This window comes from Schistocerca serialis, chromosome 1 (genome assembly GCF_023864345.2).
Source record: "Schistocerca serialis cubense isolate TAMUIC-IGC-003099 chromosome 1, iqSchSeri2.2, whole genome shotgun sequence".
Lineage (NCBI taxonomy): Eukaryota > Metazoa > Arthropoda > Insecta > Orthoptera > Acrididae > Schistocerca > Schistocerca serialis.
This window is the reverse complement of record NC_064638.1, coordinates 1275110178-1275398535: the sequence shown is the minus strand read 5'-3', so window position 1 is coordinate 1275398535 and position 288358 is coordinate 1275110178. Positions and strand designations below refer to the sequence as shown.

Sequence of the window (288358 nt, the reverse complement as noted above, 5' to 3'; positions counted from 1 at the left end):
ACTTCAATGGTATCGTGCACAAAGCATCTGGTTTAAAGGTGAAAATGGAAAAATGGGATTAAATTACAAGGTACATTTCGAAATATTAGCAACTTTTTTGAAAGACTCTTAATACCTTGTTCAGTTAAATTTGAATTTCCAGCATTTAAATTTGAATTTCCAACAAAATCAAAAAAGATTAAGGAAGTTTCCCCACCAGTAGACCTAGAGAAACTCAAAAGCAACAAAACAGTTGATGACGCCATAATAGCAGAATTATTGGAATGGTCAGAAGCAAAAATTATAAGGGAACTACACTTCCTTTCTGAGAACTTTGGAAAGCAGAAGATATTCCTACAAAGTGGAAAATAGCATTAATGCAGTCATTGCCTAAAAAGGGAGTGAAAGTAAATATCTAAAATTAGAGATGATTGTAAACTTTTCCAGTGGGATACAAAATGTTATCAAAAATTCTCCTGAATAGAAATGAAGAAACATTAGAAAGATTTCTTGTAGAATAGGAGGGTGGTTTAAGAAAGGGTAGTTTTTGCACTGAACAGATTTTTAAATTAAATCAATAAGCTGTTGCAGAATGTTAACCACCAGATCTATGTCAGTATCAATGATTGATTTCAAGAAAACATTAGATTTGGTAAACAAAGGAACAATAGATACCAACATTAAGGAATTTTGCATCAAAGCAAAATTAGCAGACAAAAAAATGTTGTTGTTGTGGTCTTCAGTCCTGAGACTGGTTTGATGCAGCTCTCCATGCTACTCTGTCCTGTGCAAGCTTCATCATCTCCCAGTACGTACTGCAGCCTACATCCTTCTGAATCTGCTTAGTGTATTCATCTCTTCGTCTCCCTCTACGATTTTTACCATCCACTCTGCCCTCCAATACTAAATTGGTGATCCCTTGATGCCTCAGAACATGTCCTACCAACCGATCCCTTCTTCTAGTCAAGTTGTGCCACAAACTCCTCTTCTCCCCAATTCTACTCAAGACAGAAAAAAAAGGTATTTAAATTGAGAAGAATTTTGCATCAAAGCAAAATCAGCAGACAAAAAAATAAGATATTTAAAGATAAATTTACGCAAGAAGTATTCCAGCCATTTGAAATAAAAACTGAAGGCAGACGGGGACAACCCTTACAGTTTAACCATATTACAGGAAAGTTGTAAGGATCTGGAATTTGAATACAAAAGATTACAAAACTAAACAAATAATTCTGGGACGGAAAACAAATGGAATTAAAGTAAACTGCCTGGCTTTTGCAGCCAATTTTGCAATACTTTCAGAATATCTGACAGGAAAAGGTATTCAAATCAATCTTCTGGAAAAAAATAGCTAACAGAGTCTGTAACAAACTTTCAGCTCAAAAATCAGAATTTGTGACAAATACTGCAAAATGCAGAAAAATACACACAAGTCAGATATGTAAAACGGAGCGAATCAGTATGTTTGAATATCTTGGAGAAGTTGTAGAGCACAATGGACTAGAATATTCTGCAATATGTGTAAGAGTTAATTAAATGGAAGGAGAATATGGTTTTACAAAAAATATCTACAACAAGAGATAAATCTAGAAAAACCAAACTAAAACACCATTTTACGGTGGTAAGACCAGAATGTTTATATGGACGTGAATGCTTAAGGATCTACAAACAGGATAGAAAAGAGATGTCTGAAAGAGAGATTTTTATAAAATTAATGGGTGCTACACAAACTGTAGATGGTTGGAAAATGAGAAGTACCAAGAAGATATATGGAAATATACAGAAAATGTCTGACATAATAGCAAAGCGAAGATTAACATTGAACATTTCTGAGTAACGAAGAGGAACAGTCTAATGAAACGAATATTCTTGTAGAATGAAATTTTCACTCTAAAGCAGAGTGTGCGCTGATATGAAACTTCCTGGCAGATTAAAACTTTGTGCCGGACCGAGACTCGAACTCGGGACCTTTGCCTTTCGCGGGCAAGTGCTCTACCGACTTTTCTTTTTTTTTTTTTTTTTTTTTTTTTGCGTGAGGTTTTTTTTTAAATTTATTTATATGAAGGAAGGTAGGAGAAACAGAAACCTTTATTATTCACAAAATAAACATAGTACGTCCTGTCACATGATAACTGTTCTGGAAGGATCCTTGCTGCCGTCCTACCATGCAGCATGAAATAACAAAATCGAAGTGGGGCCACCTCCGGCACCCTAAAGAAAAGTATTTTGGATATGAAAACAAAATTTGAAATACATCCATTTGATAACTGTTCAAGCGTGAGTTTTTCGCAAGTCGCATACTCGCATAGTGTTCTTAGTCGATCACTTTAACTTGGTCGGTTTCACAACGAAAGCACCGCCGCTCATCTTTGCGCACCCGGCACGCCCCAGGTATATGGCGGGTCCGCAAAAACCGTTACTAGGAAATTGGCATACCAATCCTTGTACTTTTGTAGCCGTAATAGTTTTGTGTGTCCATCTTGCAAGTATTGCCAGTAATCCAGGACGTTCAGTAAGTTCGTACGTGTGTCTCTATAGATGTAATGGACCGTCATACCTGTGATCAACGCCACCGCGTTCGTCTTATGACGCGGAAAATACGTGTCCTCTGGAAAAAATACTATGTCAGGAGAGACTGCTGTATAGATAGTGCGCCGCATGAACGCTATTATCTTTCTTGCGAGAGTCCAGACAGCCAATGCCTCGCCGCAGACCAGCCGATGGTCGTCCGTATCCAGCACGCCGCATTGCTGACACAAGGGCGAATCCGCCAAATGTATTGCGTACTTTTGATCATTTGTAGGGTATTTTCGGTTGACGACAAGGTACCATGTTGATCTGACTGATGTAGGTAGGTGGGGGTGGTGGACCGTGCGCCACACCACGTGCCAATTAACAGCTGGATGTTTGCGTTCCACCCTATTCCGGGCGATCTGTCGAAGGAGCAGATGGTACACGTCCTTCGATGTCGACTGTCGGGTCGTCGGTAAACGCTCTCGAACGTAACTGTGTTCCACGATGAACGTGCGCACATACGTTAAAGGGGGCGATATATGGCCGACACTGACTGGAGGAAGATGCGATGTTGGGACGAGTTCTTCGATGATCGTCCCCGTAAGCGAGTGGTTCCTGTTGCGCCACCGTTTGAGCATAGTATTAATAAACATGGCACGCGCCTTCTCGTGCACGTTCACTAAACCAACGCCCCCCTCTCACGCTGGGAGGGTAAGCGTGTTGTACTGTACCTTAAAGAGTTGTCCCAGGCACACATAGTACCCAAAAGCCGCCTGAATCCTCATAGCCATCGTACGCGTCAAGGGGAGAAGGTGTGTCAGGTGGCACATCATGGGCGCGAGAAAAAGGTTGACGAGTAACACTCGCTGCAGCATATCCATCGACCGTAGGGCGTTTAGTCGTACTGCCGTGCGGACTCTGAGTAACAGTCTTCGGTAGTTGTCCGCAGCCGTTCCCGCTGTCTCTTTATGAAAGGTGATACCCAAACAGCGAAGGGTTTCCACCGCAGGTAAGGGTCCTTCCGTTCCTGGTTCTAGGCCACGCCCCACATGCATGAATTGTGATTTTCGGTAGTTGACCACACTTCCAGCTGCCATCCCATACGTCTGTAGCCAATCCAGTGCTGTTTGAGTCTCCCTCTCATTCCGTACGAGGAACACAATATCATCCGCATATGCTCTGCATTTGAATGATAAATGCCGGAGGGAGATCCCGGTAAGACGGCGGCGAAGGCCTGCGAGGCACGGTTCTAAGGCAATCGCATAAAGGAGGATCGACGAGGGGCAACCCTGTCTCACTGATCTTAAGACCTTAAAATACTCAGTTCTCCCTCCGTTGACCACCATCGCTGATCTGGCGCCGTGCAACAGCCGCATCACAGCATTGGTCAGTAATGGCGAGACACCCATCCTGTTCATCACCGCCGCGAGGTACACATGATCCACGCGATCAAAAGCATGATCGAAATCTACAGCAACCATCGCCCCCCGGAGGCGGCATGCAGCCGCGAGGGCGACGACGTCACGATAGTCTCCCAAGGCTGTGTGGATATTACTGATGCCACCAAGACAAGTCTGATCGGCATGTATTCGATGCTCCAGCGGCTTTTTGATACGACTTCCCAGGATGCGCATGAAGATCTTGTAGTCACTATTAAGGAGGGTCAAGGGGCGATAATCACAAGGCCGTTTGCCACCACGGGGCTTCGGTATCGGTATCATGAGTCCTTCCGTGAACTGAATGTGAACCGGTACTTCTTGCCGCAGAAGCTCATTAAACATACATAGCCACATCGGTGTCATAATGGTCACGAAGGCACGGTAAAATTCCAACGGGAATCCATCTGGACCTGGGGACTTGTTGCAATCACCTCGTGTAATCGCTTCTTCCAGCTCTTCACACGTAATTTTGGATAACCCGTCTGCTTCCCCGTTCACAGTCGTCGCGTCAGGGATCTCTTCCAGGACGTTGCCCAGCTCCCTCTGACCCTCCCCGTTGCTCGCATAGAATCTGCTAAAATGATCCGTGAACGCCTGTGCTATGCCCCTTTGTGTTGTATAACGACGTCCATCGCCGAGATCGATCTCATGTATTAAATTCCTGCGTCTTCTTCGTCTTTCCTTTATCACGTAATGCATCGAGGGAACCTCGTTGGGCAGGAAATCCTGCGACCTCGCGCGTATCATCGTACCTGCCATCCTCTGCGTCGCAAGTTGTACCAGCTTCGCCTTGACTCGCTGGACGGCCGTCTGGCGTTCTGGTGTAGGTGGTTGAGCTAACAGTTCCCGGAGAGCCGTAAAGTAAAACTCAGTGGTCGTGCGCTGCCATTGAGAAACCTCCTTCCCATAACCTATTAACGTCCTCCGTAAAGCTGGCTTCGCGCACTCGATCCACCACTGCAGGATAGAACCGAAAGAATTTCGTCGACGGAGGCAGCCATGCCACGCATCCTCCACCATGCGTCGGCATTCTGCATCTCGCAGGTGGGAGACGTTCATCTTCCAATTACCCCTCCGTCTCCACACCTGCTGTCTATCAAGGTTAACTGTACAAATATATGCCTCGTGGTCTGTAAACGCTGTCGGCTATATTTCTGCGTCCACCGTCGACACTGCTAACGCCCTTGAAACGTAGATTCGATCCAAACGGCCCGCGGAGTGGCTAGTAAAAAATGTATATCCTGGTTGGTTGCGATACTTCAGGTCCCATGTATCAACTAATTCCATCCCGTTGACCAGCTCCCTAAGTTCTTGGCTAGTAGTATAGTTAGGTTGTTGGTCCTTTCTGTCAAGCACACAATTAAAATCTCCGCCGAGTATGCAACCATCGTATCGTCCCTGGAACAACGGTGCAACCTCATGGGCGTAAAAATCTGCTCTGTCCCTTCTCTTATCCGAACCTGACGGTGCGTATATGTTGATCAAACGTATTCCTCCTATGGTCACGGCCGTACCACGGGCAGAAGGCAAATACTCTACTTCGTCTGCACGTATCCCTTCCTTTAATAGTATAGCTGTACCAACGCCTCTCTCGTCACACGGGGAACAGTAAATGTCGTAACCGTAAAAGTCCGAGGGGGGAAGTACCCGAACTTCTTGTAACAGTGCGATGTCTAAATCCGCAGCCTTTATCATGTCACTGAGCATCTTGATTTTCACCGGCGTCCCAATGCTATTGATGTTAACAGACCCTATCCGATAAGCTTGGTGCATGGCGGTCAACGTAGATAGGGTACCGTACGGTCGCTAATTTTGCCGTACATAGGCTGCTGTCGGACTAACGTCCCCCGCCGTCCCCTCATATAGTCTGCCATTATTCCGTGCACCCTGCCGGTCTTACACCGGGAGAGTGCGTGGGAGCAGTTCCTCCGGCATCATCTGTTCCCCAAGGGGGTGGCTCTTCTGACCAGTCCCCTAGTGTCCCATCGTTGTCGTGCGATGCAGGCGCCGTAGCCTCCTCAGTAGCCTGTTGCCGTCTATCGAGCTCCTTCGCTGTGTCTGGAGCATCGTCAGCAGTAGGTCGTGCCGCCGTCCCGCTGGCCACCGTTGCATCCACGCGAGGTAGTTCTTCTGTATCCATGGTCGTCTGTTCTGTACCCGTAAACTTCTCAGAATTATCTACTAGATCAGAGTGATCGTTCTCCACCGTGAGGCGGCGCTTCTTCCGGCGTTTTGGTGAGCGCTGTTTACGTTGCCGGGCCTCGGAATCAGAGGTCAGCATGGTCTCCAGTTGTTCGTGGGGGACGTCAGAATCGTGCGCCGTCGTATTTTCGACGTCTCCAAGTGCCTTATCTGAAGGGGCCTCAAGCGGAACCGAAGAGAGGGCGTCCTGTGACTGCTGCAGGGGGTCCAGCGCAACGTCGTCTTTCTGTGGCTCTCCACGATCCGCCGCTGTCTGTGTGTTCTGGTACGCGTCTGTCTCGCGGCCCACGTCATCGCGTAATGCGGCGACGTAAGTCATGGGGAGCACAGTCGGATGCGGCGTGAGGGGTGGATCATCCCGTGGCAGCTGTAATAACCTTCGTTGAGCACACTCAGAACGTATGTGTCCCTCCTTCCCACATCCAGAGCACGTCCTTGGTTGTCCGTCGTAAATGACAATCGCCCTACAACCGGCGATGTACAAGTATGACGGGACGTGTTTTCGGAGTTCAATCCGTATTTGTCTGACGCCATTGAGGACAGGATACGTCTTGAAGCTCGCCCATTTTTCAGCCACGTGGGATAGGACCGTTCCGTAAGGACGCAGGGCGTCTGTCACCAATTCTTCTGGCACTTCGAATGGAAGCTCAAAGACGCGGATCGTTCTGAGTCCCATGCCGGCGTGTTCAACTGTTACCGCTCCAACATTCCCGTCCGAATGACAGAAACGAAGTCCTTGTCGGTGTCGAAGTAGTAGTTCGTCACATGCCGCTTCATTTATAAGCTTGACATAAACCACGCTGCTGACTATAGATAAATGGATTCCAACTAGAACGTCAGGTTCGATTTTCACCTCGTCCCGTAAATAACGTTCGATCTCGTAAGCCTTCGGTCGAGCATATTCGTTAACAAAACTAAATTTCAGTGTCGATTTGCTGAAGGACAAGGCCATGATTCGTTCTATGTATTACCGCGACACACCGCTACACACGTAACGTAAACACCTCTCGCGCAGACGTGCGGCAGGGACGTAAACACCGTCCGAACCGCTGCGCCGCCGAAGGCTGACTGACTGAGCTACCCAAGCACGACTCACGCCGCTTCCTCACAGCTTTAATTCTGCCAGTATTCTTGTATTTGAAGAAAAAGAAATCGATAATGGCATGAATTACAGAAATACGACAAGATCTACAAAGAAACAGAAATAACAAAAAAAATATAAAATACTAAATTTAGAAGGCTTTCAAGGCAGAAGAAATAAGAAATCGGGAACAAAGCGGAGGGAAGAAAGGAAAAGACAACATGGGAAGATGGAGTATCGGAAAAATAGGAAGCAACAAAGAATATACATTTCTTGATTGTAATATTATTTCCATATGTGCGTTTCACTTGCTCATATCTTTAAGATATGAGGTCTTGTTTTGTTACAGGACAACATGAACCAATATTTTCACCCAGCATTACACACTGATTGTAAAACATCTACTTTTAAGAAATCATGTGAGAAAATTTTAAAAATGCGGACTTATGTTATAATTCTGCTCTAATTCATTTGCTCTCTGTTTGTCGTTTTATTTTAATTACCAACAAAAATGAATAAAAGTTCTTACGGCCTCCACGTAGACAGGATGTCAAACACCCCCCTCTCGGTCACTTCTTTCATTTATAAATCTCAGTGTCCGCTTGCGTGGCCATCCCATTTGGGGATGGTTATCACGAAGGAGACGCAATCTTCACTGTAACGGGGACTTGCCCCCAAATGCAGCCTTCGACCAAAGCGAGTTGTAATTTAAGAGCGAGAATGACTTCTATTCAGAGCGCCCCACCGGTGGGATTTCATTGAGATGTCCCTCCTGTCGGCAGAAGCTGTCGATATTCTCGTCTGAAAAGCGTGAAAGCCCAGCCGCCAATCTGTTCAGGGCGGCCAGGAGTGCTCATTAGCGGTGGAGTGGGGGAGGGGGGGGGGGGTGGAGGAGGTGTAGGGAGGGGGAGAGGCGCCTATAGCCGCCACAGTGTCGGTTCAATCGATAGGCGCAGCACAAACAGTCCCGCACTGCACGCCGCTGCCTGGTTATCACTGCCAGTAATCGCCCGCCGTGCGGCGAGGCCCCAGCCATTAACACGGGCTGCCCCAGACCAGCTGCTGCCGCTGCGGTCGAGTGCTAGGGTCGGGGGATCAGGGATGTATGCGGCCGAGGCTATGTAGGTGTGTGTGTGTGCGCGCCAGAGGGGAGGGTGGGAGGGGTGGGCTGTGACGATCTGCCACTGCGACCCGTGCACTCCACGTGCCCCATTGCGTAGCTACGCTACGGTGGTGTGTACTATTCCTCCGCTACGCTGTGACGCTGTGTACTATTGGCACAATCCAAGCTGACATGGCACGGTGGCTGATGGTAGCGACCGTAAAGGCATTTCCCATTTAGAGTTTCTCATACTAGCCAACGTGCCGAGTGTCAATTTGGATTGCACGAACAGTGTAGCAGCCGCGCAACGTAACCTGCGATACTGACTATGTTCTTCATTGCGATAAAAAAGGGAAAACAGCAGAGCCGTAGTTTACATATATCATTAATAATATGTAAAGTTACAACTTTCATCAGACCAAAGATAGGTCTGAACACCACGGTGCTTTATTTGGCTTGTATCCTATTTAATAATCACTTTCTGTCCGCCCCCGGTAGCTGAGTGGTTGCCGGCACGGTAACTCAGCGTGTTCGGTCAGAGGGATAGCTGCCCTCTGTAATAAAAGAAAACTGAGTTAATGGGTCAACGACGAACTGAAACGGGTGTCTTCCGACGTCCGTCCCGAGCAGATACAACGAACGAAAACGAACAAAATGAGATTTAAAAAACAAAAAAAAACAAAAAAAAAAAAACGTGGTCAGCGTGACAGACTGTCAATCCTAAGGGCCCAGGTTCGATTCCTGGCTGGGTCGGAGATTTTCTCCGCTCAGTGACTGGATGTTGTGTTGTCCTAATCATCATCATTTAATCCCCATTGACGCGCAAGTCGCCGAAGTGCCGTCAAATCGAAAGACTTGCACCAGGCGAGCGGTCTACCCGACAGGTGGCCCTCGTCACACGACATTTGTTTTTATCACTTTCTGAATATAGCAGATGAACTAAATAGAAGTTTAGTTCCTAAAGAGACCCATATACTTAGAAAATAGCTTTCCTTGACAGTTATCTGAAATATTCCTCCATGACACTGACAAGCGGGACATTGAGTCAGCAATTAAATCACTAAAGGCTAAGGACTCTCATGGATATGACGGGGTATCTGGCAGAACACTAAAGTACTGTTCTGCATAAGTTAACCCACTACTTGGCCATATCTGTAACTTTTTCTTTCTGCTTGCCAGTGAAGCCACTGTATAAAGAAGGAGAAAGGGACAATTTTAGACCTGTTCCCATGCCATCGGTGTTTGCTAAAGTTATTGAAAAATCTGTATACACAAGAACATATGATCATTTCAGTTCACATAATTTGTTGTAAATTGTACAGTTTGATCTCAGAAGTAATTCAACAACTGAAAATACTGTATTCACTTTTCTCTGTGAGGCTCTGGACGGATTAAATAAAAGGTTGGGAGCTCTAGACATCTTTCTTGATTTAACTACGGCGTTAAATTGTGTTGATCACAAAATAGTGCCACAGAAACTGGACCATTAAAAAATAACGGGAGTATCTCACAATTGGTTTACCTCTTACTTTAACAACAGACAGTAGAAGGTCATTTTTTTGCAGTACAGAGAACGGCTACGACGTTCAGACCCAATGGGGCACAGCTTAAGGGGGGAGGGGGGAGGGAGTGACCCCCAAGGATCGTTGCTGATGTCGCTACTATTTCTTATTTATATAAACGTTATTCCTTCTAGTATTACAGGTGATTCTAAAATATTTCTGTTCGCTGTTGATACCAGCTTGGCAGTGAAAGATGTTGTGTGCAATACTGACGCGATATCAAATAATGCAGTTCAAGATATAAGTTCGTAGCTTATAGAAAATAAATTAATGCTAAATCACAATAACACTGCTTTTTAAGTTTCTAACGACCAATTAGACAAAAAAACTGACATTTAATGTGCGTATAATTAGTGATACTGAACAGTTCAAATTCCTGGACGTTCGTATAGATAGTAAGCTATCATGTAAAGCCCACATTCAGGATCTTGTTCAAAAACTAAATCCTGCTTTGTATTAGAACATTATCTGAAATAAGAGATAGGTCATCACGGAAAGTAGTCTAATTTGCTAATTTTCATTCGCTTGTGACATATGTTTTTATTTTTTGGGTACGTTTTATGATTCAAAAAGGGTGCCTCTGGGTCGTAAACGGGCGGCCGCGTAATATGTCGTGTAAGTTCACGAACCTCTTGTCGACTCCTGTTCAGTAGCCTGGGAATTCGCACATTGGCCTCACAATATATATTTTCTTCACTGTCGTTTGTTGTTAAAAATACCATCTTGTTCGCAAGAGTTAGCAGTTTCCACTCAGTTAATACCAGGCGGAAATCCAATCTACACTTGGAATGCACCTACGTCACCCTCGTGCAGAAAGGCGTGCAGTACTCTTCTGCATCCGTTTTCACCAAGTTGCCACAGCAATCCAAAAATCTCAGCAGTGATCTATTCTTCCGAGAAACTCCTCGAAAAATTAAAAAATAAGCCAATTTCTGTGTTACGTTGTTGATTATGTTATTTAAACTTAGGGCTTGCATAGGATTCATACCGTTCCATTTTACCTATCGTTACTCCTCTGTTACAATTTCACGTACTGACTCATTCCATGATCATGGAGACTTGCTCCTCAAATTGGTTCTACGGAACATGACACATAAAATACAGGGTGTTACAAAAAGGTACGGCCAAACTTTCAGGAAACATTCCTCACACACAAAGAAAGAAAATATGTTATGTGGACATGTGTCCGGAAACGCATACTTTCCATGTTAGAGCTCATTTTATTACTTCTCTTCAAATCACATTAATCATGGAATGGAAACACACAGCAACAGAACGTACCAGCGTGACTTCAAACACTTTGTTACAGGAAATCTTCAAAATGTCCTCCGTTATCGAGGATACATGCATCCAGCCTCCGTTGCATGGAATCCCTGATGCGCTGATGCAGCCCTGGAGAATGGCGTATTGTATCACAGTCGTCCACAATACGAGCACGAAGAGTCTCTACATTTGGTACCGGGGTTGCGTAGAGAAGAGCTTTCAAATGCCCCCATAAATGATAGTCAAGAGGGTTGAGGTCAGGAGAGCGTAGAGGCCATGGAATTGGTCCGCCTCTACCAATCCATCGGTCACCGAATCTGTTGTTGAGAAGCGTACGAACACTTCGACTGAAATGTGCAGGAACTCCATCGTGCATGAACCACATGTTGTGTCGTACTTGTAAAGGCACATGTTCTAGCAGCACAGGTAGAGTATTCCGTATGAAATCATGATAACGTGCTCCATTGAGCGTAGGTGGAAGAACAAACTATAATGAGCTCTAACATGGAAATTAAGCGTTTGCGGACACATGTCCACATAACATCTTTTCTTTATTTGTGTGTGAGGAATGTTTCCTGAAAGTTTGGCCGTACCTTTTTGTAACACCATGTATAAAACGTTGCACGCGGTACACTGTTCACCTCCTCCGTCCTCTGAAATGACCTAACCAGCCGGTCATAGAGGACTGACAATTCAGAGTGGACTCTAAACTAAAGTGCATCCTGGATGTCTTCACTTTAACTAATCATTGCTAGAGATGAAATAAGGGGTCGGTTGACTTTATCGATACCTGTCGTCGAAATTCAACTGTGACTTAATGATGTATGAATTCATACATGTGCAAACAGTGGTTAATCCGGACACAGTCAATATTTATTTTATGTCTGTCTTTCGGAATGTAAGTTGTGGTGACACACTGATCTCTAGCTTAGCCCAAGGTCTAGGCTACGTTGAAAACTGGCAGATAGTGGGGCTAACGAATGTGACGTAATGAGAATAACTGCAATTCTTGTTGTGAAGCGTGTTTCCGCATATTGTATTTCGAACGTAAAAGAAACGAGAGTACAAGGAAAGATTTAGAAATACAGGGTGATTCAAAAAGAATACCACAGCTTTAGGAATTTAAAACTCTGCAACGACAAAAGGCAGAGCTAAGCACTATCTGTCGGCGAATTAAGGGAGCTATAAAGTTTCATTTAGTTGTAAATTTGTTCGCTTGAGGCGCTGTTGACTAGGCGCCAGCGTCAGTTGATGCTAAGATGGCGACCGCTCAACAGAAAGCTTTTTGTGTTATTGAGTACGGCAGAAGTGAATCGACGACAGCTGTTCAGCGTGCATTTCGAACGAAGTATGGTGTTAAACCTACTGACAGGTGGTGTATTAAACGTTGGTATAAACAGTTTACAGAGAATGGGTGTTTGTGCAAAGGGAAAAGTTCTGGACGGCCGAGAACGAGTGATGAAAATGTGGCACGCATCCAGCAAGCATTTGTTCGCAGCCCAGGAAAATCGACTCCACAATCAACTGTATGGAGAGTCCTACGAAAAAGGTTAGTTATGAAAACTTATCGTCTGAATTTGGTTCAAGCACTGTCTGCAGCTGATAAGATTAAAAGAATCGATTTCTGTGATTTTATCCTTGCTCAAATGGAAACAGATGAGTCTTTCGTTTCAAAGATTGTGTTTAGTGATGAAGCAACTTTCCACACTACGGGAAGTCAACCGTCACAATGTCTGTATGTGGGGCACTGAGAATCCGCGGGAAACAACTCAGTATGAACGTGACTCGCCTAAGGTGAACTTTTTCTGTGCCATTTCAGCCAATAAAGTTTTTGGTCCCTTTTTCTTCGAAGGTGCTACTGTAACTGGACTACAGTATCTGTAGATGTTAGAGAATTGGCTGTTCCCTCAGCTCGAACAAGAAGCACAACAATTCATATTTCAGCAGGATGGAGCGCCACCACATTGGCACTTATCTGTCGGTAACTACCTGAACGTCAACTACCTGAGGCGATGGATCGGCCGCCAGGCAGCCCGTGACAGAGCACTTCATCACTGGCATCCAAGAAGTCCTGATCTTACCCCCTGCGATTTTTTCTTATGGGGATATGTTAAGGATATGGTGTTTCGGCCACCTCTCCCAGCCACCATTGATGATTTGAAACGAGAAATAACAGCAGCTATCCAAACTGTTACGCCTGATATGCTACAGAGAGTGTGGAACGAGTTGGAGTATCGGTTTGATATTGCTCGAGTGTCTGGAGGGGGCCATACTGAACATCTCTGAACTTGTTTTTGAGTGAAAAACAAACCTTTTTAAATACTCTTTGTAATGACGTATAACAGAAGGTTATACTATGTTTCTTTCATTAAATACACATTTTTAAAGTTGTGGTATTCTTTTTGAATCACCCTGTACATAATCTAAACGAAAAAATAAAGCCAAACAAGACAAAATAAAACGAACATGTAGACCATGGGGGGGGGGGGGGAGGAAGGAGAAATGTAAGAAGAAACGTACGAGAAATGTACTACCGTAATGGCCAATGTGCCTAAAATATGAAGTGAAGGAGAAGAAGAGGAAGATGCTATAAATGACATAACAAATCGATCCCTGAACCTTTTGCACTTGGACCCTGACATTTGCTCATTGACCTACCCATCTAACTTATTGCGGAAAAAGCTATTTTTTCTGTAAATTGCATTTGGAGGACATAGTGGTGGTATGATGTATACGTTTCAAAACAGCTACCAACCAGTAAACTGATAACACTTTTAAAATGTTTAATTATTTTTTGTAGTTACTAGTCCCGAACATTTCGTTAGCCCCAAGATAGTTGCACTAAATTATCAATGCAGTTATCTGATGGTGAACAAAATGAATTAGTAACGACAGAAAACAAATAAACGTTTTAAAACGTATGTTTTCAATCTAGTGGTTCATGACCGTTTTAAAGCACATTATAGCACGTAATAACTTTCTGAGATATTCACACCATAAAAAACAAAACTGAGATACAGAAAAGGTGGAAATAATATTATTCGTAATAGGTTCAGCTTAAAGTGTTTCATAACCTATACCACATCGGTTTCCCTTGTTCATACACTAATGGCCCATTCACTCATTCCGTTTAACTTCAGCATCTAAAATGAACTTATCTATTTATTTATAGTCGTTTGACCAAGACCTGCCCTTGCGTTTTTATTCCAGGTCGTTTAACACACAAGGTAGCAGTGTATCATTATCTATTGTTGTACATGTTACAATAATTAAGTTGTTTTCAGTAAACCACAGTATAACTTAATGTGTACGATGTAATGAAATGAAATTTGAATAAACACTGCAACAACTGCCAGAAAACTAAACCGTAGTTATGTACTAATATTTTGTTTTTGTTCTAAACACGTTCAAGGTTTGACGGCTGTTTCAGAAAGAGCACTAGAATCTTCGTAAACCGTATAGATCCGTCAACTGTAACACTTAAATCTTGATAGCAGCAGTAACCGATCTAACAACTGCGGCAAACATTTCTTGTCTTATATAACCGTTGCCGGCAGCAGCGCCGTAGTCTCTCTGTTTACATGTCTCTGTATTTGAATACTCACGCCAATACCAGTATCTTTGGCGCTTCAGTGAAGTTCATAGTATGCTTTACGTGTTCTGAATAGAAACTCAGTGGTTTGATATTTTAGGATAACTCGTACAATTCCTAATTCTAAAATTTTACTGTTCATTTGCTTGCACTCGTTTGAATTTTTTACACCTTACATGTTACACAAAGACGTAACTAGAGGGTAGCACAAATAAAAGTGAGCCGGACGAATGGATACCACTGGACGTCCATGTACGCATGTAACCACACCCCAACTGAATGGAGGAACTGACCATACAACCGGCCGGACCGTGGAGCACATTTACACAATCTTCACACCTGACAGAGTTGTTAGAAGAGGACCCTCTTCTGATGGCCTTAGCTGGCCACCCAGATCACCTGATCTGTCAGTGTGTGACTGCTTTATGTAGGGAGCCCTCAAGTCTAAGGTGTATCGCAACAACCCTTCAAGAACTACAGCAGAATGTTTGGGGTGAGATTTCACCAGTTACAGAAGGCCAGCTTCGATCCACTTTCAGCAACTTCCTGGACAGGGCCCAAAAGTGCCAAGAGATGAATGGAGGTCACTTTCAATACCTGCTGTAATCAGGTGTTTCTTCGTACCCTGCAACTCTGTTCTTCAGGCCAGTTTCAATTGCCCCACCCTGTATTTCGAATACCCTTTAAAATAATAAAGTTGTCTTTTATAATTCAAATTTTATATCTTTTGTGGCTTGACACCTCACAACTCGCAGCTCCTCACTAACTACAGTATTTGAACTTCCTTGAGATCTTTACAATAGATATGCCTTGCATCTGCTAACCTTAGAGCTAGATTTACGTGATAATTGCCCCTTAAGTCGCTCCACACTGAAACAATGTTCTAGCCAAGTGATGACTGACTACCGTCACTAATCACTCAGTGAAACATAGGATACATTCGACTGTTTACATACGTAACACTGCAGTCCCCCATGTTTACAGGCTCTGTTCTCCTGTCAGGGCCTGCGCATTTCGCAGCGAGTTGTGACCGCCGTCACCTGCACGGTAGAGGCCGTTCCGCAGCCGCGCCTGCGTGGCCCACACTGTACCACCGTGTCTGCGTGTTGCAGGGTCCTCCGCCTCGCAGCAGCAGCAGCTGAGCCTGCAGGAGGAGACGCGCGCCGAGGTGGAGCGGCTGACGGCGCAGATTCGAGACCTGCGGCGCCGCCTGCTCGCCCTCACCGGTCAGTAACAACACCGCACCACCTGCTGTCTAGTATCAAATCAGCTGGCGCTCACTACACAGTACTGACACCTGCTCTCTCGTGTCTAGTGTCGACTGTGCTCACCTTAGAAGATGCCCGTTACTTTGTCTCTTTTCATATTTACTTGACGTATTAATGTTACCTACTGTCTAATTACTGACTGATTCTGAAATGAGATTTTCTTAAAATATGGATACGTCTTTTTCCTTGTGCCGTGGACTTGGTGAAGCTCTATGAGTGTTATCTTTAACAGGCAATACCTCGCTATTTGCAAGTTCCACTGAAGTCTTTTTCCTGTTGACCTCGTTTCACACCTCTGTGCCGCCACTCTCGAGTCAAATTCTTCCCTGAGTGGTTTTTTTTTTCGTACTAGAGTTATTGCAGGTGCAATTTTATCCTGGAGTATACCACTGTCAGGTTGTTGTTGTTGTTGTTGTTGTTGTTGTTGTCTTCAGTCCTGAGACTGGTTTGATGCAGCTCTCCATGCTACTCTAACCCGTGCAAGCTTCTTCATCTCCCAGTACCTACTGCAACCTACATCCTACTGAATCTGCTTAGTGTATTCATCTCTTGGTCTCCCTCTACGATTTTTACCCTCCACGCTGCCCTCCAGTACTAAATTGGTGATCCCTTGTTGCCTCAGAACATGTCCTACCAACCGATCCCTTCTTCTAGTCAAGTTGTGCCACAAGCTCCTCTTCTCCCCAATTCTATTCAATACCTCCTCATTAGTTACGTGATCTACCCATCTAATCTTCACCATTCTTCTGTAACACCACATTTCGAAAGCTTCTATTCTCTTCTTATCCAAACTATTTATCGTTCATGTTTCACTTCCACACATGGCTACACTCCATACAAATACTTTCAGAAACGACTTCCTGACACTTAAATCTATACTCGATGTTAACAAATTTCTCTTCTTCATAAAACGCTTTCCTTGCCATTGCCAGTCTACATTTTATATCCTCTCTACTTCGACCATCATCAGTTATTTTGCTCCCCAAATAGCAAAACTGCTTTACTACTTTAAGTGTCTCATTTCCTAATCTAATTCCCTCAGCGTCACCCGATTTAATTCGACTACATTCCATTACCCTCATTTTGCTTTTGTTGATGTTCATCTTATATCCTCCTTTCAAGACACTGTCCATTTCGTTCAACTGCTCTTCCAAGTCATTTGCTGTCTCTGACACAATTACAATGTCATCGGCGAACCTTAAAGTATTTATTTCTTCTCCATGGATTTTAATACCTACTCCGAACTTTTCTTTCGTTTGCTTTACTGCTTGCTCAATATACAGATTGAATAGCATCGGGGACAGGCTACAAACCTGTCTCACTCCCTTCCCAACCACTGCTTCCCTTTCATGTCCCTCGACTCTTGTAACTGTCATCCGCTTTCTGTACAAATTGTAAATAGCCTTTCGCTCCCTGTATTTTTCCGTTGCCACTTTCAGAATTTGAAACAGAGTATTCCAGTCAACATTGTCAAAAGCTTTCTCTAAATCTACAAATGCTAGAAACGTAGGTTTGGCTTTTCTTAATCTAGCTTCTAAGATAAGTCGTAGGGTCAGTATTCCCTCACGTGAGGTAACGGGCAAGTTGTGGCGCCCTGAAAATATTCCAAGTTCGGAGTTGCCGTGGGCCTCTCGGCGAGCCGCGGCTCGTCGGCGGCCATGTGGTGCCTGACGTTAGCCGAGGTCCAGGCCGACAGCGTGGCTGGGAATTCCGTTGCTGACGCTGTGCCGATGAAGGAGACATGCCGGGAGTGGCGGACTTTGTGAAACCATAATGGCAGACATTTCACAGTTCGTATAGAAATTAATAGAAGCCAGATGAATCACGATACTTCAAAAAGAAACATGTGCATTACCATTATTTGCATGATTCTGATGGTGTAATCAGATTTTCAATGTCTTTATTAGTTTAAAGTTTAGTAACTGACTGCATATTATACAAGTAACACCCAGAACGAATTTCCAAAATCTAAACGGTGCATTCGATTTTGTCGATCGACGTATCTTTAAAAAGCTATTAGTGTAAACCTTAAATTGGTATAAATTACAGACATCTAACTTGAATAATACATGAGATATTGAAGGTCAAAGTGGCCGATTACTATCGATCGCATCACGCCATAAGTACTCCACAGTTACACCAAAAAGCGGTAGCAGCATGGTTACAAAAATATTTATTCATCTATGTCTTTGTTTCTATCCACAGACATGACACCACTCCAGACAAGGCTCGCCAAACTCAGAGCAAGATATGGATCCCATATCCTCCACAAAAGACCCGACATGGAAGACATACTGACAAACAAACCACCAACGACACGACGACCAAAATTTAAATACATCTATCCAGCGCGTTCAGTAGCTCAAAACACCTCCAAAATATTCCCCGACCTAGCACCAACAATGACACAACTGACTCATCCTGAAACAACCCCATCTCACCTAGACGAAAGACCATAACAATAGCCCATGATATGAAGTATAACGCACCAAAACCCATACCCAAAACACCGAAACGGCTCCACACCGGAGAAAACACACATGTATCATACAGAAAAACACAACATCAACACACACAAAACATGACAAAAGAGAACAAAAACAGTCATAGACTAAGGAAAATATTGTAATACCCAACACCGAGTACTGTAGTAACAGGAAAGGAAAACCTGTAACGCAGAAGTAAGCGAAAACACAAAAGTACAAACACCACAACACACAACACTCCTGCACAAGATAGCAGGAAAAAAAATGTAAACCATTACTCAATGATACATCACTTATCTATTTTTATTTATATTTCAATTATCTTAATTTATAATGTTACCAATCACTTACTTATATGTTAATGAACCAAAAAAAACAATATTATGCACAGCACGTATTCAAAAATATAAGTTATGCACAATAAATAAAATAAAGATGTAAACGTCTGGCTGATGAAGGGCACTGAGATAAGCCTTAAAACAGCCCGTCTTCTCCCCTCAGGATAAGGAAAGAAACGTGCTACAAAAAAATAAAAAAATAAAAAATTTTTTTTCAATCCTATATATACTATTCTGGAAGAAATTGGTCAATTGTTTACTGTGTTTTAGAAAGCACAGAGACATTAGGCTACTGGCTTACCGCTGTTCTATTCCTTTGATATATGTTTACTCAATTTGTTTGTGTATTTAATAATGTGTGTTAGAGCGTGTTTATGGTCCAGCCGTAGGAATATTTATTTAATTTCAAGTTATTTAAAAGTAAATCCAGTACTGCGAATATGTTTCAAAATGTTTATGAGTGTGCGTTGGCTTGGAGACATGACGGGAGCGCTATCGCCAATCATAGCGCTCATTACTAAGGGAAGTGACTGCCGAAGTAAATGAAGGGGGAGTTCTGAACAGGGACAGTCGCACAGGACACGGAGAGAGTCCTGGACAGTAAGGCGCAATGCAAACACAGTCGCGGGAAAGTCTCGGAGAGTGGAGGAGTTTTGCGCGTGGTAGCGCCGACTTGTGCTCTTATGCGATTTTCGTGGCTTTTGCAGTGAAGACGTAGTATGTGTTTAGAAGTGAATATCTCGCGAGCTATGTTGTTGTTCATAACCAATTACGTGAAGTAGGAATCTATTGTTTCCCTGTTATTCAACTTATATTTTATGTAATTGCTGGACCATAGATACCAATAAGTGTTTTGTAGTAAGATACGCCATTCTTATACGTACATCTACTATAGTACTAATCATTTAAAGTCTTTAAGGATAGCACCTGCAGATTTTATTTAATTGCAATCTTTCACTTATAAAAGTCTATGTAACATTCGAAATTCGCAATTGCCGAGTGATGGGAATCCTCGACCATTCGATTCATGTGTATATTCATATCGTATACTGTAGACTCAGCTGTATTTGGCCTGAAATGCGGCAACTACTTATCCCAGCGCCTAAACAACGAAACCAGCCAAAACTTTTAATATTTCAACTCTGAGTCAGAGGGTACTTAGTTGAGGGCCACATCATTTCATTATTATTTGAAAACCCGCAACTGGGCCGCACCATCACACCAAATCATCATTTATTATTTGGAAAGCCCGCATTGTGCCATGGACTTGGCGAAGCCCTATTGATTGTTATCTTGAACAGGCAATACCCCGCCATTTGCAAGTTCCACTGAAGTTCTTTTTTTCCTGTGGTCCTCGTCTCACCCCTCTAAGTTGCCACTGTCGAGTCAAACCCTTCCCTGAGTCGATTTTTTTTTTCATACTAGAATTATTGCAGGTGCAATTTTATCCTGGTGTATACTACTCACTCTCTATGCCATACAGGTAAATTCTGACTTACGCTTCATTTTAGTTCTCATCTATCCTTGGTATGCAACATTCCTCGTTGATACATGTACGAAATAGAGTCAAAGTTCTCTTCACCCCGAAGAAATCAGGCTGGGACAGCTTCTCCACTCATTCATTCTTCAATGCTTTTTTTTCCCCAGGGACGGATGATATTGTGTTAATAGCTCTAGTATTCTGCAGTCTGGCTGTTCAGGAAACGTTCCACCTCTAATATTATATCCTCGTTCTGGTAAAGGCTTCCATGCAACACTTTTTTTCACCTGAGGAAAGGAGAAGAGGGCACTGACTGCCACGGAGGGACGAAGCAAAATTTGATACCCCGAGACACTAGTACGTGTCAATCCTGTGCAGAATGAGCTGCAGCATTGTCGTGGAGTGAAAACACCACCTTGGACAGCTTCCCACAATGCTTGGTCTTCACAGTAATCTCGTTGGGAGATTGCTATAGAATGCTCTGGTGACTGTTTGCCCCTCATAGCTACACTACTGGCTATTAAAATTACTACACCAACAAGAAATGCAGATGATAAACGGGTATTCATTGGAAAAATATATTATACTAGAACTGACATGTGATTACATTTTCACGCAATTTGGGTGCATAGATCCTGATAAATCAGTACCCAGAACAACCACCTCTGTCCGTAATAACGACCTTGATATTCCTGGGCATTGAGTCAAACAGAGCTTGGGTGGCGTGTACAGGTACAGCTGCCCATGCACCTTCAACACGATACCACAGTTCATCAACAGCAGTGACTGGCGTACTGTGACCAGGCAGTTGCTCGGCCACCATTGACCAGACGTTTTCAATTGGTGAGAGGTACGGAGAATGTGCTGGCAAGGGCAGCAGTCGAACATTTTCTGTATGCAGAAAGGCCCGTAAAGGACCTGCAACATGCGGTCGTGCATTATCCTGCTCAAATGTAGGGTTTCGTAGGGATCCAATGAAGGGTATAGCCACGGGTCGTAATAAATCTGAAATGTAACGTCCACTGTTCAAAGTGCCATCAATGCTAACAAGAGGTGACCGAGACGTGTAACCAATGGCACCCCCTACCATCACGCCGGATGATACGCCAGTATGGCGATGACGAATACACGCTTCCAATGTGCGTTCACCACGATGTCGCCAAACACGGATGCGACCATTATGATGCTGTAAACAGAACCTGTATTCATCCGAAAAAATTACGTTTTGGCATTCGTGCACCCACGTTCGTCGTTCAGTATACCATCACAGGCGCTCCTGTCTGTGATGCAGCGTCATGGGTAATCGCAGCCATGGTCTCCGAGCTGATAGTCCATGTTGCTGCAAACGTCGTCGAACTGTCCGTGCAGATGGTTGTTGTCTTGCAAACGTCCCCATCTGTTGACTCAGGGATCGAGACGTGGCTGCACGATCCGTTACAGCCATGCGAATAAGATGCCTGTCATCTCGACTGCTAGTGATACGAGGCCGTTCGGATCCAGCACGGCGTTCCGTATTACCCTCCTGAACCCACGGATTCCATATTCTGCTAACAGTCCTTGGATATCGATCAACGCGAGCAGCAGTGTCGCGATACGATAAACCGCAATCGCGATAGGGTACAATCCGATCTTTATCAACGTCGGAAACGTGATGGTACGCATTTCTCCTCCTTACACGAGGCATCACAACAACGTTTCACCAGGCAACGCCGGTCAACTGCTGTTTGTGTATGAGAAATCGGTTGGAAACTTTCCTCATGTGAGCACGTTGTAGGTGTCGCCACCGGCGCCAACCTTGTGTGAATGCTCTGAAAAGCTAATCATTTGCCTATCACAGAATCTTCGTCCTGTCGGTTAAATTTCGCGTCTGTAGAACGTCATCATCGTGGTGTAGCAATTTTAATGTCCAGTAGTGTATAAACTGTATCATCAGAGAAGATTGAAAACCAGCATCTTGCCCGATGATGGTTGTGTCTTCTTCGTCTTTATCGGCGGTGGTGAAAAAATGAAATGTCGTGTGGCTAGGGCCTCCCATCGGGTAGACCGTTCGCCTGGTGCAGGTCTTTTGATTTGACGCCACTTCGGCGACTTGCGCGTCGATGGGGATGAAATGATGATGATGACAACACAGCACCCAGTGCCTGAGCGGAGAAAATCTCCGACCCAGCCGGGGATCGAAGCCGGGACCTTAGGATTGACAATCCGTCACGCTGACCACTCAGCTACCGGGGCCGGACAGTGCCCGTGTTACAACTGTTTGCTTTGCTCCTTCGTCTTAGGGTCACAGCAATACACTCAGCACTCGTCCAAGGCGGTCAGGCGGGTCAAAACATCAATCGTGTTAGCTGAGATTCCCACTACCGGCTCGGTACGGCTGGCTTTCTGAATGTCTGTGAGCACTCGCAGAACCAGTGGGCGGCGACCCTCGTCTTGTTCAAAATGTCGCGCCAGACGCTGAAATCTGATCCAGGAACAGTTTTCACTTTCTTCACTGCCGCCTGCAATGTATTGCGCCGGTCTACGATCACCAGAGCCGCCACTTCTGTTGCGATTTCCGATTCTTCATAAAGAGATGGTCCGTAACTTCGCCGGCCTCTGTGACCGAGCCGTTCTAGGCGCTTCAGTCCGGAACCACACAGCTACTACGGCCGCGGCTTCAAATACTGCCTCGGGCATGGAGGTGTGTGATGTACTTAGGTTAGTTATGTTTACGTAGATCTAAGTCTAGGGGACTGATGACCTCAGATGTTAAGCCCCATAGTGCTTAGAGCCGTTTGAACCATTTCAATCCGTAAGTTAGTTCATCGTCTTTCAGACTTCTTTGACGACGCTGGAGGCTTTTGTGAGTACCAACCAATGGGTCATACTATGGTTCGTTTGGTGCAGACTTTCACCAGCATAGCATGGATTGCCACAGCTTTGTTCTCATTCTAATAAACGAAACGAATTACCCAACTATACTCCATCAATCGGGTGCGGCATTTTGCTTCAGCACCTTTAGCTACGTGCAACGGTACTGTGGTGCAGTCATTTCAATTTCCGCCAGGACTGCAGCCATGCTCCTACAAACGCAAATAACATGAATTACTTAGCTTTATTATTTCTAGGTGACAGTTAAAACTTATCTTTACCCGTCGTAGTAGTCTTATGTAGCACAGATGAATCGTGTGTTGCCGTTTGTTTTACTTGCTATTGACCTTTCGTGGTCCTTCCCTCCATATCTCTACGCATTGTTACTCTTAAATTGTTGCAAGACACGGAAAACTCCTGTTGCGAATCATTAATCCTGTAGTCAGAACGGTACGTTACTTTTCGTGGAGTACCATCACTTGTCCTATCTCTGCAATAAGAGTTAATTGCCAGTACATGGTTCGGTCTGATATTTCATCAAGGTCTGAGTAGATATTACTGCCATTCATAAGTTAAAACCGAACTCCACTGGCAAAATTTCGGAGTCGCTCGGAGATATTTTCTGAGTACTCTGGTATGAAAAACGCGTCGTCCCCGCTGGCTCGTTACAAACTAACTGAATTGCGCTTCATTTTCCACTCCATTCATCTTTGTATCTCTACTGCACTGAAAATATCTGCACACCGTTTTAAATGTCGGTGGCATCCGCCGTGTGTCTTGTTCGTAAACATACTTCATCCATTCGCTGACTCCACTTGGTGTTGATAGCAGTAACGTCGCTCGATTCCGTGTCTGCTTCGTTTTTCCGGCCGTTCCACCTGTACGTTGACAGCGAAGCACAGCAGTACGAATAGTTTTACTGATGAAGAGTTGGCCGATATACGCCTCGTGTATTGGGTCACTGAATGAAATGGAAAACCTGCACAGCGGCGCTATGCTGAGCACTTCCCCCAGCGGCGGCAAATACCGTCACCGCACTTTTGCATCTGAACACGGGGGCCTGCGAATCTACGAGAAACCAGATTATTCCATGTTACAGACCTTACTATTATAGCTAAAGTAGTTTCACTGAAAAAAAGGTGGAACCGCGCGACCGCTACGGTCGCAGGTTCGAATCCTGCCTTGGGCCTGGATGTGTGTGATGTCCTTAGGTTAGTTAGTTTTTAGTAGTTCTAAGTTCTAGGGGACTGATGACCTCAGAAGTTAAGTCCCATAGTGTTCAGAGCCATTTGAACCATTTTTGAAAAAAAAAGTAACTGGGACAGCGAATTGAAGTAATCATAATTACGCTATTAGTCTGTAACGAGCTACCGGTCACCACAGGCCCCTTGTACCACAACTCTCAGAAAATGTCCCTGGACGAATTTACTCGCAGCATCACATGCGAAAAGCTTAAGTTACCGACTATTGCCATCTGCTAAGTGACTAATGTCTACCGTGATCAGCAACTAGTACACTACTGGCCATTAAAATTGATACACCACGAAGATGAAGTGCTACAGACGAGAAATTTAGCCGACAGGAAGAAGATGCTGTGATATGCAAATGATTAGCTTTTCAGAGCATTCACACAAGGTTGGCGCCGGTGGCGACGCCTACAACGTGCTGACATGAGGGAAGTTTCCAACCGATTTCTCACACACAAACAGCAGTTGACCGGCGTTACCTGGTGAAACGTTGCTGTTACGCCTCGTGTAAGGAGGAGAAATGCGTACCATCACGTTTCCGACTTTGATAAAGGTCGGATTGTACTTGTAACAGTAGACGTTACATTTCCGATGAGTTACGACCCGTGGCTCTACCCTTCATTCGATCCCTGCGAAACCCTACATTTCAGCAGGATAATGCACGACCGCATGTTGCAGGTCCTGTACGGGCCTTTCAGGACGCAGAAAATATTCGACTGCTGCCCTGGCCAGCACATTCTCCAGTTCTCTCACCAATTGAAAACGTCTGATCAATGGTGGCCGAGCAACTGGCTCGTCACAATACGCCAGTCACTATTCTTGATGAACGGTGGTATGGTGTTGAAGCTGCGTGGTCAGCTGTACCTGTACACGTCATCCAAGGTATGTTTGACTCAATGCCCAGGCGTATCAAGGCCATTATTACGGCCAGAGGCGGTTGTTCTGGGTACTCATTTCTCAGGATCTATCCACCCAAATTGCGTGAAAATGTAATCACATGTCAGTTCTAGTATAATATATTTGTCTAGTGAATACCCGTTTATCATCTCCATTTCTTCTTGGTGTAGCAATTTTAATGGCCAGTAGTGTAATTACTGTGCTACCGCCGTCACTTTCTCCTCAGCAGGTATGCATGTCGTTTGTCTGCCGTGCCTGGCCACCTATACTATGCCTCCTTCTTCGATGATTCCTTTGATCACCGGTGTGAGACGCTTCCCTCTTCTCTGTTACCTCCTCAGTCCGCTTTCGGCACTTGCTACGATGTATTAACTTCACATTACCTGCAACTTGCGGGTGTGAAGGCTTCACCAGCTTGGCTTCGTTAAGCGGCCGATGTTAACTTTGGATGGCTCTCGGACTGACCGTGGGGTCGGGTGTGCCTTTGTCATTGGCACCCGTGTCTTTCGAAACTGGCTTCTGGCACACTGCTCAGTATTTACAGCCGAGCTCTTTGCCCTGTATCAGGCCACGGAGTACATCCGGCGACACAGCCTTTTCAATTACGGCCCCTGGTCAGACTCACTCAGCGCCCTTCAAAGTATATGTGCGCTGTACACCGCCCATCTCTTAGTGCACCAGGTCCAGGAAAACTGTCACTTGCTCACTCTTGTTTGTTGGAGCCAGTGTGGCACTTCTGTGGGTCCCCGGTCACGTCGGTCTGCCAGGAAACGACGCTGCTGACGCTGCTGCCAAGGCTGCAGTCCTCTTACCTCAGCCCGCGAGTTCCTATGTTCCCTCCGATGATCTCTGTGTTGCCGTTTGTCAGGAGGTGGCGTCTCTTTGGCATCGCCAACGATCCTCCCTTCACGGCAATAAGCTCCGGCTTATTAAGCCTCTGCCAGCGACTTGGACGACGTCCGCTCGGCCCTTCCGCCGGGAGGAGGTCATTTCAGCTAGGCTGCATATTGGACACTGCCTTTTTAGCCATCGTCATTTGATTAGTGTCGCTACCTACCACTTTGTACACACTGCGCCCAAGTTTTAGCTGTCCGCCATTTCCAGATGGAATTTTTTAATCGTTCACGTTTCCGTCTAAGTTATCGGCCGTTTTAGCAAATGGCTTATCCGCCAAAGCAATATGGCGAAGGCCATTTATAGTTTTGGACCTCCGTTTCTGTATGGTGTCTTTTTTATCCCCTTTTCCACGTGCCTGTTTTTAGCTGTCTTCTCTTATCTCAGTTGGGACTGACGTATAGTCGTTTTTTTAACTCCTCTCTGTCTTCGTGTTGTATAGTTTCGATTTGGACGCGTATGGCCCCAGTTTTTTTTTTTTTTTCCCTAACGCAAAACAGAACAAACAAAACAATTACAACAGTGACTCAGACTAGTCCTTACATACAAAATGTAGCAAGTAGAGGACTTCAGTTTATATACGTGAAGGGAGAAAAGTTGCTAAAACATTTTTATTTACTTCCTAAAACATGACTTCAGCTTACATTTTAAGTTTGCATGCAGTTATGTTCGTCTATTATGGTTTTTAGCGTGATGATTGCAATCAATGTTCAAATTGCAAAAAAGATATTTCTATGTGACACAACTACAGTTTCAAAAGTTTCAGATTTTTTCGCTTCACTTGTACTGTGGAACCTTGCTTCTTGCCGAATTTCATGATTCTAAGTCAACGGAGCGTACTCTGCAGGTTTTGATGAGTGAGTTTGTGACTTTCAAATGTGTAACGTAAATGACCGAACCTCCTCATCGCACTCACTTATAATCTTAAATTTTTTACACCGCAAGGGAACCATAGACCGTTTTTACAGATTGAGGTACGAAACCATAAAAAAGTTATTAAACCAACAACCAGAGGCTATTTTACTTATAATTAGTAATCATATGAGCTGCGTTCCGGCTATCCACTGCGATGAATAGTCGAGATGTGATTTCAGTTAAATTTCCCAAAATTTAGACTGCCAATTGTCCATTTTCTTGTCAATGTCATACTTTTTTTATAAAAAATAAAGCTACCGTAACGTAGGTAGCAACTGCACATACTTCCCATGAACACGTATACAATTAATTACATGGAAGCATATAGAAAATGAAACTTGCTATCAGATCTGCATGTGTATGACCAGACTATTGATGTTTACGTTTATCTAACAGTTTCTCTGTATAGAGTCACGTTACAGACTTTGCTATGGGAAACGAGTTGGCTAGAAAGCTGTTGTATTTAGACGTGAAAATAGTAACAGCGGAGGAATATTTCTTTAACTGAAATGGACGCAAAATAAATCTCCTGATGAAGTTCTTACTCAGCACACTAAACGCTTTCACTCGCTGATACAAAAAGCCACGGAGCTTTAAAAGCAGCATCAAATTGAAGTAGGAGGGGGGTAGAAACTGTGTGTTCTGAAACAACGCCAGAGCTTAAGCTCCACCTACCAATCCTATCCCAACGCCGCCAATGCTGCCAAAAGACGGCCGAACGCCGAGTAACTTTGCTCACTGTACCGTGAAAATAGGAATTTTTCAGTCTGCGGAAGAGTTACTTAGCTACTTATGTTTTGTCACCAGCACGTAGAACGTCACAGCTTACATATTGTTAACTTTTTTGTATTAAAATATGACTGTATTCTGATCATGTACAGAAGACTTCACATAATAAGAAATAGTACTCAGTTAAATAACGCTAGTAAGTATTAACACATTTTTACTGAAATAAGTCTGTAAATAAACGTCTTGTCCTGTCCTTCGGTTATCCGAGCACTCCACCAGGCTCTGTTCATACTTCCATATGTCACGTAGTCACAACATCATGCTCACAGAACTAATGATTCTCGCCGAAGAGTGTAAGGCGATCGCTCCCGACAAGCAGGAAATCCAGATTGGAGTTCTGGTCCGGTACAAATTTTCATCTTTCGCCATCAAATTATTTCAATGCTTAGTTGCTGTTGACGTCGGTACTTCCGTCTAAACGTTGATATTTAATGAGCTGCACCAAATCAGCGGTGACTGTTCTCTTGGATGTGTCCAGCCTAACGGACGCCGTACATACACATAGTACACTGTCCAGTCACATTAATGTGATTATCTGCCAAAATCATGAATAACCACCTTTCGCAGGGCGACAGCTGGAGGAAGATAGTGAGCTTCTGGAAGATACCAACATGGATGTGGAGCCATGCCAATTCCAGTGCCGTGGTCAGCAGTGCCAGATTTATCGGTTGAGGATCCATGGTGTGAGCACCCCGATCGAGGTGGTCCCACACACTCTCGATTGGGTTGATGCCATCGTGCCGAGGAAAAATAAACTTCGTCTAGTGATGGACAAGTTTCCGAAGGATTCTCGTAGATACATACTTATGATGGTCGACAGTGCGTTCCAGAATTCCATCATCTAGTTAATGCCACGAAAACATTCCCCAGGCCATAACACACCCTCCTGATTGCAGGGTGATTGCTTGCAGGTGTTTCACACCATACTCACCAACAGCCGTCTTTCCAATGGAGCAAAAAACGAGATTCATCTGAAAATGCCTCCTGCCACCACTCAGCGGTACTGTCGTACGGATTCCAGACTTCGTACCGAGTCATCTGGGTGCATGAACTCTGTGCCTGCTGCCGAGGACCACACACAGCAATCAGTGTTCACTGATGTGAAATGTTTTATACTTAACAGATTTCAGAAATCTAACTTTGAAAGATCATTTTTCTAACTTTTTTCGAGAATTATGTCGTAATGCTTTGGGAAACTGACCCTAACCGCTATACTTCATATCATTGGAGAAGACCACTTTCTAAGGCGGCTTTCTTAGTGATTTGGTTTTCATGACACAGAGTTCTAAAGTGATCAATCAGAGTTTTTAAAAATTCTGAAATGTGTTTCTTTTTATTTTATGTATTTCCTCGTAAATAGAATTCTAACTTTTGAAATGTGTTACTACAGAAGAATGTTGAAGATTAAATTGGTGGATCAGATAACTATACTTATGAAGATGCGAGGCTAGTTCATTTTGCTGATGATACAAGTACAGTAATCACATCCAAAAAACAAGAATTAGCAGAGGAAATTGTAAATAATATCTTTAAGAAAATTATCAAATGGTTCTCTGTAAATGGACTCTCACTAAATTTCGAGAAAACACAGTAAATGCAGTTCTGTACAGTAAATGGCATAACACCATTGATAAATATAGACTTTGAACAGAAGTCTGTTGCTAAGGCAGAATATTCAAAATTTCTGGGTGTGTACATTGATGAGAAATTGAATTGGAAGATACACATTTATGATCTCCAGAAACGGTTAGGTTCAGCTACTTATGCTATCAGAGGTATTGCAAATTTTGTTGATAAAAATATCAGTAAATTACCCTACTATGCCTATTTTTGTTCATTGCTTTCATATGGCATAATGTTTTGGGGTAACTCATCATTACAAGAAAAGTATACATTGCACAATGGTGTGTAATCAGAATAACAGCTGGAGCCCACCCAAGATCACCTTGCAGATATTTGTTTAAGGAACTTGGGATAGTCAGAGTACCTCCGCAATACATCTAGTTACTTATGAAATTTGTTATTAATAACCCACCCACAGCGAAGTGCATAACTACAACACTAAAATGCAGGATGATCTTCACTATTCTGGGTTAAACTTGACTTTGGAACAGAAAGCGGTTCATTATGCTGCCACTAAAATCTTCGGTCATTAGCCAAATAGCATTAAAAATCTGACAGAGCCAACCAACATTTCAAAACAAATTAAAAGCATTTCCGAATGACAACTGTTTCTATTCAATATATGAATTTTTAGGTATGAACTTGTAACTAAAAAAAATTGGGCAATGAAAACTTATGTTAAACTAACACGTGCCATATCATTACGAAATGCCCTAGTCATGATACATGGAACAAGTATTAGTATAATGTAATATAGTAAAGATGTGCTGAGCAGATTTTGCGGCACAGCTTGACTAAACAAGGGCTACATACATTGGTCCCAGCCTCAGACATCACACAATAGTATGTAATGGGTCAATTCAATGATTTTTATCAAAGCTTGACGTACTTGGCGTCCTAGCATGCTAACAGTTTTCATTTCGCTTCACTCGGAAAGGGACGAGCTGATTTGTTTGTTTATTCATCTATGCAAACCTCGTTGGTTTTCTATTCTCTCCTATAACATCTGCGAATGGGTGGACGTGGCAATGAGTATGTTTCAAATATTCCTCCTTAACATACAGAGTTAGTAGAGCAGTGGGCTAGCAGTATTCACTTAACCTTGTAGATGGGGTCCTCAGGGGCGAGAGAGTTGGTCAGTGCCAGTACATCAAAGGGGTGCGGCTGGCAGTGCACTTCCTCACGGGAGCTAGCTCTCGCTATTTAACGGAGAGCGGACAGATTCTAGCAACAGCCCTCTTATAATGTTGACAAAAATACAGGATGTTCATAAATGAATATCGGGGTTTTAACGCTTTATAATATTTATTACATTAAACATACAGTTATAAATGAGATGTCAAATGAAAGAGCAACTCAGTTGTGTTTGGCACCAGTGCGCATGCGCAGCACGCAATGTTTCCGCCGCAATCCGACCCAAGCGCTGGACAGGCCGCAAGGGGCCCAATGGCAGGGCTTGCTTTGCATGGCCTCCACGTTCACCCGACCCAACGTCATGCGATTTTTTCGTTTGGGGCTTCCTCAAGGATCGTGTGTACGTGCCTCCACCCTGAATTAAGAAACCGGATTGAAGCAGCTGTTGCTACAATCTCTGAAGACATACTTATCAACGTTTGGGAAGAACTCGGCTATAGATTTTATGTGTGCCGTGTGACAAATGGTGCTCACATTAAACTTTTATAAGGTTCTTGGTAAAACTGTTTGAGTTGCTCTTTCATTTGACACATCATTTATAACTGTAAGTTTAATATAATAAATATTATAAAGCGTTAAAACCCCGATATTCATTTTTAAACACCCTGTATTGCAGTTACTTAGTTTAACTCGAGATGGTGATTGATGCCTATAGTACAGTTGTGGTAGAATCAAATGGTTGGTGATTCTCTTTTACTTCGTGTGTTTGAATTTACTTCTGACAAGGGAACCTCCCCATCGCACCCCCGTCAGATTTAGTTATAAGTTGGCACAGTGGATAGGCCTTGAAAAACTGAACACAGATCAATCGAGAAAACAGGAACTATGAAAAAAATAAGCAAAATATACAAACTGAGTAGTGCATGCGCAAGATAGGCAACATCAAAGACAATGCAAACCCGGGAGCTTCGTGGTCCCGTGGTTAGCGTCATGAGCTGTAGAACGAGAGGTCCTTGGTTCACGTCTCCCCTCGAATTAAAAGTTTAATTTTTTTATTTTCAGACAATTATTATCTGTCCGTCCGAGCCGGCCGAAGTGGCCGTGCGGATTAAGGCGCTGCAGCCTGGAACCGCAAGACCGCTACGGTCGCAGGTTCGAATCCTGCCTCGGGCATGGATGTTCGTGATGTCCTTACGTTAGTTAAGTTTAACTAGTTCTAAGTTCTAGGGGACAAATGACCTCAGCAGTTGAGTCCCATAGTGCTCAGAGCCATTTGAACCATTTTTTTGTCCGTCCGATGCGAGGTAACTGCGCCGTAGTATGGGGACGTTGTATGAAAAACATGTTTTGACACAGCACAGGGAAAACTGTGCGACTGTGAAACTGTTGCATTCATTTGTTGCAGTTTATGTAACGAACTCTTCTGTTTTCATCACATTTTTGGAAGTGATTATCACATCCACAAGAAAACCTAAATCGGGCAAGGTAGAAGAATTGTTTTACCCATTCGCCAAGTGTACAAGTTAGGTGGGTCGACAACATATTCCTGTCATGTGACGCACGTGCCGTCACCAGTGTCGTATAGAATATATCAGACGTGTTTTCCTGTGGAGGAATCGGTTGTTATCAGATGTTTTCGGTTCCCATTGGAGAGGCACGTCCTTTCGTCTACTAATCGCACGGTTTTGCGGTGCGGTCGTAAAACACAGACACTAATCTTATTACAGTGAACAGAGACGACAATGAACGAACGGACAGATCATAACTTTGCGAAAATAAAAAAAGAAAATTTCTCACTCGAGGGAAGACTTGAACAAAGGACCTCTCGTTCCCCAGCTCCTCACGCTTACCACGGGACCACGGCGCTTCTGAGCTAAGATTAACCTTGATGTTGCATATCTTGCGCATGGACTACTCAGTTTTTATATTTTGCTTATTTTTTTATAGTTCCACACAACTTCTTCCTGTTTTCTCGATTGATCTGTGTTCAGTTTTTCAAGGCCTATCCATTGGGCCAACTTATAACTAAATCTGAGGGGGGTGCGATGGGGAGGTTCCCTTGTGAGTGGTATGCATTTTTCAGAGAAGCCACCATGTGTGTGTTATTCACCAAAAAGTTAAAGTAGCATGAGTTACCTTATTGCAAGTTAGGCAATGTTTTCTTAATAGTCTGTTAACTAAGTTCTGAGTGGAGATTTTTCTTATATCTTGTCAGATTAATCATTGCGTCAGACAGGGTAGCGTTTTAACCTACTACGAAGGGGGGGGGGGTTCGTGTTATAGTGCTCAAAGTCAGTGAGTACATAGATGCGTATGGAATTTCAATTTGTTTTTAAACTATTTGATGACAGAGTAACACTTGTTCGTCAGCCCACCATATGTCCTAAATTGTGTTGCTGCTGTTAAATGATGCAAGTTCACTTTATGGAATGCATAATTCTGCACCAAATATGTACTTACGTTGGCAGGAAATTTCTCTTTGATTCCGAATTTTAAATTTTTATTTCATTTACAAGATTGTCGTCAATACATCCAATCAATCCACATCCCAGGCACTACCATTAGCTCTCTGACCATACTGACTGTAGTAAGTTGCTGATTAAAATGCTGTCTGCTTTTCTTAATGTGGCCGTATGAAAGGGAGTTGAGTATCCTCTTCCTACCTGTTGTGTTGCCTCACTTGTATTAAAAAACAGGGTTTTCATTGCATTTTACCTCAATATCATTTTCCGCTTGTGTGTTAAGGGACCAGTTATGTTATGATATGTCACAGACCGTTTCTTAATGTCAAGTAATGTTTCCTCGTTGATCTTATAAATGTCCTATGATGTATAGAGATGCTTTTTTTTGCATTGCATATCGATAGGAACTCCTATCCTTGCAGTATAAATTCACAATCATGATTAATGAATCTTGTTCCTCCTTTTCCTCCTTAAATTCCTCAATTCCTATTCTCTCCTATATAAATGTCCCAAAGTAATAATACATGTGATACCCATGAGTGTAGCTCTAAAAGAGAAAAAGTCAAGTTTTATGAACAGCGTAATGAACTTAAGATAGAAATATCATCCCTTATGTCACCGTCTCCATCTCTCCACTCCCATGCCTTTCCTAGATACGATTCTTTCTAGCTATCCGTTGCGCAAAACAGCAATAATTTTATCTGTTGGGCTCTTTCAGTAATGTTAACTTCACTAATGAGACACATATAAGGGCAACAAACGTGACGTGAGCGGAATAGCGTGAATGTTGTCCCAATCGATCCTAGAAGAACAAGCAGGAACAAATAACTCCATTTCAAGACAAACACGCCAAGTTAATTCGAGAGCGGGAGAACTGGGGAATAGAATGGGGTTAAAAATTATGGAGGCTATGTAGGCTGCAGTTGGTAGGCAGACGTGAAAATGCTTGCACAGAATTCTGAAGAATAGGAGGTGGCGTCAAATAAGTCTGAAATGAGCTAAAATATTATACATGGTTACTCTGCAATTCACACTTAACTGCCTGGCAAAGGGTTGATTGAACCATTTTCATACTACTTCTCTACCATTCCACTCTCGAATAGCGCGTGGGAAAAAGGAACACCGAAATCTTTCCGTTGGAGCTCTGATTTCTGTTATTTTATTATGATGATAATTTCTCTCTACGTAAGTGGGTGTCAAATATTTTCGCATTCGGAAGGGAAAGTTGGTGATTGAAATTTCGTAGCCGGCCGAGGTGGCCGTGCGGTTAAAGGCGCTACAGTCTGGAACCCCAAGACCGCTACCGTCGCAGGTTCGAATCCTGCCTCGGGCATGGATGTTTGTGATGTCCTTAGGTTAGTTGGGTTTAACTAGTTCTATGTTCTAGGGGACTAATGACCTCAGCAGTTGAGTCCCATAGTGCTCAGAGCCATTTGAACCATTTTTTTTTGAAATTTCGTAAATAGATCCTGCCGCAAAGGAAACGACCTTTGTTTCAGTGACTGTCACCCCAACAAGCGTATCATTTCAGTGACACTCTCACCACTAATGCGCGATAACACGAAACGAGCTGCCTTTCTTTGCACTTTTCCGATGTCCTTCGTCAATCCTACCTGGTAAGGATCCCATACCGCGCAGCAATATTCCAGCAGAGGACAGACAAGTGTAATGTAGGCTGTGTCTTTAGTGGGTTTGTCGCATTTCTAAGTGTTCTACCAACAAAGCGCAGTCTTTGCTTCGCCTTCCCCACAATATTATCTATGTGGTCTTTGGTTCAAATGGCTCTGAGCACTATGGGACTTAACTTCTAAGGTCATCAGTCCCCTAGAACTTAGAACTGCTTAAACCTAACTAACCTAAGGACATCACACACATCCATGCCCGAGGCAGGGTTCGAACCTGCTACCGTAGCAGTCGCGCGGTTTCAGACTGTAGCGCCTAGAACCGCTCGGCCATCCCGGCCGGCTATGTGGTCTTTCCAATTAAGTTGCTCGTAATTGTAATTCCTAGATATTTAGTCGAATTGAGAGTCCTTAGCTTTGTGCAATTTATCGTATACCCAAAATTTATCGGATATATTTTGGTAGCCATGTGGATGACCTCGCACTTTTATTTGTTTAGTGCCAATTGCCACTTTTCGCACTATACAGAAACTCGCTCTAGATCGTCTTGTAATTGGAATTGATCGTCTGATGATTTTACTAGACACTAAATTACAGCATCATCTGCAAACAATCTAAGGGGGCTGCTTAGATTATCACCTATATGATTTATATATATCAGGAACAGCAGAGGGCCTATGACCTCGCGGAACGCCAGATATCACTTCTGTTCTACGCGATGATTTACCGTCTATCACTACGAGAGTGATCTTTCTGAGAGGAAATCATGAATACAGTTACACAACTGAGACGATACTCCATATGCACGCTTGTGAGGAACGGTATCTAAAGCCTTCTGGAAATCTAGGAATATGGAATCGATCTGAGCTCCCTTGTCAACAGCACTCATTACTTCATGGGAATAAAGAGCTAGCTGTGTTGCACAAGAACGATATTTTCTGAATCCGTGTTGGTTATGTATCAATAAGTCATTTGCTTCAAGGTGATTCATAATGTTCGGGTACAGTATATGCTCCAAAATCCTACTGCAAATTGAGGTCAGTGATATGGGTCTGTAATTCAATGGGCTACTACTATTTCCTTTCTTGAATCTCTCCAATACATATATCTAACTATTTATTTATTTATTTATTTTTAGTCACATGTCTTGTGACTTTTCATCTCAGAGTAGCAATAGCAACCTATCTCCTCAATTACTTGCTGGATGTATTCCGACCTTTGTGTTTTCCTCTACCATTATTACCATCTACAGCTCACTCTAGCAACATGGAAGTTATTCGCTGAAGTCTTAACAGATGTCTTGTCATCTTGTCCTCCTCCTAGTCAGTGTTTTCCACATACTCCTTTCCTCGCCGATTCTGCGGAGAAGCTCTTCATCCCATACCTTATCAGTCCATCCTATTTTCAACATTCTTCTGTAAACCACAACTCAAATGCTCTTCCGTCCCTGTTTTCACACACTCATTGTTCCACTACCATACAACGCTGCGCTCCAGAAGTATATTCTCGGAAACTTCTACTTCAGATTAAGGTCTATGTTTAATATTCGTAGACTTTTCTTGGCCAACAATGCGTTTTTTGCCACTCTTGACTGCTGCTTATGTCCTCCATTCTCTGTCCATCACGGATTATTTTGCTGCCTAGGTAGCAAAATTTCTTTATTTCGTGTACTTCGTGATTCCCAATTCTGATGTTAAGTTTTTCGCTGTTCTCATTTCTGCTACTTCTCTTTACTTTCATCTGCGATGTACTCTCAGTCCATAATCTGTCCTCATTATACTGTTTTTTTTTTTCATTCAACAGGTCCTGCATTTCTTCTTCACTTTCAGTAAGGATAACAATGTCATCAGCAAATCTTATCACTGAATATCTTGAGTTTTAATCCCACTCTTGAATCTTTCTTTCGTTGCTTCCTCGAGGTATAGATCGAACATTAGGGGCGAAAATCTACACTCCTCTCTTACACACTTTTTTAATCTAAGCACATCGTTCTTGGTCTTCCTGTGTTATTGTTCCCTCTTGGTTCTTGTACATTTTGCATAAAACCAATTTCCCTACACTTAACCTTATTTTTCTCAGAATATCAAACAGCTTGGACCATCTGACATTATCCAATGCCTTTTCCAGTTCGACAAATTATATAAACATCTCTCAATTTTTTCTTCAGTCTTGTTTCCGTTATCTTACTTACTGCATTACCGCTTGAGACACTTTAAACGAAGCTATACAGCTACTACAATAGCGCATTTATTTTACCATGTTCATTTCGTATAACCAGATGAAAACATCTTCAATGGTTGCTTTTTCTTTTGTTTTTCACATTTTTCCAGAAGTGTCGGCAGTACGCACATTTATCAAGTTTTCCTATATTTGGCACTTATTTTGGGTACTTTTCATTTTCAGTTCCCGCACTACCCATTACAGACGTAAAACTGTGGCGCTATTACACATATATTTTCTTCACCTTTCTCTAATTAACCATATGAGTTACTTTTGTGTTGTATGACAACACTTTCGGATGTAAGCCGAAAACAGATGAAAAAGTCACCAGTGCCAATATTTTAACCCAATAAAACGAAACACATATGATAAAACAAATTTCTGGTACCTGCGTACGCGGGTCTTAAATGCCTTAAGTGCATTGCCTACAGTTTCTTCTGTTGGTGTTTGCCTATTGTACCCTTCTATGACACTTGTGTCATTGCAAATGGAGCTGATTAGGCTCGTTGTGCATCAAATGTGTTTTAAGAACATTAGCAGACCTTATATCGTACCTTATGAAATTCTGTTGATGATTTTCTACGAAGCAAAAACTTACTTTTCGTCTGTAGTTGTTTAATTACGCAGCACAACTTTCGTCATTCTTGGTGTTAACTCTTTTGTGAGCCCTCTGTTACCAATAACATGAATTCCAAAAAACATCAGTTTTTCGAAAAAGTATTGAGATTTATGATCAAATACCTTGGATAAGTTGTTATCTAGTCATAGTAATATTTGACGAGGCAGTGTATAAACAGAACTGTCAGTTGAACAGATTCAGTTACATTCTTAGACCATATACAGAACACTGGATAAAAATATGTCGAAAGAAACCGTAATTTTCAAAACAAGAGCAGCTGGAGATGAATGAAGAATTCAAGTTGCGTAAATGAGGCTTTCAAGAAGAGCAGCTAGCTATATATTATCTTATGGTAAGGAATACGGTAGGAACTAGGGGCTAAAAGCACACATGAGCAAATCAACATGCGTAGAAATAAGAAATCACGTCAGAAGAGTGAATGAAAATGGAGTGCTTGAAGTAGGAAATATTTATCGACCAACAGGGATAAGATCAATAGGGAGACGAAGAAGGAATCGGATAGTCCAATAGTAATTAGCCATAGACAATACAGACACTGAACAAGAGGATGTAATAGGCAAATACCTAACACTAGAAGAAAGAAGAACGTCTGAGCACCGCTTTTGAAATTAAAATTGTGATTTCCTAAGTATATTATTATTACCATGGTTAGACACTCTTTTACAGTAAACTTCTTTCTTAAAATTTTTATCGAACGATGTAAACAGGGCAGAGCTTAATGACATCATTGCTATCGCCTTTCTTCAACATTTACATTTTAAAATATCTCCTGATAAAAGCCCTAAGATAAGTCTCCAATGCTATCAAGGGGACGTAATAAAATGGGTTGTTTACCACATAACTCATTAACAAAAAAGACAACAGAAGGCCACAATATGTCGTGACAATAGAGAATCTGTGCCATAGCAGGACTCGAAAAGTATCGATCCGTCTCTTTCCCAGTCAGCATGATGTCATATGCAGTAGGGGTAAATGCTACTTCATAAGAACTGAGAATAGCTGCAGAAAATTGAAAAGCAACTGATAATCTGGTTTATAGCCTTACTGCACACCTTAATTCAATAAGGGCCGCTCTAATTACATAATATTCCTATTAAAATCTGAGAAGAAATGTCTGTACATAGAATAAATACAGGTAGGTGCCTCGGAGAAGCAGCGATACTTTCAGGAACAAGCAAATCATTTTGTAATACTTCACTGTGTAGGTTTGCAGTAAAAGTCACAGAGATGAAATTGAAGGTATTTTCTTTTTTCCTCGTCAACCTACTTGATACAACCTTTTGACGTCTATCATGCCTGGGTGGTTATGATCTAAGTACTGTTTCATCTGCTTTCTCATGTTTATCAACTCTTAAGTGTATGTTTGCCTGAATAAAACTAACTTCAGACATCGGCAAACTTTGTCATTCACTTGAAATCATTGGGATGTCACTTTCAAACATGAAAAGTGGTGCACCTAAGCAGAGATTCGTGGTACACAGCAAATTAACGAAATCTCGTGAAAATCATGTCGGAATGTCTTCGATTCCGAGTCTTATAAAGTGTGTATTGTAGGCAGGCGGAACTATTGAAACTAATATCTTCAGTTTAATTAACTTTGTTTGTCGACGTAGAAATAAACACAGTGTTTATCTATGCGACTCACCATTATTTCCTCTCCTTTACATCTTCATTTCAGAATAGCACCTCTACATCAATGTCTCAATTATTTTTAAACTAAAACGGCTATTAATTCCAATATTTTGATCGCTTTTGTGGTGGCCCTCTTCAGAGCTTCTAAACTACTGGTCTTCCCCCACCGTTGCCCTATACCGGTTGTCATGTGACTTCCCATGTCAATTTTCTGAACGTCACTGGACAGTTCAGAGCCAAGAAACGTTTGGAGAGGTGTCGTACTGAAGGCTACTCTAGAAGGTGACGGGCAAGAAGCAGGTGCAACCTACTTCTCCCAATACTTTCACCTTTCTTCTCCTTTCTCGCAATTCATATTCTGTGATAGTGGAGTCTATATGCCATTCCTCAGGTTCTGTTAATCCCTTCTGTGTTTCATAGTAGATAGCAATGTCATCGGCCAATTTTATCGTTTATCTTTTCTTCTTGAACATTAATTCCCATTTTCCACCGTACTGTAGCGCCTAGAACCGCTCGGCCACCTCGGCCGGCCCCGCCATTGGTTCTTCGATTTGAAAGTTAATTAGTAGAGAAAAAATATTGCATCCCTGAAGTACCTTTTAATTCGAGCACTACTCTCTTCATTGTCTATTCTTACATCTGGTACATTATCCATCTTTCTTGGTGACTCAGGGTCTTACAACGTGTCCGTCAGGTAACTTGCAAACCACAGTAGATTACTGATAAGCAAAGAAACCCTGATTTTTGGGAACGGAAGAGGAAAAATTGGCTGTGATAATGAGGAGATCGCCTCGCACACTAACTACAAAAGACATACTGCTTCTTGAACAGAAACTGTACCCTAGAATGAAACAGAACGCTTATTGCTGGTTACTTGCTAACGAAGCACACTGCATCATGTGAATGAAAAAAGAATAGTCGTCTGGTACCACATTACTACTGAATGCAACAAAATAAAGAATTCTTATGACAACTTTGCATTATTGTTGATAATAACTAAGCCATACTGAATTATCAAATTTTAAAATAAATGTAGCAGAAGAGAAGAAAGAAGTAAATCCGTAGCCGAAAGCAGACGTTACAGACATTTAAATGTTGTAAACTAAATATGTTTACAGACTCCACAGAAGACAAATAAGCTCCATTACAAGTAAAAGGGTTACTCTCACAAATTTTGTACGGAGGACTGAATTTTGAATGTGTTAAAATTTACACAATTACCTGTCAGTTGAGTTTGCTGTGTGTAATTTAACTCAGTGAAATGTTTTAATGGGTGAAATAATTTTTTTAAAAAAAGTATGAGGGTGTTTGATCTACAAATCTGAATGTTTGAGGTTTCATTCCTAGACAGAATATTCTTTTTTGTCACTTATCGCGTCTTCAATCTGTGGAAACGATTTATTAATGTGAAGAATGTCGTGAGTCAGTTAAAAAGTTCAAGGAAGGTAAGCGCATACGATCTAAAACAGTAAAATAATGGTTAAAGCACTACTGCAATCTACGTTCTATCTTTTAATTATCTTTTCCTATATCATATATTTGATTAATAGATCCATAAATATTCTCTTAATGTATTTTTCGGTCTGTTTGCCAAATACGATAATGCTATATTACTGATCAAAGTTAACTACCCAAATAGTAAGTGGAAACTTATTCATGAAGTAGAGAAGCTGCTAAGGACATTAACCCTAGAACACTACAAGAGAAAAAATGTTTCATTATTATTAAATCTCGGAAGGACGATGGTTCAATCCCACGTCCGGCCATCCTGATTTAGGTTTTCCATGATTTCCCTAAATCGCTCCAGGCAAATGCCGGGATGGTTCCTTTCAAAAGGGCATGGCCGACTTCCTTCCCCCATCCTTCCCTAATCCTATGAGACCGATAACCTCACTGTTTGGTCTCTTCTCCCAAACAACCAAACAACCATTACTAAATCACCGTAAATTTTACTACTACATCATTTATAGTTTATGCTCGAGTTAGTTATAGCTACAAGGTCTCCAATGATATGTCCTGTTTTATACCATAAGTGCTCACAATACTAGATTGGAGGGAACAACGAAATAGTACGAACCGCAGTCGTAAATTTTACGAGGGCTTGGTAATCTGGAGTAACATGAAATTTCAGGGATAGAGAAAAAAATCTAATTTTTCGATACTGATATGCTATTCCTTTACAGGCGGAGAGCGTCTGCAATGCTGTTTGAGTTTAGGGAGAATACTAACTATGCTGAGGTGTTAATGGGAAGGCCGCGCGGGATTAGCCGAGCGGTCTTAGGCACTGCAGTCATGGACTGTGCGGTTGGTCCCGGCGGAGGTTCGAGTCCTCTCTCGGGCATGTGTGTGTGTGTGTGTGTGTGTGTGTGTGTGTGTGTGTGTGTGTGTGTGTGTCCTTAGGATGATTTAGTGTAAGTAGTGTGTAAGCTCAGGGACTGATGACCTTAGCAGTTAAGTCCCATAAGATTTCACACACATTTGAACATTTTTGTTAATGGAAATTTTGACTAAGGAGGGAGGCGTGCCAGGGCACTAAATGTAGTAGTGCAAAGCCACTGTGCCAGGGTGGTGTAGTGACGAACGCATTTGCCTATTGCACAGGAGACCCGGGTTCGAATCCCGACCATGTTATAAATTTTCATTTGTCATTTCAGTCTACATTTATACATCACAGATTTTTGAGACTTGATAAGCTCTCTAAAACGATATACACTGAAGAGTCAAAGAAACCGGTACACCTCCCTAACGTCGTGTAGGGCCCACGCAAGCACGCAAAAGTGCCACAACGCAACGTGGCATGGACTCGACTAATGTCTGAAGTAGTTCTGGAGGGAATTTACGCCATGAGTCCTGCGGGGCTGTCCATAAATCCGTAGCAGTAGCAGGCTGTGGAGATTTCTTCCGAACAGTACGTTGCAAGGCATCCCAGATATGCTCACTAATGTTCGTGTCTGGGGAGATTGGTGGGCATCGGAAGTGTTTAAACCCACAAGAGTGTTCCCGGAGCCACTCTGTAGCAATTCTGGACGTGTGGGGATGTCGCATTGTCCTACTGGAATTGGCCAAATCCGTCGGAATTCACAATGGACATGAATGGTTCAAATGGCTCTGAGCACTATGGGACTTAACATCTATGGTCATCAGTCCCCTAGAACTTAGAACTACTTAAGCCTAAATAAGCTAAGGACATCACACAACACTCAGCCATCACGAGGCAGAGAAAATCTCTGACCCCGCCGGGAATCGAACCCGGGAGGACATGAATGGATGCAGATGATCAGACATGATGCTTGCGTAGGTGTCACCTGTCAGAGTCGTATCTAGACATATCAGGGGTCCCATATAACTCCAACGTCACGCCCCAAACCAATACACAGCCTCCACCAGCTTGAACAGTCCCCAGCTGACATGCAGGGTCCATGGATTCATGAGGTTGTCTCCATAATCGCACATGTCCATCCGTTCGACACAATCTGAAACGAGACTCGTCGACCAGGCAACATGTTTCCAGTCATCAACAGTGCAATGTACATGTTGACGGGCCCAGGCGAGGCGTAAAGCTTTGTGCCATGCAGTCATTGAGAACACACGAGCGGGCCTTCGGTTCCGAAAGCACAGAAAGGGGTCAATTATGCTGCCACAAAAATCCTTGGACATTTTCCAAACAGCATTGAAAGTCTGACAGAGCCAACCAACATTTAAAAACAAATTAAAAGAATTTCCTAACGACAGCTGCTTCTACTCAACAGATGAATTTTTAGGTATGAAGTAGTAACTGTAAAAAAAAATTCGTTGAATGGTTCGCACGCTGACAATTGTTGATGGCCTAGCACTGAAATTTGCAGCAATTTGCGAAAGAGTTGCACTTCTGTCACGTTGAACGATTCTCTTCAGTCGTCGTTGGCCCCGTTCTTGCAGGATCATTTTCCGGCCGCAGTGATGTCGGAGATTTGATGTTTTACCGGATTCCTGGCATTCACGGTACACTCGTGAAATGGTCGTACGGGAAAATCCCCACTTCATCGCTATCTCGGAGATGCTGTGTCCGATCACTCGTAGGCCGACTGTAACACAAAGTTCAAACTCACTTCAATCTCGATAACCTGCGACTGTAGCAGCTGTAACCGATCTAACAACTGCGCCAGACACTTGTTGTCTTGTCCTGTTGTTTTTCCTGATCGAGTCAAGTTACGGCTTCCTGCGGCGTTTATCATCTTTGATGCCGAATTGTTTGCGATCTTGCGGGCATCGGAGCAGATGAGATGTGTTCCCAGTCTTAGGTTTCTCATCTGTTCTGACTCCCTGAGTGCCCTTCAGACCATGCAACACTTTTACCCAACGAATACGGTCGTCCAGAACATCCATGTTGCCCTACTCCACCTGCAACGGCAGGGGAAGGAGGTTTCTTTCTGCTGGGTGCCGGGGCACGTGAGTACGAGGTGCATTCAAGTTCTAAGGCCTCCGATTTTTTTTTTTTTTCTAATTAACTACTGACCCGAAATCGATGAAACTGACGTTACTTCTCGACGCAATCGCCCTGCAGACGTACACATTTTTCACAACGCTGACGCCATGATTCCATGGCAGCGGCGAAGGCTTCTTTAGGAGTCTGTTTCGATCACTGGAAAATCGCTGAGGCAATAGCAGCACGGCTGGTGAATGTGCGGCCACGGAGAGTGTCTTTCATTGTTGGAAAAAGCCAAAAGTCACTAGGAGCCAGGTCAGGTGAGTAGGGAGCATGAGGAATCACTTCAAAGTTGTTATCACGAAGAAACTGTTGCGTAACGTTAGCTCGATGTGCGGGTGCTTTGTCTTGGTGAAACAGCACATGCGCAACCCTTCCCGGACGTTTTTGTTGCAGTGCAGGAAGGAATTTGTTCTTCAAAACATTTTCGTAGGATGCACCTGTTACTGTAGAGCCCTTTGGAACGCAATGGGTAAGGATTACGCCCTCGCTGTCCCATAACATGGACACCATCATTTTTTCAGCACTGGCGGTTACCCAAAATTTTTTTGGTGGCGGTGAATCTGTGTGCTTCCATTGAGCTGAATGGTGCTTTGTTTCTGGATTGAAAAATGGCATCCACATCTCATCCATTGTCACAACCGACGAAAAGGAAGTCCCATTCATGCTGTCGTTGAGCGTCAACATTGCTTGGCAACATGCCACACGGGTAGCCATGTGATCGTCCGTCAGCATTCGTGGCACCCACCTGGATGACACTTTTCGCATATTCAGGTCGTCATGCAGGATTGTCTGCACAGAACCCACAGAAATGCCAACTCTGGAGGCGATCTGTTTAACAGTCATTTGGCGATCCCCGAAAACAATTCTCTCCACTTTCTCGATCATGTCGTCAGAGCGGCATGTGCGAGCCCGAGGTTGTTTTGGTTTGTTGTCACACGATGTTCTGCCTTCATTAAACTGTTGCACCCACGAACGCACTTTCTACACATCCATAACTCCATCACCACATGTCTCCTTCAACTGTCGATGAATTTCAATTGGTTTCACACCACGCAAATTCAGAAAACGAATGATTGCACGCTGTTCAAGTAAGGAAAACATTGCCATTTTAAGTATTTAAAACAGTTCTCATTCTCGCTGCTGATGGTAAAATTCCATCTGCCATACGGTGCTGCCATCTCTGGGACGTATTGACAATTAATGTGGACTCATTTTAAAACAATGCGCATGTTTCTATCTCTTTCCAATCCGGAGAAAAAAAATCGGAGGCCTTAGAACTTGAATGCACCTCGTATTAGGGGAAACGAACTGGCGGATGTGGCTGCCAAAGATGCATGTTCCCTCCCTCACGTTGTTGAATGTGCCGTCCCCCCCCCCCCCTCCCGCTTCCCCCCCCCCCCCCCCCACCCGTGCTGTTACCTCCCTTTTGCGTTTTTGTGTTATGCGTCAATGGGAAGAGGAGTGGCTGGCAGTCGGTGAAAATGAGCTGCGTCTGGTCAAGGCCACCACGCGGCCATGGCGTACGTCCTACCAGTCCTGCAGGCGGGATGAGGTTCTCCTCACTCGCCTCCGCATCGGGCACAGTGCCTTAACGCATGGTTTTTTACTCCGGCGGGAGGACCCCCCAATCTGCAGTGCTTGTGGCGTCCTGATTACTGTCTGCCACATTTTACTTGACTGTCTTTTATTCTCTGACCAGAGGACGGTGGTTTCCTTGCCATCGGATTTGCCCTCTAATTTGCAAGACGACGCAACAACTGTGGTTAAGGTCTTACGGTTTTGCGTCCTGTCCAATTCGTTGCCTCGGATTTTAGGGAGAGGATTTTAATGTGCTGCTGGGTGACTGGCTCACCCAGGTTTTAGGTAAGAGGTCCGCCAGTCACAATTACATCTACATCTACATCTATACTCCGCGAGCCACCTTACGGTGTGTGGCGGAGGGTACTTATTGTACCACTATCTGATCCCCCCTTCCCTGTTCCATTCACGAATTGTGCGTGGGAAGAACGACTGCTTGTAAGTCTCCGTATTTGCTCTAATTTCTCGGATCTTTTCGTTGTGATCATTACGCAAGATATATGTGGGCGGTAGTAATATGTTGCCCATCTCTTCCCGGAATGTGCTCTCTCGTAATTTCGATAATAAACCTCTCCGTATTGCGTAACGCCTTTCTTGAAGTTTCCGCCACTGGTGCTTGTTCAGCATCTCCGTAACGCTCTCGCGCTGACTAAATGTCCCCATGACGAATCGCGCTGCTTTTCGCTGGATCATGTCTATCTCTTCTATTAATCCAACCTGGTAAGGGTCCCATACTGATGAGCAATACTCAAGAATCGGACGAACAAGCGTTTTGTAAGCTACTTCTTTCGTCGATGAGTCACATTTTCTTAGAATTCTTCCCATGAATCTCAACCTGGCGCCTGCTTTTCCCACTATTTGTTTTATGTGATCATTCCACTTCAGATCGCTCCGGATAGTAACTCCTAAGTATTTTACGGTCGTTACCGCTTCCAATGATTTACCACCTATGGCATAATCGTACTGGAATGGATTTCTGCCCCTATGTATGCGCATTATATTACATTTATCTACGTTTAGGGAAAGCTGCCAGCTGTCGCACCATGCATTAACCCTCTGCAGGTCCTCCTGGAGTACGTACGAGTCTTCTGATGTTGCTACTTTCTTATAGACAACCGTGTCATCTGCAAATAGCCTCACGGAGCTACCGATGTTGTCAACTAAGTCATTTATGTAGATTGTAAACAATAAAGGTCCTATCACGCTTCCCTGCGGTACTCCCGAAATTACCTCCACATCTGCAGATTTTGAACCGTTAAGAATGACATGTTGTGTTCTTTCTTCTAGGAAATCCTGAATCCAATCACAAACCTGGTCCGATATTCCGTAAGCTCGTATTTTTTTCACTAAACGTAAGTGCGGAACCGTATCAAATGCCTTCCTGAAGTCCAGGAATACGGGATCGATCTGCTCGCCAGTGTCTACGGCACTGTGAATTTCTTGGGCAAATAGGGCGAGCTGAGTTTCACATGATCTCTGTTTGCGGAATCCATGTTGGTTATGATGAAGGAGATTTGTATTATCTAAGAACGTCATAATACGAGAACACAAAACATGTTCCATTATTCTACAACAGATTGACGTAAGCGAAATAGGCCTATAATTATTCGCATCTGATTTATGACCCTTCTTGAAAATGGGAACGACCTGCGCTTTCTTCCAGTCGCTAGGTACTTTACGTTCTTCCAGCGATCTACGATAAATTGCTGATAGAAAGGGGGCAAGTTCTTTAGCATAATCACTGTAGAATCTTAAGGGTATCTCGTCTGGTCCGGATGCTTTTCCGCTACTAAGTGATAGCAGTTGTTTTTCAATTCCGATATCGTTTATTTCAATATTTTCCATTTTGGCGTCCGTGCGACGGCTGAAGTCAGGGACCGTGTTACGATTTTCCGCAGTGAAACAGTTTCGGAACACTGAATTCAGTATTTCTGCCTTTCTTCGGTCGTTCTCTGTTTCGGTGCCATCGTGGTCAACGAGTGACTGAATAGGGGATTTAGATCCGCTTACCGATTTTACATATGACCAAAACTTTTTAGGGTTCTTGTTTAGATTGTTTGCCAATGTTTTATGTTCGAATTCGTTGAATGCTTCTCTCATTGCTCTCTTTACGCTCTTTTTCGCTTCGTTCAGATTTTCCTTATCAGCTATGATTCGACTACTCTTAAACCTATGATGAAGCTTTCTTTGTTTCCGTAGTACCTTTCGTACATGATTGTTATACCACGGTGGATCTTTCCCCTCGCTTTGGACCTTAGTCGGTACGAACTTATCTAAGGCGTACTGGACGATGTTTCTGATTTTTTTCCATTTTTGTTCCACTTGTTTCACTTCGATTTCTGTTCTCTTTTCCTTCTGTTTCATTTCCTTTTCTAGTGCGTTTCTTCTCTTCTTGTTTTGCCTCTGTATGTGAGGATTTGGAACTGCGTCAGGTCTGTGTCTTTTAGCCGTTTTCCTTGTTCGCTGTCCGTCTTCGTCCTTTCACCGCATGTGTTCCTGTTTCTATGCGTTTGGGCGCTAATGACCATGCTGTTTAGCGCCCGAAAACCTCAAACCACACACACACACACACACACACACACACACACACACACACACACACACACACACACACACACACATTTGTTGTCTTACACAGACGTTGCCGACGACAGCCCCATATTCTGCCTGTTTACATATCTCTGTATTTGAATGCCGCGCGGGATTAGCCGAACGGTCTTAGGCGCTGCAGTCACGGACTGTGCGGCTGGTCCCGGCGGAGGTTCGAGTCCTCCCTCGGGTATGGGTATGTGTGTTTGTCCTTAGGATAATTTAAGTTAAGTAGTGTGTAAGCTGCGGGATTGCTGACCTTAGCAGTTATGTCCCATAAGATTTCACACACATTTGAACTCTGCATTTGAATAAGCATGCCTATACCAACTTCTTTGGTACTTAATGTAGTTTCATCAAAAAAAATCGCAGTTGGTGGCGCATGTGATGCTGACGTCCCACCATCTTGTGAAAGGAACGTGGCCTCACTGAGAGTGACTGCGAATAAGCGCGTTGTCGGTAAAATTCCTCGTGCGTGGTGGGTGGAGGCGCAATCCCAGAGGGCGCCAGCAGGTGTGGCCGTCCCGGCGCAGGTGAGCACCGCGGGCCGACGTTGATGAATAGCGAGTCCGCCGCGCGGCTCAGGGAGCGGCGCCAGGGGTGGGACGGGACAGGACAGGGGCGCTGATAAATGGCGGCGCTGCGGCGCGGCGACCGACCGGGGCTCCGCCCGGCCTGTCTGCGGACCAGCTCCAAATTACTCCGCCGGCTTATCGCCGCTCAGTGTGGCTAATGATAGCACTCCACTCCCATATTCGCCGGAGATAATCATCTGCTCGCGGGGTCAAGCCGGAGGGCCGGGGCACCGTGGATTAACCACTGCAACGCCTGTTTCGCACTTGCGTGGTATGTGCGGTGGACTGGCATTAATAGTGGGATCTTAAACTCACATTTGAATCTACCTGTGTCGGGAAGCAGGTCGTTTGACACGTAAGAGTGAGAGGTCGGGTACACAAAAATTTCACGATATTGACATTTTAACAAGCTTGCCAAGGTTAAAGATTCTTTCACTATGTACACAGCTGAAAATTTCAACAAAATGTGCGACCAACATACTTTATTAAGATGAAACAATAACTTGAAATCTGTAAGCATAAAGTAGATGTTTTTATATCCTTCATAAGTACAGTTTGTGCGCTACAGATGTGTAATCTTAGATCCACAAATATTCCTTTAGTTCCTGTACGTCATCTGATTTTGCGTACACATCAGAAAGTCACACTACACACGCGGTCTGTTCCAAAAATCCCGGAACATTCATTATTTCGCGTCAATGATGTGTTGGAGAGAAAAGCTTTGGGCATCCCTGGGCACGTCTGTGTTGAATGTGTAACTGTCGAAAGTTTCATTGTTCTATGTCTGTTACTTATTCTTCAGTGCTGTGTTGAGTACAAAGTTGTGTCGCACAGTTTGCAAATTTCTAAATAGCATTGCTAGGGGAGCAACGCATCTGCATTAAATTTTACGTGAAACACAAGAAAACCTAAATTCAAGCGGTGGTCCACTGATAGCGACCTGGCCAAATGTCTCACGAAATAAGTGTGGTGTCACCGCCAGACACCACACTTGCTAGGTGGTAGCATTTAAATCGGCCGCGGTCCGTTAGTATACGTCGGACCCGCGTGTCGCCACTGTCAGTGATTGCAGACCGAGCGCCGCCACGCGGCAGGTCTAGAGAGACTTCCTAGCACTCGATCCCAATTGTACAGCCGACTTTGCTAGCGATGGTTCACTGACAAATTACGCTCTCATTTGCCGAAACGATAGTTAGCATAGCCTTCAGACAGATGTTCACCAATTATGGATTAAAGTTAAGCATTCAAGAAGCTACGTACTTTACTTGCTATATTCATTACCTTGTCCTGTTCCAGACCTCACGCCAGCCTGCGTGAGCTTAAACGCGTGCCTTTCGGCTTCACCTCCTAGTGGCTTGGCTGTCTTGCTAAGTCACAACAATGAGCATCAAACGAAAAAACTACAAAGAACGAAACTCGTCTAGCTTGAAGGGGGAAACCAGATGGCGCTATGGTTATCCCTCTAGAAGGCGCTGCCATGGGTCAAACGGATATATACTGCGTTTTTTTAAATAGGAACCCCCAGTTTTTATTACATATTCGTGTAGTACGTAAAGAAAGATGAATGTTTTAGTTGGACCACTTTTTTCGCTTTGTGATAGATGGCGCTGTAATAGTCACAAACGTATAAGTACGTGGTATGACGTAACTTTCCGCCAGTGCGGACGGTATTTGCTTCGTGATACGTTACCCGTGTTAAAATGGACCGTTTACCAATTGCGGAAAAGGTCGATATCTTGTTGACGTATGGCTATTGTGATCAAAATGCCCAACGGGCGTGTGCTATGCATGCTGCTCGGTATCCTAGACGACATCATCCAAGTGTCCGGACAGTTCGCCGGATAGTTACGTTATTTAAGGAAACAGGGAGTGTTCAGCCACATGTGAAACGTCAACCGCTACCTGCAACAAATAATGATGCCCAGGTAGGTGTTTTAACTTCTGTCGCGGCTAATCCGCACATCAGTAGCAGACAAATTGCGCGAGAATCGGGAATCTCAAAAACGTCGGTGCTGAGAATGCTACATCAACATCGATTGCACCCGTACCATATTTCTATGCACCAGGATTTGCATGGCGACGACTTTGAACGTCGCATACAGTTCTGCCACTGGGCACAAGAGAAATTACGGGGCGATGAAACATTTTTTGCACGCGTTCTATTTAGCGACGAAGCGTCATTCACCGACAGCGGTAACGTAAACTGGCATAATATGCAATATCGGGAAACGGAAAATCCACCATGGCTGCGACAAGTAGAACATCAGCGATCTTGGGGGTTAATGTATGGTACGGCATCATGGCGGGAAGGATAATTGGCCCCCATTTTATCGATGGCAATCTAAATGGTGCAATGTATGCTGATTTCCTATACAATGTTCTACCGATATTACTACAAGATGTTTCACTGCATGACAGAATGGCGATGTACTTCCTACATGATCGATGTCCGGCACATAGCACGCATGCCGTAGAAACGGTTGTTGTTGTTGTTGTTGTTATGGTCTTCAGTCCTGAGACTTGTTTGATGCAGCTCTCCATTCTACTCTATCCTGTGCAAGCTTCTTCGTCTCCCAGTAACTACTGCAACCTACATCCTTCTGAATCTGCTTGGTGTATTCATCTCTTGGTCTCCCTCTACGATTTTTACCCTCCACGCTGCCCTCCAATACTAAATTGGTGATCCCTTTATGCCTCAGAACATGTCCTACCAACCTATCCCTTCTTCTTGTCAAGTTGTGCCACAAACTTCTCTTCTCCCCAATCCTATTCAACACCTCCTCACTAGTTATGTGATCTACCCATCTAATCTTCAGCATTCTTCTGTAGCACCACATTTCGAAAGCTTCTATTCTCTTCTTGTCTAAACTATTTATCGTCCATGTTTCACTTCCATACATGGCTACACTCCATACAAATACTTTCAGAAACGACTTCCTAACACCTAAATGAATACTCGATGTTAACAAATTTCTCTTCTTCAGAAACGCTTTCCTTGCCCTTACCAGTCTACATTTTATATCCTCTCTACTTCGACCACCATCAGTTATTTTGCTCCCCAAATAGCAAAACTCCTTTACTACTTTAAGTGTCTCATTTCCGAATATAATACCCTCAACATCACCCAACTTAATTCGACTACCTTCCATTATTCTCGTTTTGCTTTTGTTGATGTTCATCTTATATCCTCCCTTCAAGACACCATCCATTCCGTTCAACTGCCCTTCCAAGTCCTTTGCTGTCTCTGACAGAATTACAATGTCATCGGCAAACCTCAGAGTTTTAATTTCATCTCCATGGATACCTACTCAGAATTTTTCTTTTGTTTCCTTTACCGCTTGCCCAATATACAGATTGAATAACATCGGGGAGAGGCTACAAACCCGTCTCACTCCCTTCCCAACCACTGCTTCCCTTTCATGCCCCTCAACTCTTATAACTGCCATTTGGTTTCTATACAAATTGTAAATAGCCTTTCGCTCCCTATATTTTACCTCTGCCACCTTCAGAATTTGAAAGAGAGTCTTCCAGTCTACATTGTCAAAAGCTTTCTCTAAGTCTACAAATGCTAGAAACGTCCGATTGCCTTTCCTTAATCTAGCTTCTAAGATAAGCCGTAGGGTCAGTATTGCCTCACGTGTTCCAATATTTCTACGGAATCCAAACTAATCTTCCCCAAGGTCGACTTCTACTAGTTTTTGCATTCGACTGTAAAGAATTCGCGTTAGTATTTTGTAGCCGTGACTTATTAAACTGACAGTGCGCTAATTTTCGCATCTGTCTACACCTGCTTTCTTTGGGATTGGGATTATTATATTATTCTTGAAGTCTGAAGGTATTTCGCCTGTCTCATACATCTTGCTCGCCAAATGGTAGAGTTTTGTCAGGACTGTCTCTCCCAAGGCCGTCAGTAGTTCTAATGGAATGTTGTCTAGTCCCAGGGCCTTGTTTCGACTCAGGTCTTTCAGTGCTCTGTCGAAATCTTCACGCAGTATCATATCTCCCATTTCATCTTCATCTACATCCTCTTCCATTTCCATAATATTGTCATCAAGTACATCGCCCTTCTATAGACCCTCTATATACTCCTTCCACCTTTCTGCTTTCCCTTCTTTACTTAGAACTGGGTTTCCATCTGAGCTCTTGATATTCATGCTAGTGGTTCTCTTTTCTCCAAAGGTCTCTTTAATTTTCCTGTAGGCAGTATCTATCTCACCCCTAGTGAGATAAGCCTCTACATCCTTACATTTATCCTCTAGCCATCCCTGCTTAGCCATTTTGCACTTCCTGCCGACCTCGATTTTGAGACGTTTGTATTCCTTTTTGCCTGCTTCATTTACTGCATTTTAATATTTTCTCCTTTCATCAATTAAATGCAATATATCTTCTGTTACCCAAGGATTTCTACTAGCCCTCATCTTTTTACCTACTTGATCCTCTTCTGCCTTCACTACTTCATCCCTCAAAGATACCCATTCTTCTTCTGCTGTATTTCCTTCCCCCATTCCTGCCATTTGTTCCCTTACGCTCTCCCTGAAACTCTGTACAACCTCTGGTTTAGTCAGTTTATCCAGGTCCCATCTCCTTAAATTCCCACCTTTTTGCAGTTTCTTCAGTTTTAATCTACAGTTCATAACCAATAGATTGTGGTCAGAGTCCACATCTGCCCCTGGAAATGTCTTACAATTTAAAACCTAGTTCCTAAATCTCTGTCTTACCATTATATAATCTATCTCATACCTTCTAGTATCTCCGGGGTTCTTCCATGTATACAACCTTCTTTCATGATTCTTGAACCAAGTGTTAGCTATGATTAAGTTATGCTCTGTGCAAAATTCTACCAGGCGGCTTCCTCTTTCATTTCTTACCCCCAATCGATATTCACCTATTACGTTTCCTTCTCTCCCTTTTCCTACTACGGAATTCCAGTCACCCATGGCTATTAAATTTTCGTCTCCCTTCACTATCTGAATAATTTCTTTTATTTCATCATACATTTCTGCAATTTCTTCGTCATCTACAGAGCTAGTTGGCATATAAACTTGTACTACTGTAGTAGGCGTGGGCTTCGTGTCTATCTTGGCCACAATAATGCGTTCACTGTGCTGTTTGTAGTAGCTTACCCGTATTGCTATTTTTTTAATCATTATTAAACCTACTCCTGCATTACCCCTATTTGACTTTGTATTTATAACCCTGTATTCACATGACCAAAAGTCTTGTTCCCCCTACCACCGAACTTCACTACTCCCACTGTACCTAACTTTAACCTATCAATTTCCCTTTTTAAATTTTCTAACCTACCTGCCCGATTAAGGGATCTGACATTCCACGCTCCGATCCGTAGAACGCCAGTTTTCTTTCTCCTAATAACGACGTCCTCTTGAGTAGTCCCGCCCGGAGATTCGAATGGGGGACTATTTTACCTCCGGAATATTTTACCCAAGAGGACGCCATCATCATTAACCATACAGTAAAGCTACATGCCTTCGAGAAAAATTACTGCCGTAGTTCCCCTTGCTTTCAACCGTTCGCAGTACCAGCACAGCAAGGCCGTTTGGTTAGTGTTACAAGGCCAGATCAGTCAATCATTCAGACTGTTGCCCCTGCAACTACTGAAAAGGCTGCTGCCCCTCTTCAGGAACCACACGTTTGTCTGGCCTCTCAACAGATACCCCTCCGTTGTGGTTGCACCTACGGTACGGCTATCTCTATCGCTGAGGCACGCAATCCTCCCCACCAACGGCAAGGTCCATGGTTCACTGAAGCGGTATTGAATAGCATTTTTCATTACAGGTGGATTGGCCGTCGAAGCACCATACCATAGCCCGGACGTTCAGCGGATATCACGTCCCCGGACTTCTTTCTGTGGGGAAACTTGAAGGATATTTGCTATGGTGATCCAACGACAACGCCTGACAACATGCGTCAGCGCATTGTTAATGCAAGTGCTAACATTGCGGAAGGCCAACTACTCGCTGTTGAGAGGAATGTCGTTACACGTATTGCCAAACGCGTTGGGGCTGACGGACATCATTTTGAGCATTTATTGCACTAATGTGGTATTTACAGGTAACCAAGGTGTGACAGATGCGTTCTCAGAAATGATAAGTTCACAAAGGTACATGTATCACATTGGAACAACCGAAATAAAATGTTCAAACGTAGCTACGTTCTGTATTTTAATTTAAAAAAACCTACCTATTACCAACTGTTCGTCTAAAATTGTGAGTCATATGTTTGTGACTATTACAGCGCCATCTATCACAAAGCGAAAAAGTGGTCCAACTAATACATTCATATTTCTTTACGTACTACGCGAATATATAATAAAAAATGGGGGTTCCTATTTTAAAAAACGCAGTTGATATCCGTTTGACCTATGCCAGCGCCATCTAGCGGGCCAATCATAGCGCTATCTGGGTACCCCCCTCAAGCTAGACAAATTTCGTTCTTGGTAGTTTTTTCGTTTGACGCTTATTTTGTGAAATATTTGGCCCGCTCATGATCAGTAGACCACCATATATATATATATATATATATATATATATATATATATATATATATATGAAGATGGTATCTGTCCGAAACACAGGTATCATAGGTGACCATGCAGCTAGGGTTTTCACAATGGGTCGGAAAAGGTTCTCCAGGTGCCACGGGGACAAACTGTTAAGGGACGGTACTATCGGGACTCGTGGTGACACCTACGACAAAATGTGAGAAGGAAACGGCCTGAAATGTGGCGAGGCAATTCATGGCTCTTGCATCACGACAACGCACCTGTACATCCAGCCATTTGGGTTGGGAGGCGACTATTGCACAAGAAACGAAAATCACTGTGCTGCCTCATCCCCTGTACTCCAAACTTGGCTCCTGCGAACTTTTGTTTTTTATTTCCAAAGTTGAAAACCCTGTTGAAACGACGTAGATAACGATAGACGAAATGAAAGAAAATTTGCAGACGTGGTTTTGCGCGATCCAGCAAGAGACCTACCAGGACTGCATCCGGAAGTGGAAAAGGCGTTGGGAGCGGTGTATCAATTGTGGAGGAGAGTATTTCGCCGGAGGCCTTTCACAATAAGTAAAAGAAAAATGCTCTGGGCAAATGTCCGCAATTTTTTGAACAGTCATCGTAGGAATACGAAATGTGTTAAAGTAATGCAACTTTTTTCTGGGCCAATTTCGATTGATAAAATGCATAATTTTTTTGTGGGACATCGTGGATTATTCCTGCTGTAGCCACTATAAGTTTCATGAAGTTTCGAATGGTTGCGGGGCTATACACAGCCTTCAAAATGGCGTCTACAACGGAGCCGTGTTCCAAGCAGGATGCTGTCAACGAGTTTCTTTCGGCGGAAATCCAGAGCATATCAGACATACAGGGGTGCTTGCAGAATGTCTGCTGAGACCTGATAGTGAACAAAAGCTGGATGACTCGTTGGACGAGGTGTCTCCCATCATCGCAGACCCTGCCTGATCTCCCCGCGAGCCGGCCGGCCACACGCAGCTGTGACTCTCGCTATGTCGGAGCGTGCGGACACTCTCATTCGAGGTGGTCGACCGATTACAATGAAACACCTCGCTACTCAACTGGACGTCTCTGTTGATAGTGCTGACACACTAGACAACTAGTTGGGGTATTTAAATGTTTGTGCCTGCCGGGTTGCTCGCCGCCTAACAGGGGACCATAAAGAGCAGCTACAGACCATCCATGCGGAATTGCTTGGGCGTTACGAGGCTGATCGCGACAATTTTCTGTCGAACTGGAGATGAAATGTGGGTTCAACACTTCCATCGGGAAACAAAAGTGCAATCCCTGGAGTGGAGTGACACCAACTCTCCTCCGACGAGAAAGTTCGAAGACAAGCCGCACCCTCAACCAGTAAAGTCATGGCGATGATCTTCTAGAACTCTGAAGGGGTTATTCCGTTCGATGTCCTCCCTCATGGTGCAACTATCAACTCTAAAGGAAACTGAAAATGGTTCAAATGGCTCTGAGCACTATGGGATTTAAAATCCGAGGTCATCAGTCCCCTAGATCTCAGAACTACTTAAACCTAACTAACCTAAGGACATCACACACATCCATGGCCGAGGCAGGATTCGAACCGGCGACCGTAGTGGTCGCGCGTTTCCAGACTGAAGCTCCTAGAACCGCTCGGCCACAACGGCCTGCGCCAGGAAATTGAAGAAAATCAATCATTCAAGAACAGTCTTAATCGCATTAGGGTATCGCAGGAGGGTCTGAATCAGAGGCTGAGACGGTTCCGCGACCATGTGGGCTGCAGATTCCTCGACTTGCGCCATAGGGTGGTGGGGTTTCGGGTTCCGCTGGATAGGTCAGGAGTCCACTACACGCAACAAGCGGCTACACGGGTAGCAGGGGTTGTGTGGCGTGGGCTGGGCGGTTTTTTAGGTTAGATGGCCTTGGGCAAGTACAGAAAGGGCAACAGCTTCAACGGGTGCGGGGCAAAGTCAGGACATGCGGGGACCAAGCAGCAATCGGTATTGTAATTGTCAACTGTCGAAGCTGCGTTGGTAAAGTACCGGAACTTCAAGCGCTGATAGAAAGCACCGAAGCTGAAATCGTTATAGGTACAGAAAGCTGGCTTAAGCCAGAGATAAATTCTGCCGAAATTTTTACGAAGGTACAGACGGTGTTTAGAAAGGATAGATTGCATGCAACCGGTGGTGGAGTGTTCGTCGCTGTTAGTAGTAGTTTATCCTGTAGTGAAGTAGAAGTGGATAGTTCCTGTGAATTATTATGGGTGGAGGTTACACTAAACAACCGAACTAGGTTAATAATTGGCTCCTTTTACCGACCTCCCGACTCAGCAGCATTAGTGGCAGAGCAACTGAGAGAAAATTTGGAATACATTTCACATAAATTTTCTCAGCATGTTATAGTCTTAGGTGGAGATTTCAATTTACCAGATATAGACTGGGACACTCAGATGTTTAGGACGGGTGGTAGGGACAGAGCATCGAGTGACATTATACTGAGTGCACTATCCGAAAATTACCTCGAGCAATTAAACAGAGAACCGACTCGTGGAGATAACATATTGGACCTACTGATAACAAACAGACCCGAACTTCTCGACTCTGTATGTACAGAACAGGGAATCAGTGATCATAAGGCCGTTGCAGCATCCCTGAATATGGAAGTTAATAGGAATATAAAAAAAGGGAGGAAGGTTTATCTGTTTAGCAAGAGTAATAGAAGGCAGATTTCAGACTACCTGACAGATCAAAACGAAAATTTCTGTTCCGACACTGACAATGTTGAGTGTTTATGGAAAAAGTTCAAGGCAATCGTAAAATGCGTTTTAGACAGGTACGTGCCGAGTAAAACTGTGAGGGACGGGAAAAACCCACCGTGGTACAACAACAAAGTTAGGAAACTACTGCGAAAGCAAAGAGAGCTCCACTCCAAGTTTAAACGCAGCTAAAACCTCTCAGACAAACAGAAGCTAAACGATGTCAAAGTTAGCGTAAGGAGGGCTATGCGTGAAGCGTTCATTGAATTCGAAGTAAAATTCTATGTACCGACTTGACAGAAAATCCTAGGAAGTTCTGGTCTTACGTTAAATCAGTAAGTGGCTCGAAACAGCATATGCAGACACTACGGGATGATGATGGCATTGAAACAGAGGATGACACGCGAAAAGCTGAAATACTAAACACCTTTTTCCAAAGCTGTTTCACAGAGGAAGACCGCACTGCAGTTCCTTCTCTAAATCCTCGCACAAACGAAAAAATGGCTGACATCGAAATAAGTGTCCAAGGAATAGAAAAGCAACTGGAATCACTCAATAGAGGAAAGTCCACTGGACCTGACGGGATTCCAATTCGATTCTACACAGAGTACGCGAAAGAACTTGCCCCCCTTCTAACAGCCGTGTACCGCAAGTCTCTAGAGGAACGGAGGGTTCCAAATGATTGGAAAAGAGCACAGATAGTCCCAGTCTTCAAGAAGGGTCGTCGAGCAGATGCGCAAAACTATAGACTTATATCTCTTACGTCGATCTCTTGTAGAATTTTAGAACATGTTTTTTGCTCGCGTATCATGTCATTTCTGGAAACCCAGAATCTACTATGTAGGAATCAACATGGATTCCGGAAACAGCGATCGTGTGAGACCCAACTCGCCTTATTTGTTCATGAGACCCAGAAAATATTAGATACAGGCTCCCAGGTAGATGCTATTTTTCTTGACTTCCGGAAGGCGTTCGATACAGTTCCGCACTGTCGCCTGATAAACAAAGTAAGAGCCTACGGAATATCAGACCAGCTGTGTGGCTGGATTGAAGAGTTTTTAGCAAACAGAACACAGCATGTTGTTATCAATGGAGAGACGTCTACAGACGTTAAAGTAACCTCTGGCGTGCCACAGGGGAGTGTTATGGGACCATTGCTTTTCACAATATATATAAATGACTTAGTAGATAGTGTCGGAAGTTCCATGCGGCTTTTCGCGGATGATGCTGTAGTATACAGAGAAGTTGCAGCATTAGAAAATTGTAGCGAAATGCAGGAAGATCTGCAGCGGATAGACACTTGGTGCAGGGAGTGGCAACTGACCCTTAACATAGACAAATGTAATGTATTGCGAATACATAGAAAGAAGGATCCTTTATTGTATGATTATGTGATAGCGGAACAAACACTGGTAGCAGTTACTTCTGTGAAATATCTGGGAGTATGCGTGCGGAACGATTTGAAATGGAATGATGATATAAAATTAATTGTTGGTAAGGCGGGTACCAGGTTGAGATTCATTGGGAGAGTGCTTAGAAAATGTAGTCCATCAACAAAGGAGGTGGCTTACAAAACACTCGTGCGACCTATACTTGAGTATTGCTCATCAGTGTGGGATCCGTACCAGGTCGGGTTGACGGAAGAGATAGAGAAGATCCAAAGAAGAGCGGCGCGTTTCGTTACCGGGTTATTTGGTAACCGTGATAGCGTTACGGAGATGTTTAATAAACTCAAGTGGCAGACTCTGCAAGAGAGAAGCAGCGATTAGTATGATTAATCACTAATTCAAGAACAGACTTAATCGCATTTATTGTTGTTATAATACCGCCAACCGGTTTCAACGCGACGTAGGGGTCATCTTCTGGACGTTTACACCATTGGTCGGCTGCTGGTGGTGTCACTCCTGTCTACATAACGGTATAGTTTCCTGCCGTTATGTAGACAGGAGTGACACCACCAGCAGCCGACCAATGGTGTAAACGTCCAGAAGATGACCCCTACGTCGCGTTGAAACCGGTTGGCGGTATTATAACAACAATAAATGCGATTAAGTCTGTTCCTGAATTAGTGATTAATCATACTAATCGCTGCTTCTCTCCACAACTCGGTTCTAGGCGCTACAGTCTGGAACCGCGAGACCGCTACGGTCGCAGGTTCGAATCCTGCCTGGACCATGGATGTGTGTGATGTCCTTAGGTTAGTTAGGTTTAAATAGTTCGAAGTTCTAGGGGACTGATGACCTCAGAAGTTAAGTCCCATAGTGCTCAGAGCCATCTGAGCCATCTTCACAACCATGTTGTCCAAAAATTGAAGAAAAGACCTCAGCGCGTTCGTCGCCTTAACAAAGTACTCGAACTTGTCCTCCTGTACGACAACGCAAAGCCTCACACAAGTCTGCACACGCGAGAGGAGTTCACAAAACTTCATTTGACTGTTCTGCCTCATCTACCCTACAGTCCGCACCTCGCACAATCCAACTTCAGTCTGTTTGGCCCAATGAAGGATGGACTCCGCGGGAAGCAGTACGTGAATGATAGGGAGGTTGTAAGGTGGCTATAATTTCGCACCTTACAAGCACTCATCCACATAGTTTGCCGTGATCTACAAACACAATTAGGTATCAAGTGATAGGTTGAACATCGTATATATGAACACATAAAGGAGATTGACATTGTCACGTATGTCTTGTAAATAACTGTTAACGCTTCTTGCATGAAAGGTGACGGAGTGTCTTTATTATAAAAACGGCGTAATGAATGATTTCCTATACTAGTAGAGGTTGGAACGCCAGTGGAAATGAAACTGCTGGTGGAGCTGAAGCCCTAGGTCGAAGGTTCACACAGGTGTGTTGGTCCTGCTTAAACACAGGAAACAGCAACATGGACGTCGTAGCACCTAAGCGCTGGAGCACAATAGAGTCGCGACCGGCCAGAGATGTAGCCGAACCGGAAGGATTATACTTCGGAAACGCTGAAAGTCTTGGACGACGGTGAGAGAAACGAAGAAGCGGCACCTCGGAAACCACGCAGGCTGGTTATTTCCAAGGATTTTTACTCAGAAGCGTACCATTCTACATGTGTAAGTTTTTCCTCGCAAACTTTCCGCGCTGGACGACAAAATAGTAAAATATGGTTTGTCGGCTTTTAGAAGAATCTATAGAGAGGGAGAGTATTCCGTGGTTTCGGGAATAAGATTCGTTTTCGGAACTACGATGGTGGGGAGCAAGCGCTGGTTTTGAGCTCCCGTGTGTAATGGTCGCTCAGTATCAGCTGCTTGTTGGTTCGGACGGACTTGCTGTCTTTGCTCTCACGAGATTTTATAAAAATGGTTCAAATGGCTCTGAGCACTATGGGACTCAACTGCTGAGGTCATTAGTCCCCTAGAACTTAGAACTAGTTAAACCTAACTAACCTAAGGACATCACAAACATCCATGCCCGAGGCAGGATTCGAACCTGCGACCGTAGCGGTCTTGCGGTTCCAGACTGCAGCGCCTTTAACCGCACGGCCACTTCGGCCGGCTCGAGATTTTATAGTTAGAACGGTTCGGTACTGTACTGTTGTGAACTTATACGATTCTGTACTTCGCCTCCGGGTTGGAAGTCGTTGTTGAGTGCGCAGCGTTCAGTGATTGAGAGCACTTCTTCTGCCTATACTTACGTTGAAACGTTATCTGGATTCAGCCCTTGTGGCTGGGAGTTGGCGTTTCTCGTCCGTAGAACACAGAGAGGAGAAGACAGTATTAGAGTATAGTAGTCAGAGGACCTCCTTCAGCCGTCCTGCTCTTTGAAAGAGTTTGTTTTGTGGCTGGAGTTCTTCCATCGTCACAGACGTGTACGAGAACCTTCACTCCGACGCACCGGACGCAATACATACGGTGATATTGCTAATTGCTTTGGCTTATTAGGGGCTATAATGCTAAACAGCTGTGATCACGTAGGCTTTATATCCACTGAAGTTGCACTCCATTGTAGACCATCTTCAAAAGTAGTGTCTTCCTATGTTTGGTACATAGAGATGTCAGTCATTTCGCGTTATTTATATTAGATCACGCAGTCATAATAAAAGGGCAGAGTTGTTCAATGGATCAGTAATTTTAGTTAGGAAATATAAACATTTGTAATAAAGATTGTTTTAATATACAATAAGTGTATAAGCAGCAACAACGTTTATTATTTAGTATAATTAGTTCCCTTAATCATTCATTTCTGTTTAGGTTGGAATTTATATGTTAAAGAGCATTAAGAGATCCTAAGATCTGCTTGACGGGGTAGTCAGGACCAAATCCTCATTTTAGCGTTTATTATTTTCCGTTGCGCACATTTACTTTACACCCGCCTGGAGTAGCATGTTGGAGGTTATTGATGCAGCAAGACGATGGCTCAGACGTAGACAAGTAGAGTGGTACAATGGTAGCATAAAGGCCCTCCCAGTAAGTTGTCGCACTGAATGGGGACTTCATTGAAAAATTGGTGTTTTTTAGGTAAAAGGGTGAGGAACAGTATGGCGTATTGGAATCCTGAATAAAACCAACCTGCTTTCAGAAAAAGATGTGCTGCATTACTTTTTCAACGTCCCGCGTAGATATTGGCTAAGTAGTAAAATAATGAAGGTTTTGCGGACGTGCACCTCTTGGAATAGAAGAACGGTAGGACAAAAGTACTCATTTGGGCGGATGCTGTCCTGTTCTATGCTCTTATTTTCAGGAGAACCCTCTTCTTGGTAGTGAGACCTGCCAGCCTCGTTACGAGTTCTGCAGAGCGCGTCTCGCCTCTCGGTTGTTTTTCTCCGGCGTCCAGTGGCGAGTGACGTCACAGCACTCAGCACAGGCAACTGGCTCTCCATCAGAGAGCGCTGCAGGGTGAGGCAGATGGGGGTGGGGGTGGGGGAGGCCCTGCTGCTGCTGCCCTGGCTCTTGCTCTGCTCCAGACACACACACACACACAAATGGTCGCCACACGTAAAGACTTTATTCGTTTGGCGAAGAGAGCCAAGAGTGCAGGAGCAGGAGGAGCTGCTGCCCACGTGCCGCCTGTGTGTGGGTCGCGGGCAGAGGGGGTCACAACTGGGGAACAATATCGACAGCGGCAACTCCGTCAACAACGCAGTATTACATTACCAGCTCAAGAGCACCACTGAGAACTAATGAAGTCTGTATTTTTTCATCTTTTCAATATCTTCTTTTTTCCGTGGATACAGTAGATTTGGAAAAATATTTTGACATTGTTGTCGGGAATACTCTGAAATCATGCCGTTTTCAGGGATGAAATACAGGCAGCAAAAGGATATCTACAGCTTCTACACAAGCCACTGTAGGGTTGTAAGAGTCACGCATCATGAAAGGGAAGGGAAGGAGACGACGTTTTAGCCTATGCTCTGGATTACTCAGTCTCTACATTGAGCATACAGTAAAGGAAAATACAGAGAAAATTGGGAAAGAAACTTAAATTCAGGGGAAAAGAATAAAAACTTTAAAATTTACCTGTTGTTGTTGTTGTTGTTGTGGTCTTCAGTCGTGAGACTGGTTTGATGCAGCTCTCCATGCTACTCTATCCTGTGCAAGCTTTTTCATCTCCCAGTACCTACTGCAACCAACATCCTTCTGAATCTGCTTAGTGTATTCATCTCTTGGTCTCCCTCTACGATTTTTACCCTCCACGCTGCCCTCCAATACTAAATTGGTGATCCCTTGATGCCTCAGAACATGTCCTACCAACAGATCCCTTCTTCTGGTCAAGTTGTGCCACAAACTTCTCTTCTCCCCAATCCTATTCAATACTTCCTCATTAGTTATGTGATCTACCCATCTAATCTTCAGCATTCTTCTGTAGCACCACATTTCGAAAGCTTCTATTCTCTTCTTGTCCAAACTATTTATCGTCCATGTTTCACTTCCATACATGGCTACACTCCATACGAATACTTTCAGAAATGACTTCCTGACACTTAAATCAATACTGGATGTTAACAAATTTCTCTTCTTCAGAAACGCTTTCCTTGCCATTGCCAGCCTACATTTTATATCCTCTCTACTTCGACCATCATCAGTTATTTTGCTCCCCAAATAGCAAAACTCCTTTACTACTTTAAGTGCCTCATTTCCTAATCTAATTCCCTCAGCATCACCCGACTTAATTAGACTACATTCCATTATCCTTGTTTTGCTTTTGTTGATGTTCATCTTATATCCTCCTTTCAAGACACTGTCCATTCCATTCAACTGCTCTTCCAAGTCCTTTGCTGTCTCTGACAGAATTACAATGTCATCGGCGAACCTCAAAGTTTTTATTTCTTCTCCATGAATTTTAATACCTACTCCGAATTTTTCTTTTGTTTCCTTTACTGCTTGCTCAATATACAGATTGAACAACATCGGGGAGAGGCTACAACCCTGTCTTACTCCCTTCCCAACCACTGCTTCCCTTTCATGTCCCTCGACTCTTATAACTGCCATCTGGTTTCTGTACAAATTGTAAATAGCCTTTCGCTCCCTGTATTTTACCCCTGCCAGCTTTAGAATTTGAAAGAGAGTATTCCAGTCAACATTGTCAAAAGCTTTCTCTAAGTCTACAAATGCTAGAAACGTAGGTTTGCCTTTCCTTAATCTTTCTTCTAAGATAAGTCGTAAGGTCAGTATTGCCTCACGTGTTCCAGTGTTTCTACGGAATCCAAACTGATCTTCCCCGAGGTTGGCTTCTACTAGTTTTTCCATTCGTCTGTAAAGAATTCGTGTTAGTATTTTGCAGCTGTGACTTATTAAGCTGATAGTTCGGTAATTTTCACATCTGTCAACACCTGCTTTCTTTGGGATTGGAATTATTACATTCTTCTTGAAGTCTGAGGGTATTTCGCCTGTTTCATACATCTTGCTCAACAGATGGTAGAGTTTTGTCAGGACTGGCTCTCCCACGGCCGTCAGTAGTTCCAATGGAATATTGTCTACTCCGGGGGCCTTGTTTCGACTCAGGTCTTTCAGTGCTCTGTCAAACTCTTCACGCAGTATCATATCTCCCATTTCATCTTCATCTACATCCTCTTCCATTTCCATAATATTGTCCTCAAGTACATCGCCCTTGTATAGACCCTCTATATACTCCTTCCACCTTTCTGCTTTCCCTTCTTTGCTTAGAACTGGGTATCCATCTGAGCTCTTGATATTCATACAAGTCGTTCTCTTATCTCCAAAGGTCTCTTTAATTTTCCTGTAGGCGGTATCTATCTTACCCCTAGTGAGATAGGCCTCTACATCCTTACATTTGTCCTCTAGCCATCCCTGCTTAGCCATTTTGCACTTCCTGTCGATCTCATTTTTGAGACGTTTGTATTCCTTTTTGCCTGTTTCACTTACTGCATTTTTATATTTTCTCCTTTCATCAATTAAATTCAATATTTCTTCTGTTACCCAAGGATTTCTACTAGCCCTAGTCTTTTTACCTACTTGATCCTCTGCTGCCTTCACTACTTCATCCCTCAAAGCTACCCATTCTTCTTCTACTGTATTTATTTCCCCCATTCCTGTCAATTGCTCCCTTATGCTCTCCCTGAATCTCTGTACAACCTCTGGTTCTTTTAGTTTATCCAGGTCCCATCTCCTTAAATTCCCACCTTTTTGCAGTTTCTTCAGTTTTAATCTACAGGTCATAACCAATAGATTGTGGTCAGAGTCCACATCTGCCCCTGGAAATGTCTTACAATTTAAAACCTGGTTCCTAAATCTCTGTCTTACCATTATATAATCTATTTGATACCTTTTAGTATCTCCAGGGTTCTTCCATGTATACAACCTTCTTTCATGATTCTTAAACCAAGTGTTAGTTATGATTATGTTGTGCTCTGTGCAAAATTCGACCAGGCGGCTTCCTCTTTCATTTCTGTCCCCCAATCCATATTCACCTACTATGTTTCCTTCTCTCCCTTTTCCTACACTCGAATTCCAGTCACCCATGACTATTAAATTTTCGTCTCCCTTCACAATCTGAATAATTTCTTTTATTTCATCATACATTTCTTCAATTTCTTCGTCATCTGCAGAGCTAGTTGGCATATAAACTTGTACTACTGTAGTAGGCGTGGGCTTCGTATCTATCTTGGCCACAATAATGCGTTCACTATGCTGTTTGTAGTAGCTTACCCGCATTCCTATTTTCCTATTCATTATTAAACCTACTCCTGCATTACCCCTATTTGATTTTGTGTTTATAACCCTGTAGTCACCTGACCAGAAGTCTTGTTCCTCCTGCCACCGAACTTCACTAATTCCCACTATATCTAACTTTAACCTATCCATTTCCCTTTTTAAATTTTCTAACCTACCTGCCCGATTAAGGGATCTGACATTCCACGCTCCGATCCGTAGAACGCCAGTTTTCTTTCTCCTGATAACGACATCCTCTTGAGTAGTCCCCGCCCGGAGATCCGAATGGGGGACTATTTTACCTCCGGAATATTTTACCCAAGAGGACGCCATCATCATGTAATCATACAGTAAAGCTGCATTTCCTCGGGAAAAATTACGGCTGTAGTTTCCCCTTGCTTTCAGCCGTTCGCAGTACCAGCACAGCAAGGCTGTTTATGACGTACTAATTCTGTAAGAAATGGCGAAGGAAGTAGTTGATTGGGTCTGTGGAATGGATAGTGTCTTCAGAGAGAGGTTAAAGTGGTAAAAAAATGTACTTCAATCAACTAAGGCGATGCTGAGAGAATTAGAGTAACAAATTAGACATTAAAAGTAGAAGATGAGTTTTGCTATTTGGGCAGCAAAGTAATTGATGATGGCCAAATTGAAAAAGATGTAAAATGCAGACTGGTAATACCCAGAAAAGCTTTTCCTAAAGACATAAATATGCTAACTTCTGGAGGCGCGAGGAAATCTATTTTGAAAGTATTTCTCTGGGGCATTCCTTCATATGGAAATAAACGTAGACGATAAATAAAACAGACTAGAGAAGAAAACAGCCAAGTTTTTGAGATTTCGTGTTACAGAAGATTGCTATAGATTAGGTGATTACATGGACTGAAGAGAAACTGAAATGCATTGGGGGAGAAAGGGTGCTATGGTCTTACCTGCTATTGACCTGTAATAACTCACTTAATTGTGCGTGGTATAAATAATATAAATAATAATATTAATAATTTGCTTTGGCGTACGAGGATTAAGATTAAACGATATTATTTCGATACACATTGTCTGGCGTGCGAACAATAGTATTGGTGGCTGAGGTCGTGCGCTTGCTAAGTATTTCTGCAATACCAAGTGACATATAAGGCTTCTTGAAGTAAAATTGCCGTGAAGATTGACTTATAGTTATTTTGTGCTAGTACTTTATAACTTTCCATCAGATTGCACACTAACCTCTGCCATGTTGCAGCCGCTTCATCATTGTTAAAACTACTAAAATGAAAAAAAGACATAGAGATTAATAAAATATATAAGCCTCTTCAAGAACTGACATAAGCTCATAAGTTTTGAATAGACACTTACCTATAAATAATAATTGTTGCTTTGCAGTATATTAATATAAATGAGTACGTGGATGCGCCTCTCTAAATCTATGTTCAGTATGTAACCAAATGTCTGGAGTTACGGAGCAGTGACAAAATGCGTTCGTACAGAAACAGACTATCTCACCACTCCAAGTAGCACGAGAGGAAAAAAAGCTGCAGTACAATATTAAAACATTTGCTGTTTCTTTCACCGCAACTACGTATTGTTTATCGATAGCGCTTCATATCATGTCTATGACAGCGCGAAAAATTATATTATCTCTTTCGTGTGCAGATGAGTCCTTAAAGTGGCTTTGTAGGAAACAGAACTTAGCACGCTTTGTTAACAGGATAAAATGGACAGGTGATTTCTGGAGAGCACCGAGGGCGTTTGGGGTCCGTTTCTGGTTATCTAAGATACCGAAACGAGGTTTTCGGCGTGTGACGAAACGTAGAGAGCCACATAGCTATGCTTAATCCTCTCAACACTTGTAACAGCTGAGATGTTCTCCTTGATACGTCGGAAGTACACACCAAACAAAGGAAACAGTTACTCATATAGTAGAGTACTTGTGGAATACATATTCGATATTTTTACGCTAGGCGGTAGTTTGAGGTCGTCTAATGAACGCTCGTCAATCGATATTCAACATACAAAGTAAAGACACTTCGAGTGTCAACATTCCAGCAGTAAATTTTCGAAGTATTGGTAACAAATTTCCTGCATTCACTGCCCTCTAGGAATGTTGTCCCTCTGAAATTATCTCCGAACCTAGAAACCCGAAGTAGAAAGCTCTGAAATGTTTAGCGACACATGTAACGTTTATCGAAAACTCATATTACTAGTAGTGTTCATTGCAGTCGGAAGAAACTATTGGGCTTGTCAAGATTGACACTGGATCTGACTGCGAAGTTATCTGTACGCGAGTGACAGGCATAGGTAAACTCAAGGTAATTATCGGCTGCTTTTACCTGCCACGTAATTCCGCTGTCACGGGTTTCGAATCATTCAAAGGATGTCTACGTTGAGTAGCGTAGATACACCCAGAGCATGCAGTATTAATTGGAGGCGACTTTAAGTTGCTGAGTATAGAGTGGGACATCTATACGTCGTAGGAAGGAAGTAGGCTTGAGGTTTAACTACCCGTCGACATCATCGTCATTAGTGATGGAGCACAGGCTCTGGCTCTGTCAAGAATGGGAATGGAATTCGACCGTTTCCTCTCAAAGAAATCTTCCCGGCATTGGCCTGGAGCGATTTATGGAAATTACGGAAAAGCTAAATCTGAATGGTCGGACGGAGATTTGAGCAGTCGTCCTCGTGAATGCGAGTCCAATTTGCTAGCCACTGCGCCACCTCACTCGGTGATACGTTGTAGGTGGTACGGACAGACAATATCGTGAAGCAGTTTTGAACACGTTTCCCGAAAACTGTCTTGAAGCCAGTTCAAAAGCCCACACGCTTTTGAAATATTTCATGTCTTGCAGGTACAAACAGGCCTGACTTTATGGACAGTGTCACAGTACAGGCAGAAATTAGTGACCATAATGTCATCGTAGCAATGATGGTTAGTAAAGCTAAGAAATCCATCAAGAAGACTAGGAGCGGGTACGTAATTGTTAGCATCCCACTTAGACGGTGAATGGATACATCTAGTTATAATAGGAAAGACATGAGGGAATTATGGATGAAGTTTAAACTCACTGTAAATCGCGTTCTGGAGAAGTATGTGTTGTAAGTGGGCTGCTTCTGTGTTGGCAGCGCTGTGTAGCGCTTTGCATTGGATCTCTGACTGCGCTTTCTTTACAAAATTGTTAAGGCTTTCGTGGCCACTTGTTGACAAACTGCCTATTGGCTTCTGTATCGGGTTCTTCGGCCGACGTTCATCTAATGATTTTTCTGACGTTTCACCAGCGCGAGTGGCTGGCATTGTCAAAGCTTCACCCTCCATTGCCGATGGTGAACTGGAGCCGAACGATGGAGGGTGAAGCTTTGACAATGCCAGCCACTCGCGCTGGCGAAACGTCAGAAAAATCAGTAGATGAACGTCGGCCGAAGAACCCGATACAGAAGCCAATAGGCAGTTCGTCAACAAATGGCCACGAAAGCCTTAACAATTTTGTATTACGACTCTACGGGGAGGAGATTTGCAGATTGTACCGACGGCTTGACCACCGCCGGAAGAAGAAAACGCGACTGATGTCCTCTCTCGCCTTTCTGTCACGATGCCGAGATGAATGTGCTACACCGAAGTTCTTGAGATGCAAACGCCCATTCACCACCGCCCAAGCACATCGTATCTACGACAGAATGGAACGAGCTTTTCTTCGTGAGCGAATACATACAACACGGAGAGACTTGGCAAGAACAGATCAGGAACTTCTGGACATTTTCTATCAACTAAGTATCAGAATGCATCGAGACGACTGCGAAAAGATCGACAGCATCACTCACAGGAGCATGCAGAACGAACTCGCGCGCTGCACCGAGCGACAGAAGAAAAAGTTTGAAAGATGCCGGAAGCAGACCGACAAGGCGATTCCCGACATGTCACACACAGTGGCCAACCTCACTGATCGACAATTGACCGAAGAGGAAGTGTCTGTTCTTCAAAAAGGAGGGAATTTCGCTATCATCCCGAGAACTATACTTATGGAGGACATCATTGCCAACACCGAAGCAGCCATTCGGACCCTTCCTTGTGAAAGGGCAGAGGAAATACGCACTGAAACAGCCAGGATACTGCGCCGAGCAAAACCACCAGCTTGCAACCTGAAGAAAGAAGAGGTACAAGCCATTAAGAATTTCAACGCCGACAAGAGTATATTGGTGCTGCCTGCCGATAAGGGGAATGCGACCGTCGTAATGAAGACCGAAGATTATGAGCAAAAGATCCGAGATCTATTAGATCCGACGACGTACCGAAAACTAAGCGCAGATCCGACGCAGCGTATCACACGGAATACGAATCGATTAATCAAGGCGTCTTTTCTGCCGGCGGACGTACAGAGAAACCTGCGCAACACAGAAGCCCTACCACCTCGGCTGTATGGATTACCCAAGATCCATAAGAACAACGTTCCACTGAGACCGATCGTTAGCGCTCCTGGCTCACCGACGTATAAACTGGCAAAACACTTGGCCACTCTGCCCCAGCCACACGTGGGGAAGACCGAGACATACATTAAGGACTCAGGACATTTCATTGAGAAGCTGAAGAAACTGAAACTTGCACCAAACGACATCCTGGTCAGCTTTGATGTTGTTTCGTTATTACGAAAGTGCCACTCAGTGACGCTCTGGAGCACATTGGTTCCATGTTCCCGCAAGACATCAAAAAGCTCTTCCATGCATGTCTCACCACGAGCTATTTCACGTGGAATGGCGATTTGGTGCAAATGGCTCTGAGCACTATGGGACTTAACTGCTGAGGTCATCAGTCCCCTAGAACTTAGAACTACTCAAACCTAACTAACCTAAGGACATCACACACATCCATGCCCGAGGCAGGATTCGAACCTGCGACCGTAGCAGCAGCGCGGTTCGAGACTGTAGCGCCTAGAACCGCTCGGCCACTCCGGCCGGCGAATGGCGATTTCTACGAACAGCTGGAAGGCGTCGCCATGGGTAGTCCTCTCAGTCCAGTGGTGGCCAACTTCTTCATGGAACAATTCGAAGCACAGGCACTGGACTCGGCGACTTGCAAACCTAAGGTGTGGTACAGGTACGTCGATGATACTGTCGTGGTGTGGAGCCATGGTGAAGAACAGCTCGGTGACTTCCTAAGACACTTGAACAGCCTCCATGCCAACATAACATTTACCATGGAAGTAGAAAAGGACAAGAAACTGTCATTTCTAGATGTGCTGGTCACAAGGGACGGCGAAAACCTGGGACACAGTGTGTATCGAAAACCGACACACACGGACCGATACCTGCACAAACTGTCAAACCACCACCCGAGCCAGAAAAGAGGCATGATTAGTACGCTCGTAACGAGAGCAGGACGAATATGTGAGCCGCAACACCTCAAACGAGAAATGCAACACCTGGAAGCAGTTCAGAGGAGCAATGGGTACTCCACAAATTACATTAGAAGTGTAACAGAGCCCAACACTCGGCGAAGTAAGGAACCAGAAAAAGAAATGTCGGGTACGGCCTTTCTGCCATACATTCCCAGAGTGACGGACAGAATCGGCCGTATATTGCGCAAACATGGCATAAAGACGATTTTCAAACCGACAAGGGAGATCAAAGAGTGTCTTAGATCGGCGAAGGAGAAAAGAGACCCACTTGCAATGTCGGGAATATACCGTATACCATGCACATACGGAAAAGTTTATGTCGGAATGACTGGACGATCCATTAACACCAGGATCAAAGAGCATAAGCGACATTGCAGGTTGGGGCAGGTGGAGAAATCGGCCGTGGCAGAGCACGCACTGAGTGAGACGAACCACGTAATAAAATTCGCCGGCACGGAAGTTCTGGCTGTAGAGAAGCACTGTCACACGCAAGAGAAGCTGTAGAAATACAAAAACACACGAACAGTTTCAACAAGAAAGAGGAAAGCCTTAAGGTAAACGGATCCTGGCTTCCCGTACTGCAGCGAACGACCGTCGCAGGTAGCAAGAGGAGAACCGCACCGGAAATGACCGCGGAGAAGCCCTCGGACGTTGGCGCGCCAGGTACATATAGTCTGCGGCCGCGAGCTCGGCTCCAGTTCACCACCGGCAATGGAGGGTGAAGCTTTGTCAATGTCAGCCACTCGTGCTGGCGAAACGTCAGAAAAATCATTAGATGAACGTCGGCCGAAGAACCCGAGACAGAAGCCAATAGGCAGTTTGCGCTTTCTTTGTAAGAGTATCTGTGGCTGGTCGGAGTCGTTGTTGGAAGTTAATCGCCAGTACTGTTGGGCAGTTGGAGGTGAACAGCCAGCAGTGATGGATGTTAAATGTGAGAAGTTAGCATTGATGGAGGATAGAAGTCTGAAGTGTTAGCGTAGGCTAACAATCTGGAAGTATCCGACATGGAGACTGAAAATTATTCATGATTATGTATCTTTGTACTGGATGTCAATGACGATTATTTTCGTATTTGAACTGGATGTCACATTATTAAGGTAAAAAATACATTATTTGGTTTGCAGCAAAATCTTTCCTTTGCTAACCACATGCCTATTAGTAGTTAGTGGCTTTAGTAGTTAAAATCTTTTATTTACCTGCCAGTATTGACACTCACTGTATTGCAGTAGTTCGCGTAATGAAGATTTTTGTGAGGTAAGTGCTTAATGAAATGTATGGGTTATTATCAGGATTCCTTCTTATTCAGGGCTATACTTATCTATCAGTTATTTAAAGTTAGGTTTGTAAGGGGTCCGTAGGCCCTTACTATAAGTTTGCGACAGCACAGGTCGACAGGACAGACAATCGATAGTGTGTGTCGGGTTGCGAGAGCGAGAGCGAGTGTTGAGACAGTAGTGTGGTACGCGCTGCGGGCCGAGCCGGGTGGAGGTCTGTTGCTGGAATGCAAGACCATACCGACAAAGGGAGTGGCCATCGCCGTGGTTTAACCCCTTTGTGTTAGAAATATACGGGAAAGTGAAAAAGTATAATTACTATTGCGATTCAGTGACATTTTTGTGCCGATATTGTAATTACGCTTCTACCGCGCCAGCATCATTTGGATTGCAGTGTTGGATTGCAGTGTTGGATTGTAGTGGTGAATTACAATGATTGAAATCGCGTGTGACGATAATGAATAACGAAAGGGCCTGTGCTAAGATTAGCCGTTATTAACTCTGTAAGACGAAGGCAGTGGCTGTCTCCTTATTTTGGTGTTTTTGTGAAGAATATAGGTCGCTGATTAATGAAGCTGTGTTGTGGCTCTTCTTGCCACCAGACATTTCATTATTACAGCATTCGAAAAGGACAAAATGGAATGTAACAACTCCGTAGCAGTCCAATCCGATTGCCAGCCCCATTAGGTACACGGTCACATTAATTAATATCTGTTTTGGGCTGCTGTCAGATCTCGATCGAGCGGGATAAATCAGTAAGATTAAACTGGAGTGTTACACCCTTGGCTTACCGTGAAAGGAAAAGTGCAATTTTCGGACGAATCGCAAAGAACAATAGGTAATTTTATCTTATTTGACGCGAAGAGGATATTTTCCAATGTTGAATCGGGACAGAGCATAAACTTTATAATCGCGACAATAAACAGTGCATTTTGAACAATACGAAGGAATAGCACCTTACGATTGTGACTAAACTTTTTTCTTGCCATATTAGATGAGAATAATAGTGTCAATAAGCTGTGTTGTAATGTGCAAACGCGTAAATCCGCACGAAAAACTGTGAAAAGTGAACACTAAAGAAAGACACGTGTGAACATTATCACGACAAACGGGCCAAGAATTCGTCACGAAAGCTTTTAAAGAAGTGTTTAGTGGTAATATTTTGACTGAAATTGCCTTTTGAATAGTGAAAATCGGGCAGCTTCATGTGGACCCATAAACTGTTACGCAGGCAATAATTTATGTGGCAACGCAATTGTTGAGTGACGTCACGCAGACCCTTGTAGCAGCTGCGCCAAAGAGCTTCAATCTGCGAGGTGATTTCACACATCATCCCAACTACCTGTGCAAAGAGTAGTTCAAGCACAGACGCACTACACCGAGCGCCGTCCCGACATCTAGCAGCCGAACTACAAACTACGCCTGCCTGCAGCGCCACGGAGCGGCCGGCTGAGAACTACGACATCCCACCACAGTGAGACCTCACGCGGTTCCGGCGGCAGTACAGTGCCACGCCCACTTCAAACGTCAAAACATCGCGACTTGTGGTAACGTCGGTTGGTGAGTGGAGACGACTGGTTGACATAACATTAAATTGCAATGTGCAGTTTTCGCGGTAAATAAACGTTTGTAAACTGAATTGCATGTTAGGAAAAGTGCCCAATTGCAGTAATTTCCGAAAAGTTTGCGAAAAATACTCTGAAATTGAGCATACTTATTTATGCATACTGCGCTGTCTAAATGATAATTATATGGATATGCTTATTGTTTGTGGGGGATTTTATATGTATAGATTTTATGAATAGTATGATTTATCTTATTTAAAACATTTTACATAAGCTGTGTATGTGAAAATTGATATTTGAAGTGATTAGGTTTTGAGAGTTGTTATGTTCGATGCTCCTGCATATTGTATCAATTTAGGGATTAATTGAATAATACTTCAGGTACTGTTTGATTAGTTTTGTGGTAATTAGGAGTGTTTTGGGTTATTAGAGGTTTTTCTATATTACTTACCTGTGCATTAAAAATAAACAAACATGTCTACTGAAGATAAGCAGGTTTGTGAGGCAATAGTTGAAAGGAAAGGGATAGGACAGGGAGACAGAGATGATTCAGGAATCAGTGATTATGGAGTGTCATTAGATAGCCCATTACCACATTCAACCAGTTATCCCGAGACACCAGGACAAACGAGGAGAAATAAGCCAGTTTCAGAGGGTGCAGATATACGGTCGATGTTGGCAGCCTTGCTAAAAGAAAACAACGCATCACTAAAGGAAGATTTACGAGAAAGGGAAGAAAAATTCCACAAATCAGTAGAGAAAGGTTTACAAGAAACAAGAGAATCACTAAAGAATTTACAAGAAAATAACGCATCATTAGAGAAAAGTTTACGAGAAAACAATGCATCACTAAAGGAAGATTTACGAGAATCATTAGCGAAGGGTTTACAAGAAAATAACGCATCATTAGAGAAAGGTTTACAAGAAGCTAGAGAAAGGGAAGAAATGTTCCGCAAATCATTAAAGGAAGATTTACAAGAAACTATAGCACTAGAGATCAAAACATCGCAGATGAAGATGGAATGTAATATGAAGAAGGAAATGCAGGAGTTACAAGAACGACTGAAGATGGACATCGACGAGAGAGATAGGAAGCTACAGAAGAGCGTAGACCAAGTCCAGGGAGACATGGAGAAGATGGAAGGAAAGTTGACAAAAAAGATAGAGGACGATGTTGAAGAAACTAAAGCTGAGTTGGGAGAAAGGATCGCCGAGGTGACGCAGATGCAGAAACAATGCAATGATGCAGTTAAGGGGATAGGAGATAGGCAAAGCCAACTGGCTGTCAATCTGAGAAATGCTATAGCCGTGCAACGGGAAGAGGATAACAAGAGGGTTGCAATGGAGGTCAGGCAATTACAACAGGGAGTGCAGCAATTGGAGCGCAAGACAGAACAATGCCAGTTTAACCGTTGGGGAAGGTAAAGTCGTTACCTTGATGAGCAGTGATAATCGGTACGTCCAAAATAATACAGGGCAGAAATTTAGACCGAAAGGAGGGTTGCACCCAATGATATTTATGAAGTGGTTAAAAGGAGTTTTCCCAGCACATCTTAAAGACTCAGACAAGATTCAATTTGCAATAGATAGAATGGAAGGTGAGGCCTTCACTTGGGGAGTCAGGAAGAAGGAAGGGACTACTAGTTATGATCAGTTTGAAGAGGAATTCTTGAAGAAATACTGGTCCAAAAGTCATCAGTGTGCAGCAATTGAGGACCTACTCCACCGCAAGTCACTTAATACACGGAGAGGAACGTTGAGAGAGTTTGCCGAACATTTGTGGGAATTGAACGAGACCTTGGAACAACCCCTGAGTGATGACGTAATGATATCAGCAATAAAAAGAAGACTGAGCCGGAGGATGCAGGAAACTGTATCCGGGACCCTAATTAAAGATAGGGAGGCCTTGATGGAAATACTGGAACAGTTGGAATCTGTTCGATCAAAGGAACACAATCAAGCTAATGATCAGAACCAAGATGGACATAATTACCATCGAATTCGTTTTAATGGCCCACCAAATTACAGAGGTAGAGGTGGGGATAATGGACGTAGGAACCATGGCAATGGTCAACAGTTTCACCACAATCATGGGAGAGATGATGATGATGATAATGACAGGAATTATGAGAGAAGAGGTGATAGACAAAGGGATCAAGAGGTACGAATTGAAGAAAGTTAGGTGTAGGGAGCTAGCAACTCTTTTGCTGGTATACCAAGTGGCGACTGGTACACTCCCAGCTGGGTGAGACTTTATTTCTAATTTCAAGTGTCACTCCTCTACCATCTTTCTCTATCCTTAGGTTAAGAAAGTTAGTGAGTAGTAGTTAGGATTTGTAGTGGTCATCCAAGTAATTCAGTCAGGAACCATGTAGTAAATTTATAGTTGACTTAAAATAAGGATAAGTAGTTACTGTTGATGTAGTGTGTGAGGTGTCAAAGAATCAATAAGTTGAAAGCTCAGTTTAGTGTGAGTACATTACAAAATGAATAGTGCCAAAAGTAATAAAATGAGAACCAGATAAGAAAGCTAATGTATACAAAATGTCGTGGGAAGCTAATTGGTCAAACAAGATTTTGTGTAATCTTATAGAGTTGTTTTATGAGACATGAAAAGGTCAACTGTGGTAAGAAAATTGAAGTAGTGTATCAGCTTGTAAGTAGATGAACATATAAAGAAACAAATACATGGGGAGATAGTTGTTCGTATAAATGATGTGAAATAATGATGTATATTGAGTATGAGATGTTTGAAGTATTGAAGTATATGGAGGATTGATATAGGTTGAAGATATATATGTATTTGCAGTTGAAGTTGGTGTTAAGTTATGTGTAATGAAGAGTATGGAGTATGAGATGTTTGAAATTTTGAAGTATGTCATTTAGCACATGAGCAACATCTGTTTGCAAGTTATTTGTAGGTATACATGTTTATCTGAAGCATGCTGATAAAACAAAGTGTAACTAATGAATAATTAGTAATTCATGTATCCAATTAGCTATCAGAGTCAATTATGGTTATACGTAGGTCAAGCATTAGAAGCAGAATTCTGGCACTAGAGTAATGAATGACAAATATCCATATTGTGGATTTGAATTAATGTGAATATAACAGGAAATATTGTACCTCTCATCTAAGCTTTCTTGATAACAATTCACATATGGCAGTAATGCTTGGCAAAATGAAATGATCAGTAGTTTAAAATTTTTCATTGGGTGACCACATTAGTTGTAGTGTTGCAAATAATTATGTGAGACATGCTTAGCGGTACATTTAAATTTATGGAATCTGTAATGAATAAGTTGTGAATTTCTTCCTTAACTTTTATGTGTGTTGGCCAAGTGAGTTATAAATTAGAGTGATAGTAGTATGAACGGCACGAACCCCGTTGAAAGGACGGCATACCAAAGGGGTAGCTGGCATTCAAATAGTTCTTTTCTTGTCTTTGCTATAGCAAGTTATAACAGATATGTAGTTAATGACTCGTACAAACCTTTGAAAGTGAAAAGTTTTTGGAAATTTTCGGTAAGATAAGTTTATAAAAAATATTTACCATGCTATGTTAAGTAAGTAGGATTGATGTTGTGTGTTATTTGGATAATGCCATATTTTTGGGATGTAATAACTTTTTGTAGAAAATTATTGTAGAGGCAGCCCACTACCGGAGTCAAGGATTTTCTTGGTGATTGTAATTTCATTACTTATTTGCACTATGTGTTTTGTTCATATATAGTGATGTCTAATTCCCTAGCCGATTCTTTTACGCCTGTGGCTTCAAAGAAGTTTTCGAGGGCGGGGATGTAAGGGGTCCGTAGGCCCTTACTATAAGTTTGCGACAGCACAGGTCGACAGGACAGACAATCGATAGTGTGTGTCGGGTTGCGAGAGCGAGAGCGAGTGTTGAGACAGTAGTGTGGTACGCGCTGCGGGCCGAGCCGGGTGGAGGTCTGTTGCTGGAATGCAAGACCATACCGACAAAGGGAGTGGCCATCGCCGTGGTTTAACCCCTTTGTGTTAGAAATATACGGGAAAGTGAAAAAGTATAATTACTATTGCGATTCAGTGACATTTTTGTGCCGATATTGTAATTACGCTTCTACCGCGCCAGCATCATTTGGATTGCAGTGTTGGATTGCAGTGTTGGATTGTAGTGGTGAATTACAATGATTGAAATCGCGTGTGACGATAATGAATAACGAAAGGGCCTGTGCTAAGATTAGCCGTTATTAACTCTGTAAGACGAAGGCAGTGGCTGTCTCCTTATTTTGGTGTTTTTGTGAAGAATATAGGTCGCTGATTAATGGAGCTGTGTTGTTGTTCTTCTTGCCACCAGACATTTCATTATTACAGCATTCGAAAAGGACAAAATGGAATGTAACAACTCCGTAGCAGTCCAGTCCGATTGCCAGCCCCATTAGGTACACGGTCACATTAATTAATATCTGTTTTGGGCTGCTATCAGATCTCGATCGAGCGGGATAAGTCAGTAAGATTAAACCGGAGTGTTACAGGTTGTAATTTTTTTTTAGCAATCAAATTGCGTTGCGCTAGAATATTGTGGGTCAGTGTTGACATGATAAGAAAAAGTAAAGAGATAGTAGGCCCAGTACGTTCAGTATTACTCAGCTCTTTCAGAATCAAATAACGTAGAAGCTTCATCTTCTCAGTCATTCAGCAATTTAGGTACAGATACACACATTTAAATAAAGACGTTTCAGTGTCGAGTAAGTGGATTCAGGATAAAAAATGACCCACTGTTGTTCAATTAAAAAATTCTATAAATATTAAGGAAATAGAGAAAGTGGCACTATCGGTTCAAAAGGAGCGCGCCAGTGACGACAGGAAAAAGTTGGGAGACATTTTTGCGTCTGTAAAAAGACAGATGCGCAAACTATACCTTAGAAAAAGATCTTGTCGAGAAGGAGAGAAAATTCTGGTCCTATATAAAATCGCTCTGCGGATAAAGTGATTTTATACAGTCACTCGTTGACCAGTCTGTCAGTTAAAGACATCGAAAGAAAAGCTGATGTTTTAAGAAATCACTCAGGCACGAGGATCGTACAAACGTACCGTCGTTTGACCGTCGCACAGACTCCCATATGAAAGAAATAGCAGTAAGTATGCATGGCGTAGAGAAGCACCTACATATGTCGAAAACATATAAGTCAGCAGATCCTCATGGAATCCAAATTCGGTTTTCCAGAGAGTATTCTACGGTATTGGTCTCTTACTTACGCTTGCATTCATCGTGAATCGCTCGTTCTCCCCAAAATGTAAACTGACTGAAAAAAATCGCTGGCAACTCCAGTCTATAAGAAAAGTAACTGAACGAGGCAAAAAATTACAGGCCGTTAACGTTAACATCAGTTTACTGTAGAATTCTTGAACATGTTCTGAGTTCGAACGCAATAAATTTCCCTGAGACGGGTACGCTTCTGTTCGTAAACAGGCACGGTTTTAGAAAGCATCGCTCGCGCGAAAATCAGCTTGCCGTTTTCTCACATAGTATCCTGCGATCCATGGATGAAGGGCAACAGGAAGAAATCATTTTCCTAGATTTCTGGAAAGCATCTGTACGGTGCTCTACTGCAGACTGTTAACGAAGGTCTGAACGAACGAATTAGGTTCCCAGTTATGTGAACCGCTTGGAGCCTTAAGTAATAGAACACAGCACTCTGTCCTCCTGCCATATGTTCATCTGAAACAAAAGTATAATAAGGGGTGCCCCAGGGAAGTGCGATGGAATTGCTCTTGTTCTCTATAAAAATAAAAGATATGAAGGACAGAGCAGCTATCTGTGGCTGTATGCTGGTGATCTTGTGGTGTACGGGAAGGTGTCTTAGTTCAGAGACTGCAGGGGAGACTAACAAAATACACTCCTGGAAATGGAAAAAAGAACACATTGACACCGGTGTGTCAGACCCACCATACTTGCTCCGGACACTGCGAGAGTGCTGTACAAGCAATGATCACACGCACGGCACAGCGGACACACCAGGAACCGCGGTGTTGGCCGTCGAATGGCGCTAGCTGCGCAGCATTTGTGCACCGCCGCCGTCAGTGTCAGCCAGTTTGCCGTGGCATACGGAGCTCCATCGCAGTCTTTAACACTGGTAGCATGCCGCGACAGCGTGGACGTGAACCGTATGTGCAGTTGACGGACTTTGAGCGAGGGCGTATAGTGGGCATGCGGGAGGCCGGGTGGACGTACCGCCGAATTGCTCAACACGTGGGGCGTGAGGTCTCCACAGTACATCGATGTTGTCGCCAATGGTCGGCCGAAGGTGCACGTGCCCGTCGACCTGGGACCGGACCGCAGCGACGCACGGATGCACGCCAAGACCTTAGGATCCTACGCAGTGCCGTAGGGGACCGCACCGCCACTTCCCAGCAAATTAGGGACACTGTTGCTCCTGGGGTATCGGCGAGGACCATTCGCAACCGTCTCCATGAAGCTGGGCTACGGTCCCGCACACCGTTAGGCCGTCTTCCGCTCACGCCCCAACATCGTGCAGCCCGCCTCCAGTGGTGTCGCGACAGGCGTGAATGGAGGGACGAATGGAGACGTGTCGTCTTCAGCGATGAGAGTCGCTTCTGCCTTGGTGCCAATGATGGTCGTATGCGTGTTTGGCGCCGTGCAGGTGAGCGCCACAATCAGGACTGCATACGACCGAGGCACACAGGGCCAACACCCGGCATCATGGTGTGGGGAGCGATCTCCTACACTGGCCGTACACCACTGGTGATCGTCGAGGGGTCACTGAATAGTGCACGGTACATCCAAACCGTCATCGAACCCATCGTTCAACCATTCCTAGACCGGCAAGGGAACTTGCTGTTCCAACAGGACAATGCACGTCCGCATGTATCCGGTGCCACCCAACGTGCTCTAGAAGGTGTAAGTCAACTACCCTGGCCAGCAAGATCTCCGGATCTGTCCCCCATTGAGCATGTTTGGGACTGGATGAAGCGTCGTCTCACGCGGTCTGCACGTCCAGCACGAACGCTGGTCCAACTGAGGCGCCAGGTGGAAATGGCATGGCAAGCCGTTCCACAGGACTACATCCAGCATCTCTACGATCGTCTCCATGGGAGAATAGCAGCCTGCATTGCTGCGAAAGGTGGATATACACTGTACTAGTGCCGACATTGTGCATGCTCTGTTGCCTGTGTCTATGTGCCTGTGGTTCTGTCAGTGTGATCATGTGATGTATCTGACCCCAGGAATGTGGCAATAAAGTTTCCCCTTCCTGGGACAATGAATTCACGGTGTTCTTATTTCAATTTCCAGGAGTGTATTTGTAGTCGGTGTGCTTGCTCCAAAAGAAGAAAAATATAAGTGCTGTGGTTACAGTCATGTCTATCACATATCTAGGAGTAACGTTGCAAAGCGATCTGAACTGTAACGAGCACGTTAGCGTCAATGGTCGACTTCGATTTATTGGCAGAAGTGTAGGCTCGTCTGCAAGAACACTGGTGCGAGCCGCTGTTGAGAACCACTGCTCTAGTGTTTGAGATCCCCATTACGTGGGATTAAAGGAAAACATCGAAGCAATTCAGAGGCGAGCCGCTACATTTGTTACCGGCAGGTTCGATCAAAGCTCGAGTGTTACGAATGTGTCTTCGTTCAGCGACTGCAGAGGGACGTAGCAGCTCCAAAACAAATCCATGGAGAGAAGACGACATTCTTTTCGCGAAACACTGTCGAGAAAATTTAGAAAGCTATAGCCATACTCGGGATTGGTAGTATTATTAAATTCTATATATACAGTGATTAACCAAAAAACTAAATGCTGAATACTGCAATATTATTTATTCTGTTAAATATTGTGAGCTAGCATGAGACTCTGAAATAACCCAATACCACGATAACATAGGTACGGACATCGGCTGTTCCGAAGTACGCACAAAATGATATACACAGAGCGCGACTCACCTCCTTCTAACAGATATTTCGCGTGAGCGCTGCTATTATGGAGAGAAAATATGCAAACTATAATGATTAATTTGGTTCTCGGGGCTACTGGTCATTTATGTACCAACTTTCACAAAGAAGCAAATATTTTTTATGCTTATTAAACGGAATATTTTTCTGTATTTACTATTCGTTATCTGCAAGACAAAAACTGAGGAGAATCTCATCTGCCGTTAAGCGGCCAATCTTAAACATACTGAGCTCATTCAGTACGAAAACATTAATGAATACAATTTGTCTTTACTTTACTGGCATTGCAACTATTAAAAGATCGAAGTCCCGAAGTCTCCCACATTTACATTTAATATTACAGCCTGAATTTATAACTAAAAAATATCGTCAGTGTAATGGCCGACCAAATGCTGCTAGCGAAAGAGAGCTCCCCGCAACACGAAGTTCTGAAATAGAGTTATTAATTGCAATTAGTGGTGGCTGTTATGGGAGGCGCTCACTACTTCAATAACCAACACTTTCTAATAACAGTTGGACACATATTCTGATAACTTACAGACAGACTTTCAATAAATATCAGACTGTGATACAATGGCGGCCTTCCGCTAGATGAAACAAGCTAGGGAAAAAAAAATCTAACCCAAAAATCATTGTCTCTGTTCTTCTTCATCTACATTACACAGACACTATGAAGAAAAGGCTATTTGTTAAACGCATCGCTGTTTGCGAGCCCTACAGATAATAAATTACACTTTTCAATATTTGATATTCTTCGCGCACACGGACTCAGTCTTTCAATAATTTGTAGTTTACACATCACTATTTTTTAACACACGAAAAAAACCTTTTAATTTTTCTCGAAATGTCAATTTATGTGACGTTCCGTCACAAAGCCGACATTCGAAGCTGACTGTAGAACTATTCTTCCACCACCAATGTACGTTTCGCGTAAGTACCGCGAAAATAAGATAAATTAGGGCTCGAATGGAGGTATACAGGAAGTCGGTTTTCCCACTCTATTCGCTAGTGGAACAGGAAAGGAAATGACTGGTAGTGGTACAAGGTACCATCTGCCGTGCATCATACGGTAGCTTGCAGAGTATATACGTCGATGTAGATGTAAACTGAAGAAAGCATGGTTTTCTAAGGAGCGATACACTTTTAACGGCATTGGAAAGCACATGAAAAAGCGAAGACAGTGATAGATTCGGCAGGTCTCGGAACACCTACGGTTTACAAAATACCCTGCGGGTGCGGCCAATCTTAGTTCCAACAAGCAGTGCGCACTGTACAACGCAGAAAGGAGCCTGAGAACATTCATCGCTTAAGCTACCCCAACAAGTCTTCTTTAACTGAGCGTGCTCTAGGAAACGGTTACCGGACTAAATTTGACGACAGTTCCCTCGTGGCTTATACTGAAGGATTCTGAAGCAGCGTGATTAAAAAAAACTATTGAATTAAAGTTACTGACAACACCTTTAATGGAGACTATGGCATCCAGTTCAGTGGGACCCAGATCACGAGGTTTAAGCGAATGCTTCGTTTGAACTCTGTAGGAGCCCAGGTGGAGGGTCGATAGGCAATCTGCACTGCAAGCTAAGAAACAATTGCACCGCACGGGCAATCACTGAGTACTGAAATGTCGGGAACTTCAAAATGTAGGGGGAATGGGTATGTACGAGCAAAATGGATCCATTTTACTCCTTGTGTAAACAAATCAGCCACTTGGCCTGCGACCGTTGCGTGAACAAACCACGCAGCCGTTATCATACGTTATGTGTATGTAAGTGTAATTTATGATGTAATCACTATAATTTATGACCCAATAAAAGGCCACCTTCCTCCTCCGCCACTCCTCTAGGCCAGTTGTGTCATGTATAAATGGCCGGTCGAGCTGAATCATCTTATTTGCTACAACGTATACCTTCAAACTGATGTCACAGCTACACAGACACTTTGACGTTACTGTGGATGTGTGAAATCCATGTGATTCAGCATGCATATACCACAATGTCTGACACACTACGACGTCACAATCTGGGCCACGAAGAGGAGTCTCTCAACGTCATGTTAAGGTGGATGTGTAAATACAGCGGAAAATTAAAAATATCCAAGTTGCAACGTTTCGACCTTAAAAAGAAAGAAATTACACTGAAATGCCGCTTTTAAACAGTTTCCCACATTTTTGCTATTAGCACCACCAGTGGAATAGGAATTGGCGTCTTTATTATAAAGAAACAAGACGCATGGAGGTGTCACCAGCCAACTGCCGCCAGTCGCACCACATGGGCCCCGCCACATCCACCGCCACCGCCACAGCCAGCTCAACATGTTGGAGACAGCTCCAGAGGTGCCCCCCAGTTACTGCTTTGCCACTTTATCTGAGAGCTGCTGCCAGCAGCCACCTCCTGGGAGATGAAGTATGGAATGACGTTAATAGCGTGATGAGGATGGAAGGCCGGGTGAGAGCTAAACAGATCTGTCTCAACAAGTCATCCAGCCCACTAGTAGTGGAAATAGATACACCTTCCTTCTTCGTGCAGGTACTAAAGGCAGCAGCTCCAGTCTAATTATAAAGTTTATTCGAGAAGTGCACATGCGCGAATCTGCCTCAATCTTCGTGACATGCAATCTAAATTTTGCATACACTGTCTCTTCAAAAGTATCTTGATACATTCTAGTTGACATTAATGTGGGGCATGCCTACCAGTCGAATCAAACACAAATATTTCAATTACGAAAATCTTTAGTGGTGGTAGGAGAAAAACTTATGTCATAGAAAAAACTCTTTACTTACGCGCACAGGATTTGTGACAATTTGTTTGTTACACGTTTCAGTCTGAAAGTTGTTTGGATAAGTGCATATGCAAACTCCAGGCTGATTGCTCATCCACACAGTAAGTGAAATTCCATGGAAGAACGACAATATAGTTCTCTTGAAACTCTATTGGATAATTTTAAGAAACGAGTGTTTGAATTCTACCACCACTGTCGCTTATCTCATATAGAGGCCTTAGGAATAAGATAAGAGAGATTGGGGAAGACATGGAGTAGTGATCGACAGCATCTATCTAACACTCTTCGGTACATTGCTTTTCTTAAGAAATGCGGAGTAACAGTATTTGTGGGAACAGTAATAGGTTATGGCTCTTTGTTCTTAACACCAATGGAATAACAAGATGCTCAATGTCTAGTCTACTGCACACTGAGGCAATATAATCATTCTTTCTTTTATTTTAAGTATATTCTGATAGGTGTTTCGTAATCGTCTGAGCAGCAAATCTGTACTAAAAAGCTACATTACACTTATCAGCTCCCTTTTAGTGTGTTACTGTGTACTGCCTTTCCCTATATTCTTGCAATTAACAAATGTTCCACTGAAAAAACAGTAAAATAATCCCCAATTTCTGATTCTTAAATGGAGTTTTCTGATTATAATCGGAACTTCTCTTCCTGTAACCGTACATCAAGATTTTGCAGTCATCCAACGGTATTTTAATCAACCTTTATTTGTCTCCACAACTATGAAATTGGCGGGTTCCTACGGCTTCTGCATGACTATGAAAACGAAGAACCGCTATACATTATAAAAGTTCATTCATACTCAAAGTATCTCCCATAGTACCACCAAGGTCAGAGACCTCCAATAGAATGACTAACTTTCATGCGTTTAAGTTCCAAATCGCTAACACAATTGTAGCAATCAGAGACTTATAAACACACAAGTGTCTTATGAGAAGCTACCTACAAGTGTTATGTAGGAATTTAAGTGGGATTCCATGGACGAAAACCTAAAGACTTCTGAGAAGATCCAGTGCATATGCTGACAGACAGATGTGTGACACACACATGCCACCTTTCGTTGTGTGGTGGGGAGTACATTAACACCCATGCCTGCTCCATTCATGATGAAAGAATGATTGCCAATAAACATCCGTATTTTCTCTAATTCATCATTGTGATAATTTCACATGGCATGTTTGGGAGGAAATAATGTTTTGCCCACAATACACAACCTCGGTTTGCAACAGTAAAACCTTCCTGTAATGCACACTGCACCTCTTGTAGCATATACGGCAGAAATCGTGGCAACTAAATATTTGCTTTTCATTGGATCTCATAAATCCAGCCCGATAAAGTTCCTGGGGTCAAGAGCAATATTCACGAAAAAGAGTCGTGTTGCAACTGTTTATAAAGCCACTTATTGCATGGGTAAATCACACTTCCTTCTTTTGTCATCCTGCTTTAGGTCGCTCCAAAGGGTACTCCGAGATATGATATGGCTATTACCATTTCCACCAATAGTGTAATGGAGCGGTACAGGATTTTTTTTCTCTGTGTACATGCACCACATTATACTTATTTACATCCAGACTCAACCAGTTCCTGAGCCTATGCAATTTGCTACTCACTTCTGGCACTATCTTCTTATACACACCGAGCGAGGTGGCGCAGTGGTTAGACACTGCACTCGCATTCGGGAGGACGACGGTTCAATCCCGCGTCCGGCCATCCTGATTTAGGTTTTCCGTGATTTCCCTAAATCGCTCCAGGCAAGTGCCGGGATGGTTCCTTTCAAAGGGCACGGCCGACTTCCTTCCCCGTCCTTCCCTAATCCGATGAGACCGATGACCTCGCTGTCTGATCTCCTTCCCCAAACAACCAACCAACCAACAATGGCTTCAACATCGAAACACATACTCTGCAAGCCACTGTACAATGCATGGTGGAGGGTTATCATAACGATATTAATTTTCGCTCCTTTTCCATCCTCATATAGTAACAGAAGAGAAAATTATTGTCTATATGCCTCTGCACATACCCTAATATTTGCCATATTGCTTTCATGATTGTTATGTCAGGTATACGAAGGTGGTTGGATAATGACAGGTTTCATTAAATGCAGTTTCGTTAAGTTTACCCATTATATACTTTTGGATGGGGTATATTAACCAGTCCTAGCAATCTCTTGGAGCTTTTGACATCCAAATCATATTGCTACATCTGCTTTACAGGTCAGTCACAACCACATCAATGATGTAAAGCGATGTTATTCATGAAAATAGATCTTAACTGTACTTATGTATTACGACAAGCAACCTATATAAACAGAATACAGGTGCTGTTACTCTCCACCATAAAATACCTACCTAGGAAGGAACTTTAACAGTGTACACGTATGAAAGTGGTGCTTATATCGTAGCTTGGCACCCTTGTGAAGTAAAGCAATACAGCTTCAAACTCCCATCTATTTGCGACATTTTTAATGGTTGTAATCTCATACATGAATAAATGACTGACTCGTGAAGGGCCCATGCACCACATTTTGTGCGTAGTCCCAGGTCGAAGATCCATGTTCTGGACAATGTAACACATTTAAAGAATAAGTACAGGAACAGAAGTAAAGCATTCCTACTTGGGTGTAGTACAATACTAACTAATCCTAAGGTGCTTGAACCAAAATTTTCCTGATGGCTAATTTGTTTGTTAATACTGTTTTGCTGCAACAAAGCGACGTATGGAGCAAATAACAGCTTAATTCCATGTTCTTTATTTACGAAGATAGTTATCAGGAACTTAATTACATCAATAAGTTGATGACAAAATCGTAAACAGTGTTGAACTTTCTGCACAACGTCCAGTCGTCCATATTTTGGTACAATGTAATAATACTCTGAAAGCAGATTCAAATGTGAATGCTGAGTCGTAAACAGATTTTACCTGCATCTTATAATACACAAAATTACTTCAAATCCATTATTTTATACAATTACAGTAACATGGAGCATCTTTAAATTGATGTTTACAGTAACCTCAAATGTCGTGTCCCCTCCATTCATATCAGGCTGTTTCCATACATGATGGTTTAATTAATCTGTAATTCTTTCTTGCACATCAGTAATACGCTATTGTAATATGATCGTCTTTAGTTATGGGAGTTTACAAATTTGACGAACTGGCTACTGTAGTGTAACGACGTATAGTTTTGTATAAATTATTTTCTTTTGACATATGACCATGTGCAGACTTCGTCACCTACGTCAGATACAACACACTTCAAAATTATTTAAATTCTTTTTAAATTGTCTCTAAATGGTTCTTGAACGAACCTGTAAAAGATCATTATTTGAGTCGTACGCGCAGAATTACGTCACTCAGTCCTATTGGTTTGCGCAAACTTTTTCTCAATTTAGATGTCGTTTTGTTTCTTCTCAGAAGTTATATTAATGCAAGTTATCTGATTTAACAAATATTATAACCACATTGAATAAACTTTCAAGACTCAAACTCGCGATGAATATTGTAAAAAATTAATAATTAAGTCAAATAAATCAGTCATCCTTCTTCCTTAATATAATTCTTCATAAATAAATTCTCGGAACACGTATTTAAACTTTTGTAGTATACACTACTTTATTATCTTCATACATATAGACGTGAACCTGAGCCTTGACAAGATAGGACTGACCATTTACAACATGATTAAACCTTCTATGACGTCATTGTTGTAGTAACATTACAAATTCTTATTTTTTTCAGTTTTTAGAAGCACGACGCAACAACTCGGTTTCAGGATCTTCTGTTGCTCTTTGGCTGTCGACCCGCGACGTATAGTGGCCAGCAATTTTCTCTCTGGTCCCGGCAGTGAAGATGCTGTCTCCGTTCGTTGTGCCGCCCTCTCCGTACATGAGACATAGAAAATAAATACAAAACTTTAGATAATTCACAACAATTACAAAGATTACAAAAACACATAAACAAAACACTAAATTAAACTCATATTCACCTGCAAACCGGGCTGACACTGGTGGATGGGTGACGCTTCAATTTCGCGTCCCACTACACTACCAAGTCATAAATAGCGTAATACATTTCAGTATTGTTTACACATGAATTAACTCACTTTAGAAAAACAAATTCTCGCTAAATATAGTTATTTCACAGGTTTCAAAGATGTCTAAACTATAGCACTCAGTGAGGAAAGAAATACAGTTTCTTTAACCTAATGTACAACCATCTACGTTGACAAATGGTGGTATTGCCTGTCTGTTCTTTGTTTTGACAATAAAATCATGATTCTTTAATGCTAGTCAGTAGTTTTTTTTTAGATAATGTATCACGATCATGGTGTAACTATAGCCATCAGTTATATCTGTCTTGATATTGCAGCGTGATTTTTTCCAATGTTCAAAAACTCTAGGGCCTCATCAATGAGAGGATACGGAACAAAAAAGGTGTAATGAACTTTTGTCTGTAATTAATCATACATTGTTATAGAGACTGCGGTCTAACACGCGCTGTACCATGCAGCCACAGTTGCAGTATGTGCTGAAGACGGTTTCCATGTGCTTCAACGCATGTGTGTAGGCGCCGTATCATGTTCTATCTCATATGTTCACATCAGCCACGCTGCATCCAAACAGTTTCAAACGCAGCATGAATACAATACTCCAGTTTCTCCACATCTGAAGTGGGGTCTGGATACACAGTACTGTTGAGATGGCTGCATAACCAGAAAACACCTGGGTTGAGATCCGGTGAATGAGCAGGCCATGCAACTTGACACCCTCGTCTGATTCAGCGATCAGGGAAGTCACGATTGAGATCCGACTGGGCGTTAAAGGAGAATTGGGACGGGACACCATCATGCAGGAGCCACATAGCCCTTCGAATCATCAACGGCACTTCTTCCAGCAGGCGTGGCAAAGTTATCCACAAGAAACGCCGATAGTTCGAGCCTGTTAGACGACGTAAAACTGGTCCAAAAATATGGTCGCCAATTTTGCCAACCCACACTTTCCATCTGCACCAATGCTGATGATTTGCTGTCACCATACCATAGGGTTTCTGCATACCATCCCACGGATGACTGTTATGAAAGTTGAAGATACCACTCCGCATAACGATGGCGTCATCTGTGAATAGGATGGATGAAACAATCATGGTTTCCTGGTGAAGAAACCAGTGACAAAACTGCTCCCGATGTGGAAAGGCTGTCGCTGGTAAGCCCTGCACACGGGGTAAGCGATAAGGGTAGTAGCAGTTATCATGGATAACATTCCACACGGTCGTCTGGCTTACCTTGTACTGGCGGACCAACTGCCTGGTACTGATATGGCGGTCGCCTTCTACAGTGTTAATCATATTTTCCTGCAAGCGTTGTGTCCGAACGTTTCTGGTGCACCCTTCATGATTTCCTGCCTCCTGAAACGACCCTGACTCAGACGGATGGTGAATCACTGTTGCAGACATTGAATGCTGTGCTTGTTGGCAGGGATAGCTCTCCTGATGCAACCTTGCTGTCCGCCGCCCGTTCAAATTTGTCTTTCCACATGTAAAAACCATGTCTTTAAGCTCCTGATTCGAATACGGAACAATTGTGTACAAGCTGTATCACATCCACTACAAGGTGAGTCAATAAGAGAAGTGAATCGGACACAACATTACCAATTACTATGGTGCGAGAGGAACAGTACCAACCTCTTGGAAGAAACTAAGCATACTGGAACCGTGGCTGCAAGGTACAGCGCGCATGAGACCGCAGTCTCCGTAACAACGTACGATTGAGTAAATGGTCTCTAGCATGGAAACCATTCATTTCCGATTTTAAGTGCATTAGACCTTGTTTGTTCCAAATCCTTTCATCGATCAACCCTAACGGTGGAAACAAAAATCATCCTGTCGAATGCTGATATGCGGTATATCACTTTAAGAAAAAAATATTACCTGCATTTTTCATCTACGTCTACATCTACGCGATTACTCTGCTATTCACAATAAAGTGCCCGGCAGAGGGTTCAATGAACCACCTTCAAGCTGTCTCTCTACCGTTCCACTCTCGAACGGCACGCGGGAAAAACGAGCAATTAAATTTTTCTATGCGAGCCCTGATTTCTCTTATTTTGTCGCGATGATTATTTCTCCCTATGTAGGTGTTTGCCAAAAGAATTTTTTTTTTTTTTTTGCAATCGGAGGAGAAAACTGGTGATTTAAATTTCATGAGTAGATCCCGTCGCAACGAAAAACGCCTTTGTTTTAATGATCGCCACTCCAATTCACGTATCATGTCTGTGACACTATCTCCCCTATTTCGCGATAATACAAATCGAGCTGCCCTTCTTTGTACTTTTTCGATGTCATCCGTCAGTCCCACCTGATGCGGATCCCACACCGCACCGCAAAACTCAAGAATACGGCGGACAAGCGTGGTGTAAGGAGTCTCTTTAGTAAACATGTTGCACCTTCTAAGTGTTATGCCAATGAATCGCTGTCTTTGGTTTGCTCTACCCGTAATATTATATATGTGATCATTTCAATTTAGGTTATTTGTAATTGTAATCCCTAAGTCTTTAGTTGAATTTACAGCATTCAGAATTGTGTGACTCATCGCGTAATCGAAATTTAGCTAATTTCTTTTAGTACTCATGCGAACAACTTCACCCTTTTCCTTATTCAGGGTCAATTGCTACTTTTCGCACTATACACGTATCTTATCTAAATCATTTTGCAAGTCGTTTTGATCATCTGATGACTTTACAAGACGGTAAATGACAGTATCATCTGCAAACAATCTAAGACAGCTACTCAGATTGTCTCCTATGTCTTTAATATAGATCAAGAACAATAGGGGGCCTATGACACTTCCTTGTGGAACGCGGGATATTACTTCTGCTTTACTCGATGAATTTCCGTCTACTATTACGAACTGTGACCTTTCTGACAGGAAATCACGAATCCAGTCGCACCATTGAGGCGAAACTCGGCAGGCACGCAGTTTGATTAGAAGACGCTTGTGAGGAACGGTGTCGAAAGCCTTCTGGGAAATCTAAAAATATGGAATCAATTTTATATCCCCTGTCGATAGCACTTATTACTTCATGAGTATAAAGAGCTAGATGTGTTTCACAAGAACGGTATTTTCTGAATCCGTGGTGACTATATGTCAATAAATCGTTTTGTTGGAGGTACTTCATAATGTTCGAATACAGGATATGTTCTAAAACCCTACTGCAAATCGACGTTAGTTGTATAGGCCTGTAATTCAGCGGATTACTCCTACTTCCCTTTCTGGGTATTGGTGTGACTTGAGCAATTTTCCTGTCTTTAGACACGGATCTTTCTGTGAGTGAGTGGTTGTGTGTCATTGCTAAATATGGAGCTATTTTATTAGCATACTCTGAGGAACCTGACTGGTATACAATCTGGGCCGGAGGCCTTGCCTTTATTAAGTGATTTAAACTGCTTCGTTACTCCGAGGATATGTTTCCCATCTTGGCAGTTGCTCTTGATTGGAATTCAGGAATATTTACTTCGTCTTCTTTGGTGAAGGAGTTTCGGAAAACCGTGTTCAATAACTTCGGTTCAAATGGCTCTGAGCACTATGCGACTTAACTTCTGAGGTCATCAGTCGCCTACAACTTAGAACTAATTAAACCTAACTAACCTAAGTACATCACACACATCCATGCCCGAGGCAGGATTCGAACCTGCGACCGTAGCGGTCGCTCGGCTCCTGATTGTAACGCCTAGAACCGCACGGCCACTCCGGTTGGCTTGAATAACTTTGCTTTAGTGGCACTGTCATCAGTGACATCGCCATTGGAAGAAACACATGCTAATTTCCAAATGAGAGTGTAACATTTGTTAATTGTGTACCATGTTTACGTTCCATGTTACAAATGTTGCTCAGCGTGACGACCACCTGCATCAACGACAGCTTGGAACCACACTAAAGAATTGCTCGCAGCACTCTTCGAACGGTGGAGTGTTCAGACGTTTTGACGCAGCTTGTGCACTGCTTGGAGACCGCACATTGTGTTCAGGTCCTACACTGAGTTTGTGTCCAGCATTCTCAGACATGGCAACAGTAAGTTTTTCCACAATTTGTAGCGCAGTTGGCTGTCTGCCTCTCCCAGGAGCAGTTGCCAGATCGTCTGTTAATTCGATCTTCCAAATCTCCGTCGCCTTCACTGTTGGTCAAGAGCAGCAACACCACTGGTGGTGTTTTGATAAAACAGCTTTACAGTAAAGCCCTGCTCATCTTGTCCCGACCCATGTTGAATGTCTGCAACTGTACCGCGCGCTGATGCATGCGTTTCAACCCTAGGGCGCCGTGCAGGTCGTGACTCTTAACACCACTAACAAAATACACATTGCTGCGCACAGTTTGAACATCATTCCTATTAAGTTGGTTACCCACACGGTAAATAGTTATCCTTCTCCACTGGCTCAAGTACCAAAAGTTTCATTATAATCACCTTGCAAATTAGGAGGCCGTATTTGCACTACGATGTTATATTGTCATCTTGCTATTACAATAATTTTTTAACGGATATCGCTATCCCACAGATAACTTGGTCATCCGCGAGAAGCCTGATTCCTTAAAGAACCGAGGGCGTGCTGAGATGTAATGTCTCCAAATTTTTTATATGGAAACTCTTATAACTTTTTAAATAAAGCAAACGTTATTAACACTCTACATCTTTGTTCTTCATTTCTACACATTTGCATTGCTGGAGCAGGGCTTCGAATCGTAGCGCCTAACATGGCGGCGTGTAACGTAACTATTTCGGTGCGTGAAAAACATGGTACTGTAATCGAATTTCGAATTCCAAGAGTTCATTCAGATTGGAGCACTCTTTCTTACAGCACAACAATGCCAGACCACACACGAGGGCTGCAACACCTGCAACAATCCGACGCCTTGGGTTTACTGTCACCGAACATCCTCCATACAGTCCCGACTTGGTCCCATCAGATTTTCATCTGTTCCCAAAACCTGAAGAATGGATTTGAGCACTTCACTTTCATAGTGATGAAGCGCCGCAAGCAGAGGTGAGGTTGTGGCTTCGTCAACACAAACATTCTACAGTGACGGTATCAACAAACTGGTCTCTCGTTGAGACAAATGTGTCCGTTGCCAGGATCACTATGTTGGTAAATATATACATATAGACATGAAGATTTTGTATTATTTAAAAAAATTAAGAGTTTTCCCATAAAAAATTCGGAACCATTACTTCTCAGCACACCCTCGTACTAACAAGTTAACTGAAAACTGAAGTCATTATAGGTGACACATCGTCGCGTGAGAATGCAGCAACTGTGCTGATGTTTAAAAATGTTATACATCTTTTATTTTTCCGTTTCGTCACATGACCCGAAGGATTTTTCATGCAACTACATTGACTTGAAGACGACCATATGACATCCAATCTATGTTGTTAAAAAAAATTCTGGAACTGCGAATAAACGTGTACGAAAATTGTTAGATGGAAACTGCTGGTTCCGTCACCGTCGGTGAGAAGTGCAGAGCGGCGAAATAAGAAGCAAAGAAGCTTCCAGCGTTTGTTGTTTGTAAGTTTGTGCCGGCGATTGCTGCGTTCTGCCTATTAGCTTTGGTGCGGACGGAAGCAGCGCGTATTAATTGGGATCTCTCTCTCTCTCTCTCTCTCTCTCTCTCTCTCTCTCTCTCTCGCCTTGAGTGGAGGCGTCAGCTACGGTCGATGCTCGCCTGTTGCCTGTTCCTGTTGCTTCTCTCTCCTGCCCTCAGCGCCTTCGGCGTTTCCATTGTTCGCCGCCGATTCAGAGGAGAGAACGCAGACTTGCCCACGAATCCGTAGCAGGGGCTCGGGCTACGAGCGCAGCAAGTGATGGCGCGTACATGCTGCCTCCGTGTCCATTACAGAGTGATACCGCCACCTTGCAGGCAATGGCAGTCTCTGGAAAAGAGTGACTCATGCACTATACACCTCCTGTTTCCTTTTTTTTTTTTTTTAATTTCTTCCTTCCCTCCTGCCAAGAAAGGACCAAGAAACACTTTCATTTCAGTCTTAATTGTTTGTTTTCTTTTTTCCTTCAAATTCTTTCACATTTTCATCGTTTCTCTTTTCCTTTCTTCAAACCACTGCTTCTGGCTTGCAATCCTTCTAAATTTTCTGCTACTTCTACTTAAGTTGCGCATTTTTAAATCTTTTTTAAAGCTCTCCTATCCAGTGTCGTGTTCATTTCTTTTCCCAGATATACTGAAAATCTATAATATCTATCTATTGTAATATCTATCTATGTCCAAAAAACTTTCCTTTTCACTATGGTTTCTGTTATTTGGCTATAGTTTGATATATTTTGTCATTGTTTCTTAATTTCCAGTATTCTTTGCTTCTTATTTGACATAAAATTTTTAGTTTGTCTAATTTATAATCCAGTTGCGTTGAGATATTCTGGTTGCACTACTGTGTTGTAATGCAGTACTTTTCCATTGCCCTGTATACGGTTTTATTGTAAATATTGTTTCCCACGTCATATACCTCTTTTTATTTTCGACTAAGTCACAATATCTAACAACAGTCATAACCATTCTTGGCGACAGTAGGTCATCTTCACATTCTGCAATAGGAAAATAAAAAAGATTTACATTAAAAGACTTAAGAAAACTGTAAAATTATTACAGCTTGCCTCTGTCAGAAACTAAAAGTAAATATAAAAAAAAATGCTCTTCATACCTATTTGACAGGTGACAATGCAGGCCTAGCGGAATATAATCTACGGAACTTTTCAAAAATCTGTCTCATTGTTACTTTGTAATACATTTACGTACTGCAGGAAAATAAAAATGCAACATCCTCAAGGACAAAGTTATTTTATTGACAAGTGACGTGACAATTCGACATTGTAGGGGTGCATGATAACACACACGACACAGTAAATGGTGGCCAAACAGCCACATCGATACGCAGTGTTCCCCCACGCAGAGAAACGATCACAAAGGTGCGGAATGGCGTCCTGCAGTAGACAGTTCCAAGCATCTTGCCACTTTTGCAGCAAATCGGCAACTGTTCTTCTAGGCTGCGGGGAACGAGTAAGTTCCCATTTCACCATGTCAGACACGTGTTCAGTTGGTGAGAGTTCTGGTGTTCTTGGTGGCCAGGGCAGTTGTTTCGTACCACGAAGAGCACGTTGCTTTTGCAGAAGCCGTGTGTGGACGTGCTATATTCCGCTGAAAAAGCACATTACCTTCCTGTTGAAGAAAAAGCGGTAGCACGTGGATAAAAATCTGTGTACTGGTTACTTCACCTTACAGAGACACTAAATGTGGCCGTGAGTTGTGACTAATGGTAGCCGTCACCATGAAGTCGGCGGTGTGACCGTGTGTCGCTGGCGGATGCACTCTGGAATAGGCCGCTCACCAAGTATGACCCGTCCACCACTTTCGTACAGACAAAATCTACTCTTATCTCTGAAGACAGGAGAACGCCATTCCACTCTCCAGCCGACTCTTTGATGACTGCAGAGTAGCCGCGCTTGGTCGTGTCGTGGAGCCAATGGTAGCGTGTCCAGAGGTACAGCTGATCATAGTCCGCTGTGACACAGCGGTTGTAACATGGCCTAGGTTTCTTTCCTGGACGATGTTTGGTCGGCCACCGCTGCTCGCACAATGCGTCGGTCCTGACGCACGTCTGCACTATGCGGACGTCCCGAATCCGGTCTACTGTTGTGGTAATACTCCACAGACAACTACTGAAAGCAGCGATACGCCAGCTATACACAGTTCTCAACATGTGTAGCAATCCATGCAGCTTCTCGCAGGCCCTACAATACGAGCCCGCTCAAAGGCTGAACTCTTTCAAAAATGATTCAAATGGCTCTGAGCACTATGGGCCTTAACATCTATGGTCATCAGTCCCCTAGAACTTAGAACTACTTAAACCTAACTAACCTAAGGACAGCACACAACACCCAGCCATCACGAGGCAGAGAAAATCCCTGACCCCGCCGGGAATCGAACCCGGGAACCCGGGCGTGGGAAGCGAGAACGCTACCGCACGACCACGAGATGCGGGCGAACTCTTTCAACAGAAGTACGTACTCATCGGCGGGACGTGACTATACCCTAAAATGAATACTGCAAACACTGTTCACCTCTAACCTCAGCGCGATTACTACCTGCAGTGTCAAAATAGAGGGTGCAAAGAATGACCTCTTGATCGTTATCACTGATGACCATGACAAATGACTCGCCACTGACATCAGTCTTTGACGGTGCTGCACTTTTTCTCACTTCACCTCGACACTCAAGAGCCAAAGAAACTGGTACACCTGCCTAATATCGTGTAGGCCCCCGCGAGCACGCATAAGTGCCGCAACACGATGTGGCATGGACTCGGCTAATGTCTGATGTAGTTCTGGAGGGCTGTCAATAAATTTATAAGAGTACGAAGGGGTGGAGATCTCTTTTGAACAGCACGTTGCAAGACATCCCAGATATCCTCAATAATGTTCATGTCCGGGGAGTTTGGTAGTCATTGGAAGCGTTTAAACTCAGAAAAGTTTTCCTGGAACCACTCTGTACAAGTTCTGGACAAATGGGATGTCGAATTGTCCTGCTGGAAGTCCGTTCGAATGCACAATGAACATGAATGGATGCAGGTGATCACACAGGATGCTTACGTACGTGTCACCTGTCAGAATCGTATCTAGACGTATCAGGGTTCTCATGTCACTCCGACTGCACACGCCCCACGCCGTTACGGAGCCTCCACCAGCTTGAACAGTCTCCTGCTGACGTGCAGGTTCAATGGGTTCATGAGGTTGTCTCCATACCCGTACACGTCCATCCGTTCGATATGATTTGGAACGAGACTCGTCCGACCAGGCAACATGTTTTCCAGTCAAGAATAGTCTAATGTCGATATTGTCGGGCCTAGACAAGGAGAGCTTTCTGTCGTGCAGTCCTCAAGCGTATAAGAGTGGGCCATCGGATCTGAAAGCCCACATCCATGATGTTTCCTTGAACAGTTCGCACTCTGAAACTTTTTTATAGCCCAGCACTGAAATCTGCAGCAATCTGAGGAAGAGTTACTCTTCTGTTACGTTGAACGGTTCTCTTCAGTCGTCGTTGGCCCATTCTTGCAGGATCTTTTTCCAGCCACAGCGATGTCTGAGATTTCATGTTTCACCGGACTCCTGATGCTCATGGTACAGTAGTGAAATGGTCGTACGAAAAATCCCCATTTCATCACTACCTCGGAGATGCTGTGTTCCATAGCTCTTGCGCCGACTGTAACACAACGTTCAAACTAACTTAAATCTTGATAACCTGCCATTGTAGTAGCAGTAACCGACCTAACAACTGCGCCAGTCGACGCTGTGCCGTATTCCGCCTATTTGCGTATCTCTGTATTTGAATACGCATTCTATACGCATTCTTTGGCTATTCAGTTGCAGTGATATGGGACCCCTGATACGTCTAGATACGACTCTGACAGGTGACACCTACGTATGCACCCTGTCTGATCACCCACATCCATTCATCTCCATTCTGCGTTCCGACGGACTTGGGCAATTCTAGCGGGACAAGGTGACACCCCACACGTCCAGAATTGCTGCAGAGTGGCTCCAGGAACACACTTCTGAGTTTAAACACTTCTGCTAACCACCAGACTCCCCAGACATGAATGTTATTGGACATATCTGAGATGCCTTGCAATGTGCTGTTCAGAAGAGATATCCATCTCCTTGTACAGTACTCTTACGGATTTATGGTGTCAATTGCTGCCTGCACAACTTCAGACATTAGTCGAGTCCATGCCACGTCGTGTTACGGTACTTCTGTTTGCTCGCTGGGGCCCTACACGATTTTAGGCAGGTATACCAGTTTCTTAGGCACTTCAGTGTCGAAGTGGAGTGACGGCAGCCCCACTGTACAGTCATGTAAATTATGTCTCTAGCAAGATGTTAAGATATGTTGAACTACAAGGATCAGTCGGAGCTGAGTGCAGTCACATAATTTGCAAGAATGTGAAATAACGGTAATTATTATTATTATTATTATTATTATTATTATTATTCACGAGTGTTACGTACGTCATGTTTTGAACACATTGTGAGTAAAGTTAACACTGTTGTCTTAAGAAGTACAGCATGAAGTAAATGGCATCCCTTGAAATAAAGTTTCAAACAAAGGTAGTACCAATTTTTTTTTAAGACTGTCACAGTTACAGCATCACAACGTCGACAAAGAGACGGCCGACGTCATCTTCCGCAGCGAGAGAGAAACTTCTAGAAAACATCAGGTATGAGAGCTACAGGGAAACTGCGAGGTGACCCTGATGTTCTACACCTAGGGCGACAGCTCTCACTTGTGCGGCGGTCTGTTACAGTCAGATACAGATACAGATACAGTCACTCCAACGAGGTGAAGGTGTTGTAGAGCCAACATCAGTTCTTGCCCTTCTTATAACGCAACTGTCAATACAGCTTTCAACACTTCATCCGGAATTTTCTCAGTCCGTCAGATGTTATGCATGATTAGTGTGATTTCTTTTAGACTTTTTTGGATCACCTGAGTTCAGGAGTTCTTTAACAACAGTCTTAAAAGATGTTTTGTTGTTTTTCAGACATTTTTGATTTATGTAGCAGTTTCAATTCCATTTGGTTGTTTTAATCTGGTTTCGTTTATATGAACTGGTTTTGTGGGTTCAGTTCAATTTATAAGTTTTTTTTTTTTTAAATAACTGAAAAGTTCTCTACAGTCTTCTTGGCTGTTGAGAGGCAACTGTCCACTTTCCTTCTCGAAACAGAGTTCATTTGTGTACATTCTCTCTTGGAACTGTGCAGAAAGTTACCTTGGGCCGTCTGGCATCCATTCACGTGGGTACATGTCTTCCTCAACTCGTTTTCAGTTTCGTTACGTTCCAATATTGTTTCCTGACCCATTTGCTTGTTTCTCTTTCTTCCTCAGCTCAAAATGGCTCTGAGCACTATGGGACTTAACATCTGAGGTCATCAGTCCCCTAGAACTTACAACTACTTAAACCTAACTAACCTAAGGACATCACACACATCCATGGCCGAGGCAGGATTCGAACCTGCGACCGTAGCGGGTCGCGCGGTTCCAGACTGAAGCGCCTAGAACCGCTCGCCCACTCCGGCCGGCGCTCCCTCAGTAATTGATAACATTCGTCTCTTCTTTGTCGCTGAGCAGCTCTGTATTCGATTCGTTTTCACGTTAAAGCTCCATCCCTCATTACAATAGACGCTGACTGATAACAAACAGCCGGCTGGTGTGGCCGTGCGGTTCTAGGCGCTTCCGTCTGGAACCGCATTACCGCTACGGTCGCAGGTTCGAATCCTGCTTCGGGCGTGGATGTGTGTGAAGTCCGTAGGCTAGTTAGGTTTAAGTAGTTCTAAGTTCTAGGGGACTGATGACCACAGATGTTAAGTCCCATAGTGCTCAGAGCCATTTGAACCATTTGATAACAAACAATGATAGTAAATTATTGATTTCGGACACATCTGAATCTCTATTCTGAATGCCCTATTGTATTTACAGGGTGTTTCAAAAATGACCGGTATATTTGAAACGGCAATAAAAAATAAACGAGCAGCGATAGAAATACACCGTTTGTTGCAATATGCTTGGGACAACAGTACATTTTCAGGCAGACAAACTTTCGAAATTACAGTAGTTACAATTTTCAACAACAGATGGCGCTGCGGTCTGGGAAACTCTATAGTACGATATTTTCCACATATCCACCATGCGTAGCAATAATATGGCGTAGTCTCTGAATGAAATTACCCGAAACCTTTGACAACGTGTCTGGCGGAATGGCTTCACATGCAGATGAGATGTACTGCTTCAGCTGTTCATTTGTTTCTGGATTCTGGCGGTACACCTGGTCTTTCAAGTGTCCCCATAGAAAGAAGTCACTGGGGTTCATGTCTGGCGAATAGGGAGGCCAATCCACGCCGCCTCCTGTATGTTTCGGATAGCCCAAAGCAATCACACGATCATCGAAATATTCATTCAGGAAATTAAAGACGTCGGCCGTGCGATGTGGCCGGGAACCATCTTGCATAAACCACGAGGTGTTCGCAGTGTCGTCTAAGGCAGTTTTTACCGCCACAAATTCACAAAGAATGTCCAGATAGCGTGATGCAGTAATCGTTTCGGATCTGAAAAATGGGCCAATGATTCCTTTGAAAGAAATGGCGGCCCAGACCAGTACTTTTTGAGGATGCAGGGACGATAGGACTGCAACATGGGGCTTTTCAGTTCCCCATATGCGCCAGTTCTGTTTATTGACGAAGCCGTCCAGGTAAAAATAAGCTTCGTCAGTAAACCAAATGCTGCCCACATGCATATCGCCGTCATCAATCCTGTGCACTATATCGTTAGCGAATGTCTCTCGTGCAGAAATGGTAGCGGCGCTGAGGGGTTGCCGCATTTGAATTTTGTATGGATAGAGGTGTAAACTCTGGCGCATGAGACGATACGTGGACGTTGGCGTCATTTGGACCGCAGCTGCAACACGGCGAACGGAAACCCGAGGCCGCTGTTGGATCACCTGCTGCACTAGCTGCGCGTTGCCCTCTGTGGTTGCCGTATGCGGTCGCCCTACCTTTCCAGCACGTTCATGCGTCACGTTCCTAGTCCGTTGAAATTTTTCAAACAGATCCTTTATTGTATCGCTTTTCGGTCCTTTGGTTACATTAAACCTACGTTGAAAACTTCGTCTTGTTGCAACAACACTGTGTTCTAGGCGGTGGAATTCCAACACCAGAAAAATCCTCTGTTCTAAGGTATAAACCATGTTGTCTACAGCACACTTGCACGTTGTGAACAGCACACGCTTACAGCAGAAAGACGACGTACAGAATGGCGCACCCACAGACTGCGTTGTCTTCTATATCTTTCACATCACTTGCAGCGCCATCTGTTGTTGAAAATTGTAACTACTGTAATTTCGAAAGTTTGTCTGCCTGAAAATGTACTGTTGTCCCAAGCATATTGCAACAAACGGTGTATTTCTATCGCTGCTCGTTTAGTTTTTATTGCCGTTTCAAATATACCGGTCATTTTTGAAACACCCTGTAGCACACCAGAAGCACTCGAAGTCGTTTTTAATTATCTATTTGTTTATTTTCCTGTCCATCAATTCATATCTTTAACCACCCTAAACATAAAAACTCGTAACGTTGTTCCGTGACTTCATTATTAATTTCTACTATTTTGTTGTCGATACACTGATTACATATTATTCTAATTTAAGTGTAATTGATTTTCTAGGATACTTTATAACTTATTCTATTAAGTTTCTCCATTCTATTTTGAAGTTCATCTACACTAGAGAGAAACCATACAGTTCCAGCAGCGAAAAGATGGTGGCTCACGTAAGCTATGTTATCAGATTCCTTCCTTTCCCAGCTCTCAGGACTGAAAATTTTCGTCAGTGCAGTTTTGGTGAAAATGAGTTCCCTTGACTGATTATTTTTTCTGTTCTCAGTTTCTCACTATCCTCGAAGAGTCCAATGGAAACAAGCTTGTACTGACGTACGCTGAATCAATGTCTAGTATGTCACTGAAAGGCTTTTTCGAAATCTGTGAATCCCAAACAAAGCTGTAATTCATATTCATTGATCCGTTGTATGTAATTTCGTTCTACAAATGTAAATTGTCAATTTTGCTGTATTAGCTTATTCCTTTATGTGATAAAAGTATAACACTTCATCCACAATGTAAAATTTGAGTGAACAGCTTACATTAAGGAAAGGGAGTTGATATGTCTACAGTCACATCTATCTCCTTTCTAGTGGAGGAGAACAATACGGTGTTTCTAAAACATCCTGCACACAATTTTGCAAATTCCTTTTGATCCAACAAATTTTCGCCTTTTTCTGCATTAATCCATTGAAATAATTAAACGGCGATAGATGAAAATTGGTGCTAGACTGGGATTTTACGCTTACGCGAGCGGTTGCCTTAACGGTATCGGCTACCCGAGCACGTCCCCGTCAGACCAAAATCTCGATTTGCCGCACAATGCTGAGTAGTGTCCTCCTGTCCATTATTCCTTTTCTGTCGCAGCCCTACCGTATTCCTGAGAGAGGTCAGACAGCAGTATGCATCTGGACTGGAAGATCGACATGCCGGCATCGTGGGCGGCATATGGAGATTAGGGTTGACCGGGGAACCAGCTCGTATAGCCGAATCGGTTAAGGCGGCCGCTCGCGTAAAGCGGGAAAGCCGGGTTCGAATACCGGTTCGGCACCAAAAATTGGTTCAAATGGCTCTGAGCCCCATGCGGCTTAACATCTAAGGTCATCAGTACCTTAAAACTTAGAACTACTTAAACCTAACCAACCTAAGGACATCACACACATCCATGCCAGAGGCAGGATGCAAACCTGCGACCGTAGCGGTCGCTCGACTCCAGACTGTAGCTCCTAGAACCGCACGGCCACTCCGGCCGGCGTTCGGCAACACTTTTCATCTTTCACCATTGGGTTATTTCAGTGCCCCCAAAGCAGCAAAAATACAAATATATATATATATATATATATATATATATATATATATATATATATATATATATATATATTCCTGGAAATTGAAATAAGAACACCGTGAATTCATTGTCCCAGGAAGGGGAAACTTTATTGACACATTCCTGGGGTCAGATACATCACATGATCACACTGACAGAATCACAGGCACATAGACACAGGCAACAGAGCATGCACAATGTCGGCACTAGTACAGTGTATACCCACCTTTCGCAGCAATGCAGGCTGCTATTCTCCCATGGAGACGATCGTAGAGATGCTGGATGTAGTCCTGTGGAACGGCTTGCCATGCCATTTCCACCTGGCGCCTCAGTTGGACCAGCGTTCGTGCTGGACGGGCAGACCGCGTGAGGCGACGCTTCATCCAGTCCCAAACATGCTCAATGGGGGACAGATCCGGAGATCTTGCTGGCCAGGGTAGTTGACTTACACCTTCTAGAGCCCGTTGGGTGGCACGGGATACATGCGGACGTGCATTGTCCTGTTGGAACAGCAAGTTCCCTTGCCTGTCTAGGAATGGTAGAACGATAGGTTCGATGACGGTTTGGATGTACCGTGCACTATTCAGTGTCCCCTCGACGATCACCAGTGGTGTACTGCCAGTGTAGGAGATCGCTCCCCACACCATGATGCCGGGTGTTGGCCCTGTGTGCCTCGGTCGTATGCAGTCCTGATTGTGGCGCTCACCTGCACGGCGCCAAACACGCATACGACCATCATTGGCACCAAGGCAGAGGCGACTCTCATCGCTGAAGATGACACGTCTCCATTCGTCCCTCCATTCACGCCTGTCGCGACACCACTGGAGGCGGGCTGCACGATGTTGGGGCGTGAGCGGAAGACGGCCTAACGGTGTGCGGGACCGTAGCCCAGCTTCATGGAGACGGTTGCGAATGGTCCTCGCCGATACCCCAGGAGCAACAGTGTCCCTAATTTGCTGGGAAGTGGCGGTGCGGTCCCCTACGGCACTGCGTAGGATCCTACGGTCTTGGCGTGCATCCGTGCGTCGCTGCGGTCCGGTCCCAGGTCGACGGGCATGTGCACCTTCCGCCGACCACTGGCGATAACATCGATGTACTGTGGAGACCTCACGCCCCACGTGTTGAGCAATTCGGCGGTACGTCCACCCGGCCTCCCGCATGCCCACTATACGCCCTCGCTCAAAGTCCGTCAACTGCACATACGGTTCACGTCCACGCTGTCGCGGCATGCTACCAGTGTTAAAGACTGCGATGGAGCTCCGTATGCCACGGCAAACTGGCTGACACTGACGGCGGCGGTGCACAAATGCTGCGCAGCTAGCGCCATTCGACGGCCAACACCGCGGTTCCTGGTGTGTCCGCTGTGCCGTGCGTGTGATCATTGCTTGTACAGCCCTCTCGCAGTGCCCGGAGCAAGTATGGTGGGTCTGACACACCGGTGTCAGTGTGTTCTTTTTTCCACTTCCAGGAGTGTATATATATACGGCTGTGAATCGACACAATGGAGCCGTCCTTGGTGACCGAGCGGTTCTAGGCGCCTCAGTCTGGAACCGCGTGACCGCTACGGTCGCAGGTTCGAATCCTGCTTCGGGCATGGATGTGTGTGATGTCCTTAGGTTAGTTAGGTTTAAGTAGTTCGAAGTTCTAGGGGACTGATGACCTCAGAAGTTAAGTCCCATAGTGCTCAGAGCCATCTGAACCATTTTTAACATAATGGTGTCTGTTCTTTCAGATGTACATACCTACATAACCATTTATTGAAGGTTTGATCATTTCCATCGAAATATCATTATGTTTTGCCGCCTCTTCTCTAATCACCTTTCTAACGACTTGTTTAATTGTCAACTTTATGTACAGCGTCGTGCATAATTTGCATCAGATAGCTGGGATCAGTTATGACGTGCTTTGTGCTCTTAAAGCAGTCCCGAAAGCATCTCAGTCTTTTCATGTGGCTCCATTTTAAGTAAGGCAAACCAGAGAATGTTTCATCAGGAAGGATAGTAAGTCGTCCAACTCTAGTGATGCACATCACACGGTAAAATGTCTATGTATGTAAAGCGTTGCGTTTGAGTTTTCCACACTCCTGAAAGTTTGCATTAGTCTCGCTTAGGCTGCTGTAGGGGCCTAATGTCATTAATAAGGCCATCAGCGGTTACGTGTTTGGAGAGCAAATACAGCAACGTCAGTGCAGCTTAAGTAAACCTGCCGGGCTGTAGCCCAGAGCATGAGTAGATGACAGGGGCCGTAGAGCTATGTATATATATATATATGTACTACTGCTCTCGAGTCCCTGTACGCGGGGTGCGTACGCTGAAGCTGAGTGCTTTATAAAATTATGAATTCTTTTGCGCAAGTTTCCAATACCTTTCATTTCAGGGAGTTTGTTTTTAAGTCTATCATACGGATATTATTAGGTGAATATCCTATCCAGATGGTTTTATCGTAAGTCTAAGAGTACAATTAGTGCTTCCGAATATTCTGCTCTGCAGTTACGTGTGAGTCAACCTAATGATGCATACATCAGTTTTTTGGAGGTTTCAGGCGTCAATTGGTTCAAATGGCTCTGAGCACTATGGGACTTAACATTTGAGGTCATCAGTCCCCCAGAATTTAGAACTACTTAAACCTAACTAACCTAAGACATCACACACATCAATGCCCGAGGCAGGATTCGAACCTGCGACCGTAGCTGTGGCGCCTTTCCAGACTGAAGCGCCTAGAACCGCTCGGCCACACCGGCCGGCTCAGGCGTCAATTCTTTTGTATATAATTCTGTGAACTGTGGAGTAGAGCTTGCTAAAAGATTTTGAAAATTATCTGTCTAACGTTTACAGGTAGAGGAAATGGCAGACTAGGATTCACTGGCACGCTGCTGAGAAAAAAACAGTTTCGCTGCAAAAGAGATTACTCGGAGAAGGCTGATGCGTCCCATACTTGAACAATGCGACCGACGTCATCTGGTCGGGGGTAGTAGCGAGCAGGGAGCAAGGAAGAGCGGTGATTGTTTGACCGACGCGAGAGAGTAACACTAATTTTGAAAACTCGTAACTGGCCGACACTAGAAGAAAGGCCACAGGCATCTCTTCCATAGAAAACTTCAAGAATCGTGTATTAGGGGAGAAATGAGGAACATTATTCAGCCCCCTACATCTAAATCTACGTGGTTACTCTGCTATTCACAATTAAGGGCCTGGCAGAGGGTTCAATGAACCACCTTCAAGCTGTGTCCCTACCGTTCCACTCTCGAACGGCGCGCTGGAAAAACGAGCACTCAAATTTTTCTGTGCGAGCCCTGATTTCTCTCTTATCGTGATGATCATTTCTCCCTATGTAGGTGGATGCCATCAGAACGTTTTCGCAATCGGAGGGGAGAACTGTTGATTCAAATTTCATGAGAAGAACCCGTCGCAACGAAAAACGCCTTTGTTTTATTGATTGCCACTCCAATTCACGTATCATGTATGTGGCACTATCTCCCCTACTTCGCGATAATACAAAACGAGTTGCCCTCCTTTGTACTTTTTCGACGTCATCCATCAGTCCCATCTGAAGCGGACCCCACACCGCACAGCAATACTCCAGAATAGGACGGACAAGCGTGGTGTAAGCAGTCTCTTTAGTAGACCTGTTGCACCTTCTAGGTGTTCTGCCAATGAATCACAGTCTTTGGTTGGCTCTACCCACAACATTATCTATATGAAAGTTCCAATTTACGGTATTTGTAATTGTAATCCCTAAGCATTTAGTAGAATTTACAGCCTTCAGATTTGTGTGACTTATCGCGTAATCGAAATTTAGCGGATTTCTTTTAGTACTCATGTGAGTAACTTCACACTTTTCTTTATTCAGGGTCAACTGCCACTTTTGGCGCCATACAGGTATCATATATAAATCATTTTGCAAGTCGTTTTGGTCGTCTGATGACTTTACAAGACGGTAAATGACAGCATCATCTGCAAACAATCTAAGACGGCTACTCAGATTGTCTCCTACGTCGTTAATATAGAGCAGGAACAAAAGAGGGCCTATAACACTTCCTTGGGGAAAGCCGGATATTATTTCTATTTTACTCGATTACTTTCCATTACTACGAACTGTGACCTTTCTGACAGGAAACCACGAATCCAGTGGCACAACTGAGGCGATATTCCATAGGCACGCAGTTTGGTTAGAAGACGCTTGTGAGGAACGGTGTCGAAATCCTTCTGGAAATCTAAAAATATGGACTCAATTTGACATCCCGTGTAGACAGCACTCTACTGCAGTCTCCACTTCAGCGCTACCTCGGAGATGCTGTGTCCCATCGTTCGTGCGCCAACTATAACACCACGTTCAAAACTCACTTAAATCTTGATAACCTGCCATTGTAGTAGCGGTAACCGATCTAATAACTGCGCCAGAAACTTGTTGTCTTGTATGAAGTTGCCGATCGCAGCGGCGTATTCTGCCTGTTTACATAAGTCTGTATTTGAATACGCATACCTATACCCGTTTCTTTGGCGCTTCAGTGTATAAAGCACTCTCTTGACGCAATTGACATTTAGAATGTAAGAATTAAAGCATTTAGCAAACGTTTTTGGAACGACCTTACTGCATGTCCGACCGCTGCCAGTCGCCTCGAGTCAGCTATGACACTGAACTTTCTGCCTCAAAGTTTTCGGCCACTCAGAGGCCGGGACGTTCCTTGCTACCAATTAAGGGTCTGCTTGGCTGAGCCAATAGTAAGCGACTATGCCGTCCCCAAGTGCGTTTTTAAGCATCAACTTGCCGCAACGACGCCTCCAACATGTAAACGTCTCCCTGAACATTGGGGCTTGCTACATATCATATATATCATTTCTCAAGTCAACATCACTTTTTCTCGACAGCTCGACAGATACTAATCGTGCAGAAATGAAATGAGCGTATGGCATCGTTGGCGGGGGGGGGGGGGGGGGGGGCCCATCCAGGGAAGTTCGGCCGCCAAATGTAAGTCTTATTTAAGTCGACGCCACATTGGGCGACTTGCGCGTAGGAGATGGGAATGAAATGATGATGAGAAAAACACAACACCCAGTCCCCGAGCGGAGAAAATCTCCAACTCGGCCGGGAAGCGAACGCGTTACCACCCAGCTAAGCAGGCGGACAATCATGCAGAGATGACTGAGGTATCGTTAAAAAGGTTTTTTTAACCGGCTTCTGACACTGTATACCAATTTTGCGCTAAAACTTGCTATTTCTGGCAAATTTTAACATAAAGAATTGACGTTTAACTATTATAGGCAAAAGGGCATCATGCATGCCCATATTCACCCATATATTTTACAATGCTAACTTATTAATCACGAATAATTTTCATATTATCTTATTATAAATACCATTTTATTTGTTTTAAAGTACTTATTAGCACGATAATTATCATATACAACATTGTTGTGGACAATAACCATGACAACTGCGATAGTCCATTATCTCTAACCGGCCTACAAGGTGACTTTTATAAACAAATATAGTGTCCGAAACGACAAACATATTTGTCACTGTCACCTTGAATTGTCATTTACCTATTGCTACTACGGTCCAACGTGCTTACTGTAACAGAAAATGTATGCCAATTTAAACTTGTAGGTTATGTGGCCGTACTGACAGCCGCTGAACTCTGCCCAGTGCATAAGCCAGAACCACACATTCCGAATTCAAAATCCATTTTTGGACACCTGGAAATGTATATGCAAGACTGTATCACAAACTCATGATCATTATTTCACGCCGTTCGGTTCAATTTCAAAGATGTTTTCTCTTCATTCCTACGACTAACCTTATCCCAACGACTGCATTTATTCCAAACATTATTTAAAACTATAAAAGTGTCAAGGTTTCGCACCGATTTCCTGGTTGCACTATGTTACACTTGGATTGACTAATTTGTCATAAATGTTATAACTTCCCCTCTTTCTGCCCGATTCAAAAATTCTATCGCAGTGTTCTCTGGACCGAGCAGAACTACAACTTTAATAGAAAATAGGTGAATAACAAGCAGTTTTCAGGCCAAAAAGATCTTGCCCAGAACAAATTCTAGTTCTGAAGGTAATTCTCAGACATAAAAAATTATAACAAAAACGTGGTTTGTGCCTTTGCAGATTTAAAAAAATAAAAATAAAAAATATAAAAATGTAACAAACTTAGAACTCAAGGGAGATGGACTCTCTCAGTAACCTTTCATTTTTGTGTTAGAAAAGGTTATCCAAGAGTGCCAAAAACTTACGTTGAGGAACCAATCAAATTTTGAAGCCAATTATTGAGACAGACTGCCTAGTTTTTAAAAATGACTTGGCGATTCTATGTTTTGACTTCCACAAAAACAAACAGAATTTTTAAAGAAACAGTAGGGCCCAAAATATCATTTGAAAACACAGGATATGTGTCTAGAAACGGTCTGGTCCCAAACTTGTAATGTAAACAAGAGAAAATTTTGGCCTGAAAAGACTGATTACGAAATTCGTTCCTACAAAATGGAAATAGGATTCAGACTTACAAAAGTTATCTACAATAAAAAAACTGATTTCAGAATACACAAAACTAGTACATTACAACGGTGTCATCAAAGCAATGTGTCTTTATGGGGTGCAATAGTTATTTTATCCAGAAATACAATGACGAGAAGCAAAAAAGAGAACAAGAAGGAAGCAGGTAAATTTTAGGACCAAATTATACTGAAGAAGGAACATGCAGAAGAGCAAACAAATAAACTTAAACGTGTGCGATCATTAATTCGCGTATGAAAACAAGCACTATAAAATTCTGTAAGCATAAGAAGGGAATGAAGCCAACCACAGTAACAAACTAGGTTGTAAAATTATATAAGTGTAGCAGTAAACTTATAATTGAAACAATAAAGTGAATCGAAGCAGTAAAAGAAGGCCCGAAGTAAGCGCACAGAAACGTTTTTAGGCATAAAATTCACAACTGGACTGTTGGACTGGCAGAAAAACCCAGGGAGACCGCAACAACTTGGTCTCAAGAGTGGAAAAGACCCCATTCTGACAGAACGAAACTGAGTTGGGCGCAAAGAAAAGCCAAAACCAATTTCTGTAAGTACATCGCGTGGTCTAGTAGGGTCATAAAGTAAATAACATAATAATAAAGGATTTATCAGACCTGATCATGACAATGCTGCCATGTAAAGGAAAGTCTGGTCGTTGGAGGACGGTAAGAAAGAGCAGAAAGACCACTTCCTCTAATTAATAGCAGCCTTTTGCAAATGTGGGTAGATATAAGACAATGCCGATAACAAATAGATAGAACCAGATAGTATCTGATTAGGAGATTATGCTGGACAACTTGGGTACATAACATCAAATGGTTCAAACGGCTCCAAGCACTGTGGGACTTAACATCTGAGGTCATCAGTCCCCTAGCCTTACAACTAACCTAAGGACATCACACACATCCATGCCAGATGCAGGATTCCAACCTCCGACTGTAGCAGCAGCGCGGTTCCAGACTGAAGCGCCTAGAACCGCTCGGCCAAAGCGGCCGTTAACGTAACATCCACATAGTATTTACGCATAATAGTAAGAACCAACATGAAATGGAACGATCATGTAAAATTACTTTTATCAAAAGGCAGGCTTCGATTTACCTGGGAAATGGAGCACATCCGTAAAGAAAAACGCATAGAATACGGTAGTGCGAGCAGTTCTATTGTTCCAGTGTTTGTATTCACTACCAAGTACGCGTGAGAACGGAAATCGAACAAATTCAGAGACGGGCTGTTAGGACCGTAACAGTTTGATCTAGTCCACCCGAAGGTGTAACAGAAGCACTCTGAGTACGTAACTGGGAATTTTTTGGAAGAAAGACGTTCATCTTTCCCTCGCCCAGTACACGAACAGTATAAGGAAGACAATCGATAATATTGGTGTGATTGCGATGTACCCACCCCCATTCACTGTACAGTTACTTGTGTAATGCTTGTCCAGATGTAGAGCAAAAGAACGAGGCTATGGAAGGTGGTCAAGTAACACCAGATGTTGCGGAAGAGCAGAGTGGGGCGAATAGTTAAAGACTCTAGGCCTTTGTCCGTGAGTGTGTAACGTCCCCACACAGCAGTCGGTTAAATCACGTGACGATGTTGAAGGCTACCTAGCGTCCCCGGAAGCAAGGCTATCGGTCCCCAGTACTGGGAAACAAGCACAACTCGCTCGATTATGAAAATACTTTTGATATAGAATTAGTAATGAATAAAATAACTGAAGTTGTTGCTGACCTTTCAAAGAAATACATATTTGTATTGGCTGAATAATTTGCTAAATGAATAAAATAACTGAAGCTGGTGCTGATCTTTCAAAAAAATATATATTTGTATTGACTGAATAATTTGCTAGCTTGAAATGAACTGGATAATTTCGAACTACTATGGCCGCCAGTCTAGTTGGATACTCTTCACTCCAAAACAAATTGTTTGCAGTAGTGCCATACATAACCTGCAACTCTATTACTTATTTATCGTGCCTACTGAAGCAAATATTTCCTCCAATTGCCGAATTTCGAATTCCTGAACCACTGTAATCAATAATTTTGACAGAAAAATCTTAGTATGGAAAACAGACCAAGGTTACTGCAACACTGAAATGATATTGAACACCACAATACATAGACGTCGCATTGCACTAAGGCTTTACCTTATCAAATTTGTTTTCAGTTGAACTAAGCATAACAAAAGTAGAAAAGTCTCTATGAAACATCAACTGTTTAAGCAACAGTGAAATGCTGCACACCAAGCGAAGAACTTCTTCTTATTCTCCTTTTCTTGTGCCTTATCCCTCATCTGCGGAGGGTCGGCATGGTTATCAACGTATCTGACACGGTTAGTTACAGGCATGGCCGAATGCCATTCCTGTCTCCTTCCCTTTACCCTGCAGGACGGATTGTGTGTACCTCCAACTGTAAAACAATAGTGTTATTCTAAAAGTTTACGAAGCGTGTAATTGAGGCGGGACTTAGGCACCAGCCCAGTATTCACCTAGTCAGATGTGGGAAACCGCCTGAATACCACACACAGACTGCCCGAAACACTGACCCTCGTCGTTAATCCACCGGGCGGATCTGATGCGGGGCTGAGTACCTCCCAGCTTGGAGGTAGCGCTTTAACACGCACGGCTATACGGCCGGGTACTGCACACAAGCGATCAGTACACAATGACACAGAAACAAAACTGAAGTCCTTTCCAAATTTAACCTGTTTAGTGCCAGTATTCAAATTAAATTAACTAATTACTTCTAAATAAAAAATACTAGAATGAAGGCCTCTTCGAATGCATTAACTAATGCATTTGTCAAAGGAACAATATTTGATACAACTCTCTAGAATTCTGCAATACATTTACAATATTAGTTCACGCAAATACGAATCTTGGTATTAGGAACCAGTCACAGGTAATGATAATAATGTAGACTAGCATACACACTTAACAATGATGAAGTACGCTATATTAAATGAAATTACAGTTTTCTAAAGACTGACTGAAATTTACAATTTATAATACGGCTTAATCTAGACCTCAGTCTTACAGCCTTGTTATGGTGGCGTCTTAATTTTGTTGAGAGGTGGATTGGCATCAACAATGGTTCAGAATTGCTTCCTATCCAAAATTTGTGACAGCCCATTAATATTCACTGTACAGTTACTTGTGTAATGCTTTTTCGGATGTAGAAAAAAAGACCGGGCCTATGGAAGGTTTTTTTTCTGTCCACAGCATCCCACAAGTGCCACACGTTCGAGAAACTCACCTACTGTTAAATCGCGACCATAAAATGCATACGACTGCAGCCGGTAAATAACGAGCCCGCCCCGTGTCTCAGACGTCATCCTAACGACGCACTCTGCGACTAAAAAGTCCTGTGTGGAAACATAGCGCCATTGCGCACGCCAGGTTTCAACGTCATTGTTCGAAAGACGACCCAATCCTAAGTTCTAGAGCTGTTTGCCATATGGTGTGCCAGTGATTACGATACTTACTTATTAATATTATAAGCATGGGTGTTCGCAGAAATTTTTCCTAGAGAGGGAAAGATTCAAAACTTACAAGTTTTGGTGTAACTGATTTGGTGACTCTGGAAACTTGTCATGCCCCAAGAAATAAATTTCACAGGAAGTACACAAAACTTATTGTACCCCAAAATACTGATACTTGTCAGCTTAGTATTTTTAAGGTAGATTACTCATGCATCGAAACAGCAATCGTGTTTCAATAGCATATGTAAAGTATATCTTTTGATGTTATTAATATGAATATGGATGCCACATTTTTCACAAAATATCTAAGATTACATTCCCACACAATTAAATCCAGGGTATCTAAAGTGCTACTAAACGAGGTAAGAAGAAATGCACAAAAATAACCTCTGTAATTCCAGGCTGAAACTGAAAATTAAAAATCTGAAATAGCAAAAAAATAATTGAAATAATCATCACGGACAATAACAACAATATCCCATTAATACCCCTCGAAGTGAAGGAACAGAACAAATTTTTAAAAAGGTTCATTCAAATTTGATGACATCCATAACACTTTACCTACAAAACTTGACAGCTGTTCTCATTAATGGGTTTATCGCATCATGATAGTTTCGATTAACATAACTGAAGTTGGACAAAACATATTGTAAAGACTAAATGTTTTTGGGTTGGTTCCATAATGTGTAGCGCAGAGCCAATAAACGACGAGATGACTGTGGAAAGTCTCCCGAAAGCAAGTGCAGGCTTTGCCTACAGAGGGAGCGACTGTTAAAACTATGTTTTTGAAAATTACAGTAGTAAATTTACTGTGCTTTAAACGTAAGTTTAAGTGCTGCACTATTCGTACAACCAGTGTAAATTTTAGTGCTTTCAGCCAACTTTAAACGCAATCTTTAGTGCTGTTAGCTAGCTGCAAACTGCATATTCTAATGATGATCTTGTTCATTTGAAGAGCGAAACCGGCAAATAAAAATACTAAAAGCGACTTTTGGCTGTTTTCAATAACTCAGACTAAAATTGTTTGGTAGAATCAGCTTTTGGCATCCTAGGACTGCACTGGTTTGTCACATTATTGAGTAGCCTGCCAACAGTGATGTCGAATTCGTATGCCTGTAACTGCATGTAGCACTGCGTTGCCAGACTTTGATAAGGTGCCACTCCTGAAGAGCACGTTTGCCGCTCTTGAAATTTTCCCCCTCTATTTTGGAGCAGAAAACGGTATTTTCTATTTCAACTGCTGTATTCGTCATTAAGTATGGAGGTTCACACCTAGAATATAGCATGGCTATTTTCATCTTAGCGTACTACAAACCCTCCGTCGTGTAAAACTGAATGTAGGAGCCCTCGAGGGTTTTCTTTTTCCACAGACAAATGGTAAAGTACTACTGATATTCCGTCGTCCATCAAGGGAGGGAGGCATCCTTACGGGAGCTGGGGACTGAAGTCTGGCACATATACTGCTCCCATATTTATGAATTGGCAATCGCCGAGTGAGTTCGAGCGCCACGGTGTTGTATCGGTCCTCTCTGCAGCTCGTTTAGGGCTCAACGTGGAAACGGGACAAAAGGATTGAAGATATTATGCGGACACTATTCTGCAAATGTACGTATCCATCTTGATTGCAAAACAGCACGTAAACCGCAGCCGCTGAGTGACACCTAAGAAACCCAAGGTATGCAGTGCTTACTAAGACTGCAGTATTCCTTTTTGCGTTCAATAATGTTAACTCTGCATTTTAGTGGAGCTGCAGCAATGATTTCTAAAAATCAGAGAGAATTCTGTAACAAACAAAATAGTTGTATCCAGTTCCACTCCAAACATAACACTTCATTTAGTTGTCCTAACATTACAGCGCAAATTCTAATATCGACAGAAAACATCTTTAATTCTAAAACGGCTGAAGGCCCATGAATTATATATATGACAGAAGGCCCTAGGCTTTAACCTTAAATAGTATTTAAGGCCAAGCGATGTCAGACTTGGCTAGTCAGATAGATAAAGTTTTTTTTTAAGCGGCCAAAGGCCGATAAATAACCTTTTAATAGGCAGAAGGCCCAAGCTTTATGACCAATAAGAAACCATACTCCAAAACGGCTGACGGCCTTGGTTTAAAAAAGCTGCAGGCAATTTTCCAAGGCAGAAGGCTCAAAGCATTCCCAAAGTGGGAGGCAATGCACTGTCCTTGGCTTAAGTAAATAGTGAGGATGGGTGGGTATCGCAATTGTGCATGGCTATATTGTTAAAGGCAGGCCTCACGCGCATAATTGTGGGCTCATGAATCTGTCGTCAATCTATTGTACAATTATGGAATACGTATTATTTTCATGTAGTATGACATTTTTGGGAACTAAAATCTCCTCTCCAAAAATCAACATGGATTCCGCAAACAGATATTGCAAGAATCAACTCACTTCTTTATAAAATTTTCTCGGACTTCTTGTAGCGTCATTTGTCGCCCGACAATATTTTAGGCAAGAGTGTCATCGCGAAAAAGTTCATTCTCATTTCAGGTCTCTGGTCTCTCTCTTCGTCCATGAGATCCAGAGCGCTAAAGCTGATTTCCTGTTCCTTCAGGAAGGCACTTCATACAGGTCCCCTTTCGTTTAGTAAACAAAACTTGAGCTCACCGAGAATGGGACCAGAACAAAACTCGGCGCTCTTACCGGATCGAGCCGGCCGTAGTGGCCGAGCGGTTCTACGAGCTACAGTCTGGAACCGCGCGACCGCTAAGGTGGCAGGTTCGAATCCTGCCTCGAGCATTGGGGTCTGTGATGTCCTTAGGTTAGTTATGTTTAAGTAGTTCTAAGTTCTAGGGGACTAATGACCTCAGAAGTTAAGGCCCATACTGATCAGAGCCATTTCAACCATTTTTTTTTTTTTACCGGATCGAAGTCAGGTGTAAAGGAAATTTTAAGGAGTACCTCAAGGAACTGTGATTGGACCTTTATTGTTTACAGTGTATTAAATGATCTAGTGGATAGCGACGGAAGATTCGTGAGGCTGTTCACATGTATTGCAGCGGACTATAAGAAGGTAGCAACGCCAGAAGGCAACCGAACTGCAGGAATACATGAAATCCACTACTCTGCAGTTACAATATTAGCGACACATTACTGGATTCATGAATATTGCCCATCCGTTTACGACCCTTACCGGGTTCGATTACTAAAAGAGACAGATAGGATCTAACGAAGAGCGGCCCGTTTCGCCGCAGGTAGGTGAAGACGTTAAGGAGGTGCTTAACAAACTCCAGCACAGGGTGGGACAACATACTACATGTTACCATATACGTCTCGTCAAAAGACCACAATCAGAAACTCCGAGAAATTAGAGGTAATGCGGACGTTTGCTGACAATAATTCTTCCCACACAACGTAAGGTACTTTGCAGAGCATATGTCTAGGTGTAGACGAATGTGCCATAAACTCGCAATATTCATATTTGTTTTTTTCTAAACCTTGTTGACCTTGTAACTTCGAGCACTTTCAGTTCTGGATACAATGGGAATCATATTGCCACCCAGTTTCATTCCCACTGTATCCGTCATTCTACAGTTGCTGCCTGCTGCTATGTACAAGTCTTTCAGTTCATCTGAAGGAAAGACGAATTGTTTATCCGTTTAACCTACAGCTTTCCCTTCATGCTAGGATGCTAGCTAATACCGAAACCGCAAAATAATAGCCGGCCATTGTGGCCGAGCGGTTCTAGGCCCTTCAATCTGGAAACGCGCGACCCCTACGGTCGCAGGTTCGAATCCTGCCTCGGGCATGGATGTGTGTGATGTCCTTAGGTTGGTTAGGTTTAAGTAGTTCTAAGTTCTAGGGGACTGATTACCTCCGATGTTAAGTCCCATAGTGCTCAGAGCCAGTTTTTGGAAAAGAATAAACGGTAACTCTTCTGGTTCAAATGGCTTTGAGCACTATGGGACTGAACTTCTAAGGTCATCAGTCCCCTGGAACTTAGAACTACATAAACCTAACTAACCTAAGGGCATTACACACATCCATGACCCAGGCAGGATTCGAACCTGCGACCGTAGCGGTCGCGCGGTTAAAGACTAGCGTCTAGAACCGTTCGGCCACCCCGGCCGGCAACCTTCTGTCTTTAGGCTACAATGCAGTTCTTCGTGTTTCTGACACGTCACTAAAATTTTTTCTATTGTACTTGCCGGTAGGTTCATCAGCTGTGTAACGGTGATCGCACCTCGACTCATTTTTTTTTTCCACTTCCGTAGCCTGCTTCCGTCACTGTTGCAGTACCGTGCGCCCCTCCCCGTGCGCAGGTAACGTGGCGCCAGCAGCTGCCCCTGCGGCTGCCACCCCCAGCAACTCGTCCGGCCGGCCGGCGGCCGCGTCGCCGCGCTCTGCAGAGGCCGTCCTCGGCCTCCAGACGCTGCCTCCAGCTCCAGCGGACGGCCTGTCCGGAGAGGAGTGCGCGCGCCACGTGCGCCAGCGGCTGGCGGCGGCCGAACTGCTGGACAGGGGGCGTCCGCTGGCCAGCGAGTTCGAGCTGGTCGCCTTCTCGCACTTCACGCTGAGCCGCGTCTACCCCGTCGAGCTGGCGCTCGGAAAGCGCGTCGTCGAGAAGCCCATCGGCTTCCGCCGCAGGGACCTGCTGGAGGCGCTCAACAAGGTAGGCAACCCGCATCTCATCCACCCGCCCATCGGCTTCCGCCGCAGGGACCTGCTGGAGGCGCTCAGCAAGGTAGGCAACCCGCATCTCATCCACCCGCCCATCGGCTTCCGCCGCAGGGACCTGCTGGAAGCGCTCAACAAGTTAGGCAACCCGCATCTCATCCACCCGATCCCTGCTGGTATCGACAAGGTAGGCAACCCGCTGCTCATTAACCGGATCCCTCCTAGGACCGACACTGCACAGTCCACACACTTACGCCTGAGTGAGTTCCACCTGGAGATGCGTAGGTCGGCTTTGAGCGGTGACACAGTTATATAGCGGTGTGAGGCGCCACACCTGCTCAGTTCTAGGAGCAACACTAACAAATTTTTTTAACTTCTGTAACTTATTGTTGTTGTTCTAGTGTTCAACTCAAAGACTGGTTTGATGCAGCGCTCTCCACGGAAGTCTGTTCACTCCCAGCTGTGGTGCTGTGCTGGTTAAGTGTTTAAGAAGACCAAACAACTAAGGTCATTGGCCTCTTTCCTCCCCCCCCCCCCCCCCCTCCCCAGTACAGAAACAGTGTACCCAACCTGTCTGCGTGTAAATGTGACAAACTGTTCTAAGTATTTACGTAGCTTATATTTAAGATGAAAAATGGAAGCCAACCCAGTATCCACCTCGTGGGCTGTGGAAAACCGCCTAAAAACAGCTTCTAGACTGGCAGACACAGCGGCCCCTCGTCGTTAATCTGCCGGGCGGGCTCACTTCCCGTCTCGAAAGCGGCAGCATTAATACTTGCCGCTACCCGGGCTGGACCTCTGCAAGCCTCTGCATCTCGGTATGAGTTCTGCCAGAACATTCATTTGAATATGCTTACGTTTTATTTTTCATAATTTTTTCTTGTGATTACCAATCTGCATATTATATCCTCTCTACTTCATCCAGCGTAGTTACTTATCGCCCAAATAACAATACTCACCTACTGCTTTTGCTGTCTCATTCCCCTGCTACCGCGCGCCGCGGAATTTGAATCCGCGCCAGACGTCATGGACGTCGAAGACCCATAGAGGTCTCTGCGCCATCGCGCCGTAAGCTGTGGCTGCGCGAGCCTCCCAAACCACATGTGTGAGGGCGCCGCAGTCGAACAAGAGGTCCCAGCGGCCTATAGTGGCGCCCCCGATCGTATATTTAAGCACCTGCCTCTCGCTCAGCCAGCGAGTCTAATCGTCGCGTGCGCCTTGACGTATCGCCGTTCTTTGTTTTCATTACTAGTGGACGCCTTGCATTCGTTTGGTTTTCTCTGTCACTCCGTTGCTTCTTGCATGTTGTCGTCCTAAGGTCTCTGTCGATCGTCCGTCGTTGTTTCGTGTCCGATCTTCCCGTTCGTCTGTTTGTTCGCGGGCCGCTCTCTGTTTGGTCCCGCCGCGCTTTCTCGGCCACCCCGCGATCGTTCCAGTCGCAGGTATAATACTTTTCTGATCTGATTCCCTCAGCATAGCCTAATTTAATCCTACTACATTCCATTACTTTAAGTTTGTTTATATTCGTCTTATAATTTCTTTTCAAGTCACTGTCCATTCCGTTCAATTGATCATTCAAGTCTCATGCCGTCTCCTACAGAATTACAACTTGATCGGCGAATCACATAGTCTACATCTACATCTACATCCATACTCCGCAAGCTACCTGACGGTGTGTGGCGGAGGGTACTTTGAGTACCTCTATCGGTTCTCCCTTCTATTGCAGCCTCGTATTGTTCGTGGAATGAAAGATTGTCGGTATGCCTCTGTATGGGCTCTAATCTCTCTGATTTTATCCTCATGGTCTCTTCGCGAGATATACGTAGGAGGGAGCAATATACTGCCTGACTCTTCGGTGAAGGTATGTTCTCGAAACTTTAACAAAAGCCCGTACCGAGCTACTGAGCATCTCTCTTGCAGAGTTTTCCACTGGAGTTTATCTATCATCTCCTTAACACTTTAGCGATTACTAAATTATCCTGTACCGAAGCGCGCTGCTCTCCATTGGATTTCTCTATCTCTTCTACCAACCCTATCTGGTACGGATCCCACACCGGTGAGCAGTATTCAAGCAGTGGGGGAACAAGCGTACTGTAACCTACTTCCTTTGTTTTCGGATTGCATTTCCTTAGGATTCTTCCAATGAATCTCAGTCTGGCATCTGCTTTACTGACGATCAACTTTATATGATCATTCCATTTTAAATCACTCCTAATGCCTACTACGAGATAATTTATGGAATTAACTGCTTCCAGTTGCTGACCTACTATATTGTAGCTAAATGATAAGGGATCTTTCTTTCTATGTATTTGCAGCACATTACACTTGTCTACATTGAGATTCAATTGCCATTCCCTGCACCATGCGTCAATTCGTTGCAGATCCTCCTGCATTTCAGTACAATTTCCCATTGTTACAACCTCTCGATATATTACAGCATCATCCGCAAAAAGCCTCAGTGAACTTCCGATGTTACCCACAAAGTCATTTATATACATTGTGAATAGCAACGGTCCTACGACACTCCCCTGCGGCACACCTGAAATCGCTCTTACTTGGGAAGACGTCTCTCCATTGAGAATGACATGCTGCGTTCTGTTATCTAGGAACTCTTCAATCCAATCACACAGTTGTGCTCTTACTTTGTTCATGAACCGACTGTGGGAAACTATATCGAACGCCTTGCGGAAGTCAAGAACCACGGCATCTACCTGGGAACCCGTGTCTATGGCCCTCTGAGTCTCGTGGACGAATAGCGCGAGCTGGGTTTCACACGATCGTCTTTTTCGAAATCCATACTGATTTCTACACAGTAGATTTCTAGTCGCCAGAAAAGCCATTATACGTGTTCCAAAATTCTACAACTGATCGACGTTAGGGATATAGGTCTATAGTTCTGCGACGTCCCGCTTGAAAACGGAGATGACCTGTTCCCTTTTCCAATCCTTTGGAACGCTACGCTCTTCTAGAGACCTACGGTACACCGCAGCAAGAAGGGGGGCAGGTTTATGTCTTCTCCCTGAACTTGAATTCCCTCTCTAATTATCTGCTTGGCTTCGTTCACTCCTTGTTCAGTGTACAGTCTTAGTACCAACAGGGACAGACTTCAATCCGGTTTCCACTCCCTTCTCAACTACTGCTTACCTTTGATGGTCTTCACCTCTTCTAACTGCCCTATGGTTTCTGCACAAATTGTATATAATTTGTATTTTATCCCTGCTTCCTGGAGAATTTCGAAGAGTCTATTCCAGGCAGTATTATCGAAACCATTCTCTAAATCTACAAATGCTATAAATGTTGATTTCCCTTTCTTCAACTTACCTTGTAAGATAAGTTATTGGGTCGTTATTACTTCGCACGTTCCTACATTTCTCTGGAACCCAAACTGTTCTTCCCTCGAGGGACGCTTTTACTACACGCTCTGTTCTTCTGTAGATAATTCATAGAACTATTTTGCAAACAGATACGAGGTGTGATCAAAAAGTGACGGGATATTTTTAAGATCGCGGGCTTTATACATCCCATATTCAATTTTTTTTTATCTTGTTGGTACGCATGTTCCTGATGTTTGCTTCCATTTTCAGCTGTCTCGAATATCTAGTTTAAAGTCGATACTCGGAACATTTATGCGTGTTTTCGAGTGCCCGGTTAATTTTTAGTTTCGAAAAAAAAATGGTTCAAATGGCTCTGAGCACTATGGGACTCAACTGCTGAGGTCATTAGTCCCCTAGAACTTAGAACTAGTTAAACCTAACTAACCTAAGGACATCACAAACATCCATGCCCGAGGCAGGATTCGAACCTGCGACCGTAGCGGTCCTGCGGTTCCAGACTGCAGCGCCTTTAACCGCACGGCCACTTCGGCCGGCAGTTTCGAAAAACATGGATAAAAAAATGGAATTAACTGGAGCACCACATTCGGAATGTTGACTGTGGCTTTTGGCAAATCTATTACGAGTATGACAACAGTTTGCGAGAGATATAAAAGTTTCAAAGACGGTTGTGAAGATTCTGATGACGAAGACCGCACTGGATGTCCCAGCACATCAGTTACTAACAGTGTGGAAGAAGTAAAGAAAATGCACTGCAGAATCGCCGAAACAACATGAGAGCGCTTGTTGATGATGTCCGCTTATCCTCTGCCTCACACTAAGCAATTTTTTCGGATGTTCTTGACATGAAACATGTAGAAGCAAAGTTTGTGGCGAAATTGTTGAACTTCGACCAAAAATGACATGGCGTAGACGTCGCTCATGGATTGCTGAATGATGTCCACAACGATCCAAAACTTCTAAAGAAAGTTGTTACAGACGATTAAAAACACGGGTATACTTATACGACGTCAAAACTAAGACCCAATCGTCCCAGTGGAAACTGCCTGAAGAGCCAAGACCGGAAAAGTTGGACATGTTCGAACACTTGTGAAGGTTCTTCTCACTGTTTTCTTCAATCACAATGGATAGTGCGGCATGGGTTCCTGCCTTATGGTGGAACGGTGAATAAGGAAGACTACCTGGAAGTTATGCGCTGTTTGCGTTAAGCAGTTCGAAGAAAACAGCCAGAATTGTGGCAAAAACACTCGTGGAAATGGCATCTCTATAATGCTCCCACTCACACATGAATGCATGTTCGTGATTTCTTGGCAAAAAACAAAACCGTTATGTTGCCTAAGCCATCGTAATCGCCGGACATGTTCCCCTGCGACTTCTTTCTTTTCCCAAAGCTGAAGAGAACAATGAAAGGACGTCGTTTTGTCGCCACTGATGAGATGAAAAGAGAATCGCTGAAGGAGCTAAACACTATAACGAAAAGTGAGTTGAGGAGTGTTTCCAAGATTGAAAAAAGCCCTGGCTCATGTGTATAGTATGAGGCGTAGCGCCTTCGCATCGCTCCTGTCACTTGTTAGGACGATATCGTTGTAGGCATGAGTCATCCACAGATGTCACCAGCTGACATGGACCTGAGTTACAGAGCTGCACGTAGTTGTACTAGTAGGCGGCAGAGGTCAGCAGTTGACGGACAGTGGTAGCAGTCGTAGTCAAAACAATGTTGTAAAGTTATGTTTGACTAATATTCAATGTATTTGCATAATTATAATTGTTTTATATGTGTAGTAATTAGCAGTGTGAGTGTTGTATGAGTGAAAAAGAACAGAAGTAAATGAAAATTGTTTTGTTTATTCACGAAGTACCAGTTAAATTATACAGGGGATTTACTATAATTAAATGTGCAGTCAGTTTATGGTACTAATAAATCGTGAGTAGAACACAAATTAATCGGTAATTTCAGAAGGAGTAATATTATATTTGATACTTTTCTAAATTTATTTATTTAGCAATTGCCATAGAAAGAAATGGTTTACTATGATTGGTCATTGAAGATAAGCGCGGGTTAGCGCGGGATAATACTGCAACCTGATTTGCTGTTTGTGATATCAGCCAATCAGAAAAATGCAGGCTCGCGCCAATCTATGCTGGGAACGAAGCCTTTGGTGTGATCTAAGTAAGTCGGGGCTGAGGGTTCGAACTAGTAACATCTCATTGAAAGTAGCTCCGACGAAAGTACTATAAAATAGCGGAAAATTTCTAATTACGAGTTCGCGAAGTAGTACGAAGCGTATTTAAGTGAACGGCATAGTGGAAGCCGTGTGGAATTTCGGACGGAATATCAAAATTATTGCTTTTGACTGTTAGTTAAAACCGCGTGGCGTGTTGTGCGGTCTAAGACTGGAACAGGTATTACGTGTAGAGCAGAGTGTACAACATCTGAGCGAGCATTTTCATAACTAAACGATCCAGTGAACTCTATTAACTTCGGTAACTGGTGTAAATACCATAAACTGGCTACGTGTGTGATTGTGGTGTGCATGTGAACTTTACATTGTGTAGACACTTAGTACGGACTTGGCAGTATTAACTGTGGTCTTTATCGTAAAAATACACCTGAAAATTTACATTGCCGAGTTAAAACTTTCATTTCAGTACTAGCCACATCCCGTTTACCGGACAATTCTATGTATGTTGCGACCTGCAATAGACAGTAGTGGTGTAGTATTTTCTACTCCAGCTTTCAGCTAGACAAATGAACATTGCTGGACATTGGAAGGGCGGCAAATAGTAACGTGCCGCGCCGCAAGTATCTGAGGGGGATTAGTCTGAAGGGGACAAAGTTGGTGTTGATGAATAAATGAAGATTATACACACACCAAACAAAGTTTTGCATCACCTCGGTTCCGACAGTTTCGGGACCTACAGTCTTGGCTAACATTTGCATTTATGATCAAGCATGCGTTTCTCTCAATGTTCCCATGTTTCTGTCCAGCACAAGTACGACGATCAGCTCTATTTCCAAAGGAATATATTTTGAAAAGTATTCTGCCTCGTCAAACAGTATTTTCTATTCTGTTCAGCCACGTATTTTCCAGTCAAGTTTCATCTTCTTTAGTGGGTTGCCTTTACTTTTCTTAGTAGCACATATTGTTATCGTGTACCTGCCTGTGGGAAACAGCCCTACTGACGTTTTGGTATAGATTTCCATCTGCAGTTTTTGCAAATTCCCCCAATATCCTGAGTCTTTGAAATTGTACTCATACACACACTCCGTAACACACACTGCAACACTGTTGAAACATTCCAGTAGTATGAAATATATGATACTACGGGAAGTATCCTTCGACACGAATTTGACAGTGATTTTGCAGCGTATGGAGTCGGCTATACTTACGAAAGATAAAACTTGCAGTTCACATTTACTAATACCGCATTCAGGAAATTGCACAGAATTTTGTTTTTCCTCCCGTTCACCAAAAAGTGCTACCTTCTTCCTTTTTTTCCTTCTAACGCTCGCATTCTGGACCTCGACAGGCCTAGAGTGTTTCGACAGGTCTGGGCCTCTTCGGGCGCTGCCATCGAGTTTGGGGGGGGGGGGGGGGGGGGGAAGGGGGCGGCAGCCAGTCTGTGGCGGGCTTACTTGGCGGAAATTGCTTTCACCTGCCTGCCAGCAGATCGTGTGTGCGTTCGTACGAGGCCCCGGTATCGAGATTAAAAGCGCACCCTGCCGGATTCCCGTGTGGGGGTGGCTCGTTCCGCAGGCAGCTGTCAGCACGCAAGAGAGATAACTGTAGCCCAGGCTCCGAGGTGAGGGTATGGCAAGTAACCAGTTCTCTCTGCCAGTGATTCTCTGAAGAATAAAAAGAAAAAAATCAACTGCTATGTGATGCACTAGATGTGTCTGGAAAAACAGTTGAAAATAAAGTATCTTCAGTGACCTTCAAAGTAATAAGTCTACAACTTGCTTGCACCGTTTTGCAGTAGAGGACAGTAGCGGCAAGTGTTTGAGCAAGTGGTAAGTCGTAAATGTCTGACAATAACGTTATTTTTTATTTGACGCTACAATAGTGAAGCCATAATCACAGTACATAATTTTATTTTCTTTAGCCCCTTTCTTCAAAAACATTATGTACTGTGGCTATAGCTTCACTATTGTAGTGTCAAATAAACATTAGAGCTATGTTATGGCCACACTCCTTACGATAATAATGTCGAAATATAGAATCTTACAGTAACATTAGACATTTGCAAATGTAACACCATCAAATTATTAGTCGATTCGTGGTTACATCATAAAGTTATTCTCGGGTGACATGTCTGTTTACGACTCCAATACTCGTCATTTGCGGTACGTTTTAGTTTTCTGCTTTACCATGAAGAAATCTGCAACTGAGACTCATAAAATGCTGGGTAAGGCCTGTGGTGATGAAAGTATTACTGAAAGAAAGTTCAGAAAATGGTTTCAACGCTTCAAGAACGGTGATTCTGACGTCGAAACCCGACGACATTGTGGTGGAAGAGAGTAGTTTCTTCGGAGCTACTGAAACCGACGGAAACAATCACCGGAGATCGTTATCGAAAACAATTAAAGCGTCTGAACCGAGCAAAAGATAAACGGCCACAATACAGCAATAGACCTGAAAAGATGATCTTGCGGCTTGACAGTGCTCGACCCACGTCGTAAAACCCGTCAAAACGTACTTGGAAACGTTCAAATGGGAAGTCCTACCCCACCCGCTGTATTCTCCAGACAGTGCTCGCTCTGACTATCACCTTTCATCATCAACGGCACACGGTTTGGCTGAGCAGCACTTCCGGTCACAAGTGCAAAATTGGATCTATTCAGGGATCTCCTCAAAAGACTCCCAGTTCTCCAGCAAGAGGTTTCTAATGCTGCCCGAAATACGGGAGACAGTAGTGGCCAACGATGGGCAGTACTTTGAATCGTAGGGTTTTGCATATTTTTTTGAAAATAAACCCTCGAACTTCGAGAGAAAACGGCGGAAGCAAAGTTGTAGAGCCAGATCACCATTAGCTACAGGACACTTCTGAAATCAGTTGTAAAAGCTGTTGGAAGCCGTCAGCAAACGCGTCTTGTGGAATCGTTCGAAGCAATGCGTTCATGCGTTGTTGCATATCCCTATCGTTACAGGAGATATGACCTTGTGCTACCAGCACCGTCCGAAGACGAAGCGACAGTCAGTGGCATGGTCTTCAACGTCTTCCTTGAATCCCAAAAAACGTCCGTTGTCAAATCGAAGATTAAGACGAAGTTGATCACCTTTTTCGATAGCAAGGACTTGTTCCATCATGGACTTCTGTCGAGGGACGCACGGGAAGGGGGCTTCCAACAACACATGACCACAGTGCTTTGAGCGTTACCACAAAAATCGTTTTCTGACAGTTTCTCCCAGAGATTCACAACCGATGTCAGAAGTTAGTTAGTCCAGTAACGGGGTAGATGTAGCTTGTAAGAAAACGAGGTAGAAGATTTTACTTTTCTATCTTGTACATATAGTTGAGAGTATGTTGAATCCAAGTTTTCGACCTCTAAAACTTTAGGACAACTTTTTGTGGCCAAAAAACGAAGAAGTTTTGGCACTTTTTCAGGTCTTCGCCTGTTACTCGGAAAGTAAGCATGCTACTGAAAATTTTACTATTACCAAAATGAAAGAGCATTAAATTTTCCGTGGAATTATCTACTTAAAGACTGTGGCCGCCTGGTCACAATCAGTTGTCAAAAGTTCGTTCATTTTTACCAGCTTGGCTAAAAAGTTATCTCCAACGCCAATAATTCAAAAGTAGATACTCCAAATGATGAATGTCCTGTCATCAAAGTTGTAGAACATGAAATTTCATCTAGTTTCTCAGTTTTAGCTACTATTAAGAGTTCATACACTTAACTTACAAAGTAATTCCATTATTCAATAAAGTGAAATTTCCAGTGAGGAGACGGCTTTCTAATGAGTACATACGTGTATATATGTATATATTTTTATTTTTCTTCACTCATGTGTATTTTTATTCATTTCTATCAATGGCTCAATTGGTAAGAGTGGGTTGCTAAACTGGAAACCATGTACGTAGTAATGACCAATATGTATTTACGTGTGAGTAATATAAAATTTATTACAAATGAAAAAATAAAAGGTCATGAAAATATTTAAAAACACAATTTAAATACCAGAGATTCACATTTTATCAAATTTCTATTTCTGCGAGGTCGGTTGGGAGACTGCAGCAGGTCCCGGCACAGCATTCGATCTTCAGAATCCATTGCGGCATCGTCATGAACTTCCTCGTAGTGGGACATGTCTTCGATCTCCGTCATCCACGTCGATCTGGTTTTCCGGGGCGTTCTCACAAGATAAGCCACAACAGTGTTTGCAAGTAGAGGAGCAGTTCAGTTCAGCTTTGCGACAGGAATCCATCTTCAGAAACGTGTGTGGTGCCGCATCTTTCATCACCACCACGGGGATCAAGACTGATAAGCCCCAGACCACTGGTATGCATCACTATTCTTCCCCAGCCAAGACTGCACCTGATGGAAGGATCGCAACGATTGAGACCATGCTGCGTCCGATGTTGGATGTAGCCTTTCACTCTGAAAGATTTTCCCGGGACAGACTTTACAATAAGCTCGTACTAAGTTTCACAGTTGGCATTCCCATACAGTGGTAACACCAGCTGTTTTCCTGCATATGCTATTACGTCTTGACACACTGAGGGTTTAATAAGTTCAGCAGCTTGAACTTTGAAATGTGACTGGTTGCTCCTTAAGGTTTAGTAATTTCCCTTTTCCTTGCGCAAAAAAAAGAGAATGTGGCATCACATCCCGTCAAGGCATGGCTGAAAACGGCAAATGCAGGATCGAAAATGTAAGGATTAACGGAGTTCCACACTCCAGCCAATTTCCCTCTTCCCTCTTTATGGAAGTACAAGTTGTATGTAGTTGTTTCCTCGGCCCGTTAGGAAAACAACGCGTCAATGTCCTCGCTCACGACTTCCCCACTGTCAGACTCAGCAACTTAGGGAATAGCTGTTTCCACAATTAATGAAACCGCACCTTCTTCTGCCTGTAGCACTTGAATACCTCCATCCTCAGATTTCCGCATGTGCATCAAAATCGTGCGGTTCCTGCACCATTTTTATCTTCATTGAAAATGATATCTGATGAAGAACCCTGTGTCTGTTAACGACGAAATGTTTCAAAACTCTTTGTTCCCCTTTGCGCAGTGTCACTTGTGTAGCCTTCAAATATAATTGTGATTTCTGATCCGTGGTACTTTCTCAAATAGGTTTCACGTTTCATACGGATGGTTCCAACTTTCCTTTGATGTGCCAGACACCCTTATGGAGCAGGCGACCACCATCCACCATATAGCTTTTTATTTTGGGTGATTCTGTTGGTGAAGTGTGAATGCATTACAGAGAGATCATTTTGTACCCTTATTGAGACCGTCTTCTGTGATCATGGGGTATGGGGGAAAGTTCAAATGAGAAACAGAACATCAAGTCTTTATCAGATAGCTTGATAACGCACAGTCTGTGAAGAAATGTTGACGAGTTTATGGTAGAAATCCTCTTCATCCGTATCTTGAGAGCCATAGTGCAGGATGCAAGTACTGTAACCTTGTGGTTGCGTTGAAATTATACGGTTTTAAAGTTCTCTTCTTTAATTCTGCTGATCCGTTTAATTCCTTCTACTAATGCTTCATGACAATTCAGCCATTCATCACCAATTACGCCACTGCTTATTGACATAAGCACATTACATTTTGGAAAATGAAGATGTTTTAACTGCCAATCATTCACTTCCCCACTGTGTGGTGAATTTCGATCTCGGAGTGAATCTCTTAGATCCACATGCTGCTCTCTTGTTCCTGATGGTATACCATAAAATTCTTCAATTTTTTAATAAATATCCTGCAAGGATGCCATCCCTGAAGTCCACTTTGAAAGCACAGAATCTGAAAACCCACGTCCGTGAGTTAAACCACTTTTCGCTATCATTGTCTTCATTCAAGTTTGCTCTGCAATCATCAGACCATACGCCACATCACTTCGCCTAATGGTGAATTAGCCTTCAGATGTAAATTTTTAGACTTGAGCAGCATCCTTTCGGTCTTCCAATATGAGCATGTAAATAAAGATGCAGAGCCTTTTGTTTATTTATATTGTCAAAGACGATCTAAACAGTTTTGAGTTATGGTACTACTTCTAACAAGCTCTATTCACTTCAACTTCAGCCATCTTCCAATCTTCGCAAGCTTCGATCATACAAGAAAGGATTTGATTTTAATAAACATTGATTTTATTGTGAGGGGGGCATTGAAACTAATTGGGAAAAACATACCAGACTTCCCTGTTTGTTGTTGAGGTCTTCAGTCCAGAGACTGGTTTGATGCACGTCTCCATGCTACTCTATCCAGTGTAAACTTCTTCATCTCCAAATAACTACTGCACCCTACATCCTTCTGAACCTGCTTAGCGTATTCATGTCAGGCGCACTTAACCCTTATAAAACGGATGCTATTGCTCCATTTCAGACCCAAAAACGCTTAATAGTGCCTAAAACTGGAAAACTAGACGCTTCTGTAACATGAAATTTCATGTTCTACAGCTTTGATAACTTGACATTTTTAATTTGCAGTAGCCGTTTTGTGCTATAGGCGTTGGAGTCGATTTTTTAGCCTAGTTGGTATATAAAAATGACGGAAATTTGACAACTGACTGCGGCCAAACAGCTACATTAATTTTGACATTTAAGGAGTCACTCGACGCAAAATTTAATGAGCTTTCATTTTGTTACGGTAACATTTTAGTAGAATGCATAATTTTCAAGTAAAAGACGGAAATATGAAAAAGAGCGCCAAAATTTGGTCGTGTCTTTTGCCACAAAACGTTGTCCAGAGGGTGCTGAACGTCGAAAACTTGGATTCTACATAATCTCAACTATACACACATGATGAAAAAAAAAATCTTCTACCATATTTTTTGAAAACAAGGGGCCTTTTTTGTGACGCCGTTACTGGTCTGAACTTGTAAATGGTTATTATCAAGTCCATGAAATATTTTTTTAAAAAAACGGTATAGGTAAATGGCTGAAAAGAACGTAACGAATGATACAGCACGTGGAAACACACTCTCAAAACTTTTTTTTAAACGTGGTTCCGACAACTGAGTTTGGGAAGTCGCCGACAGGGGCGCTACCAACAGTATTTACTAAAAATGGCGGCGAATCATGCAGATAAAGCATTTTGTGTGGTAGAATTTGCCCGTTGACAATCGGTAATGATTGCATGAGAAACCTCGATCGGCAAGTTTCATAGTACACCGCAACTTTACAATAGCATAGCACCGAGCGAGGCGGCGCAATAGTAAGCTCGCTGGACTCGCATTCGAGAGGACGACAGTTCAAACTCGCGTCCGACAGTCCTGATATAGGTTTTCAGTGATTTCCCTAAATTGCTTCAAGCAAATGGCGGGATGGTTCCTCTCAAAGGACGCGGCCGACTTCGTTCCCCATCCTTCCCTATTTCGATGGGATCGATTACCTTGCTGTTTAGTTTCTTCCTCCAAATCAACCAAGCAACCAACCAATAGCACAGTGAAGCAAGTGAAACTCCATCCTGGGTTCAGGAGCGTGGAACAGCGGCTGGCCGATGAAATGTAAGAATAATGTACCAACAGCCGTTGTTTTGATATTGTTTTATGAGGCAACTTTCCGACTTTCCAATCACGTCTTCTTCAGGCCTATACAATGAAGTTACAAGACATCGTCACATGTAATATTATATAAGCGAAACAAATGATACATATTAATGTATATAAGTGAAAAAGACTAGTAGTCAAGTAAAATATTCAGATTATAATGAATGATAATATGAACCTACAACAATGTGCATTCTTAAAACAAGCACCTCTGTCACGTGAATGTTTTATTTTTATTTGTGTTAGGTGACTGGTGTGTTTGTTTTGGTATGTTTCATTATAACCTGAATATTCTACTTCACTACTGGTTTATTTTACTTATATACATTAAAATGTATCATTTGTTTCATTTATGTAGTACTATGTGTAACATGCTATTGTGTGTTTATCTGACGTCTGGTAGCTTTATTGCATGGGCCTGAGAATGACACAACTGGAACGTCGAAACTGCCAGCCTAATAGATCAGTATCAATGTAATGGCTGCTCGTATATCATTACTACATTGCTTAGTGAAGTGGTACAAGAAACTCGGGGAGGATAGTGGTTTGTGCGATGCAAAACGTTCGGGCCGACAGGTCGTGTAAGAACAGAAAGTGCGCCGTGTAAGGGAAGCGATGTTGACAAGTCACTTAAAGTCTACTTGTCGAGGAAGTTCAGAACGAAACACCCATCAGCCAAAAGTGCGGAAAATCCTTCGTAAGCGATTAGGAGTGAAGCAGTAGAAACTGCAGCTCCTGTAAGCCATAACGCACGACAATACACTGAGCCGTCAGCTGTTTTGCATCGATACGCAGAACAATCTTAAAAATGACAACTTCGCAAGAGAATTAATGTTGAATGATGGAAACAGTTTTCATCTTTCGGGGAAGGTCAACCAACGCCACACACGCTTATGAGAGGCGTCTTCTTCGCTGAGAGAAGTGTGAATAGTGCACTACTGGCCATTAAAATTGCTACACCACGAAGATGACGTGCTACAGACGCGAAATTTAACCGACAGGAAGAAGATGCTGTGATATGCAAATGATTAGCTTTTCAGTTGACATGAGGAAAGTTTCCAACCAATTTCTCATATACAAACAGCAGTTGACCGGCGTTGCCTGGTGAAACGTCGTTGTGATGCCTCTTGTAAGGAGGAGAAATGCGTACCATCACGTTTCCGACTTTGATAAAGGTCGGATTGTAGCCTATCGTGATTGCGGTTTATTGTATCGCGACATTGCTGTTCGCGTTGGTCGAGATCCAATGACTGTTAGCAGAATATGGAATCCGTGGGTTCAGGTGGGTGATACGGAACGCCGTGCTGGATCCCAACGGCCTCTTATCAGTAGCAGTCGAGATGACAGGCATCTTATCCGCATGGCTGTAACGGATCGTGCAGCCACGTCTCGATCCCTGAGTCAACAGATGGGGACGTTTCCAAGATAACAGCCATCTGCACGAACAGTTCGACGACGTTTGCAGCAGCATGGACTATCAGCTCGGAGACCATGGCTGCGGTTACCCTTGAGGCTGCATCACAGACAGGAGCGCCTGCGATGGTGTACTCAACGACGAACCTGGGCGCACGAATGGAAAAACGTCATTTTTTCGGATGAATAGAGGTTCTCTTTACAGCATCGCGATGATCGCGTCCGTGTTTGGCGACATGGCAGTGAAAGCACATTGGAAACGTGTATTCGTCATCGCCCATACTGGCGTGTCACCCGGCGTGATGGTATGGGGTGCCATTGGTTACACGTCTCGGTCACCTCTTGTTCGCATTGACGGCACTTTGAACAGTGGACGTTACATTTCCGATATGTTACGACCCGTGGCACTCACCCTTCATTCTATCCCTGCGAAACCCTACATTTCAGCGGGATAATGCACGACCGCATGTTGCAGGTCCTGTACGATCCTTTCTGGTTACAGAAAATGTTCGACTGCTACCCTGGCCAGCACATTCTCCAGGTGTCTCACCAATTCAAAACGTCTGGTCAATGGTGGCCGAGCAACTGTCTCGTCACAATACGCCAGTCAGTACTCTTGATGAACTGTGGTATCGTGTTGAAGCTGAATGGGCAGCTGTACCTGTACACGCCATCCAAGCTCTGTTTGACTCAATGCCCAGGCGTATGAAGGCCGTTATTAGGGCCAGAGATGGTTGTTCTGGGTACTGATTTCTCAGGATCTATGCGCCCAAATTGCGTGAAAATGTAATCACATGAGAGTTCTAGTATAATATATTTGTCCAATGAATACCCGTTTATCATCTGCATTTCTTCTTGGTGTAGCAATTTTAATGGCCAGTAGTGTATTAACTATCTCGACATGCTGCAGTTGTGGCTTATGACCCAACTTGAAAATTATAGCAGAGATTTCATCTTCCCGGTAGAATCCAGATTCCCATAACTGAGTACAAGATTCCCCGAGAGAGACGTTGACACGTTGCAGGATAGGCTGTGTTCCGGCCGCCGACTTGTTGCTAATCTAGTTGCCGCCAAGATCACCGGACTGCACGGCTTGCCATTTTTTCTTGTGGGTTTGCAACGAGGAGAGAGATTATGTTCCACCTCAACCAGAGAACATCGAAGACTTGCAACATCACATGTCTGCAGCTGTTCTTAGCGTCGCTCCTGACATGCCTGACATGTGTGCCTTGTGACGAATGATGGACGCATTAAACATATTTTACTTTCCCATCCTACAGCCGCTCAGCTACGAATTCCCTTAGCATCGAGTGTATTAGGTATAGCTATACTACCCAGACCGGAACACGAACACGGATTTTTTGCCTATCGCGAGCGGTCGCAATCTGGCACAAATTTTCATATGGGTAATACAGCTATACCCAAAACACTCGATGCTAAAATAATTCCCAATCCAAGGGATATATTTCGAAAGTTATTTCGACGGCAGGGCATACGACGATAATAACAACCGTCTCGATTGCTAATAGTTTCATCCTTCTTGGTGCGGGTATACAAGTGAAGTTGCGAACTCTGTGGGATGAAAAGCTTAGACAGTGACATAACGAAGCAGTACAGCATGTCATATGGCGTCTGGGTAGGTCAGAGGAACGTGCTCGGATAGGCAAAGTGGTTAAGGGGATTGCTCGCGATGAGTGTCAAATCCAGGTTAGAGTGCCGGTCTGGCACAAATATTGTATATTACCGATTGATAGATAGCTATACCCAATACAGCTGATGCTAAAGTAATTGACAGTTCAGTGAATCTATTTCTAAAACTTATAAACTTTCCAAAAAGAAAAAAACTACTTTGAGAGATTATTTCTCTCACGTACCGTATACTTTGTTACGTTGTTCGTGGCCATTTATCTGTACCGATTCGTTTGAAATGTTTCACCCTGAATATTGCTTACGACGTACTCGGTGTACGTTCTGGAATTTATCAGCTCCCAACTTCCAGGGTGAAGCTGCGCATCGCCGTCTGCTGGCTTGTAACATCGCGCCCACAACCAATAATACATTGAGCTGTCAAACTACACACCGTGCTGGACAGTGACAACAAGATTGTAACCTCCCCACACGAAAAATATGTTAAATAATAATGAAAATGCAGCCAAGTGTAACCTCCCTACAAAAATAATAATTAAAAATGGAAATGTGCCAAGCGTAGCCTCGCCACAAAAATAATAATTAAATGAATTTTTCCAATATCGTAACCTCTGAACAAAATTGGCTCCGATTTATAGTCTGTGTGCAGAAATGCATTCACATTTAATGTTACCACAAAATTCTATTCCCATTTAATGTCAAGTTCGAAACAGAAAAATTCCTAAACACCAAATAATAAAAAAGCTTTGTAACCTGATGAATTTTATGAGGACAGAGGCGCTGACCTTCGGCCCTGTATTCTGAATAACAAAAGCAAAAATTCTTACCTCAACCAAACTGCAATTATATCTGCTGTTAATTGGTCATTTTTCGACACAGCTTCGTGCAATGCTGGCATATATATATATATATATATATATATATATATATATATATATATATATATATATATATATATATATATATTCCTGGATTCAATGATAATGAATTGGAAAAACTCTTTAAATTGAAATGAATGCTTTTCTTTAAAAGAGTTACTTTATATTATAAAAATTATTATTGGGTCATTTTTTGAACAAACTAAATTACAATTAACATACATTATTAAATATGAGCAAGGCTGCTTCTTTACCTTCTACAACAATACTCATCCTCCAGAGTCCTGACCAGAGTCGCGACCAGAGCACACAGCCGACGCATGCCGACTCCCACACACTACAACCGTCCACTCGCTGCTAAAGCCGACCGACTACTACTGTCCACTCGCGTAGTCAAGCGCAGACTAGCGACAAGCAACAACTAACGATAAACTACTCTCTGGTCAGAGATTCTGTCATGCCTCGCACATCGCCGGCAAAGCAGACGTCTTTCACGATGAGGAAAATACACTTCCTGAATTTGCGTCAACGGCCAGTGCAGGTAACCGGTACGTTAATGGCCACAAGGCAGGATATTCCGCTGGTGCACTTCAGTTCAAGTAACCGAGCACAGTTAAACTCCGCCGGAGGGTGGCTAAAATTTGCCAACATGAAAACACACTTTGTTGCTCGCGGGTATATCCCAACAGCCGACAACGAACTCCGAACGACACAATGTGAACAGTCGTGACTTGCTGGCAGATTAAGTCAAAACTCAACTTTAATGTCCAGGATCAGTGATCAGCGAACCTAGTAGCAATGGGAACACCACCACACACTCCAACACCTTATAGTGGCCGCCAGTGGGCCCGGCCATACCACGCGCTGTGGAGATTTTTTCGCTGCTCCATGCCAGCTGACCAACTCCTCAGGCCTGAAAATGGTGAAAGGACCAAATATAGGTTAGACGATGAGGCGACCAACCAGTGATCATCCCGCTCCAATCTCCCCCCATAGGGCAGTTTATGTGTGTGTCGCCAGCGGTCGGCGAGCACTGGCTGTCGGCGCCTCACCGGCGCTCCATCCCCGACTTCACTGCTGCTGCGTCCCGACTGCACTGCTGGTACGACTCCAACTGACTGCCAGACACACGACGACCCGGAAATACTATCGGTCACTCCAAAGATGGTACGACAGTGCACTTATCGATACGCGCTGCTGCTGCCTCTCATGGGCAAGTAAGGCAGGAAGTTAGTGACGCCAGTAAATGGAATAAGAAAACGAGGCGGCAGTACCGCAGTAGAAGATGACAAACAATAAATGGGATAAACGCGAGCCGTGCGCGGCTCAAGCATAGCTTTTCGCATTACTAAAAATTCAAATCCCATAGATATACCGGACGGTTATCATTAAACTGATGGTTTCTCAAGTGCTATAGTGCGGGCTGTATGCATGCAGGACGCTGAAACTGTGCTGAAAAACTAATAGTTCCACTTTCTGCCACCGGGCGAAAGTATGGAGCTAAATGCGAAGTGTTTACCGTTTAGACTTCAATAAGCTGTTTGTTGTTTGTGGACGCGTGTTGATTGTTTTTTGTGAAGTAACTGCCTGTGTAAAGGGTTCAGAAAGTTGCAGTCTTCCATTGAAACACAATGGCTGTTAAGAGACGGTGCACTGCTGGTAAAGTTGTTTTATCAGACAGGGCATCACTATCGGCGCTGCATTGCGGGAATAACGCCGACGGAAACAGCTGCGAAGAGCCTCCATGTCAATAAATCGGCTAAGGACTATGATTCGTAAATCTAAAGAAACAGGTGAATTAGGTAGTGCGACAGGGCGAGGAAGGTAGCCTATTCCATGACAGTTGCAGCCGACGGTGCAACGAATGCCTGAGATTCTGCAGTCAGTGCTCGAGCTGTTCCTGGTCAACAGTTCATATGATTTTGTGGCAAATTTTGCACTGGTACCCCTACAAGATCAGAAGCCCCCATACAGGCTACAACGACGCGACTTTACCTTTTGTTTTTTGCCACGCATGGAAATACACACGAGCCATGGATTGTTATTTTGTTGGAGGAGGCACATTTTACACTGTACGGTGCCGTGAATTCCCAAAACTGTCACGTATGGGGTTCCAGTCCGCCACATGTTGCGCAGGAACATCCACTGCACTGAGTTTTTGTGACGTCTTTCATGGAAGTGATGACACCTTGTAACCTCCCCCTCACTTATCGACCTTAATGACAGTGAAAAATTAAACCGCGTGTACCTAATGGAAATCTGGGAAAAGCAATCGTCACCGAAGTTAATTTGTCGATAAAGAGGGAGGAAAGAGTTACATCTAAATGAAAGGAAAAATGCAAATGAAACTGTTGGAAATTAATTTTGGAAAGGGGTAAAGTTAATAAAGAAAGTAAATGTGGGGCCGTTACGTTAACAATTAACTAGCGGTAATCAGATACTTGAGACATGGGGGAAATTACGGTCGCCAGTCCTATGGACAATTACTATAGTAGCTGAAAAAGAAAGGTTATTACACATATAATTAGCACTAGAAGCGTGGCAACTGAAGGTTGACACGTGTAGTGTGAAAACTGAAAGTTTGTCAGAAGTAATAAATTTCGCTATACTCTGACTTAATTTAGCAAAAGAATTAATAAAACCGGAAAATCGAAACTTAATTTAGTGACTGAAGTTAATAGTGAGCTTTCTTTCTGAAGCACATCGAAATTCAGTAAAATACGGTTAGTCTTGGACTACCTCAACAATCATTTCAAAAGCTACTTGAATCTACGCAATTTAGAAATAAGAGATTTAACTTTGAACTTGAATTAAATGATTCTGATCAATTAACAATAGTAAAATTTAGTATGTACCAAGCTGAGCTGCAGTCACAGTAAGCTAAAATACGGTAACAAAACTCGCACTCTTAATTTGTCCTTTTGCAATCTAAATATTGTAGCCAGCTATGAATACCTTAACTGAACTTTGAAATTAAAGCAGTGAAATCGAATAATGCTGGCGTTTGAATTTCAACGACACTCGGGCTCACTTCGGAAAAGGAAGGGACCATGCTTGGCAATGCAATTGGGACAATGAGCAACAAGGGTTCATGCTAAGTTGCTGTAATTTTAAAACAGTTTGAAAAGCTGAGGTCTGCCATACAGTTCTAAAACCTTAGGTGCTTCCAGTCTTCCTTGTTGGCTGATTGAAGGCTTGAAGCCGTCGATCGAGGAGGTGGCGGCAGTCACTCATTGTCGGCCGTCGCTGTTGCAGAAGCTGGATGTTGGCGCGCCTTCTTCTCGACACGGTCACCAGACGAAACGGGCTCTTGATGTGCGCCAGCTAATGCTTCCCGTCCGCGACACCCTGTCAGAAACTATCATCGCAAGTCGAGCGCAATTACATGCTGACAAACCCCGAAAGCGCGGCAACTCGCCGGAGCTTCACACGACACACCTGCTCCACTGCACCACCCCTGCCAGACTCTCTGTCTGCTCTGCCCGCGCTCCACGCGGCAGAGTTAACACTACCAAAGATCCTAAATACTTTGGTTTTCCACACGACCTATCGATGTAATGGTTGGATAGCATAGTTTCCCTAAGCCAGACCGAGCGTAAAAATACAAATAATCTTTACACAACAAGCCAATTATACATCGACATAAATGCTTATATACACAAATAGTAAAACAATTACAATATACAAAGACACAGAAACGTCATATATTCAGTTAACAAAATAAGGAAAAAAATTATAGTACAATAGATGGAAATACGAGGATATGCATTTCCGGCGTTTCAACCTTGAGAGGCTGTTAGGTGTAAAGTGACATCTGCGCATTATAAACACTTCTTGCGCAACACATTGTTCCTGCTTTGCAAGAACGCGATTGCATCCACACCACTATTTTTATGCCAGATGGGGTGACACCACATGTCACTTGCCAGCTGAAATATGTGCTTTGAGTAGCCTTCAGTTACGATCTATCAGGGATGTGTCCGGACTCTTTCTGATCCGAAGGACAGCATACGACGACAGATCGCTCTAAGAACGTGATATGCTGAGAGCAACTGTCGACCATGTCATGTAACGGATGTAGCGTGATCCGGAGTCGGGAAGCCTTACCCGTCTTTTAAATGTGACGATACCGTCATAAACGAACCAGAACCACCGTTTTCGTGTCTATGATCGTTCGTCGACCTTTCCTGCACCCGAACCACATTCTAACTGTTTACAGTGCCATATTTACACCTCGTCGCACAAAGTGGAACTATAACCTTTACAGCATATTTTGTGAGCGCAGCGATTAATGAAGATACATACGACGTTTCAGCGTCCCGCGACGTTGCTGCAGCACTCGGAACATCGTCAGTTTAGTCATAACTACCTGACAGCAGTGCCTCTGTTAATAAGAAGACGAATACCAGCCCAAGGGAAATATACCTCATTCTGATAGCTATAACCCTTCTAGGTAGTATTCTCTCAGCCAGAGTTGACGATTCACCTTTGCTACAACCAACTTCACTTGTTCGTTGTCTTTTACATTTCATATAGCTTAGGAAATTAAAATCTAAGTATTCGATCGATGTGCCAGACAGCATACCACTAATATGTAATCTAACATAATGGGACCATTTTTCCTACTCATCTGCATTACGTTACATGTTTCTGAATTTACAGCATAAAAATTCTTCGTAAGTCATTGTGTTTCCTCTTACAGTCACACAACGAATGCATTTCCCGTGCACTACAGCGTTATCAGAAACAGTTGCAGATTGCTGTTCATATCATTCAAGTATACAGACAACAAGAGGCGGTCCTGTCACATTTACTTGGGACACTCCAGATGATATCCTTCTCTCTGACCGACAATAGCCGTCGAAGTTGATGTACTGGATTATACAGCACCACCTAAAGAGTCTTTCCTCCACCCATCCATCTGGGAACCCATTTCGTATGCTCGGAGATTCGTTAACAGCCTGCAGTAGGGCTCTATGTCAACATTTTCCGGAGACCTAAGAATATTGAATCGGCCTGTTGCCCTTGTTGCAAGGTTCGGAGGATATCGTTCGAGAAAGGGGGAAGCTGAATTCGCACGAACGATGCTCTGTAAAACCATACTGACCTGCGCTGTTACGCATCAGTAACTTGAAGAGCTAGTGCATGATTTTAAAAATGGTGTCTGGTCTACAGTTTCTAGGAGAGTATTACGTTGGTCACGTAGTACCAGAAGCGTAGAACTAAACATGGGAGGCTGCTTGATTGTAGCGATAATGGTGTAGGTTTGTTCTTTAGTTACATTTGGTAGCACTAGTTTATACTTTTTGTTCTTCATTCTCTTTTTTTCTTGGTGTAACAGTCCGAGCCCCACTTAAAGTTATTCCACAAAAGTTCGCCTGTACAACAACGTCTACATCCGTATGTGGCCGAGGGAGCTACACTATTTACTCCGCGTTTCCCTTCCCTGTTCACTCGCGAATGACTTGAGAGAAGAATGATTGTTTGCAAACCCCCTTATTAGGTCTCGTTTCTGGGATTTTCTCGTTGTGGGTCATTTCGCGAAACGTACATGCGAAGAGGTATGTGTTAGCTGAATCTCTTTGGAGCCTACGGTCCCGTAATTTAGATAGTGATCCTCTCCATGATGCTGAACAGCTCTCTTGTAGCGTCTGCCGCTGGAGTTTGATGAGCTATGTGGTACTACTCTAGTTTGGAAGGTGGGGTGTTCTTCAGCCAAAAGACTGGTTTAATAGAGCTTTGCAGCTTGTCTATGCTATACAAGTCAGTTCATCTCTGCGTAGCTACTGCAATCCTCATCAATTTAAAGCTACCAAGCCTTGGTCTCTTCCTACAATGTTAACCCTTCTCTCTAACGATTCCGTGGTGTCTCAGAAAGTATGCTTTGAATTGATATTCTTTTCGTTTGTGAACAGTTTCTTTTGTCCCTAATTCGTGTCAGTTCCTCCGCATTAGTTATGAAATCTATCCGTCTAGTCTTCCTCAGTAATCTGTAACAATAGATTCCAAACGTTATTGTTCTCTTCTTATCTGTACTGTTCATCGCTCAGTCACTTCCACGGACAAACACCTTCAAAAATGACTTCCTAAAATTTAAACATATTAGAATTTGTGTTTTTCAGAAGTGTTTGTCTTGCTATTGCCAGTCCGTATTTTAAATCATCTTTACTCGTCGAATAGGAAAGCCCGTCTATTTCTTGAGTGTCTCCTTCCTAATCCAATTTTGTCATCAGTACTAGATTTAATTCTATTGCATTCCATCACATTTGTTCCACTTCTGCTGATAGTCATTTTATAATTCCGTTTCAAAAGATTATCAATTCTGTTCAACTGCTCTTCAAAGTCCTTTTACACCGAAATGACAGAAGTCATAGGATAGTGATATACACATACTCAGATGGCTATAGTACCGCACACACCAGGTACAAAAGGGCAGTGCATGGTCAGGAGGTCAGTTGTACTCAGGTGATTCATGTGAAAAGGTGTCCGACGTGGTTACGCACGCGTGACGGGAGTTAACAGACTTTCAACACTGAATGGTACGAGGTGCATTCAAGTTCTAAGGCCTCCGATTTTTTTTCTCCGGACTGGAAAGAGATAGAAACAGGCATATTGTTTTAAAATGAGGCTGCGTTCATTGTCAATACGTCCCAGAGATGGCAGCACCGTACGGTAAATGGAATTTTACCGCCAGCGGCGAGATTGAGAACTATTTTAAATACTTAAAATGGCGACGTTTTCCTTACTTGAACAGCGTGCAATCATTCGTTTTCTGAATTTGCGTGGTGTGAAACCAATTGAAATTCATCGACAGTTGAAGGAGACATGTGGTGATGGAGTTGTGGATGTGTCGAAAGTGCGTTCGTGGGTGCGACGGTTTAATGAAGGCAAAACATCGTGTGACAACAAACCGAAACAACCTCGGGCTCGCACGAACCGGTCTGACGACATGATCGAGAAAGTGGAGAGAATTGTTTTGGGGGATCGCCGAATGACAGTTGAACAGATCGCCTCCAGAGTTGGCATTTCTGTGGGTTCTGTGCACACAATCCTGCATGACGACCCGAAAATGCGAAAAGTGTCATCCAGGTGGGTGCCACGAATGCTGACGGACGACCACATGGCTGCCCGTATGGCATGTTGCCAAGCAATGTCGACGCGCAACGACAGCATGAATGGGACTTTCTTTTCGTCGGTTGTGACAATGGATGAGACGTGGATGCCATTTTTCAACCCAGAAACAAAGCACCAGTCAGCTCAATGGAAGCACACAGATTCACCGCCACCAAAAAAATTCGGGTAACCGCCAGTGCTGAAAAAATGGTGTCCATGTTCTGGGACAGCGAGGGCGTAATCCTTACCCATTGCGTTCCAAAGGGCACTACGGTAACAGGTGCATCCTACGAAAATGTTTTGAAGAACAAATTCTTTCCTGCACTGCAACAAAAACGTCCGGGAAGGGCTGCACGTGTGCTGTTTCACCAAGGCAACGCACCCGCACATCGAGCTAACGTTACGCAACAGTTTCTTCGTGATAACAACTTTGAAGTGATTCCTCATGCTCCCTACTCACCTGACCTGGCTCCTAGCGACTTTTGGCTTTTTCCAACAATGAAAGACACTCTCCGTGGCCGCACATTCACCACCCGTGCTGCTATTGCCTCAGCGATTTTCCAGTGGTCAAAACAGACTCGTAAAGAAGCCTTCGCCGCTGCCATGGAATCATGGCGTCAGCGTTGTGAAAAATGTGTACGTCTGCAGGGCGATTACGTCGAGAAGTAACGCCAGTTTCATCGATTTCGGGTGAGTAGTTAATTAGAAAAAAAAATCGGAGGCCTTAGAACTTGAATGCACCTCGTATATGGAGCTAGAGCCGTGGAACACACCATTTAGAAAATCGTTAGGGAGTTCAATATTCCGAGATCCACAGTGTCAAGAGCGTGCAGAAAGTACCAAGTTTCAGGCATTACTTCTCACCATGGACGACCCGGTCGCCGACAGACTCCACTTAACGACAGAGAGCAGCGGCGTTCTCGTAATGTTGCCAGTGCTAACAGATAAGCAACACAGCGTGAAATGACTGGAGAAATTAATGTGAGACGAATGAAAAACGCATGATTTAGGACAGTGCGGTGAAATCTGCGTCGCCAGTGCCTTTTCCAAGAGCACAACACCGCAATACTGCGCCTCTTCTGGGCTCGCGACCGTTGCGGTGGGACGCTAGACGACTGGAAAACCGTGGCCTGTCCCGATTTCAGTTGGTCACAGCTGACGGTAGAGTTAGTCTGCGGCACAGATCTGACGAAGCCATGGATCCAAGTTGTCCACAAGGCACTGTGTAAGCTGGCAGTGGCTCCGTAATGGTGTGGGCTGTTTTTTAGATGGAATGGACTGCGTCCTTTGGTCCAACTGAACCTATCATTAATTGGAAATGTTTATGTTCGCCTACTTAGAGACCATTTGCAGCCATTCATGATCTTAATGTTCCCAACCAACGATGAAATTTTTATGGATGATAACGCATCATGTCACAGGGCAACAATTGTTAGTGATTGTTTTGAAAAACACTCTTGAAAATTCCAGCGAATGATTTGGACACCCAGGTCGTCCCACATGAATCCCATTTATGGAACACAGTCGAGATCTATGTTCGTGCAATAAATCGTACACCGGCAACGCTTTCGCAGTTGTAGAATCGAAATCAATAACGGGCTAAGTACAAAAAGAATGATCCCGAGTTATTCAGATTTTATTGAAGAAACTTCAACAATATTTTTTATTTATTGTCTACAGTAAGAGTCATATAACTATCGATTTTTTTTAGGTTTCTTTACTTTTATCAACGAAAATAAATATTTTTTCTGAAAAACGAAGAACAGGATAAATGACACACCATACAGGTATCGGCAAAAACGAGGTGAGTTCCAATATAAGAAAGCTCAAGCATTGATCAGTTTGCTTAATAATAAACATTTTACAGGTGCACTATCCTGTGATTATGTTAATTTTAATCCTCCTTTTAATTTATAGAGCATAATGCAATTTTAATTGACTAACTGTTCAGAAAATTTCCTATTAGCTACTTTCAAATACGGCAGCATCTGTTCAGATCCTTTTTCTCTTCGGCTGACAATTCATTTTTACATTATTGTGAAAGTAAAAGAATGTTCTTGCGTATGTCAGTGGTAATCCCTTTCTTGAAAAAGTTGTAGGTGCTGCAGCCTTCATAATAGTTTAAAAAAATTTTCTCATCTTGAGGACATCAGATGCATTTTTTTTTTCATTTGACTCCAGCTACATTTGGAAATAATTATATTCACTGCGTTAATGAGGTGGAAATTTTATACATCGACCACGGCCTCTGCATGGAAGTTTCAACTGAAGACAACAAAGGCCGTGAAAGCCTACGTTGCATGATTATGTTAATATATGTTCGGATGTTTCTATTTTGTAACAAAAAAGTCCTCAGGCTGGAGATAGTAACCACAAATGGATTGCTAAGCGTCGCGTTCCCAATAAGTTTTACAAGGGCCTTAGGTACGTTACTGATATTCTTCCAACCACTTAAGTTTTTCAGTCTGAGCGAAATCTCTGACACAAAGCTTTGTGGCATTTAGCCCGCTTTGCCTCACTAGTCAGCCGGCACATACCGCTCAAGCTATATTTCGAGCCTTGTATGCAGTACTGGAAATTATCATTGCGCTTAGCCTGCTTTTCAGGATGTTGGCAACGGTACTTAGCTTGGGTTCACCGGTGTTCCAGCCGCTGTCAGAGTGACACTGATTCTGTTGTGGGTGCAACAAACAGCTTTTATAACCAGGAAACTCGCGTATTTGGCTGTCCGACTCCGCTTGATGAGCAGTGCTAGCCGCTAAACAAGACAATCCTTGCACGGTCTGAATTGTATAAGTATTTGTTTCAGAATTTTCCCCCCTCTCTTTCCAACATCACCAAGTTTCTCGCCCTCAGTTTGTTGGCCTCTCCCTCATACCATCATGCCCACACCGAGGTGATAAATAAAGTTCTATAATCTATACTCAAGCAAATCGAATCATCTTTCATGTTGGCATTAATTCAGACTTCGTGTAAGATCCTTCACGACTTGTTTCTTATAAAAGTCTTCTCAAGATATTGAGGTTTCTTCTAACCATTATTGTGTCTCCGGACACTGCTGCAAACGCTACAAACTCAGCTTTAAGACTCTTGCATTTACAGCCCAGTGGCACCTCTCATTTATGCCGCATGTTTTTCGATCTTTTCCCAACTACTGCGGCATTCCATAAATCAGCCATCATTAATATAATTGTCTCTCAGATAAAGTATTACAATATTTTCTGAATGTCAGATACTACAAAATAAGGAAGCTGTGTAAAATGTCTCATGAAAGGAAATAAATCCAGCTTTAAAAATTTGATTGCCCAAATTAAACACTGTTTTGTGAGACAGCAAAATAGCTATTACGCAGCAGAAAATAAAGTGTTGCCATGTCTTCAAACTGGGGCCAACTGCTTGCTCAATATTGACAAGTGGCTTCGTTTTCCCTTTGTTTGCCTATGTTCTTTAGGTGGAAGTGCATACATCGTACACGATCAGCTGATTTCAGCCTCTGTCGCTGTTTTCAGTTGATCCGTGTGCCAAAGCAAGTCTGGAAAGTATGTGTAAAGTCCCATTTAACCTGCATCTGTAATCAAATGTATTAATCGACAATTAAAACAAATCGAAGAATTACCTTTCAGGATTAACATTTCCGAGCGCTATTAAGTAACAACATTTCGAGCTTATTGCCATTACTTCCGGCTTTTGAATGTGTAGCGTATAAGGCTGGTAGTTGTAAATTTTCCAGTTCAATTCTCGTCGGTAGGGACTTGTTTTCCTTGCATTTTGTGTCAAATGTTAATTAACGAATATTGAATCAGAATCTTTTATTCGTAATTACTGATCGTATGAAAATAAATTACTCCGTGATTCAGACTTGTGAAATGCCTTACCGTTCTGCGAAAAAAAGAATTATATACATCGATAATAATGAATTATATACATCGATAATTCTGTTCAGTCTATATGGATTAAAAATGTTTTTTATCTCTTTGATGTTTCACATATTTAAACCAAATTTTAATTTGTTGTAAATATAAGAATTTTCTTGCGATTAGCAATTAAACTCTAAAGATTATTTATTAAAACTATGATTCAGTGGTAGTCAATTAACAATTCATTTGTAGATAGACATGGAATTTAAATAAAGGTAAAAAGAACAGCTAGGGAGATTCCAAGCAGTGACATCACAATTACAAAACTATCACGATACACATTCGGCTACTGGCGACAATGTTAAAGAATTAAAATGTTTTGTATGTAACAGTCCTGAAAGTGCGAGTATTAGTTGAGGACAAATTGGATGAAAATCAGTGTGGATTTAGGCCTCTTAGAGGTTGTCAGGACCAGATCTTTAGCTTACGGCAAATAATGGAGAAGTGTTACGAGTGGAACAGGGAATTGTATCTATGCTTTATACGTATAGAAAAGGCATATGACCGGGTCCCTAGGAGGAAGTTGTTGTCTGTTCTACGAGATTATGGAACAGGAGGCAAACTTTTGCAAGCAATTAAAGGTCTTTACATAGATAATCAGGCAGCAGTTAGAGTTGACGGTAAATTGAGTTCATGGTTCAGAGTAGTTTCAGGGGTAAGACAAGGCTGTAACCTGTCTCCGCTGTTGTTCATATTATTTATGGATCATATGTTGAATACAATAGACTGGCTGGGTGAGATTAAGATATTTGAACAGAAAATAAGCAGTCTCGCATATGCGGATGACTTAGTTATGATGGCAGATTCGATTGAAAGTTTGCAACGTAACATTTCAGAGCTAGATCAGAAATTTAAGGACTATGGTATGAAGATTAGCATCTCCAAGACGAAACTAATGTCAGTGGGAAAGAGATATAAACGGATTGAGTGCCAAATAGGAGGAACAAAGTTAGAACAGGTGGACGGTTTCAAGTACGTACGAGCACGGGGTCCCGGGTTCGATTCCCGGCGGGGTCAGGGATTTTCACCTGCCTCGAGATGACTGGGTGTTTGTGTTGTCCTCATCATTTCATCATCATCCAGGAAAGTGGCGAAATTGGACTGAGCAAAGATTGGATAATTGTACGGGCGCTGATAACCACGCAGTTGAGCGCCCCACAAACCCAACATCATCATCATCATCACATCAAGTACGTAGGATGCATGTTCTAACAGGATGGCAACATAGTGAAAGAACTGGAAACGAGGTGTAGCAAAGCTAATGCAGTGAGCGCTCAGCTACGATCTACTCTCTTCTGCAAGAAGGAAGTCAGTACCAAGACTAAGTTATCTGTGCGCCGTTCAATCTTTCGACCAACTCTGTTGTATGGGAGCGAAAGCTGGGTGGATTCAGGTTACCTTATCAACAAGGTTGAGGTTACGGATATGAAAGTAGCTAGGATGATTGCAGGTACTAGTAGATGGGAACAATGGCAGGAGGGTGTCCACAATGAGGAAATCAAAGAAAAACTGGGAATGAACTCTATAGATGTAGCAGTCAGGGCGAACAGGCTTAGATGGTGGGGTCATGTTACACGGATGGGAGAAGCAAGGTTACCTGAGAGACTCATGGGCTCAGCAGTAGAGGGTAGGAGGAGTCGGGGCAGACCAAGGAGAAGGTACCTGGATTCGGTTAAGAATGATTTTGAAGTAATAGGCTTAACATCAGAAGAGGCACCAATGTTAGCACTGAATAGGGGATCGTGGAGGAATTTTATGACTATGCTCCAGACTGAACGCTGAAAGGCATAATGTCTTAAATGATGATGATGATGTTGATGATGATGATGATGATGATGATGAGTCCTGAAAAATAGTACAAAGGAAAACGCACTTAACTGAGTCGTGCTGGTTTGGGAAATGATATCCACGCAAAGAGCTTTAAATCGTGTAAGTGCGGAGAAAATCAAAGAGAGCGAGTTGACATAATCCCCTTGAAGCTGCCGGCTGCTGTGACTGAGCGGTTCTAGGCGCTTCAGTCCGGAACCGCGCTGCTGCTACGGTCGTAGGTTCGAATCCTCCCTCGGGCATGGATGTGTGTGATGTCCTTAGGTTAGTTAGGTTTAAGTAGCTCTGGGGGGACTGATGACCTCATTGTTAAGTCCCATAGTGCACAGAGCCATTTCAACCATTTTGAACCTTTGCAGCTTGCCAAATACTGTGTGCAAATGAATGGTAACAGAATTGCGCGTTTGTGAAGCAATAACGATCAAATAGCGGAAAATGTAGATACTTATAAAAGTGTTCAGCAATGGATACTAGTAACCTAGTCACACAGACTCGATATCCTCCTGCCGCAGACCTATTATATCGAATGTACGCAAACAACTGAGCCAGCCTATTTAGTGACGAAGGTGCGCGCTTCGAAGCCGGCTTCCCGCGGCGCTGTAGTGCCGTTTGTGTTGTCTACCCCGCAGGCGCTGGAGACGCTCAACAGCAGCAGCTCGGGCGGCGGCGGCGGCCGGCGCTACTCGCTGGAGGACTTCTCGGAGGGCGTGTACCGCACCGAGCCGACCACGGGCACGCAGTACGAGCTGTACTTCCGCGCGGGGCGGCCGGGCGCGGCCCGCGTGTCGCTGGCGCGGCCGTTCGCGCCCCTGCAGGCGCTCGCCGTGGAGCCGGTGCCGGCGGCGGGCCGCGACAAGCCCGTGGTGCACGTGCTGCTGCCGCTGGCCGGACGCACCGCCGCCTTCCGCGCCTTCATCGACAAGTTCGTCCGCATCGCTCTCCGCAACGACCGCAGGTAACCCGCCGCCGACCTCCTCACTCCGCTCTGAAAAGCGTACGGGCGTGTACATTTCCGGAAAGCTTTTGACACCGTTCCCCACAAGCGACTTTTAATCAAGCTGCGGGCCTATAGGGTATCGTCTCAGTTGTGCGACTGGATTCGTGATTTCCTGTCAGCAAGGTCGCAGTTCGTAGTAATAGACGGCAAATTATCGAGTAAAACTGAAGTGATATCAGGTGTTCCCCAGGGAAGCGTGCTGGGACCTCTGCTGTTCCTGATCTATATAAATGACCTGGGAGACAATCTGAGCAGATCTCTTACGTTGTTCGCAGATGATGCTGTAATTTAGCGTCTAGTAAGGTCATCCGAAGACCAGTATCAGTTGCCAAGCGATTTAGAAAAGATTGCTGTATGGTGTGGCAGGTGGCAGTTGACGCTAAATAACGAAAAATGTGAGGTGATCCACATGAGTTCCAAAAGAATTCCGTTGGAATTCGATTACTCGATAAATAGTATAATTCTCAAGGCTGTCAATTCAACTAAGTACCTGGGTGTTAAAATTACGAACAACTTCAGTTGGGAAGACCACACAGATAATATTGTGGGGAAGGCGAGCCAAAGGTTTCGTTTCATTGGCAGGACACTTAGAAGATGCAACAAGTTCACTAAAGAGACAGCTTACACTATACTCGTTTGTCCTCTGTTAGAATATTGCTGCGCTGTGTGGGATCCTTACCAGGTGCGATTGACGGAGGACATCGAAAGGGTGCAAAAAAGGGCAGCTCGTTTTGTATTATCACGTAATAGGGGAGAGAGTGTGGTAGATATGATACGCGAGTTGGGATGGAAGTCATTAAAGCAAAGACTTTTTCGTCGCGGCGAGATCTATTTACGAAATTTAAGTCACCAACTTTCTCGTCCGAATGCGAAAATATTTTGCTGAGCCCAACCTACATAGGTAGGAATGATCATCAAAATACAACAAGAGAAATCAGAGCTCGAACAGAAAGGTTTAGGTGTTCGTTTTTCCCGCGCGCTGTTCGGGAGTGGAATGGTAGAGAGATAGTATGATCGTGGTTCGATGAACCCTCTGCCAAGCGCTTAAATGTGAATTGCAGAGTAATCATATAGATGTAGAGCCAAAACATTATGACCACAGCCCACCGCAAGATTCAGTGCCACCTGATCACATTGCGATAACGTATCGAAAGCGCATAAGCGGGGCAGAAACGAATGGAGAATCGTTCTACCGATAAGACGGGAGGTAAATGAGGAACCTCGCTGACATAAGCCACTTCAAGAAAGCGTCTGGCAACAATCATCGCGCTACTGTCGCGTGCACCTATTGAAACTGGTTGAAGTGAAACCACACGTAACTAGATGTTGGGCGTCACGCGTTATCGCAGAACGTGGAGGCATGAAGCTAGCCTGCTCTGCCGTGATCTTTGGCAGATCTGACAGGAGAGAACAGCTCCGCTACGGGGCACTGTTCACTGCACATTGTTGAATGTGGGGCTCTGCACCAGACGACCACTGCATTTTCCCATGTTGACACAATTACATCGTCAGTTTCGATTGCAGTGGGCACTGAATCACCAAAATAAGACCGTGGATCAATGTACGGGCCTCTTGAGGAAGAAGGAACATATTTCAAACATTTATTACTTCCAAACTACAAAAGATACAAACAAAATTCCAACGCTCCTGGAAAGAAGGTTCAAATTTTTATGCGTTCAGTGTGACCACCATGTGTTACACGACAAATATCTGCTATTGCAGTCTCTCTCGGAGTTTTCCGCTGATGAATTCTTCTCAGGTTATCAGCCGAATGGTGGCGTCGTCTTGTCGCAACGTTTCAATGCGACTCGTACCCATCATCTTCTGGGGGGGCTACGAAACTCATTGAAACGTTGCGACAATACGACTCCACCACTCGGCTGATAATCCTAGAAGGATTCGTCAGGACAAATATCAAAACGGAGGCTCATTTCCTGCCACGCACAAAGTAGCTGGTCTCTCGGTATCAAATTCACAACTTCAACAATGCGATGTTACAGACTTTCAAGAGTGTCAGACGGGGGGGGGGGGGGGGGGGATAAAAAGGCGGTCTTTTACGTAACCCCACAGATAAAAGTAAGAAGGTGTGAGATCCGGAGTTCTGGGAGGCCAACGGCGATGAAGTTCATCTTCTCTAAGGAAGTCCAACGTTACCTGAACGAGACCAGCTGCTTCGTGTGTGGCAGGGAATCAGCCACCGTTTTGATCTTTGTCGTGTAACACATGGTGCTCACATTGAATGTATAAAAATTTCAACTTTTCCCTTTCCGGTAACGTTGAATTTGTCTTTCTATGAAACTTCCTGGCAGATTGAAACTGTGTGCCGGACCGAGATTCGAACTCGGGACCTTTGCCTTTCGCGGGCAAGTGCTCTACCAACTGACCTACCCAAGCACGACTCATGCCCCGTCCTCACAACTCTACTTCTGCCAGTACCTCGTCTCCTGTGGCTCTGAGGACGGGTCGTGAGTCGTGCCTGGGTAGGTCAGTTGGTAGAGCACCTGCCCGCGGAAGGCAAAGGTCCCGAGTTCGAGTCGCCGTCCGGCACACAGTTTCAATCTGCCAGGAAGTTTCATATCAGCGCACACTCCGCTGTAGACTGAAAATTTCATTCTTGTCTTTGTATATTTTGTTTTTTGGAAGAAATAAATGTTTGAAATCCGTTCCTTCTTTTTGAATAGCCCTGTAAATGCGTCGTCTGGTCGGATGAGCCACGTTTCCTGTTACATAAGGTTGATCGTCTTCTTGGGATATGCCAGCTCACAGGCCAGAGTCTGTTCAAAACGTGCCTCGCACCAGAGACGCTAGCCATTCACGTGGTATTCTTTGGGACCTGTGTTAGTAATCGATGGCACCATCACATTTGTGAACAACGTGAGCGTTATTAGGGACCACTTACCTACCTTCTTTCTTGATACCTTCCACGACGGAAATGGCATCTTCCATCATGATAAATGTCCGTGTCACAAGACCACATCTTGATACAATTGTCAGATAATATACTAGTGAACTCTCGTTGATATCTTGGCATCAAATTCACCTAATTTGAACATGATGGGACACGTCTGCGACGCTACAGGACGCCGGCTCCAAGCCCACAAACCGACGGCCCATAATTTACTGGAGTTCCGCGACCTGTGGGTACAGGTCTGTCGACACTTACCTCTATAAACCTACCAAGGACTTGTCCAATTCCATGCAGAATCTCTGCTCCATTACATTCCACAGGTGGACCAATCTGCTACTGTGGCGGTCGTTGTAACGTTTTGGCTCATTTCTATAGTTTATCACTATTATACTCTCATTTGTTACATTCACATTTCTTCCCTCTACAAAGCTGCCATAAATCCTTGCCAGAGATGTGGGATACCTGCCTTAGACAAAGTTACCACAAATTCTTCCACAAGCCAGCATTAATATCAAAACCCCCAGTAGTGTCGACATTCGTCCCCACCTTACGTAACTGAGAGCAATGACAAAACCTGCAGGATTCCTCCTTCTCTTATAACTGCTTTTAGTGAGGGGAAACATGAAACCACTAAATGTTGTGAGGTACAATTAAGGCTGACGCTACTGCTCCGGCTGCCATATAACCCCTGCAGTGTTATGTCGCCTGAAATACTAAATTACGTGTTTCGAACTTCACAGGTCGTTGTAACATCTACGAGACAAGTTTAAAATTTGAAAGAGGAGTTACACATAATACGTCAAAACTAATATAAAATAAAACAAAAAGATGTCATTCCATACTACAGATGTCCACTACTACGAAAATCACATCAGTCTTGAATGTAAGTGAGGAGGGTCCTGTCTACAAAAGATAATCCTCTGACGGGCTAATAACTAAATATTAATGTATGTTGACATTTATGAAATAAAATTTAAAAGAGCATTAAGTACGTCAGCCAATAAAATGAATAAGATTGCATTACAAAGTGTGTCATTACCATATGACAGACGTGTTCCTAAAATTACTACCTGTCATCGTCAGGATCGAGAGAAGTAATGTCAAAGTGTAATTTTATACATAAATTTTTGAATCTATTTTAAAGCTTTTAACTGTCTAGGTCGTAACTAAATAACAACTAGCTTCTGTTGAAAAAATGTACCCCCTTCAGATCTGAAAAGAGTTAGCAAACAGGAAATTGCTATAACTGACAAGATCTTACATTGGCGATAATTTAAGACAAAAAATTTTATCTCAGTACTTAAATAAAGAGACATAACCTACCCAGTTTGGTGAGGAATTAGTGTTCCCATATGTAAAACGGATAAAACATGACATCTGAATTGCAAGACCCATTCTTCAAAAATTATATAAAACAGAAATTAGTGTACCACAGTTTACTCGCACGAACGAGATATGTTCATTAGAAATAGAACCTATGAAGAGAGGAGCGACAAAGTTCTTTTAAATGTATAAAAGTAAGGAAATAAAATCGAAATGACCTAGAACAGACAGAAATATAACACAAATACAAAAACAGTCTACGTTATCCGAAACAGTTATTTAGCTATAAAAGCAGGCATACCATCATGAATGAAAAGGCACACAAGTGATTTGAAAATAAATATGTATCGGGACATTTGGATCCTCAGGTTCTCATTTCCTTAAGGAAAGCTTGGTTCAGCCTACCCGGATATGTGAATTCACAAAACGAAAGCAGTCATGCGTCTTGAAATTGTCATCATTGCTTTGAAAATATGTCAGAGCTTTTTTGTGACATCTTTGTAAAAAATTTGCTCACTTTACTTGTCACCCCAAATCTGGGTAAAATGAGCTTTCGACGAAATCCTCCATGCCCTGAACAACTGAGTGTCGTCTTTGCTGTTGTGGTGACCCTTTATAGCCCACAGATGGCTTGTGATTGGTCGGCGTGCGTGATCAGTTCATGTTGTCAGAGACTGCTTTCATATCTGGGTCGGTGGTGCCATTGTTCTCATTGGAACGTAAACAATTTAGCACATTTGTCCGTATCTTCTGAGCATCGAGAGCTCGCTTTCAGGCATTACTAAGATTATAGGCTCTATCACGATTGAAGTTGTTCTCGGACATTATAATTTCAGCTGCTGATTTAATAACAGAAACCCCGTGCGTAGAAACATCAGACATGATTTCAGCTTCACCAAATATTATTCTGTTTTTATTTGTGACGCGGTGCTTAGTAACTGCTGATTTCTCAAATTCTTATTTTCTTAATGTCCCTGTGGTTTTCTGCATAGCGATGGGTTACAATACAGGCAGACTGAACGATGTAAGTGTCGTTGCTTCCTGACTCGCAAGGCATCTTATAAATCCCAGGGACGTGATGCCAATAAATTATTATAGAGAACCTGGAACCGAGGTTGACGAGAGCTCACGCATTCCTTCCTTAGTTGGTCATAAAACAGGAGTTACTCATCTTATTCTCGGGACTCTTTCTGTACTGCCACATGTAGTCCAGCAGAATGGAAGAAACACTATGGTGCATCGTCACTGATTGTTCAACATCATCGCGTTTTTGTTTCTTGGAGAGCAATTCGTTTGTCACTGTAACGTAAAGCCATTCTTTCGAGACACTTATTTCGGATGTAAATCTCGGAGGTTTATGGGTACCGTCGGTGACTAGTTATCAAAACGTCCTGCTTCCCGGATTCAAACCTCGCCACAACTCAAAGTTAGAATAAAAATAATCAGTAATGGCGGCCGAAGGCTTATGGCATAAGAAGTCGTCCTCGTTCTGCCAATGGCCTTGTCAAAAGGGTCACAGGGGGAGGTTCATTGGACTCTCTTGATGTTGAGGTGGGAAACTGCCGCTAAAGACGGAAGAATCAGCAATGATGAATGGCATGAGAACGCAGAAGGGAACGGAAATCGCTGCATTAAAGACACATAATGTGTATCCACACGACATGTGGCCTGTAATCGAAAAAGTGTCATGATGATCTCTCCATTGTCAAAAGATTCTGGAATAGTCCCCCGTTCGAATGTCCGGGAAGGGACTGCCAAGGGGGAGCTGACCATGAGAAAAAGAGTGAATAACCAACGAAAGGATAACGTTCTACGAGTCGGGGAGTGGAATGTCAGAAGCTTGTAAGTAGCAATAAAGCTAGAAAATCTGGAAAGGGAACTGCAAAGGCTCAATCCAGGTATAGTGAGGGTCACTAAAGTGAAATGGAAAGAAGACAAGGATTTCTGGTCAGCCGGACATAGTGATATCAACAGCATCGGAAAATTATATTACTGGAGTAGGATTCGTTATGAATAGGTAAGTAGGACGGAGAGTGAGCTACTGAGAACAGTTGATCTCATCATATTCGACAGCAAGCCAACGCTGACAACGATAGTTCAGGTATACATACCAATGTCGCAAGCAAAAGATGAAGAGATTATATGCTGTTGTTGAACAGGTGATTCGTTATGTACAGGGAGATGAAAATCTAATAACAATGATGGTTTGGAACGGGATTATTGGGGAAGGAATAGAAGAAAGGGTTACTGGAGACAGTAGGAATGAGAGAGGAGAAAGACTGAGTTTAATAAATGTCAGATGGTAATAGCGAATAATCTTTTCAAGAATCACAATGGAAGAGATATACTAGGAAAAGATCTGGAGATACTGAGAGATTCCAGCTGTATCACATCATGGTCAGACCGAGATTGGAACATAAGGCGTATCCAAAAGCAGATGTAGACAGATCACACCTTAGTAATGCTGAAGAGTTGACTGATGTTTAAGAGAATTTTCCGGAGTAATCAATATGGTAAGAAGAGTATACTGAAGTTGGATCTTCCATCAGTCTCAAATTGATAAACAATTCTCAAGAATCGGTCGAACAACCACCTTGTAGACCACTTCTTTACTAGATCTATTAATTTCCTTGACATGCTTCCTATGAACCTGATTTTCCAAGGACTTCGTTGCTCTGGTTAGTCACTCACAGAATTTGACAGTGGTTACTGTTTACATCAATTTTTCATCATTAACCTAATTGTACAGCAATTGTTCATCAGTTACGTAGTTGTACGATAATAGGTTTCTTTTCCCATGTATGCGCAATATGTTACATTTACTTACGTTCAGGATCAGCTGCCACTCCCTGTGCCACTCATTACTCATCCGTAGGTTCTTCTGCAAATTGTTGCTATATTCTGGCGCTCCTACTTTCTTATAGACAACCACATCATCGGTGAACAGCATTAAACATGTTCCGACGTATTCCCCTAGATCATTTATATACACTGTAAATATTAATGATCCTATCATACTTCTGTGGGGTAGTCCCGAAATTACCTTCACATCTGTCGATTTTGTTCCGTTAAGAGCGAAGCGTTGAGCTCTGTCTGCGAGAAAGTCTTGAATCCAGTCGAAAATCTGGTCCAATATTAGGTAACCTTTTTTTTCTTTTTCTCACCAAGCATCAGTGCGAAACATGGTCAAAAGTCTTCCTGAAGTCGAAGAACACGGCATCAACCTGAGTGCAAATGTCTACAGCGCTATAGATCTCGCGAAGGAAAAGAACCAGTTGAAATTTCACAAGATCTCTGTTTGCAGAATTCATATCGATTTTTATAGAAGAGATTTTCTTTCTTCAAAAACATCAAAAGAGATTTTCTTTCTTCAAAAGCATCACTATGCATAAGCAGAAAACATGTTCCATAAATCTGCAACAGGTTGACGTCAACGATATAGGCCTATAATTATCTGCATCTCTCCCACGATCCTTCTTGGAAACGGGAATGACCTGCGATTTTTCCTAGTCGCTACTTAACCCCCCCCTCCCCCCCGGTTGCTCCAGATACTAAGATTAATATTGTGGGGACCGTATTACCCAATTCGGAAGAAGGAATTCAGTATTTTGGCCTTCTCTGTGTCATTTCCCGTTTCGATACCATTATGGTAACGCGGTGACTGGATAGATGATTTCGAACCGTTAACTGATTTTACATAACACCAGACTCTCTCAGGGTTTTTAGTCAGATAGGTCGACTAAATTTACTTTCGAATTCACTGAATGCTTCTCTCATTGCTCTCCTGACTTTGATTTTTGCTTCATTCAGCTTTTTTTTCTCAGCTAGGTTTCTACTTCTCTTAAATTCTTTAGGGAATGAAATAAACAGGAAGTGCAGCACAGACAAGGCGAAATGGATGCAGCAAATACGTGAAGAAATCGAAAAAGCAGTGATCGTATGGAGGATTGTCTCAGCAGACAGTAAAGACAAAACAACCTTCCGCGAAACAAAAAGCAAGTGTGCTAACATTAAGAGTGCAATGTGAATTCCATTGTTTAAGACGTAGGGTAGAGAAGATAGCTGAAAAGAGTGCATTCAATACCCCTATAAGGGGGGAGGATATATTTCCTGTCACGGGAGAAGAAATTGGAATCCATAAGAAAGACGTAGGGGATACAGTATAACAGAACGAATTTAAAATAGCTCTGGAAGAATTGGGGAATTGGCAAGCAAATGACCACTCAATTTGGCGTGTAGAATCTTTGAGACAGGCGACGTACCATGAGACTTTCGGAAAAGTATCGTCCACACAATTCCGGAGATAGCAAGGGCAAATCAGTGCGAGAACTACCGTACAATCAGCTTAACAGCTCATGCATCCAAGTTGCTGACAAGGACGATATACCTAAGAATGGAAAAGATTGAGGATCTTCCAGGTGAAACAGTTTGAGTTTATGAAAGCTAAAGGCGCAAGAGAGGTAGTTCTGACGTTACGCTTGATAGAGGTAGCAAGACTGAAGAAACACAAAGACGCGTTCATTGGACATGTAGACCTAGAAGAAGCGTTCGACAATGTAAAATGGTGCAAAAGACTTCTAGCAATTCTGGAAAAAATAAGAGTAAGCTAGGGGCAAAGATGGGTAATATACAGTCTGATGAATTCTTCTCGGGTTATCAGCCGAATTATGGCGTCGTCTTGCTGCAACGTTTCAATGAGTTTCGTACCCATCATCTTCTGGCGAAGTGGTAGGTCTCACTTCGCCGAGAAAGACTGCAATCGCCAATATACAGTCTGTACGAGAACCAAGAGGGAGCAATAATATTGAAAGGCCCATAAAGAAATGCTCGGATTAGAAAGGTGTAAGACAGAGATACAGTCTCTCACCCCTACTCTTCAGGTTATACACAGAAGAAGCAATGATGAAAATAAAAGACAGGTTCAAGAACGAGACTAAAATTCTTGGTGAAAAGATATCAGTGATAAATAAAATTAGCTGATGATATTGCTGTCCTCAGCGATAGTGAAGAATAATTACAGGGTTTGTTGAATGAAATAAACAGTCTAACGAGTACAGAATGTGTATTGAGAGTGATCCGGAAAAAAAACATAAATAATGAGAAGCAGTAGAAATGAGAATAGCGCGAATCTTAATATCGAAATTGGCAGTCACGAATTAGGTGACGTTATGGAATTCTGTTGTAGGTGACGTTTTGGAATTCTGTTATCTTGACAGCAAAATAAGTCATAATGTACGAAGCAAGATGGGCATAAGAAGCAGATTAGCATAGGCATAAAGGGCAAGAGAAGTCTACTGGTATCAAACATAGGTCTCAATTTGAGGAAGAGACTTTTGAGAAATCTGGAGCACAGAATTGTATGTTGGTGAAGCATGGACAGTGGGGAAACGGCAACAGAAGAAAACTGAAGTGTTTGTGGTGTGGTGCCACAGAAGAAAGTTGAAAATCAGATGGACTGATAGGACAAGAACTGAGGTAGCTCTCCACAGAATTGGCGAGGAAAGGAACGTATGGAAGACATTGACAAGAAGGGACATGTGTTAAGATACCAGTGAATAACTTCCATAGTACTACAGGGAGCCTTTGGATAGTAAAAACTGCAGAGGAAGATAGAGATCGGAACAGATTCGGCAAATAGTTGAGGACATAGGTTGCAAGTATTACTCTGACATGAAGAGTGTAGCGCTGGAGATGAGTTCATGGCGGGTCGCATCAGTCAGAAGACTGGTAATTCAAGAAAACGGAGTCCACGTGGTACCTGTCTCAGATAGTTTTAGCTCTGTGTATTAATGTATTTAAATCAGCACTCTTCTGGACAGGGTGATGCAAATTTTGTGCACTGAGAAATAAATCAGTGTGCCTTGGTTTGCAAAGTGGACGAGCCACCTGTCCGATTTTCGTTCAACCAGAACACCTAAAATTGGCAGCTTTCCTTCTCTCTCTGTTTCCATAGTAAACTGAATGATCGGATACATGGCAGAGTATCGACGTCTTCTGGCTATAACATAGAAGTGTTGTCAATATATCGATAAAATGAAAACTGGCGAAATGAAGCTAAGTTTAAAGAGCTTCCCTCGTAGTACTGTGTAAAGGAGTTGGTAACTCTTGGAGGCACTGGAGAAGCCATGTCCATCCTGTCGACAGGTGGTCATGAAAGCATGGCCGGACAACCTTACGGTTTTAGGAAAGTGGTTTGTCAACAGTTTAACTGTGTCCTCCATAGGAATTTTTGCAAATAGAAGGACGACAGACAACCCGACTAAAATATCGTTTGGCCCGGTTCTGATTTGCTTGATAATGTCAGTGAAGATCTGAGAATTTTTAATTTGATGGTCGCAGCGTCCAGCTGTGGGAGTCCTTAAGGAGGTGAGGTACCTGGCTGTTCTGTAAATGAGGGAACCAGTAGTACTAATGATGCGTTGTAGTGAAACCCCTCCTTTATGGAATTTAGGCAAACTGTACTGCCTGGACGGTCTATAAGCTGGATCGCTGTTGTTCTTCTCGACGACTTCAGTTAGATTTCAGCAGCTCCACTGTTCTCTTACATGAAAGAGTTTGGTCGCGCTTATGTATTGTGTGCGTTTTGTCCTGCAACAAGTACGATACTTTAAGACACTACCTAGCATTAAGATTGCACGTGGAATATCCCTTGTCAGCCTAAAATACAATTCGATTTTCATCCTTCCGGAAAACCCAAAGCCTCTCCCGCCCTGTTCTGCTAATTTTTGATTTAGGACTCATGGCTATGGCTAAAAAGCGACTTGTGGCTGATATCCTGTGAGAGATTCCGTAACGCCCATCCCAGTCCACTAATAAGCCTCACAATACGCAACTTGTGAGGCATAGGGGTGAAATTCAATCCTCCATTCACGACCGTAATAGTTCCTTCTTGAACGAGACGTTGATGACAATGTGTGCCGCTCCGTGACATGACGTCAGTCTTTACTTAAATACCAAGCGATCAGTTTGTCGTTTGCTTTGCAGCAGACCTGTTAAGATTAGCTCTATTGAGGGTTGCCTTGTTAGCATTAATCCACTCCCAATAGAAGAGTGGCAGAGTTACAGATAAAAAGAGGTGGCAATTACATGGACTATGTCCATTAGATACAGTTAGTACCTTGTATGTCTTGCTTTATTTAAACGGGATAGCAACTATTATTTTAATAGTGGGTGGGATCCAACTCTCAACGCTGCAAGACACGGAGAAGTGCGCTAAATTGTTTATGTTCCTACAAATCGCTGAAACCACTTGTGCGGACATGGACACAAGTGCATGGCAAAACCATATAATGATAACATTCGGCGATCAATGACAAGCCAACTATAGGTTACAAATTGTCATCACACCAGCATAAATGACAGCCTGCTGCTTCTGACGAAGACGATGAAAGAATCTGTGGGCAGTTCGAGATTTTACCCTTGAGTTGACGCAACAAATGAACCGAGAATGGAGGTTGCCCACCTTGTATATTTCTAGTAAAAGTGGAATACCTCGGAGAGTTACAGTCCAGTAGTCTTTAATGTGTATTGCTGGCGGTGGGGTTGACACAATGGTTGAGGTGCAACTGATAATGCAGAAGCGTTACATACGTGCAAGCAGCAGCCGATGGCGACGCACGGGTGGCTTTCAGTAAGTAATGCAACACTTTTTTTGTCGGGCGAGTTTCGGTTGAAAAAATGCTTAATTTGTTGTGAGACATCGTGGAATATTCTCGCTTGAGCCCCTGTAGTTTCATGAGGTTCCGGCAGTTGGCGATGCTATATATTAGCCTTCAAAATGGCGATCGTTACAGAGCTGCTTTCCAGGCAGAGAGCTGTCACTGAGTTTCTTCTGGCGGAAAACCAGCTGATCTCATAAATTCATGGGCGCTTGCAGAATGTGTACGGGGACCTGGCAGTGAACAAAAGCACGGTGAGTCGTTGAGAGAGACGTCTGATATCATCGCAACAACGTCGAAAAATCTCCCGCTTGCAGGCCGACTGCACACAGCCGCATTGTTGGAACGTGGGGACACTCTCATTCGAGGTGGTCAACGGATCACAATCAGTTTCTTCGCTGCACAATTGGACGTCTTTGTTGGTAGAGCTGACATACTCGTCCACCAGTTGCTGTACTCAAAGATGTGTGCCCGACGGGTAAAAAGCAACGAAGGACCATCACTGGTGAAATTCGACCATTTGCCGAACACTGTCACAGGCGATAAAACATGGGTTCATCATTTCGAATGGGAGACAAAACGGCAATTCATGGAATGGCGCCATACTACATCTTCTCCTAAGAGAAAGACCAGAGCCGGTAAAGTCATGGCGACCGTCTCCTGGGACTCTGAAGCGGTTATTCTGTCTGATGCCCTCCATCAAGGTGCAACGATGAACTGTATTTTAGTACCCTCAGGAAATTAAAGAAACGAAATCATTGCGTTGGTCGCCACAAAAATGCAAACGAACTTCTCCATATCCGCGACAACGCAAGCCTTGACACAAGTGTGTGTACCCTTCAGGAGCTCACAAAACTTATTGGGACTGTTCTTCGTCATCCACCCTGAATCTCGCACCTACCAACTTCCGTCCGTCTGGCCCAATGATGCATTCCGCGGGAAGCAGTACGTGGCTATTGGGGAGGCTATTGATGCAGCGATGCGCTGCCTCCGACGTCGACTAGTAGAGTTGTACCATCGGGCATACAGGCCGTCCCAGTAAGATGGCGTGAGTCCATCGCATTGAACGGAGATATCTAGAAGGGTGGGGAAATACATGGTGTAGAGCAGTGGTTCCCAACAGGTGGTCCGAGGACCCCCAGGGGTCCGCAAGCTATGCCAGAGGGGTCCGCAAGATGCTATTAGAATAAAAAATATATTAAATATATTTCGTAATATGGACTCAAAGGTCAGATTGAACTCATGTCATTAAGAACTGAAAATTATAACTGTATACTGATGGAGTACTCTGTTGTAACTGTATTTTTCAAATAAATAATACCTCGAATGAAATTAGTGATTTCTTATTTTTCACACATGTCTACTCAATGCAATCTCAAGTATAGTACACTTGAAAGACCAGTACACTCAGTTTCAATTTTTTCCTGTCGTTTTCAGTTCATACTCAATTTTTATTTTTTTAAGGAGTTTATTATACTAAACTCCCAGATTTTAAGACAAAGATTTTGACCAATAATAAAAAATTTAACAGTAACAAAAGTGGCTAAATTGAAAAAGTTGTAAGCTCAACATTTTTCCAGTAATGAATACGTCAATGTTTGTTCTAAGTATCAAAAATACACTCCTGGAAATGGAAAAAAGAACACATTGACACCGGTGTGTCAGACCCACCATACTTGCTCCGGACACTGCGAGAGGGCTGTACAAGCAATGATCACACGCACGGCACAGCGGACACACCAGGAACCGCGGTGTTGGCCGTCGAATGGCGCTAGCTGCGCAGCATTTGTGCACCGCCGCCGTCAGTGTCAGCCAGTTTGCCGTGGCATACGGAGCTCCATCGCAGTCTTTAACACTGGTAGCATGCCGCGACAGCGTGGACGTGAACCGTATGTGCAGTTGACGGACTTTGAGCGAGGGCGTATAGTGGGCATGCGGGAGGCCGGGTGGACGTACCGCCGAATTGCTCAACACGTGGGGCGTGAGGTCTCCACAGTACATCGATGTTGTCGCCAGTGGTCGGCGGAAGGTGCACGTGCCCGTCGACCTGGGACCGGACCGCAGCGACGCACGGATGCACGCCAAGACCGTAGGATCCTACGCAGTGCCGTAGGGGACCGCACCGCCACTTCCCAGCAAATTAGGGACACTGTTGCTCCTGGGGTATCGGCGAGGACCATTCGCAACAGTCTCCATGAAGCTGGGCTACGGTCCCGCACACCGTTAGGCCGTCTTCCGCTCACGCCCCAACATCGTGCAGCCCGCCTCCAGTGGTGTCGCGACAGGCGTGAATGGAGGGACGAATGGAGACGTGTCGTCTTCAGCGATGAGAGTCGCTTCTGCCTTGGTGCCAATGATGGTCGTATGCGTGTTTGGCGCCGTGCAGGTGAGCGCCGCAATCAGGACTGCATACGACCGAGGCACACAGGGCCAACACCCGGCATCATGGTGTGGGGAGCGATCTCCTACACTGGCCGTACACCACTGGTGATCGTCGAGGGGACACTGAATAGTGCACGGTACATCCAAACCGTCATCGAACCCATCGTTCTACCATTCCTAGACCGGCAAGGGAACTTGCTGTTCCAACAGGACAATGCACGTCCGCATGTATCCCGTGCCACCCAACGTGCTCTAGAAGGTGTAAGTCAACTACCCTGGCCAGCAAGATCTCCGGATCTGTCCCCCATTGAGCATGTTTGGGACTGGATGAAGCGTCGTCTCACGCGGTCTGCACGTCCAGCACGAACGCTGGTCCAACTGAGGCGCCAAGTGGAAATGGCATGGCAAGCCGTTCCACAGGACTACATCCAGCATCTCTACGATCGTCTCCATGGGAGAATAGCAGCCTGCATTGCTGCGAAAGGTGGATATACACTGTACTAGTGCCGACATTGTGCATGCTCTGTTGCCTGTGTCTATGTGCCTGTGGTTCTGTCAGTGTGATCATGTGATGTATCTGACCCCAGGAATGTGTCAATAAAGTTTCCCCTTCCTGGGACAATGAATTCACGGTGTTCTTATTTCAATTTCCAGGAGTGTAGAAAACGTATAAAAGACTCTTAATTTGGCTTTTTTAGGTACTTGATACTGTGATATGGGAAGGTACCAATCATGCCCGATGAGGGGGTCCTCGAGAAAATTTTGTTGGGAACCCCTGGTGTACAGAAATCCTAAATAAAACCAACCTGTTGTCAGAAAGAAATGTGTTGCTTTACTCTCGTATCGTTCGCCTCTGGTACTTAGAGTAGAGACGAAGTACCAGCATCGCCCCGCCGTGTGTTGGTGCAGGGTGCAGCTGACGGTGGTGTACTTCGGCGAGGAGGGCCTGGCGGAGGCGCGCGCCGCCATGTCCCGGGCGCTCTCGCTGTCGCTGGCGGCGCGCTCCCCCTCCGCCCCCGCCTCCGCCTCCGCCGGCACCGGCGCGCCGCCGCCGCCCCCGCACCGCCGCCCCCAGCACGGCGAGGAGCCGCTGCGGTTGCTGGCGCTCAACGAGTCCTTCTCCCGCGGCCGCGGCCTGCGGGTGGCCGCCGAGCGCGCCGCCCCCGGCCGCCGCGACGCGCTGCTCTTCATGTGCGACGTCGACGTCGTCTTCAGCGCCCGGTTCCTCGACCGCTGCCGCTGGAACGCCCGGCCGGGGAAGAAGGTAGGCAATAGCTGAATACCACAGGCTGCTCCAGCCCGAGCGCCCGGCTTCGCGCAGTCGGGCACCCGCGGACACAGGTAAACACGGGTGGGATGTGAAGTGAAGTGTCGTATGGCTAGGGCCTCCCGTCGGGTAGACCGTTCGCCTGGTGCAGGTCTTTCGAGTTGACGTCACTTCGGCGAACTGCGTGTCGATGGGGATGAAATAATGATGATTAGGACAACACAACATCCAGTCCCTGAGCGGAGAAAATCTCCGACCCAGCTGGGAATCCTTAGGATTGACATTCTGTCACGCTGACCACTCAGCTACCGGGGGTGGACATACGGGTGGGAAAACAGCTGTGGCACAGGCTCTCAGAAGGCCAGGCCGTACTGCACTGACCCAGTGCTTGAGAGCAGGGGGGACCGAGCAGTTCGGGCATGTTCGAAACACTAGCAATATGGCTGCCTAGCTCCGCCTAGCCGGTGCGCCTCTGTCTTGGCCCATGGGACAGCATTAAAACAGCCTGTAGTTCTGTACGGAACACTACGACATTCACTGGCACACACACACAACAGGGCCGCGTACAGTAGCCAGAGGTCCTTTGGCTGAACCTGTAGTGCGAGGCCCAACTGTACAGATGTTGTGGCAATTCAGGCGAATAAATAGCATTTTTTAACCACAGAAGTTATTCGCTGATGTTTTAACACGTTCCAATCAGGTTGTCCCTTTTTCTTTGCTGTGTTTCCCATATCTCACCCCAACAAGAACAGTGACAGATCTAAAAAATGCAATACTAGAGAAAAATCGACTACAGGATTTTATAAAACTTATACTGAAATAGTATAAGCGTTCTCTAAATTTCAAGCAAGTAATTTTACCAGTAGATTCCATTATAGTGTACACAACAGTGCCGGCCGCTGTGGCTGACCGGTTCTACGCGTTTCAGTCCGGAACCACGCTTTAAGTCCCATAGTGTTTAGAGCCCTTTGAACCATTTACACAACAGTAATATGGACATGCAGTTCTGTTCTCGTTGAATGTGAGGAGCTGTTATCAGGTAATTTTTAATTATTTCTTTGAGTTATGTCACTTTTTTATTTTATAAAAATCTGAAATTGTTTTATTACGAAATGCAAAATTGTAATTTATGAAAATTAATACAGCTGAATAAGGGACATCAAATTCCATTGTCCTTTACCTTTCCTTACGGGTCGTTATAGGGCCCCCACTTTTAGGCGGTGGACGAAAAACGCATTTCACTTCATGCTTCCGCAGAACTCCTGGTGGAAATGCTACCTATGTCAGGTGAAAATGTTTAATTAAAACTTCAATAAGAGAACACTGATAACTTCAAAAGTCAAAGCTTATACAAAACTTGATTCCACCGTAATATCCCTCATATCTAATTCTGACTATTAATATGTGTGAATGTAATACTCTATCCTATTTTTGTTTTAATAATATTGTCAAACAAATTTATATCCTATTTTTCAGCACTTATATCCCCATGTCAAACTGGTTACATCAATATCTACAAACATTATTCGCGTCCACGCAAGAATCCAGGACTCTATGAAGGACGCACGTTTCTATTACCTAACCATGTTTGTGGACGGGCTTCAGCTTAACTTTAGCTACAAAGTGTAAAGTGTCATTTAAATTCGACGTAACGTCGTCATCATGATGTACTCCTCACTTGATGCTCTAGCAGTGATGCCACTGGGCCGTGGAGGGATTGCTGGCGTCGCCTTTTGGAATTCGTGGCGCCACTAGCGCCATCTGTCGTGAGACGTCCCTGTGGTTTGAGGCCACCATACCCCCGGGACTTAAGTCCTAGTGACTTTGATTTGGTTCCGAAGATGAAGGAACCACTTCGTGGCATACGCTTGAGAACTTTTCCAGAGATTCGGCACGCAGTAGACCGCTCTATTCCCATCATCAACGCCTTCCACATCACTGCCAACGCGTTCTACACAACGCTGGTGACTACTTTGAAGGACAGTAACAGGTGCAAACATGTAACTCATTTGTACCGGTTGTGAATAAATAGTAGACACTATTTAAGCTCCAACCGTCGTATTTAATTGTACAGGGATTGAATAAAAATAGGGAAACACCGCAAGAAATGCATTCTTGGACATTAATACAGATGGTAGCCAAGCCTGTGGATTGCGCTGCTGTATTTGACAACGAAAGGCAGTTGTGCAATGTGCTCAGTGCGTTGCGAGTCAGTCGTGGTCAGAAAAGAGTTATATGGAGCTGTGATTGCATTATGTCGGAGCTAAGTGAATTCGGACGCGAGAAAATTGTTTGCACTCGCATGGTGGATACTTTCGTAACCAAGAGAATCGAAGTGTTTTGTGTTTCAAGAGGCTCTGTATCGAAGGTTTATATCGCATACAGAGAAAGCGAATAAACATCACCCGCTGAGTCACATCGCGGACGAAATGTTTTGAGCGATCGTGACAGACAGTCATTGAAGAGGACTGTGACTCAAAATACGAAGACGACAGCTGCAGAGGTCACTGCATAACTGAATGTCGCACTGGCGAACCATGTCGGCACCAAAACAGCACGAAGGGAGCTCAGTAAGCTGGGATCTGCAGGGCGAGATGGAATTTAATACCACACACGAGTGATACAATTGCCCATAATAGGAAAACGTGGTGGCGAAGCCACAAAACCTAGGCTATGGAGCAACGGAAGAAATTCATTTGTTCGGATGAGTATTGTTTCACACTGGTTCTAAATCCTGTCCGAGGTTACGACCCGAGAGTGAAACATGGAAGGGGTTCGGTGATGATTTCGGCAGGATATTGTAGTATTCCCTGGGCCCTTTGGTTAAACTGGCTCTGAGCACTATGGGACATAACTGCAGAGGTCATCAGTCCCCTAGAACTTAGAACTAATTGAACCTAACTAACCTAAGGACATCAAACACATCCATGCCCGAGGCAGGATTCGAACCTGCGACCGTAGCGGTCGCGCGGTTCCAGACTGTAGCGCCTAGAACCGTACGGCCACAGCGGCCGGCCCCTATAGTTACTTTGCAATGTCTCAGTCAAGGATCATGCGACCATATTGGCTCATAAACTCCATCACATGGCACAATGTTTGTTACCTAATGGGGAGGCTGTGTTTCAAGGCGGCGGGGTCGCCGTTCTCAGAGCTCACATCGTTCAGATGGATTTTCTGAGCACAAGAATGAATTGTCAAGTCTCCCCTGGCCCCACAACTACCAGATCTGAACGTTATTGAGCGTTTGTGGTCTATTTTGGAGAGGAAGGTGGATGATCGCCACCTCTCCATCATTGTTATTTAAACTCGCTATTATTTTGCAGGAAGAATGATCTAAGATTTCGTCTAAAACTACACAGGACCTGTTTTTATCGATTTCGACACGACTACGACCTGTTTTGAATCCCATTGCCTTTCCTACACCGTGTGTTGCGTTTCTGCTTGTTCTATATTTTTATCAGCCTCCTGTACCTATTTTGCCAGGAGATATTATACATCACTGATGACGCCTAGTATGAATAGAAAAATAGATTTTGTTAGAAACACCACATACTTTGAGTTGCAAAATACGGATTGCCACACGAAAACGTAAGTAAATGCGAAAATAGGCGCGAAAACATCGCGAAAAACTAAATTACATTCTAGAAGATAGGTTAACTCCCAGCAAAAAAGTTAACTCCCAGCAAAAAACTTTTTTCATCAACATCGTTTGGTTGCAGATGACAAGGTACCTGTAATAATTAACACAAAAGTGATCCGGAAAATTTATGTTCATCAAATGTAAAGGTATTTACAAAAAGACATGATCTGTTGTCTGAATTAAAAATTGCATATAATTTTATAATCACTTAAAACATGTTCACATTGCAGAATAAATAAAAACGAAAACCCACTGATGATGGCACAGTGGTGCCGAAACATGTTTGGGTACTGTGAAAAACGGTGTTTTGCGTAACTGGCGGACCTCATATCCAAAAAATTTTAACTGTAAACACGGCCAATGGAAGGAGCTGCAAATCAAAACGACGGATTTTGTATTATCTACATGATAAACATAACTGACAAACAAAGTGGTTTAATTTTTCTTCACCACAGAAGAACTACTAAAATTTTCAAACGATGACGGAAGTCTTAAATTTAAAATGAAACGTGTCGAAAAAAAATCCCATGACACGTTTGTGGAGAGTACGTCAAAATAAGTGGAGAGCGGCAGTCAGCTGCGCCGGCTGGCGATATACCTCACTCGGCGCGGTGTTGACGCCCTCCCGGCGCTCGTGTTTTGTCGCCTCCCCCCCCCCCCCCCAAGCACTGTGTTGCGTCGCTTCCGGCGCAGCGCGGCGTGTGTCGTCACGCGACATGGCGCCGCTTCCGCCGCGAGGCGCGGCTTGTAACCGGAAATTGGACAGCGCGCCGCGATAGTGTTTTGTCGTGTCCGCAAACAGGCGCCGCGTGACGGTGACGTCACGGCCGGTGATTTGCAGCCGATGGGCGGCGCTACAGCCGCCGCTCTGTGGACGGGCCGGTGGGCCGCGCTGCGCTGCCGGGATGTCAGCCGCTCGTCCCACCCACAGGCGTCCGGAAGCCGACTCTCTCTCTTCTCGCGAGCCGCTGCGTTTGTCACACCCCTAACACTTCGTAGTCGATTCTGTAAACAAAGGTTTCTTCGTCAATGAAATCCAGGTCGCCGTAAACAAACCCTTTTCCTGCATTCCTTGACTTCCGGTAACCGTTCGAGACAGTTACGCACTGTCGTTTAACGAAGGAAATATGGTCTTACCGAGTATCGGGACAGATTTTTGACAGGATTCACGACTTTTTATGGAGCAGCATTCAGTACGTTATTCTCAGCAGTACGAAACTGACAGAAGCAAAGGTAATTACTGAAGTACCTAAGGGGAATATTATGGGGCTATTACTGCACACTGACGTAATAAAAGTCGTTGGATAGCGATATACCAACATACAGATAGCGGTGGCATCGCATACACAAGTTACAAAAGGGCAGTGTGCTGACGAAGCTGTCATTTCTACTCTAGTCATTCATGTGAAAAGGTTTCCGACCTGATTACGGCCCACGACGGGTATTAACAGGTAGTTGGAGCTAGACGCACGCGACATTCCATTTCCAAAACCGTTAGAAAGTTCAATATTCCGAGATCCAAGGCGTGAAGAGTGTGCCGTGAACACCAAATTTCAGGTATTACCTCTCGTCACGGTCAAAGCAGTGGCAGACTGCTTTAAGTTAATGAACGAGAATAGCGGCATTTGAGACGAGTTGTCAGTGCTAACAGACAAACAACATTGCTTGAAAAAACCGCAGAAATCAATGTGAGATGTACGACGAAATTATCCCTTAGAGCAGGCTGTTCCAACCGAGCTCCAGGGAGCCGGAGCGCTCCGGAGCGCTCACTGCGGCAGCTCGGAGCCCGCGTGGAGGGGGAAAGCGAACTCACTGCCCCCTGGCCGCATGAAGCCGTAATAATCCGTGCTCAATGACAGCTATGACTAGCCGCGGGAGCTCTGTACCTCTGTTGGAGGATACCTTTCTATTCATTGAGAGGGATGGTCGACCGCAGTGCTTTGTATGTCATAAAGTATTTAATTCTGCGAAGAGGTACAATATACAGAATTAAATACAGTCAGGTAGAAGGCGTTACACGCAGAGAACTGGTAGCCAGGCTTAAGAACGACATACCAGCAGACGTATGTTTAAAAACGGATTCGTAATACGGAGGGTATCAAAACATGCAACATAGTTCGTGTTCTGTAATGCACCAAGAGGCACTGTGTGCTGAAACAGTAGAGCTAGGTGGCGTAATGAAAGATGTCGTGAAGTGTGTGAATTTTGTGCGTCGTCAAAGGATTCCTGAAAGATGTGGAAGCGGAGTATGGGGATATATCTTACCACAGTACAGTTCGTTGGCTGAGTCGTGGAAAAGTTCTTGATGTTTTCTTTGCCATTAGTGAGGAAATAACCCTTTTCTAGAAGTGAAAGGGGAAGAAATGCGTTGTCTGAAAGATATAAAATGGATATCAGACCTGGCGTTCCTAGCTGACATAACTATGCATCTGAATAATTTAAATCTGTCATTGCAAGGCAAAGGGCAGCTAATCGTTGACATGCACGACCAGATCAAAGTGTTCATGGAAAAGTTACGTTTATTTGAGAGGCAGATGAGTAATGGACATCTAACGTTCTTCAATCATCTTGCTTCTTTAAAACTACCTGAAGGTACTACTTTCGGCGATTACCAAGCAAACTTAAAGCAGCTCATCACGTCGTTTGAAACACGATTCCGAGACCTCACTAGTTTGGAAATGGAACTTAAGGTGTTCAGCACTCCTTTTTCAGTTTCCACCGATGACTTGTCATCGTCACTTCAATTGGAGATCATTGATTTGCAAAATTCAACTTTGTTGAAAGAGAGGTACTACAACACGTTGTATTTGTCACGATGGTAGTGTTCATTACAGAAAAAACATTTCCCAAACTTCACAACAATGCCGCTCAGATCATGTGCATGTTCGGATCTACGTTTTGATGTGAGCAGCTTTTCTGAGCAATGAAAACTGTTACAAAGTAAGGAACGATCGCTTCTTCAGGATGCAACAATGAAGGCCATCCTCCGCATTAACGCTGCGAACACTTTGACGCCTGATATTTCCGATCTTGCAATGAAAACAAAATTTCAAACTGCAGAGGCCCAATAAATGTAGTATGCAATTTCTTGTAAAACATTTGTTTCTTATTTATTTCCTGAAGATCGTATTTCCTGGTGTAGCACGTCACCACGTCTTAGCAGCTAAGAGTGTGAGGTTGTCGATCTTGTAAGACGCAGCTGGCACATCAAAACGCTTGCCTTGCCGCCTGCCTCAGCCAGCCGTGCCACGTGCCGGCGTGCCGGCCCACTTGACTGGTCACAGCGAGCGACACGGCTCCCTGGAGCAGGGAGCGCTCCGCGGCTCACAGCGGAGCCCACGAGCTGGAACAGGCTGCCTTAGAGTATTGAAGTGAAATGTGACTTTAATGGGCTGTGGCAGCAGACGACCGACACGAGTGTCTTCGCTTACTCACAATATCGTCTGCAGCGCCTCTCCTGGTATCGTGACAATATCGGTTGGTCCTAGACAACTAGAAAACCGTGGCCCGGTCATATGAGTCCTGATTTCAGATAGTCCAGACCCCGCGAAGCTTTGGACTCAAATCGTCAAGAAGGTACTGTGCAAGCTGGTAGTGGCTCCGTAATGGTGTGGGCGGTGCTTACATGGAATGGGCTAGGTCGTCTAGTCCAACTGAACCGGACATTGAGTGGAAATGGTTATATTCGGCTTCTTGGACACCATTCGCAGCCATTTATGGACTTAATGGACCCAAACAATGATGGAATTTTTGTAGATGACAATGCGCACCGGGCCACAATTGTTCGCGATTGCTTTGAAGAATATTCCGGACAGTTCGAGCGAATGATATAGCCATCCAGTTCGCCCGACAATAATTCCATAATCGAGAGGTCAGTTCGTGCACAGAAGCCTACTTTCACAATTATGGACGGCTACTGAGGTAGCGTGTTTCAGTATTTCTGCATGGAATTCCGACTAGTTGTTGAGTCCACACCACGTCGAGTTGCTGTGCTACGCCGAGCAAAAGGGGTCCGTCACGATATTATAAGGTACTCCATGACTTAAGTCACCTCATTGTATCGTACAGGGTGATCAGTCGTTAACGCATCTGCTTTTATGATGTACGGCCGGCTGGAGAGCCCGGCTGATGTGACTGCTGGGTGGGTGAGGGAGGCCCACAGTGAATAATAGTACGGTTTACAATGTGAGTTATTTCTAACATACAAAACATAAACACTGTAACAGGAAAGTAAATTACTCACGTATATTGGGCAACGAGATACTGGAACTGCCTCCCTTCGTTATTCAAGCGTTTCTCACATTTGATTAGGAAATTGCATATTACACTCTGTTGTTCCCTCACAGAAATGGCTCTAATTTCTCGACGAATGTTAGGTTTAAGGTACTCTAAAGTGTATGGAGATCATTTGTGCATTGTAGCTTTTTACCCTCCCCTCCCCCCCCCCCCTCCCTTCCGCCCAAGAGATAACAACCGCAGGAGCTGAAATCGGGGGAACGAGGAAATCGTATGTTGTTAGTGATAACTCTGTTTTGAAACATGTCATGAGTTTCCAGTAACGAGAAAATGGCCCTACGTGCTGTCGCAAACTCCTGCTCAAAAGATGCGAAACCACATTCTTACTCAGCAAACTGGCCAAAAAAGACAACAAATTGTTTTCCACATATCTCTCGCTGTTATTTGTTTCTTGAAGAAATAGAGCCTATTATTATCTCACAGCTAATAGCGTACCACACTCCTGGTTTTTGATCATGCATAAGTGCCCTGTGTATAACGTTAGGATTATAACGTTAGGGTTTTCAGAACTCCAGCAATAGTTATTTTGTTCCCCCAATTTCTTCAGGCGAAGATGATGGAGGCGCATTCCGTCGAAACGTTGCTACGAGACGACGACGCTACTCGGCTAACAAACCGTGAAGACTTCATACATGAAATTGGCCGAGAAAGCCTGCACTTACATAACAACTGTCAGTTTCTCCGTCATGCTCCCTATTCCGAATCCATTCACTAAACCGCAACTATTTTGCAGGGTTACCCGGTTTAACGTCTTGCACTGCAGTTACGTCTTAGAGATGTAACTAAAGAGACTTTGTAGCCTTTTTAACATGGCCATAAATGATTCCCATTTGCTGAGAAACACGTCGATCTTCTATCTTCACGATCAGAGGCAAGAACGATTCTCGGGACGTAAGGAAACAGTTTATTTCATGCCAGTAAACACAAGTCCATTTTTAGTGGTAGTGACCGTGGATGAAGGCTAAAATAAGAAACGATAATTGGCTGATGGCCTAATCACATCAAGAACAATAATTTCTGTCTAAATGCCTAGACAACGAAATAATTCTTTGAAGCAGGCCAATTCTAATAGAACAACAGTTCAACTAACTAGTTCTGGCGCGAAGTCCAACATTGGAAAGGCCTGCTTAAATTAGGCTGTCAACATAATTCAGGTATAAAATAAGTGCATCGGCAATGTTTTCTGGAATTAAACATTAATCACTGATAGCGTCCATAGGATGTGAGAGTTTTAGACATTGGTGTAATCAAAGTCAACAAGTGTTAAAATTAGAGATCCAAGCTCTTGATACAGCGTCGTAGGCCACACGTCAATTATTAATGGTCAGGAGTCTTATGTTTCTTCCAGGAGGAAGACTCGGCGGTGTATCGCCGGTGAATTCCGATTCGTCTTCCTGGATGTACCGAAGTAAGCAGCTAATTGTGGAAGAGTGGTAGCTCTCGGCGCCAGGCCTAGCGGTTTACTCGGCGAAGACGGTCTTCTGTGGTTTGCGTGCGGCCGTCAATGGGTTGCCCGTGGCAGAGTATTCTGCGCACTTTTTTCAGTCACGTGTCTATGCGCAATAAACCAGCCCGTATACGTCCCGACCTCTAGCGGCGTATCTGGCGCCTCCTGGTGGCTGCCTTCTTGACGTGCCTGCTTGGCGGTCGACATGTTGTTGTTGTGGTCTTCAGTCCTGAGACTGGATTGATGCAGCTCTACATGCTACTCTATCCTGTGCAAGCTTTTTCATCTCCCAGTACCTACTGCAACCTACATCCTTCTGAATCTGCTTAGTGTATTGATCTCTTGGTCTCCCTCTACGATTTTTACCCTCCACGCTGCCCTCCAATACTAAATTGGTGATCCCTTGATGCCTCAGAACATGTCCTACCAACCGATCCCTTCTTCTGGTCAAGTTGTGCCACAAACTTCTCTTCTCCCCAGTCCTATTCAGTACTTCCTCATTAGTTATGTGATCTACCCATCTAATCTTCAGCATTCTTCTGTAGCACCACATTTCGAAAGCTTCTATTCTCTTCTTGTCCAAACTATTTATCGTCCATGTTTCACTTCCATACATGGCTACACTCCATACAAATACTTTCAGAAATGACTTCCTAACACTTAAATCTACACTCGATGTTAACAAATTTCTCTTCTTCAGAAATGCTTTCCTTGCCATTGCCAGTCTACATTTTATTTCCCCTCTACTTCGACCATCATCAGCTATTTTGCTCCCCAGATAGCAAAACTCCTTTACTACTTTAAGTGTCTCATTTCCTAATCTAATTCCCTCAGCATCACCCGACTTAATTCGACTATATTCCATTATCCATGTTTTGCTTTTGTTGATGTTCATCTTATATCCTCCTTTCAAGACACTGTCCATTCCGTTCAACTGCTCTTCCAAGTCCGTTGCTGTCTCTGATAGAATTACAATGTCATCGGCGAACCTCAAAGTTTTATTTCTTCTCCATGAATTTTAATACCTACTCCGAATTTTCTTTTATTTCCTTTACTGCTTGCTCAATATACAGATTGAACAACATCGGGGAGAGGCTACAACCCTGTCTTACTCCCTTCCCAACCACTGCTTCCCTTTCATGTCCCTCGACTCTTATAAATGCCATCTGCTTTCTGTACAAATTGTAAATAGCCTTTCGCTCCCTGTATTTTACCCCTGACACCTTTAGAATTTGAAAGAGAGTATTCCAGTCTACATTGTCAAAAGTTTCTCTAAGTCTACAAATGCTAGAAACGTAGGTTTCCCTTTCCTTAATCTTACTTCTAAGATAAGTCGTAAGGTCAGTATTGCCTCACGTGTTCCAGTGTTTCTACGGAATCCAAACTGATCTTCCCCGAGGTTGGCTTCCACTAGTTTTTCCATCCGTCTGTAAAGAATTCGTGTTAGTATTTTGCAGCTGTGACTTATTAAACTGATAGTTCGGTAATTTTCACATCTGTCAACACCTGCTTTCTTTGGGATTGGAATCATTATATTCTTCTTCAAGTCTGAGGGTATTTCGCCTGTTTCATACATCTTGCTCACCAGATGGTAGAATTTTGTCAGGACTGGCTCTCCCAAGGCCGTCAGTAGTTCGAATAGAATGTTGTCTACTCCGGGGGCCTTGTTTCGACTCAGGTCTTTCAGTGCTCTGTCAAACTCTTCACGCAGTATCATATCTCCCATTTCGTCTTCATCTACATCCTCTTCCATTTCCATAATATTGTCCTCAAGTACATCGCCCTTGTATAGACCCTCTATATACTCCTTCCACCTTTCTGCTTTCCCTTCTTTGCTTAGAACTGGGTTTCCTTCTCAGCTCTTGATATTCATACAAGTCGTTCTCTTATCTCCAAAGGTCTCTTTAATTTTCCTGTAGGCAGTATCTATCTTACCCCTAGTGAGATAAGCCTCTACATCCTTACATTTGTCCTCTAGCCATCCCTGCTTAGCCATTTTGCACTTCCTGTCGATCTCATTTTTGAGACGTTTGTATTCCTTTTTACCTGCTTCATTTACTGCATTTTTATATTTTCTCCTTTCATCAATTAAATTCAATATTTCTTCTGTTACCCAAGGATTTCTACTAGCCCTCGTCTTTTTACCTACTTGATCCTCTGCTGCCTTCGCTACTTCATCCCTCAAAGCTACCCATTCTTCTTCTACTGTATTTCTTTCCCCCATTCCTGTCAATTGTTCCCTTATGCTCTCCCTGAAACTCTGTACAACCTCTGGTTCTTTCAGCTTATCCAGGTCCCATCTCCTTAAATTCCCACCTTTTTCCAGTTTCTTCAGTTTTAATCTACAGGTCATAACCAATAGATTGTGGTCAGAGTCCACATCTGCCCCTGGAAATGTCTTACAATTTAAAACCTGGTTCCTAAATCTCTGTCTTACCATTATATAATCTATCTGATACCTTTTAGTGTCTCCAGGGTTCTTCCATGTATACAACCTTCATTCATGATTCTTAAACCAAGTGTTAGCTATGATTATGTTGTGCTCTGTGCAAAATTCTACCAGGCGGCTTCCTATTTCATTTCTTAGCCCCAATCCATATTCACCTACTATGTTTCCTTCTCTCCCTTTTCCTACACTCGAATTCCAGTCACCCATGACTATTAAATTTTCGCCTCCCTTCACAATCTGAATAATTTCTTTTATTTCATCATACATTTCTTCAATTTCTTCGTCATCTGAAGAGCTAGTTGGCATATAAACTTGTACTACTGTAGTAGGTGTGGGCTTCGTATCTATCTTGGCCACAATAATGCGTTCACTATGCTGTTTGTAGTAGCTTACCCGCATTCCTATTTTCCTATTCATTATTAAACCTACTCCTGCATTACCCCTATTTGATTTTGTGTTTATAACCCTGTAGTCACCTGACCAGAAGTCTTGTTCCTCCTGCCACCGAACTTCACTAATTCCCACTATATCTAACTTCAACCTATCCATTTCCCTTTTTACATTTTCTAACCTACATGCCCGATTAAGGGATCTGACATTCCACGCTCCGATCCGTAGAACGCCAGTTTTCTTTCTCCTGATAACGACATCCTCTTGAGTAGTCTCCGCCCGGAGATCCGAATGGGAGACTATTTTACCTCCGGAATATTTTACCCAAGAGGACGCCATCATCATTTAATCATACAGTAAAGCTGCATGTCCTCGGGAAAAATTACGGCTGTAGTTTCCCCTTGCTTTCAGCCGTTCGCAGTACCAGCACAGCAAGGCCGTTTTGGTTATTGTTACAAGGCCAGATCAGTCAATCATCCAGACTGTTGCCCTTGCAACTACTGAAAAGGCTGCTGCCCCTCTTCAGGAACCACATGTTTGTCTGGCCTCTCAACAGATACCCGTCCTTTGTGGTTGCACCTACGGTACGGCTATCTGTATCGCTGAGGCATGCAAGCCTCCCCACCAACGGCAAGGTCAATGGATCATGGGGGGGCGGCGACACGCTGACCCCTAATCGGTCCGGGACCCGCCTGACGGATCTGTTGTGCAGGTAGCCTGTGCGCTTAGGCGCTCGGCTGAAAAACTGATTTTCTAGGCCTTTCCAGAGCACGCCCTGTGCAATCCAGATTCCCCCTCTTCTCTAAGGGCATCAGCGCAAGCTCAGCACTCTGGCATGCTGATTAGGGCAGATGCCAACAAAGGACAAGTAATAAAGGTAATTAATGTAGCTTTTTGTGCTCAATAAGGTAGGACCAGCCTCGATATAACGTGGAAACGCCGGAGATATCAGTAACATGCACATTTCATTAGCAAACGAAACATCTGTAGCACGTATCACTGACTGGAAGGTATATGACAGAGCAACACACTGCGATCACTATGTGATAATTATACACGCTGCTACTGCGGTGTAACGACGTATTTAGGTTTGCGTTTGATATATGACCATGTGCAGACTTCGTCACCTACGTCAGTTACAACCCACTTCAAAAATGATTCATATTCTTTTTAAACTGTCATAGAATGGTTCTTGAACGAAACTGTAAAACATCAGTTGAGTCGTGTGCAGAGAATTACATCACTTGGGCCAATTGGTTTTCGTAACTTTTTCGAATTTAAATTTCGTTTGTTTCTCCTCAGAAAATTATATCGACACACGTTATCTTGATCTAATCGATATCAGAATCACACATTAAATAAACTTTTTAGATTCAAAGTTTCGGCCAACGCTGTCTGAATCAATAATCTTGTCAAATATATTATTAATCCGTTCACACAATTCTTCATAAATAAATCTTCAAGACACGTGTTTCAACTTTAGTAACATACACTATTTTATTAGCTTCCTACACATACAGATGTGAACTTGAGCGTTGACAGACAGTGACTAACATCTCAATAAGATTAAGATCTACATGATGTCATTGTTGTACAAAAAGAGTATAAAAATTCATTTTTAATTTTTTAGAAACACGACGCAACAACTCGGTTCCAGGATCTTCTGTTGCTCCTTGGCTGTCGACCCGCGACGTATAGCGGCCAGCAATTTCCTCTCTGGTCGCGGCAACGAAGATGCTGTCCCCGTTCGTTGCGCCGATCTCTCCGTACATGAAACACATAAAAAAATACAAAACTTTTAGATAATTCACATCTATTATAAATAATAAGAAAACACATAAGCAAAACTAAATTAAACTTATAGTCACCTGCAAACTGGGCTGACTTTGGTGGATGGGTGACGCTTAATTTCGTCCCACTACACTACACTCACAAACACATTGACTCAACAACCGCGATTGCCGCTGAACAGGGCAAACTAGCCGACACTAAAAGATATTATAGAAAAATTCCCCTTGCACACCACCTGAGGAAGTATTGATTACAGGGCACACATATTAACTCATCCACTACAGAGAACGCAAATCGCTACAGTCTACAACCCAGTGACATACGTAAACAAAGTATACTGTAGACGACGTAAATAACAAAACTAAGGAAGTATTCGCGAGACAAAAGACGATATTACGAACGAGCAAAGAGAACGCAAGAAAAAGAAATCAGGCTGCAGCAATACCTTGAAGCTAAACGCCGATACAAAGACGAATGACAAAAAAATAAAAGGCAGGACCATTGGGACAGTTTTGTTACGTCCAGCTTACACAATAACGTATGCGGAGAGTCCTTCAAAAAAAAAAAGACTGAGAGAATAAAAACACCAAAGGTAATGTCAACATTAAAGCGAAAAAACGGTACAGTGACGTAGGGCTGGAGATGCTCGACAACCTACTAAAGAAGCTACTATCACACGGTGACCCTACGCGCCACCAACGCTGCCAAACAGACCTAAGGAGACACATGGACATTAATTACATAATTGGTGGAATCACTACTCCTCTCGCTCGTGAGGAGTCTCCGTTGGCAATAATGAAATTTAAGACAGGAAAACTTCAGGCCCAGATGGAATTCGCTTAGAAACCATTAAAACTCCTGCACCACTGATTGTCCCCTATCTGAAGGACTTACTTAATGCCTCTTTACTGCAAGGGAGAATAACCGTCTGCTGGAAGACGGCCAATGCAGTGCTTATCGAAATATCAGCGGACAAGGACTCAACATAACCAAAATCATATAGACCTGTCTACTGAATGTAAGGTGAGGCTAGTCACACAGCTTCTGGATCTCAGTTCACATCAGCATGGGTTCAAGCCAAGCTTTACAGATAACTCACAGCACTCACGTCAAATATGTGGTGGCAATATTAATTGATGTATGTGGCGCTTTTGACAACCTTTGATGGCCTGTGCTATTCTCAAAATTAAGACAAATGCGAATTCCAACAGCTTTATATAAAACCTTCCTCGACTGCTCCAAAGACAGAGTTGTAGAATGGCGATTGAGTCACCAAAGAGCTGTCAAAATGAAAAATAGATAGGGTGCCCACGGTTTCATATATGGACCCATATTCTGGGACATTGCTATTGAGTCGCTGTTAGACAACCTACACAGAGATGATGATAGAGCAATGGGGTAACAGCGCACGCTGATGATTTACTCGTAGTGATAACAGGAAACTCAAGAAGACACTTAGAACAAAAGACTACTCACCTACTCGTAGACATCAATGGATGGGGTAACGGTGTACATACTACTGAAACGTGAACTTAAGAGAAACCCCAGCATCAAGCTAAATGACCTAACCTTGCAACGCAAAAGAGTGACAAGATATCTAGGTTTACACATTGACGACAAACGGAAGTTCTCTGAACGTATCAGACTTACAACAGACAAATCAATTAAAACAATGCATAAATTATCAATAATACAAACAACAAAATTCTGACTAACTACACTCCTGGAAATTGAAATAAGAACACCGTGAATTCATTGTCCCAGGAAGGGGAAACTTTGTTGACACATTCCTGGGGTCAGATACATCACATGATCACACTGACAGAACCACAGGCACATAGACACAGGCAACAGAGCATGCACAATGTCGGCACTAGTACAGTGTATATCCACCTTTCGCAGCAATGCAGGCTGCTATTCTCCCATGGAGACGATCGTAGAGATGCTGGATGTAGTCCTGTGCAACGGCTTGCCATGCCATTTCCACCTGGCGCCTCAGTTGGACCAGCGTTCGTGCTGGACGTGCAGACCGCGTGAGACGACGCTTCATCCAGTCCCAAACATGCTCAATGGGGGACAGATCCGGAGATCTTGCTGGCCAGGGTAGTTGACTTACACCTTCTAGAGCACGTTGGGTGGCACGGGATACATGCGGACGTGCATTGTCCTGTTGGAACAGCAAGTTCCCTTGCCGGTCTAGGAATGGTAGAACGATGGGTTCGATGACGGTTTGGATGTACCGTGCACTATTCAGTGTCCCCTCGACGATCACCAGTGGTGTACGGCCAGTGTAGGAGATCGCTCCCCACACCATGATGCCGGGTGTTGGCCCTGTGTGCCTCGGTCGTATGCAGTCCTGATTGTGGCGCTCACCTGCGCGGCGCCAAACACGCATACGACCATGATTGGCACCAAGGCAGAAGCGACTCTCATCGCTGAAGACGACACGTCTCCATTCGTCCCTCCATTCACGCCTGTCGCGACACCACTGGAGGCGGGCTGCACGATGTTGGGGCGTGAGCGGAAGACGGCCTAACGGTGTGCGGGACCGTAGCCCAGCTTCATGGAGACGGTTGCGAATGGTCCTCGCCGATACCCCAGGAGCAACAGTGTCCCTAATTTGCTGGGAAGTGGCGGTGCGGTCCCCTACGGCACTGAGTAGGACCCTACGGTCTTGGCGTGCATCCGTGCGTCGCTGCGGTCCGGTCCCAGGTCGACGGGCACGTGCACCTTCCGCCGACCACTGGCGACAACATCGATGTACTGTGGAGACCTCACGCCCCACGTGTTGAGCAATTCGGCGGTACGTCCACCCGGCCTCCCGCATGCCCACTATACGCCCTCGCTCAAAGTCCGTCAACTGCACATACGGTTCACGTCCACGCTGTCGCGGCATGCTACCAGTGTTAAAGACTGCGATGGAGCTCCGTATGCCACGGCAAACTGGCTGACACTGACGGCGGCGGCGCACAAATGCTGCGCAGCTAGCGCCATTCGACGGCCAACACCGCGGTTCCTGGTGTGTCCGCTGTGCCGTGCGTGTGATCATTGCTTGTACAGCCCTCTCGCAGTGTCCGGAGCAAGTATGGTGGGTCTGACACACCGGTGTCAATGTGTTCTTTTTTCCATTTCCAGGAGTGTATAAAGACAATACGTACATATCATATCCCAATAATCGTTTCCACAGTATGCCTCGCAGCGAGCGAATGGGCGCATCGACTGAGGCTTGCAGCACATAAAATCATTGTTAGACTTGGCCAGAGAAGAGTTGTGCTCAGAATGTCGGGAGCCTTCGGCACAGTATCGGTGGAGGTACTATGCGTAGTGATGGCGTGTGCCCCTGACATCACCATCGGTCAAAGAGCGGCAGCGTACCGATAGAAGAAAGGCAGCTGCGACAAGGTATTTGATATTACAGGAGACGGCATAACAGAAATGCGCCATCCAAACGGCTCGCGAAATGTCTGGAAGAAAGAATGGGACTCGTCGCGTCTACACCTTTTTCCCAAACACCAAGGAACGAGTGAGGCTGAAACATGTAGATAACGCCTCACGGGCCATGGTCCATATCCAGATCATCTCCATCGGTTTGGTCTCAGGATAACACCCACGTGCGCTTGTGGAGAACTAAGAACTCCTGAACATGTCCCTTTACACTATGACAGACACACACACACACACACACACACACACGACCCCGAACTAACCGTAACAACAAAGAACAACTTTTATGATAGTCAGACGATTGGAACATACTGAATGACATAACCGATAATGTGTCAGTACGTCAAACGAATTATACAAACAAGCACAAACACATACGCAAATAAGGGCAAACACAGAAACACCGGAACAGGATACTTGGAATAATAGAGACACAGACACAAACACAGAAATAGAAATAGATGCTGAAACGGATACAAACAGGGAGATTAATATACAGACGCCGGCCGGTGTGCCCGTGCGGTTAAAGGCGCTTCAGTCTGGAACCGCGTGACCGCTCCGGTCGCAGGTTCGAATCCTGCCTCGGGCATGGATGTGTGTGATGTCCTTAGGTTAGTTAGGTTTAAGTAGTTCTAAGTTCTAGGGGACTGATGACCACAGCAGTTAAGTCCCATAGTGCTCAGAGCCATTTGAACCATTTGAACCAATATACAGACCTAGATGTAAGATAACACTAAATTAAGGAACACAGATATGGATCAACTTTCATTTCAGTATGCGCAGTAATATGTGTAATTTAAATGATATAATTGTTATTAAGCTTAGATAAAATAATATCTGCAATGAAAATGATGCAATTGGTTATTAAATATAGATAAGATTTTACCTTACAGGACAACACAAACACCACGCACAACATGTACAAATAAGGAACCCAAAGACGAACAAATAATGTACCAATTGTGCCCTTGTGTAAAGCACATATGACCTGTGTCAAATGTAATATAAGAGTAATACAACACACCCATGTACACACAAATTTATCAAACAAGTATTAAAGATATCTTGTATGCTACGTCTAATGTGACGGCTCGGTGATTTGCCGAGCCCTCACACCCTGGATAGCTAGGTTAAGAAAAATCTATGTATTTAACTATTTTCTTTTACTTCTCCTTCTTAAATGCAAGATTCACTTAAAGCAGAAACTTGTGCTTCTTTCTAGTGCAGTTGTTATACGAGTAACGAACAACGCCGTTTGCTCTGTTAAAAGAATGCATCTTTTCTTTACGAACTTGCAGCATGCTGGGCATTAAAAATAGGCCCGGAACTTGTTTTATAATGGTTGTAGCCTCGTCATAAGTTTCATTGAGAAGTATTTTTTTTTTTATTTCTTGACGCTGACTAGTTTCGGACACCTGTGTCCATTTTCAAACCATCCGTATCGCGAGTGTGACAGTAGAGACGATAGCTTTCGTGTAATGCCCGTACTACATGGTCTGTCTACTGTTGCTGAGTCGTCCATTGTGCCGCTCTGATCACCCCTTGCAGGGGCAGTTTTTGTACACAGGCCGCCGCTTGTATTGTTACACGGTACGGATGGTTTTAAAAAAGGAAGCAGGTGTCCGAAAGTAGTCACCATCAATAAATACAGAAGTTACTTCTCAGTGCAACTTATGACGGAGCTACAACAATTTACTTAAAGAATGCCACTTGCTGAAGAACATCTAAAAAGATACGGGAAAGCGGAGTTACGTCACGGGCTTTAAGAGGCTCTTATTACAAAATGAACTGACGACGGTGCCCACGTCTCCGTACTGTGAAGAGGGAAATTTGAAATTGATGTGGTGTTCGTTCTTATTTTGTATAAATACGTAACGTTTCCGGACATGGGTTCGTTATCAAAACTTTATCTACTAAGTAACCTCTACAGCCCCTACAACTCTGTTGCAGAAATTGAAACTGTGTAAATGATCCGGGCGTAACAGTAGCCCATCAGTAGATATTCAACTTGACATTGGCCAGTCTTCTGACATTTTACCCGTTTGAGACGATTGGAAGTTCGATAATATTTTATTCAGTTTTAACGCCCAGAGACTGGGCATTCTTGCATTGTAAAACGTGTCTTTATCGATTCCACGTTGAACACAGGCAACTAATCAAGATCTCCCTCGGCTGATGCTTCCATGTTTGAAGACGTATGCATGTGAACTGCTGTGTCTGGTGTTGGCAGGTGTACTACCCGATCGTGTTCAGCCTGTACAACCCGCACGTGGTGTACACCCTGCAGGGCCGGCCGCTGCCCCCGGAGGCGGAGCAGCTCGTCATCTCCAGAGACACCGGCTTCTGGAGGGACTTTGGCTTCGGCATGACCTGCCAGTACAGGTGAGAGAGACAGCACAACCCTGCGCAGACACCCGCCGGCAACCTCTTTTACTCTACAGGCCGCGCCACGGCACTGGTGAATCTCAGGACAGGGATAGAACTGGTGGGGCAGGCTGCCGCACTCCGCTACACCTGTCCAACACATTGTATGTTTGTGACATATCGTTGCTACTCTACAACGTTCTGCTGGTACTCCAAGCTCGCTGCCGACTGCTGCAGCAGACACCTGAGTAGTTTTTGTGTCAGGAGTAGGATCTGTTTTGTTTGAAGTTGTTCAGGTAGAACGCTAAACATTTCGGGAGGCGAGGAAGACGAAAAGGGGGACCACGTGGCACTCGGATTATATTTATGGTACGTGAAGTTTAGAGCTCAAATATCAATTCCACAAAGCAGATCAATGCAAGTATCGAACATTCTCGAGAAAATCGACTTTAAAGTTTTTCGAGCGTCTTTAGTAAATAAAAATATAGTCGCAGGAGAGCTTCTGTAAAGTTTGGAAGGTAGGAGACGAGGTACTGGCAGAAGTAAAGCTGTGAGTACCGGGCGTGAGTCGTGCTTCGGTAGCTCAGATGGTAGAGCACTTGCCCGCGAAAGGCAAAGGTCCCGAGTTCGAGTCTCGGTCGGGCACACAGTTTTAATCTGCCAGGAAGTTTCATATCAGCGCACACTCTGCTGCAGAGTGAAAATCTCATTCTGGAAACATCCCCCAGGCTGTGGCTAAGCCATGTCTCCCCATATCCTTTCTTTCAGGAGTGCTAGTTCTGCAAGGTTCGCAGGAGAGCTTCTGTAAAGTTTGGAAGGTAGGAGACGAGGTACTGGCAGAAGTAAAGCTGTGAGTACCGGGCGTGAGTCGTGCTTCGGTAGCTCAGATGGTAGAGCACTTGCCCGCGAAAGGCAAAGGTCCCGAGTTCGAGTCTCGGTCGGGCACACAGTTTTAATCTGCCAGGAAGTTTCATATCAGCGCACACTCTGCTGCAGAGTGAAAATCTCATTCTGAAAAATATAGTCGCCTTGCAACAGACAGCTTGGCTCTATGGCAGAGTGCTATCCAGCAAAGTGGGCGGCCTGGGTCAGATTTCTGTCTGCTATAAGTTTAAAAGCAGAGGTGCATGTTTTACGAGCAATTCCGTAAAGTCGCTGAATTGCTGGTTCGAGTCTGGTTTAGGTCACTATTTTTCGTCTTTTTCGTTCGTTTCGAATACATTTGTCATTTAAATAGAACGTTCATAAAATATATACTAATTAACATATATCTAATTGTCATTTTTATGAAAATGCACGTCTGTTTATCTCTACTTACATATCACTCACAAAAACCGAGTTTGCATTGCAAATATAAATTCTTAATTTCCGATCTTTTCTTTAAAGGCCCATTTCACACTAGAATTTCCATTAACAGTAAAATTTATAAAGATAAAAATCATTACGAAACAAGTTTTTTATCTTTAAATATTTTACTCTTCATAGTAATTCTAGTAGAAAATGCTCTTTTTTAGTAAATTAACCACGGGCAGCAATGGAACCTGGGATGCCAACATGGCAGACAAGCAGTCTACAACAGCGCCACCCTCCCTTTCCACATCTCGATCTTGCTATGTAGTTTTAAAGTCTCTCATGAAATTTCGAACTGGAGTTTTTCGAGAATTGTTGGTAACTATTTTGTTGCACAGATATTTGAGTTCTGAGCATAAATACAAAACATTTAAAAAAAAATAGTTGCCGTATGGACTTGTAAGTGTTACAGTGATCAGATTTCGTTACTGTCACGTTACAATGCTGGTTTAACTAGTGACATATGTAATCTTATCCAGCTTCTTTTTGACATTGCAGAAGACAGTAAATTGTCCATTTTGTTAATAATCATCTCGGAGCCAATTTCCAGGGCATAGTTATGGCTTTTAGACACAAAGAACATTTTCAGGTGGAGTCTGCAGGTGTGAGTTGATGATTCTCACCAATACGTAGGTTATCGGCCTGCAGGCAGCTTTAGTGATGTACATTATGTAATCAAAAGCATCCGGACATCCCCAAGAACATACTTTTCTCATATTAGGTGCGTTTTGCTGCCAACTACTGCCAGGTACTCTATATAAGCGACCTCGGTAGTCATTAGACATCGTGTGAGAGCAGAACGGGGCTCTAGACTGAACTCACGGACTTCGAACGTGATCTGGTGATTGGGTGTCACTTGTGTCATACGTCTGTATGCGAGATTTCCACACTCCTAAACATCTCTAGGTCCACTGTTTCCGATGTGGTAGCGAAGTGGAAACGTGAAGGGACACGTACAGCACAAAAGCGTATAGGCCGACATCATCTGTTGACTGTCAGAGACAGCCGACAGTTGAAGAGGGTCGTAATGTGTAATAGGCAGACATCTATCCAGACCATCACACACAAAATCCAAACGGCATCAGGATCCACTGCAAGTACAATGACAGGCAGGAGGTTAGAAAACTTGGATTTCATGGTCGAGCGGCTGCTCATAAGCCACACATCACTCCCGTAAATGCGAAACAACGCCTCGCTTGGTGTAAGGAACGTAAAGATTGGACGTTTGAACAGTGGAAAACCGTTGTGTGGAGTGACGAATCACGGTACACAATGTAGGGATCCGATGGCAGGGTGTGGGTACGGCAATTGCCCGGTGAATGTCATCTGCCAGCGTGTGTAGTGCCAACAGTAAAATACGGAGTCGGTGGTGTTATGGTGTGGTTGCGTTTTTCATGGAGGTGGCTTGCACCCCTTGTTGTTTTGCGTGGCACTATCACAGCACAGGCCTACATTGATGCTTTAAGCACCTTCTTGCTTGCTACTGTTGAAGAGCAATTCGGGGATGGCGACTGCATCTTTCAGCACGATCGAGGACCTGTTCATAATGCACGGCCTGTGGCGGAATTGTTAGACTACAATAACATCCCTGTAATGGACTATCATGCACACAGTCCTGATCTGAACCCTATAAAACACATTTAGGATGTTTTGGAACGCCGACATCGTGCCAGGCCTAACAGACCCATATTGATACCTCTCCTCAGTGCAGCACTCCGTGAAGAATGGGCTGCCGTTTCGCAAGAAACCTTCCAGCACCTTTTTGAACGTATGCCTAAAGAGTGTAAGCTGTGATCAAGGCTAAGAGATGGGCCAACACCATATTAAATTCCAGCATTACCGATGGAGGGCGCCACGAACTTGAAAGGCTTTCTCAGTCATGTGCCCGGTTACTTTTGACGACATAGTGTATGTTCAAGCATGCACTTCACACGATTTTCTCATATTTTGTCCAACCCCCGTACGGGTGCGTCCTGAAATCGAATCATCGTTTCATAAAGAGTTTCAGTCCGTCTATAATTCTCTACGGAGCCCACCCTACGTGGACAAGGTGATATTCAGCGTGCAGATACATTCCCTGGATTAAAGGACCGAACGTCCGGTCGTTTTGCAGCCCGCCTCTGTCCAGCGGTCCTACGATGCAAAACAGCTGCACGTGTAGCCAACACGGCGCCCATCTGCGGTGAGTCGATATCACAGGCTGCACCGTATGGCTAACAGAAGTCCGCAGTGTGCGCTAGCGCTGAAAACACGCGGACCTGTCGTGTCCACACTCACCTCGCTTTCTCTTCATCCTCACAAACGCGTAAGCTAACTGGAATTGTGTTGTAGCAAGAGCTCCTCAAACAGCTGTAGTCTGGACGAATTTTAGTAAGGCACTACCGGTTTCCGGGTGTGAAGCACATCGTCACGTTCATCTACATCTACATCTACACTCCGCAAGCTGCCGTACTGTGCATAGCAGAGATTACCCCTGTAACACTGCTAGTCATTTCCATTGCTGTTCCACTCGGAGGTAGAGCAAAGGAAAAATGACTATCTATGTGCTTCCGTATGAGCCCTAACTTCTTGTACCTTATGTTCGTGGCCCTTAAGCTGCAGTAGGATCGTACTGTAATCCGCTTCAATTGCCGGTTCTCTAAATGTTCTCAATAGTGTTTCTCGGGAAAAAAAAGACGTCGCCTTCTCTCCAGGGATTCACATTTGAGATCCTGAAGCATCTCCGTAGCATATTCGAACCTACCAGTAACAAATCTAGCAGCCCGCTGCTGAATGGCTTCAGTGTCTTCCTGTAACGTAACCTGGTGCGGATCCCAGATATTCGAGCAGTACTCAAGAATAGGGCGCACTAACATCCTATATGCGTTCTTCATTAGAGATGAATCACACTTTCCTAAAATGCTCCAAATAAGCCGAAGTCAACCACTCGCCTTCCCTGCCAGAATCCCCCTCATACTCGTTCCATTTCACGCACCTTTGAAACGTTACGCCCAGATATTTAAACGACGTGACTGTCTCAAGCAGGCCTCTACTAATGCTGCATTCGAACGAAACAGGAATTTTTCTTCTGCTCAGCCGCACTAAATTACATTTGGAGCAAGCAGTCATTCATCAGACCATCTAGAAATTCTGTTTAAATCTTCTTGTATGATACTACATTCACTCAACTTGGACACCTTCCGCTACAGAACAGTATCATCAGCAAACGAACGTTGATTGCTGCTCAACCTGTCAGCTAAATGATTTATGTACATATAAAATAACAGCTGTCCTTCGCGGGTTTTCCCGGAATCATAAATCTTAAAAGTCTCCTGGCTTGGTGCCATATGCTAAAATTAACTTGGTGCAATATTTCGGCGATCAAACTGTCCGCCACCTTGAGGAGAACACTGCTGCTGTTGAGTTAAAAAATGTTCAGATGTGTGTGAAGTCTTATGGGACTTAACTGCTGAGGCCATGAGTCCCTAAGCTTGCACGCTACTTAACCTAAATTATCCTAAGGACAAACACACACACCCATGCCCGAGGGAGGACTCGAACCTCCGCCGGGACGAGCCGCACAGTCCATGACTGCAGCGCCCTAGACCTGCTGTTGAGCCCCACTACTGCCGAATCAGCAGCGTTCTCCTGAAGATGCCGGATAGTTTGATCGCCGAAATATTGGATCAAGTTATCTTTAGTATCCCAGGGCAAGCTGCCCTGGCCAGCACATTCTCCAGATCTCTCACCAATTGAAAACGTCTGGTCAATGGTGGCCGAGCAACTGGCTCGTCACAATACGCCAGCCACTACCTTTGATGAACTGTGGTATGGGCAGCTGTACCTGTACACGCCATCCAAGATCTGTTTGACTCAATGCCCAGGCGTATCAAGGCCGTTATTACGGCCAGAGGTGATTGTTCTGGGTACTGATTTCCCAGGATCTATGCACCCAAGTTGAATGAAAATGTAATCACATGTCAGTTCTAGTATAATATATTTGTCCAATGAATACCCGCTTATCATCTGCATTTCTTCTTGGTGTAGCAATTGTAAAGGCCAGTAGTGTACATTTACCCTTATCATCAGTTTAAGTTTCTAGCATTATCACGGAATCAACCTGTATTTTTCCGCCTTTAGAAAAACATGTCATTCATCATTCTAAATAAATATTCTATATTTGTATGATCGTAGAGTCATTTAAGGAAGGCACTGTCCCATAGGCAACACCGTCGAGACGAAACAGTCGCAGGTTATAGATAATACAGTAAAATGTAGAAAATAATAAATAGTAGCAGTAGTAGTAGTAGTAGTAGTAGTGGTAGCAGCAGCGGCAGCAGTAGTTTCGTGACCAGCATTTGTTTGCCGCAGTGAGACGAGAACGGTACACACTTTATTCCACGCAGCCACGCAGTCCCGGTCGCACTGTTTCTAAAACACCCCCAGCCACTGCTGTGCCCGTTGCGAGTGGACGACCGGACCGGACAGTAATTAAAACCCGGCGTCGCGGCGCCACGTGTGGCGGCGTCGGCGTCCTCCAAACGGCGTCGAGGGCTGCTGGGACGCCACAGGGCGCTGGGCGGCCCGTGCTGGGGGGGGGGGGGGGGAGGTGGCGGGACGGATGACCCAATTACAGCGCGACTCCTCGCCCCTCCCCGTTAATTATTCTGCCACAGCGCGCAGCGCCGCGCCGGCCTGCGTCGCTTTTTTTATACTCGCTTTTTTTTTAGCTCACGGCAGGTGGCGCCAGCTACGGGGTGCGCTGCAGGGCTGCCAACCTCACCGCGACACGCCGCTCTCTCCTGCATTTACAATTTAAAGGTCGCCGCTAATTATTTACATCGCTATCCCCACACCAGGCCTCCACAATTTACTGGTCCCCGGTGTTTTTCTGTTTAATAAATACAAAATAAAGGCATCATACGCGCTGGCTCGGCCCAGCCCTGTTAAATTTATCCAGCCTTCCAACGTCTCTCACCTGAACCACCCCTCTCTCTCTCTCTCTCTCTCTCTCTCTCTCTCTCTTCCTTTCTCATTACACACACACACATTTAAATAATGCGTCATATGTAGGTATTGCATTAAGTTACACTATGATGCAGTGCACAGTGAATCAGTAAAGGTAAACGTCTAATTTGTGTTCTACATTTGCTACATTTATCAACCAGAGCGGCCTACTAACCATCCAATTTAAAGCCCACAATTGTAAGAAACTACTAACCAGCTGATGATGGATGGATGGATGGAGAGGGTTGTATGGGTGCACGACGGCAAGGTCTTCATCGCCCGCTCAGATGGGTGTCAAGAAAAGACTCAGAACAGTAATATAAAAGAGAACGTAAAACACAGGTAATAAGCTTGGAAAAATATGGGCCTACCCACACCGAAGCGTGGGACGAAGCATGCCGCCACCAGTAAAACATGGACAACACAGGAAGAAAGAGGTAGAGGGAGCCAAAACAATATAGCAGATGGAAGTGGCTGGCTGACCGCAAGGAAAAAAGGGAGGAGTCAGCCACTCTGCAACACACTAAAACCTCCAGCCTAAAAGAGAGTAGAGCTCCAATCTCAGAGCAGAGCGGAGTTCAACAGTGGCAGCTTAAAGTCTGCACACAGATTGTATGCATCGTTTAGTGCCGTCAGTCTGCTTTCCGCAGCGCTGCGGCGAGGACGTCTTGTTTACGTCCCGTCCGCGCGGTCGCGAATGCCCGTAGTTGTTTACTACTGCGTTGTCGCTAATTCAGAGTCCATCACTACCGACGCAACATGGCACATTCATACATACAAACCACCATCAAGATCAGTTTTCAACCCGATCATGAACGACCGCGAGCTTTTGAAGTGGAACGCCTTCTACGTGACGACGTTAAAATTGAACCGCGAGACATAATTGGTATCCATCTCTCTATTACGAGCAGAGTTGTCTACGTCAAGCTAGTAAGTGACGAGGTGTGCAACAGAATCGTGCGCGCACATGAGAACGATCTTAAATTCAAACATATTGGGACAGTCTCTATCGATCACGCGGGGCTTGGCCTCCGTACGATACGCGTCTTCGAACTCCCTTTCGAAGTACCACCGGACGTGGTCACCGCGGCTTTCCAGCCCTACGGCAGAGTGATCAGTCATATGGCCGAAAAATGGACCACCTTTACAACGTACCCCGTTCTTAACGGAGTACGACAGATTAAAATTGAACTGACCAAACATGTTCCGTCATATCTTGTCATCGGCGGTTGTAGGGCGATCATTATGTATGACGGTCAGCCACGCACTTGCTCTGGTTGTAGCCAAGAAGGGCACGTCCGGTCGGATTGTCTCCGACGACGGCTTACTCAAATCCCGACAGGTGAATCTATGACTCCTTCTACGGTGACGACCCTTCCTCTCAATTACGCCGAAGTTACACGGGAAGCAACCCTTTCCGATGCTGACCACATTAGTCCGATAGCCACCCCCGATAGCGAGACCGTGATGGCTTCTGCAGTACAGGATCCGGCCTCTACAACGGCGCCCCCACCTGAAGATAATCACCGACCGACCTTGCAAGAAGGCGTGGATGCCAGGATGGACATTGACCCACGGGTTGTGCCGACAGCGGCTTTTCTTACAGACACCGGAGCAGCTGAAGAAATCCACCCACATTCGGATACTGAAACACACGTCCGTAAACAGCGTCCCCCGCGAAAACACAAGAGACTGCGGCGTGCTCCATCGGACGAGTGTTATGCAGCGATCGTCTGACATGGACTGTGGAAATTCCGACGACGGTACCGGCGGTACAGAGGCCGCTGTAACATCAAACTCAACAGATCGCCGTGGTGACGGCTTCAGCCCCTCCGACCCTACAGAACAGCAGGATCACAAGCAGACAGCCGCTGCCGATTCCCAGCCAGTACATCCGAGGGAGTCAGCGCCGAGTGCCGCAGCAGCCACTAACAGCCACCAAAAGGCGATGGTATTTCATGGCGACTGGGCGGACGACTGTGAGGAAAACTCCTCGCCCATCGTGTCGGACGACACGGGGGCAACTTTACCCCACCAGTGTTGATCCTTTCCCGCCATCAGTTACAGTGACGAGACAGGCTTACAAGGGTATTGATGGCCAACACGGATGCTATGGATAGACCTCAAACTTATCGCGTTGCAACTATAAACATCAACACTATACGGACGCGCGCTAACTTATCCTTGCTTCAGGATATGTTGAACTCTGCTTCCATCGATATAGCCCTCCTCCAGGAAGTGTACGTCGACGACTTCCCAGGCATGCACGGTTACGATGCTTGCGTCTCTCCAGCTTCCCCAACAGGCAGCGGTGTCGCTGTACTTCTTCGTGAAGGGATAGTGGCGGACGATATCCTGTTTCTGCCTGGGGCAAGAGGAATGGCACTCACAGTACTGGGTTATCAATATCTACGCACTTTCCGGGACGGACAAACGTCGCGAACGTTCACGATTCTTTGCGGAAGACGTCGCCCCGCTCTTCCAAGGCCGCCACGACCATCTGGTGTTTGGAGGTGACTACAATTGCGTACTGGCGCCCAGAGACCAACTCCCGCGACATAATCCGTGCCCGGAACTAGAGACGCTAATTCGAGACCTGCAGATGGTGGACACTTGGGAACATCTTCACGGCCACCGACCGGGATTCACGCACTTCACGAGTCACTCTTCCAGTCGTATCGATCGGATTTATGTCTCACGCTCTCTCGCCGCTGGAACACAGGATGCGGAACTGTGGCCTGCAGCATTCTCGGAGCACTCGGCTTACATTTGTGCCGTCACCCTGCGGCGGCAACAAGTGTGGAGAAGCCGCAGCCCGTAGAAATTAAACATCGCTCACTTGTCGTACCCGGATTGCCGCCAAGCCGTTGAGGATACCTGGCATTCGTGTGAAAATCGCCTCCGTGCATATCCCACAACGATCCACTGGTGGTTGGACTGCGCCAAACCGGCACTGAGGCGAACGTTGATAACCTACGGTCGCGACCACGCTACTTGGCGAAGACATACACTCGACTTTTACTTCCGGGTCCTGCGCGACTGCGATGCTATGCCGCCGTCTCCGGAACGACAAACGGCGGTCCACCGTGCTAAGGCTCAGATCCTCGCTCATATGCGACGCCACCTAGAGGGGGTAGTCATCCGCTCGAGGACGCAGGATCGGATACCTAGCGAACGCCCGTCAATGTTCCACGTCCTTCGTGAACGTAAACGACGCCAACGAGCGCAGATACGCTTCATCGACACGGAGAACGGTCGTCGCCTCACCACGCAACAAGACATAAACACAGAGATCTACAATCATTATTCCCAACTCTATTCCGCTCAGACCCCTGATCCGACAGCACTGGAGGACGTCTCTCAGACAATTTACGGCACCGTCGCCCCGGCAATGGAAGCGGCCTTGATGGAAGAAATTACAGAAGAAGAAGTGATCGACGCCATTAGAAAAGGAGCTGTCAACAGGTCTCCGGGTCCTGATGGCCTCCCCTTGGAATTTTACCGGACTTTTCAATATTTATTAGCCTCCCGATGGACGGACATCTGTCGCGAACTACTATCTCCGGACGTGCCGCTCCCTGCGGCCCTTGTGGAAGGGATGATTATTCCTATTCACAAACCGTCCGGTGGCTGACGACTGCAGGACTACCGCCCGTTGACGCTATTGAACTGCGACTTTAAGATCTTTTCTCGACTGTTGGCGGCGCGGATACGCCAGACCCTACGAAATATTATCTCACCCGATCAAACGTCATTAGGAGCCGACAATAATATTCAAACAGCACTCAGTGAACATCGTGACTTGATCTCACTGGCGAGGGCATGTCGTCTGAACGGTGCACTGGCGGCAATCGATTTTAGTCAAGCTTTCGACCGAGTGGACCACAACTACTTGGAAGCGGTCCTCCAACATATGCGGTACCCACAGCCATTCGTCACTGTCGGCATGCGACTACTCCGTGGCGCGATGTCCAAGGTGATCGTCAACGGCCGATCTACGCAGCCCCTCACCTTTTCTCGATCGATACGCCAAGGCTGCCCTCTGTCCACTTTACTTTACGCTGTGGCCATGGAACCATTCCTCTGCGGCCTGCGCCAACGACTAACGGGTATGACGTCACGAGGCCGCACTTTCCGATGTAAAGCGTACGCTGACGACCTGGTGATTGTCATCCGCAACGGTGACGACACCGCTAGCGCACTAAATTGGATAGCGCAATATGGCATGGCCACTGGTAGCCGTATCAACGTCGCAAAATCGGTGGCGATGAACATCGGGGTCGGATTGTCTGAGAACAGTGTCAGCCTCTTACAGCTCAGAGATAGTTTGAAATGTCTCGGCATTGATTTTACAGACGATATACGACGGACCGCTGCTCACAACTTTCGACGGCTTTTACGAAATGTTCGGACTGGAATTACCAACAACCGCCTACGAGCCCTGGACATCGTTCAAAGGACCCAGTATGTTAACACACATTTAGCGTCACGCATTCCGCACATCGCCCAGATATTACCTATACCGGTGATGTTAGCTCGCCGTATACTTGCGGCTTTTGGGTCCTTCGTGAGTTCAGGAATGCTTTTCAAGATCGTGCATGAGACTCTCACCCTTCCCCCGGATCGGGGAGGGCTTGGCCTTTATCACGTTCATGACAGAGCGGTCGCCCTATTTGTGAGCGCGTTAGTCACACTATGGCACCGCCGTCCGGACAGTCCGACCAGTTTGTTAATAGAAGAACTAGCACCGCCCTCCCTGTTGCCGCCTGTGCCGATACACCACGTCCCCTCCTCGCTCTTCTACATCGGTGTCTTTTACCTTGAACTCAGTTACGTTCGACTTGCCTTACCAGCGACTCAACTGGCGACGGCAAAGACGGTTTATCGGGTCCTGCAACGTGGGCGACCCGATAACGTCGTGGAGAGTAAGCACCCGAACGTCAACTGGCGAGTAGTGTGGAGGACAATTCACCACGTAACACTGGACACCGACGTCACGGCGATGTGGTATATCACTGTCAACGGTAAGCAGGTGACTAGATCAAGGCTACATGCGATCCACGTGGTAGACTCACCCACGTGCACGAGCTGTGGCGTCCAAGACAACGATGAACACCGTCTTAGCTGTGGCGAGCCTACGGCAGTGTGGCACTTAGTGAGGCAAATGTCAGCATACTTCCTTCGAGTAACGCCGAATCATATCGACCCCAAGAATATCTTATTCCCGGATGAGACGTATTACCCACGCACTAAAACTAATGCAATGACGTGGCTTCGTGGACATGCAGTGCATTATTTGTTTCAAGACGGCACTAAGGACACTTTAGACTTTTGGAACTATTTGCAGGAACGACATTGCAAGATCCTCCGTAACCCAAAGTATCGACAATATTTTTCCAACGTTTTGTGGAGTGCGTTCCACGACCCTCCATGTAGCTGGAACATCACGGGTAAGAGAAGCTAAAATTACAAAACGATGATAGAACACTACACGGTACAACGTGGGATGTACTTTCATCATTACGAGAAGTCATACCCGGATGATACAGCAGATGGAGAGTTTCGTTGTGAACCCTCACACTCTGTAGCAGTATTTGCCCCATTTCCTCTTTTTGTCCCCAGTGCGAAAAGGTCTTCGCAGTTTTTGTTTCCCATCCGGTGCAAGATGTAGCACTGGTTAATGGTGGTATGGATTCCACCCTTCAGTTTTGTTTCATGGTTTCCTTCGCCCCGCACTTTGCTCTCTTTCTTTATGCCTTTTTCTACAACTATTTGCATGGTTTTAGTTACGTGCGTCCCCAACTCGACGCAACGAGTGCACTTACTAGTTTTCAGTTCCTTACTGTTAAAACTATTTTTTAAAAAATTAAAAATAAATAAATGAATAAATAAAATTTAAAAAAAATCACAAGTAAACATCAACTGCATCCTTTGTACCACATCACATCCCCAGGATGGGAGGTAGGAGACATCGTGGCCAGGCCTTGGGTCGCGGCCCCTGCCCACCTTGCCTCCGCCAGCCGCACTACCTGATCCATTAAAAAAAAAAAAAAAGTGTCATGGTATCCTTACATGCTTCTGAGCATAGGTGAACAATAGCTGTTTGTCTGTTTTTAGTAATGCCATTTATTTTGCCGTAAGAGTTTGTGTGTGTTTTAGGCCACTGTATACAGTGAGTTCAACTTCTTGGATTAGTGTTACATTACTTGTCGTACAGACAAAAACTGATTAAAAACGGATAGCGACTGCACCTGTTGTGTACAGATGCAGGTAATTGGCCACTGCCTGTAAACAGCTGTAAGCTCAGTTGGCCACGGTCGACATACACTACTGGCCATTAAAATTGCTACACCAAGAAGAAATTTGACAAATATATTTTACTAAAACTGACATATGATTAATAATCACGCAATTTGGGTGCATAGATCCTGAGAAATCAGTACCCAGAACAACCACCTCTGGCCGTAATAACGGCCTTGATACGTCTGGGCATTGAGTCAAACAGAGCTTGGATGGCTTGGACAGGTACAGCTGCCCATGCAGCTGCAACACGATACCACAGTTCATCAAGAGTAGTGACTGCGGTATTGTGACGAGCCAATTGCTCAGCCACCATTGAGCAGACGTTTTCAGTTGGTGAGAGATCTGGAGAATGTGCTGGCCAGGGTAGCAGTCGAACATTTTCTGTATCCAGAAAGGCCCGTACAGGACCTGCAACATGCGGTCGCGCATTATCCTGCTGAAATGAAGGGTTTCGCAGGGATCGAATGAAGGGTAGAGCCACGGGTCGTAACACATCTGAAATGTAACGTCCACTGTTCAAAGTGTCGTCAGTGCGAACAAGAGCTGACCGAGACGTGTAACCAATGGCACCCCATACCATCATGCCGGGTGATACGCAAGTATGGCGATGACGAAAACACGCTTCCAATGTGCGTTCACCGCGATGTCGCCAAACACGGATGCGACCACCATGATGCTGTAAACAGAACCTGGATTCATCCGAAAAAATGACGTTTTGCCATTCGTGCACCCAGGTTCGTCGTTGAGTACACCATCGCAGGCGCTCCTGTCAGTGATGCATCGTCGAGGTTAACCGCAGCCGTGGTCTCCGAGCTGATAGACCATGCTGCTGCAAACGTCGTCGAACTGTTCGTGCAGATGGTGGTTGTCTTGCAAACGTCCCCATATGTTCATTCAGGGATCGAGACGTGGCTGCACGATCCGTTACAGCCATGCGGATAAGATGCCTGTCATCTCGACTGCTAGAGATACGAGGCCTTTGGGATCCAGGACGGCGTTCCGTATTACCCTCCTGAACCCACCGATTCCATATTCTGCTAACAGTCATCGGATCTCGACCAACGCGAGCAGCAGTGTCGCGATACCATAAACCGCAATCGCAATAGGCTACAATCCCACCTTTACCAAAGTCGGAAACGTGATGGTACGCATTTCTCCTCCTTACACCAGGCATCACAACAACGTTTCACCGCGCAACGCCGGTCAACTGCTGTTTGTCTATGCGAAATCGGTTGGAAACATTCCTCATGTCAGCACGTTGTTGGTGTCGCCACCGGCGCCAACCTTGTGAGAATGCTATGAAAAGCTAATCATTTGCATATCACAGCATCTTCTTCCTGTCGGTTAAATTACGCGTTTGTAGCACGTCATCTTCGTGGTGTAGCAATTTTAATGGTTAGTAGTGTATTTGAGGCTACTGCCCTGGGCTGCGATAGCCTTGGGCATCTGAGACAATTTCTTTGGCACTTCTGGGGCCTATTTCGTTGCCTGGGATCCCTGTTGTTGCAGCGCATTCCGATTCTCATGTCCCTGACGGTGAACAATCGCATATCTTTGGGTGGAAGTCAAAAGGGCGTGCTGATCTCACGGCTGTCCTCTCACGCCTTAAAAATAGACGTGAGGTGCTGCCCACTGCTGAAAGTACGTCTGAACCATTACGGAATGCATCACCTGTTGGGACCGTGTTCAACCTTCGAGGTTCGGACAAGTGTAGATGGTGGGATTGCTTGTCACTGGGAGCTCCAGTGTCAAGCAGATGATACATTCTTTTAGCGAAATAGCGGGCAGTTGAGTCTCATCCGAGACCTGCCGGCAGCGACTGAGCACACGTTTCGCAACTGGCTGCAAACCGTAGCTCTTGTCAGCATGTTCGACGCCTGTCGCCTGGGTTCGCAGGTCATTCCCGGTCCCTGCATGCGGCTGGCTGATTTGCTGAATACAGCTAGCCTCGATGGTGGGTTGGAAGTAGAGCTATCGTTCTGCAGCAGCGTTCTCAGAACCTGTTGTAGTCCTCTGGTTTGCCGACCGGGGTGGCCAAGCGGTTACAGGCGCTACAGTCTGGAACCGCGCGACCTCTATGGTCGCAGGTTCGAATCCTGCCTCGGGCATGGATGTGTGTGCTGTCCTTAGGTTAGTTAGGTTTAAGTAGTTCTAAGTTCTAGGGGACTGATGACCTTAGAAGTTAAGTCCCATAGTGCTCAGAGCCATTTGAAGTCCTCTGGTTTGGAGCCGAATGGGGAGCTTTAACTAGAAACACAGACTATTCTGGACTGTTTTACGTGTGAATTTCTCGACCTGCATTATAGGACAGAGAATTAATAGGACACTCGTGCACCACATGCAGGAAACGTCTACTAGGTCAATGGAGTACTGTAGCGTGCTCATGTGGGCTTCTCAGGACAGAGAAATTCCTCCACTAGCCCAATAAGATGCGTTCTCATTTCAGATAGGACAGAGTTCGTTATAGCAGTTTGGAGAAAGAAAATGTTAATACAGTAGTAGTTAGCTGCAGGAGCGTCTATGCATAGTCCTGGAGCTAGTCTCGCTTATAAATGGTAACAATGCCCACATAGTGCTAGGCATAGAAAGATGGAGGAAACCAGATGCCAACAGCAATGAAGTTCTGAACTCAGACTGGACTGTGTATGGCAAAGATAGGATGAACGGTGGTTATGGAGGTGTGTTCTTACCCATAAAAACAAGTTAATATCTAGTGAAAAAAAATGGCTCTGAGCACTATGGGACTCAACTGCTGAGGTCATTAGTCCCCTAGAACTTAGAACTAGTTAAACCTAACTAACCTAAGGACATCACAAACATCCATGCCCGAGGCAGGATTCGAACCTGCGACCGTAGCGGTCTTGCGTTCCAGACTGCAGCGCCTTTAACCGCACGGCCACTTCGGCCGGCGATATCTAGTGACGTAATACAGATTCAGAATACGAAATGTTTTGAGTGATTACAAATGTTGAAGGTTGATCGAAAGTGGTCACTGGGCAATTTTGCAGAGCCATTGTCTCAGGAGCAGTAGAGGCTTAACTGTTAAGGGGGTACTTGGAAAATATTTCATGTAAATTTCCTGGTAACGTCGCAGTACAAGGGGGAAATTTCACCTTACCAGCTACAGACAGGAAGAGTCAAATGAATAAGGCGGGTGGTGTGGCACGGAATCACGTGAAATTGTTCTAAGTGTCTTATCCGAAAATTACATTGAACAGTTAGTCGGAGAACCAATTCGTGAAGGTAACATTTTAGATATGCTTGTGACAAACAGACCTGAACTTTTCGACTCAGTTAGTGCAGAACAGGGAATCAGTGATCATATGGCCGTTACAGCATCACTAAATACGGCTACAAACAGCAATACAAAGGAGGATAGGAAGATCTTTATGGCTAACGAGGGCCACAAGAAACATGTTTCAAATTACTTGAACGGCCAGCATGAAAATTTCATCTCCAGTACTAACAACGTCGAGCGTCAGTGCAGAAATTTCAAGAGTGTTGTATAATGGGCTTTAGACAAGTATGAGCCGAGGAAAGTTGTGGGGAATGGAAAATATCCGCCACAGTTGGACAGCGGTGTTAATAAAGCTGATACGAAAACAAAGAGAGCTTCGCTTCAAATTCAAACACAGCAAAACGAAAGTCAAACGAAGCCAAAATTAGAAAAAGGAGAGCCCTGCGTGAAGCGTTCAACGAATTCGAAAGCAAAATTCTGTCTACCGACTTGATAGAAGAACCTAAGAAGGTTTGGTCTTATGTTAAATCAGCAAACGGATCGAAGCCATCTGCCCAGACATTCACTGACCATAATATCACTGAAACGAAGGACGACACAGAAAAGGCCAAAATACTAAACGTCTTTTTTCAAAACTGTTTCATACAGTAATATTGCATCCTGGTATCTCCTTTAAATCGTCGCGCGAACGACAAGCTGACTGTTCAAAATGGTTCAAATGGCTCTGAGCACTATGCGACTTAACTTCGGAGGTCATCAGTCGCCTGGAACTTAGAACTAATTAAACCTAAGGACATCACACACATCCATGCCAGAGGCAGGATTCGAACCCGCGACCGTAGCGGTCGCTCGGCTCCAGAAAGCTGACTGTTATCGAAATGACGGTGGAATAGAAAAACAACTGAAGTCACTCAACAGAGGGGAGCCCCGACGGTATACAAATACGATTCTACAAAGAGTATGCGAAAGAACTTGCCACTTGTACCATAGGTCTCTGGAAGACCGAATTGTCTCCGATGATCGCAAAAAAAAAAGAAAAAAAAACATAGGCCATTACTGTTTTCAAAAAGGGACAGACGCACAGAACTATAGGCATATATATCTCAGATGTCGGTTAGCTGAACAGTTTTGGAACTTGTTTTATACTTGCGTGTTATGAAATTTAGGAGAACGAAAATCTCCTCTTTTGGAATCAATACGAGTTCCGAAACCAATGATGGTATGAATATAGCTCAGTCTGTCCGTCCACGAAATCTAAAAGGCGGTGGATACCGGCCCCTGGCAGATGCTGTGTTCCTTGACTTATGCAAGGCGTTCGATGCATTTCCGCACTGACACCTAGAGAGCAAAATTCTAACGTGCGGAATATCAAACCAACTGTGTGATTGGATTGAAGAGTTTCTAGCAAAGAGAGCACAGCATGTCTTTCTCAATAGGGACTTAGAGCATACCCCAAAGGAATGTTATGGGGACACTACTTTTCGCAGTATATATAAATGACAAAATAGACAATATCGGAAGTTACATGAGGATTTTCGCAAATGACGTTGTTTACGGAAAAGTCGCAACGCTAGAAAATTGTTTCGAAATGATGATCATGATACAGACATAAATGTCGTGTGACCGGGGCCTCCCGTGAGGTAGACCGTTCGCTGGGTGCAAGTCTTTCGATCTGACGCAATTTCGGTGACTTGCTCGTCGATGGGGATGAAATTATGATGATTAGGACAACACAACACCCAGTCCCTGAGCCGAGAAAACATCCGACCCAGCCGGGAATCGAACCCGGGACCATAGATTTAACATTCTGTCGCGTTGATCACTCAGCTACCGGGGGCGACCATGATGATGATGATGATGATGATGATGATGATGATTGGTTTTTGGGGCGCTCAATTGCGCGATCATCAGCACCCGGTTTCGAAATGATGAAAGACCTGCATAGGATCGACGGTTGACGTAGGGTGTGCCATCTGACCCTCAACATAAACAAATTAAAAGTATTGCGTATGGATATACAGAAACACACATTGCTGTATGATAACTCGATTGCAGAAAAATCACTGGAAGCAGATACTTCCATAAAATATCTAGGAGTATGTGTAGGGTGCGATTTAAAGTGGAACTATCACATAAAACTAATCGCAGGAAATGCAGACGCCAGACTGAGATTCATTGGAAGATTCGCGAGGAAATGTAGTCCCTCAGCAAAGGGCATGGCTTACAAAACCCTCGTTCGACCATTACTTGAATATTACTCGTCAGTATGGAAACCGTATCAGGTAGAACTTATAGTTGAAATACAGACATCCAAAGAAAAATAGCACGTTTCTTTGTCTGTTCATTTAGTAAGCACGAAAGCTTCACGGAGACGACAAACAAACTCCTGCGCCAGTTACTGCAAGGGACGCGTTCTGCATCGCGGTATGATTTACTGTTAAAATTCTGAAAGTATACGTTTATCTTGCGTATACCTCGTGAAAGGACCACTAAAATAAAATTAGAAAGATTCTAGCCTACACGGGGGCTTACCATAAATCGTTCTTCCCGCGAATCATTAGAGACTAGAACAGCACAATTGGAAACAGCGGGTGGTACACAAAGTACCTCCTGGCATAGATTGCAAGGTGCCTTACGGTGTACAAATGTAGACCAAGAACGTGGGGGGTGCACTCCTTCAACATCCTCCATCCTTACAAAGCCAGAATATGGCCTATAATCTACTACGCAAATGACACCCGTAATTCAGTTCACTAAATTTCTAGCTCATTCTCCCAACTGTCAAACGCTATGCCCTTGCCCTGCACCTTTCTTTCCGTGCCTTCTTACCTTCCCCATACGTATACTTCACCTGCTCTCAAAATTCCCTCTTTCATCACCCACATTGATCATCTTAATGTACCACATACAGTGTATTCGACAAAACAACCACTTTGTTTCCAGCCTCGGCCCAACCAAGGGTCATGAGCTGCAATTATACACACCTCTGACACTCTGCAACTGCAAAAATTTTTACATTCTCCCTTTCCAAGTAAACCCATTTCCATTTCTATATCACACATTTATCCTTCTCATCACACTTACACACGTCAAAAATAGTTTAGCATCACCCCAGTTCCCAGAACTCCTGAAGATAGACGTTGGCTGTGGATATTGTATCACAGACACAGTCCCTTTGACTGTTCAGAGATATCATTGAACCCGTCCAAAGATGTAAACAACCATGCATGAGCAGCACGTATTAGACAGAGGGGGTCCGACAGCCGATCAGTTCCAGTCGTTCCACCAGGAAGGAGGTACACGGCTCGTGTTGTCTGTAGTTCAACCATGCGTAGATGGTCAATAACGCAACTGAAGCGCGTCCGCATTGTTACTTTGTGCCAAGAAGAGCTCTCAACAAGGGAAGTGTCCATGCGTCTCAGAGTGAATCAAAGCGATGTTGTTCGGACATGGAGGAGATACAGAGAGGCAGAAACTGTCGATGACATGCCTCGCTCAGGCCGCCCAAAGGCTACTACTGCAGTCGATGACCGCTACCTACGGATTATGGTTCGGAGCAACCCTGACAGCAACGCAAGCATGTTGAATAACGCTTTTCGTGCAGCCACAGGACGTCGTGTTACGACTCAAACTGTGCGCAGCAGGCTGCATGATGCGCAATTTCACTCCCAACGTGTATGCCGAGGTCCATCTTTGCAACCACGACGCCATACAGCGCGGTACAGATGGACCCAACAACATGCCGAATGGACCTCTCAGGATTGGCATCACGTTCTCTTCACCGATGAGTGTCGCATATGCCTTCCACCAGGCAATCGTCGGAGATGTGTTTGGAGGCAACGTTGTCAGGCTGAACGCTGTAGACACACTGTCCAGCGAGTGCAGCAAGGTGGAGGTTCCCTGCTGTTTTGGGGTGGCATTATGTGGGGCCGACGTACGCGTCTGGCGGTCATCGATGGGACCGTAACGGCTGTACGACACGTGCGAGACATTCGTCTTCATGAACGACAATTCGTGCCCCCATCGTGCACATCTTGTGAATGACTTCCTTCAGGAAAACGACATCGCTCGACTACAGTGACCAGCATGTTCTCCAGACATGAACCCTATCGAACATGCCGGGGATAGATTGAAAAGGGCTGGCTAAGGACGACGTGACCCACCAACCACTCTAGGGATCTACGCCGAATTTCCGTAGAGGAGTGGGACAGTCTGAACCTACAGTGCCTTGATGAAGTTGTTCATAGTATTCTACGATGAATACAGGCATGCATCAATGCAAAAGGACGTGCTACTGGGTATCAGAGGTACCTATGTCTACCACCTCAGAAGGTCTGGCTGTATGGTGGTGCAACACGCAATGTGTGGTTTTCATGACCATTGAAAAGGGCAGAAATGATGTTTATGTTGATCTCAATTCCAATTTTCTGTACAGGGTCCGGAACTCTCGGAACGAAGATGATGCAAAACTTCATTTGATGTGTGTATTGCACACCAGCACAGTCTTCCGTATATCAGGATCCCCTAAATTTCTCTGTTGTTCCTTACATAAGTACGATGTGGCTTTCATCCTAGTTTTTATTCTTTTAGGTCATCAGTGTTCAAACTGGTTTGATGCAGGCTGCTATGGGTTCACATCCCTTCCCAATCCCTTCACCTCACAGTAACACCTTCACCAACCGTCCTCAGTCATTTGTGAGATCTACGTCTTCGCAATTTTTACTCTCTACAGTACCTTCTAGTACCACGGAGCGTATTTCCTAATTTCTTAACACATGTCCAATCATCCTGTTCATATTTCCACACATGCATTTCATTGCTGAAGTTGCGTAGAACATCCACATTTATTACGTGGTCCGTCTACTTAATGTTCAACGATCTTCTCGAACACCACATTTCGAACGCTTCGACTCTCTTCTTTTCCACTTTTCCCAACGAAACTTGATTCAGCCCTTCATAACCGCTACGGTCGCAGGTTCGAATCCTGCCCCGGGCATGGGTCTCTGTGATGTCCTTAGGTAGGCTAGGTTTAAGTAGTTCTAAGTTCTAGGGGACTGATGACCTCAGACGTTAAGTCCCATAGTGCTCAGAGCCATCTGAACCATTGAACCAGCCCTTCATAATGGTGAGCTCGAGACGCACATTACCAGGAATATCGTTTGATACTAGTAGCTGTCACGTGACGAATGATGATCTCCTTGCCTCTGTCAGTTTTCTCGTTGCTTCATCAACCACTGCTTCTGTTTCACTAATTATGATTTACAATTTTAAGTTTATTGCTAGACTTATTTTATAGAATGAATATTTCACTCTGCAATAGAATGTGTGCTGTTGTGCAACTTCTTCAGACATAAAAATTGTGAGCCAGACTCGAATCTATGACCTCATCTTTCGTGGGCAAAACTCGTATCAACTGTTGCTGAAGTCAAGTTTTCAGCAGTAGCCCTCATTCCCAAAGACTCGCTTTTAAGTCGCCTTCGTGAGCACCAGGGCACAGAGGTGTGTACACATTCTGCTTTTAACACGCCCATGGTTGCCTGTCAACCGGCCAGGCCAGGTCCCGCACGCTATACGCAGGACGGACAGGCTGTTTTACTCCCATTCAAGCCAAGCCATGCCCAACCCAAAGCCGCACGGGATAGTCATGCGGTCTCAGGCGCCTTGCCACGGCTCGCGCGCCTCCCCGCGTCGGAGGTTCGAGCTCTCCCTCGGGCATGGGTGTATGTGTGTTGTCCTTAGCGTAAGTTAAAGTAGTGTGTAAGCCTAGGGACCGATGACCTCAGAAGTTTGGTCCCATAGGAACTTACAACCACCACCACCACCACCTCCTCCTCCCCCTCCTCCTCCTCCTCCACAACCCAACCCAAACAGGCTAAAGGAGTCCTGCCTGCATGTGCTTCTTGCCGCTGTATATTACGCTACGTGGCATTTTATTCCATACACTTTCATTGCAGCGTTGGAAATAATGTTCGGAAGCTGATGAAAAGTCTTTTTTACCAGAGTATCATAAGAGAAGGCTCAATAAGATGTGTAATCATAATGGGGCACTGTAGGCCAGAAAATGGAGTACATTATTTGTTCTTCTTTCCTTTGCAGCATATTTCGGGATTATTTATTTATTTTGATATGAACGGTATTCTCTGCAACTTCACCTTCTTTCGACTAATTCTGGCTATTCTCAATTCTAACCATCTTCAGGTCACCTCTAATGGATGTTTTCCGTAGCAATCAGAACCACCTCTCAAAATCAAGATCCTTTGCATCTAAGAACCTGAAGATGTCTATTATACTGCAACGCCAAGGTTCTGGAAGTTTAGATTTTGCAACCAGAGTATGTTTCAGCCGAATATGACACCAGTTATAATGATTTACTTACTTCTCCCAGCATATGTATTGCGGGTTCGCTGGATTCATTCTAAGTGGCCAAAAGAGTTCATTCTAAATTTCCCAAATGCACTGTAACAAACGTGAAGTTCGTTTTCCACTTTATGTTGCTCTACAAAGTACATGTCTGAAAGAAGTAACTTTGCTTTCATACTAAGCTTACCACCAGGATGTAGTTTTTAACGTTAACAGAGACATATTTTTTTCCTATTTGACTCAATGTTGGCCATAAATTTAGAAAGCCTATACAATGGTAAATGGCCTCAAGTACTTAGTACACATTTCCACAATCTTTTCATTCACTAAGTCTGTGCATTCAAGTTTTCAACACTAAGACTTTGTTCTCTTTCAAAATATTTATGGAGCGAGGAAATTGCTGGTCAAATTTAGAAACGTATCGTGACATACTCGAGGTTTCCGAATCAGTATTAAGTAACTTGTTACACAATTTGCTTTGCGAGATACGTACGCAGACATACAGCTGGCTAGTAACGTTGGACTGTTGTCAGGTGCAGCAAGCTGGACGGGTCCGCTGAAGCTCCCCAGGCTTGCGGAAAGCCTGCCTTAACCACTGTGCTTCAGTACACGTGTACTCTTGTGTCTCCGTCACGGCAGATTGAGCTGCTTCAATGGCTGCTGCGGGGACAGGAGCAGACAGGTTGGGAGGAGAGTTTGTACACCCCTGGCCAGCACTCGCAGCGCGAGGCGCAGCAGTCGTCTGGCTCTGCATTGTCGCTAAAGACCATTTTACAGCGGAGCGAACACAAGCGAAGCCGCGTTCGCAAACAACGTGCAGGAGAGTCGCTAGAGCGTACCATCGTTGACTCGTGCCTGCGAATAAGCATATACACTGAAGAGAACGGAAGAAGACGTGGCTGTAATAGAGGTAGTGGATTTAACGCTGAAATGCAGCTCCGCCTTTCCAGTCCCATCTGACGGCAGACACTTTTCTTGTCGTCTCTTTACAACTGAAGAGGGAATTCAAAAGCAGACCACTAACTACGGGCGACCAACAAGACGAGGGAAAAGTCTAGGATTTACACTCTGGTTAGTAGCAACCGGAGACATTTATGTAAGTGACTGTTTAACATTGCAACAGCTGCTTTATATCAGATAGTTTCTGATGTGTGAACTAACATATGCGAAGCACTTCAAGAATTTTATTTAACTACATATCTGGGAAATAACGTCAATAACATGTGATTAATGAAAAGTGAAACATACATACGATGTCCCACATAGGTTACTTGATAAAATCTAGTAGACAATTTGTTAAGCAGCAGTTGGCGTGATACCGGCTAAGCTATTTTGATTTATCATCGAAAATACCTAACGCAACGGTGATAAATCAGCTACCTAACTACAAATACCATGAACGTAAGCAATAGAATGATGTTATCTTTCATAAATTTTTAGTATTAGTTAGCATATTAGATGCATAATCGAACTTGGTTAGCCGCGCGGGATTAGCCGAGTGGTCTGAGGCATTGCAGTCATGGACTGCGCAGCTGGTCCCGGCGGTGGTTCGAGTCCTCCCTCGGGCATGGGTGTGTGTGTTTGTCCTTAGGCTAATTTAGGTTAATTAGTGTGTAAGCTTAGGGACTGATGACCTTAGCAGTTAAGTCCTGTGGTGTCACCGCCAGACTCCACACTTGCTAGGTGGTAGCCTTTAAATCGGCCGCGGTCCGTTAGTATACGTCGGACCCGCGTGCCGCCACTATCAGTGATTGCAGACCGAGCGCCGCCACACGGCAGGTCTAGAGAGACTTCCTAGCACTCGCCCCAGTTGTACAGCCGACTTTGCTAGCGATGGTTCACTGACAAATTACGCTCTCATTTGCCGAGACGATAGTTAGCTTAGCCTTCAGCTACGTCATTTGCTACGACCTAGCAAGGCGCCATTGCCAGTCACTATTGATGCTGTAAAACATGTACCGTCAAGAGCGATGTTCACCAATTGTGGATTAAAGTTAAGTGTTCCAGAAGCTACGTACCTTTTTTACTAGTCTCATTTCCGTGTCCTGCTCCAGACCTCACGCCAACCTGCGTGAGCTTAAACGCGTGCCTTTCGGCTTCCTCCTAGTGGATTGGCTGTCTTGCCAATCCACAAGAAGTCCCATAAGATTTCACACACATTTGAAATTTTTTTTTTTAACTTGGTTATTTTCAAGGAAATTTATTGTGGTTCTCCTTTTTAACAGAATGAATTAAGCTTTCGTTTATTCACTGCGTCTCCCCACGATACAAGCATCTACAGTTGCCAGTAGGACCTTCGATGGCTTCGGCAGTTTTCTGTTATGTATGAGGCGGAACTATGGGTCTCATGGAAAAAGGGTGACCCAGCTGAGTCACGCAATTAGACTCTTAGTCTGATTACGAGGTGTGGCCATTAACTGCACGCGTTGATCACGTAAGCTGACGTGAGGATCAATGAACTATACTTGACGGGGTGTATGTGGAACATCTTAGGTGATCAGAAAGTTACTAGACAAGAATGCAATTAAATACTTAGCTTTAATTCAGCATCAGCGATGAACGTCATCTTGCCTTTGTACAATAATATTTACAAGTGCAGTTATAGACTGAACTGCGACTACTTTTTCACAATTCTGATTGCTTCGCACATATAGATCAATTATCAATGCATAAACTGTATGTGGCGCCTGGCTAAGTCGTAGCTATTGACATACATCTACATGATTACTCTGCAATTCACATTTAAGTGCTTGGCAGAGGGTTTATCGAACCACAATCATACTATCTCTCTACCATTCCACTCCCGAACAGCGCACGGGAAAAACGAACACCTAAACCTTTCTGTTCGAGCTCTGGTTTCTCTTATTTTATTTTGATGATCATTCCTACCTATGTAGGTTGGGCTCAACAAAATATTTTCGCATTCGGAAGATAAAGTTGGTGACTCAAATTTCGTAAATAGATCTCGCCGCGACGAAAAACGTCTTTGCTTTAATGACTTCCATCCCAACTCGCGTATCATATCTGCCACACTATCTCCCCTATCACGTGATAATACAAAACGAGCCGCCCTTTTTTGCACCCTTTCGATGTCCTCCGTCAATCCCACCTGGTAAGGATCCCACACCGCGCAATAATATTCTAACAGAGGACGAACGAGTGTAGTGTAAGCTGTCTCTTTAGCGGACTTGTTGCATTTTCTAAGTGTCCTGTCAATGAAACGCAACCTTTGGCTCGCCTTCCCCACAATATTATCTATGTTGTCTTTCCAACTGAAGTTGTTCGCAGTTTTAACACCCAGGTACTTAGTTGAATTGACAGCCTTGAGAATTGTACTATTTATCGAGTAATCCAACGGATTTCTTTTGGAACTCATGTGAATCACCTCACACTTTTCGTTATTTAGCGTCAACTGCCACCTGCCACACCATACAGCAATCTTTTCTAAATCGCTTTGCAACTGATACTGGTCTTCGGATGACCTTACTAGACGGTAAATTACAGCATCATCTGCGAACAACCTAAGAGAACTGCTCAGATTGTCTCCCAGGTCATTTATATAGATCAGGAATAGCAGAGGTCCCAGGACGCTTCCCTGGGGAACACCTGATATCACTTCAGTTTTACTCGATGATTTGCCGTCTATTACTACGAACTGCGACCTTCCTGACAGGAAATCACGAATCCAGTCGCACAACTGAGACGATACCCCGTAGGCCCGCAGCTTGATTAGAAGTCGCTTGTGAGGAATGGTGTCAAAAGCTTTCCGGAAATCTAGAAATACGAAATCAACTTGAGATCCCCTGTCGATAGCGTCCATTACTTCGTGCGAATAAAGAGCTAGCTGCGTTGCACAAGAACGATGTTTTCTGAAGTCATGCTGATTACATATCAATAGACCGTTCCCTTCGAGGTGATTCATAATGTTTGAATACAGTATATGCTCCAAAACCCTGCTGCAAACCGACGTCAATGATGTAGGTCTGTAGTTCGATGGATTACTCCTACTACCCTTCTTAAACACTGGTGCGACCTGCGCAAATTTTCCAATCTGTAGGTACAGATCTATCGGTGAGCGAGCGGTTATATATGATTGCTAAGTAGGGAGCTATTGCATCAGCGTAATCTGAAAGGAATCTGATCGGTATACAATCTGGACCTGAAGACTTGCCCGTATCAAGCGATTTGAGTTGCTTCACAGCCCCTAAGGTATCTACTTCTAAGAAACTCATGCTAGCAGCTGTTCGTGTTTCAAATTCTGGAATATTCCATTCGTCTTCCCTGGTGAAGGAATTTCGGAAAACTGCGTTCAATAACTCCGCTTTAGCCGCACAGTCGTCGGTAACAGTGCCATTGGCATTGCGCAGCGAAGGTATTGACTGCGTCTTGCCGCTTGTGTACTGCTGAAGGCTATGCTAACTAGCGTCTCTGCACATGAGATTTCTGAAGCTATAACAAGTAAACCATTCCTATCAAAGTCGGCTGTAGAACTGGCCAGTACGTTAGCTTGTCTCGTAAAACCAGCCGAGTGGCGGCGCTCGGTCTGCTAGCGTCGACAGTGGCGACTCGCGGGTTCGATGTGTACTGACGGACTGCGGCCGATTTAAAGCCGCAAGTGTGCTGCCTTGCGGTGACACCACATCTATCCTTCTTTTCCCTCGACATTTGTGCTGTACATTGCTTGGCTCCCAGAAGAACGTATCATTTCTACATTCTTCTGTCAGCATCATTCATTCTCTACAGAACACTCCATCGGGCCCGGAACTCATGTCAGTAACAGAAACAGAAAAGATAGCAAACGAAACGTTTCTGTACTGCTAGCGTCAATCGGAGAGAGCGCGAATTTGCTTTGATGTTTTGCTAAAAGATCGACAAGCAGCGGAACGCGAGCGAACACGGGAAACACGACCGAATGCCCGGTGCGCACGAGCTCACAGCGCTTACATCTACATCTACATCCATACTCCGCAAGCCACCTGACGGTGTCTGGCGGAGGGTACCTTGAGTACCTCTATCGGTTCTCCCTTCTATTCCAGTCTCGTATTGTTCGTGGAAAGAAGGATTGTCGGTATGCTTCTGTGTGGGCTGTGATCTCTCTGATTTTATCCTCATGGTCTCTTCGCCAGATATACGTAGGCGGGAGCAATATACTGCTTGACTCTTCTGTGAAGGTATGTTCTCGAAACTTTAACAAAACCGTACCGAGCTACTGAGCGTCTCTCCTGCAGAGTCTTCCACTCGAGTTTATCTATCATCTCCGTAACGCTTTCGCGAGTACTAAATGATCCTGTAACGAAGCGCGCTGCTCTCCGTTGGATCTTCTCTATCTCTTCTATCAACCCTATCTGGTACGGATCCCACACTGCTGAGCAGTATTCAAGCAGTGGGTGAACAATTATACTGTAACCTACTTCCTTTGTTTTCGGATTGCATTTCCTTAGGATTCTTCCAATGAATCTCAGTCTGGCATCTGATTTACCGACGATCAACTTTATATGATCATTCCATTTAATATCACTCCTAATGCGTACTCCTAGATAATTTATGGAATTAACTGCTTCCAGTTGCTGACCTGCTATATTGTAGCTAAATGATAATGGATCTTTCTTTCTATGTATTCGCAGCACATTACACTTGTCTACATTGAGATTCAATTGCCATTCCCTGCACCAAGAGTCAATTCGTTGCAGATTCTCCTGCATTTCAGTACAGTTTACCATTGCTACAGACTCTCGATGTACTACAGCATCATCCACAAAAAGCCTCAATGAACTTCCGATGTTATCCACAAGGTAATTTATATATATTGTGAATAGCAACGGTCCTACGACACTCCCCTGCGGCGCACCTGAAATCACTCTTACTTCGGAAGACTTCTCTCCATTGAGAATGACACGCTGCGTTCTGTTACCTACGAACTCTTCAATCCAGTCACACAATCGCCCAAGAGAGCATTCGCGTTCGCTGTTGTTCGTTCGCCTGTGTTCGATACGGTGCAAAAGAGGCCTAAGGAAACGTAACTGGCTAGCTACGCTACGCTACGACGCTGCGCGAGGTGTCTTGGCGAGTGCAGTAGGCGCTTCGCAACCGCGTGCTCTGCGACTTCGCAACCCTTACGCCAGCGGGCAAGGAGCGACTGAGCTCCGAGCATACAGCTGTGTAGTAAGGCGAGGTGGTATGCGTAATCTTCGGCAGCTTTTGCCGATGTGCAAGATGTTGATGTGGCCTCTCTCCTCAATTCCCTCCCTCCCTCAGTCTCTCTCTCTCTCTCTCTCTCTCTCTCTCTCTCTCTCTCTCTCTCTCTGTCTCGCTCGCTCGCTCGCGCTATCTCTCGCACCACAGCCGATTGAAGAACATCGGAACATCGGTTGGCACACACTCGCAACACTCTAATATGGATAGAATTTCAGTGAAAAGAAGGGACGAAGTCTCTCTCAGCCATCGCAACACCTTGCTCCCAGTGCAGTGATCTACACAGCTTACAAGTTTGAATTTCATTCAGCCACTCTTTCTGCGAGTTGTAGTTTACACACGCGTTAGATTCTTTTGGAAGTCCATATTTTATATATCACATTTTTCTTTGCTTTTGTAGGGCACTATTGACATATATAACTGTAATGATAACTTCGCTCTCATGTATTGGATACTGTTGCCCAAGTTCGAGGTTCCCCTCCCTTCTATCATTCACCGACTATCAACTTTACAGCGTTGCAGGTTGCAGTTCTAACAGGAGCTTGGTAGGGGGCAAATGTCTGTGACGAGTTGGGCTGCAGGACCCGCAAGTTTCAAAAGGACGGAGCGCCAGATCAAAGGGAGCAACATCTGGGCAAGCAGACCGATAGCATTCGTCAGGAGAGAGTGGCAGGTTACTTGGGAAAGATAATCCATGGTACACAGTCTAAAGAAACAGAGCGAAGGGCTATAAATGCCAGTGCCGTTGAAAGAAAAACGTTTGGCTGTCAAGAGGACGGTGCGTAGGTCTTGAACGACAACTACACCAGAATGTTATCTAAAAATATCTCACAAAACCCTCTGAAATCCTGGTCGTACTCCGGTATTTCAAGGCTGTTCGTGCCACCATAGCTAGTTTCCCGACACTCACACACGATACACGGTCGGACAATGGAGGTAGCATAACAGAAGCAAAAATACTGATCTCCCTCCTCAAATGCTCCTTTACCAATGAAAATGTAACGATATTGCCCCAGTTTAATCCTCACCACTCGAAAAAGTCTGAGCAGCAACGCTTAATCCTTGCAAGAGAAACGACGACAATCACTGCGAAGATAAATGATATAGATTCTAGTGTCAGTAGCACTGACAACTGAAATCGCTAAAAAGGAACAAACTCCAAGGCCCGATGAAATCTCTATCTGATTCTATACCGAATTTGCGGCTGAATTAGCCCCTCATTAAACCATAATCTACCGTATACACCTCGAATACAAAATCGTGACCAGCAATAGGAAGAAATCGCAAGTCACAACCGTCTACAAGCAGGGTGGCAGAAGTGATCCACAAAACTACCGTCAAGTATCATTGACATCCGCCTGTTACAGAATTTTAGAAAATATTCTAAGCTCAAAAGTAGTGAATTTTCTCTAAAAGAATGGCCTCTTCCACGGCATTCAGCGTGGATTCTGAAGACATCGATCATGTGAAACCCAACTCGCCCTTTACTCACATGACATCACGGCAGCCATGTGGGTGCCATGTTTCCTCACTTCCCAGAAGCGTTTGACTCTGTACGAAACCTGCGGCTATTAATACGATAGTATGGCGTTTGAAGCGAAATGTTTGACTGGATTTAACCGAAAAATGTAGAAGTAAGTTTAGATGTGTCCCAGGGAAGTGTGTTGGGGCCTTTGTGTTTATGTTGTTTGTTAATTACCTTATAGACAATATTAATGCTAACCACAGAATTTTGGCAGATGATGCACTTATCTATAATGAAATACTGCCTGAAAGAAACCGCACAGCTATTCACTTAGATCTTGGTAAGATTTTAAAGTAGTGTAAAGATTGCCAACTTTGATTTAAAAGTTCATAAATGCGAAATTTTTCACATCATAAAACGAGGAAACCTATTATCCTAAAATATCTACAAGTTAAAACTGGAATCTGTCAACTCATACAAATATCTGGGTTTAGAGACTTGTAGGGTTATGAAATGGAATGGTTAAATAGCCTAAGTAGTACGTAATGGAGGGGGCAGTCATTGGTTCGTTATAGAATACAAGGAAATGCGGTCAGTCTGCAAAGGAGATTGCTTGAAAAACACTCGTGCAACCCATCTGGTTATACTGCTCAAGTGTGTGACACCAGTACCAAACAGGACAATCACGGATCATTGAACGCACGCAGAGAAGAGTGCCACGCATGGTCACAGGTGTGTTTGACCTACGGAAGAGTCTCACGCATTTGCTGAAGAAGCTGAATTGGCAGACGCTTCAAGGTAAACGCCAGTTATATCCCGAAAAATCCTACTCAAAAATGTTCGAGAACCAGCTTGAAATAATGGACCTCGAAATATGCTACAACCACCTACGTATCGCTGCCATAAAGACTGAGAGATCGAGATTAGTCTAACTGCAGTGCCCAAAAAGGTGTTTAAACAGTCACTGTTCCCTCGGCCCATACGAGTATGGAACAGGAAGAATCACTAATAATTCGTACAATGGCATGCACTTCACAATTTGAAGAGTGTAGATGTAGACGTAGACTGACCAGCGCTTGCGTCAGAGGTGCTGCAGTACGAGCCTGTGCAAAGCGAAATAGCTAGAAGCATTTAGAAAACTTTCTGCGCATATCGATACCGAGAAGAGTACAGACGAAATGATAAGAAGTATAGAGAGGAAGGAAATAGCTTACTAAGTCGTAGTCATCATTAGTGGAGACACCGAGCACTACTTTTCAACCAGTGGGATGGCTGGGAGGGAAGGCTGCGAGCTTCTATAAACCTATCGACATGGAGCAGGAGGGCGTTCTGGCACCTTCTGATCTACATACATACTCCGCAATCCACCATACGGTGCGTGGCGGAGGATACCTCGTACCACAACTAGCATCTTCTCTCCTTGTTCCACTTCCAAACAGAACGAGGGAAAAATGACTGCCTATATGCCTCTGTACGTCTTATCTTTGTGGTCTTTCCCCGAAATGTAAGTTGGCGGCAGTAAAATTGTACTGCAGTCAGCCTCAAATGCTGGTTCTCTAAATTTCCTCAGTAGTGATTCACGAAAAGAACGCCTCCTTTCCTCTAGAGACTCCCACCCAAGTTCCTTAAGCATTTCCGTAACACTTGCGTGATGATCAAACCTACCAGTAACAAATCTAGCAGCCCGCCTCTGAATTGCTTCTATGTCCTCCCTCAATCCGACCTGATAGGGATCCCAAACGCTCGAGCAGTACTCAAGAATAGGTCTATTAGTGTTTTATAAGCGGTCTCCTTTACACATGAACGACATCTTCCCAAAATTCTACCAATGAACCGAAGACGACTATCCGCCTTCCCCACAACTGCCATTACATGCTTGTCCCACTTCATATCGCTCTGCAATGTTACGCCCAAATATTTAATCGACGTGACTGTGTCAAGCGCTACACTACTAATGGAGTATTCAAACATTACGGGATTCTTTTTCCTATTCATCTGCAATAATTTACATTTATCTACATTTAGAGTTAGCTGGCATTCTTTACACCAATCACAAATCCTGCCCAAGTCATCTTGTATCCTCCTACAGTCACTCAACGACGACACCCTCCCGTACACCACAGCATCATCAGCAAACAGCCGCACATTGCCATCCACCCTCTCCAAAAGATCACTTATGTAGATAGAAAACAACAGCGGACCTACCACACTTCCCTGGGGCACTCCAGATGATACCCTCACCTCCGATGGACACTCACCATCGAGGACAACGTAGGATTCTCAGACACGCTGCCTGGGGCTCTGCTTCCAGCAGCTAACCTATCCTGAGACAATCAGAATAGTGTGCCATTCCGAGTGGCGGTGCATGTGGGCCAAAAACTCGCTAATCTGGTAAGCTGCTCAAAACAGCGAGGCTGGCTGTGGCACCAGCACAGGGAGACGAGAGGGGTGGTGTGAAACATGTGGTCCATGTATAGTGCGTTATGAAATAACGATTGCTGGTCAACTACAAATAACATTGCCAGCCACACGTCCCATGTGAAATCACTTAGCTATAGGGAGCAGGTGTAACATCCCTCGGGTCAGGATTTTTAGTGGGCGTGGAAGCTGAGCAGGCGAAGTGGTGGCACTGCAGGTGCAGCAGGTGAGACTCGGTAGCTGATGAGGGTGTCATATGCCCGAAGGTGTCAGTTAAATAGTGTTGCCTGGAATCATATACACTCCTGGAAATGGAAAAAAGAACACATTGACACCGGTGTGTCAGACCCACCATACCTGCTCCGGACACTGCGAGAGGGCTGTACAAGCAATGATAACACGCACGGCACAGCGGACACACCAGGAACCGCGGTGTTGGCCGTCGAATGGCGCTAGCTGCGCAGCATTTGTGCACCGCCGCCGTCAGTGTCAGCCAGTTTGCCGTGGCATACGGAGCTCCATCGCAGTCTTTAACACTGGTAGCATGCCGCGACAGCGTGGACGTGAACCGTATGTGCAGCTGACGGACTTTGAGCGAGGGCGTATAGTGGGCATGCGGGAGGCCGGGTGGACGTACCGCCGAATTGCTCAACACGTGGGGCGTGAGGTCTCCACAGTACATCGATGTTGTCGCCAGTGGTCGGCGGAAGGTGCACGTGCCCGTCGACCTGGGACCGGACCGCAGCGACGCACGGATGCACGCCAAGACCGTAGGATCCTACGCAGTGCCGTGGGGGACCGCACCGCCACTTCCCAGCAAATTAGGGACACTGTTGCTCCTGGGGTATCGGCGAGGACCATTCGCAACCGTCTCCATGAAGCTGGGCTACGGTCCCGCACACCGTTAGGCCGTCTTCCGCTCACGCCCCAACATCGTGCAGCCCGCCTCCAGTGGTGTCGCGACAGGCGTGAATGGAGGGACGAATGGAGACGTGTCGTCTTCAGCGATGAGAGTCGCTTCTGCCTTGGTGCCAATGATGGTCGTATGCGTGTTTGGCGCCGTGCAGGTGAGCGCCACAATCAGGACTGCATACGACCGAGGCACACAGGGCCAACACCCGGCATCATGGTGTGGGGAGCGATCTCCTACACTGGCCGTACACCACTGGTGATCGTCGAGGGGACACTGAATAGTGCACGGTACATCCAAACCGTCATCGAACCCATCGTTCTACCATTCCTAGACCGGCAAGGGAACTTGCTGTTCCAACAGGACAATGCACGTCCGCATGTATCCCGTGCCACCCAACGTGCTCTAGAAGGTGTAAGTCAACTACCCTGGCCAGCAAGATCTCCGGATCTCTCCCCCATTGAGCATGTTTGGGACTGGATGAAGCGTCGTCTCACGCGGTCTGCACGTCCAGCACGAACGCTGGTCCAACTGAGGCGCCAGGTGGAAATGGCATGGCAAGCCGTTCCACAGGACTACATCCAGCATCTCTACGATCGTCTCCATGGGAGAATAGCAGCCTGCATTGCTGCGAAAGGTGGATATACACTGTACTAGTGCCGACATTGTGCATGCTCTGTTGCCTGTGTCTATGTGCCTGTGGTTCTGTCAGTGTGATCATGTGATGTATCTGACCCCAGGAATGTGTCAATAAAGTTTCCCCTTCCTGGGACAATGAATTCACGGTGTTCTTATTTCAATTTCCAGGAGTGTATATTACTCGCGACTTAATAATAAGTTTATTGCAGCCAAAAAGCCATACAAATTCAATGTACAGTGATAATAATAAGATAAAGTAGAAAGTTCACATATTGTGATTTGCATAGTCAGCCAATTTGGTGATCACGTGTCTCATTTCCAAGTTTTCCTTTGTCCATGTTCGCCTTTCATGGCACCTGTGCTATAAAATTCTGGAGGCATGTCTTCCCTTTTTTTCCTTCAATGTTTTAAGGAGACTCTCCAAGGCGCTGCTTTTGGGTAGCATCAGGATTGTCCGAAGGTCTTCAATGAGGAAGGGTTCCCTCGCCAGTCTCGATCGCGTTGTTTTGGACACTCCTATTGCTTTCTTTATATAGGACGCCTTCATTCTTTCTAGTGTTGTTAGGTTGTTCACTGTAAGATGTGGTCCAATAATTTCTACGCCGTACGTCAGTATTGCGAAGATTTTGTCTCTGAATAGTGCCATTGCTGTCTCTAGACTAAGGGATCTGATGTATTGTATTTCATGTATTGCCATTATTGCTTGCATTGCTTTCTCTGTTACATGTTACGTGAAACATTTTGAAGTTGTTTGTATTGTGACCCCTAGGTACTTGTAGTCCTGTACAATCTTCAGTTTTCTCTCTCGTATGAAGATCTCAGCTGATGCAGGTGTTCTTCCTCCATTCCTGAGTACCATCATTTCTGTTTTCGACACACTAATCTACCATATCGTTTATCGCTTCTTGTAACTTTGCAATATTCTTTGCACCTATTACAATATCGTCTGCATATGCATATGAGACTACACCCTCCCTCTGGGGTATTCTTAGAATTTCTTCTGCTGCAAGGATAAATGACAGAGGGCTCAGTGGGTCTCCCTGTAGTACTCCGTTTGATTGGAGTATCGGCTCCGATAGCGAGAGATTGTCTAATATTCTTACTTCGTTCCATTGCAGTATTGCGCTTATAATTCGTGTGCAGATGTTGTTTTTCCCAGGGTTTCCTCTAGTTTTTTGGTAATTAATTTTCTGTTTATAAAGTCAAAGGCTTTTGTAAAATCTGTGAATACTACATAGAACTTATCTCTGTCTTCGAGGGCTTCCCATACGCTCTTTGGCAGGAGTTCTATTGCTGTCAGAGTTGATCTTCCCTTTATGAATCCCATTTGGCTTTCGGGGAGATGTTCGTCGATTATTTGCTTTATTCTTTCTGTTATTATTTTTGTGAACACTTCGAAAGGTAAGTTTTCTAGGGCTATGCCTCTGTATTTGCTAGGGTCCTTGGGGTCTTCTTTCCCTTTATAAAGCACATTTACTGTTGACTGTCTCCGTTGTTCCGGAATGGAGGCTGTTTCTATACACTTATTGTAGAGTTTTGTCCCCATTGGCGTTAGTATTTGGGCAGTGTCTTTCAGATATTCACTATAAAGTCTGTCGGGGCCTGCAGCTTTTTCACTCTTGGTGCTGTTAATGGCATCTTTGACCTCTTCCGTGGTCAATGCGATCCAATCCACAGTACTTAACAGTACGGATTGTCTTCTCCAGTGCAGTGGAAGGCGTGCTGAACTGTACACGCGGGTGCAACAAGGACTGCGGGCGCAGCGCTATGTCGGCTATGGGGGCTATGCAGGTCAGGCGCCAGCAGCTATGTCATGCAGGTAGCCTGAATAAGTCTGCAGGCGCGAGCTAACCGTGGATCACCAGCAAATCGTGCGGGTCACCCAAAGCGCTCTCCAAGATGGACGTGCGCTTAGCACATCACGGTGGATATTGTGAACATGTGAGCCCAGGAGCCAAACCAGCGATAGAGTGTACAGCCAGGGAGGCCGTACTGAGGTGCCTCACCCAACTGTTTGAGGGCGGTAGTTTGCAGTCACGTGGCAACGCCCTCCTTCAGGTGAAGTGCCAGGATCTTCTGCATCTTCTATCAGTCATGAAGGTGACCGAACACTTGTGGCAGCTTGTAGCGACGAAATTCCACTATAGCCGCCTGGTCACGATCTCCGAGGCGAAGACTCCACTCAGGCAGTATTCGCCAGCTAAGTTATACTGTAACTAGTGTGCTCTGTCCATCTGTCGGAGTCAGGGATGCAGATGTGCTGACCAGACAATGAGACTGAGACTTCTGAAACAGGGGTATTTAAGTTAAACATAGCGTCTGCAAGGCCAGTGATGCAGTCACTTGCCCTCATTATCCGCAGGTGCCAAAAGACTTGTTAACACAGTGCTGTCTCAATTACTGTTGGCATTTTTCGTTAGTGCTAGGGCGCCATGGAGGGGCTGAGTTCGTAAGTTAAATGTTGTGGTTTCGTATTGCAAGGCTCGTACAATTATACAGGGTGATTCAAAAAGAATACCACAACTTTAGGAATTTAAAACTCTGCAACGACAAAAGGCAGAGCTAAGCACTATCTGTCGGCGAATTAAGGGAGCTATAAAGTTTCATTTAGTTGTACATTTGTTCGCTTGAGGCGCTATTGACTAGGCGTCAGCGTCAGTTGATGCTAAGATGGCGACCGCTCAACAGAAAGCTTTTTGTGTTATTGAGTACGGCAGAAGTGAATCGACGACAGTTGTTCAGCGTGCATTTCGAACGAAGTATGGTGTTAAACATCCTGATAGGTGGTGTATTAAACGTTCGTATAAACAGTTTACAGAGAATGGGTGTTTGTGCAAAGGGAAAAGTTCTGGACGGCCGAGAACGAGTGATGAAAATGTAGCACGCATCCAGCAAGCATTTGTTCGCAGCCCAGGAAAATCGACTCGCAGAGCTAGCAGAGAGCTGCAAATTCCACAATCAACTGTATGGAGAGTCCTAAGAAAAAGGTTAGTTATGAAACCTTATCGTCTGAAATTGGTTCAAGCACTGTCTGCAGCTGATAAGATTAAGAGAATCGATTTCTGTGATTTTATCCTTGCTCAAATGGAAACAGGTGAATCTTACGTTTCAAAGATTGTGTTTACTGATGAAGCAACTTTCCACACTAACGGGAAAGTCAACCGTCACAATGTCTGTATATGGGGCACTGAGAATCCGCGGGAAACAACTCAGTATGAACGTGACTCGCCTAAGGTGAACGTTTTCTGTGCCATTTCAGCCAATAAAGTTTTTGGTCCCTTTTTCTTCGAAGGTGCTACTGTAACTGGACTACAGTATCTGGAGATGTTAGAGAATTGGCTGTTCCCTCAGCTCGAACAAGAAGCACAACAATTCATATTTCAGCAGGATGGAGCGCCACCACATTGGCACTTATCTGTCCGTAACTACCTGAACGTCAACTACCGGAGGCGATGGATCGGCCGCCAGGCAGCCCGTGACAGAGCACTTCATCACTGGCCTCCAAGAAGCACTGATCTTACCCCCTGCGATTTTTTCTTATGGGGGTATGTTAAGGATATGGTGTTTCGGCCACCTCTCCCAGCCCCCTTGATGATTTGAAACGAGAAATAACAGCAGCTATCCAAACTGTTACGCCTGATATGCTACAGAGAGTGTGGAACGAGTTGGAGTATCGGGTTGATATTGCTCGAGTGTCTGGAGGGGGCCATATTGAACATCTCTGAACTCGTTTTTGAGTGAAAAAAAAAACCTTTTTAAATACTCTTTGTAATGATGTATAACAGAAGGTTATATTATGTTTCTTTCATTAAATACACATTTTTAAAGTTGTGGTATTCTTATTGAATCACCCTGTATATTTTGTGCTGTCATACTGCACCGTTTGCACTCCTTGATTACTGTTTAGCTCAGTGTGACGACGTATTACCAAAGGCGCCCTGTCTTCTGAAACACTGGCACTCTTTGGACACCCCGGATATTGATTGTGACACGTGGTATCAGCCAGACCTGGTTCTCTCCAGTCTACATCAAGTAGCAATACTTTCAAACATTTACGCTGAAGCGCTGGTATAGACACGTGTATTCAAATACGGAGGTATGTAAGTAGGCAGAATACGACGCTACGGTCGGTAACGCATGTATAAAACAACAGTTGTCTGGCGCAGTTGTTAGATCGGTTACTGCTGCTACAACGGCAGGTTATCAGGGTTTGAGTATGAACGTGGTGTTATAGTCGGCACACGAGCGATGGGACAAAGCATATCCGATGTAGAGATGAAGTGGGGATTTTCCCGTATGACCATTTCACGAGTGTACCGTGAATGTCAGGAATCCGGTAAAACATCAAATCTCCGACATCGCTGTGGCCATAGAAAGATCCTGCGTGAACAGGACCAACGACGACTGAAGAAAATGGTGACAGAAGTGCAACCCTTCCGCAAATTGCAGCAGATTTCAATGCTGAGTCATCAACAAGAGTCAGCGTGTGAACCATTCGATACAACATCGTCGTTATGGGCTTTCGGAGCCGAAGGCCCACTCGTGTACCCTTGATGACTGCACACGCGAAAGTTTACGCCTCGCCTAGGCCCATCAGCATTGAACTATTGACGACTGCAGACGTGTTGCCTGGTCGGACGAGTCTAGTTTCAAATTGTATCGAGTGGATGAACGTGTACAGATATCGAGACAACCTCATGAATCAATGAACCCTGCATGTTATCAGGGGACTGTTCAAGCTGATTGAAGCTCTGTACTGGTGTGGGTTCAAATGGCTCTGAGCACTATGGGACTTAACATCTGAGGTCATCACCCCCCTAGAACTTAGAACTACTTAAACTTAACTAACCTAAGGACATCACACACACGCATGCCCGAGACAGGATTAGAACCTGTGACCGTAGAGGTCGCGCGGTTCCGGACTGAAGCGCCTAGAACCGCTTAGCCACACCGGCCGGCTACTGGTGTGGGACTTGTACAGTTGGATTGATATGAGACCCAAGATATGTCTAGATATGACTCTGACAGGTGACACCTACGTAAGCATCCTGTTTGGTCACCTGCATTCATTCATGTATATTGTGCATACCGACGAACTTTGGCAATTCCAGCAGGACAGTGCGACACCCCACACGTCCAGAATTGCTACAGAGTGGCGCCAGGAACTCTCATCTGAGTTTAGACACTTCCTCTGGCCACCAGACTCCTCAGACATGAACATAATTGAGATATCTGGGATGCCTCTCAACCTGCTCCTCAGAAGAGACCTCCACCCCCTGGTACTCTCATGGATTTATGGACAGCCAGGATTCGTGGTGTCAGTTCCCTCCAGTACTACTTCAGACATTAGCCGAGTCCATGCTATGTCGTATTGCGGTACGTCTGCGTGCTCACGGGGGTCCTTTGGCTCTTCAGTGCATATGCGTACATGGGAATTGGATGCTCTGAGCAACATACGGAATACGAGCAACTGAAACGTTGTGCCTTTCTTTAGTTGGTTAGTTAGGTTACCGGGCATTTAGTACAATTGTTTTTAGCTAACGTACAGTGTGTGACAAAAAGGTGAAGCACCAAGAAGCGGAGAAAGAAAGGAAATGAAAGTTCACGGGACGAAGGTATGTGATGTGATTTCAGTAGTTACACTATAGAGCCAAATTTACAGCGAAATTGGCAGTATGATTCCACTAAAAAGATGAAATAACAAACCCTCTGACTTGGATGCATGCACTGATTCGGTTTGGAAGAGTTTCATTAAGCCGTTGTATGCTCTCCTGAGGCGGGCTGGTCCATATCTGTTGCAATCCCTTATACCCTGGACACTGACACTGGGATGGAATTTTCGTCCGATATGGTCCCACATATGTTCTATTGGAGACAGATCTGGAGATACTGCTGGCCACAGGATTGCCCCAGCATCACACATGTAGTTCGTAGAGACACGTGCTACTCGCGGACGAGCGTTGTCCTGATGAAAAATAGTACCATGGTACCTTTAATAATGACGTAATAACGAAACGCATACGGTGTATTGGAATAATAAAATTTTGGTCAAGACGTCTGGAAGTGCTTAAGTGTCCCATAAGAGGCAACACAGGACGCCACAAGATGTGTATGATGTACCGTTATACATCCAGAGTTCGCAGAGCAATACCAGCCTTTGCCTGAATTCATACCTGATGGCTCTCCACGACAGGAGTAACTCCGCTGTACCTCTCCAAAACATTGAAACAACGGAACCTTTCTCCAGGTCGCCACCATACTCAGTGACGACAGTAATTTGTGGTAATCCAGAAGCACAATTCATCACTGAATACAATGTGCACCATTCATGCCGTTTGCGTGGTGGTGTTAACGGCAGCTTGTAGCCTCCCCCTCACTTATCGACCTTAATGACAGTAAAAAATTAAATCGCGTGCACCTAATGGAAATTTGGGAAAAGCAATCGTCACCGAAGTTAATTTGTCGGTAAAGAAGGAGGAAAGGGTTATATCTAAATGAAAGGAAAAATGCAAATGAAATTGGTGGAAATTAATTTTGAGGAAAGGGTAAAATTGATAAAGTAAATGTGCGGTCGTTACATTAACAATTAATTGGCGTTAATTAGATATTTGAGATTTGGGGAAAATTACGGTAGCCAGTCCTATGGACAACTACTATAATAACTGAAAGTAACAGATTAATGCACATATGATTAGCAGTAAAAGTGTGGCAACTGAAGGTTGACACGGGTTGTGTGAAAACTGAATGTTTGTCAGAGGTAATAAATTTCGCTTCACTCTGACTTAATTTAGCAAAAGAATTAATAAAACTGGAAAATTGAAAGTTAATTTAGTGATTGAAATTAATACTGAACTTTGTTTCTGTAGCACTACGAAATTCAATAAAATAAGGTTAGTCTTGGGCTACCTCAACAATCGTTTCAAAAGCTACTTGAATCTACGCAATTTAGAAATAAGAGATTTAACTTTGAACTTGAATTAAATAATTTTGAACAATTAACAATAGTAAAATTTAGTACGTACCAAGCTGAGCTGCAGTCACAGGTAAGCTAAAATATGGTAACAAAACTAGCACTCTTAATTTGTGCTTGTGTAATCTAAATATTGTAGCCAGCTATGAATACTTTAACTGAACTTTGGAATTAAACCAGTGAAATGCAATATTATTACTTTATTGCTGGCGTCTGAATTTCAACGACACTCGGGTTCATTCCAGAAAAGGAAGGGACCCTGCTTGGTAACGCAATTGGGACAATGAGCAACAAACGTTCATGCTACGGTGCTTTAATTTTGTGAGGCAAATTGAACAGTTTGGAAGGCTGAGCTCTGCCATACAGTTCTAAAACTTTATGTGCTTTTAGTCTTCCTTGTTGGTTGATCGATGGTTTGCAGTCGTCGATCGGGGAGGTGGCGACAGTCACTCACTGTCGGCCGTCGCTGTTGCAGAAGCTAGATGTTGGCGCGTCTTCTTCTCGACACGGTCACCAGGCGAAACGGGCTCTTGATGTGCGCCAGCTAATGCTTTCCGTCCGCGACATCGTGTTAGAAACTATCATAGCAAGTCGAGCGCAATTACATGCTGCCAAATCTCGAAAGCGAGGCAACTCGCGGGAGCGTCACGCAACACCTGCTCCACCGCCCTACTCCAGCCGGACTCCCTCTCCCCACGCTCCATGCGGCAGAGTTAACACTACCAAAGATCCTAAACACTTTGGTTCTCCACACGACCTATCGATGTAATCGTTCGATAGCATAGCTTTCCTTAGGCCAGACTCAGCGTAAAATACAAATAATATTTACAAAACAAACCAATTATACATCGACATAAATGCATATATATATATATATATATATATATATATATATATATATATATATACAAATAGTAAAACAATTACAATATATAAAGACGCAGGAATGTCATATCTTCAGGTAACAAAATCAGGAAAAAAAATTTATAGTACAATAGATGGAAATAGGAGGATATGCATTGCCGGCGTTACGAGCTGACACATGGGATGGTAATTCGCTAATCCACCTTCTGCTAGTCTCCGTCCAGTATGGAACGTGACACAGAGTGCTGCAGCAGTCCGTTTTCTCTTCTCAGATGGCCAGTGTAGATCTGACGGGGTTACCAAGTTCTTGGTACACAATACGGCAATACCCTCTTCTGGTGGTAAGACGTGGTCGACTGGAACCTTAAAGATGATAATGTCTGCCATGGGGCCACTGTCATATATGAATGTCCCACAAATCTGGGTACTGCACTATTCGACCAGCCGACCAAATGGCGACGCACAATGAGGCCTCTTGCAACCTGTCAGATGCTGATAATGTTCTCTCTCATAAGTACATGTCTCCCCGTGTTCTTTAAAGCGGTTACCCTACATCTGATCCTGTTCACATCCATTGTATACTCTACCAGGCCAGGTAACAAAATTCAACACTAACGACACTAATCCACTCCCCTGTCACAGAGAACTGTAACTTGAACCATTTACATAACCGCCGATTGTGCGTACGTGTACGAAGTTACAAGGACATCAGCCCAAGACGTGCATGTGTTTACTTTTTTGTCATGCAATGTATGTAACACGTTGATTTAACACTTCTTTCAATTATCCTGTTACGTCTTGTATTGTCATTTGTAATAGAGTTTGACATGCTGTTTACTAGTGTGTAGTGTGTATCGTCCTGCTCATATTCACTACGTGATCAAAAGTATCCGGACATGCCAAAAGACATACGTTTTACATATTAGGTGGATTGTGCTGCCGCCTACTGCCACGTACTCCTTATTAGCGACCTCCGTAACCATTAGACAACGTGAGAGAGCAGAATGGGACACTCTGCGGAACTCACGGACTTAGAACGTGGTCAGATGACTGAGTGTCACTTATGCCATACGTCTGTATGCGAGATTTCCACACTCCTCAACATCCCTAGGTCCAGTGTTTCCGATGTGACAGTGAAATGGAAACGTAGAGGGACACGTACGCCGGTCGCTGTGGCCGAGCAGTTCTAGGTGCTTCAGTACGGAACCGTGCAGTTGCTACCGTCACAGGTTCGAATGCTGCCTCGGACATAGATGTGTGTAATGTCCTTAAGTCAGTTAGGTTTAAGTAGTTCTAAGTCTAGGGGACTGAGGTCTCAGATTTACGTCTCATAGTGCTTAGAGCCATTTGAATCATTTGGGACACTTACAGCATAAAAGTGTACAGGCTGACCTCGTCTGTTGGCTGACAGTGACCGCCGACAGATGAAGAGGGTCGTAACGTGTAACAAGCAGACATCTAGCCAGACCATAACACAGGAATTACAAACTGCTTCAGGATCCATTGTAAAGGCCGACCAGAGTGGCCGAGCGGTTCTAGGCGCTTCAGTCTGGAACTGCGCGACCGCTACGGTCGCAAGTTCGAATCCTGACTCTGGCACGGATGTGTGTGATGTCCTTAGGTTAGTTAGGTTTAAGTAGTTCTAAGTTCTAGGGGACTGATGACCTCAGCTGTTAAGTCCCATAGTGCTCAGAGCCATTTGAGCCACTGTAAATATCCGCTGTGAATACTATGACAGTTGTGGGGGAGGTGAGAAAATGTGGATTTCATGGTCGAGCGGCTGCTTATAAGCCATACACCACGCCGGTAAGTGGTAAACGACTCCTCGCTTGGTGTAAGGGGCGTAAACATTGGCTGATTGCACAGTGGGAAAACGGTATGTGGAGTGACGAATCACGGTCACAATGTGGCGATCCGATGCCGAATACCCGGTGGAGGTCGTCTGCCAGCATGTCTAGTGTCAACAGTAACATTCGGAGGCGGTGGTGTTACGGTGTGGTCGAGTTTTTCATAGATGGGATGGCACCCGTTGTTTTCGAGATTGGCGGTAGCATTTTTCAACATGATCGAGCACCTGTTCATAATGTATGGCCTATGGTCGAGTGGTTACACGACAATAACATCCCTGTAATGGACTGGCCTGCACAGAATCCTTACCTGACTCCTACAGAACACCGCTGGGATGTTTTGTAAAGCCGACTTCGTGCCAGGCCTAACCGACCGACATCGATACCTCTCCTCAGTGCAGCACTCCGTGAAGAATGGACTGCCATGCCCCAAGAAACCTTCCAGCACCTGACTGAACATTTGCCTGCGAGAGTGGAAGCTGTCGTCAAGGGCTGAGGGTGGGCCAGCACCATACTGAATGCCAGCATTACCGATGGAGGGCGCCACTAACTTGTAAGTCATTTCCAGCCAGGTGTCCGGATACATTTGATCACATAGTGTAACTTATCGTGCAGCGTGATAGCTTGGCAGGCAGCGTGGTGAGCCACACCCAGATTGCGTCCACCCAGTAGACTGTCGTTGCGACACATCGGCCACTTGCCGTGAGCGTCTTTTCTGTGGTTTCCCACCCTCGTTTAGGCAAATTGTGGTGTGGTACCCAGTCTTCGCGTCAGAAGATATCACAAGTTCACTTCCGGAGCTGAGTGGTAAGTACGAAAGATTGCATATTTAACCGAAGGGGTCCTGGTTCGATTCCCGGTCGGGTCGGTGATTTTAACTGCTCAGTAACTGAGTGTACTGTCGTCCTCACATTCATATCGTCGTAACTGACAGTGTCGTTTTTCCATTAGTAAGAGGGCTGAATGGACACGACACAAAAGCCAGTAAATGGAAATAAAAATGTGACGTATCAACTGTGTAAACGCAATCTTCCTTAGGTTAACTGTCGGCTGTGGTGGCAGAAAGATCATCTGGACGCAGTAGCTAAACAAAATAAATATTCCAAATCATGAAAACACTAGAAATTGTAAGGCAGGACAAACAATAGGAGGCGGAGAGGTAGGCACGTTGAAGCCTAACCAGCAACAGAGTGGGGCATGACAACTCTTGAGTTCTTCCAAGTTCCACAAAACCATCTGGATTTATTCAGAAAATAGAAACCGCAGATAGTTACTGAAAGGGGTACTGTGAGTGGAATTATGCTGTGAGTGGTGCAGAACCTATACGTAGTTAAGAATTAACTTCAGAAAAACGTATAGCTGAGGAATAACTGTAAAATTTGATAGTATTGTATTTCATTTTTATTGTAATGTTCTTTTTTTATTTTTCTTTGTTCCATTTTTTTATTTTCACCATTGTTCTGTTTATTAATTATTATTATTATTATTGACTTTTTTTTCTCAGACTTAAGTCTGGTTAAAAATGGAACGTGACGCGGACCTCGGTCAAGCGTGACTTCCTTGCAACTGTATGGTATATGTTATATTGCATTTAGGAACTTTCGGGTAATTGAACATGTATCAATAGTTACAGATTTTTGTAGTTGTATATATATGTTTGGATGTAGCTGTATTGCATTGATGTACTGGTGGATATTGTGAGGTATGACTCCTGTTTATTATTATTATTATTATTATTATTATTATTATCTTCACTTTCTCAGACATTATTATTATTACTATTATTATTATTATTTATCATCATCATCATCATCATCATTGAAGACTGATTATGCCTTTCAGCGTTCAGTCTGGAGCATAGCCCCCCTTATAAAATTCCTCCATGATCCCCTATTCAGTGCTAACATTGGTGCCTCTTCTGATGTTAGGCCAATTACTTCAAAATAATTCTTAACCGAATCCATGTACCTTCTCCTTGGTCTACCCCGACACCTCCTACCCTCTACTGCTGAACCCATGAGTCTCTTGGGTAACCTTGCTTCACCCATGCGTGTAACATGACCTCACCATCTAAGTCTGTTCGCCCTGACTGCTACATCTATAGAGTTCATTCCCAGTTTTTGTTTGATTTCCTCATTGTGGACACCCTCCTGCCATTGTTCCCATCTACTAGTACCTGCAATCATCCTAGCTACTTTCACATCCGTAACCTCAACCTTGTTGATAAGGTAACCTGAATCCACCCAGTTTTCGCTCCCATACAACAAAGTTGGTCGAAAGATTGAACGGTGCACAGATAACTTAGTCTTGGTACTGACTTCCTTCTTGCAGAAGAGAGTAGATCGTAGCTGAGCGCTCACTGCATTAGCTTTGCTACACCTCGCTTCCAGTTCTTTAACTATGTTGTCATCCTGTGAGAATATGCATCCTAAGTAATTGAAACCGTCCACCTGTTCTAACTTTGTTCCTTCCATTTTGGCACTCAATTATTATTCATTATTTATTATTATTATTATTATTATTATTATTATTATTATTATTATTTCATTAAGATGGAAAACTAATAATTTCTGATCATATTCCTGTCGTCATGTTGCATGTTGTCCAATAAGTGTTCATAAAACTTATTTTAGATAACTGTGGAAAGAGTCAGGCAAATTGGTATCCTCAATACATTTTTAAAACGAACGGTCAATATAAAAATGGTTCAAATGGCTCTGAACACTATGGGACTTAACTTCTAAGGTCATCAGTCCCCTAGAACTTAGAACTACGTGAACCTAACGAACCTAAGGACATCACACACATCCATGCCCGAGGCAGGATTCGAACCTGCGACCGTAGCGGTCGCGCGGTTCCAGACTGTAGCGCCTAGAGCCGCTCGGCCACCCCGGCCGGCACGGTCAATATACTTCTGGACAAAGTTCCACGTGAGCCGTGTTTATTGTCATGCCGTCCACGCCTCAAACGGAGTCTCTATCAAGCGTGCTTAATTTTGTAATACTATTATTACTTAATAAATATATCTAATTGTTAACGTGTGTCCAAAAGTTTCTTTTTCTGTCACTTTATCATTTTAATAAATAACGGGTATGTCAGTAGGATCTATACACCTATGTTGCGGAACACATGAATGTAGCAAAACGAGCGTAATTTAATATTGAGGCCAACAAACAGTGTAAACAGCAGTATGTCCAACGACAGTGGCGCTGCCTAAGCGTGGTCGCCCGTTTTAGGAAATTTACAGAAAATGGGCGGCTCCTCAGTAAAGATACGAAACGCTACAATAGCAACAGTCTGGAGTTGCTGGAGCGACTAACATTTGTCAGTTTACATGCCTGAGTTACTGCTTACCACAGTCTGCTTGCTCCCTTTAACACAGAGTTACGCGACGCTCGCAGGTGCTCCACCGATCTTTATGGGGAACTGTATCCGACGTCGATAAACTCGCGAGAATGGCGCCGGGCAGAATGATAACCGTTTTCAATTACGGCGGCGTTACAGTGGGTACGTTAATGCCAGAGCGGGGAGTCTCTTAAGAGCACTTTCATTGGCCGATACTGTTACGGATAATGGCCGGGACAGTCACAACATTGCTGTTGGCAAGAGTAGAGCACAGCCCACAGTGTTGTCAGCGGGCCACTCGTGTGATCGTTGCTATTATCTGTTGTTGTTGCTGTTACTGCATATCTCTCTCTCTCCCTCTCTCTCTCTCTCTCTCTCTCCCTCCATCCACACACACACACACACACACACATCATAGCTCTGACTGCCTGGTGGAGGATATTTCATACGAGTACTGGTCAATGTCTGTCCTATTCTATTCGTATATTCAGTTAATTTGTTAGTTTTATGCTGCATGAATCATTTGTACTATTAAACGTAACGATGTGGAACAAGTCATTTTAATATATTACATAGTCATTCATATGCATAAATATGACTACATGCTAGCCATTTAAAAGAACTTTTTTAAAATATAAATGTGTATAGCTAATTCCTACCTGCTAGCCGGCCGGCCGAGAGGTTCTAGGCGCTACAGTCTGGAACCGCGCGACCGCTACGGTCGCAGGTTTGAATTCTGCCTCGGCCATGGATGTGTATGGTGTCCTTAGGTTAGTTAGGTTTAATTAGTTCTAAGTTCTAGGGGACTGATGACCTCAGAATTTAAGTCCCATAGTGCTAGGCCTAACCGACCGACATCGATGCCTCTCCTCAGTGCAGCACTTCTTGAAGAATAGGCTGCCGTTCCCCAAGTAACCTTCCAGCACCTGGTTGAACGTACGCCTGAGAGAGTGGAAGCTATTCTCAAGGCTAAGGGTGGGCCAACACCATACTGAATTCCAGCATTACCTATGGAGGGCGCCACTAAATTGTAAGTCATTTTCAGCCAGGTGTCCGGATACTTTTGATTGTGTATGTCAACAATATGTTAATGGGTGAGCACCATATGTTATTTTTACAGCGCATGTTTGAGCAATGGAAATTTTCTTTCTTAACGAGTTATCACTGTTTCTATCTGACAAAGGGCCAAACTTACTGGGTGTGGGTCGCTTTGTGAAGGACCCACTGCCATTAGTCATGTTTCCAGATGGATGTTGATGAAGAACAGCCCCACTTTGCTGATTATTTCTGTCCACTTGCCTTAGACGCCCAGATTCGTGATGGAGTTCTTGAACACCTGACAATCTGCATGCACAGCAGCCTCGCTCTACTGCCTCTTCTTGCCCCACAGGTCTGACTTCCTGAAGGTGGGCGGCTTCGCGGAGGACGTGGTGGGTTGGGGCGGCGAAGACGTCTCTCTGTACCGCAAGTACGTCCGCTCCAGCCTCAAGGTGGTGCGAGCCACCGACCCAGGCATCTTCCACCTCTGGCACCCCAAGGTGAGCCCGCGGAAGACTGGTATTCTCGAGACTACGAGGAAGGACCTAATTTCAAAATTTACTGTATTTAAGTTGTCTGGACTACCCACCGTTCAAACGAATTTTCTTTGTACTAATTTGACCACTCTTTGCGACCTGCAAGGAATGGTGTTTCAGCTTGTGTTAGCCTTGCGAAGCCATTGAAAAACATGTAGCCAGTAGAACACTGCACACCAGAAGCAAGCTGTCAGCTACAGATGGTTTCCAGATACAAGAGGTTTTCTGAGGATTCCAGAGACATAAATCACAGTAATACTGATAATTTTATCTAGTTCATTGGTGTGGAATGATTCATAATTTACTAGACCTTTTCCACAATCCACTGGAAGGCAACATACGTGACATCCAAAATGTACATTCCTTTTCACCTGCGGAGTGGAATAACTCGACGTGGCGTGGACTCAACAAGTCTTTGGAAGTCCTCTGCAGAAGTACTGAGCCATCCTGCCTCTATATCCGTCTATAAATGCGAAAAAGCTGCCGGCGCAGCATTTTATGCACGAACTGACCTCTCGAATAGTCCCATAAATGTTCGATTAGACCGCTACGGTCACAGGTTCGAGTCCTGCCACGGGCATGGATGTTTGTGATGTCCTTAGGTTAGTTAGGTTCAAGTAGTTCTAAGTTATAGGGGACTGATGACCTCAGAAGTAAAGTCCCACAGTGCTCAGAGCCATTTGAACCATTTTGTTCGATAGAATTCATGTCGGGCGATCGTGGTGGCCAAATCATTCGCTCGAATTGTCCAGAATATTTTTCAAACCAGTCGCGAATACTTGAGTCCCGGTGACGTTACATCGTTCTTTGGGAGCATGAAGTCCGTGAATGGCTGCAAATGGCCTTCAAGAAGCCGAACATAACAATTTCCAGTCAATGATCGGTTCAGTTAGACCAGAGGATCCAGCCCATTCCATGTAAACACAGCCAACACCAGCTTGCACTGTGCCATGTTGACAACTTGGATCCACGGCTTCGTGGGGTCCGCACAGCACTCGAATCTTTCCATCAGCTCTTACCAACTGAAATCGGTACTAATCTGACAACGCCATGGTTTCCCACACGTAGGGTCTAACTGATATGGTCACATGCTCACGAGAGGCGCTGCAACGGTGTCGTGGTATTAGCAATGGCAGTCGAGTAGATCGTGTTCTGCCATAGCCGATCAAAGCCAAATTTCGCCGAACTGACCTAACCGATACGTTCGTCGTAGGTCCCACATTGATTCTGCGGTTATTTCAAACAGTGTTGCCTGTCTGTTAGCACTGACAACTCTGCGCAAACGCCTCTGTCCTCGATAGTTAAGTGAATGCCGTCGGCCACTGAGTTGTCCGTGGTGAGAGAAAATGCCAGAAATTTGGTGTTCTCGGTACACTCTTGACACTATGCATGCCGGTATATTGAGTTCTCTAAAATTTCCTAAGTGGAATATCCCACGCGTCTAGCTGCAGCTACCATTCCGCGTTCAACGTCTGCTAAATCCTGTCGTACAACCATAATCACTTGAAAACTTTTTCACATGAAACATCTGACAAGGGAACTTCCCCATCGCACCCCCCTCAGATTTAGTTATAAGTTGGCACAGGGATAGGCCTTGAAAAACTGAACACAAATCAATCGAGAAAACAGGAAGAAGTTGTGTGGAACTATGAAAAAATAAGCAAAATATACAAACTGACTAGTCCATGCGCAAGGTAAGCAACATCAAGGAGACTGTTAGCTTACGAGCGCCGTGGTCCCGTGGTTAGCGTGAGCAGCTGTTGAACGACAGGTCCTTGGTTCAAATCCTCCCCTGGGTGAAAATTTTAATTTTTTGTTATCAAAGTTCAGGCACACACACATAATCAACTTCGCTCTCCAAAATCCGGGACATGTTCAGATTTGCTTGGACATATACAGAATTTGACGGTCTACGCACGGAAACATTTGAAAACGTAAAAAACATATGTTTTGACAGAGCACAGGGAAAACTGTGAGACTCTGATACTGTTGCATTCACTTGATGCAGTTTATGTGACAATCTCTTATGTTTTCATCACTTTTTTTGGAGTGATTATCACATCCACAAGAAAACCTAAATCGGGCAAGGTAGAAGAATCTTTTTACCCATTCGTCAAGTGTGCAAGTTAGGTGGGTCGACAACATATTCCTGTCATGTCACGCACATGCCGTCACCAGTGTCGTAAAGAATATATCAGACGTGTTTTCCTGTGGAGGAATCGGTTGACCTATGACCTTGCGATCAAATGTATTCGGTTCCTGTTGGAGAGGCACGTCCTTTCGTCTACTAATCGGACGGTTTTGCGGTGCGGTCGCAAAGCACAGACACTAAACTTATTACAGTGAACGGAGACGTCAATGAATGAACGGACAGATGGTAACTTTGCGAAAATAAAGAAAGTAAAATTTTCACTCGAGGGAGGACTCGAACCAAGTACCATTCGTTCCGCAGTTGCTCACTCTAACCACGAGACCACGGCACTCATCGGCTATCATTGTCCATTTATGTTGCATATCTTACACATGGACTACTCAGTTTGTATATTTTGCTCATTTTTTCATAGTTCCACACAACTTCTTCCTGTTTTCTCGATTGATCTGTGTTCAGTTTTTCAAGGCCTATCCCTGTGTCAATTTATAACTAAATTTGAGGGAGGTGCGATGGGGAGGTTCCCTTGTGAGTACAAATGACAGCTCCACCAATGTGTTGCTCTTTTAAACCTACCGCATATCTCAATCCCACGACTTTTGACAGTGTGACAGGCAGAGATTTTCAACTGCTAGCTACCGGTATAGACCAGAAGATTCGTAAGACAAGTTCCAAAGAGGGCGATTCGTGTGAGATTGTTCTAAATGTCTTATCTGACAATTCACTTGAGCAGTTAGAATGCGAACTCCTGAGGAGAGAGTTTTCCATCTATCCAGTGACAAACTCCAGTTTTCTTCTGCTATCAGTGGCTACCAGTTTTAAAGGGATCGTTACCAAATTTAGGAAATCATTTCGGCTTAGCACATGTGGTAAGAAACAGATTTCAAACTATCTGAGCAGCCAGCTTCAAACATACCCCTCGTGGGATGAAGGAGTTAAATATCACTGGATAAAATTCAAATGAATGGTAATACACTTTAAACTTCAATATGTTCAAAACATTTGCGAACGATCATCACTAGACGAAAGTATTACGTAGTCAGAGTGAGCTTCAGCGCGGGTTTAAACGAAGCCAAAATGTATATTAGATAAGTGCAAGAAGAGTCCCATGAAATATAAAAGAAAGTTCTAGTTACGAATGAGGAAGAAATTATAATTAACTCAGTATAAAATCTCAAACAGTCGTTCAACAGCCGTGCTAGCACTGACATGAAAGATGACAGACTATACATACGTAAGTACTCTGATGGCCATGGGAATACATCAAGTGTCAAACTGGCATGATGTGTATACTACCTGCTGGAGTGTGCAAATAACTGACACTTCAGTTCAGCCACGAAAAGCAGGTATGAGTACAGCCATCTAGATTCTCAGATAAGAAAAGATTACTCAACGGGTTTCTCAGTCATAAATCACAATTGCATATTGGTTGTTTGTGTGAGGCAATCCTGGTAAGTCTCCATTCAAATAGAGAAATGCCTGCCAGCACGTGTCTGAATTCCACAGCAGCAGGATCGTGGCCTGCCACGCTGCTTGTACCGTTCAAGGTACCACGACTGTTATGTGAAAATGGAATACCGGTTCAGAAGGCCATACACAACGCCATGCACGATCTAAGAGTCCCACACGACTAGCGCCCAAATGGATACACACACTGTTCACTCTGCCATGCAGGATCGTACAGCCACGTACCTTTAGTCAGGATATGAGCTGGACTCAGGACTAGCACCACATCGTCTTTTCGATGTCCCAGTTCTGTGAGCAACATCACAATGGACGTATCCATTCCATGAGTCTCTGAGAAGAACGGCCGTTGCAGGTGGAATTCGTCATCTCCATATAGACCCATCACCTGGAATGGTAGTGTGGGGTTAGTTTAGTTGGTAATTTGGACTGTAGCTGTTACAGCTGTGACGTGTTAAGACCTATGGCTGCACCCTATCTTCAAGTTCTGCATCATGTCATCACCCAACAAAATAATGCAAGACCGCCTACTGACTCTGCTGTCCTGACATACCTCAATATAGAGAGTGTTCGACTGGGTCCCGGCTTCCACATGTCTTACCGATTATTAAATATTTTCACCTGTTGCGGAGAGATTGGCACGCCGCCACTGACCAGTCATTGTGATAAACTCTGGTACGGAGTTGGAGCAGCATGGAATCCCGTACTTGTATCTATCCTCCAAGCTCAGCTCGACTCGATGCTCTATCTGGTTGAAGGCTTTGTTGCTGCCAGAGGAATCAACTCTGTATACTATGTTTTGCACTCCATGCAATCCCAAATTGCATACAAATTCTGTCACGCATTCTTCCTGCTATACCGTGCATGCACGAAAAGCAATTTTGGTGTATAGAGTATCACATCGTTATTTGGAGGTACAGACACATATTAAAAACTTAAATATACAATATTCATGTTCCCAAAAATAATTAGTTATATATATATATATATATGTAGTCGTTTAATTCACACACGGCCGGCCAGAGTGGCCGTGCGGTTCAAGGCGCTGCAGTCTGGAACCGCAAGACCGCTACGGTCGCAGGTTCGAATCCTGCCTCGGGCATGGATGTTTGTGATGTCCTTAGGTTAGTTAGGTTTAACTAGTTCTAAGTTCTAGGGGACTGATGACCACAACAGTTAAGGCCCATAGTGCTCAGAGCCATTTGAACCATTTGAATTTGAATTCACACACCATTCAAAAACATTCTTTTTGCGCCTATGAACTCTCACTGACGTTATGTGGACTATCTGTTTGATATTAAATTATCCGAGGGTGGCCTACAAAGCCGAAAGCCGGTTAGATGTATTAATTTATACTCATAAAATATCGTATATCTCTGGAAAGAAATTTTTGTGCCGCTAGGAACTTTCGCTGGTGTTTTATGGACTATGTGTTTAGTATTAAATTTTTAGTATTAAGTTATTTAACGACAGCCTAGAAACCGAAAATCGTTTTTTTTAACGTCAGTACTGTGTATTTAAGTTTTTAGTAAAATTTATTTATTTGGTGGCCAGCAGTCTGGAAAGGCACCTAGACCAACTGAGCTGAGACAGTCGATTCTACAGAAATATGCGAAAAATGTCGCTGACCTTCTAGTAGCTGTTTAACGTAGGTTCCAGGAGCAAAGAAAGTCACCAACCGATTGTAAAAATGGCGCTCGTCATTACCGTTTTACATGCAAAAATAAAAATCTATAACATCATCATCTGTGAATGTATACTTTGCCAGCGTATACTATTGATGAAAAGGTCTGCTGTTTTCAGACGGGTGGAAGTGTTTAGATACCACGATTATCATGAAGAGTGCGATACCCTAAAACGTAGCGATATCTCAACACTCTCTTCAGGCTGGAAAAACAAGAGCTTTCCATCTATAACAGTCATTGGTGCTTCCTAATACGAAGCTCATTTTTCTTTCTTCTTCGGCTCCATGACTTTCCGAACGACCTTCTTTCTCTCTTTTTTTCCCTCCGTTAGTTGTGTTTCTCCTGCTTCAAGTGATGTAATGCATTCAGCTACGTTAAGCGTCAAGTGCTTTATAGTTATATTGCAGTGCACAATTTTTTTCTCTGTTAGTATTGACATCGTTTTCCCGTCTATCACAATTTGCATCTTTAGTTAATAGTTTCTATTTTGTAAGTAGCTGTTTACTCGACGTCGTTTATTTAGTCATTTGTCTGAGTCTTGCAACTCTCTCTGTCTCACTCTCTTCTCTCTCTCTCTCTCTCTCTCTCTCTCTCTCTCTCTCTCTCTCTCTCCCTCTCTCTCTGTTCCCCTATCCCAGCGAGATCAATGGAAAGCAGGTTGTGTAGCCAGACTGTTATTTATTTCGAATTTCTCATTTCAGTATTTCACTGAGTAGGACCGTGACATTGCATTTGGTCCATCTACCGCCAGAATTTCACGGTGAATCCGTGCGCAATTTAAACTTTTTGCCCACAAGAATAACACTGTCTGGAGTACTTCAATTATGCGGTACGTTTCCAGTTGTTGCACCACTTCACGTGCGCACTGTGTTGCACTTGTTACCCGTGCTGTAGTACACCTGCCTCTACAGGAGAACCGGAACATACACTCTCTACTGATAGTGTGCCATATATAAGGCATCTCCAAAAAACACCGACAAGATAGAGGTACAGGTTCCTGACACCAAAACAAGAAAAAAATATGTAGTAAACTGACAGCCGGTATCTCAGGAAGGGGCAGGATAAGGTTACGATTGTGGATCGGGCCGTAATCAATTATACTCGGTTGCACAGCAAATACGTAAACGTTATTTAAAGAAATTAAAAATTTTAAAACAATCTCTTACAAAACCACAATTTACTGTATGACAACTGAAGGCCTTATTACAAAAATTCCACAATTTTGGTGCCGACGGCCACCAACAGTAACTTCAAACAACAAACGACTGAAGGCTTGAATTAGAAGTCAGAAGAACAATTCCAAATAGCACTTATTAGGATAAATGATTTGTTTTAAAACAAACTGTAGCATGGTTGAAGGCCTTATTATAAAAGAAGTGAATTATTACTCGGCTGAAGGCCACAAACAATTTCAAATAAAAAACGGCTGAAGGCCTGAATTAGAATTCAGGAAAACAATTCCAAAAAGGCACACATCTCATCAAATACCTTGCTTTTAAAACAAGTTTGCTTTAAAAAAACTTATTGTAACATGGCTGAAGGCCTTATTATGAAAGAAGTGAAGTTATTGCTCGGCTGAAGGCCACACCAACAACAATTAGAAACTTCCTGGCAGGTTAAAACTGTGTGTCGGACCGAGACTCGCAATCGGGACCTTTGCCTTTCGCGGGCAAGTGCTCTACCAACTGAGCTACCGAAGCACGACTCACGCCCGGTACTCACAGCTTCACTTCTGCCAGTACCTCGTCTCCTACCTTCCAAACTTTACAAAAGCTCTCCTGAGAACCTTGCAGAACTAGCACTCCTGAAAGAAAGGACATTGTGTATGGCTTAGCCACAGCCTGGGCGATGTTTCCAGAATGATGAGTCGTGCTTGGGTAGCTCAGTTGGTAGAGTACTAGCCCGCGAAAGGCAAAGGTCACGAATTCGAGTCTCGGTCCGGCACACAGTTTTAATCTGCCAGGAAGTTTCATATCAGCGCACACTCCGCTGCAGAGTGAAAATCTCATTCTGGAATAACTAGAAAATTACGAATATCCTTAAAAGGACATCAGAATCCAAGGAATCAGGACAAGCGGTTCTCAGCAAATGTTCCAAGGGTCGACTGGGAAGGTAACTCAAACATCAGGTAAGGTGAGACAGGCAGCCAAGAGGTGTAGTCATGTAACAGGATGGCAACTCAAACTAGGGGCAGCCTAAGCGCCGACCGACCGACTAACGTCCGATCGCCGGGACAACGATGGAATATGCTTACGCAAGGACGAAGAGACAGACTGCACTACGTCTTCAGAAAACTCCCAAGGCCGAAGGGAACACTAGAACCAAGGTAGACCTCCCAAAAAAAATTTGCACAGTACAATACGAGAGGCTGTTCTACTACATGCAGTGTCAGACAGCATCAACACGACGAGGAAAGGTACACTGCCGGAAAAGTACGCTAACTTCCAGAATAGGTAACTGAGGCGTTAGCGGCCACAAGGCAGAAAATACCGCTGGTTGCACTTCACTGATACGAATAATACTAAATTAAATGATGAATAACAAATAGAGAAACACGGCTGCAATATTTCATCGCCTCGAAACACTACACTCTTTACCTTCTGGCTCAGTGGCCCCGGGAGCAACAACCCACCGACCAAAGGCGAGATATCTTCACTCAACTTAAACGTCCAGGGTTCGGTGTGCAACGAAGTCGTCGCTGTCGCAGCTACCCCTCCTCGATCCGGCAGTGGCAGCACGCGCCAGCGGCCCCGGCTTGCCCGCGTGCAGCACGGACCTGCTCGCTGCTGCGCCCCAACCGAAATGATGTCCGTTCGCCACCTTCCACCCCACCCGGAAATACTAGCGGTCGCTCCAAAGATAGTACCACAGTACTAGTAACGATAAGCGCTGCTGCTGCCACTCACGGGCAGGCAAACCAGAAACTTAGTGACGCCAGTAAATCGAATAAGAAACGAGATGCCATAACCGCAATGACAAGATGCCAAGCAATGAACGGCATGAACACTAGCCGCGCACTGCTCGTAAACATGGGCTCTAAAATTCATACCTTCAGTACTATGAAACGGGTCTCTTCTGCTGTAAGGAGACTGCTTTCTATATTTTGAGAGAAAGTAGCAGGAACCAAAGCAAGGAAACGATATCCAGTACACAAATCTGAAATGTGTACTTTAACAGCTACTAGCACTTGTTCATTTTCGTTAGTGTGAGACACATCTCTTCTACTGAACAAGTGCTCATAGCTCTTAAGGTATGCATTGTACAGCCCAGGTTTACTAGACTTTTTTTTCTAGTTTTGGTGCAAGGAAAGGAACCTGTCCCTAAGGTTTGTTGGTGAATGGCGCTGATGAATGAAAGTTCCTTTGACCATGTGCCATGCGTTCCTTGTGTGTTACAGTCCGTGTGATTGACACAGCATACTGTAAACAGCAGAATGGTCCGTCATTCATGTCGGGAACGATGGTATTTTGTATACGGCCAAGCACATGGAAACGTTCGAGAAGCAGCGTGTCTTTCAGAAACTGGTCCTCCAAATCGGATGCACGCACAGTCGGCCGCCTCTCTGCACGTTCGTCTATCTGAAGGGACCCGTGATCACACAAACGCCCAAAAAGGGCGAATGCAGGCTGCTTCCCCTTATTTCGCCTCAGTTACACTATTTCGGCGATTGCTGTGCAAACACTTTTTCCACGTACGCGTATCCCATAATTACTCTACCACTCAAACATTGGGATTACACTCGGCTGGTGTGAGACATTCCTGGGAAGGGGTTGGAGAGGGGAGAGGGGGGGGGATCCCTTGGGGACGAACCGCACAATAACCCTGGGTTCGGCGTGGGACGGCGGTGGGGTGAGTGGACTGCTTTAGCCTATTGCGGGGTTATGAACCGCTGAGGACTATGGCGGGGACGAAGCCTCTCCGTCGTTTCAAGGTCCCCAATTCCATACAATACAAGCCTTCAACAAAACCCAAATACATATTATGTTGCGTGACTAACACACACAACAACTAGTCATAATGTTACATATGGGTGTTTGAACTTGTAAGGTGTCAACACGATATGGTGTATTTTTTGTTGACTGCTACCCTTTTTCATATATATATATATATATATATATATATATATATATATATATATATATATATATATAGTGGCGGTCAAAATAATAGAGCCACCTGGCAAAGGTTTGGAATAAAGTGCACATTTATTACTTGACATGTTTGAACTATGATGGAAACCATTACAACCGAGTCACATTGTACTATAGTCAGTTATATCGATAACACAACACAAAATAATCAGTAATAATCGATAATATTCAAAAGAATACCAGACCACAGGGTCAAAAAAATAGAGCCAATTGAAACAAATATATTGTACTTGATCTCAGTCTTATGAAACGTACAGGAACAGTCTTTTTTGCATAGGACTGCATTAGTACTTCGTGGGGTAACCCTTATTTTTGAGGATTGCCCTGCACCTCTTACCCATAGAGTCTACTAAACGCCTGCATTCGTCACTACTGATCGCATACCAGGCTCTCTGGATTTCTTCCCACAGTTTTTCTGACGATGTAGCTTTTGAGCGGTCAATTCTCTTGTCTAAGATCTCCCATAAGTTCTCAATGGGTGATGCGTCAGGGGACTGAGGTGGCCACTCTAATACTTCGATATTGTGCTCTTGAACAAACTGCCTTATGATCCTTGCAGTATGCTTTGGATCGTTATCGTGCTGAAATTTCCATTTCAGCGGCATTTCCTCTTCAGTATAAGGCAGCATCACATTTGCCAAGATGTCTTTGTACATTTCTGCGTTCATTATGCCGTTGATACGGTGTATTGGACCAATGCCGTACCACGAAAAACATCCCCATACCATAACACTTCCGCCACCGTATTTCACAGTTTTTAAAGTGTACTTGGGATTAAATTCCTGGTTTGGTGGGCGGCGCACATAGACTTTTCCGTCTGAGGCAAACCTATTAAACTTGGATTCATCGGACCAAAGGATGTTCCTCCACCAAGTATTAGGTTTTTGTTCATTTCTCCGGGCAAAGGCTAACCTTTTCCGAACATTAGCTTGTGAAACATGTGGCTTCTTTCTTGCAATGCGCCCATTCAATTTTGCAGATCTCAGTCGTCTTTGAATCGTTGAGGTTGATGGTTGAACATCATGTTCGTCGCTAAACAAAATGGCTTTCAGTCGTGGTGTTGACAAAAATGGGTCTTTCTTCACTTCCCTAGTGATGAGTCTGTCTACGCGAGGAGTAGTTACACGAGGTCGCCCCCTGTTCTCCACCTGCGGCTTTGTTTGTTTTGACCGTCTCATGGCGTTCTGGACTCGTTTTCGCGAAACGTGCAAGACATTGGCTATTTTATTCATGGACATCGCACTTTTGAACATCCGGAACATTACTATACGCTCATCTTCACTGGTATGCTTTGCTCTGCCCATCTAGACGAATGTAAACAAAACCACACGTCAATTCACATACAAAACAACTGCATAAAAATCAATTTAAAGGCACATGTGTAAAGCGGCTCTATTATTTTGACCCATAAGATTCTTACCTTTATGCCTCTTTTCACACGTCTAGCTCAAACGCTTCCTTTCGGACGACTAAAGATAGCAGCAACGTCTTCCCTGATGTTGTCTACAAGGGACTGACAACACGGCACTCGTGGCGATTTCGCGAACTAATAGATATCCTAGTTCTTAATCTCGTCAATAGAGGTGGCTCTATTATTTCGACCGCCACTGTATATATATATATGTGTGTGTGTGTGTGTGTGTGTGTGTGTGTGTGTGTGTGTGTGTGTGCGCGCACGCGTACTTTTTTCGTTGTTGTTGCTGTTATTGTTGTTGCAGCTACTGTTGTTGCTGTCACCATCAGCCTGTAATCTGGTTTGAAGCAGCTCACCACTTTAGTCTATCTTGTGCAACTGTTTCATATGTGCATAACTTCTGGCGCTTTGCACCAATTTGAACTTGCTAGTTGGTTAGTTACTTTCTTGTTCCATGGATTATTTTGCACGATAAGTCATCATGATGTGGAACGAGTCATTTTAGATTCATATTGCAATCCTCTCCCTCCGAAATGAAAACAAGATATACAGATTGAGTTATCAATTCCTATCCATATCATTTTACACATTACAAACCTAGAAATTCTTCTACGGAATAGGGGTTGTCAAGGAGATACTTTTTCAATTTATTTTCAAATTTTACCTTGCTGTTTGTTAGACATTTTGTATCACTCGGTAAGTGGTCCAAAATTTTTGTTGCAGCATCGTGCACACCATTCTGTGCTAAAGACAACCTTAATGTTGAGTAATGGTGTCATTTTTTCTTCTAGTATTGTGGTTATGTACCTCACTGTTCCTTCTGAACAGCACACTTCACGATTGAATGAATATACTGTGAAGTGGTAGTCAGAGTGCCCAGCTCCGTAAACATGCTCTACTCTTCGTCTGCAGTTTTCACCTCCTCTCCTTCCCCGACTATTTGTTGACGCTGCAGGGTGCGTTCTATCAATCTATCCCTTTTTAGTCAAGTTCTCCGATAAGGATCTTTTCTCCACACTGCTGTTCAGTACTTCTTCGTTCGTGTGTTACATTGACGCATATAGGCCCTCCCCACCGGTATTCCATTCGTGTGATTAGGCCCCCATGCTAATGTACGGCAGTTGCCCCAGCCTTCCATAGAAATAAAGTTACAATCTTTACGGTTCGCAGCTCGTGGTCTTGCGGTAGCGTACTCGCTCCCGGCGCACGGGGTCCCAGGTTCGATTCCCGGTGGGGTTAGGGATTTTCTCTGCCTCGTGATGACTGGGTGTTGTGTGTTCTTCATCATCATTTCATCATCATTGACTCACAAGTCGCCGAAGTGGCGTCAGCTAAAAAGGACTCGCAATACGGCGGCCGATCTTCCCCGCATGGGGCCTCCCGGCCACCAATGCCATACGATCACTTGACTATAATCTTTACAAACAAAAATCGCATCCTGCCCGCCACATAGACAAACGTTTGCGTTCAATATCAGTTTGAAGCCGGCGCCGGTGGCCGAGCAGTTTTAGGCGCTTCAGTCGGAACCGGGCGTCTGCTACGGTCGCAGGTTCGAATCCTGCCTCGGGCGTGGATGTGTGTGATGTCCTTAGGTTAGTTGGGTTTAAGCAGTTCTAAGTTCTACGGGACTCATGACCTCAGATGTTAAGTCCCATAGAGCTCAGAGCCATTTGAACCATTTTCTATCAGTCTGAGGAAAGCCATAAAATATAACGGACAACCACCAGCAACACGTGTACTCAAACCCCCTTTTCACATCTCATAACTAAGGAAGCAAGGAAAGCGTTTCTGAAGATGAGAAATTTGTTAACATCGAGTATAGATTCAAATGTCAGGAAGTCGTTTCTGAAAGTATTTGTATGGATTGTAGCCATTTTTGGAAGTGAAACATGGACGATAAACAGTTTGGACAAGAAGAGAATAGAAGCTTTCGAAATGTGGTGTTACTGAAGTATGCTGAAGATTAGATGAGTAGATCACATAACTAATGAGGAGGTATTGAATAGAATTGGGGAGAAGAGGAGTTTGTGGCACAACTTGACTAGAAGAAGGGATCGGTTGGTAGGACATGTTCTGAGGCATCAAGGGATCACCAATTTGGTACTGGAGGGCAGCATGGAGGGTAAAAATCGTAGAGGGAGACCAAGAGATGAATACACCAACCAGATTCAGAAGGATGTAGGTTGCAGTAGGTACTGGGAGATGAAGAAGCTTGCACAGGATAGAGTAGCATGTAGAGCTGCATCAAACCAGTCTCAGGGCTGTAGATCACAACAGCAACAATTAACTCACCATTTAACACCTTTCCTTGCAACTAAAAATATCAGATGGCTCTGGATTCCAAGATCTTCCTGTGGTGCTGTTACTTAAATTCACGATATTTTATTCGTCGTCTTACCAGCCAAAGTCAAAAACTACTAGAATATGAGTATAGGTTATATTCACATGTCTCTGAATGTTAGCTGCCTCATGGAAAAATAAACAGTAAAAGTCCCCTACAAACATTATTCTCTAAATTAGGTACATTGTATGTAGTAGGTAGCTATTATAAAATGGTCAGATCAGTACGTTTGATGATATACAGACACAGTTTCACAAAATTATCGTATTTATTTTGTAATAAATTATGCTCCACCCTTCTCCCTTCTTAGAAATTCATGTTTTTTTTCCTTCCTCCAGTTGACATTTTGAGTACGCTCTGGTAGGTTGTTCGTTTTTGTTTTATTATGATGACTGTTCAAAGTGGATCATTTTTTCCTGAAACGTGTTGAGTGTCACAAGTAAAAGCTTGTAGTGCTTTCACAGCTGTTTGAAGGTGGTGTCATTTAAACATTTTCTGTAGATTGCAGATCATGGAGCCTACAGCAAATGGTGTTTTTTGAGTACACGCGTGTGCTCCTTCTGTTGCAGGAGTGCGGCCGGCGGCTGCCCGCGGACCAGTACCGCGCCTGCCTGCGCTCGCGCGCCCTCAGCGAGGCGTCGCACGCCCAGCTCGGCTTCCTCGCCTTCCGGGACGAGCTGACCCCCGCCCTCGGCGGAGTCGGAAACGTCAGCAGCGGCAGCCACAGCGGGCAGCCCGCCAGGAGGGCGTGACGTCAGCACAGGCGCACAGCGGGCCCAGCCGGGGCGGGTGGGAGCCAGCCCAGCTGCAAGAGTGGTAGGGTGTGGAGGCGAGCGTGAGGAAGGTCGGGCAGTGGGTCTGGGGAAAGCTTGAGGACAAACGAGTGTGCACTGGGCCAAAGACCACTCAAAGAAACCGAGCAACTGAACGTGATACTCATTCGTAGGATTCTGTGGCCAATTTCACCTGCAAATCCACCTGAGCATTACACCTTATTGCACTATAAAATGAAATAAAAATATGGAAGCGTGTTTTGGACATCTTTTGGGTCATCTCCACTGCATCTAGAGTGCTGGTTCCTGAACAATTAATGATATCTCAGCCCAGTTCTCATATGGCAGTCAGTTGGAGTGTGTATCAAGTCAAAGAAGATAGATAGACTGATTTAATTCTACCAGACAAATATCAATGATTGGCAGAGGACAGAGAAGAAGCTGAGTGTTGGCATTCAAGAAATGATGCTGCATTCCCGCCGGCTGACACGTTTTTCTGCTAGTATGATGGAAGTTTATTGTTTCAAGATAACATTTACGTAAAACTTATATTTGCCTATACAACAGAGATGACTGAGATGGTTCATCAAACCTTCCACGTTGGTATTGGCTGTCTTTGCTATAACATGCTTTACAAGTAACAGTAAGGCAAAATGTCAGGTATCATACCACTAAACACCATTCCTGTCTCTTGATTCTGTACCAATTAGCCATGAGAACGTGAGAACTACTAATGCGGTTGAAGAAGGACTCAGGCCATGGCATTATAACCTGGCAAGAGGGAACAAGTGTAGTATGTAGTCCGACGAGAGCAAGAAAGCGACAAAACTGGCACCTTCACTATTATGCACCTGTCTCTGGTTACAACAAATCTCTTACCTGTTGCATGCACCTGTCACTGCTTATGACAAATCTCTTACCTGCTGCAATACAGACACACTATTCCCAAACTAATGGTTGACTTGAACAGAAGCAGTGAGTTGAAATGTAAGTATCCATTTAGGAGTACTGCTTATTCTCTTAAGGCACTACACACATATACGTGACTCACATGCTCCTTTTTATAATAAAGAGTATAGCAAATGTTTCACATTTTGTTGTAACAATAATACAATAAAGAGTGTGAACTACAAATCGCTTCTATGAAGCACCTACAGTCACAAGACCCGTTGAAGAAATGACAACACTTAAGGATATTATGTACTTGGAAAAAGTTGCCAAATGAAGGATATTTCTCTAGCAAAGATTACAGTATATGTATACCAATGCTATTCTCCCATATTAAAATAGTGGATCACTGAGCTAATAAGTAATAATACGGAGAGGGAGGGGGGATGCAAGAAGACACGATGAAACAGAAAACAAATTTTAGGTTAAAGGACTGTTAATCAACAGTAGTCAAAATTTATATACTTCTTAATGCTTGTCCAATCCTCAGTAGGACTGAGTTACCCAGACATGGCACATTTAGCAACTTCTTGTCTCTTTTGACACCAGTTTCCAGAATTTTCCGTTATTTACCTCCTGCCTAAATCGGTAGAAATGTTGCACCAGTGAGTCATTAACTTCCATGCTATACTGAATGCTCTAATCCTGTAATTTATTCCAGTCGCTCAATCATGCTGTATGAGGTCAATTACAAAATCACCTATAGAGTGCACTGATTGTTCTGTATTATCTGTGAATACAAGTAGAACTCACAGTAAAGAAAGAACAGACAGAACAATTCCATGCTCTAAGTAAAGAACTAGCACAAGTTCTACATAGCTTCATTGCATCCTTCGTTCCCACTCTTCTTCACATTTCAGAAGTTCACTTTTGAGGTATATGCAGTAGTCTCGTTTGCTTTATTTTCTTATTTTACCCAGAAACAGCTATTCCCAACGTAGAGTCATTTCTCCTCCAACGTTAGTTATGCCATTTTTGAAAATTTCTCAATATTAAACATACCTCAGAAATCAATATTAACGGTACCACAAACATATAATTAGCCCCAGCGGTCCAAAACTTCCACCATCTTCGTGTCTTCTGTGTTCATTGCCAATGCAGATGTTATTCTTCATCAGATTCAAGCATTTTATTCACTGTAACATTTTATGGGACAATTTAGCTCTAAGTCGGCAAAATTAACTATCTTATTTCAACTGTAGCTCTTACTGGTTTTTCTCTCTCTTTCTGCCTCTGTCTTCTTTGATTTTTGCTTTAATGTTACGCATTCTCTTCTTTCTTCAGTCGATTTAGACGTTTAACGCTATGGAATTAATATTAATCATTCTGCGAGAAGTGTGTGTTGGATCTTCTTACAAGTAAAAGTACAGCTCTCACAGATCAAGCTCGTTTTGGTTGTGTGAAGGACATTACCGAATAAACTTTGACTGGATTTGCAGGATTTACAAAGAAATTAATCTGCATATTGGACATATTTCTATCATTAATCTAAGATGAAAAAGAAAAGGGCTATCTATGTACAGGGACAGTGTTAAAAGATAATTTACTATCAAATTGCTATGATATATTTCACTGATGAACATTACACTATAATGTTCACATGGCCGTTATATGCTAGTGAAATTATTATGTCACCTACATCTATTTTCATAACACAACAATCCGTGAAGCACACAAATTTTATTCTCTGCAACAATCCCTTTGACATTATAAGAAGCAAATAGTAAGGTTAGTGACAGTTACCACTGTAATTCTGGAATGTGTAGACCACCAACAAACCACAAATGAATATGATTTGTCATATTTGGGAAGACTATGAGACTAACAATAAATCAAATATGTATGAAGTAGTGGACAATCATGTAATATTTACAGCCGTGATGTACAAAGTCCCAAAGCTGTTTGCAAACATCAGTGTCACATGGACAATAATTAGTATGATGATCAGGTCTATGACACATTGAAATTTTCTGGTTTATGGTTTTTGAAGAGCACAGTCAACAGACAGAGGTAGGTTAGATGCAGCCAAAGGTTTTGTAACTGTACAAAAATGTGCATTAAACGTTGATGATTGTAATATTTTAGTAATAAAATTGTTAGCTCTAAGTCTAATAAAAGTTATGTTTCTAGTGTGTTCCCTCTTTAACCTCAATGGTTCCATTCCTTGATCACCAGTGCGATAGCATTTTTTTTAATCAACAGGCAGAATTAGTTCTTCTTGCAGAGAATAGAAGCCTTACTGTCAAGCTGAAAAAAGAAGCATCAACAGGGAAAATAGTAAATGATGATTTTGTTAGAAGTATTTTACACAAGTGGGATAAACAAACTCTGGAAGAACACAGCTAATCCATTTTGTTACTCTCAGGAATAGTACCTCCTCTTAACGTAGTGTACCTACAAAATACAATAAACAACGTAAAGGATTGCGAGTTCTTGGAGTCCATATTGATGAAAACGTAAACTGAAGAAACCATAAACTGGAAAAACCAAATAACAGAACTACACCCTTGTCCTGTTTTTTGACCTCGGAATAGCTGCCTGATTTGGTGATGGCCTATTTTCATTCACTGATGTCCCACAGTATGATGTTGTGCACAATATTTATTCACTGCAAAAAAGAAAGTAATTATCATTGTGTGTGTCAGTCACATATGTACATCTTGTAATCATCTACTTGCATTTAAGCAACTGTGACTTTTAACAATAGTCTCATAGTACTTTATTCGGTCACGAAATTTCTTGTCAACTAGCTATTCAGTTTGAGAGTAACAGAAATATTTACAAGTGCAATCCTAGGAGAAAAATTATCTACATTCCCCTTTAGTAACTCTCACTCTGATTCAGTCTGTAATGACCGTGTTGTCGACAGGACAGCAAACTGTAGTCTTCTTTCCTTCAGTCCTTCCTTCCTTCCTTCCTATAAATTATAGAGAAATAAGTGCAGCATATAGCTACAAATCTCATGCAGAGTCTTCCCATGTAAACAATACGTTTGATAGAGAGGAGAAGTGAAAGTACCTGGAAGATTAAAGCCGTGTGCCGCGCCGAGACTCGAATTTGGGAACTTTGCCTTTTGTAGGCAAGTGCTCTGCGTCTGAGCTACACAAGCGTGACCAACGACCCCTCCTCGCAGCTTTAATTCCTCCAGTACCTCGTCTCCTGCCTTGCAAGCTTCACAAAAGCAGAGTGAAAGTTCAATTCTGGTGAGTAGAAGTGTTTTAAAATGTAAACAAAAATTGTTTCTCCTTAATAAACCATTCATAACCACAGGGCAATGTTTAAACAGAAATAAACCTTGGAAGGGCCTGCATGTAGGTATGTTGTTGTTGTTGTTGTTGTTGTGGTCTTCAGTCTGGAGACTGGTTTGATGCAGCTCTCCATGCTACCCTATCCTGTGCAAGTTTCTTCATGTCCCAGTACTTACTGCAACCTACATCCTTCTGAATCTGCTTAGTGTACTCATCTCTTGGTCTCCCTCTACGATTTTTACCCTCCAATGCTAAATTTGTGATCCCTTGATGCCTCAGAACATGTCCTACCAACCGGTCCCTTCTTTTTGTCAAGTTGTGCCACAAACTCCTCTTCTCCCCAATTCTATTCAATACCTCTTCATTAGTTATGTGATCTACCCATCTAATCTTCAGCATTCTTCTGTAGCACCACATTTCGAAAGCTTCTATTCTCTTCTTGTATAAACTATTCATCGTCCATGTTTCACTTCCATACATGGCTACACTCCATACAAATACTTTCAGAAACGACTTCCTGACACTTAAATCTATACTCGATGTTAACAAATTTCTCTTCTTCAGAAAGGCTTTCCTTGCCAATGCCAGTCTACATTTTATATCCTCTCTACTTCGACCATCATCAGTTATTTTGCTCCCCAAATAGCAAAGCACCTTTACTACTTTAAGTGTCTCATTTCCTAATCTAATTCCCTCAGCATCACCCGACTTAATTGGACAACATTCCATTATCCTCGTTTTGCTTTTGTTGATGTTCATCTTATATCCTCCTTTCAAGACACTGTCCATTCCATTCAACTGCTCTTCCAAGTCCTTTGCTGTCTCTGACAGAATTACAATGTCATCGGCGAACCTCAAAGTTTTTACTTCTTCTCCATGGATTTTAATATCTACTCCGAATTTTTCTTTTGTTTTCTTTACTGCTTGCTCAATGTACAGATTGAATAACATCGGGGACAGGCTACAACACTGTCTCACTCTCTTCCCAACCACAGATTCCCTTTCATACCACTCGACTCTTATAACTTCCATCTGGTTTCTGTACAAATTGTAAATAGCTTTTCGCTCCCTGTATTTTATCCCTGCCATCTTCAGAATTTGAAAGAGAGTATTCCAGTCAACATTGTCAAAACTTTCTCTAGGTCTAAAAATGCTAGAAACGTAGGTTTGCCTTTCCTTAATCTTTCTTCTAAGATAAGTCGTAAGGTCAGTATTGCCTCACGTATTCCAGTATTTGTACGGAATCCAAACTGATCTTAACCGAGGTCGGCTTCTACCAGTTTTTCTATTCGGCTGTAAAGAATTCGTGTTAGTATTTTGCAGCTTTGAGTTATCAAACTGATAGTTCGGTAGTTTTCTTATCTGTCAACACCTGCTTTCTTTGGGATTGGAGTTATTATATTCTTCTTGAAGTCTGAGGGTATTTCACCTGTCTCATACATCTGTCTTATACATCTTGCTTACCAGATGGTAGAGTTTTGTCAGGACTGGCTCTCCCAAGGCCGTCAGTAGTTCTAATGGAATGTTGTCTACTCCCGGGGCCTTGTTTCGATTCAGGTATACAGATATACAAATTTATATATTTTTTTAATTGCACATCATTTGTTCCATTGACACAAGCTACATCACGACGTTTTCTAAAGTTAACTGGGGTTTTAAGCCTGTGATGGCTTGAGTCATCCAGGTACCAGTCAGTGACCGCTAAACTTTGTGAACATCTACTACTTCCACATCACAGCTTTTCACGTGACGAATCCTGGCCAGTTACCAGGATCAACCGCAGCTTAACCCACTGCCGATTGCGACAGCCACTCATTGCCTTCTTTCCATAGAATTTAGCGTGACACACTAATGTCACATCTCCTGCTAAGTCAGCGAGCAGGAGCAACATTCAAGCCCACCCAAGCCAGATCGTGAACATTGGACCTTCTGAGCAGGTGTGTGACGTCCAGTCTGCATCAACGAGGGCCACTGCCATCGCCAATGCTACAGGCGTGTCTCCTATCCACAGTCCAGCCCAGCCTCGACAGCCAGCACTGATCTGGCCGCCTGGCCCTGCTCTTCAGTGTCAGTCCAGGATTAGAATCCAGGAAACACCATCACCACACAGCTGTGAGACAGCCACCTCTCACAATGCCGGCTGACCCTGCCCCAGTCTTCAGCAAGGAAGCACAACCAAACCCATTCAAACCTTCCTCGTCATTCAGTTTACAACGAATTTGCTTCAAGGAATGTGGAACTAACTAACTACCAAAACAGCCTGATTGCAATTTTTTTCAGTTCATTATCCGAAGCTATGGTAGTTCAGCTATAATGTGGAGAATGCTATTCTAACAAAAAACCGTTTGTACGAGAAGGACGATGCCTATGTGTCGAGATTTAGGTACTGTGTAATCATGGTGTCGGTTTCATTGAACGTGTGGCAAATAACACGTAATGATATCAGTCATCGTGACAGTTCCACCGAAAATATGGCAAATAAGATCTTATGATTTCAGTTATCTAACGAAGCAGACACATCCCCCCCCCCCCCCCCCAGTGCATATGCACCGAAGCGCCAAAGGAACTGGTACAGGCGAGCTTATTCAAATGCTGAGTACGCTACTGGCTACTAAAATTGCTACAGCACGAAGATGACGTGCTACAGACGCGAAATTTAACCGGCAGGAAGAAGATGCTGTGGTATGCAAATGATTAGCTTTTCAGAGCATTCACACAAGGTTAGCGCCGGTGGCGACACCTACAGCGTGCTGACATGAGGCAAGTTTCCAACCGATTTCTCATACACAAACAGCAGTTGACCGGCGTTGCCCGGTGAAACGTTGTTGTGATGCCTCGTGTAAGGAGGAGAAATGCGTACCATCAAGTTTCCGACATTGATAAAGGTCGGATTGTAGCCCATCGCGATTGCGGTTTGTCGTATCGTGACATTGCTGCTCGTGTTGATCGAGATCCAATGACTGTTAGCAGAATATGGAATCGGTGAGTCCAGGAGCGTAACACGGAACGTCGTGCTGGATCCCAACGGCCTCGTATCACTAGCAGTCGAGATGACAGGCATCTTATCCGCATTGCTGTTACGGATCGTGCATCCACGTCTCGATCCCTGAGTCAACAGATGGGGACGTTTGCAAGACAACAACCATCTGCACGAACAGTTCTACGTCGTTTGCAGGAGCATGGACTATCAGCTCGGAGACCGTGGCTGCGGTTACCCTTGACGCTGCATCACAGACAGGAGCACCTGCAATGGTGTACTCAACGACGAACCTGGGTGCGCAAATGGCAAAACGTTATTTTTTCGGATGAATCCAGGTTCTGTTTACAGCATCATGATGGTCGCATCCGTGTTTGGCTTCGTCGCGGTGAACGCACATTGGAAGCGTCTATTCGTCATCGCCATACTGGCGTATCACCCGGCGTGATGGTATGGGGTGCCATTGGTTACACATCTCCGTCACTTCTTGTTCGCAGGTCCTGTACGGGCCTTTGTGGATACAGAAAATGTTCGACTACTGCCCTGCCCAGCACATTCTTCAGTTCTCTCACCAATTGAAAACGTCTGGTCAATGGTGGCCGAGCAACTGGTTCGTCACAGTACGCCAGTCACTACTCTTGACGAACTGTGGTATCGTGTTGAAGCTGCATGGGCAGCTGTACCTGTACACGCCATCCAAGCTCTGTTTGACTCAACGCCCGGGCGTATCAAGTCCGTTATTACGGCCAGAGGTGGTTGTTCTGGGTACTGATTCCTCAGGATCTATGCACCCAAACTGCGTGAAGATGTAATCACATGTCTGTTCTAGTATAATATATTTGTCCAATGACTACCCGTTTATCATCTGCATTTGTTTTTGGTGTAGCAATTTTAATGGCCAGTAGTGCATGTAAGCGGGCAGAAAATGACGCTGCGGTCGGCAACGCCTATGTAAGACGACAAGTGTCTGGCGCGGTTGTCAGATCGGTTACTGCTGCTAGAATGGCAGGTTATCAAGATTTAAGTGAGTTTGAAAGTGGTGTTACATACAGCGCACGAGCTATGGGACACAGCATTTCCGAGATAGCGATGAAATGGACATTTTCCCGTATGACCATTTCACGAGTGTATCCTGAATATCAGGAATCCGGTAAAACATCATATCTCCGACATTGCTGCGGCCGAACTAGGTCCTCCAAGAAAGAGACCAACGACGACTAGAGACAATCCCTCAACGTGACGTAAGTGCAACCCTTCCGAAAATTGCTGCAGATTTCAATGCTGGGCCATCAACAAGTGTCAGGGTGCGAACCGTTCAACGAAACATCATCGAAATGGGCTTTCGGAGTCGAAGGCTCATTCATGTACCCTTGATGACTGCACGACACAAAGCTTTAACCCTCGCCTGGGCCCGTCAACATCGACATAGGACTGTTGATGACTGGAAACATGTTGCCAGGTCGGACGAGTCTCGTTTCAAATTGTACCGAGCGGGTATGGAGACAACCTCATGAATCCATGGACCTTGCTTGTCAGCAGGGGACTGTACAAGCTTGTGGAGGCTACGTAATGGTGTGGGGCGTGTGCAGTTGGATTGGTATGGGACTCTTGAAACGTGTAGATACGACTTTGATAGGTGACACGTACGTAAGCATCCTGTCTGATCACCTGCAGCTATTCATGTTCATTGGGCATTCCAAAAAACGTGAACACTTCAATCAGGACAATCCTACACCCCACAGGTCCAGAATTGCTACAGGATGGCTCCAGGGACACTCTTCTGAGTTTAAACACTTCCGCTGGCAACCAAACTCCCCAAACATGAACATTATTGAGCATATCTGGGATGGCTTGCAACGTGCTGTTCAAAAGAGATATCCAACCCCTCGTACTCTTACGGATTTATGGACAGCCCTACGGGATTCATGGTGTCAGTTCCCTCCAACTTTACTTCAGACATTAATCGAGTCCATGCCACGTCGTGTTGCACCACTTCTGCTTGTTCGCGGGGGTCCTACACGATATGAGGCAGGTGTACCAGTTTATTTGGCTCTGCAGTGTATATCTAAATGTTTAAATTAAATTGCGCACTTAACTAAATTCTATCGTTACATTCTTCACACATAATCATACCTAAAACAATATTTTCAAAAATCTGTCGTGAGGTGGAATGTGCGTTATGAACAGGTGCTCGATCGTGTTGAAAGATGCAGTCCATGTCCCCGAATTGCTCTTCAACAGTGGGAAGCAATAAGGTGCTTAAAACAATAATGTAGGCCTGTGCTGTGATAGTGCCACGCAAAACAACAAGGCGTACAATCCCCCTCCATGAAAAACAAGACCACACCATAGCACTACCGCCTCCAAATTTCATTGCTGGCACTACACACGCTAGCAGATGACGTTCACCACCCATTCGCCATACCCACACCCCGCCATCGCATCGCCACATTGTGTACCCTGATTCGTCACCCCACACAACGTTTCTCCAATGTTCAATCGTCCAATGTTTACTCTCTTTACACCAAGCGAGGCGTCGTTTAGCATTTACCGGAGTGGTGTGTGGTTGGCTCTGAGCTCTATGCGACTTTACTTCTGAGGTCATCAGCCGCCTAGAACTTAGAACTAATTAAACCTAACTAACCTAAGGACATCACACACATCCATGCCCGAGGCAGGATTCGAATCTGCGACCTTAGCGGTCGCTCGGCTCGAGACTGTAGCGCCTAGAACCGCACGGCGACTCCGGCCGGCAGTGATGTGTGGCTCATGGGCAGCAGTTCGACCATGAAATCCAAGTTTTCTCACCTCCCACCTAACTGTCATAGTACTTGCAGTGGATCCTGATGCAGTTTGGAATTCGTTTGTGATGGTCTGGATAGATGTCTGCCTATTATACATTTCGACCCTCTTCAACTGTCGGCGGTCTCTGTCAGTCAACAGACGAGGTCGGCCTGTACGTTTTTGTGCTGTACGTGTCCCTTCACGTTTCCACTTCACTATCACATCGGAAACAGTGGACCTAGGGATGTTTAGGAGTGTGGAAATCTCGCGTACAGACGTATGACACAAGTGATACCCAATCACATGACCACGTTACGCAGAGCGCCCCTTTCTGCTCTCTCACGATGTCTGATGACTACTGAGTTCGCTGATGTGGAACTGAGTTCGCTGATGTGGAGTAGCTGGAGGTAGATGGCAGCACAATCACCTAATATGAAAAACGTATGTTTTTGGGGGTGTCCGGATGCTTTCGATCACATAGTGTATAAGGACGTTAGGGAGAAAAGGATGCCGTTGTACGAGTCAGGGGGAAACATCGACAGTTTATTATTATGCAAACAGTTGATGCAAGCGAATGTCAAAGGTGGTTTGCGATGAGTAATATTTCTGATGAAACAGGCGATTGAGACCATTGATGTAGATAGGGTCGTTTGAGTACTAGAATCGAATATATGCTTGGTATCGATATATGTACCTAATTGTCTATCGACATCTCGACAATATCGGAAAAATGTACCGATACCAACAGTATAGCAAAGTACTGATTGCTTTTCACGTACTTTTAAACTTTTATTTTGAACTGAAGATGGAAAAAGGAAATTTTAATATTTTGATGTAGCATCTTGAATACATAATCAACTACGAACGTGGGCAATAAAGGACAGATATTCCAAGCTTTAACAAATATGCAGCATTTACGTAATTTTGTTTCTACACCCTACTTCCATTATCACAAGTCAAATTATTTGTAGAGTGAGAAGTTATATTTACTACATCCCGACTTTTTCTCAAACAGTACGCAAATATAAGAAATTTTCTATGACTCTGGGAAAGAGCAAATTTCTCTGTCGGGCACTGAGATTTTCATCTCGAGTAAATGAATTTTTGCCAGCTAGTGTAATACAGAGAATACAGAGAAAACTGTGTTACGTCCTCCCATTCTGCTGGAGAATTTGATTTCAGTGGGCCGGGTTGGCTGAGTACAAAGATACCTCTCCCCTCCTAGCCGTGGGTAATATCCTTACATGTCTGTAGAAACTCATATGCGCTCACGTCGTCTTCTGCCTCGCATTCGCCAGGAGAAAGACTTAATAAGTTTGCTGATTTCCCTGGCTCATTCAGCGGTACTCTGAAAATGTATTCTCTTGAAAACTGCATCAAGAATTGTACTCATCGCAGTCGTGGAACTGCGAACAAAGGCGAGCAATTGACCGCTGCCTAGCAATTGTGCCCCCCTAGAAGTAACACAAAAAAAAAAAAAAAATAAGGAAGAAGAAAAAGAAAAAAGAAATGTTAGTTGGCGTTGGCCTCCAATGAAGCAATCGTTGACATGTGAATTTTTCACTAAGTAACCGCTTATTTCAACGCAATTATGTTACTAAAACCTAACTTGTTATATAAATTTATAATAATTACGTGAAGTGGGAAGTTACCTTAGATTGGAAGGTATTAAAACCGCCGGCCGCGGTGGTCTCGCGACTGTGCGACTGCTACGGTCGCAGGTATGAATCCTGCCTCGGGCATGGATGTGTGTGATGTCCTTAGGTTAGTTAGGTTTAAGTAGTTCTAAGTTCTAGGGGACTGATAACCACAGCAGTTGAGTCCCATAGTGCTCAGAGCCGTTTGAGCCATTATTAAAACCACATAAAATGTGATTGGAAGATAACGCGATATTGTGGCTCGTGGAAATGACTACATGTATCTAATGGAGCTTCGAGTGACACGTTTATGAGTTTCTGTAGGGACTCACAAATTTAAATGGCCGTTATGCCGCACTGCCCATTATGCTTATCCTTCCCCTACACCAAAATAGCACAGGAGACTTAGCATTGCGCTCTTATAACGTATTTAAACCATTATTTTACAGTTAATTTCAGTTTAATAGTTGGTATGCTAAGGAGCCGGTAACGATTGTTTTTAACTCTTTTGGGTTACCTTTATGTTAAAGTATTTATTTATGACTGTTTTTTATCCCTCTTTGTTTACTAAATAATTGTTGATGGTTGGTTCATTCCTTGATGAATCTTTATCCGCTGCTGACGGTGGGCGGAGGTCGAAACGAGTGAATAAAATACTTCGTAACAGCAAAGTGAAGAATTGAATTGGTGAACCATTCAGCACTGGGTAGAGTTTCAAGTTTACATAAGGGTCACATACCTACTACGTGACTTCATGTTGCACAATTGCTGGACAGGATTTGTGATTGGTGCAAAGAATGGTAGCTAACTCTAAACATAGATAAATGTAAATTAATGTAGATGAATAGGAAGAAGAATCCTGTAATGTGTGAATACTCCATTAGTAGTGTAGCGCTTGACACAGTCACGTCGATTAAATATTTGGGCGTAACATTGCAGAGCGATATGAAGTGGGACAAGCATGTAATGGCAGTTGTGGGGAAGGCGGATAGTCGTCTTCGGTCGTTGGTAGAATTTTGGAAAGATGTGGTTCATCTGTAAAGGAGACCGCTTATAAAACACTAATACGACCTATTCTTGAGTACTGCTCCAGCGTTTGGGATCCCAATCAGTTCGGATTGAGGGAGGACATAGAAGCAATCCAAAGGCAGACTGCTAGATTTATTACTGGTAGGTTTGATCATCACGCGAGTGCTACGGAAATGCTTCAGGAACTCGGGTGGAAGTCTCTGGAGGAAGAGAGGCGTTCTTTTAGTGAATCGCTACTGAGGAAATTTAGAGAACCACCATTTGAGGTTGACTGCAGTACAATTTTACTGCCGCCAACTTACATTTCGCGGAAAGACCACAAAGATAAGATAAGAGAGATTAGGGCTCGTACAGAGGCATATAGGCAGTCATTTTTTCCCTCGTTCTGTTTGGGAGTGGAACAGGGAGAGAAGATGCTAATTGTGGTACGAGGTACCCTCCGCTACGCACCATATAGTGGATTGCGGAGTATGTATGTAGATGTACAAATATATTGGGAAAGTCACGGGGCAACGACATGCTCATACACAAATGGCTGTAGCATCGCGTATAAAAGTACAGCGCGTAGGCGGAGCTGCTGTTTGTGCTCAGGTGATTCGTGTGAAAATGTTTCCAACGTATTATGGCCGCACAACGGCAATTAACAGACTCTGAACGCGGAATGTTGAGAGACGAGGCATACTTCATAACTGTCCGTGTGCTACGAGCTCGGGTTGCAGGTGCTCTCTTTCATCGTGGTTTTACCTGCACTGGGCTCCACCACACCCACAGAAGAATAGCAAAGTTCTTGAAGAAGTCCAGAGTCCTTTCCTTACTAATGGATCCCGGTAAGTAGTACTGCTTAACGTTTATCTGCACCCGCCATGCTGCCTTTGGTTACTTTTACTGTCCACTGTTGCAAGTCCGGAACAACTTTTTCTCCACGGCGGGAACAATCACAGTTTTCACTTCGTTGTATTTGCACTACTAGAATGTAGTCACTCAGTTTACAGTCATTTCTTTAATTTAACTTCATAACTCTCTTCCTTCATACTGCCCTCGGTCATGAGTACAATCATTACTTGTTTAAGAACGTCACCAGCCGCCCACGCATTTATTTACAATATATTCTTTACAGTACAATTATTTGAGGTATTGCTCCATCTCAGTATTAGTCAGGGCGTAAACGAAAACCGGATTACATGAGACTGCCTTGCGCTTCCAGCATACCGAAACGCGAATTGTGTGTACACGCGGGTCTTCTGGAAAGCACTCTTTGTGAAGTTACAGTACTCGTATTCCTAATCGTAAACGTGCTTTGCTTAACTTTTTGGTTACTTTCACATCAAAATTTCAGATCACCGTCAAGCGCCCGCAACTCCCTCAAATTTGAGATGTGAATTACTGTGTCTACCGCAAGTTTACTATGGGAGTTGTAGGGGAAGGGGGCAGGGGGCACTTCATTTCCACAAGACCCAGAGGGTAACTTCGCTGTAATTACCAACTGATAGTTTCAAATCTTAATACAAACACTAACAATAATAAAAAATATATACAATAGACAAATCTAGAATAGAGAAGATTATTTAACTTCTCTTTCCTTACTCCTTTTGAGTTAGTGAAACATTCACATAGACAGCTTCACGTCTAAGTTCGTACCGTTTATTGTTCTCCTACTAGGTTCATCGCATCCAGTGATCTAGTTGTATCAGCTACGTTTGTGGTTCATGTTCATTTCATTGTGTATTTTACTTACCTTTATGATAATTCGCCTTCCGCTGCTTGCTGCGTAGATCACATCTGTTAAATAAAAATAGTGTGTGCTACAGTTGAGCTCTTGTTGTGTTCCTACATATATTTATGTCTCGTCAATCGTTTCTATGCTTCTCACAGAGCACCAGTGTGTGCTAAAAGTGCACTAATGTCTGGGTCCCGCCCCTCACTACAAAACAAAGTTCTTTGCTGCTCCTTCTCGAGTGGTTCTTTTCTTCCAGTTCCAAACTTTAGACCTGAGCAGTCATATATTACTCTTAAAAATAAAGGTAAAATTAAACTACTGTGCGTAATAGTATTTTCTATATGTCCCAAAAAGTTAGCCTTTATTGGCGTCAAGAGTAATATTAGCACTAAAAGTCCCAAGGAATACATATAATTACGCAAAGACGAAGAAAAATCTGCTTGTTTCCATTCTTCTCCTAGATTTTTTTAAGGTTTAAGGAGGTCAATTTTTTTGCCCCACTCTTTCCCCCCTTATGTTGATCAAAGTGTAGTAAAATACTTTGCGAGGCCCATATGCCCACCCTCTATCCGATGCTGGAAAGTGCAAGACACCAGAATGTGCCAAAGGAAGCTCAACCTTAAGATATCTATTGTTTCTCTACAGAGATCATTCCATTGCGCACCGAAATTATTTATTGTAACGTTTTATGTTCCAGCATCTCTATACAATCGTCTGACGTTGCAACTTCCCCATAGACTTCAGCATAATCTTTTAGCCTAACGTTACCCGCTGGATAATATATACAGGGTGAGAACAAAAGAACATTGTTGTTGTTGTTGTTGTTGTTGTGCTGGTGGTGATGGTGGTGGTGGTGGTGGTGGTGGTGGTGGTGGTCTTCAGTCCACAGACTGGTTTGATGCAGCTCTCCATGCTACTCTATCCTGTGCAAGCTTCTTCATCTCCCAATACCTACTGCAACCCACATCCTTCTGAATCTGCTTAGTGTATTCATCTCTTGATCTCCCTCTACGATTTTTACCCTCCACGCTGCCCTCCAATACTAAATTGGTGATCCCATGATGCCTCAGAACATGTCCTACCAACCGGTCCCTTCTGCTTGTCAAGTTATGCCATAACCTCCTCTTCTCCGCTATTCTATTCAATACCTCCTCATTAGTTATGTGATCTACCCATCTAATCTTCAGCATTCTTCTGTAGCACCACATTTCGAAAGCTTCTATTCTTTTCTTATCGAAACTATTTATCGTCCACGTTTCACTTCCATACATAGCTACACTCCACACAATTACTTTCAGAAAAGAATTCCTGGCACTTGAATCTATATTCGATGTTATCAAATTTCTCTTCTTCAGAAACTCTTTCCTTGCCATTGCCTGTCTACATTTTATATCTTCTCTACTTTGACCATCATCCGTTATTTTGCTCTCCAAAAAGCAAAACTCATTTACTACTTTAAATGTCATTCCCTAATCTAATTCCCTCAGCATCGCCTGTTTTGATTCGGCTACATTACATTAAGAAAATACAATGAAACGGTATAACTTTTTAGCTGCATACCCTGTCCTGTTAGTAGAGTAACTCTGGAAATTTTTTGTATGTTACAGATACTCGATATGTGCTCATCATGTGTTACGGCATACGTCGAAATGATATTCATAGGTTTCCCAAACCACACAATGGTGATGGACTCTACCGCTGCTCCGATTCGCTGCCCCAACGGTAGCAAAGATTTTGACAGGCGCGCGACAAACGCTTTGTTTTTCACTAAACTCCATAAAAAATCACAAAGCATTAAGTCATTTGATCGCGGTGACCATCTGCACCACACGCCGTCACGGCAACTGCACGGCACAGCCATCGTCAAGGAAGCCAAGTGGAAGAGAAGAGGGGTACCACCTCGTTGCCAGATGAAGTTGCTGGAGTGTTCTTGCAATTGACGTAGAAGCCACAAAGAAACCATGTCGAGGTAGCAAATGACTGTGACGGTTTTCTCAATGCAAGTGAAGAGGCCCCAAATCTTCTCCCTCGACAAGGCGCCGACCAAATTGACCTTTGGTGACTCTCGTTCATGTTCTCCAAACCGAACACTTTGGCGATTGAGTGTGAAACGGCGCTTCGTAATCAAAAGCTAACCTCTGACATGGCCCTGCAGGCGTTATCTGGGACAGATACAGGGGAAAACATCAGACAACGTCCGAACACCAATGTTTTGAATACGTGGAAGTTGTGGGCAGGCACCGGTACTCTAATAAAAGACTTTTTTACCTCAAAAATTTTACAACTTCATTAACTTGATATTAAAAAAGTAAGTGAACATTCGTTATCATGAACAACAAGATCCTCAATTTTCTGTTGGCAGAAGAGCCAACACCGTGTTCTAGAGGAGGCCGAAAAGGCACGCGTTTTAGCTCACGCAGGCTGGCGTGAGGAGGCAAGAACTATACTGACGTGAGGTCTGGGACATGACAAGGAATGAGAGTTCAGAAAGCGGACTTAATTAGTTTGATACTTAACTTTAATCCATTAATGATGAACGTCGCTCTTGACGGTACATGATTCACAATATTATCTGTTCAGAAGACATAGTAACTGAATATGGCGCCTTGCTAGGTCGTAGCAAATGACGTAGCTGAAGGCTATGCTAAACTGTCGTCTCTGCAAATGAGAGCGTATGTTGACAGTGAACCATCGCTAGCAAAGTCGGCTGTACAACTGGGGTGAGTGCTAGGGAGTCTCTCTAGACTAGACCTGCCGTGTGGCGGCGCTCGGTTTGCAATCACTGATAGTGGCGACACGCGGGTCCAACGTATACTAACGAACCGCGGCCGATTTAAAAGCTACCACCTCGCAAGTGTGGTGTCTGGCGGTGACACCATACTCAGTATAGTTCCTGAAGTACTATTTTAACAGGTCGAAGAACAGCTCTCAAAATCAATTTACAACGCTTAAAACTCAAAATTCCTTTTTAAGCAAGGAAAAAATACAAATTGCATAATGCAAGGTTAAATAAAAGATTCTAACGTCATAAGGCAAAACCTAAATTTTCGTATACATCACCTGTGATCTCTAAAGGCAATAACATATTGATCACAAAATTTTAATTAAAACAACTTAAATGCAATATAATCTTATTACTATCAACGTACACTCAAACCCCCAAGCCTCTACGATGCGCACCGTATCACAATTTTTTTTCTTCCTTTTAACCACTTTACACCACAAACGTCCCTACATGTGATGCATACTACACCCAAATAATGACGACAAATAACTACGCTTAAATCCATAAAATTTCGGACGTGCAGCCGCATAAATTGGACTTCTTCTTCTAACATTTCGGCTGAACACCGTCCAGCCATCTTCAGAGTGAGCCGAGGTGACTGACGCTCCAGCACTGCTCCGTCCTTTTAAAGCCATGGAGCGCACGACTGCGCATGCGCATGTGCCACAAAAGCGCCAGAGAAGTTAATCAGCGGCAAAGACGTACGGTATATCATGGAGGTAAGAATAAGGGGAGATGGCGCTACGTATCCCAGCCGTACTACGTTTTGAAGCCATGGGGGCGTGGCTCGCTGCCATGACACTCTGACCAAAACATTGCCAGTGTGCTATAGCGCTGCGTGTATTACGGTCGCTAATTGCACCATATACGCATTTAACGTCATCAGATTGGTTGTTTCAAAGTTTTTGTTTAAAATAAAATCTCGTAAAGGCGAAATTCCGTGTTTCTTCTGATTAAAAATAGTTTTTAATGTAATATTACGAATAGCTAACCTTCAATGTAAACGATACAATTTTGTTAATTCAGTAATAAACGTGTATCACAAACTAAATAATAGAAACTGAAAACTAAGTTAGCTATACCCTCCCTCCAAAGCCCCATAAATACACCTTGTTTGTAATACGTACTGGGACATTTCAGTTACGTTACACTACTGGGAAACACTGTTCATTACCACCAATATTTACTGAAATACCGTACATAGAATGGCAAATCTACACAGTGTCCTGTTAGGCCTATACTTTACGCCAGTTAATGTAATGTTGGCTTTTAATTTGGTACATGATGAAGACAAAGTGAGTTACTCAACACTTCGTATTATACTGAAACGTGAACTTGAAAACTAAGAATTTAATTCTTTGAATTAACATACCTTTTGCAAATGTTTTGGGTGTGTAGGGAAAACTGAAGGTACAGCATTTTCTCGGAGCCTTACTGTTCGGTCTATGTCCTCTTCTCGGAAATGATGAGAACATATAGTGCTCCATTTAGACGCACGCCAATTCTTCCTCCTCACGGCATTCTCCCACAGAGCTTTCCGACTTTCATTTTTAGGAAATCTAAAATCATACAGGAGAAAAACACGCTGTAGTACAAGTACCGATGTAGCACACGTTCATTCACAATGAAGTTGTAAAATCACACTTAACGAGACAACTTACACACGAAATGTTATTCCCTTTGATTTCGCATCACAATCAGAACGATTCGTACATACGAACACCACACAAGTCACCATAATAGCGCAAAATCTTTCCAAAAGCGAGCGACAAGCCTATGCACACAAGCTTACAGCAGCAATGTTTTGGTCGGACTGAGATGGCTACCCTCGGCATCACATAGCTTCACAGCTGTGACGTCACGGCGTCTCCCTCTATTCTTACCTCCATGCGGCATACGCTTGGAAATTGATCTGTGGCTGTGTAGTCGATCCACACGGTGATATCGATGTATCACTGCGAGCTGCACCGTCGCGACGTCTTTGTGATTTTATTTCAGAAATTTCCGGATTCCAAGATTTTTCCAAGCTTAAGCCGCTATCTCCATTTATTAAATTCGTCGCCAAGCGAATTTCAGTTGCTTCCTTCGCTACTGAGTCCCAGACGAATGAAGTCGAGGCTAAAATTTCGACATTACCGTACACCATAGAGTGTCCAGTGTCAATACAGTGCTCGGCCACCGCAGATTTATTAGGTTGTAAGAGCCGGGTGTAGGATTCGTTATGAATAGGAAGGTAGGGCAGAGGGTGTGTTACTGTGAACAGTTCAGTGACCGGGTTGTTCTAATCAGAATCGACAGCAGACCAACACCGACAACGATAGTGCAGGTATACATGCCGACGTCGCAAGCTGAAGATGAACAGATAGAGAAAGTGTATGAGGATATTGAAAAGGTAATGCAGTATGTAAAGGGGGACGAAAATCTAATGGTCATGGGAGACTGGAATGCAGTTGTAGGGGAAGGAGTAGAAGTAAAGGTTACAGGACAACATGGGCTTGGGACAAGGAATGAAAGAGGAGAAAGACTAATTGAGTTCTGTAACAAGTTTCAGCTAGTAATAGCGAATACCCTGTTCAAGAATCACAAGAGGTGGAAGTATACTTGGAAAAGGCCGGGAGATACGGGAAGATTTCAATTAGATTACATCATGGTCAGACAGAGATTCCGAAATCAGATACTGGATTGTAAGGCGTACTCAGGAGCAGATATAGACTCAGATCACAATATAGTAATGATGAAGAGTAGGCTGAAGTTCAAGACATTAGTCAGGAAGAATCAATACGCAAAGAAGTGGGATACGGAAGTACTAAGGAATGACGAGATACGTTGAAGTTCTCTAACGCTATAGATACAGCAATAAGGAATAGCGCAGTGGGCAGTACAGTTGAAGAGGAATGGACATCTCTAAAAAGGGCCATCACAGAAGTTGGGAAGGAAAACATAGGTACAAAGAAGGTAGCGGCGAAGAAACCATGGGTAACAGAAGAAATACTTCAGTTGATTGATGAAAGGAGGAAGTACAAACATGTTCCGGGAAAATCGGGAATACAGAAATACAAATCGCTGAGGAATGAAATAAATAGGAAGTGCAGGGAAGCTAAGACGAAATGGTTGCAGGAAAAATGTGAAGACATCGAAAAAGATATGATTGTCGGAAGGACAGACTCAGCATACAGGAAAGTCAAAACAACCTTTGGTGACATTGAAAGCAACGGTGGTAACATTAAGAGTGCAACGGGAATTCCACTGTTAAATGCAGAGGAGAGAGCAGATAGGTGGAAAGAATACATTGAAAGCCTCTATGAGGGTGAAGATTTGTCTGGTGTGATAGAAGAAGAAACAGGAGTCGATTTAGAAGAGATAGGGGATCCAGTATTAGAATCGGAATTTAAAAGAGCTTTGGAGGACTTACGGTCAAATAAGGCAGAAGGGATAGATAACATTCCATCAGAATTTCTAAAATCATTGGGGGAAGTGGCAACAAAACGACTATTCACGTTGGTGTGTAGAATATATGAGTCTGGCGATATACCATCTGACTTTCGGAAAAGCATCATCCACACAATTCCGAAGACGGCAAGAGCTGACAAGTGCGAGAATTATCGCACAATCAGCTTCACAGCTCATGGATCGAAGCTGCTTAAAAGAATAATATACAGAAGAATGGAAAAGAAAATTGAGAATGCGCTAGGTGACGATCAGTTTGGCTTTAGGAAAAGTAAAGGGACGAGAGAGGCAATTCTGACGTTACGGCTAATAATGGAAGCAAGGCTAAAGAAAAATCAAGACACTTTCATAGGATTTGTCGACCTGGAAAAAGCGTTCGACAATACAAAATGGTGCAAGCTGTTTGAGATTCTGAAAAAAGTAGGGGTAAGCTATAGGGAGAGACGGGTCATATACAATATGTACAACAAGAGGGAATAATAAGAGTGGACGATCAGGAACGAAGTGCTCGTATTAAGAAGGGTGTAAGACAAGGCTGTAGCCTTTCGCCCCTACTCTTCAATGTGTACATCGAGGAAGCAATGATGGGAATAAAAGAAAGGTTCAGGAGTGGAATTAAAATACAAGGTGAAAGGATATCAATGATACGATTCGCTGATGACATTGCTATCCTGAGTGAAAGTGAAGAAGAATTAAATGATCTGCTGAACGGAATGAACAGTCTAATGAGTACGCAGTATGGTTTGAGAGTAAATCGGAGAAAGACGAAGGTAATGAGAAGTAGTTGAAACGAGAACAGCGAGAAACTTAGCATCAGGACTGATGGTCACGAAGTCAATGAAGTTAAGGAATTCTGCTACCTAGGCAGTAAAATAACCAATGACGGACGGAGCAAGGAGGACATCAAAAACAGACTCGCTATGGCAAAAAAGGCATTTCTGGCCAAGAGAAGTCTACCAATATCAAATACCGGCCTTAATTTGAGGAAGAAATTTCTGAGGATGTACGTCTGGAGTACGGCATTGTATGGTAGTGAAACATGGACTGTGGGAAAACCGGAACAGAAGAGAATCGAAGCATTTGAGATGTGGTGCTATAGACGAATGTTGAAAATTAGGTGTACTGATAAGGTAAGGATTGAGGAGGTTCTACGCAGAATCGGAGAGGAAAGGAATATGTGGAAAACACTGATAAGGAGAAGGGGCAGGATGATAGGACATCTGCTAAGACATGAGGGAATGACTTCCATGGTACTAGAGGGAGCTGTAGAGGGCAAAAACTGTAGAGGAAGACAGAGATTGGAATACGTCAAGCAAATAATTGAGGACGTAGGTTGCAAGTGCTACTCTGAGATGAAGAGGTTAGCACAGGAAAGGAATTCGTGGCGGGCCGCATCAAACCAGTCAGTAGACCGATGTCCAAAAAAAAAAAAAAGAGCCGGGTGTACCTGCGGTGCTCTGTGCATCTCTCCTGGACTGTACGTGTCGTCTGTCCGATGTATGAACGGCCGCACTCACGGGGGATCTTGTAAAGCACCAACGGAACACAGGAGTGTTGCTGTCTTTGGTGGAGGGCAAAAAATCACTTTCACTTCATGCTTTCTGAGGATCCGTCCTATTTTTGACGGTAGGCTTCCCAGTATGGCAGAAAAGCCATCGATTTAAAACTTTCCTTGTCTTCTTCTGATTTTCTTGTACCCACAGTTGGTTTCATTTGTAGCGCCTTATGCATCTGCTGTTGTGGGTACTCGTTGGCTTCAAAAATTCTTCTCAGGTGCAAAAGCTCGACCCCCAGACTGCCTTCGTCAGCAATGACATGTGCTCTGTGTACTAGAGTTCTGAGTACACTCATCGTCTGTGAATGGTGGTGGCAGCTGTTTGCGCGTAAATATAAATCCTTATGGGTCGGTTTTCGATAAACCGCGTGTCCCAAAGTGCCATCACCCTTACGCTGTACCCGCACATCCCAAAATGGAAGGCATCCATATTTTTCGATTTCCATCGTGAACTGAATTTGTCTGTGGATGGTCAGATGATCTAAAAATCCTTTTAACTTGTCTCCACCGTGGGGCTACACTACAAACGTGTCGCCAACATACCTCCAAAACACTGTGGGCTTCAAGCTTGCGGATTCCAGCGCCTTCTCCTCGAAGTCCCCCATAAAAAAAGTTGTCCACCAAAGGCGACAAAGGACTACCGATGGCGACACCGTCAGTCTGTTCATAAAATTCGTTACTGAATAAAAAATAGGTCGAGGTCGAACATGTTCAAACAAAGCTTAAATGTCTTTATCGAAACTTTTTCCGATGAGGAACAATGATTCCGAAAGAGGAACTTTTGTAAACAACGACACCACATCGAAACTGACTAACATATCAGAGTTGCTCAGTTTGAGCGATTTCAGTTTGCCAGTGAAGTCCACAGGGTTACGTATACGATGAGCACATTTTCGCACCAGAGGCCTTAATAACGATGCTAAGTGTTTGGCACAATCATAGGTTGGAGAGCCGATGTTACTCACTGTCGGACGTAGAGGAACACCATTCTTGTGGATCTTTGGAAATCCATAAAGCCTTGGAGGCACCGCACCATATGGTTTCAATCTTCGCACAACTTCTGGTGGAAGGGGGGCAGGCGTTCAGAAGTCTTCATAACCACCTGGTTGGTGGGGTCTTTACTGATCTTCCGGAATGCGCTGTCACTCAGTAAACTGCTCATTTTATGATAACAATCGTCACGAGACGTTAAAACAGTGGCATTACCCTTATCAGCTGGACGAACCACCGTCTCGGTATCCTGGCGAAGTTTACGTAGTGCAGCCCTCTCGGCCACAGATATGTTACTCCTTTGTGGGTGAGCCTTCACAACAGCTCGACAAGTTTCGCTTCTTATTTCTTCTGCTGAGTCTGTAGAAAGAGGACAAACAGTTTCTTCAACGGCACTGATGAAAGCTGGTATTGGTAAAACCTTCGGCGTGGGTGCAAAGTTCAATCCTTTAGCTAAAACCATCATCGTAGCGCCGTCCAAATCTTTATACGTCATTAATATGAGCTGTTTTGGAAGCCAGCTCGCCAAAGATATGCGGCGACCAGAGACTCCGATCTCGATATTGACATTGCGGCGAGTACTGAGAAGGTGGGTGGTTTCAAAAAACAAAAAACATGATTTTACCTGCTAGCGACATGGTCTTGAACTTTTGTGGCGTCTGTGATCCTTTGTGGCTATATTGATGCTCTCTTGTTTTCAGGGTCAAAACGTTGATCGCAGCTTTCATCACCTGTCGCATTGCTGTTAAGGAACCAATACCCTTCATGCTCGAGCTGCAAAAGTAATAGTTGTCAGATGTCCAATCTCCTCTGCTTCATGTCAGGAGTAAGCATTCGTCGTAGGCAATACTTTCCAGCACGCTTATATATTGTAAACAGTGAAGGTCGCATATATTCACCAAGGCATTAAGCGGAACTGTATCGAATGCCTACGGGTCGTCAACGATGACGGAACCATCCCAGGTGCCCTCTTCATATCGTAAACGTACATATTTCTGTTTGTGGAAACTGTGCTGATTCAGAAAGAGCAGACATTGTACTCCCCATAAAATTTCACAGTACATGAAGTCTATGGAGTTCGAGACACTTAACGTGTTGTAAACGTGCAAAGTTCGTTAAATCGACTTGCTGCGAAGCTATGCTTTCGTGCACGACTCCTTCGTTTCATTTAGCGACTGAGCACACGACGCAATGTCCCGTCCGCCAAACGCATAAAGTGCAAGAAGTGGGACGCTGGAGAGTACCCCCCACCCCCACTGCAGGCACCACCCGACGGCCCCACCCCCGCCACTCCCACTCACCCCTGCTATGGCCTCATCCTCCCCCCCCCTCCCACCCCCGCCCCCCCCCCTCCCTAGTAACAGTAAACTCTGCTCTTTACGCGCCGGCCGACTGCTTAAAAACCGCTGCGCGTAATCTCCGCCAATTTCTCGCGCCGTCGCAGAGTCGTAATGTCTGCGTCCCCATCTCCAGAGATCTGCGACTCTGGCATCGTAACTTATTAAGCCCGCAGTCCTCTCTGTAGAAGCCGTAAAACTGGTCGTAAGTCCTTTGTTATTGCATTCTTCACTACACTCCCAAGGACGTACGGCACCGTCCGTCTAAAGCGATCCACCGCGAACGTGTGCTTGCGGGATGATATGTAAGTACCGCAGGTAAGGAGCGAAACGCGTACGGCAGCGCAAGATAATTGTCACGTCCACCAAGCTATTGTTCATAGCTTATGGCAGCCACGGACGCCAGCTTTAAGACTTGCTGAATGAACTTTGTGAAAAACTGCTGTGACTGGCAGCATCTTTTAAACGTGCATGCAAGTAACTAAATGCAGATACACGGACCAAACACAATATGACCACCACCATGTTCATTGTCAATGTCCAATAATCAAAAATGGTTCAAATGGCTCTGAGCACCATGGGACTTAACTTCTGAGGTCATCAGTCCCCTAGAACTTAGAGCTACTTAAACCTAACTAACCTAAGGACAACACACACATCCATGCCCGAGGCAGGATCCGAACCTGCGACCGTAGCGGTCTCGCGGTTCCAGGCTGTAGCACCTAGAACGTCTCGGCCACCCCGGCCGGCTATTCACGTATTGACGGAATCAAATTTCTTTAACTGTGCTGAAGTAAGAATTATTGAATTAATTCAACTAGGCATTGGAAGGCCTTCACAAGTATTTTCTGACAACTGAGCTGGCTAATGTTCTATACATTTAGTAAATGTTGACATCTATCTTCAGGGAAAACGTTTCAACAAATTCTGTCCTGAGTAATTTTGTTAGTCTGTTTGTGTAAATATCCCGATCAACAATTGTGTTAATTCACGGTCTGGCACCTTACCACTCCAAGCTACGTGCACCCCGTCAAGATTTTCGTCCGTTCAGTCATTTTTCGATCCGAAAATACAATAGGGACTGGTTCCTGAGATTATTTTATTTCTGCCTTTGGTATGACACTTGCATTATTCGACTAACCGTCTATCTGAAGTTCGTTTGTAGCTATTGTCACTGTATAAAGAAAAAATGTTCCGTTACTTTTAGGTTGGATGCCAAAACCAATCTAGAGTCGTCATGTTTGAAGGAATATACGTAAAATCCTGCCTGTCGAGCGACATTTATGATTAAACGAGAAAAGGTTGTGAATTGTTTCTAACCCAAACTGTCACCTCTGTAAGCTGTTGCATAAAGGATATACACAACACTTTGCATGTAAGTGCGACACGTCAGCAGGAGCTACTAAAAGGCAGAGGTTGCCATCGAATCACAATCCAGAAATGAGTATCTAAATGCCATGTTAAATATATTGCTATTGTTATAAACATACATCATTTACAGGTGCCTCAGGGGATCACACGCAAAACTCCTAATCATTCAAGATTCATACGTCAACTACTATGTAAATCACTTAAGACAGGTGCAGTCTCGCATAGCTACCAATAATCGTAAATGGCATTCGAATCTAATCTCTTCTTTAAAAATTAACCGTGCCGCGTAAGTATGGTTGACGGTAAGCCACATCGCCGAACGAGCAAAATATTGGATGTGCCACATCTCACCAGCCTGGAACATCGCGTAAACGTAATTATCTCTCTGCGCAGCTGCATCTTTCGAGATCTCAGCAACAAGTGTGTATCTCAAGATCCCAGCAACAAGTGTCGTGTCGAAACTTCATCTCCAAACTGACTCAGACAGCTAGTGGTTGCATAGGCAGTACCACCTCCCTCCACCGTGGGCAGCCTTTATTATTAGTTTTCATATCAACTGGGGGTTGTACAATATAAAGTCTCGCCAGACGACATATTGGATTATAGACCTTCTTGACCTATTTGTAATGAAGTTAACTACCGTTTTTATAGAAAAAGAGAACATCCACAATTCAAGTGCTGGGCTGTGGTTTGTCTGTTTCGTGTTTAGGCGGTTAACAGCATAATTTTAGCGACAAGGGAGCAGCCTCCGTCCTCCGCAATTACGACTGTCTCCACGGGGCGTCGGCCCTTTGTAGGCGTAGGCGTTTCGGTGCTATTGTCCCCTCTCAGGATAGCTGTACCGCGTGAGTCTGCAGCAGACTAATAGATGCACATGCGGGGAAGAAGGTTCCCGTGAACATACCGTCTTCTTCTGCGGACAACGCACGAACATAAGACACACAGTACATATAAATCGCCTGAACACACAAACCGTTAGCGTCATTAGCTTATTACTTTTACCACGAGTACCCTTTCTTTAGTAACTTTGAGCCAAGCACAAAATCAGTTACCTCTCTATTGTATATCGTAAATAGTTTAGCAGGCTGGACATGGAGGTCTTAGTCTTAGTTTCTAGCTTTAACGTACTCTAATCTCTTCTAGTTAAGTTAGTTTTTAGGATGGTAGATGTTAAAGGCATGGTGAGCGACGGCCAGCGTCTTGAGGGTCATTCCAAGACCCGGGCCGCCGCCCACAAACAGGTGACGGGCAATATTATACCTATCTCTTCTCTATTCAGTTCTCTCCCTTCCTTCTTTCTAAATATTTAATTTCGTTTTGTTTATTAATATCTTACTTGATTTTGTATTATTTATAAGTTTTTCTAATGCTGCACACAAAAAAAAGATATCAAATGGATGTAAACAAATAGAGCCCGCCTCCACGTGGCGGGACACGGGCAACGGTGTGAGTGGGGACGGGAGCCGGTGTGGTGTCACTCTCAGTCACTCCGGACCCCGGACCCAGTCACAGCGGCTAAGTGGCAACATACGACCCACCATAAGAAATTAGACGGTGGGCCATAAAATATAAGCGGCTAGTGAAAAAAAAAGTGTGAAGTGAAAGCTTTCACCTGGCAGTACAAGCGGCTGTGGCGGGTTTTTCCTCCCATGACATGAACTGGGAGTTTCTCTTCAGTAAAAGGGTTTCTTACATTACACTATCTGCTCAATGGGTAGTTTACATAATTATAACCAGTGACGGCTGGTTATTATGCAGTAAAAGTATGCCATTTCTCTTCAAATGTGAGCCGGAAATCGGACTAAAACTACGCCATTTCTGTTCGAACATGTGCTGGTATGCGAATAAAATAGATTATAACAGATGTTGTAGCGCTCTCCCGGTGGTAACTGGAAACCAAGGTCGAGTGCTGAAATGGTCAGTCACGCTACACTCACCAAGGGACGGAGTCGTCTGCTTTCAACTGCGCCTGCTCTGATGTGACACCATCCCTTCCGACACTATGAATGCGACATTGCTCACAGCACCAGGTCAGTATTTTTCGTTGAAAGTGCGCGTGACGTATTGTGCAAGCGTAACAGTACGAGGGCTTTTTTCAGAAGTAGTTGATCTAACAGAGCTGTGGCCAAGTGGTACCAATTCTGCTTTGGGCGTCGAGTGAGTAGGTTGTGCTCACTTCCGCCTGCACCGCCGCACCGCGTGTCTCGAACTTAGGTTTACTCAGTCTTGAGCGTGTATCAGCCTGTATCGAGTCGATCTTGCCTAGTGAAGTTTGTTGTTGGTTTGATCTCTGGCGGCGGCGTTCTCTACCCGAGCCAAATAGTCTGTCGAATTTGCCAAGAATATAAAATTTTAGAAAGCATTCTGCAATTGGAGCACAGCGATCGGTATAAAATGCTAAAAATCAAATAAAAACAGTCTCGATCGCGTTTTCAGATTTCTTTATTTGTCAGCAACCGGTTTCTGCCATTTCCTCAGATCATGTTCAGGCTTTTCCCCGCCATTGTGGCTGATGGTGGCGCCAGATGGAGCGAGATCCGTAGAAGTACGTTGTCGGCTACAACCGTACTTCTGACCCCGCAGGTAATTAGCTGTAAATAATAACCTGTAACTATAACCCTGCAGTCAAATAATCTATACATTGGCTAGAATTGCGAGTTAATAAAATACACAGAAATATAAAATAAAAGAATTTAATAAAAATGGATTCCATCGTAACGTCTCTAATTGATGACTCCAGTTAATGCAGACGACAGAGGATTATGTCGAATAATATTTATTCAAGAGAGGACATATCAAGTGAACGGAAAGTGATCCCACGATACAAAGTTTAAACACACACGAAAAGTATACTTACCAAATGCAATAAAGTTAGAGAGCATTACGAGAATGCTAGTAAAATCACAAAACTAAATAGTCATCAAATATATATGATAAACTAAGTCCGTTTCGCAATCACAACACATGAAATATTCGCCATCTCAAAACCCTTGGGGGTTCAATATGATGTTTCACAAGTTAACACACATAATACAAAGAATAGTTCATACTCTGTCTATCCTCAGATCCTTAATACGAGCTGAAAAATAGTCCTACCATGGAGCAGATTCGGACCTCTCGAAATATAATGTCCCTGAAGAAGCATGATAGCAGTCGTTCACCGTCCTGAATCGAACAAAAAAAATGTTCAAATGTGTGTGAAATCTTATGGGACTTAACTGCTAACGTCATCAGTCCCTAAGCTTACACACTACTTAATCTAAATTATCCTAAGGACAAACACACACACCCATGCCCGAGGGAGGACTCGAACCTCCGCCGGGACCAGCTGCACAGCCCATGACTGCAGCGCCTGAATCAAACACCTGCACAATCAAATTACGCCCGTTACCATAGGTAGGTCTGCCTTCCTCCAGCACTCTGCATCGAATGTCCAGAATCGCTCCCTTGAGCGCTTCACCCGAAAAGTCCCAGTCTCCATTTGACTCCCGTAGAGTTCCACTACTGTCAGCTTTGCCATTGGCTGAAGGCCACCCCACCAAAAATACATCTTTCTTATGTGCTACAGACATCAATGACTCAACTTTAACAGCTTCCTGGATTAAACTAATATATTACAATTATATTTAAATAAAGAAACGTCATAAAAGTTCGGTTACACTCAGACGATTTACAGTAAATGGGATTAACAGTTGGTTCATAAATATTTAAGCAAACATTCTTGCGTATGTACGCTCAGGATAAATGACAACTAACTAAACTAAACTCCGTCCGCACAGGCCTCGAAAGACCCTAACGGTACTGACCGGCCGCCATGCCATCCTCATCCTATAGGCGTCACCGGATGCGGATGTGGAGGGTCACGTGGTCATCGCACCACTCTACCGGCCGTTGTCAGTTTTCGTGACCGCAGCAGCTACCTCTCAATCAAGTAGCTGCTCAGTTTTGCCTCACAAGGGCTGTGTCGACCCTGCTTGCCAACAGCGCTCGGCAGACCGAACGGTCACCCACGTAAGTGCTAGCCAAGCCCGACAGCGCTTAACTTCGGTGATCTGACAGGAACCGTTGGCGGATCAGTGGCAACAGATTGTGTAAATGACAACAGATTGTCCTTGAGTATTGTTTAAATAATTATTTATGCCTTCTTGACAGAAGTGCCTTCTGGTTCTCTTTTAAACTGTGGTGTCCGCTAACTGACCACTTTTAAATTAGTGCAGTTCTTTTAATTGCGCTTGCAATCAACATGTAAATAAAGTTACTTGGAAAATTGTAAACTGTTGCTTAAATAACTACACAAGTCTGACAATATGAGGTACTGAGGCTGTGTTAATTTACTGTGTATTTGTGGCGGATACGATGTTCTGACAAACATTTGCACAATGACACAGATATAAAAGACGTCGTAAATCAATAAATAAAATAGACACAGATACGTATCTTTCAGGGATAACAGCTACAGTGCAATGCTATCATATGAGATAATGTTTGTGAAGTCCCAAGAAGCGTTTAAATGATGTTAATTCAGAGGTTCATTGTGAAAATTTTTATTCGCTGTGAAATATTAGCTTCTGTACCCCTAAAGATAGGAAACACTGTTGTCAGTGCATTCGCCTCATTTTTCTGGGATTGCAGATGTATTCAGATTTTTTACCAAGCACCTGACTGTAGATTATTACAGACTCTGAGAGAACTGTAAGATGTCATCTTTCAATTTGTCTGAAAGCCCGCCATTGCTGGGAGCATAGCCGGCTCTCTTCAGTGAGTGACGCACCGTCCAAGTTCTCCCTACCAGGATTTTCCAGTTCCCTGTGACGCTGTTCGTCTCTGCACCTGGATGACTGGAAACAGTCAGCCAGCCAGGCTGACCACGTCGTGCCAGGTGTCCTCTGCCCGCTAGCGTTCGGCCGTGCAACAAATTCGCCTTACGTCGCAGTAATTCCAGGCGGCTGATCAGCTCGCTTGCATACGCGTAACGTTACAACTTACAAGATGCCTTGCAAGCAGACAGGATTCTCTGTTGGATTGGTACTCGAGTGATGTTCACATATCGTGATGATTTCGTTATTCCAGTCCTTGTGGCAAATGCGGCGACTGAGTGTATTCCGGTTTAGGATTTACCGGGTGATTGTAATCACAGTTAAACTTTCAAACCGCTTGTCAGATTGACGTCAAATTGCAACGGAATACTATCGGAGAAGGGGGAAGACGTATGGCAGAAGAAAAATAAATAGCTACAAAATGTAGCAATAGATGGCGCCGTAAATATCATAATTTAATAGTAGTCGACTACAAATGACGAATGAATCATACAAGAATGCCTAAGGTGTACGTTTGACGTTAAACAAACTGTACTACGCAGTGTGCATGGTTGAGACCGTTAGTTACGTAAGCCCTTCCACCACTGCATGGTCATATCACATCGGATGGGAAAAATCGGTTTTTCACTATCCCAAGGCCAGAAACCGCATATAAAGCATCACTCACATCGCTTTTTAGTCGTCCTGAGGCCAAAAACCGCATAAAAAGCATCAATCAAAGTCAAATCGGATTATTAATTTCCGTGTGCCTGGCGCAAAAGATGTTCAATATGCTGTCCACCGCTTTCTGCAACAAGTTGAAATCCGGAAACAACATGTTCCACGGTCTCGTTCCGAATGTGATGCGCAATGCGTGCCTCCAATGCAGTTAAGTTTGCAATCGGAGCAGTGAACACAATATCTCTCGGGCAGCCTCGCAGACGGAAGTCACACAGATTAAGATCAGGTGATCGGGACGGCCAGGCTGTAGGGAAATGGCGGCTGATAATTCCGAAATGGTGCTTCAGCAGCTGCTTAACTGGATTTTCAATGTGCGGAGGTGCGCCATCTTGCATAAGAATGATCCCACCCACACATCCACCCTTTCGGAGAGCTGGAGTGACGTGGTTGCGAAAAAGACACTTATAGCGCTTACCAGTGACAGTACAGGTAACAGGACCGGAAGCACCTGTCTCTTCGAAAAAATATAACCCTATGATAAATGATGACCTTTCCAGAATGAAGTGGTACTGGTTGACTTGCGTGTGGATTTTCCGTTGCCCGTATTCGACAATTCTGTGTATTGACATATTCTGTCAGATGGAAGTGGGCTTCGTCTGACCACAATATCTTCCACGGCCACTCATTGCCCACTTCCATGCGAGCAAGAAAGTCTAAATGAAAGGTTTCTCTTGCTTGCAGGTCAACAGAAAGCAACTCGTGCACATGGATAATTTTGAATGGATAGCAAAGTAGGATGTTTAGTAGGATTTTACGCACCGTGCTCACGGGTGTGTCCAACGTTCGGGCAATTCTCTGTGCACCACACGTTTGCACACCACCACTCGCCTCCTCCTGCATTGGTGTGCTCACTGCTTCCACCGTCGTCGAATCAATTCGTTTCCTCTGTCTACCAGGTTGCACACCAAAAGAACCCGTCTTTTCGAATTTCCGAATAATTTTCTCCAGCCTCACGGCAGTCAGCGGACCAACACCTTGTTTCGAACCCTTCACTGTCTGGAACTTCTGCAGAGCGACGTTTGCACAGTCATCATTCTTGTAACACAGCTGCATAAGCAGAGCGCGATCCTTCACTGACACAGCCTTGGTGAACGCCGCAGACGCGAAAGCAGGAAAAGCCTTTTTTTTTTCTTTATTGATTTTCAATTCCCCCCGAAGGGGGCGGGCCAGCAGCAGCTTACTACACTGCTCTACAGCCTACAGACTTTTTTTAAATAAAGGAAGAAGAGAGAAAGAAGGAAAAACAGGCGATAAAATGGCGATTTAAAGTGTAAAAGGGCGTAAAATGGCGGAAAGTGAAAACAGAAAGCAAAAGGGGTTGGCAATGTAGATAAAAGACACAGGAATCAGACAACTAACATAGTAGACACACAATTAAAAAACACGGCGACAGTCTGGTTTCTGTTCGCAAGTGATAAAAAGCACACCCAGCGACAGTATGATGGCTGTTCGCTACACTTCCCAAAAGACACAACACGGAGCACGCACTGGAAAAACACACTGTAAAACACTGCACGAAAAGGCGGCATGAAGATGGCACTCCCGATCCAAGGCAGATGGTGGGGGGGGGACCTGGAGTAGGGGGAAAAACAAGGAGGGAGGAGAGGAAAAAACGAAAAGGGGGGGAGGAACCAAGGAGGGAGAGGACTAATAAAGGGGGAGAAGGGCAGAAGCGAGAGGGAATGAGAGGAGGCAGAGGAGGGAAATGTAAAAGGACGCGGGGGAGAGAAGGGGGCAAAGAGAGGAGAGGTGGGGAAGAAAGAGCATGGAAGGGGGGGGGGAGAGGGAGCCCAGCAAAAGGACAGAGAAAAGGAGGGGGAGTGAGGATCAGAGTTGATAGGAGGGGTAAATGGAGGGAGAGAGGGCATCATCCAGGAGGGGGAGTTGATGGAAGCCACCTTGGGAAAGGAGATGGAGGGTGTAGAGATGGAGGGTAGGGGGGACACAACAGTGAAGACGTGGCATGGGGCGGGGATCAGAGAGGAGAGGAGCAACCAGGGGGTGAGGGGGTTCAACGGCGGGAGGTGTAGAGGATGCGGGTATGTTCGAGGAATAGGAGCAGATGGGGGAAAGGAATGAGATCATAGAGGATCCGCGTGGGGGACAGGAAAAGCCGTGCACCCGGCGTGTTTATACCGACTTCAGTGGCTCGTGCGCAAGACAGGTGTTTTCGTTTACTTATTCTGACACATACAGCGCCATCTGTTGATCAATTTTCACAGTTGTTTTTTCTTCTGCCATACGTTTTTCCCCATCCCCGATAATATTCCGTTGCAATTTGACGTCGTTCTCACCAATGGTGTTATTTCTACAGCGTTTTGAAAGTTTAACTTTAATCGTAATCACCATGTACATCTCCCACCCGAAGTGAACGATTCATTTCTTAAGGCGGCGTTGCTTCCTTTTGGAGTCGATCGGCATATCCAGCGGCTACCCTTGTAACAACAACGACGCTGTACAATTGTACATATAAGTAATTCTTTTCATCTGATTTCACGATAAACTTGTGTCATTGATTTTCTGATTTCATTTCTTTTTGTTTCATGCCATTATGTTAAGAAAACTGTAGATAAGTTTCAATGTGAATATTAATGTTTATGTCAAATGTCAAGTAATATTTTAATAGAATTGAAATGTAACAAATTTTGAAACTGTTGTAAGATGTTTAAAATTGGTACTGTGCGTCTGGTCCATACGTAGGCAATGTCTTAGCATATGTAGAATGCAAAACCTCGGGTGAACACCCGGTCTGTCAGGGAGCGGTAAGAGGTGGATGGCAGGCGAGCGCGGGAAAATGCACGCGGGCGCTGCACGGCACAACGGGCTCAGCAATAGTTGTTGGAGTTTGGCACTGGTTTGAGCAACACCTTCTGGAGCGAGGAGGCTCTCCTGGAAGCCTCGGGTATGCCGTTCCAACGCCCACACAGCATGGCAAAATTCCATAGGCACTAAATGGAAAAGTATTGCGACGATAAGAAGAATTAAAGTGCCGATACGTCAAGTGCCATAGCTGTGGTTGTATGTGTGCTCTGTGCCTCGTCATCTTGCCGCTCGCCAACCGCCACATCGACACTAGCAGGTTGAAACTTTTAGTACTGTATTCGTATGGATCAGAGCGTGAACTGTGTTTGTTTGGTGCAATAATAACCAAAATTTTACCAGAACTTTTCCATCATTTAACTATCCTCACAACTAACCTGGACAGGGTCCTTTCCAAACGTTGTGCAATCCGAGTGTCCCGAAATGAAAATTAAAAATTGAGTTAATAATAATTATTTGCAGAACTAGCTATATTATAATGGTGTTTAAAGAAATGTTTTGTTAATGAACCAGTAAATGAATAGCGAAGGTCTAACGAAGTCGAAAGATAACTTTAGTATTGATATAGTAATGAAGTTTATTATTTCGAGGCAGATTTAAAGGCATTTAAATGAGCAGTAAATAAGATGAAAAGAGTAGTAACTTACACACTGGAAATCTTGAATGAATAACAAATTCAGTTTTCATTTTTATTAAATACAGCGATCATAACAGTTTCAGGGTCCCCCCTTCGTTTATTTGAATTTTGAAGTGTTCTAAATTGGTTTGACCAGCAAAAGTTAAAGTCAATATAAAAGTCAAAATTTATCTGTGTTTTATCTTTATCAAAACTGACATACTGTGTGTGGCATGAAAGTACAATTTCTAGGGTAACCTACGCCAGATTTTAATCAGATTAATAGCCAGTATAAACTTTTGTAGTAAACATTATAGTGTAGTGCTATTTATTCATGATTTTCCATATCAGTACAGAACGTGAAACTATCAGTTCAATAGATTTTCTGGTTCAAAAATTCTACTATATTATGCAGTGTCCAACCTGTTGCTTTGCGTGAATATATACCAACTTGTAGAGGGAAGAAACTCAGTTAATGCCTAATTAGGCTGGCGATCGTGTTATTGTCACATCTTCTGGTTTGCTTTTGATCCATCCTGACACGTGATTGCATTTCGAACTTACTTGACGGATCATTGTTATTATAGAGTGGATTTAAGTCTGATTTGCCACCATTCAGGTACACGCAGTCGATATCTATGCGAAAATCCTTTCACATAAGGTGAATCCCGCTCACTTACCATAGCACAGACTTTAACGAGTACTGTGTCAGGGATTACACGCTGCCTGCGCAATTTCGCGTACATTAGTGGTATTCGAACCGTACATATGTGTGCTCAAAAGAATATTCCTTCACACCAGAATGTTTGTGGTTATCGGATTCATGTTACGTATTCAGCGCAAGAAAGAACCTGCTACCTTTGTAATGAAAGTGGCCATCTCAGACCCAATCTTCCGAATGGTGTAAGTGTCTCTGCAATCCGCTGTCAATACTTCTCCAGCTTTAGAGGACGTTGGGGAGTCGTTACCCCCACTCCGCGCTACTTTCCGCCGTTGCCAGCACGATCGGAGGCGCCCCTGCTGCCATTACGTCGCCGTCAGCGGTACCACAGTTTAAATGCCGGCGGACGCAGGATGATGAAGATTTTGAAGTCAGCCCTCTCCAATCTCGCCTCTCCGAAAAGGTGATGGTTGAGGGTGCTTCTGCCAATGGTGGTACTTTGAATACTGACGTTAACGGCGGTTCTTGTTTCTCCAAGGATGACGTGGCTGGTTCTGTTGGTGTTGAAATGAGCATTGCATCTGCGTGCACGTGTGTCCCGATGATAACCGGAGACATCGTCTGCTGTCTGTACCATTACCTCCTTTCCGCGTAATTGTTGTGGTGTTGAATTAATTTCAGTTATTCCGCTTACGTCGTTGCACATTGTTACGTTCGGTTTAAAATGTGCGCGCAGGTATGAGTCACACAACCTAAAGCGATAATACTGTAACGTTGTTGTTGTTGTGGTCTTCAGTCCTGAGACTGGTTTGATGCAGCTCTCCATGCTACTCTGTCCTGTGCAAGCTTCTTCATCCCCCAGTACCTACTGCAACCTACATCCTTCTGAATCTGCTTAGTGTATTCATCTCTTGGTCTCCCTCTACGATTTTTACCCTCCACGCTGCCCTCCAATGCTAAATTTGTGATCCCTTGATGCCTCAGAACATGTCCTACCAACCGATCCCTTCTTCTAGTCAAGTTGTGCCACAAACTTCTCTTCTCCCCAATCCTATTCAATACCTCCTCATTAGTTACGTGATCTACCCACCTTATCTTCAGCATTCTTCTGTAGCACCACATTTCGAAAGCTTCTATTCTTTTCTTGTCCAAACTAGTTATCGTCCATGTTTCACTTCCATACATGGCTACACTCCATACAAATACTTTCAGAAACGACTTCCTGACACTTAAATCTATACTCGATGTTAACAAATTTCTCTTCTTTCCTTGCCATTGCCAGTCTACATTTTATATCCTCTCTACTTCGACCATCATCAGTTATTTTACTCCCTAAATAGCAAAACTCCTTTACTACTTGAAGTGTCTCATTTCCTAATCTAATTCCCTCAGCTTCACCCGACTTAATTTGACTACATTCCATTATCCTCGTTTTGCTTTTGTTGATGTTCATCTTATATCCTCCTTTCAAGACACTGTCCATTCCGTTCAACTGCTCTTCCAAGTCCTTTGCTGTCTCTGACAGAATTACAATGTCATCGGCGAACCTCAAAGTTTTTACTTCTTGTCCATGAATTTTAATACCTACTCCGAATTTGTCTTTTGTTTCCTTTACTGCTTGCTCAGTATACAGATTGAATAACATCGGGGAGAGGCTACAACCCTGTCTCAGTCCTTTCCCAACCACTGCTTCCCTTTCATGCCCCTCGACTCTTATAACTGCCATCTGGTTTCTGTACAAATTGTAAATAGCCTTTCGCTCCCTGTATTTTACCCCTGCCATCTTCAGAATTTGGAAGACAGTATTCCAGTTAACATTGTCAAAAGGTTTCTCTAAGTCTACAAATGCTAGAAACGTAGGTTTGCCTTTCCTTAATCTTTCTTCTAAGATAAGTCGTAAGGTCAGTATTGCCTCACGTGTTCCAACATTTCTACGGAATCCAAACTGATCTTCCCCGAGGTCGGCTTCTACTAGTTTTTCCATTCGTCTGCCGGCCGCGGTGGTCTAGCGGTTCTAGGCGCTCAGTCCGGAGCCGCGCGACTGCTACGGTCGCAGGTTCGAATCCTGCCTTGGGCATGGATGTGTGTGATGTCCTTAGGTTAGTTAGGTTTAAGTAGTTCTAAGTTCGAGGGGACTGATGAACATAGATGTTAAGTCCCATAGTGCTCAGAGCCATTTGAACCATTTGAACCATTCCTCTGTAAAGAATTCGCGTTAGTATTTTGCAGCTGTGACTTATTAAACTGATAGTTCACATCTGTCAACACCTGCTTTTTTTGGGATTGGAATTATTATATTCTTCTTGAAGTCTGAGGGTATTTCTCCTGTCTCATACATCGTGCTCACCAGATGGTAGAGTTTTGTCATGACTGGCTCTCCCGAGGCCATCAGTAGTTCTAATGGAATGTTGTCTACTCCCGGGGCCTTGTTTCGACTCAGGTCTTTCAGTGCTCTGTCAAACTCTTCACGCAGTATCTTATCTCCCATTTCGTCTTCATCTACATCCTCTTCCATTTCCATAATATTGTCCTCAAGTACATCGCCCTTGTATAAACCCTCTATATACTCCTTCCACCTTTCTGCCTTCCCTTCTTTGCTTAGAACTGGGTTGCCATCTGAGCTCTTGATATTCATACAAGTGGTTCTCTTCTCTCCAAAGGTCTCTTTAATTTTCCTGTAGGCAGTATCTATCTTTCCTCTAGTGAGACAAGCCTCTACATCCTTACATTTGTCCTCTAGCCATCCCTGCTTAGCCATTTTGCACTTCCTGTCGATCTCATTTTTGAGACGTTTGTATTCCTTTTTGCCTGCTTCATTTACTGCATTTTTATATTTTCTCCTTTCATCAATTAAATTCAATATTTCTTCTGTTACCCAAGGATATCTATTAGCCCTCGTCTTTTTACCTACTTGATCGTCTGCTGCCTTCACTACTTCATCCCTCAGAGCTACCCATTCTTCTTCTACTGTATTTCTTTCCCCCATTCCTGTCAATTGTTCCCTTATGCTCTCCCTGAAACTCTCTACAACCTCTGGTTCTTTCAGTTAATCCAGGTCCCATCTCCTTAAATTCCCACCTTTTTGCAGTTTCTTCAGTTTCAATCTGCAGTTCATAACCAAATACTGTAACGTAGCAGTTCAAATTCTGCATATTGTTTCTGGGAACGTCACGTATATTTTGAACATGAGTAAATGCGCCTTAAATATACGTAGCGTGTCTTAATCTCAATATGCAGGCAAAAAGTTATTTATTATTAATGGAACTGTTACGCTGTCTTTCAATGAATGACAGCGTAACGTGACCTGCAGCTAACCCAGCGATAATGTAGACTATGAAATGATTTCTTTTCCCAGAGAATTAGTCTAATTTTACACAGAATGAAAGAATGGTCAGACACCTGCGTATTGTTAAAATAATTGCAAACAATTTCTTTAACTGTATCTCTTTAAGAATTGAGTTACCTTTTAAGCGATTGAATTAACTGAAAATATTTTATCATAGGTGAAGCCTCACCTAAGCCTTTCGGTGTTAAATCTCTGAATAAGTTTCGTAATCAAAAATATTACCTAACTTTAATATTGAAAACTAACTGTAAAAATTCATAAAAGCCCCTAAAATTATTTTCCTTTGCGAGTGAAGCTCGCAAACTGAAATATTTTTTAGTACACGTAATGGCGGACTCAACGCCACCGAGACAGTCGAAGCCAGATGTGCAATCGACAGGAATATTATTATTATCTTTAAATAAATTTCACTTGGAGGGAGAGGCATTTTTGAAAGGAAACAAGATACTTTCAATTAACAGTATATTGTAACCTAAAAGTACAGACAGCGAGTTACACATACATGGAACCACAGGCGGGAAAGAAGGAACAGACGAAAAACAGAGAACAAACAGAGGAGAGCAACATGGCTCTTGTGTATATATACATTACACGAAGATCCATGCTTCAATGAAACGTATTAAAATATAATATTCTTTACGGTTAAAGGAAAATACCTCCAATATTTGGCACAGAATATTATCAGACTAGACAAAATGACTTATAATATTACAGGCATTGTTTTCTCTTTTTACATTTCATTCATACCAGTTGAATAAATCGCGTGATACATTAGATAGGCTTCCATGTGACGTCACATGTTCTGCATTTACAGTGTTCAAGTGCAACACCACGCCTTCCTCACTCTGATACGGTGTAGCAACAGGTTACTACGGATCCTCCTCCGGGTAGTCAGATGATACAGGCAGCTTCAGACGCTGCACTGCCTGTGTCTTCTTTAACTGACGACATTCATCACTCCCGGTTGTGTTTCTCGCATTCCGCTGAGTGGAGTGGGGACGGCTGCCCCCCCCCCCCCCCCCACCCACCCAACCTGCAGCGGACGTTCATGAGCTCTCTACCCATCTGCGTCAAGAGACTGTTGTCACGCAGCGGTGTGAAACGACTTTTTCAACCTGAGCGTGCGGTGGCGCGCCGAATAAAACAGAGCAAGGATATGCCCCTTCCGGTAAAGAGGATTCAAATCCCGTACTTTCTTCATCTTCTGATGGTATTGGAGAGATCAGGACCCGATGCTTAAATTCTTTTCTAGTTCCCTTTTCATGCCTTACAAGTGTTAACTAACGCATACGTATACCTTTCATACCGTAAATGTGAACAGGATAAGATCGGCATTAGGGATTCCTGGATGACGACTTATTACTCACGACCCCGAAGTTGATGTGTTTTGCCTCTCTGGGTTTTTAATGTTGCACTGGGAAGTTCTACTGGCATCGCCGTGCCCTTTAGGGACGGTGTTCCATTGACGAACTTTGAAACGCTTGACGATGGTCGGTGTAAAGGGTGTAGCTGTTATGATCTCGCCTTAGTTAATACCGAAGCAAGGTACGAGTCATAGAGTGCTTAAAACGTCTTCCATACGTCGAACTGGCTACATATCTGGTCGATGACCACTGTGAGGCACTCCCTTGGTGACTGAGAGCTTAGACCTTGTCCTGGGCGTACTTACTATGGTATGATAAAGTACATAATTCAGTTGTGTTTCAATGAAAAAATAAATAAATAAATAAAACGCTCAATAAAAATGGACAGAAAAATTGTTTTCAACAATATTTTTCATTCGCCTGTCAGCTCATTTATTCGGAATTACTACTTAAATATGTTTCCGAGGTATATTAAAAGTCCATGCTATATCGACGATTCATAACTTTCATTTTGTTTCATGTACGTGTAATGTGCGTATCTTGCAACGTGTTTTCAGAGAGCGATCAATGGCTCTTGAAAATTTAATATTGTGTCGTCTGTAACTGATGTTCATCGTTTTGATGCAAAATCAGGCATACTACCTATCCACACAGGCAGCAATTCCACACGCTACAACACACGACGCTGTCTACATTTTAGTTCGAGTCAACATGGATTCTTTTTTCCTCGCTTGCTACTTTATCTGCCGTTTATTTTTTCTACGTATGAATATTTCGTCGATAAGGAACGGCATTACGATGACTGCGACTGTTGAAAATACAAGTAAAGCTGTTTCTGCGTCTTTCACTTGTTTGCCACTATGCGTTATGATGGTTCACGACATCATCATATTTATTTACATAGCTGGTATTGCTGAAGAGTAGAGATGTCTTTTCACAGTAGCAAACCGAGGACAGTATAGGTCATGTTGCGTCTTCTACCGACAATTTTTTTTTATTTAGGAAAGCCAAAAAGTGGTTCAAATGGCTCTGCGAACTATGGGACATAACGTGTATGGTCATCAGTTCCCTAGAACGCAGAACTACTTAAATCTAACTAACCTAAGGACATCACACACATCCATGCCCGAGGCAGGATTCGAACCTGCGACCGTAGCGGTCACGCGGTTCCAGACTGAAGCGCCGGCCGGCTAGGAAAGGCACGTTTGAGGTTAAGGAACAAGACTTTCTGACAGTGAATTGTACTTGCAGAGGCGGTAGAGTCGTAAAAAGTCTACATACTGCTGCCTGATGTAATCCTCTCCACCGTACATAATGTTTACACCGTCACTTTAAGGAATTTTTGCAAGTTACAAATTTTCTGGTTTATATCGGATAAAAAGATAAAAGATTAAACGTTTTGTACATAAATATGTATTTATCAATCTTTTGTCTATGTATCCAATGTAAACAAGTCTGTCTGTAACACCTTTGAAATGACCATGTAAATATAATGTACAGTGGAGAGGACGTACGTCAGCCAGCGGTATGCAGACTTTTTACGACTCTACCGTCCCCGTAAGCACGGCTCACAGTATAAAATTCGTGCTTTTAATCTCAAAAGGCCCATTT

General features: G+C 44.0%; 1 protein-coding gene across 1 annotated transcript; it reads left to right on the top strand.

Moving 5' to 3' along the window:
- The first annotated feature begins 84226 nt into the window (after positions 1-84226).
- On the top strand, positions 84227-249615 carry LOC126456865 (chondroitin sulfate N-acetylgalactosaminyltransferase 2-like). The gene is made up of 8 exons (XM_050092686.1): positions 84227-84437; positions 117592-117941; positions 148414-148739; positions 163962-164032; positions 164138-164316; positions 184007-184158; positions 232418-232565; positions 246375-249615. Exons 1-8 carry the CDS (start codon positions 84227-84229, stop codon positions 246555-246557), a joined length of 1620 nt encoding a protein of 539 aa, XP_049948643.1. The 3' UTR covers positions 246558-249615.
- The last annotated feature ends 38743 nt before the right edge of the window (positions 249616-288358 follow it).

Bases quoted from the DNA above. Each gene is read 5' to 3' on its own strand.
- LOC126456865 (XM_050092686.1), top strand. From the start codon at position 84,227: ATGGAGGTGTCACCAGCCAACTGCCGCCAGTCGCACCACATGGGCCCC. The intron at 164,317-184,006 runs GTAGGCAATAGC...TGGTGTTGGCAG, and splicing joins ACGCCCGGCCGGGGAAGAAG to GTGTACTACCCGATCGTGTT. The intron at 232,566-246,374 runs GTGAGCCCGCGG...CTTCTGTTGCAG, and splicing joins TCCACCTCTGGCACCCCAAG to GAGTGCGGCCGGCGGCTGCC.